A 288,358-nucleotide genomic window follows, 5' to 3' on the forward strand; every position below is an offset into this window, starting at 1 on the left:
CATCAACTTTTGAATCAGTACATTTTGATGAACTTTGGCTATCGTCAGTTTTAGTAAATTATTTGAAGATGGCGCCAGATGTGCTTTAAGTGCATCAGTTTCAACCTGCTTTGCTTTTCTCTGCAGAAATCCGCTTTATCTCTTAGATATATGAGATCTTCGTGGCATATTTATTTTATAGATCTTTGGTACACATACCTAAAAAAAGTATTCCCAGGAAGTACAGCCGACCCCATACATATGTTACTTTGTGAAAAAAACTCACTCAAAGGCAGTGACAAACAGATATATTTAATATTTTTTAGTTTCAAGAAATGTATTAGTGCGGTGCGTCATTAAAGCTTCCTAATTGCTAGACAATGACCTCTCCTAAGAACTACCTGTTTGCTACTGTAGAGTAGCATGTACCTTTCGTCTGCGTGGATTTAAAGGTAATACGATTATATTAAGAAGTTTCATTTTCACATGTAAATTTATTTTGTCACTCCCCTTTAAAGATGTATAACCGAGGCTCTACTGTACAAGGTTCGATTGACTGCATAAACTAGTTTTCCCAACACGCAGTTCCGCTACTTAGTTTGGACAATAGACGCTCTATCGTACTTAGCCCAGAAAAAAGATGCCCCCCCCCCTAACAGCTTATTCCCACAGAATGAAATGAAATACTACTCGCTACGCTTGCCTTCAAAACATAATACGAGGGCTATCCAGATAGTAAGTTCCGATCGGTTGCGAAATGGAAACCACTGTAAAAATCCGATGAAGCTTTGCACAGATGTGTTGGACAGTGTCTGTAGAGCGCCCGTCGATCGCGTCAAGTTGCTCTTTTCAGTTCTGAGCGCACAGTGAGCACGTAAATGCACCTAGAAAATAGTGTCTCCCGCCAAGTACGAGGGCCTGGTGACAAATTTCGCCTGAAGCTATGCAGCCTACGTAACACAACTGTCACGCCGTTCCTTCTTAATGACAATTCTCAGCTGCACTCTGCAGGGGCAATGAAGATCCTCCTACAGCATTTTCAGTGGGAAGTGTCTGATCATCTACAATACAGTCCGCAATTGACCACCTGAGTTTCATCTCTGCTCGCACGAACCGCTGACTATGAAGACAACATTTTGGCACAGACAACGAGCTGTAAGCCAGTGTAGAGAATTGGCGGAAAGAACTGGTGGCTGCCTTCTATGACAAGGGTACCGAAAATTGGTACGACGCCACGACAGATGCCTAAGTATGAGCGGAGATTATTTAGATAATTAGCTGGGAGTTGTGACTAGCTGTTGCAAATAAAACATTTTTGATTTTTACAGTAGTGCCCATTTTGCGGACGATCGCCTTGCTTTCTGGATAGCCCTCGTATTACCTACTAAAAATAATACGGTAATGTTACGGTTAGCATAAGCCATCCATTTTCTAAGATTATCTGAGATGATTTGTGACATGTTTTTGCTTGGTTAGCACAATTCACATGCATAAACCTTACCAGAAGTGGTACTGTCGGCACGAATGAGCTCACCACACTATGGTTAATTGACGAGTGATTATCACCACTTCTGTTATGACATACTTATGTGACATGCTGCAGGCACAGAGAGGGATTTCAGAAATATTTCTGATGCAAATTTTGAAAACAGATAGCTTATGCTAATCGAAACCGGCCAAAAATAAATTCATTTCCAACCGCAACAGGTGGCCGCATTTTTCAGCCTGAATTATATCACAGTTCCTGAAGCGATGGAAATCATGTGTACAATATCGATATATTTTATCGATTCAACACATTTCAGTGAGAGTTCACAACACGAAATAAACGAGAAATGAAACAGCCAAAAAGCAATGACATTTTTGGGGAACCCCGATCTAGCCCCAGATATATGGAAAAAAACAACAGAAAGCGGGCTCAAAACGGTCTGTCCAACCCACAGTGAGCTCAAACGGTGAAGTTGAACTCTACATAAGTCGCTGTACTTTATGCTTTCTATCGCAGCTGCCAACCATAGCGATCTATTGTTTGATACGAAGCACAGTTACTGGGATGAAATCCAACATTGGCGGCCAGTGGCATTTGAGGTTGGGTGTTGCACCAAATTTTCAAGGTTTCATATTTGAGACGTTTACAAGGGAGAAAATTCCATACCTCGGCGCCTGGGTTCCCGATGTTCTTTATTCGTGACCGACAAAAATATAAAATGCAGTTAAGCCAATGAGATGAAATTTCTTCCGAATTTTTACCCTCAAAACAAATATCTGAATGAACAAGAGTAATGTGATTGCTACTGGAAATATCAGTATTGGTCATTTTATGTTTGTGTTCTCCATGGAGTGGTGCTACCTCGTGGAGACCTAGACGACCACACCATCCAGTGAAGTCACTGCAGAGCTATAGCTCGCGCAGGATACGGTAGCCGTTGCGCAATGACCAGTTTTCGTCCAAAGCGCTGGCCGAGTTCATTAGTTTGTTCAGAAGGGGACTCCTTAAGTGTTTTCCATCTTTCGACAGGGCACCGATGACATAATGGAGGCGACCATTCTGCAATCTTTTTCAAACGATTTCACAGAAACTATTCGGTACAGAAAAATTCATTTTTTCTTTACTTGTAGTTATATATGTCAGGTTCATAATGATGTGTCTATCATTTCGTTAATTGTGATAGTTATTGTGATATTTACGTGAATGTAAGACACTGAGCGAAATTCGGAAAAGTGTGCAGTGAAAAATACACTCATGCTGATGATGAAATGATGATGACAGCACAAACAACCAGTCCCCGGGCTCGAATATTATAACCAGTATTTAAAATAGCTTTGGACGACTTAAAATGAAATAAGGAAGAGGGGATAGGTAACATCCCATGGGTATTTCTAAAATCATTGGAGGAATTGTGCACAAGAAGACTATTCACTTTGCTTTGTACAGTACGTGATACTGGCGACATACTATCAGACTTCCGGATAAACGTCACTCACACAATTTCGAAGATGGATAGAGGCAACAAAACCGAGAATTATCTCAGATTCAGCTTAACAGCTCATGCAACCAAGTTGCTGAGAAGAATAGTGTACTAAAGATTGGAAAAGAAAACTGAGGGTATGTTAGATGACGATCAGTTTGGCTTTAGAAAAAGTAAAGACACCAACGAGGTAATTGTCACGTTGCAGGTTATAATGGAAGCTAGACTGAAGAGAAATCAGGGCACTTTCAGTAGGTTTGTCAACCGGGGTAAGGGGTTCGCTAATAGAAAATAGTGCAAGATGTTCGTGATTCTGAGAAAAATAGGGGTAAACTATAGGGAAAGACAGGTAATATACAATATGTATGAGGGCCAAGAATGAACAGTAAGAGTGGAAAAACAAGAACGAAGTACTCGGATTAAAAAAAGATGTAGGCAAGGAATGTAGTATTTCGCCCCTAGTGTGCACATGTACATCGAAGAAGCATGAGGAAAATAAAAGAAAGGTTCACGAGTGGGATTAAAATTCAACGTACATGGATGTCAATAGTAAGATTCGCTGATGTCATTGCTATCCTCAGCGAGAGTGAAGATAAGTTACACGTTGTGCTGAACGAAAGGAACCGTCTAAACCGTCTAATGAGTACAAAATACGGATTGAATATAAATCGAAGAAAGACGAAAGTAATGAGAAGGAGCAGAAATGAGAACACTGAGAAAATTAGCATTAGAATTGGAGATCACGAAACAGATAAGGTTAAGAAATTCTGCCAGCTAGGCAGCAAAATAACGCGTGACGGATGGAGCAAGGAGGACATAAAAAGCAGACTAGTAAGGGTAAAAAGGGCATTCTTGGCCAAGAGAAGTCTACTAACATCAAACGTAAGTCTCAAATTGAGGAAGAAATTTCTGAGAATGTACGTTTGCAGCGGAGGATTGTACGGCAGTGAGACGTGGACTGTGGGAAAACCGGAACAGAAGAAAATAGAAGAACTTGAGATGTGGTGCTACAGAAGAGTGTTGAAAATTAGGTGGAATGATAAGGTAAGGAATGAAGAGGTTCTCCGCAGTATCGGTGAGGACAGGAATATATAGAAAGCATTAATAAGAAGAAGAGACAGGATGGTACGACACTTTCATGGCGCAAGAGGGAGGGTAAGAACTGCAGAGGAAGACAGGGAATGGAACACATCTAGCACATTACCGATATCGTAGGTTTCAACTGCTACTGTGAGATGAAGAAGTTGAGGAGAGGAATTCGTGACGGGCCGCATCAATCCGGTCAAATGCCTTAAAAAAAAAAGATAGACACGAAGTCAGCTCCAATGGCCTTTCCTCTCATGAGCATTTTCAATTGCTTTTCTGTCCCTTGGGGACTTTTTCCGATATCTGTCATTCTGTAGTTCGTGTGACGATTTAAAGGAGGAACTACAGCGTGATCTTCCTCTGCGAAACATTTTTGGAAAAAGACGTTCAGTATCTCTGCCTTTTCGGTGTATGCTCAGTTTCAGTGTCGTTCTGGTTACAGAGTGACTGAACAGATGGCTTCGATTCGTTTACTGAATTAACATTAAGACCAGAATTTCTTAGGACTTTCGGTCGAGTTAGTAGATAAACCTTTAACATAAGCTTAATGAATAGATTACGACACATCTTAAATTTTTAAATTCGGTCAATAATTATATGAAAAACTAAATCCAAAGTATTGCTTTCACTGGAAGTCGTTAGATACGCAATCTGTAGCTGGCACTGGTTCAAATGGCTCTGAGCACTGTGGGACTCAACATCTGAGGTCATCAGTCCCCTATAACTTGGTACTACTTAAACGTAACTAACCTAAGGACAATACACACATCCATGCTCGAGGCAGGATTCGAACCTGCGACCGTAGCGGTCGCGTGGTTCCAGACTGACGCGCCTAGAACCGCTCGGCCACACCGACCGGCAGCTGGTACTGTGCACCTTGCACCGAGTTCGCCTTTTAGTGCTATAGATATGCTGGAAATTTGAAATCCTTGTTAAGGCGCTGCAGTCACGGACTGTGCGGCTGGTCCCGGTGGAGGTTCGAGTCCTCCCTCGCGCATGGATGTGCGTGTTTGTCTTTAGGATAATTTAGGGACTGATGACCTTAGCAGTTAAGTCCTATAAGATTTCACACACTTTTTTTTAACTCCTTGTTCTTAATAAGCTCTGACAAAGGGTCACCATTATCGGAAATGTAGCACTGCAAGATAGGACGCCGAGTGCACCCTTAACGCGAGCAGGGAGAGGTGGTACTGACCTGGTGCAGGGCGGCGTCACGAAGAACGACGCCGTCGCCGCTGTGGAGGCGGTCGGTGGGGGTGGGCCGCGGCACACCGTCCAGGGAGGACAGCTCCTTGAGCTGCGGGGGCGACGGCGGGGGCGGCAGCTGGTCCTCCGCTCCGTAACGCGTCTTCTGCAACACCCAGGCAGGACACGTCCATTACAGCCGGCCGCGAAGGCACAGCGCACAGTAGCTGGGTCGCCATACTAAATTCCGTACGGCGAAAGAACACTCACAGCTGGTAGCGCCGTTAACAGTCTTCTAATGCGAAGCGGAAAAGACTAAGTACAATACCGAAATCGCTTACGAGAGCTGTAGCAGTACTGACAAGTTGCTATTCAGGGCACGTACAACACCGCGCGAGGTGACTGGTCGTGTAGAAACCAGACCACAGGGGGACTCACTCGGAACCCCTGGAGTGTGAAGTCGCAAGCTCAGTCTTCAGTAAGACTCGTTTGAAAGTGTTGTGTTAAAAGTTATGATAGAAACAATGTTAGCTGCTGCCTGGTGAAACGTTGTTTTGATGCCTCGTGTAAGGGGGAGAAATGCGTACCATTAAGTTTCCGACTTTGATAAAAGTCGGATTATAGCCTATCGCGATTGCGGTTTATCGTATCGCGACATTGCTGCTCGCGTTGGTCGAGATCCAATGACTGTTAGCAGAATATGGTAATACGGAACGCCGTGCTGGATCCCAACGGCCTCGTATCACCATCAGTCGAGATTACCGGCATCTTATCCGAATGGCTGTAACGGGTCGTGCAGCCACGTCTCGATCCCTGAGTCAACAGATGGGGACGTTTGCAAGACAACAACCATCTGCACGAACAGTTCGACGACGTTTGCTGCAGCATGGACTATCAGCTCGGAGGCCATGGCTGTGGTTACCCTTGACGCTGTATCACAGCACGTCATTTTTTCGGATGAATCCAGGTTGTATTTACAGCATCATGACGGTCGCATCCGTGTTTGGAGACGTTGCGGTGAACGCACATTGGAAGAGTGTATTCGTCATCGCCATACTGGCGTATCACCCGGCGTGATCGTATGGGGTGCCATTGGTTACACGTCTCGCTCACCTCTTGTTCGCATTGACGGCACTTTGAACAGTGGACGTTACATTTCAGATGTGTTACGACCCGTGGCTCTACCCTTCATTCGATCCCTGCGAAACCCTACATTTCAGCAGGATAACGCACGGCCGCATGTTGCAGGTCCTGTACCGGTCTTTCTGGATCCAGAAATGTTCGACTGCTGGCCTGGCCAGCACATTCTCCAGATCTCTCACCAACTGAAAACGTCTGGTCAATGGTGGCCGAGCAACTGGCTCGTCACAATACGCCAGTCACTACTCTTGATGAACTGTGGTATAGTGTTGAAGATGCATGGGCAGATGTACCTGCACACGCCATCCAAGCTCTGTTTGACTCAATTCCCAGGCGTATCAAGGCCGTTATTACGGCCAGAGGTGGTTGTTCTGGGTAATGCAATCACATGTCAGTTCTAGTATAATATATTTCTCCAATGAATACCCATTTATCATCTGCATTTCTTCTTGGTGTAGCAATTTTAATGGCCAGTAGTGTAGTATCCTGGGAAGAGGGGTACAGAGATCAAACTTCTATGGGATGTGTGTATCACACTTCACAAAATGGACACCGTCGACACTCAATGTTCAAAACAAACGATTAACTTGCACCAGGTACACCGAATGAAAAACTGCGCACCACAGTGATTACGAAGTATCTCACCATAAAGATCAAATGCCAATTACTTGGGAGTTACAAATCGTGCTGGACTTTCAGCCAGGTCTCCAGTTCTAAAGAATTTATATAGAATCATGAAACTTCCTAGCAGATTAAAACTGTGTGCCGGACCGAAACTCGAACTAGGGAAGGTAGGACACGAGGTACTGGCAGAATTGAAGCTTTGAGGACGGGCTTAGTTAGCTCAACTGGATGCCACCACGGTAGCTCAGCGTGTTCGGTCAGAGGGTTAGCTGCCCTCTGTAATAAAAAAACTGAGTCAACGGCTCAACACTGAACTTGAACGGGTGTCATGGGACATCCGCACCGAACACATGCAACGAACAATATCAAACAAAATGATATAAAAAAAATGGTGGAGCACTTGCCCGCGAAAGGCAAAGGTCCCGAGTTCAAATCTCGCTCCGGCACACAGTTTTAACCTGCAAGGAAGATTCATATCAGCGCACACTCCGCTGCAGAGTGAAAATCTTATTCTATATAGAATCTTATTGGTGTAACAGGGTGATGAGAACTGATGGAATTTGATGGTATGCACCCGAATGCGAAACAATTTGTCGTGGAGCGTATCGTGAAACTGGCTATCCTTTAAGGAGTAGCTGCAAATATCGCGATGATATGTTTTATAGGCACGGGAAAAAGAATTCGGAGGCTCAATTGTTCCAGTGGTTCCAGATAGTATAAACTGCAACGTAACACATTTTTCAGGAGGGATAGTTTGCTCTAAAGTAGAATGACTTTTATATGCAGACCAAAATAAAGCAAAAGCAAGATCTTTGGTCAGCTATAGGCCAAAAGAAGTGTTCATACCACAGTTTTATAGTTCTCTTACAACCATTTTCCCACTTTTCCTTGCTGTGACGTAAATATGCTCTGCTGCCCTTGCAAGATCACACACACGAGAAAGAATCGCATGGGGCAAAGCACCTGCAACTTCTCGCAGCACAATAACTAACTTTCTAATCAATTTACCATCCAAATGAACAGTCGGCATAATGCGTTAAGGCATTGATGTTAATTGATCGTGATACTATTCTCTAGGCACCTCTGATTTCCAGGGTTCCTTTGACATGCATTCCCTCTTCAAATCCCAGCTGGTCGGAGTTGAAAACAAACTACTTATTGAACGGTGGGATAAATTCGTTTATCTCAACTACAAATTTTCGGACCGATTCCGCAGTTGCTGCGCATCGTCAAGTTCTATGAAGTTTCGAGATTGCAGCCGGATCATGTTGACTTCTTGCCACAACATTTCAGCTGGCAACCGTCCAGCTATCTTCGAGTGAGTGTCTGCCTCTGGCGAGTTCTAGTTCACGGTGTCGGCTTTATAGCAAAAATTGGCGAGGAAACTCATGCGCATTGGCGACTGTCACAGGAGCGTCCTCTATCGCAATCAACAGATATTTCGTCTGCCATTTCTTTCTCACTCTGCAAAATTCCTTTCATTCCTTTTTGACGAAATGTCAACTTTGGCAACAGCTGTTGTTGATACAATGCAATGCTTGCTTTGTTTATCTTTGCAATTGCACTCCTCTGTATCAACACCACTGGCAATGTAGCACTGCTGTGAGTTACTCGTCGACTAAGCAGTTCAACTACGGTCTATAGTCTCACGCTGTGCTCACCACTGGAAAACTCCAATCCCGCCCTTGTTGCCATTAGCAGTCAATATTGTGGTTACGTGGTAGGCAATATGTGGGCCCTTTGCAACCTCGCACTCGTTGTTTGTGCTGGGCGTCTTTTATGCGGCCGAATCGAGTGCGGATTGGCACTGTTGCGATTCAGACCCGCAACATTTTCCCATCTCCCAGGAGTTTGTGGCGGGTCTAAAGTGATACAAAATATGAATCAAATCGAAACAGGCTTCTCTGTGTGCACACGTTCGGCATAAGTTTGGCTCAATCTGGCACGTAGTCGACAGTGTCATTGTCGTCGTCTACTGGCCTCGTATTTTATATTTTCCATTTTGTAGATTGCCGGCCGGAGTGGCCAGGCGGTTAAAGGCGCTACAATCTGGAACCGCACGACCGCTACGGCCGCAGGTTCGAATCCTGCCTCGGGCATGGATGTGTGTGATGTCCTTAGGTTAGTTAGGTTTAAGTAGTTCTAAGTTCTAGGGGACTTATGACCACAGCAGTTGAGTCCTATAGTGCTCAGAGCCATTTGAACCATTTTGTGGATTACGGAAACTAATTGAGGATCTTCAAATGAACAACTGCTAGTGGGACATCACACATACTGAATATCCCTCTGGCTGCAACTGTGTACGTTAACTTTTACTGTCTCGTCGTTGCAACAGAGGCTTTTTTTCTCAATAGAAACCTGAAGTACACATTTACGAATTTCCATCATATGCACGTGCTACCAGCTGTTGGACATCACTATGAAAATATCAGCATGTCAATACAATAGTGCACAGCACTGCACATAAGCTAGTTACCACCAGAACACATGGATGTGGTTGGTTTCTATATTCCCCTGTATAATTGAATACTGGTATTTTGCATGATAATTATTGAATGATCATGTATTCATCACAAAAGAGAATTTTATAGTAGTCATTGAGTCCATAAAATGAAGCCAAGTGCACAAAGTACGTTTTGAAAACCAGTACATATTTTTGTACAAATCTTGCATCTAAAATCATTGAAAAATCACCTAAGAGCATTAACAAAGAAAAATTTTCCTTCCTCTAGAAAAACATCAGATCTGAAAGGGATATAGAAACCGCGACAACCGAGGGCATGCATTGAAATGTCTGTCAGAAAAGTTAGGCGTTTTAATAGCAAAAATAGAAAAAAGTCACTCTCTGAAAAGTCATTTTCGGTGGGAACTCAAGAAATTAGAGGAAAGTAGAAAGCGCTTCTAAAAATGTTCACGGTTTGGATGTGAACCCCTCATATCTTCCCTATCTGTGAATCAGTTAAGAGGAAGTCGTAGCAGTGATGCAGAATGACATCAAGTAAGATAAAATGAAATTAATAATTGTTATGAATTTCAAATAACAGTTAGTATTGTTATAAGTAACAGAACGAAGATTAGGAAAAAGTAATTTTTTTTTTCAAATAAATTCAACCTTCAGATGATACAAAGTAATCTCCACATTCATTTCGGATTTCCTGTTCTTTGTTTGAAGATCTCCTCGGTATAGTTCGTAGCACTAGAAGTCGCCATTCTTGTAGTTCTAATAGTCACGCTCGATGTATGGAGTTCCCGGCAGAATCTTCCTTTTCGTAAGTGCCAGATAGAGTGTAATTTGTTTCTGAACGGCATCCCAAAAATGATGCAAATGGGTACTTTCAAGAATCGCCGTTTCCACTTTACTGGGTTTGTAGTGATATAGGTTTCACATCATCCGAAATTTCGCGGCCGACATCCCAAAAAATTTTTTCAGAATGTGGCTTGAACGACTTAGTTGGTAACTAAATATTCTATCAGCACGTGACAGTGATTGGTTGTTCTAGCAAGGATTTGGTTTCATAAAATTTCGTAACAAAGGAAACACGTATGGGACAGGATTTTCTCTCCCAGCCAATGGCGGAGCTGAGGCAAAGCCGGTGCTACACTATTTTTTTTTTTTTTGATGGAGCGTTGTATATTTAAAGACTCTGTCGCCAGAAATTCGTCCTTAACAGCCCACATAAAGTCATATGAAACTGTAATTAGCGTCAGCTACAGCAAACACAATGCTGAAGAATCCCTTATAATTAAAAAACGAACTTCCACTGTGTTATGGAGTCACAATCTGCATTTTTATTAATCAGAAGTAAAAGTGACACAAATAGACCCTCATAGGCTAGTTCCTGAGGCGTTTCGAGCGGCACTGGCCCCGTAGTGTAGACAAGACTTTATTGTGGGGCTACTGCTGAGCAGATGCGAGGAACTGAATCGACGCAGCCCCGCAGCAAAGACACGCAACATTGTTCCGGTGTGGACTAGGCTTTAAATGCCCCGAACAGTCGGGTCCTCTAGATATGTCAGGGTTTATTTCTTCCCATACAATCTGTAACCTACACTCCTTCACAAGCCATTGGTCCCCTCTGACGAAAGAGAGGAGGCCAAAAGTATCCACTCGGAATGTATCGTTCGAGACTTACTGGAACTTCCCAAGACGTACTGCTATTCATACTACAGATGCACTGCGATTCATAATGCAGATGTGTGCGATTCATTTTTGTTTTCGATCAACTTCTCTAATTTCATCTCGCTGTTCATCAATTAAATTTTCTCTTAGTCTTTTCATTCTCTTCCGTTGTGATGCCAGACGTATCTCTCGCTCCTCCTCTCTTTCATTTAACATGGTTTTTGTTGCCTTCTTTCCAATTCACTGTCGGCAAGATCTCCTCCTCTTTTACGATGAGAGATCTTGTTAAGTGTTAATATTCCTTAACACACTAAAGTTCCAGTTAATGCACTAGGCATTACCTCAAGCAGTTATGCGAAAACGGCAGAATCATCTGTGAATGCTAGTAACTCATTTTTATTCCTTCTTTCCAGCATGAGTGGAAACATTCTGTGGTATTTAAGTTTGTGATTCCAAATTCTCAGATCTTTTGTTCGAAGATGCTGTAAAAGAAGTGGTGATAAACCATCGCCTTTTCTGACACCCACATTTTTTAAAGAATCGGATACGAAGCGATAAATTTTACTTTGGAAATTTTCATTAATAACATAGACATACGATAATTTCCTTTCCCGACTGAATTTGTGATAGAAATGTATTTGTAGTTTTGGAGTAAATTTTTGTAAATAAGTCTAGCTGTGGTCCATAACTATTATATTAATTACTATTATTACACAGAATTAATTGCTGCAAAAGTAATTAACACTATTATTTTTCTGTATAACTGTTATCTTCTGCCAAGCCTATCTGTTCAGGGTAACCTCATTGCTCATAGAGCGATGCACCATTATTTCTCTGATACTGTCTTTACAAGAACATCATGGTTTCCATCTGTCAGGTGGTTTTGCTTTAAAAATTTTCTTTGATCAGCGATGATCTGGTGTTCTTAAGAAATGTTCGTACCAGTTTAATGATTTTTTTTCAGTCCTATCACCGATTCATTTATCGTCATTCTAGCTTTTAGTTCACCAGTAGGTTATTCTCGATTCTTGATATTCTGACATTCCTTCACAAATAATCTATTTCCACAGCTATTGGTCCTCGTTAAATCCACTGCTCTGATCCACAGAGCATCCATTAGCCTACTCAGTCTTTTCTTGCCGTTGTTGGAAAATTTTCTTTTCCCACCAAAACAAAACAAAAAAAAAATATTCAAACAGCTTATTATTTAGCCTACTCAGTCTTTTCTTATCGTTGTTGGAAATTTTCTTTTCCCACCAAAACAAAAAAAAAAAAAATATTCAAACAGCTTATTACTTCTCTGTGTTGTTGTAATCTGTGTTTTACTTCTGTACACTAAACACACTTTTCTCAAGATATGCTTCCAAATATTTTAATTTTTCGGTCAGTCTCATAATTACTCCATTAACGGTGCGTACTTCAAATCTAGGATCGCTATTCATTACCAGATATTCGGTTTTTGTTCGAATCATCTTTCGTCCCTATTTATCATGTTCTTGATAGAAATGTCGTACCATGAACTCAAGATCGTATTCAACAAATACGCAAGGGGCGATCAAAAAGAGACCAGGACTACAGGGTTGGTGCTACAGTGTCTTCCACATCAGTTGCCGTAACTTCTGCGTTGCGACATTTGCGATATGGGGATGTGTGTTATCGTGAAGCAGCACCTGTTGCCGAACCTTCCCATAACGGTTGTTTTCGGTAGACATGCTGCCCCATAGGCGTTCTTCACTCTCCGGTAGATGTCTACTGGGGTCTGTCATTCGACAGCCAACAAAAGAAGAACAACACGTCTTTTCCTGTTTGGGCGCAATTGGTAACAACGTCGCCGTAGTTCACTGTTGTGTACATAGTTCCGCGTAGTCAGCGCGTACACAACTTTCCCAATAGAGCGCGCCCCGCTAAGCACAACAGCGCAAGCGTAGCGCTCGTCCGTCTCCGCACTACGAGATGGCGCTGCCATAGAGACGGACCAAATTCTGCTTCCGCCGATCCGCGTGTTAGTATGTAACGCAGCCACTGAGATTGCTGCTACCGTAGAAACTTTTCTCCTCGCGGATCACACTCGCGCAGTGATACATGAACGCGCGAGGTATTATAACGAGTGTACAGACCTCCGATTAGTCAGTCTGCATTAGTCTGCATTGGTCTGCACCAGTCTGTACCAGTCTGCATTTGTCTGTACCAGTCTATAGTCAAGTTTCAGTCTGCGCCTAATAAGATTATCATATTCCTGTACATAGCCATGCAGAGAAATGTATAGACACTTTGTCAAGTATCAGAGATATGTGAGAAGAAGATTAACGTAGCACGACCAAAGGAACTTCAGAATGTCAATTGTAAATAGCATCCAGAATCAAGTTATGTAAGGTTTATGCTTGTTACTATTTTAATAAATGTGGGTGAAAATTAATCAAGTTCTGTTTAAAGTTGGTCACCGTCAATCTGCTACTCTAAGCATGCAAGTGGCATTTCTATCGTGTGACCTAACAGCAGAAGATAAACACGCCACAATAAGACCACGAGACATATTGCTGACACTCGTCTACTTCGTTAGAGCGACAAGTCAAATAATCTGATGGTGTGTGTACCGAAGGTCTTACGGTACGCACACCACATTCACGTTCCCACATTTACCGCATGCACGTCAAAGAGACAGGAATGCCACACTAATCCCTTGTCTACATGTCGCTGCTTATATACGCGCATCGAAGTCGCCCTAGGTTGCATATACGATGCGGCAAGGTCGAAAAAGCGAAACTTTTTGATCGCCCCTTATACTTTATCAAAATAAAAGAAATAGTAACGCACCACACTTCCGATTAAATTTTTTCAGCTAGTACAACTAATTATTTTATTTAATTGCCATTTCAAAGGACGCACTCGAGTGTAATTCTTCTTAATAATGAAAATCAGTAATATGAGTATTTGACACAACGTAGGACTTAAAGAAGTGTTGATTAAAGTAGATCATGAGTCTGAGTGTGTCCTGAACGGAAAAGCTCCCCTTTTCCATCAAAGGCCTCTCTCGCCTGATTATCGCCACAAAAGACGTGACCCCTGGCGAAGGCTCGTGTGCGCGGTCACAGGAGCGCATTTGTCCTGCCTTATCCGATGAGAGAGCCCCGCTCCCAGCTTTCGTCACGCGAACCTCCCGCAGGGCACAAGACCTCAGCACGCTAAGACCTCGTTACTTTCCTATACGGGATCACACCAGCGTAGCAAAGGCCAGCACTGAACTGCGCTACTCCAGACTGGGTGCACTCCGTCGCCCTAACTGAAAATGTTTCCGTTCATTCGGGTAAGAAGCATTCCGCATTCCATGAGTTATAATAAATACACTCCTGGAAATTGAAATAAGAACACCGTGAATTCATTGTCCCAGGAAGGGGAAACTTTATTGACACATTCCTGGGGTCAGATACATCACATGATCACACTGACAGAACCACAGGCACATAGACACAGGCAACAGAGCATGCACAATGTCGGCACTAGTACAGTGTATATCCACCTTTCGCAGCAATGCAGGCTGCTATTCTCCCATGGAGACGATCGTAGAGATGCTGGATGTAGTCCTGTGGAACGGCTTGCCATGCCATTTCCCCCTGGCGCCTCAGTTGGACCAGCGTTCGTGCTGGACGTGCAGACCGCGTGAGACGACGCTTCATCCAGTCCCAAACATGCTCAATGGGGGACAGATCCGGAGATCTTGCTGGCCAGGGTAGTTGACGTACACCTTCTAGAGCACGTTGGGTGGCACGGGATACATGCGGACGTGCATTGTCCTGTTGGAACAGCAAGTTCCCTTGCCGGTCTAGGAATGGTAGAACGATGGGTTCGATGACGGTTTGGATGTACCGTGCACTATTCAGTGTCCCCTCGACGATCACCAGTGGTGTACGGCCAGTGTAGGAGATCGCTCCCCACACCATGATGCCGGGTGTTGGCCCTGTGTGCCTCGGTCGTATGCAGTCCTGATTGTGGCGCTCACCTGCACGGCGCCAAACACGCATACGACCATCATTGGCACCAAGGCAGAAGCGACTCTCATCGCTGAAGACGACACGTCTCCATTCGTCCCTCCATTCACGCCTGTCGCGACACCACTGGAGGCGGGCTGCACGATGTTGGGGCGTGAGCGGAAGACGGCCTAACGGTGTGCGGGACCGTAGCCCAGCTTCATGGAGACGGTTGCGAATGGTCCTCGCCGATACCCCAGGAGCAACAGTGTCCCTAATTTGCTGGGAAGTGGCGGTGCGGTCCCCTACGGCACTGCGTAGGATCCTACGGTCTTGGCGTGCATCCGTGCGTCGCTGCGGTCCGGTCCCAGGTCGACGGGCACGTGCACCTTCCGCCGACCACTGGCGACAACATCGATGTACTGTGGAGACCTCACGCCCCACGTGTTGAGCAATTCGGCGGTACGTCCACCCGGCCTCCCGCATGCCCACTATACGCCCTCGCTCAAAGTCCGTCAACTGCACATACGGTTCACGCCCACGCTGTCGCGGCATGCTACCAGTGTTAAAGACTGCGATGGAGCTTCGTATGCCACGGCAAACTGGCTGACACTGACGGCGGCGGTGCACAAATGCTGCGCAGCTAGCGCCATTCGACGGCCAACACCGCGGTTCCTGGTGTGTCCGCTGTGCCGTGCGTGTGATCATTGCTTGTACAGCCCTCTCGCAGTGTCAGGAGCAAGTATGGTGGGTCTGACACACCGGTGTCAATGTGTTCTTTTTTCCATTTCCAGGAGTGTACACCTGCATCTACATGGATACTCGCCTGCCGCGGTGGCCGTGCGGTTCTGGCGCTGCAGTCCGGAACCGCGGGACTGCTACGGTCGCAGGTTCGAATCCTGCCTCGGGCAGGAGTGTGTGTGGTGTCCTTAGATTAGTTAGGTTTAAGTAGTTCTAAATTCTAGGGGACTTATGACCTAAGATGATGAGTCCCATAGTGCTCAGAGCCATTTGAACCATCTACATGGATACTCTGCAAATCACATTTAAGTACCTGGTAGAGGGTTCATCGCCCCCACATTCACAATTCTCTATTATTCCCATCTCGTATAGCGTGCGCAAAGAATGAACACCTATATTTTTCCGTACGAGCTCTGATTTCCCTTATTTTATTGTGGTGATCGTTCCGCCCTATGTAGGTCAGTGTCAACAAAATATTTTCGCATGCGGAGGAGAAAGTTGGTGATTGGAATTTTGTGAGAAGATTCCGTCGCAGCGAAAAACGCCTTTCTTTTAATGATGCCCAAATCCTGTATCATTTCTCTGACACTGTCTCCCATATTTCGCGATTATACAAAGCGCGCTGCCTTTCTTTGAACTTTTTCGATGTACTTCGTCAGTCCTTTCTGGTAAGGATCCCACACCGCGCAGCAATATTCTAAGAGAGGGCGGACAAGCGTAGTGTAGGCAGTCTCCTTAGTAGGTCTGTTACATTTTCTAACAAGGGAATGGTCAGACTTGTCATGTCGAAACCTGTGTTGCTTTTTTTTTACCACTGTGAGTTAATATTGCAAGAAGTCTGTATGCAGAATTTTAGCTGCTGACATGACCTGGAAGTCTGTAAACAATCTTATGAAAGGCCGGCCGAAGTGGCCGTGCGGTTAAAGGCGCTGCAGTCTGGAACCGCAAGACCGCTACGGTCGCAGGTTAGAATCCTGCCTCGGGCATGGATGTTTGTGATGTCCTTAGGTTAGTTAGGTTTAACTAGTTCTAAGTTCTAGGGGACTAATGACCTCAGCAGTTGAGTCCCATAGTGCTCAGAGCCATTTGAACCAATCTTATGAAGTAAGACATTATTGTCGCATGGTTTCCGCACTTATAACTGCCCCTTGTACAACCCTGACCTCTCTCGCTACGTTATACCAACGCCATCTAGTGACTAGCTACGCGCCGCTCTCTTGCCACAGCAGTGAGAGCTGATTCCCCCAGTGAAAGCGATCGTATGATAATTAAACATTCGTTGACAAATATGGCTGATATGTTATCTACAACATTCTTTCCAAATAGCTATGAAATAGACACAAATAAATATACGGTTTAGAACACGTCCAAATTTTATTTCTTGTAATTACCGCAAAAATGCGAAATATTGATACAATGTTCAAAACTTAGTTTTTTTGTGGACCAAGAACATACAAGCAAAGACGACATATGACAGCCCTGCGAATCACAGACGTTGTTAGATGTCCGTAGACAAAACTGGGCTGGTGTTAGGATTGAATCAGGCCTAGTATCAGTATATATTGCGAGGAGTGCCACGTATATTTAATCAAATTCTGAAACCCTGGGGAGGAAAATTGATAATGTACTACTGATTGCAGCTTGAGAATATTGTCACGGTGACAGACAGGAAATTGAAGTGATCTGCACACAATAATTTTCTCTGTTAGCTTTCTGTAAAATGCCTTCCCTGACGGAAAAATTCTCTGTCTAAAGGTTGAATTATGTTCGTCGTGCCGGGTGGAATCTGAAGTATCTCTACTTCTTTGTCAGGGTGGGCTCGAAATAAAGCTTTTAATGAATAAGACCTTTTATGACCTGACCACGAATCTAGAAGGCGAAGAGATTTGTTCCCGCAGAACGGAAGAAAAGCATGAGCCATCAAAAGTTTAACGTTTTCATTTCCCATTTTTCCAGACTTCGATGCGTCTACCACAAGATTGTTTGCGTAGAACATTGTTCTTTTGACACGTGGTCCAAAAGTCCAGTTGGTTCTTGAAGACACACATATAGTTTAGGCAGCAATGAACCATACAGACTAATTATGGGCATTATAGTGTATGATTGGGTGAGTGCAGTCGTGGACTGCCCAATCGCCTCTATATGTTTTTCCCCTTTGAATGACAGTGTTCTTTTCGCACGCAATTCCTTTTGAAAACCTGACTGATCTGCATTGTACACGTACGATTCACTAAAACTAGCGACCTTATTTTTTGAATTCGTAAGAAAAGCTTCTATCATTTCGATTTGGGTCACTTCATTTTCCGACCTGTTTCTCGATACAAATTTTGTTATTTTTCTTGCCACAATTTTATGTGATTTTTTGAAGTGACTAATCCAACTTTGAGAAGCTGTAAATTCTTTAGCGCCTATCGCGTTGGCAATCTCCAACGCCCAATCACGCAAAGTTGTATCGCTGACACTAAATGACTGGTTTGGCATCGGTAAACAGCTTAAAAACGTCGCGCATTTATCTCCGTCGCAATTTCCAGTCGACTCTTGAGTCGTCCAGCGACTTCCTTTCTCCATCTATACAATTCACGTTCAGAACGGACAAAGGGATACTTATTTTGAACAGTACTGACACGTAGGCGTTTCTTACCAATTTCGTTCAACCAATACGTCACCGCTTTTTCTTGTCTGATAAGGTAATTGTAGTTGATGGTGTTACTTTCGGAGATAATTGATGACGGTACTTGGCGCTATCACTCGAAAAGTCTTCACGATTGCAACTTTCGTCGGTGTCTTCGCCGTCTGTAGATTCACAGTCTGCAATATCGAGTGTTTCAGTCGCTTCTAGCCACATGTCTGCGCCATTTACATGCTCTTCGACAAGTTTAACAACCATGTCGCACAACACATAGTCTTCATGCGTGTTTTCTGTTGATTGCTTCATTTGGCGTCTGTGGTATATCTCCATTGCAAGCAGCAAAACATTTACAGGGTTCGCCATCACCTGTGAGGGGAGATTGAATGTTCACCGTAAAGTGGCTTGCGGAGTATAGATGAACATGTACATAACATCTTTCACATATCTAACCAGTTTCAGGATGGTATGTTTCGAAATACGTACCAGAAATTAAAAGGACGTGTCTGCCACAGAAACGAATATTCGTTTCCCCTTTCCACCAAAACCGTGCAGTGATATTCCTCTTTAGTGAACGCCGCAGTAAGACGGCCGCACTTGCCGACCATGCGCACAATGCTCGCGACTCGCCATTTCCAGGGGTGGCCAGCCGTCACTGCAAGCGCCAAGCAGGAAACACAGCCATGTTCGTGATTTTTTTTTAGGTGACTTCCAGTTCATGTCAGCAGCTACAATTTTGCACACGGACCTTTTGCACAGTTAAATAACAGTGCTAAAAAAAGCAATACATGTTTCGGCATGACAAGTCTGACCATTCCCTTGTAAGTGTCCTCCCAATAAAAAGCATTGACGGCCGAAGTGGCCGTGCGGTTAAAGGCGCTGCAGTCTGGAACCGCAAGACCGCTACGGTCGCAGGTTCGAATCCTGCCTCGGGCATGGATGTTTGTGATGTCCTTAGGTTAGTTAGGTTTAACTAGTTCTAAGTTCTAGGGGACTAATGACCTCAGCAGTTGAGTCCCATAGTGCTCAGAGCCATTTGAGCCAAAAAAGCAGTCTTTGGTTAGCCTTCCCCACAACATTTTCTATGTATTCCTTCCAATTTATGTTGTTCGTAATTGTAATACCTAGGTATTTAGTTCAATTTATGGCTTTTAGATTAGACTGATTTGTAGGGTAACCGAGCGAGTTCCTATTAGCACTCATGTGGATGACCTCACAGTTTTCGTTATTTAGGGTCAACTGCCACTTTTCGCACCATTCAGATATTTTTTTCTAAATCGTTCTGCAGTTTGTTTTGATCTTCTGATGACTTTATTAGTCGATAAACGACAGCGTCATCAGCAAACAACCGGAGACGGCTGCTCAGATTGCCTCGCAAATCATTTATATAGATAAGGAACAGCAGAGGTCCTATAACACTACCTTGTGGAACGCCAGAAATCACTTCTGTTTTACTCGATGACTTTGTGTCAGTTACTACGAACTGTGAACTCTCTGACACGAAATCACAAATCCAGTCACATAACTGAGACGATATTCCATAAGCACACAATTTCACTACAAGCCGCTTGTGTGGTACAGTGTCAAATCCCTTGTCAATAGCACTCAAATTCGGGAGGACGACGGTTCAATCCCGCGTCCGGCCATCCTGATTTAGGTTTTCCGTGATTTCCCTAAATCGCTCCAGGCAAATGCCGGGATGGTTCCTTTCAAAGGGCACGGCCGACTTCCTTCCCCGTCCTTCCCTAATCCGATGAGACCGATGACCTCGCTGTCTGGTCTCCTTCCCCAAAACAACCCCAATAGCACTCAACACCTCATGTGCATAAAGAGCTAGTTGTGTTTCACAGGAACGAAGTTTTCTAAACCCATGTTCACAGTGTGTCAATAGACCGTTTTCTTCGAGGTAATTCAGAACGTTCGAACACAATATATGTTCCAAAATCTTGCAGCATATCGACGTTAACGATATGGGCCCGTAATTTAGTGTATTACATACAAAATGGCAATACAAAGGAACAGAACGTTCAAGCTGACTTCTGTAGTAGCATGACACACGAGATAAACACTAGGATTGTGGCACAACGGCGGTTTCATCAAATGGTTCAAATGGCTCTGAGCACTATCAGACTTAACATCTGAGTTCATCAGTCCCCTAGACTCAGAACTACTTAAACCTAACTAACCTAAAGACATCACACACATCCATGCCCGAGGCAGGATTCGTACCTGCGACCGTAGCGGTCGCGCTGTTCCGGACTGAAACGCCCAGAATCGCTCGGCCACACCGGCCGGCTTAGCTAAGAGTGTTCGTACAAAATGTACGAACATGTTTCTCATACGGACCTTCTGTATGACATGCGGCGGGGGTTTAGGAACTTCATCTGTGGAATAAATTAGTGTGTGAAGCCTTCATATAACGCCATATCGACATGTAATAAAACACAGGGTGTTTCAAAAATATTCGTCCTGATTTCCACGATTGTATCTTGTTCACCAATTAATTAATAAAAACCTGAGGTGAATTTTCACTTAAGCATCGAAACTGACAGTTTATTCTGACAACAGGTGTAAGTTGCCGGTTCGTACACTGCTTGACAGTTGCTCAGGAACACAAGCGTAGTTGGACAGGAGTAATCAAAGCCAATGATAGACGACGCGAAACACTTTACATACGTAACACAGGTGGAGTGGTACATGAATAACGAAAAATGGTACAGATTTTACAACTTGGGAAAGCAAGGTAACTGAAATACCATTCATGTCTGACACAGGCCAGACTCCCAGAAAAGATGTCGATATCGGGCTGTCAGTAAGGAATATGCCCTTCTCGGGTACTAATGCACATTTTGCATCTGTTATTCATACTGACTACCAAACGGTTGAGTAGTCGTTGGGGATTATTGTGCCACTCCGCTCTCAAGGCGTTTTCAGTTCGTGTACTGTTCCGGGAGATGTTCATTCAGAAACACGTCTGCCATTAGCATCCCGCGTAGGATTTAGTCCCATGGAGCACCCAGGCCATTCCATACGTCCATCATCTTCACTTTCCAGTGAGTCAGACCCCTCAGCGGTCCTATGCAGGCTGACACTGTCATCCATAAACAGAAATTCCGGACCTACCTCACCGCTAAACAAAAGACATGATCCAGAATAATCTCCCTGCAATACCGCAGTGCTGTAACAGTACCTTGCGCAAAGATAGTCAGCTGTGTTCGGCCATTGTGCATAATCCCCGCCCACACCATAAGCTTTCCCCATTAGTTACGCATGCCCTCTCTCTCCACAACAACTGGTGGCAGAATCAGTTGCCACAATGAAGCGGTAATCGTGGAAGAACATCGCTCTGAACTATTGTTGCTGACCCCAACCAACATGCTCCCTACACCAACCAACTCTTTTCTGACGATGGCGTCATTGAAGTGGGATGCATTTTACAGGCTTCTGAGCATACCAATTAGCATGACTCGATCGCAGCAAAATGGTTCTGGCAGAGACATTTGTACAAATGAAATGAAAATTTTATGGACTTTACTGGCCTCATGCAAATATGATTTTACGTACACACACTGAAGTCGCCAGTAAAAATTTATACTAAGGCCGGGAATCGAACCCTGGTCTCCTGCTTACTAGGCAAGGGCGCTAGCCACTAAGCCATCTTGTCACAGCTGTTCGCACAATTGTATGGATTATCCTGACTATTCTATAACAGCACCTCAGCTTCGAACGCAAATGAGGGATCCAGCCCGAAATCCAAGTGCAAGTACACTACTGGCCATTAAAATTGCTACACCACGAAGATGACGTGCTACAGACGCGAAATCTAACGGCCAGGAAGAAGTTGCTTTGATATGCAAATGATTAACTTTTCAGAGCATTCACACAGCGTTGCCGCCGGTGGCGACACCTACAACGTGCTGACATGATGAAAGTTTCCAACCGATTCTCATACACAAACAGCAGTTGACCGACGTTGCCTGGTGAAACGTTGTTGTGATGCCTCGTGTAAGAAGGAGAAATGCGTACCATCACGTTTCCGACTTTGATAAAGGTCGGATTGTAGCCTATCGCTATTGCGGTTTATCGTATCGCGACAATGCTGCTCGCGTTGGTCGAGATCCAATGACTGTTAGCAAAATATGGTAATACGGAACGCCGTACTGGATCCCAACGGCCTCGTATCACCAGCAGTCGAGATGACAGGCATCTTATCCGAATGGCTGTAACGGGTCGTGCAGCCACGTCTCGATCCCTGAGTCAACAGATGGGGACGTTTGCAAGACAACAACCATCTGCACGAACAGTTCGACGACGTTTGCAGCAGCATGGACTATCAGTTCGGAGACCATGTCTGCGGTTACCCTTGACGCTGCATCACAGAGAGGAGCGCCTGCGATGGTGTGCACAACGACGAACCTGGGTGCACGTCATTTTTTCGGATGAATCCAGGTTGTATTTACAGCATCGTGATGGTCGCATCCGTGTTTGGAGACATTGCGGTGAACGCACATTGGAAGTGTGTATTCGTCATCGCCATACTGGCGTATCACCCGGCGTGATGGTATGGGGTGCCATTGGTTACACGTCTCTGTCACCTCTTGTTCGCATTGACGGCACTTTGAACAGTGGACGTTACATTTCAGATGTGTTACGACCCGTGGCTCTACCCTTCATTCGATCTCTGCGAAACCCTACATTTCGGCAGGATAATGCACGACCGCATGTTGCAGGTTCTGTACCGGTCTTTCTGGATCCAGAAATGTTCGACTGCTGGCCTGGCCAGCACATTCTCCAGATCTCTCACCAATTGAGAGCGTCTGGTCAATGGTGGCCGAGCAACTGGCTCGTCACAATGCGCCAGTCACTACTCTTGATGAACTGTGGTATCGTGTTGAAGCTGCATGGGCAGCTGTACCTGCACACGCCATCCAAGCTCCGTTTGACTCAATGCCCAGGCGCATCAAGGCCGTTATTACGGCCAGAGGTGGTTGTTCTGTGTACTGATTTCTCAGGATCTATGCACGCAAATTGTGTAAAAATGTAATCACATGTCAATTCTATTATAATATATTTGTCCAAAGAATATCCGTTTATCATCTGCATTTCTTCTTGGTGTAGCAATTTTATTGGCCAGTAGTGTACTATTACAAATGAAATGGCACAATTTGAGAGGATTTACTGATCTCATGCAGGTATGATTTTATGTACACAGACTGAAGTGGCGAGTGATAATTTGTATCAAGGTTGGAAATCTAACCTAGGTATCCTGCTTAACGTAAACTGAAGCGGCAGTGACAGTTTGGATTGAGGCAGGAGGCATGCCAGGGTAATCCGCGCACTTGTGCGAACCACCGTGCAAGGTGACTTAAGTGGCTAGCGCACCTGCCTTGTAGCCATGAGATCAAAGATCCATTTCCGGCCTTGGTACCATGTTTCACTCGCCATTTCAGCCTATATACAAAGAGACATGTGTAGTGGTAGCAGTTGCAATGTCTCCAGCCATTTGCTAAGGCGTGAGACGTCTGTTCCATTTCGCCACGAGGACTACATATTTATCCTCTTGCGATGTGATGGTCCGTCTGTGACCGCCGGCATGCTTTCGCATAACCTTTACTAATCACGAGATGACCTTTTGGACACGCTCATTACTGCGGCCACAGTACTGACGTTTTGACTGGCTTCGAGCCGAACAGCTGCTCGGCCCCGATCGTAAGCGGTGAAATTATGTAGACATGTTGCTACACCACAGGAACAGCAGGAACGATCAAAAAGTTTCCGTTTGAGGGGATTGCTGCAACGTAGCGTAACTCCGATGCGAGTATATAAGTACTGACATGTAGAAAAGAAATTAATGTTACATTCCTGTCCCTCCGAGCTGCGTGAATGCGATAAATGCGGAAACGTCAACTTTGACGACGTTACTAGCAAATGCATCCAGACAGGACCAACGTGCCGTTATTGTTTTCTCGGCTGCCGAACGACAAACACCGGTAGATGTCCGTGGGAGAATAAAGAATGTGCACACATCAAAAAATGTTTTGCATCACTCCGTTTTCAAGAACTCGTGGAGATAAACGATGACTGTGGATATCGTGTCACGGACGCAGTCCCTTTGACTGTTCATAGATCTCACTAAACCCGCCCAAAGATGTAAACAAACAACCAGGGGCCTATACTTCTGTCCTCGAGAATCCCACCGCCCACGGTTTTTGGTGTGCAGCTTGCCGCAGCCAACATGGATTTTCAGTTGCCCAATAATGCATGTTGCGCAAATTAACATTTCTATGGTTCGTGAATGAATTCTCGTCAGTAAATAAAATCAAATTAATAAATGTGTCATCCCTCTGAATTGGAAGTTGGCCCGATCGGCAGAATTCAGTGCGACGCATACAATCCGTACCAGTTAATTATTGGTGGAGACTGATATGCTAAGAATGATATTTATGGCGATGCAGAACAGGAACAACATTACTCTACCTCATGCAAGATTCCCTTGTGATTTGATGCGAACTAACGCAAGGATCTCGAACCACAGTGGCAAGAGTACCAATTTCCGTTTCCTCGATAGTAACTTTCCTTTGCCGGATGTATTTCCGATGCGTTAAAGATCCAGTTGTTCTCAATTTATCATACACATATTTAAATGTACGACGTGTAGGGTGAGCACAAAAAAATGGTTCAAATGGCTCTGAGCACTATGGGACTTAACTGCTGTGGTCATCAGTCCCCTAGAACTTAGAACTACTTAAACCTAACTAACCTAAGGACATCACACACATCCATGCCCGAGGCAGGATTCGAACCTGCGACCGTAGCGGTCGTGCGGTTCCGGACTGTAGCGCCTACAATCGCTCGGCCACTCCGGCCGGCAGGGTGAGCACATTGAGGATATCTTTCAGCGTGTAAGTCTCTAGCTCTCACTGAGTTTCGTTGGCATTCTCCGTAAATGAGAAGCATATCGACTTGTTCTTCGAAGGAATACATCATTCACATTCGCTTGATTTGACGATACTACTCTTCCCGTTCCTATTAGTGTTGTATTGCGAAACCGTCGATTGGTGTTTACATGTCAATGGCACATTAGATGGATACTCCGTATTCGACGAATATTTACTATTTGCACGATATACGAGAGAGGATTGTCAGAGTATGTGCTTCGGTAAGTGCCGATGTGATAAGGAATTCCATTCAACCCATGATGAGACGATTGTAGTACTGCATTGATACCAATGGTCATCACTTCGAACACGTTTTGGAAATGGACGTTCATGCTACCTTTTTGACCTTCAAAGACCTTACTGTTACACATCACTAGATTCGTCTCAATAGCCGCTATCAGAAAGTAAGTACCAAACTATACCGTCCCATGCAATTTTGTCCCACAAGCTTTTCAGCTCCTATCATACTTTCGGAGTTATTCTTGTTGGCAATAGTTAGTGATTCACCCTGTGTAGACAGTGACAGTGAGAGGGAGATGCTGAGAATGAAGGCTTAACTACTAAAAGAGAATGGTTAAAGTGGTTTAGAACTTTCTGTGGTAAAACAAACGCGAATATGTTCACATGAAGGCGGAAACAACACAGAGACAACTAGTTGTCCACTTTTCTGTCCGAGTCTTTTAAAGAGGAACATTTCGCCCTTTTGTGCTCCAAGAGAAGAATTTTTCCGTTCCTAGAACGTATGACCGTATACGAATCAAATCTACGGCCCCGTAATCACAGCCACCATCGACAGGTACACTGATTGTACGACAGCGAAAGAGTCCGATCTAGACGTGGTAGAGCCCCAATAATCGTTCCGGGCGTGGACGCGGTGGAAGCAAGCCGCCATGCTATCAGACTGCGGCGTCGCCGGCTACTGCAAATTAGCCTAGTGGGCCAGGCGGTAGCGCCCATTTACCGGCTAAAAGCCGGGATCAACAACGGACTGATGCTGAGTGACGTCATTAACTCGGCCGCCGGATCAATGGGGAGTCTTCTCTGATTAGATCTAGCTACTAATTACCTTTGCGCGGCGCCCCCTGCCTTTCGGGAATGTCATCAACGGGCGAGGCGCTACGACACTGCCAATATCCGCCTGCTTGGAACACGGACGTCGATAAAACTTGGACGCTGGATTCCTCTAGATCTCCGACGCAGCGCGTCGTCACTGATTACGTTCCTAAAAGGCTTAAGCAACGTCACCGTCACATGCTACTTATTTTGGGTACGCCTCATCATCCATTTCATCAACACCATTTCCCGTCATATTTGGAAAGTTAGCTTTCCTTCTGTTGGAATACGAGAAACTTGTGCATCCTCGAGGTCAGACGGTCTAAAACTCACTCTCTCTAGCTCTCTCTCTCTCTCTCTCTCTCTCTCTCTCTCTCTCTCACACACACACACACACACACACACACACACGCACTCACACAAGCACATAAGCACATTTAATTATGACAGTTCTAGTTGGTCTATTATAAAAACAACTGTTATGCTATTCAATGCTGTAACAAATTTGAGTATATTTCGCCCATCTTCATTGTGTACTTTTATTTAGGTTTGTAAAATGCAGTAATTAACGAATTGAATATTTGGCTTTGTTGTTGTTGGTGTTGTTGTTGTGGTCTTCAGTCCTGAGACTGGTTTGATGCAGCTCTCCATGCTACTCTATCCTGTGCAAGCCTCTTCATCTGCCAGTACCTGCTGCAGCCTACATCCTTCTGAATCTGCTTAGTGTATACATCTCTTGGTCTCCCTCTACGATTTTTACCCTCCACGCTGCCCTAAAACGCTAAATTTGTGATCCCTTGATGCTTCAGAACATGTTCTACCAACCGATCCCTTCTTCTAGTCAGGTTGTGCCATAAACTCCTCTTCTCCCCAGTTCTATTCAATACCTCCTCACTAGTTTTGGAATCTACCCATCTGATCTTCAGTATTCTTCTGTAGCAAAAAATGGTTCAAATGGCTCTGAGCACTATGGGACTTAACATCTTACGTCTTCAGTCACCTAGAACTTAGAACTAGTTAAACCTAACTAACCTAAGGACATCACAAACATCCATGCCCGATGCAGGATTCGTACCTGCGTCCGTAGCGGTCGCGCGATTCCAGACTGAAGCGCCTAGAACCGCTCGGCCACACCGACCGGCCTTCTGTAGCAGATAAGGCGACTTTGTTCACGGCGCGGCCATGGGTACTTCTAAACACGACAGCTGCCTCGTGTCATTCTGTTACGTTTTCCCATTTACCCATCTTACTATACTGAAGTCATACAATCGACTGGCACATACGGAAAACTTCACTGCCATGAGTTACGTCAGTGTTGGAGCGTCTCATAAACCATAGTATAGGTCCTGCACCATCTATAGTGCTTCAGAGCGACCAGTGTGTTCTTTTTAAGAGAGCGAATAATATTTTCTTCTGTAAGCTTAGTTTTTCGTTATATTTTATTTTATTCGTGGCCTTCGAAAATGATCCACTCAGCCAATCTATGATACATAATATGCTGTAAACTAAATAATTTGTTTTATCACACGTACACATATACCAATAGCTCAAAGGAATATTTACTTTAATTCTCAACGCAGTAATTATATCAGCAGTTAAAAAGGTAAACAGGATGCTCCAAGAGGAGTGGTCAGTATTCAAGGGCATGAAATGAACTACCATTCGAAGCAAAAGATTGCCGGAAACGTGGTCTCTGACATGCGTATCTTAAGAGCCATAATTTTGGAGGATGTCGTATGGACCAAAATAAGAAAAAATATCCAGTAAACATGGGCTTTAAAATGCACGCCTTAAGGGGTATGAGCACTTTTTTTGCAGAAGAAATGTGTGTTTCATAGCAGCGAAGATGATGAAGTGCTCATAGCTCTTAAGACATGCACTTGAGAAGTCATGTTTACTGGACTTTTTCCTTGTTTTGGTCCATACTGTCACCTCTCAAAATACGGCAAGAAAAGAGCGTGCAATAGATGAGTCTTGTTTCGCAGTACCCTAGAGCTCATGTTTACTAGACTTTTGTGCTTAGAATTAACGTTTCTGTCATATCCCTGAGTGTCCAATATTCCTCACTGGACACCCCGTGTATTTGTATATACAGGGATACATTATGCATGCGTCTTCGTTGTCGCGTGATAAACCAATTGGCAGCCGAAAATGGCGTCAGCAATTTCCTTCGCCGTGCGACAGTCACACACGGATGAGATAATCAGATGTAGCTGATAGAGGGCTGTCGGAATCGTTCGTGGTTAAAGCGGAGGCGAAACAGTGACCAGAAATTTCCTCTAGTACGTACGAAGAGAGTACCTCGGTCGTTCGGGGATGATCCGCAGTATATCTGCAAAATATCTTCCCCGTGTTCGTACGGAAGGCGCTTCTTATTTTTATGCAAGTTCCTAAACCCCCGCCGCATGTCATGCATAAGGTCCGTGTGAGGAACATGTTCGTACATTTTGCACGAACACCCTTAGCTAAGCCGGCCAGTGTGGCCTAGCAGTTCTAGGCGCTTCAGTCTGGAACCGCGCGACCGCTACGGGCATGGATGTGTATGATGTCCTTAGGTTAGTTGGGTTTAAGTAGTTCTAAGTTCTAGGCACTGATGATCTGCGATGTTAAGTCCCATAGTGCTCAGAGCCATTTGAGCCAACTCTTAGCTAGAGCGTCATTAGTTTCATTTCCGCTGAAACCGTGGTGCGTCTTTACCCAGAGCATGGTGATTGGCTAGTGTAAGTAGTCTTTTTATGTGTTTGTATGTTGGCAGCGCTGTGTAGCGCTCTGCATTAATAACTCTGACAGCGCAGTGCGCACTCTGTAAGAGACTGTGTGGCTGGTCGGACTCGATGTTAGTGGTGAATAGTCAACAGTTATAGATAGCAGTTGGAGGTGAACAGCCAGCAGTGATGGAAGTTGGCTGTGAGTAGTCTGCAGTGATGGAGGTAAGAGGTTAGGTTTGCAGTATTAGCGCGAGTGGACAGTCTGAATGTGTATCCGTCATTGACATTTATTACTGATGATTATATATATATTTTTGAACTAGTTGTCACATGATTAAGGTAGAATCTGCTAAATACATTGTTTGCTCTCCAACAAAATCATTCCTTTGCTCACCACACGCCTATTAGTAGTTAGAGCCTATAGTAGTTAGAATCTTTTATTTAGCTGGCAGTATTGGCGCTTGTATCGCTGTAGTTCATGTCGTGAAGATTCCATGTGAGGTAAGTGACTTATGATACGTAAGGGTTATTGTTATGATTTCCTCTAATTCAGTGCCATTCTTTTGTATTAATTATTTGAAGTCAGGTTATAATTTTTTGAGCATTCAGATTACGTTGCGCTAGAATATTGTGGGCCAGTGTTGAAATGATGAGACTAAGTAAAGAGAAAGTAGGCTCAATACGTTCAGTTTCACTCAGGAGTTTCAGAATTAAATAATGTAGAATTTTCACCTTCTTAGTGACTTCTATTTAAATAAAAAATTTAATAAGCAAGTTTCAATAGTTACGACGCAGAATTTCTAAAATCCGGTCTATAATGTGGAACACAAAATAATTGTTGTCATTATTGCAGACATGGTTTCGTAAGAACAGCAATTTTAATCACGAGTCATATCTAGGCCGTCAGCATATTTAAGTCGTTTGGTAACGGGAGCAGTGTCCTTTATTTTGTATCTTGGTAGAAACTATTATTCAGCTGAAGATGGATGAAGAATCGTTAACGTGCGTCGGCAGAAAAAGGTGCAAATACCTGTCTGTTCGCTGTATTTCTTCCCCTGATGTAACCAAGAGCCTTCCGCTCTCAGGAACCGTTATAGAGAGTAAAGGTCACAACCGAATACCGTATTTCTAGCGACATGGCGCAACTCACTGGAAAGAATATCATATGCAACTTTCAGCCGTAACGGCCTAAATTTTGGCGGGATAGCGCCCCGCTGGCTCCACTAACTACTTGGGCTGCCGATATCGACCCTGACCATATATCGAGGGCTCAATGGTTCAAATGGCTCTGAGCACTATGGGACTTAACATCTATGGTCATCAGTCCCCTAGAACTTAGAACTACTTGAACTTAACTAACCTAAGGACATCACACAACACCCAGTCATCACGAGGCAGAGAAAATCCCTGACCCCGCCGGGACTCGAACCCGGGAACCCGGGCGTCGGAAGCGAGAACGCTACCGCGCGACCACGAGCTGCGGACCATGTCGAGGGCTAGGGCCTTTGGTAGAGAGGTGTGTTGTTGGTTTTTGGCGGGCCATGGTACGGACAGTGAGCTGGGGGGCACATGGCAGGCAAGTTGTTGGTTTTGGGGACTTCTGCTGTCCGGTACGGGCCTCGAGAAGCAGCGAATGGTCAAATAGGTCGGAGGCAAGTTTTGCTGGCTGATTAAGCATTGATGGCGGCGAGTTGTGGGAAGAGCAGCGGACGCCGCGTGCAGCCCGGTCAGCAAGCTCCTAGTTGAGTGTGCAATCTTAATTTTTTTCGGCACCTATGAGGATTGGAGGCAATGAGACCACTACTTGGAATGCTGGATGTCGCGGTCCCTTCATTCTTGAGTTGAATTAAGCATTGTTTTTCTATTGGTACTTGTTCTCATAAGGCCACATCTGTGTTGATGTGGAATTACATCTGTCATTATAGCGCGCCTCAGATTGATTGTGTGGGTGGTCATTGGTCAGTAAAGCTGATAAAAATTTTCCGTATTCAGTGTAAGTGTACGGCCATTCTCTGTTATAAACTGAAAGGATGAAACGGAAATTGCAATCTAGTCTTTCTCGAAGGCAAGGTACCTTTTATGCACCACTGGCCATTAAAATTGCTACACCACGAAGATAACGTTCTACAGACGGTAAATTTAACCGACAGGAATAGGGTGTTGTGGTATGCTAATGATTCGCTTTTCAGAGCATTCACAGAAGGTTGGCGCCGGCGGCGACACCTACAACGTGCTGACATGAGGAAAGTTTCAAACCGATTTCTCATACACAAACAGCAGTTGAACGGCGTTGCCTGGTGAAACGTTGTTGTGATGCCTCGTGTAAGGAGGAGCAATGCGTAACATCACGTTTCGGACTTTCATAAAGGTCGGATTGTAGCCTATCGTGATTGCGGTTTATCATATCGCGACATTGCTGCTCGCGTCGGTCGAGATCCAATGACTGTTAGCAGAATATGGAATCAGTGGGTTCAGGAGGGTAATACGGAACGCCGTGCTGGATCCCAACGGCCTCGTATCACTAGCAGTCGAGATTGACAGGCATCTTATCCGCATGTCTGTAACGGATCGTGCAGCCACGTCTCGATCCCTGAGTCAACAGATGGGAACGTTTGCTAGACAACAACCATCTGCACGAACAGTTCGACGACGTTTGCAGCAGCATGGACTATCTGCTTGGAGACCGTGGCTGCGGTTACCTTTGACGCTGCATCACAGACAGGAGCGCCTGTGATGGTGTACTCAACGACGAACCTGGGTGCACGAATGGCCAAACGTCATTGTTTCGGATGAATCCAGGTTCTGTTTACAGCATCATGATGGTCGCATCCGTGTTTGGCAAAATCGCGGTGAACGCAGATTGGAAGCGTGTATTCATCGTCGCCATACTGGCGTATCACACGGCTTGATGTTATGGGGTGCCATTGGTTACACGTCTCGGTCACCTGTTCGGCACTTTGAACAGTGGACGTTACATTTCAGATGTGTTACGACCCGTGGCTCTACCCTCCATTCGATCCCTGCGAAACCCTACATTTCAGCAGGATAATGTACGACCGCATGTTGCAGGGCCTTTCTGGATACAGAAAATGTTCGACTGCTGCCCTAGCCAGCACATTCTCCAGATCTCTCACCAATTGAAAACGTCTGGTCAAGGGTGGCCGAGCAACTGGCTCGTCACAATACGCCAGTCACTACTCTTGATGAGCTGTGGTATCGTGTTGAAGCTGCACGGGCAGCTGTACCTGTACACGCCACCCAAGTTCTGTTTGACTCAATGCCCAGGCGTATCAAGGCCGTTATTACGGTCAGAGGTGGTTTTGGGTACTGATTTCTCAGGATATATATACACCCAAATTGCGTGAAAATGTAATCACATGTCGGTTCTAGCATAATATATTTGTCCAATCAATACCCGTTTATCAACTGCATTTCTTCTTGGTGTAGCAATTTTAATGGCCAGTAGTGTAGATGGTTATGCCCTAATGATTAGATTTGCTGGCGCTGATATTTCACCTTGTTAATTTTCAAGTAATTTAAGCAGTGTTAAGCTTCTAACTTGTATGTGTAGTCAGTTAATATTGTCTCCATCCTAGACATTTTTCGTTTTCAGCCTTATTTGAGCAAATTACTGTTCCCTTCAGATGTGTGTTGGTGGGGTAGTTCTGGTAGCAGACGAAGCGTTCCTGTTTCCTGGCTTTCAGAGCAGAGGTGTGTTTCCTTTCTGCTGCACCGACACTTCCGTAGTCGCACGACGTCTAGGTCGGCCCGCAATGAGACACCTCTACCAGTAGCCTCATGTTGGCTCAAGATAAGTAAATTTGATAGTTCGATACGCGCCGCTGCGGAGTGTCGCCAATTAATTCCGGAACTCTTGATCTACTCAGTATTGTGAATTCAGCAAGCACATAAGGTTTAAAGCTTGTTCTGCAAGTCCAATGATCCTATTCACTACATTTGCTTCTTAGCTACTTGTTTAAACCTTGCACTCTTATTGCTAGTTCTGGAGCGCGTTAAATTTTAAATTCCTGAGTATGAACTGTTAAGTTTTTCCATTTTTATACACAGGCGTTATCCAACTCCACTCACTGTGAGCGCAGTGGTTAGCACACTGTACTCGCATTCGGAAGGACGACGGTTCAATCCCGCGTCCGGCCATCCTGATTTAGTTTTTCCGTGATTTCCCTAAATCTCTTCAGGCAAATGCCGGGATGGTTCCTTTGAAAAGGGCAAGGCCGACTTCCTTCCCTAATCCGATGAGACCGATGACCTCGCAGTTTGGTCTCCTCCCCCAACACAACCCCCCCCCCCCCCGCCCCACCCCACCCCACACTCACCGTGAAATTTGTCTGCTTGTAGCCTGTTGGCTGCGATGCCATCTTCTGTAATTTTCCACCTTTCCTTGTGTTTTGGGGGATTGCATATTTATTTAAGGATATTTTTTAATGTTTCTGCTGGCGTGTATCAACTGGGAGTCACGTTTAAATTGTATTCCTTCCCAGCTTTTCTTGTATTTTGGGGGATTGTGTACTTTATTGCTTAAGGCATTTTATTACGGGTATAAATTGTTAAGGGCTATCCAGGGGCCACAATCAGTGCGGTGACTTGTTAACCTTACTGTGTTTTATACTTATATGGACATGGTATCTGTTCTTTTGGACATGTGCGAAAGAACAGACACCATTGATAACCTGCAGCCGTCTAGAACGAAATTAGAATTATATATTAATACCTTCAGCTGCTGACGGGCGTTTACTATATCAACGGGGACAGGTGGAAAATGTGTGCCCCGACCGGGTCTCCAACCCGGGATCTCCTGCTTACAGAGTGGCCGAGCGGTTAAAGGCGCTACAGTCTGGAACCGCACGACCGCTACGGTCGCAGGTTCGAATCCTGCCTCGGGCATGGATGTGTGTGATGTCCTTAGGTTAGTTAGGTTTAAGTAGTTCTAAGTTCTAGGGGACTTATGACCACAGCAGTTGAGTCCCATAGTGCTCAGAGCCATTTGAACCATTTTTTTTCTCCTGCTTAAATGGCAGACGCTCTATCCATCTGAGCACCGATGGCACAGAGGATAGTGCGACTGCAGGGACTATCTCGGGGACGTCTCTCGCGAGATCCACATTTTCACTTGTATGTCCATATACCACATTCGGACGCGTCCGCAAGTACACATACCATATCCATGTAAGTACAGGGTGTTTCAAAAATGACCGGTATATTTGAAACGGCAATAAAAACTAAACGACTAGCGATAGAAATACACCGTTTGTTGCAATATGCTTGGGGCAACAGTACATTTTCAGGCAGACAAACTTTCGAAATTACAGTAGTTACAATTGTCAACAACAGATGGCGCTGCGGTCTGGGAAACTCTATAGTGCGATATTTTCCACATATCCACCATGCGTAGCAATAATATGGCGTAGTCTCTGAATGAAATTACCCAAAACCTTTGACAACGTGTCTGGCGGAATGGCTTCACATGCAGATGAGATGTACTGCTTCAGCTGTTCAATTGTTTCTGGATTCTGGCGGTACACCTAGTCTTTCAAGTGTTCCCACAGAAAGAAGTCACAGGGGTTCATGTCTGGCGAATAGGGAGGCCAATCCACGCCGCCTCCTGTATGTTTCGGATAGCCCAAAGCAATCACACGATCATCGAAAAATTCATTCAGGAAATTAAAGACGTCGGCCGTGCGATGTGGCCGGGCACCACCTTGCATAAACCACGAGGTGTTCGCAGTGTCGTCTAAGGCAGTTTGTACCGCCACAAATTCACGAAGAATGTCCAGATAGCGTGATGCAGTAATCGTTTCGGATCTGAAAAATGGGCCAATGATTCCTTTGGAAGAAATGGCGGCCCAGACCAGTACTTTTTGAGGATGCAGGGACGATGGGACTGCAACATGGGGCTTTTCGGTTCCCCATATGCGCCAGTTCTGTTTATTGACGAAGCCGTCCAGGTAAAAATAAGCTTCGTCAGTAAACCAAATGCTGCCCACATGCATATCGCCGTCATCAATCCTGTGCACTATATCGTTAGCGTATGTCTCTCGTGCAGCAATGGTAGCGGCGCTGAGGGGTTGCCGCGTTTGAATTTTGTATGGATAGAGGTGTAAACTCTGGCGCATGAGACGATACGTGGACGTTGGCGTCATTTGGACCGCAGCCTGCAACACGGCGAACGGAAACCCGAGGCCGCTGTTGGATCACCTGCTGCACTAGCTGCGCGTTGCCCTCTGTGGTTGCCGTACGCGGTCGCCCTACCTTTCCAGCACGTTCATCCGTCACGTTCCCAGTCCGTTGAAATTTTTCAAACAGATCCTTTATTGTATCGCTTTTCGGTCCTTTGGTTACATTAAACCTCCGTTGAAAACTTCGTCCTGTTGCAACAACACTGTGTTCTAGGCGGTGGAATTCCAACACCAGAAAAATCCTCTGTTCTAAGGAATAAACCATGTTGTCTACAGCACACTTGCATGTTGTGAACAGCACACGCTTACAGCAGAAAGACGACGTACAGAATGGCGCACCCACAGACTGCGTTGTCTTCTATATCTTTCACATCACTTGCAGCGCCATCTGTTGTTGAAAATTGTAACTACTGTAATTTCGAAAGTTTGTCTGCCTGAAAATGTACTGTTGTCCCAAGCATATTGCAACAAACGGTGTATTTCTACCGCTGCTCGTTTAGTTTTTATTGCCGTTTCAAATATACCGGTCATATAGTTCTGGCAGTACCTACCATTGACCGTCTTCTTCTGTGCGGGTGCACACATATTACCCGAACTCTTACGGGACTTGGTAAGAATGTCTTACAAGAGTAATGAGTGTGTTGTGGTGGGACACTACGAATGTAGTGTGTGGACATACAAGGTGAGAATGTGGGTCTCGCGGGAGGCGTGCGCGAGATAGTCCCTGCAGTCGCACTATCGTCTGTCTTGCGGTGGCTCAGATGGATAGAGCGTCTGCCATGTAAGCACGAGATCTCGGGTTGGAGTCCCGGTCGGGGCACACATTTTCACCTGGCCCCGTTGATATATATTTACGCCCGTCCGCAGCTGAAGGTATTAATATAAGATTCTAATTTCGTTATTAAATTTTGGGTGGTCGTTGTCTATTTGTTTATCCACGCTTGGGAATTGCTAGTACTTTTAGTGGCAGTGATTTGTAATTCATTTTACTGGTAAAACTCAGTTTATTTAACTAGCTTGCACCTACTTGGTGTGACTTCTTACTTGTATTTGGAAGCTTATGTATCCTTCCGGTTCTAAGCCCTGTTGTTAATAGCATAAACGGTTACAGTATTTTGTTAATGAATTGATCGTGTTCAAGTTCTTTAAATAATTGTTAGTGTTATTATTTATTTTTTGGTAAGTTTTTTAATTTGTAAATATAATAATTGTTATCAAGCAATAAAGTGTATTCAAGGAAAACCAGCCGCTGTGACCGAGCTGTTCTAGGCGCTTGAGTCCGAAACCGCACGTTTGTTTGGTCGCAGGTTCGAATCCTGCCTCGGGCATGGATGAGTGTGGTGTCCTTAGGTTAGTCAGGTTTAAGTAGTTCTAAGTCTAGGGGACTGATGACCTCAGATGTTAAGTCCCATAGTGCTTAGAGCCATTTGAGACATTTTTATTCAATGAAATGACAAATAAGGAAATATGTAGATCCAACTTCCGTGTGTTTTTGCTTAAAAATATCCGAATCCTTGTTGTGAGGTATCAAACTTGAAATGAAAATTAGTCTTCGTTTGCAGTAGTTGATACAAAGGTGTGAAGAACGGCCGCGTGTAGGACAAAACAGTGTGTGCAGGAGGGGGTTGGCGCGTGTCACGTGGGGTAATTGTACTGCGCGTGTATAGGGGTCGTGTCGGCTGGAGGGCCTGGTACAATGGGACGACCCTATTGTCCCGACCCCAGGGCAGCCAGCAATCGGCGGGTTGCCACGTGTGCTCCCCTGGCCACGCGTTGATAAGGGCTGACATCGGCTCCGGTCTCACGAAACAAGGCGCTGCGCTGTGCCGTGCTGTCTGTGACGTCGTTGTTTGCTCTCTGACGTCTGTCGTCTCAAGGCGAGCGACTGCACGGAACGGGACCGTCTGAATGTAGCCCTTTCAACAGCGAACTGATTTCAGTAAAAGTTGTTGGAGTGTTTCTAGAAAATACAAAGTGAAACGCGTAAGTGCCCATTTACACGTTCCTGAAAGCGAACAACAAAGCGCGAGCTTGAGTAAAAGGGAAAAGTCCCGTGTGGTTAGTCGCGCACGAGAGACTGCAAGCACAGAGGGCAAGTTAACCTGGCGTCGATTGCTAAAAGGAAAACAAACAACGTCTGCATTTTCTACAGCCGCTGTATTATATGCCATGGCATTGAACAACTCGAAAAAAAATGGAAAAAAACTGTCATTATTGGTAGAAAAGTCGGACAATGTGAGTAGGACTAGCACTCAGAGAGTTCCATACATTAGGTGTATAGATGATAATAATAATAATTGCATGTGGCTCCGTGGACGGGGTACAATTCTATCCTTCTTTCTTTCTTTCTTTCGCTTACGCCATAGTCTTGCAGCAATGGCAGGGTCGGCGTGGATACAACGGATTTGGCAATCTTAGTTTTAGGGAAGGCCGGATGCCCTTCCTGCCGCCACCCCGTACCCCCATGGACGGAAGCAATGTACCCCAACTGTCTGCGTATAGTGTAAATCGTGAAGTAGTGCGGACGTGTTTCAAATGTCTGCAACGCGTGTAACTGAGACGGAACGGAACGTGGCGACCAGCCCCGTATTCACATAGCGGGATGTGGAAAACCGCCTAAAAACCACATCCAGGCTGGCCGGCACACCATCCCTCGTCGTTAATCCGCCGGGCGCATTCGATCCGGGGCCGGCGCGCCTACCAGAGTCCAGGAAGCAGCGCGTTAGCGCTCTAGGCTACCCTGGCGGGTCTGTACAAGTCTATTTATTAGACGGCATTTCGGCGACTTGTGTGTCCCTAACCTATCCCAGTTCTCTAACCGGTGGAAGGGGACCTACAGTTTACCATGGAATCCGAACCACGTATTGTATCTGGAGACTCCTGACACCACTGAGAGCTGACGGATACGTTAAAACGGAGACTGAAAAATCGGTGGTCCATTCGACATCCGATGCCACGATCTCTTGGTTTCCAGGCACACACTTGAAGTATAGATCACCATAACCAATATATATACATCCAGATAGTTCTTCCGTAGGTTCTGATGAGTGAGTTTACGTTTATCGAAACATGTGACACATATGGCCTTTTCTTTAGACTGCGCTGACCTCATGTCGGACATAAATTTCAACTTGTTACTTTCCTGACAAAATGAAGTTGTAGCAGTCGGACAGACAAATGGATAACAAACAGCAAAAAATTATTTTGTACGTGATGACTACAAATTAACTATTTTCGGAGTTTTTGCTTTACTTTTACTATGAAATCGCGTCTGTTCATGATTCTAGGCCATCAGGAAGTACTCTATAGGTTTTTACGACTGGTTTTGCGAATATCGAAACATGTGACGGCCGTAACTTCTCGTTCCACTGACTTAGAAGCTTAAATTTTCCACACCGCCAAGCGACAGTACCGCACAGTAAGAGACAAATTTTACAACCACAGCTGAAGTAATCCTTATTTCTGAAATAAACCGCGTTCAGCTGTGTATGAACCGTGATGTCACATCATGCGTCTACAAGATAGGAAGCGTACAATCGACCTTATGGTAAAATACAGGTAGTTATCCAGTTCTTTTATGCTCTGTAACAACCAATATGAAATACTCAGACGTCAGTAAAACATTTAAGAGCTGGTAAGGGGTGGAGGAGGACTCAATCTGCTCAAAATAAAATACTGCTACAGGCAACAAGCAGGGCGTCATACTTCAAACTGTCCAGTTGAAAAAGTGACAAGTTAAAGGTGCGTTTACCGACAATCACAAGAGCAAAATACGAAAACAAGAAAAGGAGAAAAGCCACAGCTACAACTCTGAAAGCACACGCTTAAGGTAACTCTCTTCATACCAGGAAGGGGTGGACAACAGCCGTCCAATCGATTCGCTGTACAGGGCCACACTGCTGGTCCATGTGCTTATGTGTGTGGCGGAGGGCACTAACGCAACTGTACACATAGTGGGGAAAGTTACAAATATTTTCGCTAGTATCTAAGTATCATGGGAGCGGCTGAGGCTCCCATCACACAGCACAAACATATAAACTATGAAATACTTCCGCATAAAAATCGTTAAAACCAAATAGAACAGACGTAAGAGCATATAACAAGCGCAAGGAGAATAACCAAGCAGCTGAACAACTATTACACTATGTTCTAGAAAGGCAGTCAGATTTCGACAACATATTGTAACGTTGTAACTCCACACAACTGTTAAGTGTGTGTTGAGGGTATAGCTTCACACTCCGCATAATTTCAGTCTCTTCCAGAATGTTGAAGGTCTATCCGTTTACTTCTGTGTGTCAAACTTTTGAATAATTAGCTTAGTTTGTTATGGAGTTGCCAGAATCACATCGGTAGCTACTTAAAATGGTCTTAGAAGTCCTCAGACTTTGGTGGTCACGGAACCTAATAGCAAACCCTCTGCCAGTCTGCCCCACTTACGTGGCATGACAACTGTCGTAACTGATGCATTGTAAACCAGCAGCGTCTTACTTTTCACATTGTACCATAACTTTATGTACAAGTCTCCGGCCAAGACTCTGTGCCATTAAGAACGCTGGCTTTATCTTTTTTGAAACTTCCTGGCAGATTAAAACTGTGTGCCCGACCGAGACTCGAACTCGGGATCTTTGCCTTTCGCGGGTAAGTGCTCTACCAACTGAGCTACCGAAGCTCGACACACGCCCGGTACTCACAGCTTTACTTCTGCCAGTACCTCGTCTCCAACCTTCCAAACTTTACAGAAGCTCTCCTGCGAACTTCAGAACTAGCACTCCTGAAAGAAAGGATATTGCGGAGACATGGCTTAGCCACAGCCTGGGGGATGTTTCCAGAATGAGATTTTCACTCTGCAGCGGAGTGTGCGCTGATGAAACTTCCTGGCAGATTAAAACTGTGTGCCCGACCGAGACTCGAACTCGGGACCTTTGCCTTTCGCGGGCAAGTGCTCTACCAACTGAGCTACCGAAGCACGACTCACGCCCGGTACTCACAGCTTTACTTCTGCCAGTACCTCGTCTCCAACCTTCCAAACTTTACAGAAGATCTCCTGCGTACCTTGCAGAACTAGCACTCCAGAAAGAAAGGATATTGCGGAGACATGGCTTAGCCAAAGCCTGGGGGATGTTTCCAGAATGAGATTTTCACTCTGCAGCGGAGTGTGCGCTGATATGAAACTTCCTGGCAGATTAAAACTGTGTGCCCGACCGAGACTCGAACTCGGGACCTTTGCCTTTCGCGGGCAAGTGCTCTACCAACTGAGCTACCGAAGCACGACTCACGCCCGGTACTCATAGCTTTACTTCTGCCAGTACCTCGTCTCCAACCTTCCAAACTTTACAGAAGATCTCCTGCGTACCTTGCAGAACTAGCACTCCAGAAAGAAAGGATATTGCGGAGACATGGCTTAGCCAGAGCCTGGAGGATGTTTCCAGATTGAGATTTTCACTCTGCAGCGGAGTGTGCGCTGATATGAAACTTCCTGGCAGATTAAAACTGTGTGCCCGACCGAGACTCGAACTCGGGACCTTTGCCTTTCGCGGGCAAGTGCTCTACCAACTGAGCTACCGCAGCACGACTCACGCCCGGTACTCACAGCTTTACTTCTGCCAGTACTTCGTCTCCAACCTTCCAAACTTTACAGAAGATCTCCTGCGTACCTTGCAGAACTAGCACTCCTGAAAGAAAGGATATTGCGGAGACATGGCTTAGCCAGAGCCTGGGGGATGTTTCCAGAATGAGATTTTCACTCTGCAGCGGAGTGTGCGCTGATATGAAACTTCCTGGCAGATTAAAACTGTGTGCCCAACCGAGCCTCGAACTCGGGACCTTTGCCTTTCGCGGGCAAGTGCTCTACCAACTGAGCTACCGAAGCACGACTCACGCCCGGTACTCACAGCTTTACTTCTGCCAGTACCTCGTCTCCAACCTTCCAAACTTTACAGAAGCTCTCCTGCGAACCTTGCAGAACTAGCACTCCTGAAAGAAAGGATATTGCGGAGACATGGCTTAGGCACAGCCTGGGGGATGTTTCCAGAATGAGATTTTCACTCTGCAGCGGAGTGTGCGCTGATATGAAACTTCCTGGCAGATTAAAACTGTGTGCCCGACCGAGACTCGAACTCGGCACCTTTGCCTTTCGCGGGCAAGTGCTCTACCAACTGAGCTACCGAAGCACGACTCACGCCCGGTACTCACAGCTTTACTTCTGCCAGTACCTCGTCTCCAACCTTCCAAACTTTACAGAAGCTCTCCTGCGAACCTTGCAGAACTAGCACTCCTGAAAGAAAGGATATTGCGGAGACATGGCTTAGCCACAGCCTGGGGGATGTTTCCAGAATGAGATTTTCACTCTGCAGCGGAGTGTGCGCTGATATGAAACTTCCTGGCAGATTAAAACTGTGTGCCCGACCGAGACTCGAACTCGGCACCTTTGCCTTTCGCGGGCAAGTGCTCTACCAACTGAGCTACCGCAGCACGACTCACGCCCGGTACTCACAGCTTTACTTCTGCCAGTACCTCGTCTCCAACCTTCCAAACTTTACAGAAGCTCTCCTGCGAACCTTTTTTGTCATTAACTTCGTGCCTACTTACTGTGAAACGTGTCGACTTATGGTATCCGTTGGTAACCAATGAACTAGGCTTCCCCCTCATAAAACCTCCGTAGTGTGGTTTCATAACAATTTTACCTCTACTAATTTCTAGCGAATTCTTTTTTATGCAGTGAACTATTGTTAATATTCATTATATCCTTGGAATCATCCTCAGCTCGTGGTCTCGCGGTAGCGTTCTCGCCTCCCGAGCACGGGGTCTCGGCTTCGATTCCCGGCGGGGTCAGAGATTTTCAGTTGCCTCGAGATGATTGGGTGTTGTTGTGTTGCCATCATCATCATCATCATCATCATTCATCCCAATTACGGTCGGAGGAAGGCAATGGCAAACCACCCGCGCTAGGACCTTGCCTAGTGCAGCGGTGCGGGTCTCCCGCATCGTCCCTTACACTCTGTCAAGGAGTATGGGACTTCATCCTCATCATCATCCTTGGAATCGTATCCATTGACATGTGCAATGTGCAGAATACACTGAAATTCCTGATCACGTGCCCCGTGTGCGAGGGTACACTGTGAAGGCGAAACAACATCTTGTACACAAAGGGGTGATTACAGTTGTGGTGTACAACTTCTCCGTCATTGTAGTATTTCTGAAAAAAGGTCATACTCAATCCTTGTATCCTGTAAGGAAATTTTTATATCTAATTAAGGTAGCCATCCTGCCTCACTGCGTTCTACGGTAAACAGCATCTTGTCATGTGTAGCATTCAGTTCATGAACGAAAGTTCATACTCAGCTGAAAGCGTTTTATGTCAGCCATTACACCACCACAACACTACAGCTAACGTGGCTACACGGACTACCCTAGTCCAGTGGCTTCCGTAACACAAACTTCAGTTCACATCATCCGCTTATTTTCCCCATGCTTAGATCATCGTTATTGCTGAGGCTCTCCGGTATTGGAGTAGCATCCCAGCGTTGGATGTAATGCGGAAATCTTGCCTGTACCTCAGATGTAGGTAATGTATAAAACTGATTTAATTAAATTTTCCTGGAGTCATTTGAGTCTCATCTTTATCTATGATAATGATGTCATCTGTCCCGCCGGCCGCTGTGACCGAGTGGTTCTAGGGGCTTTAGTCTGGAACCGTGCGACCGCTACGGTCGCGGGTTCGAATCCTGCCTCGGCCATGGATGTGTGTAATGTCCTTAGATTAGTTAGGTTTAAATAGTTGTAAGTTCTAGGCGACTGATGACCTTAGATATTAAGCCCCATAGTGCTCAGACCATTTGAACCATTTTCATCTGTCCGTTATGCCCCTGTGATTGAGGCAACACATGTCACATGTGTCTCATTCAAAGGCTCTTCGCAACCAACTATCTGTCTCTTGGCTCAGCTGGACGTTTCATCTGTCCCATTTAAAATTACACACTATCTTATGAGGAGCAGGGAGGACATATGTAAAGGTATGAGAATGACCAGTAACATTTTCTTCGAAAATATTTAATTATTTCGAAGTAATTATTTTTGAAATTTTTCGAAGCTAGGACACATACATAATGACACTTTTCAGTGACTATATGTGATACTAGTTCACAATTCTTCTTCCCGTGTGCTGCGTTGTATGGATCAGCACTTTTTGCTTTTACTGGAAATTGCATCGCTGTCACTGATACGCAAATCATCCGGAACTATACTAACTCTGTTTTTTGTGCAATGGTAGGTCTTCATGTTTTCACTTCAGACAAATGTGACGGTTTTGATCTCTGACCAAGCATTTTTTACTGCGCATGCGCACATCCACACCCACCCACCCACCCACCACACACACACACACACACACACACACACACACACATACACACACACACACAGCCCTTTGTACGAAAGACCAACTAGCCATGTCGTAACTTATCTTTCCTTGCCTTCTTCGGATAAACTTTTCGCAATGAGCCTCGCTGTGCCCACTGCATCAAAACCGGATTCGCACAAAGATGTGATTAGTCAGTAAGAAGTGAAGAAATGCCGAAGGCGACAAATCGATCGATGAGATGTCATGAACCCTACCTGATCAAAGGGACCGGACAACCGTAAGGAATGGGTTCAAATGGTTCAAATGGCTCTGAGCACTATGGGACTTAACATCTATGGTCATCACTCCCCTAGAACTTAGAACTACTTAAACCTAACTAACCTAAGGACAGCACACAACACCCAGCCATCACGAGGCAGAGAAAATCCCTGACCCCGCCGGGAATCGAACCCGGGAACCCGGGCGTGGGAAGCGAGAACGCTACCGCACGACCACGAGATGCGGGCTAAGGAATGGGGAATCGACCACTAGATGTCGCGATGGACAGACCTACCAGTAAAAAAAGAAGGCAGAGACTGTTGTGTTGTCAGTAGAGAAGCAGTAAAAGCAGAATGGCCCGGTGAGGAGAACTCAGTGAATGCGAATGTGGATTGATCATTGGATGTCATCTGAGTGAAAAATCCATCACAGTTCAAGTCTCCTAAAATTGTCTAAATCGACTATTGGCGATGTGACTGTGAAGTGGAAATGCGAAAGAACAACCGAAACTTAATCAAGACAAGCCAGATCGTGTACTGGAGGATAGAGATCGTACAAGATCGCAAGAAGTGAGCAGAAGGAATCACTCGTGAGTTCCAAGCTGCTCCCAGAAATCCAGCAAGCACAATAACTGTGCATAGGGACTTTAAAAAAATGGGTCAGAAAAGTCTATCAGCTTTTCATAAACCACACATTTATGTAGTCAGTGCTACACTATGTGGTCAAAAGTATCCGGCTACCCCCAAAAACATACGTTTTTCATATTAGCTGTATTGTGCTGCCTCCTACTGCTAGGAACTCCATATGAGTGACCTCAGTAGTCATTAGACATGGTGAGAGCAGAATGGGGCGCTCCGCATAACTCACGGACTTCGAACGAGGTCACGTGATTGGGTGTCGCCTGTGTCATACGTCTGCACGCCAGATTTCCACACCCCTAAAGATACCTATGTCCACTGTTTCCGATGTGGTAGTGACGTGGTAACATGATGGGACACTTACAGCACAAACGTGTACAGGCTGACTCGTCTGTTGACTGACAGAGACCGCCGACAGTTGAACAGGGTCGTTATGCAGACATTTATCTAGATCATCACATGGGAATTCCAAACTGCATCAGGATCCACTGCAAGTACTATGAGAGTTAGGTGGGAGGTGAGAAAACTCGGATTTTATGTCAGAGCGGCTGCTCATAAGCCACACATCACGCCAGTAAATGCCAAACGACGCCTCGCTTGCTGTAAGGAGCGTTAACATTGGACGACTGAACAGTAGAAAAACGTTGTATGGAGTGACGAATCACGGTACACAATTTGCGAATCCCATGGCAGGGTGTCGGTATGCCGAATGCCCGGTGAAAGTCATCTGCCAGCGTGTGTAGTGCCAACAGTGAAATTCGGAGGTGGTGGTGTTATGGTGTAGTCGTGTTTTACATGGAGGGGGCTTACACCCCTTGCTCTTTTGCGTAGCACTATCGCAGCACGGGCCTACATTGATGTTTGAAACACCTTCTTGCTTCCCACTCCTGAAGAGAGATTCGGGAATGGCGATTGCATTTTTCAACACGATCGACCACCTGTTCATAATGCACAGCCTGTGGCGGAGTGGTTACACGACAATAACATCCCTGTAATGGACTGGCCTGCACAGAGTCATGTCTTGAACCCTATAGAACACCTTTGGGATGTTTTGGAACGCCGACTTCGTGCCGTGTCTTACCGACCGACATCGATACCTTTCCTCAGTGCAACACTCCGTGAAGAACGGGCTGCCGTTCCCCAAGAAACCTTCCAGCACCTGATTGAAGGTATGCCTGCGAGAGTGGAAGCTGTCATCAAGGCTAAGGTCGAACCAACACCGTATTGTATTCCAACATTACCGATGGAGGGCGCCACGAACTTGTAAGTCATTCTCAGCCAGGTGTCCGGATACTTTTGATCCCTTAGTGTATGTCGCTTCCTTCAAAGATATATCATTCGCCATTTTCTAATTTTGCACAATATGTGGACATAAGGGGTTTCTGATTTTATCAACTCATTTCACCCATTCTCTTTAACGCCTATGCTATGTGGATCAGAACCGCGACGACCAGCGTAGAAATGACGCGCTTTTCTTAACGTGTGGCCTTGGAAAACATTTCACATACACCGCCGGTCAGAATCGACACGAAAAGGCCTTACTGGGTGACCAAGGGACTCAATGAATGAAATACCTGACGTGATGTAAAGAGCAACGCCACTGGACATTAGATGACTGAAAACTAATGACTTCGAATGATCAATCACGCTCTATCCTCCGGCAATCCAATGGAGGGATTTGGTATTTGCGAATGCCTGGGGAATGTTACCGGCGATCATATGCACTGCCAAGAGTGAAGTACGATGGAGGTGGTGTTACGGTATGGAAGGGTTTTTCGTGGTTATGGTGTGATTCCCTTATTGCGATTCAGAGTACGCTAAATTCAGAAGGATATGAAAACATTTTACTGCAGTGTGCTACTTACAGTAGAGGAGCAGTTCGGAGACTTTGAGTGTATCAACATGACAAAGTATCCTGCTAGGTATAAAAAATAACCTGTCAAGCAATGTTTTGTGGACAGGAACATTCCTAAAAAGGACAGTCCCACATGAACCTAACGGAACACCTTCCTTTGGGATGAAGTAGAACGTCGACTTCGCTACAGACCACAGCGTCCCCACTACCGCCTCTGGTTTCGGCTCTTGAGGAAGAATGGGCTCCCATTCCTCCACAGACATTTAGACGTGTCATTGGAAATGTCCCAGCAGCGCTCAAGCCGCTTTAAAGGTGGAGTGTGGACGCACCCTATAGTAACAACCACTCATAGGTATGCGGATACTTTTGATCATATGGTGTATGTAACCAAGAGAGATTGCATTATGAAATTATGATATACCTTTCTTTCGTCTGTAGTGTTTATCACGACGTGTCATGGTCACTGAACGGCAAACCTTACATGTAATGATATATAAATAAAGAAAGAAATAAAAAAAATGTGTGTTTTGGACTGCCGTTTAAGTTTGTCAAGTGTTCCGCACGCCAAGTTCGTTCTTGTCGAGTCTTTAACTACTGACGTAAATTTAAATTAATTGCGACAGGCGTGTGTGTGTGTGTGTGTGTGTGTGTGTGTGTGTGTGTGAGAGAGAGAGAGAGAGAGAGAGAGAGAGAGAGAGAGAGAGGTTTTGTTCTAATGTTACTGAACTGCTATTTGTTAGCAGTTACTCTAGCAGTGTTAGACTCCGTCGTGTTGGTACGTCAGCAGGAGCATGCACATAATATCGACTTGCAGTTTATGTCTCACAATTGCTAACCGATCGAGCCGTTGGTCAAATCGACTGCTGTGGCATGTTCGTGCAGAGGTTTCACTTGTCCCACTTGTTTCACGGATCACAGTGGTTACTCGGATAGAAGCCATCTTCGATCGGATAAAGCTTTAATGAGATTTCATCCAGGTCAGCTCACGTAACACGCACAAAGCTGCGGTAGGGTCGGGTCAGCTTAGGCCCACCTCGCAGCTCAAAAGGACAAGCCACTGTCGTGCCATTCTGTTTGCGAACATACTTAATAACAGTATCGATAAGCCGTGTGTAAATCAGTTTTTACTGTAGTGTTTATGCCCCAAGACATCGAAACTGAGCGAATCCAAGTATCTACATGGAAAAAATACAAACAGTTGCTATCGAAAATTGGAAATGTTGCCCCGAATCTCTTAATTCTTTTCTTTACTTGATAGCAGTCGCACTAAAATCAGCGATAAAAGCTAGTATGAAATTTCTTTTTTTCTACAAGTGTAGATTTTGAACGGTCATTGCCACGAGTACAAATTAGCTGTGTAAACAATCGTACCGTCGGGCGTGACTACTTACCTCGAATTAGTTTATTGTAAGGTCAAATCTTCCTGAGATGTAAGATTTCAGTTGAGTTGTTGAGCCATTCTGTAATTCATATAGAAGGAGTACTTCGCAAATAATGATTTCTTGGCAAATTTTTTTCTTTCTCTTTGACGAGTACTGTAACTTGTGAACTACAAGTAATTACGGTATTATTTGGTCTTTTTTATGAAGCACTAATTACTGCCATTGATAATACAAAAGCAACTTGTGTTTAGTGACAAAACATTACAGCAAGCCTTAATACAGTAAGCAGGTTGAAATGGATCGAGGTAGCCATTCTTATGCAGGGTTGAGGAGGCTTGCATAGGATGTACTTGCATTGTGGGCTGTATAAAATCGGTGTACGGACTGAAGACAGCAACAACAACAACAACAACAACAACGACGACGACGACGACGACGCCATTTCTCTAACCAATAAAAATTGAGCGCAAGTTATGTGGAAAGTTTGTTTCTAAACTAGTTTGTACAACCATGTCCTAAAACATTAACTGTTCCTTCCGGAACACCCTACATCGTAATGACATTCTTACAACAGTGGTAATTTAACAGGTATACAGTTCAAATTGTGCTCACCACCCAGCTGTTCCATTTGTGTGCCTGGGATTTCGGGAATGAGTCTATTTGTCCGAATTTTAGAGTAACACGTAAAGGAAGCTCTCAGTAAACTTTCATCTGCCAAAGTAGTGGAGCCAAATTACGTTCCGAGGCAAAATCGTGTGAAGTTTCTCTCTCTTGTGACGTGCTTAAACGCACACGTTAACAGATTTCTTTGATGTGGGACGTATAATAAGTTTCGTGTTAGTAACTCACAAATTTCTTAAGTGTCTAAAAATAATTTCTGCTACTTTTCTTTGATCTGAAACAAGGAGCTCTAATGGATGTTGGAAATGATTATGACAGAAGTGAATGTGTAATATTACTGTTCGGTGGCGATTTTAATGCGACGTCTTCTCCACATCGCTGCTATGTTTTGCACATGAGAGATACCGCTTAACAACTCACTTGCTTTTAGTATTAGGCGGGCCATATAATTTACCGCACTATGCTCACGTCCGGGACAAACGTAGTTCCAATCCTGTTCCGGTTATCTACTCTAAGGTTTTCCGTGGATTCCCTAAACTGACTGGGGCAAACTATGGGATACTTTCTATGACAATGAATCAGTAGATTTCTTATCCCATCAGTGCCGTATCTGAGCTTGTGCTCCACCTCTGATCATCTCGAAGTCGACGGCACTTTAGGCCCGAATCTTTGTCCTCTGCCTCCACTATTGCACATCGTAGTTTCTTCATGTACCTTCGGAAATATTGTTTCCAGTAATTTCCATTTCAAATGTTAGTATGAGTGTTAGTTTCGTTCGTCACTAGAATGTATATAGGATGTTTCATTGTTATATCCAATCCCGTAGTGAAGGAATTCCTTGGGACAAAAAATTAGAAAATTTGCGCGCAATAGTTTTTGAGGAAGCTACATGCCCATAAAAAACTTCAAAATTCCATGGGTCTTGCGATAAAGGAAATTTTCAAGCTATGAATTTTAACGATTTTAAATCGGCATTAGCAGATAAACGATGTGAAGATCGTCTAATAAACGCATTTGACAAAGATGCTCCCTTGTGTAAAACAGCTGTAAATGTCTGATTACTTTACAAATAAGCTGATGTAATAAAAATCTGATGTTAACTATATAAAACATTATTGATGAATATGGCGCTTTATAGAAAAAAAGTTAAGAATGTAGGATCGAAGGATGTAAAAGAAGAAATTTTCCCGGCCATCTGGCACTTGAGAAAAATTTCATGGTAGATATTAGTGCTTGAGAGAGTGAATGAGAACTTTTGCTTTTTTTGACATTCATGAGTTGTGAGAAAGACGGGAACTAACACTCATTCACAGGACCACTGAGAACTGAATTGTGATATTCGCTAATAACCACTATGTCGCCCCAAACGGAACACAATATCTAGATGCCTGCCAAGAAAAATGGATGACTTCTACATCTGGCCGGCTTCCAAGAGCCATCTGCCAGGTTGCGATACAGTATTTTACCCTCACGTGGAGGCCTTTCTCCCAGCCCAAATTGTTCACACAGATATTCCCACAAAACTTAGCAACAATGGCGTCGGAATAAACTGGGCACCGCATGCGGGATATAAGGCGTGACACACATTCTATATAGTCGAAGCATTGTTGGCGAAGGGTCCCGCTTCGTAAATAAGCCGCTCTATGTGATCGATGACCCCAGCTCTATAAATAGCGAATATCTGCGTGTGGACAGTGTCCAGAAGAACAAAGCCAACTTCAGTCACTGGCAGCAGCGGAGGTTTTGCGGCCAACACCTCGGAAAGCTTCGTGTGCAATGAGAAATCGCTCACGCCATACGATAACCTGTAATGTTGTATGCTTGGTGCTCCACAGCTTGTATCTGTTAAAGAAGCATTGCTGAACGCAATGAACTTTTATGGAATAATTGCCAGATCGTTTTTCGGGCATAGACTCCATCGTCTGTGCACCTAATGCAGAGGACACTGTGCACATCCACATAAAAAAAACAGACAATTACGAAGTATAAAATTTCAATCGTGCCTTAAACGAACAGATTCGCATTATAATTTATTTTTTATTTTTTTTATATTTTTATTTTTAAATTAATACTCTCATTCAAATTCCGAAGGTGGCAGGGGTAAAATACAGAGAGCGAAAGGCTATTTACAATTTGTACAGAAACCAGATGGCGGTTATAAGAGTCGAGGGGTATGAAAGGGAAGCAGTGGTTGGGAAGGGAGTGAGACAGGGTTGTAGCCTCTCCCCGATGTTATACAATCTGTATATTGAGCAAGCAGTAAAAAAAACAAAAGAAAAATTCGGAGTAGGTATTAAAATCCACGGAGAAGAAATAAAAACTTTGAGGTTCGCCGATGACTTTGTAATTCTGTCAGAGACAGCAAAGGACTTGGAAGAGCAGTTGAACGGAATGGACAGTGTCTTGAAAGGAGGATATAAGATGAACATCAACAAAAGCAAAACGAGGATAATGGAATCTAATCGAATTAAATCGGGTGATGCTGCGGGAATTAGATTAGGAAATGAGACGCTTAAAGTAGTAGATGAGTTTTGCTATTTGGGGAGCAAAATAACTGATGATGGTAGAAGTAGAGAGGATATAAAATGGCAAGGAAAGCGTTCCTGAAGAAGAGAAATTTGTTAACATCGAGTATAGATTTAAGTGTCAGGAAGCAGTTTCTGAAAGTATTTGTATGGAGTGTAGCCATGTATGGAAGTGAAACATGGACGATAAATAGTTTGGACAAGAAGAGAATAGAAGCTTTAGAAATGTGGTGCTACAGAAGAATGCTTAAGATTAGATGCGTATATCATATAACTAATGAGGAGGTATTGAATAGAATTTGGGAGAAGAGGAGTTTGTGGCACAACTTGACTAGAAGGAGGGATCGGTTGGTAGGACATGTTCAGAGTCATCAAGGGATCATCAATTTAGAATTGGAGGGCAGCGTGGAGAGTAAAAATCGTAGAGGGAGGCCAAGAGATTAGTACACTAGGCAGATTCAGAAGGATGTAGGTTGCAGCAGGTACTGGGAGATGAAGCAGCTTGCACAGGATAGAGCAGCATGGAGAGCTGCATCAAACCAGTCTCAGGACTGAAGACCACAACAACAACAACATTTTTAAATTAAATTAGATCCAGACATGAGTTGACGGGCGCGTAATGCGGTAGACAGAAATTTTGTTGCATTATGTCTATGATACTACCGGCACTGTAGGAAGTCAGGAGATATTTGGTGATCTGTTCTCCACGGTGAAAGCTATTGGTTTAAGTTCTGGTTTAAAGATAAACACGAAAAGCCGGCCGAAGTGGCCGTGCGGTTAAAGGCGCTGCAGTCTGGAACCGCAAGACCGCTACGGTCGCAGGTTCGAATCCTACCTCGGGCATGGATGTTTGTGATGTCCTTAGGTTAGTTAGGTTGAAAGGTGGCTACAGTGAGCCACTGCGCCAGAGATTGCGCCAAAGAGTATTATTCAGCCGCCTCCACTGGCAGTGCTTGGGGAGAACTCGTAGAGAGTGCTTGTTGAGATGTGCTAGTGAAGAGTGCTTGGGGAGAACTCGTAGTAGTCAGTGCTTGTTGAGATGTGCTAGTGAAAAGTGCTTGTTGAGAACTCGTAACAGAGAGTGCTTGCTGAGATGTCGTAGTGAAGAGTGCTTGTCGAGATGTGGCAGTACTCAGTTATTGTTGAGATGTGGTAGTAGCGACTCGTTGTGGTGATATATTGTAATGATTAGAGTGCTTTTCATCAATATAAATGAAGGTAAAAAAAATTTTCTTTTCTCTCTCATTATTTCAGTGTCCTGAATAATGCGTCATTACAGGTTCAGTCAACAAAGCATCTGGCGTGTGTTCTTGTATTAGAGTGTAATTCTGGTTTTCTTGCGCAATTATAGTATTTCTAATTTTTTTTATCACGTCAGTATAAATTGTATTTAAAATTTCTTGTCTTGTTGAAGAAGAACCGTGCCAGATGTGTACGTTGAGTCACACTTCCACACACAGAACAGCTACACTTGTGCTTTGTTGGCTTCGTAGGTTTTATAGTTGCTGGGGACTTAATTAATTAATTAATTGTATTAACTGAAATTTTCATTCATTCTTTGTTGTTGTTCTATGCAGTCAGATTGCGTACAAAAACTAGTCAGGGCCAACCGTTTACGAGAGACCTCGTAATCGGACATACAGCTACTAAAAATATTTGCATTATATTTTAATTAAGCCCCCATGCACGTGGCGACCGCTGCTTCGGATCGTCCCTTGGTATTCTTCTGATTGTAAAAATAGTAGACAGTAGTATTGTTGTAGTAATTTGTAGTTAGTAATTGTAGTCTATTTTGCATGTGTAGATTCTTCTAATGGTATTTTCCAAAATTTAAATTTGTTGTCTTGTCTATGGGTTGACGATTTAGTGCAATTATTTCAATTGTTCGTTAATCGTGTTTGAGGGAAACATCTCGTGTGAATGGTATTGTTGGAGATGAGGAGTCATTGTGTGTAATTTTCGTACAGTGACCAGTTTTGTATGTTTTGTAAATGATTACGCGATCGATGAAACAGGCAAAAATGATGAATAGTCAGAATAACGAAATTGTTGACATGGCGAACTCGCCAACACAGGACAACAGTATGATGAATAATGGTGTTGAAAACAATTTAATAAGCAGGGAAAATAGTCCGGAAACAGTTCAAAATTTTTCTCAATCAGAAAATTCACAGATTACGTGGTTAACGACAGAAGAAATGGAGCAGTTAATGAGTGAAATATCAAATTTGGGATCACAGATGGGAACACTGGAAACACGGTTAGATTCACGAATAGGGACATGTTTCAAAAACATGAAAGATGAATCAAAGAAAGAAATTAGAGAAGAAGTACAGCCGATTTTGAATGCTGACAATAATAGTTTAATTTCAACAGAAATTAGACAAGAGTAACAGGACAGAGAACAGGAAGAAAAAGATCGCGTCATAGTACAAAAATTTTCAGAGTTAAATTTACAACGTGCACACGATAAGGAGGAAATATTTAAGAGAATCGAGGAATCCGTACCAAATGACAGAATAAATAACTTAACGCAACAGTATGAACAGTTAACTACTAAATGTGACAATACCGAAACCCGAGTCGCAACACTTACGGCAGACATAAATAAACGGAAAGAACAAATAGGTGATTTATCGGAAAGAGTTGAGGAGATTTCAGATAAACTGACAAGTCTTAGTTTAAGTGGGGAAAGAGATTCAGATGATACAGCACCATTGCCATTTGCAGAAACCGAAGAGTATCAGAACATAAATAAATTGTTGAAAATCAGGGAAAATTTAATGAACGCGTTAAAAGGGAAGTTGAGGCATTACGAAAGCAAGTCAAACAAATTGAAGGCGAAATCGGAGGAAAAGACAGCAGAAGAAATCTAGAATCACAGATAGCAGAGGGCTTTGAAGAAAATAATTTATTTCATTTACAGGATGCAACAAGGGAGCGCCAGGCGCGTGAATTTAACAATAATCGTCATTGGGACTGGGACAGACGCGGTACGTCTTTGTCGCCACGAGGCGAAAACTTTGACTATAAACACTTCTTAACTGTTCGGAAGATTAAGATATTTCGCAATTCTAGGAAAGACATACATCCATGTGCATGGTTAGATCAATTTACGTACGTACTTCCACCAAATTGGCCACAAAGTCACACACTGGAAATTATGTGCGGCTATTAATGTCCTCAGGGGATTCACTACTCTAAGTGAATATGTGCCGTAGCGTGCATAGGGCTCCGAGCTGTAGTGGTGCTATTTCCCTTTTAGTTTTCTGCACCGCTGCCTACTCTTTTACTATTCTTTGCATCTGTCAAAACAACTCTTCGACTATCAATCTATCTAGACAGTAGATAAACAATAACCAGATATGACGATTTTACCCAAAAGAGATTTCGAAAATTACTGTTTGGACTTACTGTATCTTCAGCAGCATTCATTCGTAGTTTAAACGAAATTTTACCTGTTTATCTTCGTGACAATATTACTTCATATGTTGACGATATTCTTATTGCTAAACGTTCTTGGAGTGAGCACAACAAAATTTTCGATTCATTATTACGTATTTTTGCACGAGTTGGCATTACAGTGAACTTGGAAAAATCTGAATTTGGTCGTTCTCAGGTGAAATTTCTCGGTCACATTATTTCTACAGAAGGTATTCTTCCTGATCCAGAGAAACTAGACGCTATTCGTAATTATGCTGTTCCTACCACAAAACGTGAGGTTCGTAGTTTCCTTGGTGTCTGTAATTTTCTTAGACGCTTTGTTAAATTGGACGATTTGGCCACACCTCGTTTATGTGAACTATCCGGAAAGAATTCTAATTGGTGTTGGGATGAGGAAGCTCAATCAGAATTTGAACAACTTTGTGATGCTTCAGTTGCTGCTCCACTTCTTTCACATCCGGATTTATCTAAAGATTTTTGTTTGGCGACGGACTCATCATACAAAGGCCTAGGGGCACATTTATTTCAAGAGATAGATGAAAACGGCGTTGTAGTACAGAAGACTATTGCATTTAGAAGTCGTGTTCTCTCTAAATCAAAAAAGAATTATTCGATTACGGAACTTGAAGCTTTGGCTGTTGTTTGGGCTTTTACAAAATTTCGGACATTTTTGTTTGGCAGACATACTAAGGTTTACAGCGATCATCGAGCTCTGGAATTTCTTATGTCGACAAAATTAACTCATGGCAGATTGTCACGATGGGCGTTGTACCTACAGGAATTTGATTTTAGTATTGTTTACATACAGGGTTCTTCAAATATTGTTGCTGATGCTTTATCACGTGCACCTATGGGTTTGAGACAAAGTGCTGAAGAGGACTGCAAGGAAAGCAATTATTGTTTGATGTATATTCAAGGTGTTGCGTTTGAGAACTTTATTTCGTCTTCGCTCCAGGACATCGCTAAGGAGCAAAATAAGGATCCAATCTGGAAGGACATTAAGGAGAAGTGGAGGAGAAAGGAAAGCGTAGCGATTAGACAGCATTATTTAGTTCGCAATGACATTCTTTTTAAACGAAAATCGGTCGACAACTCTGTTTGGTTAGTTTGTATTCCTGATGAGTGGGTTAATAAGCTGATTTGGTATACGCATTTCAGTTATGCACACTTTGGTCCCAGAAAATGCTTTCATAAATTACGGGAAAATTGCTACTTCAGTAATATGGAAAAACGTATTCGATTTGTTCTGGCCAAATGCAAATTATGTCATAAGGCTAAGCCGCCAACAATTTCTCACAGAGCACCGTTGTTTCCTATCATTCCAGCGAAATTAAAGGAGATGGCTGCAGTCGATTTGTTCGGTCCAGTGGTTCGTTCTACTAATGGTTTTGCATACATTTTCGTAGCAGTGGAGTTGACATCAAAATATGTGTGTTTTACACCGTTACTCAAAGCAACAGTTCGTTCAGTATCTAATGCTTTCATTAAACATTTTCTTAAAGAAGTTGGTCATGTTGATAAGGTTATATCAGATAATGGATCACAGTTTCGTTCTAAAATTTGGCTTCGTACTCTACGGCGTCGTAAGATTAAACCAATTTTCATTTCACTTTTTCACCCTCAATCTAACGCTTCAGAGAGATGGATGAAGGAAATCAATAAATTGTGTCGTCTTTATTGTCATCAGAATCACAGAACGTGGGATCAGTATCTTCATATTTTTCAAAACATTCTGAATGAACTCCCTAATGATTCAACTTCTTTACCCCATGCAAGGTTTAACTAGTTCTAAGTTCTAGGGGACTAATGACCTCAGCAGTTGAGTCCCATAGTGCTCAGAGCCATTTGAACCAGCCATAAACACGAAAAAGACAAATTAATGGTTATTAACGGCTAAGAATTAGATCTAATACAACTTACAGGTTGCTTAAAGGATCTGGAAGTAGTGAATGGCTACGTATATCTAGAATCTCTGATCAGTGATACAGGAACCTGTTCACAAAAAAAAAAGACGCAATGGTAAAACTCGTTAAGGTTAGGCAACAACTAAGGTGCCCTTGGTGGAATGATTGGTGTTTGCTGTGTTCTTGTACGGTTGCGAGACTCGGAACGCTAAAGCTACTGACAAGAGCCGAAACGTTGTCTCTGAAATGCGGTATTGCCGGAAGATGCTCCACGTAGATTGCATGGACAGAAAGAAGAACGAATGATTCTATTATACGAGACTTCGGCATCACAAGAAGTTCATCTTCCCCTGTCAGCAACGCTACTTCCAGTTTAGTATACATATTTTGAGATGAGAAGGGTATAATTTGAAAAAGACCATCTCTCAAGACAAAATAGAAAGCAGACGACACGAGGAAGACTAGGAAGTAGGTGGCTGGGTCAAGCGAAGAACTTTGCCAGGTTCTCTCTTCACATTATAAACTGAAGAGTCAAAGAAACTAGTACACCTGCAATAATCGTGTATGGCCCCTGCGAGCACGCAGAAGTGCCGCAACACGACTTTTTTGGCACGGATTCGACTATTGTCTGAAGGAGTGCTGGAGGGAACTGACACCATGAATCCTGGAGGGCTGTCCATAAAGTGTTTAATCTCATGAGAGTATCCTGGGGCCACTCTGTAGCAATTCTGGACGCTTTTGGGTGTCGCATTGTCATGTTGGAATTTCCCGAAGCCGTCGCTATGGGCAATCGATATGAATGGATGCAGGTGATCAAACAGGATGCTTACGTACGCTTACGTTTGTGTCGTGCAGTCATCAACGGTACACAAGTGGGCCTTTTGCTCCGAAAGCCCATATCGATGTTGTTTCGTTGAATGGTTCGCACGCTGACACTTGTTGATGGCCCAGCATTGGAATCTGCAGCAATTTACTGAAGGTTTGCACTTCTGTCGCTTTGAACGATTCTCTTCAGTCGTCGTTGGATCTTTTTCCGGCCGCAGCTATGTCAGAGATTTGATGTTTCACGGGATTTCTGATATTTATGGTACAGTCGTGAAATGGTCGTTCGAGAAAATCCCCACTTCATCGGTACCTCGGAGATGGTGTGTCCCATCGCTCGTGCGCCAACTATAACATCACGTTCAAACTTACTCAAATGTTGATAACCTGCCACTGTGGCACCAGTAACCGATCTAACAACTGCGTCACACACTTGTTTTACATAGGCATTGCCGATTGCAGCGCCTTATTCTGCCTATTTACATATCTCTGCATTTAAATATGCATGCCTGCACCAATTTCTTTGGCGTTTGAGTGTATTTTGTTACGGTCACCCCCTGATTTAATGGCCCGGCGAAAGTCTTTAAATTGGACGCCACTTCGGCGACTTGATTGTACTTGAACTACCCCACTTATCAACTGGGGAAATGAGACGTACAGTTTACCGTGTAATTCGAACTACGTTTTGTTTCTGGCGACTCCTCACATCGCTGAGAAATGAAGCTTAGATTAGAACGCAGACGGAAATGTCATTGCTCCAACTGGGATTCGATCCAGAGACCTCTCGGTTTAAAGCGCTTGAGATCGCCTCCAGATCACATAAAAGGAAGACATCAAAAAATTCATAGGCGTACTCCAACAGTAGTTACCGGCAGATTCGATCAATATCGTTACACCCCAGGTGCAGCTCTATACATGATAACAGCGTACGACGCAAGTAGACGCATCCGGAAGAAGGGAAGATAAGACAGTGTGAATCGGTCGGTGGGAGCGAAGGGGACAACAACGGACGATCTGAAAGTACTTGCAACGTGTTGGTAAAATTAACCTTCCGGATACAATGTTCATGCTGCAAGAAAGGCACGAGTATTGCAACGAAAATAATGAAACATAAGTGATGTTAGTGTTCGATGAAATGTCTAACGTCGCTAATCTGGGATCAGGTTTTGAAATTGGTACTAGCTTCGAATATTAACATTTGGTGATGAGAAAACAAAGAGAAGAAAAACAATAAATAACCCTGAACGACAAATTGTGGGATTCGTCCTTAATTTAATCATTTTCCCACAAAACGTCACCGTGAAACGAGTGACGCACTCAACCAAGACTCGCGCAATTTGGCACATAAAACAGAGGCAATTGTCGCCATGCCATACTCCGGAAACCACCTCTTCAACCGTAGAAGATGAATAACGGCACACCTTTCAATACAAAGGTTTAGGATTCATTGCTCAAGAATAAATACTGCATATCGTAGATTATCTCACTAACATCTTCTTCTGCAGTCAAATTAGATCTTTAAAAAAATTTATTCCACGAATAAAACGTAAAAAAAAAACGGATTTATACGGCACAAAATTAATAGGCAGTTCTTATAGTACACAGTAAATATTCAAAGGTGATGTAATTGATTAACTATATACGAATCGCAGTCATGGTATAACAGTATAACTTGGACAGAATTCCTTATTGTGAAATAAGTGTAAATATATGAAGATGGTAAGTGTTCTTTCGGACATGTGCGAAAGAACAGTTACCATTTGACCATCTTCTTCTGTGCGGATGCACAAACAGTGCCGGAACTCTTACGGGAATCGGCAATAAAGCCGTGAGTAATGAGTATAATGGGCAGGGGCACTGTGAATATACTGCGGGACAATAAGTTGCGAATGTGGGTCTCATGGGAGGCGTGCCAAAGATAAGTCCCTGCAGTCGCACTATCCACTGTGTCCTCTGTGGCTCAGATGGATAGTGCGTCTGCCATTTAAGTAGGAGGTCTCTGGTTCGAGTCCCGGTCGAGGCACACATTTTCAACTGTCCCCGTTGGCTTATATCAACACCTGTATGCTGCTAGGGGTATTCATTTCATTGTAAATAAGTGTAAGTTAACAGAGGTGAGTATGAAAAAATAATCCTGCCATTTTTTAATACAGTGGAATGCTACTTGTTCAGCCAGGTCGACTGAATATCTAGGCATCATGTGATAGAGCGACAGGAAATGGAACGATCATGTAAGGTCGGTTGTAGGGAACATGAATGGTCAGTTTTTTGTGAGATTTCCCGGAGAGTTGGTGTATAAACGATATCTCGTACAAGACACTTGTGCGACCCATATTGAGTACTGCTCTAGTGTTTGGGATCCCTACCAGATCGTGGGAAGACATCGAAGCAATGCAGAGGCGGGTTGCAATATACTGTCTCATCAAAAGAATCCGGACGGCCCTTTGTAATGGGAAATGGACCACTGGCTGTCACAAGAGGTGGGCCCGCCAGTACAAAAGATAGCGGGGAGTACTGCGTTGTCAGTAGGCCAGCAGTATGTGTCGGTTAGGACAGTGACTGAATAATGAACACGACAGGGACACTTCGATTCTCCTAAAGCTTCCAAAGTCGACTGTTGGTGTAACGACTGTGCAGTTCAAATGTTACGGAGCGATCACAGCCAAAACAAAGACGAGATAGACCTCGTGTACTAACGAACAGGGACTGTCACGCATTTCGGGGGGTGGTTTTAATAAACGCAATAGAAATTACTGGTGACTTCCAAAGGGCTATCAGCTGTCCAATGACTGTCATTTAGAGTAGTGTTCAATATCTGAGCACCTTCACGTAAGCCCCCAATTCTGTAGTTATTGCTAAGCGAAGCCTGATGTGGTGTAAAGAGGGACGCCGCTCGACAGTGGCTGACTGGAAACAAGTAATTCGAGGAGATGAATTACGCTATACCCTGTGTTAATACGATGGAAGTGTTTGGATTTGGCTACAACCTGGACAACGTTAACTACCATCATGTGTAGTGCCAATAATAAAGTACGGACTAGATGGTGTTATGCTATGGGGATGTCTTTAGTGATTAGGTCGTATTATCCTCCTTGTGCTTAAGGAAGGATACGAACAAATGTTACAGCATTATGTACTGCGTACAGCAGAGGAACAATTTAGATGCAATGATGGTATTACATCTACATCTACATTTATACTCTGCAAGCTACCCAACGGTGTGTGGCGGAGGGCACTTTACGTGCAACTGTCATTACCTCTCTTTCCTGTTCCAGTCGCGTTTGGTTTGCGGGAAGAACGACTGCCCCAAAGCCTCCGTGCGGGCTCGAATCTCTCTAATTGTACATTCGTGATCTCCTCGGGAGGTATAAGTAGGGGGAAGCAATATATTCGATACCTCACCCAGAAACGCACCCTCTCGAAACCTGGACAGCAAGCTGCACCGCGATGCAGAGCGCCTCTCTTGCAGAGTCTGCCACTTGAGTTTGCTAAACATCTCCGTAACGCTGTCACGCTTACCAAATAACCCTGTGACGAAACGCACCACTCTTCTTTGGATCTTCCCTACCTCCTCCGTCTACCCGACCTGGTACGGATCCCACACTGATGAGCAATACTCAAGTATAGGTCGAACGAGTGTTATGTAAGCCACCTCCTTTGTTGATGGACTACATTTTCTAAGGACTCTCCCAACGAATCTTAACCTGGCACCCGCCTTACCAACAATTAATTTTATATGATCATTCCACTTCAAATAGTTCCTTACGCATACTGCCAGATATTTTACAGAAGTAACTGCTACCAGTGTTTGTTCCGCTATCACATAATCATGTCTTTCTATGTATTCGCAATACAATACATTTGTCTATGTTAAGGGTCAGTTCCCACTCCCTGCACCAAGTGCCTATCCGCTGCAGATCTTCCTGCATTTCGCTGCAATTTTCTAATGCTGCAACTTCTCTGTATACTACAGCATCATCCGCGAAAAGCCGCATGGAACTTCCGACACTATCTACTAGGTCATTTATATATATTGTGAAAAGCAATGGTCCCATAACATTCCCCTGTGGGGTTCTGACAATATACAGTGTCATAAGCTGTATCTGAGAGGCTCTGGACTGTGAACAATAACACTGCTGAAATGGACTAGCCTGACCACAGTACCGACGGGAACCAAATGGAACAAATCTGACATGAGTCAGAACGCCGACTTAGCTTCAGATCCCAGCGTCCAACATCACTATCATCTCTAGTTTCGGCTCTTGAGGAGGAATGGGCTGCCATTCCTCTGCTGCCATTCCTTCGCCGACTGAAAATGTCCCCAGTATAGCTCAAGTCGTCATAAATGAGAGGTGGTCGACACACTCAAAATTAATGTCCATTAACAGTTGTCCGGATACTTTTGATCAGATACTGTATCTAGTTGGTTGTGTGCTGTCAATAAAACCAATAAAACGAAGAAAGCTACATAGACTGTTAGACTGTGACATATACCGATAAGCGTAGTTTAGACTAGTGCAATGGGTTGGTGCCAAATAGCACATCGAAGTGTATAGGCTCTTTACGTTTACTCATAATGGAATCGCTTCCTACATGTGTATGGAATTACAAAATGTAAGTTGTATTTAAAAGTATATATATTAGATCACAGGAAGACCATTTTAACTTCAACGTCTGTCCCAAGAGTCCCACAAAGCTAGATTCCGCACACTATGCTACGCTGGAACCACCACTACTGGTGTTGATCACCGATCACATTGCGGTAGCTAGCTATTTCACTGGCACTTCCGTTGTGACGCAAGTCGGGAGAAAACTCATCGCCGCTGGCAAGGACAGACCACGCCCCACTCTTCCGGTGGTCCGTGTCCACTGCGAACTGCACGTGAGCAGCTGTTTACTTTTCTGCTCTATCCGAAACGCTGTTACAAACGTAACAGTTATTTTCACGCCACTGCTCAATAATGTCCCCTTTACGATTACCTATGTATCCACAGTTTTCACGATAATTTCACTTTCTTGCCTGTGTGTGTGTGTGTGTGTGTGTGTGTGTGTGTGTGTGTGTGTGTGTGTGGCGGGATTGCGAGGGGTGGGCAAGGCGTTGTCTTGAATCAAGACACACTTCTTTACCCTCAAATAAGTGAGCCATTCAGGAGCGATTTGGGCACACTAATTTGTCCTTAAATACATCGTTTGGTAAAATATTTCCACCTAGTCTAAGTCGTCTTCCGGTCCAGCGTCTGCTTCATGTACATCTATATCTACATCTACATGATTACTCTACAATTCACATTTAAGTGATTGGCACAGGGTTCATCGAACCACAATCATACTATCTCCCTACCATTCCACCCCCGAACAGCCCGCGGGAAAAACGAACACCTAAACCTTTCTGTTCGAGCTCTGATTTCTCTTATTTTATTTTGATGATCATTCCTACCTATGTAGGTTGGGCTGAACAAAATATTTTCGCATTCGGAAGAGAGAGTTGGTGACTGAAATTTTGTAAATAGATCTCGCCGGACAAAAAACGTCTTTGCTGTAATGACTTCCATCCCAACTCGCGTATCATATCTGCCACACTCTCTCCCCTATTATAATACAAAACGAGCTGCCCTTTTTTGCACCCTTTCGATGTCCTCCGCCAATCCCACCTGGTAAGGATCCCACACCGCGCAGCAATATTCTAACAGAGGACGAACGAGTGTAGTGTAAGCTGTCTCTTTAGTGGACTTGTTGCATCTTCCAAGTGTCCTGCCAATGAAACGCAACCTTTGGCTCGCCTTCCCCACAATATTATCTATGTGGTCTTTCCAACTGAAGTTGTTCGTAATTTTTACACCCAGGTACTTAGTTGAATTGACAGCCGTGAGAATTGTACTATTTATCGAGTAATGGAATTCCAACGGGTTTCTTTTGGAACTCATGTGGATCACCTCACACTTTTCGTTATTTAGCGTCAACTGCCACCTGCCACACCATACAGCAATCTTTTCAGAATCGCCTTGCAACTGATACTGGTCTAGACGGTAAATTAAAGCATCATCTGCGAACAATCTAAGAGAACTGCTCAGATTGTCACCCAGGTCATTTATATAGATCAGGAACAGCAGAGGTCCCAGGACGCTTCTCTGGGGAACACCTGATATCACTTCAGCTTTACTCGATGATTTGCCGTCTATTACTACGCACTGCGACCTTCCTGACAGGAAATCACGAATCCAGTCGCACAGCTGAGACGATACCCCCATAGGTCCGCAGCTTGATTAGAAGTAGCTTGTGAGGAACGGTGTCAGAAGCTTTCCGGAAATCTAGAAATACGGAATCAACTTGAGATCCCCTGTCGATAGCGGCCATTACTTCGTGCGAATAAAGAGCTAGCTGCGTTGCACAAGAACGATGTTTTATGAAACCATGCTGATCACGTATCAATAGATCGTTCCCTTCGAGGTGATTCATAATGTTTGAATACAGTATTTGCTCCAAAACCCTACTGCAAACCGACGTCCTGGATAGATCGTCAGTTTTGATTGGGTTTGCCGGTTTTTATTAGTCCTGAATCGTATTTGCTGGATTTCTCACAGCTATCGTCGAGGTATTCTAAATTTATGTCACGATTTTGGCTTGATGTGAGGGTAACAGAGTTACGAAGGTGATGTAGCTTACCGAATACGCAGACGTATTTTCCAGTATCTTCTTCACATATTTCTCCCGACGTTTAGTTATGAAAATCCGTCATTCTTGATCACCTTGGACCTCCGACCGACCATTGCAGGTAGCGATTCTGGAGTGATTGTAGGAAACTGATATCAGTTTTGTAGGTTGTTCCCCGAGTTGCGCACACATATAGGATCGTCGGTTGGACTGTGGATTAATAAAGCTTAATCTATGAATTTATATCCTTGCTGGTAAAAAAATGGTATAAGCAGCCCGATGATTTTGTATGTTATCTGCTTCCATACCACTGTGTTAATTATGAACCGTAGCTTAATGGTTTATTCTAGTGGGTATTTAAGCATAATATTTTGTAATTGGTGGCTATTGGATTTCTTGACCTAGTACTTGGAGTGGTCCTTCTTTTTTTGTGAAATGCAGTGCTTCAGTTTTTGTCGGTCTTAACGTTATTGGATTGTCCTCTGCCCATATATCCACGACGTTAATCAATACCTTAAGTCCTGTAGGTACGGCAATAATATGATCCCACAAAACAATATTTTCAATTAAAATACTTAAGGAATTTAAACAAAGAAATATTCCCACTTTAAACATCCCGACGGAACACATCTACCACCCTACTGGGCGGCAGCTCCGCCCCCACAAATCTTCGGCCCGTAATTTGTGAGAATTACAGTTCAAGAATAAAGAAAAAGAACCAACGCCGACAGCGGTGGAATTATCCGAATGTGTACTAAATCGGTAGATATGATGGATATGAGCAGAAAAAGAAAATATAACGCTTTAAAGAAAACTGGGATTAATTCAGGAGAAAGAGCTTTATAGATTGAGGAAGTCAATAACGCGTTGGTTTATCTGCGGTCCTTATGTAAGCAGTCATTCGCCATGACATTGATTGACGGAGTTGGTGGATGTCCGCCTGAGGAGTTCAAATAACGGTTCAAATGGCTCTGAGCACTATGGGACTTAACATCTGAGGTCATCAGTCCCCTAGAACTTAGAACTACTTAAACCTAACCAATCTAAGGACATCACACACATCCATGCCCGAGGCAGGATTTGAGCCTGCGACAGTAGCGGTCGCGCGGTTCCAGACTGAAGCCCCTAGAACCGCTCGGCCACACCGACCGGCCCACCTGAGGGGTATCGTGTCAGATTCTATCCAACTGCCTCGAGATGGCTGGGTGTTTGTGTTGTCCTCCTCATTTCATCTTCATTCACGAAAGTGGCGAGATTGGACTGAGCAAAAGTTGGGAATTTGTATGGGCGCTGATACCCGCGTAGTTGAGCGCCCCACAAACCAAACATCATCATCATCATCATCTATCCAACTGGCGCATTAGATCGTCAAAATCCCAAGCTGCTTGGAGGGTCCTGCCCATAACGCACCAAACGTTCCCAATTGAGAATAGATCCGGCGACCTTGCTGCCCAAGGCAGAGTTTGGCAAGCACAAAGAAACGTAGTAAAAGCTCTCGCCGAGGGGGAGGCATTATCTAGTTGAAATGTAAGTCCAGGATGACTTGCCATGAAGGGCAACAAAACAGGACGCAGAATATCGTCGACGCACCGCTGTGCTGCAAGAGTGCTGCGGACGACAACGAAAGGGGTCCACCTATGAAAAGAAATGACACCCTAGACTATAATTCCTGGCTGTCGGGCCGTTAGCCGGGTGACAGTGATGTTGGTATCCCACCGCTCTAAAGACACGTCTTCGTCCTGGAATGTCAATGACTGGAGTAGAATTGCCTTCAATGATGAGTCCCCCTTCGAAATGAGGCCCGATGACCATTCAAGACGGGTCGTTTCCGGACATTTCTACATGTCACCCCTTCACATCGTCACCCTACCCCTGGCGGTAGTACAATTATCTTATTCTCACAGACTTTTTTATACAAATAATGAGCTAGTATATGTAAAATATGGTTGAAATTGCTCTAGGCGGTCTACGGCTATGTTTTTATGTCACGTCTTTTCATCCAAACCCCCCAATCATTGGGGTTCTAGTGCTATCTGAATGTCACGGAAAAATCTTTCCAGGTAACAAGTGATACATGTGCCAGTTTTATTCGAAATTTCTTCACACGTTACAGAGCTACGGTAATATGTCACTGTCTTGCAACCCCTTCTCTTCTTACTCCAACTAGAGGCGTGACACGTCAGCGTGACTGTCACCAGTAAGTTTAGCGACCCGAAAACTACGGACTCGATATTAAAATCGGTTGTCATCGAATATTTTTTTACATGTAGTGTCTTCTCATCCCCACCCCCATTACTAGGGGTGGTTTGAGAATAGTGTATATTATCGTCACAGTATTTTAAACAAATAATTATACAAATAATGAGTCGCGTACATACAAAATTTGACTGAAATTATTCCAGAATTGCCTGAATCAAGCTTCTACGTCACCCTCTCTTCATCTTCAACGCTGTGGGTGTTATGTGATTCTTACCTCCCGCAGAAACCATGACGGACGAGCGTACAACTGTTCACCAATGTTTAACCGCAATCGGATGAATGGTACAGATACGTGAACAAAACATACAACAAAATTTTGGAATTTTTATATTGCTCACAAACTGCACAACCTTCTAACCTTTTGACGCAAATTTAGTCGACAGAAGCGTGGTCTCTTCCGAATGTACTTCTGACAAGTAACCAGAGTCCAAAGTTTTTGTTCATCATGCATTTTGTGTTCTTGTGGAGACATTTCCAAAGAAGCTTTCATCCCGTAACATATATTTCTTTCTATCTAACCGAGAAGTGAAATACCAGTTTTTGTAGATTTAAATTTAAAACTTTTTAATATAAATAAATATTTTCTTCAAAACTTTCATCACCTATTTCACGCCCTTATGGTTCGTATTTCCAAAATAACAAACATTATTTTAAATTTCTAACCGAGAAGTCCAAATTTATAGATTTAGTGAATTTTATCCATAGTGGACGCTGTTGAGCTCTATGACTATTCATTTATAAGGTGTAGAAAAATTTCCGACACCAGTCTCAATAAGAGGTTACTTACTTGTCACACGACGGGTTTCGGGTTTGTGCCCATTGGTTCAAATGGCTCTAAGCTCTATGGGACTTAACATCTGAGGTCATCAGTCCCCTAGAACTTAGAACTACTTAAACCTAACTAACGTAAGGACATCACACACGTCCATGCCCGAGGCAGGATTCGAACCTACGACCGTAGCAGCAGCGCGGTTCCGGACTGAAGCGCCTAGAACCGCTCGGCTACAGCGGCCGGCGCTTGTGCCCATCCTCAGGTGTTTATACATTCATGTACATGAAACTTCCTGGCAGATTAAATCTGTGTGCCGGACCGAGACACGAACTCGGGACCTTTGCTATTCGCGGGCAAGTGCTCTACCAACTGAGCTACCCAAGCACGACTCACGCCCCGTCCTCACAGCCTTACTTCTGCCAGTACCTCGTCTCCTACCTTCCAAACTTTACAGAAGCTCTCCTGCGAAACTTGCAGAACTAGCACTCCTGAAAGAAAGGATATTGCGGAGACATGGCTTAGCCACAGCCTGGGGGATGTTTCTAGAATGAAATTTTCACTCTACAGCAGAGTGTGCGCTGATATGAAACTTCCTGGCAGTTGGTAGAGCACTTGCCCGTGAAAGGCAAAGGTCCCGAGATCGAGTCTCGGTCCGGCACACAGTTTTAATCTGCCAGGAGTTTCATTTCAGCGCACACTCCGCTGTAGAGTGAAAAATTCATTCTAGATTCATGTACATGTTTATACACCTGGACATCAATAAAGATGAAGCATCATTATTACAGTTACGCTGTGGTGACAGTTTTTTCACTCAGATGCACACTTGCTGTCATTTTCACGTACGTAACTCAGTTTTATAATGCTTCGTTGTATATTTCACTATTACGGCGTGCACTTGTGAAATACACTGTGTTTACATACAAACATGTGGGCTATGTCTGAACGTTAACACAGTGCATTTCACAAGTGCACGTCGTAATAGTGAAATATGCAACTAAACATTATAAAACTGAAATATGGACGTGAAAATGATATCAAGTGTGCAACTAAGTGGAAAAACTGTCACCAAAGCGTAGCTATAACAATGATGCTTCATCTTTATTGATCTCCAACAGTATAAACATGTACATGAATGTATAAACACCTGAGGATGGACACAAGCCCGGAATAGGATGTGGAGTGCGTTTAGATGAAAGCTGCATGGGGGCTTCATTAATAAGAAAAGACTAATATTAATGAATAAATCCAATAATTTTACTACCTGTGTGACCGGTTACGTTGGCCCTAACTTTTATTAGCACGCAATCTGACTGCATAAAATAAAAATAAAGGATGACAAGGAATTTCCATTAACACAATTGATTAATTAAGTCCCATGCAACTATAAAAGCTACGAAACAACAAAGCACCAGTGTAACTGTTCTGTGTGTGGTAGTGTGACTCAACGTACATGTATCTGGTTCGGTTCTTTCTCAATACGACAAAATATTTTAAACATAATTTACAAGGAACTAATTGAAAAACCAGGAATACTATAATTGCACATAGAAACCGGAATTACAAGTCTAATAAATAAACACGAGCCAGATGCCTTGTTGACTGTACCTGTGAGAAAGAGGCATTGTCATTAAAGAAAACTGTAATACCTTTTTACCTCGTTATATATTGACGAAAATTTTCCATTACACCAGCATCATAAATCAAAAGCCCATCTCCTCAAATATACTCTGACAATTGCAACTTCTTCCATCTATACATTACACCAACCGAACAGCATCTACTCTCTCGCCCAACAAAACAACTGCCCTCGACATCCTCTGAACTCCTACTGCACCAGTGGAGGCGGCGGAATAATAATCTTTGGCGCAATCTCTGGCGATGTGACTCAGTGTAGCCACCTTTATCGAAAGATTCAAACACTGAACGTGTACAATTACACGTTGCACACCGTTACCCAAATCGCACTTAGAAATTTGAAATACCCTGAACCTCTCTGGAGCACGATGTGTCGTGGCTCGCGCTTTGCCCTAATTTAAGCGGCGAATGCTTCTCTTTCCGCCTTGCGGGTCGCGCGTTATTTCGGGCAAATCTGCGTAAATCGGAGGTTCGGCGCGGCACGGTCCTTCAGCCAGCCCCCACCTCACGTAACGTCGGCCAGCGCAGCGCAGCGTGAAGCGGTCCGCCGCGGCTCGCTTCGGCACGGGCGAGCGGAAAGCCCGATTTTGCGCGCTTTTACAACAAACTTAGCGCCTCGCTGGGTTCCCCAGCCTACGTCGCCCGTCGTAAACTACGTATGTGTACGTGACAGCGACCCTTTGTAGTGTTTAATGCAGTGCGCCCGCTGTGGCGTAATGGCCTTGCACCGGCACGCACGTCGAGCACAACTGCAGCAGCAACGACAGACGAGTAAATCTCTATATATAAAAGTCAATGTCCCGACTGACTTACTCACTCACTGACTCATCATCGTCCAGCGCAAATAGCTAAGATTAGGAACCTGAAATTTGGAGAGGTTGTTGTTCTCGTATTGTAGGCTATTAGGGCTATTTTGAAGCAAGAACCACGAAAACTGGTAACTTATTTCTCAGTCAAATGTCTGTTCACCATTATCGGAAATTCAACCACTAAAAAGGTAAAATAGTGGATGAATTTTTTTTTTGTAAATACATCATTATTAAAGCAACTACTACAGAATTTTTAAATCCACGTCTACAAAAATTGGTATTTCACTTTGTAAGACGTGTATATTTCTATTGTCTATTGTCAAACCACAATTTATGAAAGATGTTTATATTTTATTAATAGGATTAAGCAGGAATAATTAATATTTGTCATGTTGGAAATAATTGTAGTAGCAGGGAATGTCTGCACCAAAGCATTGTTGGCAAGAGAGACCGCACATTGACATAATTTTAAAAAGGGCGAGAGAGACCGCGTACAGATACATTTCAAGAAAAGAGCGGGAAAGACCGCGCGTTGATACATTTTGTAATGGTAGCTGGGATTGTCTGCACCAGAAAGCATCGGTGTGAAGAGAGACCGCACTTTAGCGTTCGTAGGAAGTCAGTAGTAAGCGAGATGTGAAGCGAGTCAGTAGCAGGCCTGAAGCGAGAGGATGAGAGGAGCGGTGTGCCTGCCAGCCACTAGCTATGATTTACAAGAGATTATAAACGGATATACAGAGACATTAACTATTATCATAAGAGGAACTAATATTATTGAATTAATTTTTTGAGAAACTCGAGACTACTGAAGGTATGTTTGCGCAATGCTAGTTGTAAGATTATTATAAAAAGTAAGTCCCATTTGAACGTTTGTAAAATCATTTCATTACCAGCAGTAAATATTTAAAGAAACGTTTCCAGAATATAATTAATTTTTGCCAACAATACTGCATTACTGATTATAATCCATCCCCAAAAACCATCAACGTAAAACTTTGCAAAAATTTTATTGTTGTCAAGAAAAACTGTAACTATGAATTACGTAACTTATGTCAAATTAATTAAAGAATAACGTCAGCTTTGCCATTAAAGAATAACGTCAGCTTTGCTATTAAAGAATAATGTCAGCTTTGGTAATTAATACAGACACTTATTATGACAGCCCACCAGCAGCTAATAGAGAGTAGTAAAACAGAGTAAGTATATTCATGTCGCAGTTTGATGTAGCAGTCAGATGGCGATTCAGTAACAGTAAAAAAGGTAAGGAACAGTTTTGGGTTATTGCAGATAACGACTGAGGGCCACGACGACGACACATTCCATGTTTCGTCGAAATAATCAGGAAATCACTTTTATAAGCAGCAATTAAATTTGTATGCGAAGATTGAGAAAGAGAATAAATTTCAAAGGGAAGATTTCATTTGTTATTATTAAGCGAGAGATAGAAATCCTAAGAGAAGGTTTCATAGGTTATTGTAGAAGGGAAGGTTGAGTAACAAAGAAGATATAGAGGAGACGGGAAGGTTTCAACTTCTCGGTTAGATATTTTTTGAAAGAATACTTTTCTCAGGGTTTTTGGAAATTCAACCATCTAAGGGTGTGAATTAAGCGATGAAAAGTTTTACGACATTATTTGATTATGAAAATACTGTCCAAGCTAAATCTATAAGATGTAAAAAATTTTCCGCTACCAGTCACAATAAAAGGTTATTTACTTGTCACTTTCAGTATTGGTAGTGTGGACAAAAATGAGAAAAGGTGTGCAATAAACGTGGGCTCTAAAGTGCGTACCTTAACAGCTATAAACACTTGCTCAGTAGAGGAGATGTGTTTCACATTAGCGAAGATGAACGAATGGTCATAGCTCCTCAAAAAATGATTCAAATGGCTCTGAGCACTATGGGACTTAGCATCTGTGGTCATCAGTCGCCTAGAACGTAGAACTACTTAAACCTAACTAAGCTAAGGACACCACACACATCCATGTTAGAGGCAGGATTCGAACCTGCGACGTAGCGGTCGCGCGGTTCCAGACTGAAGCGCCTAGAGCCGCTCGGTCACCGCGGCCGGCCATAGCTCCTCAGGTATGCAATTTAGAGCCCACGTTTACTGGACATTTTTTCCTCGTTTTTGTCCACACTACCACCAGTGAAAGTTACCAGCCATACACTCTTCGCAACATAAGAACCGGAACATGTATTCAACTGCCGGCCGAAGTGGCCGTGCGGTTAAAGGCGCTGCAGTCTGGAACCGCAAGACCGCTACGGTCGCAGGTTCGAATCCTGCCTCGGGGATGGATGTTTGTGATGTCCTTAGGTTAGTTAGGTTTAACTAGTTCTAAGTTCTAGGGCACTAATGACCTCAGCAGTTGAGTCCCATAGTGCTCAGAGCCATTTGAACCATGTATTCAACTGTCAGAGGCATCAGAACGGGTTTCGTTTATATCTTTCGACTCGTTCGTTTCCGGTATAGGGATCCTTACTTCAAATCAATACATTTATCGTTCTCCATCATCCTAGAAAGTCTGGAACATCATCACGGAATCACCCCGTGTATACGTACATTTACAGATGCCCGCGCCTATAACTTTGATGCTCTGTTGTCTCGTTGGATGACGTTTCCGGACATGGGTTCCTATTCAAAATACGATTTACTCACTCCCCTCTACAAGTCCTAGAGGTCTGTAACGGGAATTTCCGACAACCCTGTATGAAAAGCCGGCCGGTGTGGCCGAGCGGTTCTAGGCGCTACAGTCTGAAACCGCGCGACCGCTACGGTCGCAGCTTCGAATCCTGCCTCAGGCATGGATGTGTGTGATGTCTTTAGGTTGGTTAGGTTTAAGTAGTTCTAAGTTCTAGGGAACTGATGACCTCAGAAGTTAAGTCCCATAGTGCTCAGAGCCATTTGAACCTGTATGAAAAGAATCTTATTTTTGGCACGGGTGGGGCGAGGCATGAGGCATTTATGTTAGTGTTCTTTCGAGACAGCAGTTAGCGCAGCGAAAAGAGTACATAACTGTAATCAGAGGGTCGTACACTCGGGTCCCAATGCAGAACTTAATTTGTTTTTTTTGCTTTAATATTCAATTTTACGTTAATTACACAGCAAAGAAACCGAAATTGATGTTAGCCAGTCAGGAGCGTGCAAATTCAAGCAGCCCGTCAGATACAACTACCGTCTGTTGTCATAGATTAGATGATAACGCATGAGATTGCTCCACATTCGGCTCGGGTTCAATAGTTACTACCATCACAAGCGAAATTTTTGTATAACTTTCTGATTCTGTTTTAGTAACCAAACGAATCACGCGTTTGGCGACACAGTCTCTGGCAGGTTGCCTGGATCCGACCGCACAATGGCCTGCTTGGGTAACTTCAAAGCTAATTAACTCTGAAGTGGCGCAAGGTACCGAATTTTTTTATGAACAATTATTTCTCATCAAAACCTACCCTGCAACGTCCTTAGAAGGTTTTCAGAGTGTTTCTGACCCCCATGCAAATGTTTGCATATGAATAAACATCTGTATGTATGAGTGTGTATAAATTTTTTTGAAGACTACTACTCTATACGGAGAACGTCCAAAACTGCAATTACACACACTTCCGACAGGTTACCGAGTCTGTGATGACAGTACAAGAAACCAGGACAAGAGGTTGAGGTCTGTTCTCTAAATGGTGGTTAATTATTAAAATAAATTTTTACTAGCCTTCGAGAAAGTAACTGAAATGAGCGATAAGCTATACGATTATAAAAGCTCGCTATTGGCCCATAAACGCATGTAGACATGACAAAAGAATACGCAAATAGCGCACTTTTTGCTTGCAGGATGCCCAGTATATGTTTAACGGAGCACATATGTTTTCTCAAGGTGCGTGTGCAATAAACATGCATACAACAATTTACTTTGCACTGGACGATCTTTGCACGTTTTTTGTCTGAAGCGTTGGTTATAGCATCGAACTTTGTCCAGAAATAATTCTGCCTCTTATGAAGCAGAATTGCACTTTTGTACACTGCATCACTTATTTTCGTCTTACACGTTTTATAGACTCACATAACACAGTCGTGTTAGAGGCAGTTTTATCCTGACAGTAGATCATTTTCTCCGCTGTTAGTGTTACCTTACAATAGCAACAAAGCGCATTCAACTTCCGCACAGAGTCACGACTAACCTTACACTCCTGTAACACGGGACAAGTCGACGAACACGAATGCAGCGCTACCGTTCTCAGATTCGTCATACTCGTGGAAATCAATCGGAAAGGAAGGAAGCCAATAAACACTAGACGGACAAATATATGGAAACAGCACAAATACAACACATTACTACGACGAATTTGGTGCAGGAAAACAGTTGGCAAACAAAACCGGTTCCAGTCGTCTCGAAATGGATAAATACAGGCTCGGTATGACTTTCAAGGAAATCTTATACCGAAACTTCCTGGCAGATTAAAACTGTGTGCCGGACCGAGACTCGAACTCGGGACATTTCTCATCTAAGAAACTATAATCTTTCAGTTTCCATAAAAATTCATTCATGTAGTTGTATTATCAGAAGCTGCTTTGCATTTGTGAAAGACATGTTAACTCCGTCTTTCGTTTATTCATTTAAAACACCACCAATGATTCCACTTTCGTCCAGCTTAAAATAACATCTTCAAGCGTTGTTCGCCTGCACATTCCTCTCGCATCGCTTGCTGTGGCACTGATGTTTCTGGCCTCTTGTACCAAACGTAACATTATGACAATAGCCTACAGCTAAATAAAATGCTGCCCGGTGGCATAGCATGTTGACGTGGTTAGGAAAGTATACACTGATACGCCAAAAATATTGTGACCACCTGGATAACAGTTTCTTCGTCCGTCTTTGGAGCGAAATACATCACTGATTATGTGGTGGTATGTGGCATTATATGTCTACACACAGGTCATGTACACTACTGGCCATTAAAATTGCTACACCACGCAGATGACGTGCTACAGACGCGACATTTAACCGACAGGAAGAAGATGCTGTGATATGCAAATGATTAGCTTTTCAGAGCATTCACACAAGGTTGGCGCCGGTGGCGACACCTACAACGTGCTGACATGCGGAATGTTTCCAACCGATTTCTCATACACAAACAGCAGTTGACCGACTTTGCCTTGTGAAACGTTGTTGTGATACCTCATGTAAGGAGGATAAATGCGTACCATCACGTTTCCGACATTGATAAAGGTCGGATTGTAGCCTATCGCGATTGCGGTTTATCGTATCGCGACATTGCTGCTCGCGTTAGTCGAGATCCAATGACTGTTAGCAGAATATGGAATCGGTGGGTTCAGGAGGGTAATACGGAACGCCGTGCTGGATCCCAACGGCCTCGTATCACTAGCAGTCGAGATGACAGGCATCTTATCCACATGGCTGTAACGGATCGTGTAGCCACGTGTCGATCCCTGAGTCAACAGATGCGGACGTTTGCAAGACAACAACCATCTGCACGAACAGTTCGACGACGTTTGCAGCACATTGACTATCAGCTCGGAGACCACAGCTGCGGTTACCCTTGACTCTGCATCACAGACAGGAGCGCCTGCGATGGTGTACTCAGCGACGAACCTGGGTGCACGAATGGCAAAACGTCATTTTTTCGGATGAATGCAGGTTCTGTTTACAGCATCATGATGGTCGCATCCATGTTTGACGACATCGCGGTGAACGCACATTGGAAGCGTGTATTCGTCATCGTCATACTGCATACTGGCGTATCATCTGGCGTGATGGTATGGGGTGCCATTGGTTACACGTCTCGGTCACCTCTTGTTCGCATTGACGGCACTTTGAACAGTGGACGTTACATTTCGGATTTGTTACGACCCGTGGCTCTACCCTTCATTTGATCCCTGCGAAACCCTACATTTCAGAAGGATAATGCACGACCGCATGTTGCGGGTCCTGTACGGGCCCTTCTGGATACAGAATATGTTCGACTGCTGCCCTGGGCAGCACATTCGCCAGATCTCTCACCGACTGAAAACGTCTGGTCAATGGTGGCCGAGCAACTGGCTCGTCACAATACGCCAGTCACTACTCTTGATGAACTGTGGTATCGTGTTGAAGCTGTATGGGCAGCTGTACCTTTACACGCCACCCAAGCTCTGTTTGACTCAATTGCCAGGCGTATCAAGGCCGTTATTACGGCCAGAGGTGGTTGTTCTGGGTAATGATTTCTCAGGGTCTATGCACCCAAATTGCGTGAAAATGTAATCACATATCAGTTTTAGTATAATATATTTGTCCAATTAATACACGCTTATCATCTGCATTTCTTCTTAGTGTAGAAATTTTAATGGCCAATAGTGCATGTAAACTAGCGGAATACGGCGCTGCCGTCGGCAACGCCTATATAAGACAATTATCTCGCGCAGATGTTAGATCGGTTACTGCTGCTACAGTGACAGGTTATCAAGATTTAAGTGAGTTTAAACGTGGTGTTATAGTCGGCGCACGATGTAGCAATGAAGTGGGGATTTTCCTGTACCACCATTTCACGAGTGTACCATGAATATCAGAAATCCGCTGAAATATCAAATCTCTGACAACGCTCCGGCCGGAAAAAGATCCTGCAAGAACGTAAACAACGACGACTGAAGAGAAACGTGCAACATAACCGAAGTGCAATCCTACCGCAATTTTATGCATATTTCAATGCTGTGCCATCAAAAAGTATCAGCGTCGGAATCATTCAACGAAACATCATCGATATGGAATTTCAGAGCCGAAGACCCACTCGCCCACTCATGTATCCTTGATGACTGCACGACACAAAGCTTTACGCATCGCCTGGGCACGTCAACACAGACACTGGACTGTTGAAGACTGGAAACATACTTCCTGGTTGGACTAGTCTCGTTTCTAATTCTATCGAGAGGATGGACGTGTACGAGTATGTACACAACCTCATGAATCCATGGAGGCTACATGTCAGCAGGGGACTGTTCAAGCTGGTGGAGGTTTTGTAATAGTGTGGCGAGTGCGCAGTTGGAGTGATATGGGCCCCCTGATACGTCTAGATACGACTGTGACAGGTGACATGTATGTAAGCCTCCTGCCTGATCACTCGCATCCATTCATGTCCATTGTGCACTCCGACGAACTTGGGCACTCCGACGAACTTGGACAATTCCAGCAGGACAATGCGACACCCCAAACGTCCAGAATTGCTACAGAGTGGCACCAGGAACACTCGTCTGAGCTTAAACACTTCAACTGGCCACCAGACTCCCCAGACATGAACATTATTGAGGATATTTAGGACGCTTTGTAACGAGCTGTTCAGAGAAGATCTCCACCATCTCGTACTCTTACGGATTTATGGACACACCTGCGGGATTCGTGGTGTCCGTTCCCTCCAGCAGTGCTTCAGACATTAGTCGAGTCCATGCCACGTCATGTTGCGGCACTTCTGCGAGCACGTGGGGGCCCTACACGATATGAGGCATTTTTACCAGTTTTTTTGGTTCTTCAGTGTATGTTCAAGCATGTGGTTCTCTCATTGTTTCCACCCATTTTTCCAATGCTATAGTGCTGACGTAAACGTAGCGTCTTGATTTCTAATGCATGCCACCGTCGACATAAAATTCGTACTCACTCCGTTTCTTATATCTAGCCCTCACCCCTTGTTACCTCATTGTCTTGGATACGTCCAAAACAGTCGTGTTTAAAGCAGCCTTCGGGATGCTGAAAGCTTTACAATAGAGCACTGTAATAATGAGACCAAAGATGTAATCAACTATTTCTCAAGGTATCACGAAAGACACACCAGACTCAAGATGGCTGGTATGGAACGAACTTTCAGCGATGGAGTTCTCCGTTCCAAAACGATCCCTCACACCGATGCTTCCGTCTCTGCTACAAGCGTCAACGTCAGCGTTTAACGGCGACAGATCTGGTCTGGAGAAAAACGGCTGCACCGACGAACAAACGGACGCCAGTGACAGGCAAGTGTTTATAAAGTAGGTCGCTTTTACACAGCGCCCTGTTGTACAACGAGCGTGAACAATGTATGGAACGTTTCCAGAAATCTAAAAGTAGAATTGTTGCCGTTCTCGCATCTAACTCAGGAGCCAAAATCCTCGTGTAGCTCTCTCTCTCTCTCTCTCTCTCTCTCTCTCTCTCTCTCTCTCTCTCTCCGTGTGTGTGTGTGTGTGTGTGTGTGTGTGTGTGTTTGAGTGTGTGTGTGCGTGCGCGCGTGAAAGACTGCATTCATTTGGAAATAGGCAGCGCCTGTCCAGAACTTGCGAAATGTGAAATGTAAAGGTAGTCCATATAAATTAGTTACGATGAGATGCGCATGTTGATGAAATCTGATATACTGTTTGCTGTTGTATAAACACTAATTACGAGGTGAATGCTTTCCTATCTCTGTTTAGTTGTTTTAGTCTATTTTGCTTATAGTTAATATGTCAAGTTTCCTTAGCTAAAAATATTGTACCTATCGGGACACTCAAATAATCCTGAATTATTTTGTGATTTCTCTGTGTACATGATTTTATAATTGTAGCGAGCTGCTGGCAGTATCGATCAGTAAATTCAAACCAAACGTAAAAAAATAATTATGTGAATGATACAAATAGCTGGATTTAAATTTGACAGAATCGTCATGTCTGGTCAACTAAATATTTGTATACTCGACTAAGTTATTTATTAATTACCTGCTGATGAATGCACTCGCCAGAGTTTTAACAGTTTTTAGCTAATGATCATATCTGCGATAAATAGTTAAAAATAGAAATAAAGGCGTCGAAGCCTGTGGAAAAAGCACAATAATTGTCACCTATCTGTTATATTCTTTAACTCATCAAGAAGGAACAGTAGAACACAGATGCAATCCTCTTTCACATTCAATAAATGCTAGAGCATTGAGAAAAATCCCTGAAGCTGATTTACTCTACATAGAAGCTGGTCGTACGGAATATTTACATGCTGTTTGCTCCCATATAGGAATCACGTACCCGAAACTCGAGCTGTGAATGCGAGTACAGCACCTATGGTAATAAAACGAAGGAAAGAAGGAAGATTAGATTTTAATGCCTCGTCGACAGTGCAGTCATTAGAGATGGAGCACAAGCTCGCCTTGCGAAAGAATGGGGAAGGAAATCGGCCGTGTGCTCTTAAAAGGAACCATCCCAGCATTTCCCTGGAGCTGTTGAGGAAAATCACGGAAATCTCAAATCAGTATGGCTGGACTGGAATTTTTTGAACCAACGTCCTCCCGAACCCGACTCCAGTATACTAATCACTGTGGCACGTCGATCGACAATAATAAAACGTTTCGCATTACCCTATATGAAATCAGTAAGTCTACCAGTTTATTTTATTCTTTGCCTCACGTTGACAATTGTGGAATTTAAGAACAAAAAAACGAATTCCATACGGTTGCGGTAGAATGAAATATTGGCAGTGGTTCTGATAGAACTAGCCACCCGTATGTGTATCCGATTAGAAACAGACAGAAAACAAACTAAAACAACTATCTCGTGACTGAAATCAAACCTTTTCCAAGTATATTTCGTAACGGCCAACACTGAAGAGATTCAAAGAAAAAAGGTCAAAGAAATGGAACAAATTTTAATTTTTCCATCTTTACGTTTTCAGTGTGTCCCGCAGTTTTAGCGTTTAGACAAAAAAGTGCCAGCGAAGTAGAGTCATCCTTATATTTGTAGAATATCTGAAATTTGAAAACTGTTAAGAAGTGGAACTGAAATATAGAAGAAGGTGGGGAACTTAGGACAATGCAGTGCTCCCAGTAATACTGACTGAAATAAAGAAAGAAATATTTGGAAAGAACATACGCACTCGGACGGTAACTGCGAAAAAAACTTGGGTAACAGAAAAATTCTCAACTGATCGACGAAAGGATGTAGTCCAAAAACGTTCAGGAAAGATATGAATGCAGCAATATAAGTCATTTAGGAATGAAATAACTAAGAAGCGCAGGGAAGCCAAGGCGAAATGGCTACAGGATAAATGTGAAGAAATCGAGAGGGAAATGATCTTCTGAAGTCAGACTATAGGAAAGTAAAAACAACATACGGTAAAATTAAAAGCAAGGGTGGTAACATTAAGAGTGCAACAGGATTTCCACTGTTGAACGCAGACGAGAGAGCGGCTAAGTAGAAAGAGTACGTTGAAAGGCTCCGCGAGGGTAAGAATTGTCAGATGAAGTGATGGAAGAAAAATCTGAAGTCGATATGAAAGAGGTAGGAGATCCAGAATGAGGGTCAGAATTTAAAAGATCTTTCGAAGACGTGATACCAAATAAAGGTGGGGAGATGGGTAATACTGCATCCGAATTTCGAAAATCATCAGAGCAAGTGACACCTGAAAGACTATTGGTTGGTATGTAGAATGTATTAGATTGTCGACATATCATCAGATTTTCGGAGAAATATCATCCATAATTCCCAAGACAGCAAGGGCAGATAAGTGCGATAACTATCGCACAATCAGCTCATGAGTCCAAGTTGCTAACAAGTATAATGTAAAGAAGAACGGAAACAAATTTTAGGATGTGTTAGGTGACGATCAGTTTGGCTTTAGGGAAGGTAAAGCCACCAGAGAGGCAGTAATGACGTTGACATTGATAATGTAAGCAAGACTGAAGTAAATTCAAGACCTGGGATTGAGTTCGACAATGTAAAATGATGCGAAATGTTCGAAATGTTGAGAAAAACATGAGTAATGTCTAGAGAAAGACGTGTAATATACCATGCGATAAACGAACCCAGAAGGAACAGTAAGACTGGAAAACTAAGAACGAAGTAGTTGATTACAAATGCTAGAAGACAGGAATGCAGCGTTTCGCCCCTACCGTTCAATCTATATATCGAAAAAACAATGATGGAAATAAAAGAAGGATTCGACAATGTGATTAAAATTTCGGGTAAAAGGTTGTTAGTGATAAGATTTGCTGATGACGTTACTATCAATAGTGAAAGTCGAGAAGGATTACAGGATTTTCTGAATCGAATGAACAGTCTAAAAAATACAGAATATGGAGTGAGAATAAATCGAAGATGACGAAAGTGATGAGAAGTAACAGAAATGAGAACAGCGAGAAACTTAACATCAGATTTGGTGATCACGAAGTAGACGAAGTTAAGGAATTCTGCGGCCTAAGCAGCATTAATTACTCATAACGGACGGAGCAAGGAGGTCATAAAAACAGACTAGCACTGGGAAAATGGGCATTCCATGCGAAGAGAACTCTACTAGGAGCAACCAAGACCTTAATTTGAGGAAGAAAATTCTAAGAATCTATGTTTGCTATTTATTTCATTTCTCACTGATTATATTGCTGTATTCCTGTCTTTTGCCGTACATTTTTGTGCTTCCTCCTCTCGTCGAACAACTTAAGTATTTCATCACTCACCCAAGGTTTCTCCCCAGTTACCTCTCCTTCAAGTATACTATGATTAAAGCTACTTGTTATTTAACGATGTCAGCTGCGACACTATTGCAGACTTCGACAATAGAGGGAGGATTGCCAGCATTAGTTGCACGAATTCTTTCTCCCCGCTGCCGATGACAGTTAAATGGGGTGCCAGCAGCGTCCGATAACAAATTGCGCCTTGAACAGTGAGACGCAATTCTCTGGCGAACTACATATGGCGGTCAGATTCCGTAAGACATTAAACTGTGACTGGAAGAACAACAGGTCTGGTTCAATAAAGTATGTAAGGCAAAAACCTCTCACGGGCTAGTAAATATCCCGTACGATTTAAATTCCGTGTCTAGACAACAGAGAAGTCAAAGGTTTCACAAATGTCGCTAGTATATGGGCTAGCGGTCCGTTGGGCTAGGAAAGTAGGGCTGTGTTTGAACACGACTGGAACTAGAATGAGATTTTCACTCTGCAGCGGAGTGTGCGCTGATATGAAACTTCCTGGCAGATTAAAACTGTGTGCCCGACCGAGACTCGAACTCGGGACCTTTGCCTTTCGCGGGCAAGTGCTCTACCAACTGAGCTACCGAAGCACGACTCACGCCCGGTACTCACAGCTTTACTTCTGCCAGTACCTCGTCTCCTACCTTCCAAACTTTACAGAAGCTCTCCTGCGAACCTTGCAGAACTAGCGCTCCTGAAAGAAAGGATATTGCGGAGACATGGCTTAGCCACAGCCTGGGGGATGTTTCCAGAATGAGATTTTCACTCTGCAGCGGAGTGTGCGCTGATATGAAACTTCCTGGCAGATTAAAACTGTGTGCCCGACCGAGACTCGAACTCGGGACCTTTGCCTTTCGCGGGCAAGTGCTCTACCAACTGAGCTACCGAAGCACGACTCACGCCCGGTACTCACAGCTTTACTTCTGCCAGTACCTCGTCTCCTACCTTCCAAACTTTACAGAAGCTCTCCTGCGAACCTTGCAGAACTAGCGCTCCTGAAAGAAAGGATATTGCGGAGACATGGCTTAGCCACAGCCTGGGGGATGTTTCCAGAATGAGATTTTCACTCTGCAGCGGAGTGTGCGCTGATATGAAACTTCCTGGCAGATTAAAACTGTGTGCCCGACCGAGACTCGAACTCGGGACCTTCGCCTTTCGCGGGCAAGTGCTCTACCAACTGAGCTACCGAAGCACGACTCACGCCCGGTACTCACAGCTTTACTTCTGCCAGTACCTCGTCTCCTACCTTCCAAACTTTACAGAAGCTCTCCTGCGAACCTTGCAGAACTAGCGCTCCTGAAAGAAAGGATATTGCGGAGACATGGCTTAGCCACAGCCTGGGGGATGTTTCCAGAATGAGATTTTCACTCTGCAGCGGAGTGTGCGCTGATATGAAACTTCCTGGCAGATTAAAACTGTGTGCCCGACCGAGACTCGAACTCGGGACCTTTGCCTTTCGCGGGCAAGTGCTCTACCAACTGAGCTACCGAAGCACGACTCACGCCCGGTACTCACAGCTTTACTTCTGCCAGTACCTCGTCTCCTACCTTCCAAACTTTACAGAAGCTCTCCTGCGAACCTTGCAGAACTAGCGCTCCTGAAAGAAAGGATATTGCGGAGACATGGCTTAGCCACAGCCTGGGGGATGTTTCCAGAATGAGATTTTCACTCTGCAGCGGAGTGTGCGCTGATATGAAACTTCCTGGCAGATTAAAACTGTGTGCCCGACCGAGACTCAAACTCGAAGTAGTTCTGCAAGGTTCGCAAGAGAGCTTCTGTAAAGTTTGGAAAGTAGGAGACGAGGTACTGGCAGAAGTAAAGCTGTGAGTACCGGGCGTGAGTCGTGCTTCGGTAGCTCAGTTGGTAGAGCACTTGCCCGCGAAAGGCAAAGGTCCCGAGTTCGAGTCTCGGTCGGGCACACAGTTTTAATCTGCCAGGAAGTTTCATATCAGCGCACACTCCGCTGCAGAGTGAAAATCTCATTCTGGAAACATCCCCCAGGCTGTGGCTAAGCCATGTCTCCGCAATATCCTTTCTTTCAGGAGCGCTAGTTCTGCAAGGTTCGCAGGAGAGCTTCTGTAAAGTTTGGAAGGTAGGAGACGAGGTACTGGCAGAAGTAAAGCTGTGAGTACCGGGCGTGAGTCGTGCTTCGGTAGCTCAGTTGGTAGAGCACTTGCCCGCGAAAGGCAAAGGTCCCGAGTTCGAGTCTCGGTCGGGCACACAGTTTTAATCTGCCAGGAAGTTTCACGACTGGAACTGTTCGAACAGACTCTACGAGTCTCGGGTTCTGTTCGGTCTGTTGGTCGGCTTGCGACTAGAGACTTTTATTTGTACAATCACAACGATCTGTCCTAAACTCTTTAACGCACTATGGAATAACTGTGAAAAACGGACTGAAATATCTTCTAGGGTTCAGATCATTGGTAAGAACGCCAACTAATAAGCAATAAATAAAAGATACAACCATTTTCAAGGTTTCGTTCGACCCGCGATCTAGTGAGATGTGACGGTACTACGTCCAGGAGATTCGCCGTGCCGCAGTAATTCACTCTCGCGATAAAAATTACAATGCCTCATTTCGTTATATATCGTTTGTTCGGCATTTAATTGTTGATTATTCGTCTTGATTGTTTCATCTGAACGTTACCCTCTTGTTTTTAAACTGATTTCTGTTATCTGATATGTGAGCAGGGATTGTTCTGCTCATTTGCAACCGGATTGGTACATCATTAGTGCCTCTCTCAAACAAATAAAATATTATGCTGGATTCAGTCAAGTAATATTTTATCGAGGACAACATTTTAGTCTTTCTCCGTTATCTTCACTTAAAAAAACGACACAAATTTTTATATATCCGTACATACCAGTGCTGTATCAGAATTCGTATTGTCAGATTGTTCAACGACAATGCCAAACATAAGCAGAGCTATAGTATATTTTTGTGGCTAGTTCGAAGTTTGAGTATCCCCTGCACTCACACCGCCCGAGTCACGTGTTTGTTCGAAAAAGCTCGATACTGTATCGAACGCTGCTGCGTATCGGGAATTCTCGAACCCGTTAGAACGCGAATATTATTTGCCCAGCCTCGTTGGAAACACAGTTTCAAGATGGAGACATTGACGGACATGTGGTCGGCAATGGAAAGCGAATTATAATTTGTGTTTATAGAATACACAGCTTTCCGAAATGCCTTCACAAAAGAAGACGAAGTAAATATTCCAGAATTCGAATCGAGAACAGCTGCCAACATGAGTAACGTAGAAGTAAATAGTAGTGAAGCAACTCAAATCACTTAATAAAAGCAAGTCTTCTGATCCAGGCTGTATACCAATTACGTTCCTTTCGGAGTATGCTGATGCATTAGCTCCATGCTTAACAATCATATACAACCGTTCTCTCGACGAAAGATCCGTTCCCAAAGACTGGAAAGTTGCACAGGTCACACCAATATTCAAGAAAGGCAGTGGGAGTAATCCACTAAATTAGAGGCCCATATCGTAACGTCCATATGCAGCAGGATTTTAGAACATATATCGTGTTCAAAAATTATGAATTACCTCAAAGGAAACGGTCTATTGACACACAGTCAACATGGGTTTAGAAAACATCGTTCCTGTGAAACACAACTAGCTCTTTATTCACATGAAGTGCTGAGTGCTACTGACAAGGGGTTTCAGATCGATTCCGTATTCCTGGATTTCCGGAAGGCTTTTGACACTGTACCACAAAAGCGGTTCGTAGTAAAATTGCGTGCTTATGGAATATCGTCTCAGTTATGTGACTGGATTTGCGATTTCCTGGCAGAGAGATCACAGTTCGTAGTAATAGACGGAAAGTCATCGAGTAAAACAGAAATGATTTCAGGCGTTCCCGAAGATAGTGTTATAGGCCCTTTGTCGTTCCTTATCTATATAAACGATTTGGGAGACAATCTGAGCAATCGTCATCGGTTGTTTGCAGATGACGCTGTCGTCTATCGACTAATAAAGTCATCAGAAGATCAAAACAAACTGCAAAAAGATTTAGAAAAAATATCTGAATAGTGCGAAAAGTGTCAGTTGACCCTAAATAACGAAAAGTGTGAGGTCATCCACATGAGTACTAAAAGGAACTCGTTAGACTTCGGATACATGATAAATCAGTCTAATCTAAAAGCCGTAAATTCAACTAAATATCCAGGTACTACAATTACGAACAATTTAAATTGGAAAGAACACATAGAAAATGTTGTGGGAAGGCTAACCAAACGCTGCGTTTTATTGGCAGGACACTTAGAAAATGTAACAGATCTACTAAGGAGACTGCCTACACTACTCTTGTCCGTCCTCTGTTAGAATACTGCTGCGCGGTGTGGGATCCTTACCACGTAGGACTGACGGAGTACATCGAAAAAGTTCAAAGAAAGGCAGCACGTTCTGTATTATCGCGAAATATGGGAGAGAGCGTCACAGAAATGATACGGGATTTGGGCTGGATATCATTAGAAGAAAGGCGTTTTTCGTTGCGACGGAATCTTCTCACGAAATTCCAATCGCCAACTTTCTCCTCCGAATGCGAAAATATATTGTTGACACCGACCTGCATAGGGAAAAACGATCACCACGATAAAATATGGGAAATCAGAGCTCATACGGAAAGATATAGGTGTTCATTCTTTCCGCGCTCTATACTAGATTGGAATAACAGAGAATTGTGAAGGTGGTTCGATAAACCCTCTGCCAGGCACTTAATGTGATTTGCAGAGCATCCATGTAGATGTAGATGTCCCCAGTCGCAATTTATCGGCAACTACGAAAGTTTATGAAGCGAATGTACCGTCACGCTAAACTGGTACGCTTTTTGCTATGGCGACACGAACAGAACTCGCCAGTAACTAGCTACCTGCACAACATATGTAAGGGAGGCGGTACCACGGCCAGCGCACCGACAGACCAGAGTAGGGCAGCTGATAATTTTAAAAACTTGGCGAATCCAACATATTGATATTTTAAAAAATGTAATCCCGGATATCTATACATTGACCAAGAACCTGAATAAGTCGACTTCTAGATATATCGACAGAAGAAATGTCGACGCACTGGCCTATAAAAATATCGGCTGTACACTGTAAATACACTGCCGGTTTTGGAGCTGTATATTGAAGTACTGATTCATTATTAGGCACTCTGTACCTCAACAAGCCATCAGCCTGCGTAACCTCTCAGGGCAAGAACTGAAATGAAAACGATACACATTCACACTTGACGATAACCACTTTGCTTACAGTGGTAACTACATGTAAGTGGCACAATAAAAGCTGTCCGATGGGTCATTCGTTCGGTTTCGCCACATACCGCATTTTCCCGAAACTCTCCATGTCGACTTCCCTTTTTTCTCATTGCTGCCAACACCAGCGACCTAGCAGCTGTAGTGTCAAAATTGTGTGGTGAAGTTAAACGTTGCACTTTCTGTTGGCAGCACCGAGCGCCGATTAAGTCAGATTTCTCCTCACACGTCCCGGCCCACCGCAAAGACCAAATATTTCACTTAGATTTTTGTTCGTCTTTTTCAGAAACTGTTTTTGAGGAATGACGATGTGAAGAAACAGCACACTATTTGCAATCGGACATCTTCTTTGTGCCTCCTATACTTGCTTCACACAGTCAAAGAGAAAGCCTAGGCGCTATGAAAGCTCAAAAAGTAGTAAGACTCTTTCACACAGTAAAAGCAGAATTATGTTCTACTACAATTTTATAAGGACATTTTCAAATGTTTACCGAAAATTGAGAAAAATATACAGCGTGTAAATTTTAAGTTGACAAACCAGAATAACTCGAAAAATAAGCTGCACACGAAAAAATGTGTAGAATCCAAAGTTGATTAGTTTAGAGGGGGGGACATCTGCTGGTGCTAAAATTAGCCCACCACCCCAGCAGCCTGGGAGTGGTGAGGGAGGCAACTTTAAAATTTCAAATGGGAACCCCCATTTTTTATTGCAGAATCAGATTCTACATAAAAATCTACGTACATTTTGTCTTAAACATTTGTTTTGATTCTTGGTAGTTGGCGCTGTAACTCAAGAAAATATATGTTCACATTTTTGCGTGGAAAATTGTTACGGGTAGATAAAAAATACTTATTTACTTCGTAAATTTTCACTCGCTAAAACTAAAACTCTCCCTCTCTCCTCATAGGGTGGGGTTTGAGAGAGAGGAATAATAGTTTTACAAATGTTGAACCAAATACTGTATTAAATTTTCCCGCAGATCATTTCCGCCCTTTTTATTGCTCATGAATACCACACATTGCATGTTGGACCTTCAGAGGTGGTGGTCCAGATTGCTGTACACACCGGTACCTCTAATACCCCGTAGCACGTCCTCTTGGATCGAAGCGTGAATGTATTCGTCGTGGCATACTATCCACAAGTTCATCAAAGCGCTGTTGTTCCAGATTGTCCAACTCCTCAACGGCGTAGATCCCGCAGAGTGGTTGGTGGGTCACGTCGTCCATAAACAGCCCTTTTCAGTCTATGCCAGGCATGGTCGTTAGGGTTCATGTCTGGAAAACATGCTGGCCACTCTAGTCGAGCGACGTCGTTATCCTGAAGGAAAGCATTCACAAAATGTGCACGATGGAGGCGCGCATTGTCGCCCATGAAGACGAATGCCTCACCAATATGCTGCCAATATGGTTGCAATGTCGGTCGGAGGATGGCATTAACGTATCGTACAGTTGTTACGGCGCTTTCCATGACCACCAGCGGCGTATGTCGGCTCCACGTAACGTCACCACCAAACAGCAGGGAACTTCCACCTCGCTGCACTCGCTGGACAGTGTGTGTAAGGCGTTGAGCCTGACCAGATAGCCTCCAAACACGTCTCCGACGATTGTCTGGTTGAAGACATACGCGACACTCATCGGTGAAGAGAACGTGGTATAATCCTGAGCGGTCTATTTGGCATGTTGTTGGGCCCATCTGTACCGCGCTGCATGATGTCGTGGTTGCAAAGATACCTCGCTATGGACGTAGGGAGTGAAGTTGCGCATCATGCCGCCTATTGCGCACAGTTTGAGTCGTAACACGACGTCCTGTGGCTGCACGAAAAGCATTATTCAACATGGTGGCGTTGCTGTCAGGGTTCCTCCGAGCCACAATCCGTAGATAGCGATCATCCACTGCAGTAGTAGCCCTTGGGGTGCCTTAGCGAGGCATGTCATCGACAGTTCCTGTCTCTCTGTATCGCCTCCATGTCCGAACAACATCGCTTTGGTTCACTCCGAGAAGCCCGGACACTTCCCTTGTTGAGAGCCCTTACTGGCACAAAGTAACAATGCGGACGCGATTGATACGGGGTATTGACAGTCTAGACATGGTTGAACTACAAACAATACGAGCCGTGTACCTCCTTCCTGGTGGAATGACTGGAACTGATCGGCTGTCGGATCCCCTCCGTCTAATAGGCGTTGCTGATTCATGGTTGTTTACATCTTTGGGGGGGAGGGGGGGTTTAGTGACGTCTCTGAACAGTCAAAGGGACCTGTCTGTGATATAATATCCACAGTCAACGTCTATCTTCAGTGGTTCTGGGAACCAGGGTGATGTAAGACTTTTTTTGATGTGTGTATTACCGTTGCCAAGTAAATGTGACGAATAGTGTGTAAGGTGTCAGGCAAATCCAACACCTTCCATGAAAATCCTGACATGGTAAGCAAATCCAGTAGTATGTCACATAGCTCCGAATAAATCGTGACATTAAATTAACCAAAGTAATACGAGTAACGAATGAGCAAATGGAATGCCACAGACTAACACAAGAATGCCTAAATACATGTCATACCTTCCCACTGTGAGACAGACGCAGTTCTGAGGGGAGAAACGAGAACAGAAGCCGAGAGCAGAACCGTGTTAAGCTGGAAGGCCCTACGATAAGGGGCGGATGGACACCCACGTTTCCAGCTAACCGCTAGGACCACCCCCCAGCCCATGTTAAAAGATAGAGCCCTCCAGAAGAACAGTATAGATCTTACGATAACACTAAAAGCAGCACACCAGCTGCAAGTTTTAGCGTGAGACTTTTTCTCTTCTCTGTTATGTTGCAAACTTTAAAAACATTGCCCCACCACGAAAAGTATAACGTTTATCATTGGATAGACAGAATATTTTGTAGGCGGAGCTTAAGGTTAACATTGAGACCCTGACTGGTCAGATGAAAACACAGCCAGATAGTTTTTTTAAACCAACTTCGGTAAATTGTAGTAAGGAAAAGTTAGAAGAGAGTTGCTTCCGAGACAGCGAGGTGAGCGGAGCTGTGCTCTCCGCCGCCCCCTGACGAACACCAACAAGGTAATGAACGCACGCGATGCCGCACAACAGCGCAGAAATCTTCACTCAGAACTGCAGAAGTCTCATCTGTTACACCCCCTTTTTACGTAATACTAATGTCGATCGTCAATTAAAGCTCATGGTGTTCACATTTGCCACTTGAAGTAAAAGTCTGAAACGCGACGATTTTTCTGTTATATAGTTATTGAGAAGCCACATCAGCCACTGTAATTTACGACAAGTTAGATAAGTAATTAAAGATAATTGAGGGTCACTGTAGACCATTTTGATAGTTTTCTCTTTTGTGAAACTTAATTTAAACCTAGATTATAGATGTGATATAGCATAGGTCATCCTTCGATCCATTGTAGAACTTGGAAACCCATTCAGGGAGTATTCGTTCACATTTTTTGTTGAACGCAGTTGGTTTTTACCATCCTGTATTAAAACATTTCCTTTTATCAATAGTGCAATTTATAAACAATGTTTTGTGAGTAGAATAAAATTTCCAGTGGTAAACTTAACTGCTTTCTCGATGTTATTTTACCAGCTAACTAAAAATAGGAAAGCCTTGAACCCCTTCCACTAAATTTAGTTAGTATTAAGATTCTTTTACATGGAGTGCAGTGGAGCTGACGCTGAAATCATGAAGTATTTGGTTATATCATCGCTAGTCTCACTGAACTCTTCTGAACTCTACATGTCATGTGTGGTCTGGCGTCTCCTTACCAGCAACAGGTCCCAGGTTCAAACTAGTCAATTCCCTAAAAAACACGCTCAGAGCGTCGTTGCGCGAAAGTGGTAGGGAGACACGATATAGAACAAGCAGACACCACGTAGAATGTTAGAAGTGAGAACAGGCCAGATGCCGTATAATCATCTCACAGAAATGAAAACAGCACATAAACGCTCGTGAACTATCATACAAGAAAGGAATTTAAGAGTTGAAACTTCCAAAACGGAACGCAAGAATCATAACGTTTGTGTAGAACGAATAGGAGGTACGTACGTTTGGTGTGCCCCTCTGTACACCTTGCCGTTTTAAACGGACGTTACACAACGAAACAGACACAAATTTGAATACAGCGAACAGACACGTCAATTATCGGACGGACAGTTCACAATTTTGTGAAAAAAAAAAGAAAAATATGGGGCACGATGAAGATTTGAGCACGGATATCCCCCTTCGTAGCCCAACACCGTGACCACTCAACCACGAAGCCATGGCTATTTTGCTCGATGTTGAACATCCTGTACTTGTACCGCTCACTGTTTCTATTTGCTTCTTTTTTTACAGTTCATTGCACCTTCTTTCTGTTTTCATGCTTGATCTGTGTCCAGCTTTTGACGGGCTATCGATTGGACCATCTTAGCACCAAATCTGAAGGGGGTGAGATGTGGAGTTTCCCTTGTGAGTCACGCGATCGATCCCAGTGCATCTACATCTACATGTACCGGGTGACCAAAAAGTCAGTATAAATTCGAAAACTGAACAAATCACGGAATAATGTGGATAGAGAGGTACAAATTGACACCCATGCTTGGAATGATATGGAGTTTTATTAGAGCCAAAAAAATACACATCTGATCAGAATAGCAATAATTAGCGTAACAAAGTAAGACAAAGCAAAGATGATGTTGTTTATAGGAAATGCTCAATATGTCCACCATCATTCCTCAACAATAGCTGTAGTTGAGGAATAATGTTGTGAACAGGACTGTAAAGCAGGTCCGGAGTTATGGTGAGGCATTGGCGTCGGATGTTGTCTTTCAGCATCCCTAGAGATGTCGGTCGATCACGATACACTTGCGACTTCAAGTAACCCCAAAGCTAATAATCGCACAGACTGAGGTCTGGGGACCTGGGAGGCCAAGCATGACGGAAGTGGCGGCTGAGCACACGATCACCACCAAACGACGCACGCAAGAGATCCTTCACGCGTCTAGCAATATGGGGTGGTTCTAATAAAACCCCATGTCATTACAAGCATGTGTGTCAATTTTTATCTCTCTATCTACATTATTCCGTGGTTTATTACGTTTTCAAATTTATACTGACTTTTTGATCACCCGGTACATCATACTCCGTAAGCCATCCAGCGGTGTGTGGTGGAGGGTACTTCTGGTACCACTAATTGATCCTCCCTTCTCTGCTCCACTCTTGAATGGTACGTGGGAAGGATAATTGCCGGTAAACCTCTGTAGTAGCTGTAATTTCTCGAATTTTCTTGTGGTCAATACGCGAAATGTATGTGGAAGGAAGTAATACGTTGTTCGACGCTTTCCGGAATGTGCTTTCTCGAAATGTCAACAATAAACATCTCCGTGATGTACAACGCTTCTCTTGTAGCGTCTCTGTAATGCTCTCGCCCCAGCTAAACGATCCCGTGACGTAACGCGCCGCTCTTCGTTGGATCTTCTCTATCCCATCCCTCAGTTCTACCTGGTAAAGGTCCCAGATTAATGAACAATGCTCAAATGCCTGTAAGCCACTTAGTTTGTGCATGAGCGACATTTTCTTAAGATTCTTCCTGTGGATCTCAGTATGGCAACTGATTTAGTTACTGTTTGTTCTGTATGGTCATTCCACTTACGGTCGCTCCGGATGGTTACTCCTAGATATCTTACGATCGATACTGTTTACAGCAATTTGTCATCGTAGTGCAGTTGTATGGTACTGGATATCTTTTCCGGTGTACGCGCAATATGCTACATTTATTTACGTTCAGGCCCAACTGCCAGAACGTGCACCATTCATCAATCATCTGCAGGTCATTCTACATATCGGTACTGGCGTTTCTACTTTCTTATAGACAATTACATCATCTCCGAACACTCTTAAAGAGCAAAGTGCTTACGTCGATTTCTACTATACCATCTAAATACTCGTAAACAGTAACGGTCGTACACACTTCCTTGGGGTACTCCGAATATTACCTTTACAACTGTTGATTTTCTTCCGTTAAGAGCTACCTTCTGAAATTTATCTGTAAAGAAGTGCAGTCCTAAATCTGGTGCTATACTCGGTATGCTTGTATTTCTGTACAGGTATCACTAAACGGGAAGGCGGGGTAGTGTTAAATGCCTTCCTGTAGTGAAGGTAGACAGTATCAATGTTAGTGCCGGTGTCTACATGGCTAGGTTCAAAATGGTTCAAATGGCTCTGAGCACTATGGGACTTAGCATCTATGGTCATCAGTCCCCTAGAACTTGGAACTACTTAAACCTAACTAACCTAAGGACATCACACACATCCATTCCCGAGGCAGAATTCGAACCTGCGACGGTAACCGCAGCGCGTTATCGGACTGAAGCGCCTAGAACCTCTCGGCCACAACGGCCGGGACAGGGCTACGAATTCAATGGAGAAACAGAACGAGCTGTGTTCCGTAAGATCTCAGTTTGTGGAATCCTTGTTGATTTTTAGACAAGATTTTCGTTCTCCGAAAACGTCATAATAAATGTACGGACAGTGTTATGGAACGGCGATCATTAAAAGCGACTACTCGAAACGACTATGGATGACAGTGGGCGACTAGCGACCGATCCGCCTGAAATGCGATGAATTGCTTGTAGCAGCTCGTCGGTAGCACACACTGTGCTGCAACATAAATCGTCATGGATGTAGACCGTGAAAAACAGATCAGTGTAGTTTGCGAAGAACCACCATTGTAGAACTTTAAGGAGAGTCGGTGTCATTCTTGCGATATGCAACGAAACTTAAATGTGAAAGTTGTAGAGGAAGTGAGTGGAAATTTTGGAAATTTGTGGTAAGGTTCTATGGGATCCAACTGCTGAGGTCATCGGTCCCTAGGCTTACATACGAATTAAACTAACTTACGCTAAGGGCAACACATACACCCATGTCCGAGGGAGGATTCGAACCTCCGACGATCGGCCCGCGCGGACTGTGACAAAGCACCTCAGACCTCACGGCTACCCCGCGCGGCGGAAGTGAGTGTCGGCAGTGGGAAATACGTAATCCCTTTTTTAGTGTATTAATAATTAATCGAATAATGAAATACATAACACACACACATAGTCAAGTATTCGTTTCGTGTTCAGAGATTGTTGTTGTTGTTGTGGTCTTCAGTCCTGAGACTGGTTTGATGCAGCTCTCCATGGTACTCTATCCTGTGCAAGCTTCTTCATCTCCCATTACCTACTGCAACCTACATCCTTCTGAATCTGCTTAGTGTATTGATCTCTTGGTCTCCCTCTACGATTTTTACCCTCCACGCTGCCCTCCAGTGCTAAATTTGTGATCCCTTGATGCCTCAAAACATGTCCTACCAACCGATCCCTTCTTCTAGTCAAGTTGTGCCACAAACTTCTCTTCTCCCCAATCCCGTACAATACCTCCTCATTAGTTACGTGATCTACCCACCTTATCTTCAGCATTCTTCTGTAGCACCACATTTCGAAAGCTTCTATTCTCTTCTTGTCCAAACTGGTTATCGTCCATACATGGCTACACTCCATACAAATACTTTCAGAAACGACTTCCTGACACTTAAATCTATACTCGATGTCAACAAATTTCTCTTCTTCAGAAACGATTTCCTTGCCATTGCCAGTCTACATTTTATATCCTCTCTACTTCGACCATCATCAGTTATTTTACTCCGTAAATAGCAAAACTCCTTTACTACTTTGTCTCATTTCCTAATCTAATCCCCTCAGCATCACCCGATTTAATTTGACTACATACCATTATCATCGTTTTGCTTTTGTTGATGTTCATCTTATATCCTCCTTTCAAGACACTGTCCATTCCGTTCAACTGCTCTTCCAAGTCCTTTGCTGTCTCTGACAGAATTACAATGTCATCGGCAAACCTCAAAGTTTTTACTTCTTCTCCATGAATTTTAATACCTACTCCGAATTTTTCTTTTGTTTCCTTTACTGCTTGCTCAATATACAGATTGAATAACATCGGGGAGAGGCTATAACCCTGTCTCACTCCCTTCCCAACCATTGCTTCCCTTGCATGTCCCTCGACTCTTATAACTGCCACCTGGTTTCTGTAAAAATTGTAAATAGCCTTTCGCTCCCTGTATTTTACCCCTGCCACCTTCAGAATTTGAAAGAGAGTATTCCAGTTAATGTTGTCAAAAGCTTTCTCTAAGTCTACAAATGCTAGAAACGTAGGTTTGCCTTTTCTTAATCTTTCTTCTAAGATAAGTCGTAAGGTTAGTATTGCCTCACGTGTTCCAACATTTCTTCGAAATCCAAACTGATCCTCCCCGAGGTCCGCTTCTACCAGTTTTTCCATTCGTCTGTAAAGAATTCGCGTTAGTATTTTGCAGCTGTGACTTATTAAACTGATAGTTCTGTAATTTTCACATCTGTCATCACCTGCTTTCTTTGGGATTGGAATTATTATATTCTTCTTGAAGTCTGTGGGAATTTCGCCTGTCTTATACACCTTGCTCACCAGATGGTAGAGTTTTGTCATGACTGGCTCTCCCAAGGCCATCAGTAGTTCTAATGGAATGTTGTCTACTCCCGGGGCCTTGTTTCGACTCAGGTCTTTCAGTGCTCTGTCAAACTCTCCACGCAGTATCTTATCTCCCATTTCATCTTCATCTACATGCTCTTCCATTTCCATAATATTGTCCTCAAGTACATCGCCCTTGTATAAACCCTCTATATACTCCTTCCACCTTTCTGCCTTCCTTTCTTTGCTTAGAACTGGGTTGCCATCTGAGCTCTTGATATTCATACAAGTGGTTCTCTTCTCTCCAAAGGTCTCTTTAATTTTCCTGTAGGCAGTATCTATCTTACCCCTAGTGAGACAAGCCTCTACATACATGCTCAGAGATATACGCTACAAATTTGACTCTGACCGCATAAGCAGCACTGAAGCTTCTGATTTCATATAGGAAAGCAAAGCTGACTGGAGCTTCACTCTTTTCACTTTGTGTTTGCTCTTTCAGTGGTGTAGTACCTTGCTTACCGCTTTATTGATGACAGTGTAATGCAAAACCATACACATTTAACAGTTATATCAGCGAAATCATTGTTGACCTCATTAAATGTTTGAAGCATCTCCTAGTTGCTGGTTGTGATACCGTAGGTACACTCACTAACTTCCCGTGCCGTTGAAAGTTGCGTGCCAATTACTGTTTACATTGTTCCATGCCGGCCGGTGCGGCCGAGCGGTTCTAGGCGCTTCAGTCTGGAACCGCGCGACCGCTACGGTCGGAGGTTCGAATCCTGCCTCGGGCATGGATGTGTGTGATGTCCTTAGGTTAGTTAGGTTTAAGTAGTTCTAAGTCCTAGGGGACTGATGACCTCAGATGTTAAGTCCCATAGTACTCAGAGCCATTTGAACCATTGTTCCAAATTGTGAGGGACGAAATGGTCTCATTAGATATGTTGTAAAAGGATATGCGACATTCCACAATAAGGCATCCGGGGGTTTTATCGTCTCTTTCTAATTCGACATTTTCGCTGCGATTGCCTCTAGCCTGTACGGCCGTTGTGGCCGAGTGGTTCTAGGCGCTTCAGTCTGGAACCGCGCTGCTGCTACGTTCGCAGGTTCCAATCCTGCCTCCGGCATGGATATGTGTGATGTCCTTAGGTTAGCTAGGTTTAAATAGTTCTAAGTCTAGGGGAATGATGACCTCAGATGTTAAGTCCCATAGTGTTTAGCCATTTGAACCATTTAGCCTCTAGCCCAGACAAAATGTAGTGAAACGTTTGCAGGCTCCACTCCAACTATACGTGAAGTTCACGCAATTCCCCATAGATTTCCTTTTATCTGTTATTGAGTGCACCGAACAAGTGTTTCTGTGTATGTGGGGTGATGTAGGGGAAGAGGGGAAGGACGCGAGGGGGGGTGGGGGGGGGGGGTTGGGAGAGTCAACAGCGTTCCCACAGTGTCAATGTGGAAGCCATGAATTCCAAACTTGCCCCAATCTCTTCAATTCAGAGTAGGAACCGCATTCTACATTTTCATTTATTTGGTGGGTGTATTCCAATTTCTGCTTTCTCTGTATGTTTTCTCTACAGCTTCCTCCAGTACCACAGAAGTCATTCCTTGATGTCTTAACACATGTCCTGTCATTCTTTTTCTTCAGATTGTATTTTCAACATATTTTTTTCTCGCCTATTCTATGTGGAAACTTGTTACTTCTTATCTCATCAGTCCATCTCATTTTAAACATGATCTATAGCGCCATATCTCAAACGCTATGATTCTCTTCTTTACGACTTCCCCATAGTCCATGATTCACTACCGTAGAATGCTGTACGCCATACGTTCATTCTCAGAAATTTCCTCCTCAAATTGAGGCCGATGTTTGATATCAGTGGGCTTCCCTTGACCAGAAATGCACTCTTTGCTTGTGCTAGTATGCTTATCAGTCCTCGTTGCTTTATTCGCCATGTACTCATATTACTTTGCTTTGAAGGTAGTTCAGTTTCTTTACTTCGTGGCCCTCAGTTTTGATTTAATGTTCTCCATTCTCTACTCCACGCTACTTCCGTCTATCTTCGGTTTACTCTCAATCGAAATTCTGCACTCACTAGACCGTTCATTCCATTCAACACTTTCCGTACTTCTTCCGCAGCTTCACTAAGGACTGCAATGTCATCAACGAATCTTATCATTGATCTCTTTCACCCTGAATTAAATCCCTCTCACGAACCTATCTTTTACCTGCTTCATTTCTTCGTCGATGTACAGATTGAACTCTACAGGAACTGCTGAACGTGTCTTGATTTTGATGAAGCATTGGTTCCATTATCAGTCGCAACATCAGAAAAGGGTCTCTCTAACGCTTTTATCTTTCTGAATGCCGCAGTCGTCGTTATTTAACAGATGCCCAATACTGTTTCGCATTCATCTGCATATTATTCTTGTGAGTAGCATGTGCACATGAGCCGTTAAAGTTTTTATGCAATATTTCCCGCACTTTTCTGATTTCGCTATCTTCTGGATTACGTGGGTGCTATTTTTCCGAAAATCTCATGGTTTGACTCCAGACTCATAAATTCTAGACAATAATTTCAATAGTGACGTAGTTGCTAAACAGCTACGTTTCATGTTACCAGTTCGCACACGATAGCTTGTCAGGTTCTGAGTAACGAAAGAGAAAGTCACATCAACAGCACCCATTGAGCTCAGTCGCTATAATGTTCTGATCAAGTGCGTAAAGGCACCGATTGGAAACCGACTGTGGATCGAAGTCGCTTATAGCAGACAATTCCAGTGGCGTATTTTCGTACGAGTCAAGTCGGTCGCAATCGCCTATTGCCTTAGCCGCTTGGGGTACGCCCACCAATTAAGTGGGCTCAAAACTGGGGATGAGGAAGGGGTCTGGCAAAATGTCATCTAATCTCATTCGGGGGGAGTGAGAGGGGGGGGGGGGATGAAGACCTCACGTCAAATTTTAATTCAGAGTATATAAATTACTGTAACAGAAAATATTTTGTTATATGTAATTAATCCCGAACATTGACAATATTTAGGTGCCAATCCATCCTTATGGTGTCTCTGAACTGAAGCTTGTGCGTGCCCAGGGGTCTTCAGTTTAAAAGAAGTGCTGCACAAGTGTTAGATTTCAGGAGAGTTCTCTGCCGCACCGGTCGAAATCACTGCATAGTAATGAGTTAGTCGTGGTGTCCTGTAACACATTTAAAGCTGATGTTATTGTGTTGATCAATTTGTCTCAAAACTTTTAGAATGCCTGTGTCAAGCGGCATGTCGGCGGTAGAAACACAGATGCGAGCAAGAAGTTGAACCTTTGTGGAAGAAAGCTGAGCTGAAGTACACCAATAAAAATTCTGTTGTGATTATGTTAACCAAGAGATTGAAAAGCTATGTAATCATCGTGTTCAAAGAAAGATACAAATAATGTTATCTTTCACTTGGCGTGTTCAAAATAAAGTATTTTTAACGATGCGTAAATACTGTTTAATATACTTTATGAATGAAATATGCTTTTATTGGTTTCAATCAATGACTAAAACAAATCTAAAAAAAAAAAGTTTTTACGTATTTTTACCGGACTACGGGATCAACCTGACGTGCATAGCGGGAGCGTTTGGAACACATCACACCAAATCTCACCAAGGGGGAAGATGGGTTCTAAATTTCAAAGAAAACCTCTCAAGTAATTAATAGACGTCCCCTAGCAGTCGCTTCTAGTGGACGAGCAGTAGGACTGTTAATATTTTCAAGAATATCGGTGACATGATATATAGATATTTATAAATGTTGTTATTTGCCCGACATATCGGAAATTAGTGATAACATATCGATACATCGAAGGAAGCAATATCGAAAAATCAGCCTATAAAAAAATCAGCTGCACATTTAAATATACTGCCGGTTTTAGAGCTGTAGATTTAAGTACTCATTTATTATTAGATATTCTGCACATAATTAAGCTAGCAGCCTGCTTATCTCCCTTAGCGCAAGAATTGAAAGGAGAACGATACACGCTCATGCCTGGCGATAATCACATTACTAAAAATGGTAACTGTATGTAAGTGCCACAACAAAAGTGTCAGCTGGCTGCTGTGGCCCTGCGGTTCTAGGCGCTTCATTTCGGAACGGTGCCGCTGCTACGGCCGCAGGTTCGAATCCTGCCTCGGGCATAGATGTGTGTATTGTCCTTAGGTTAGTAAGGTTTAAGTAGTTCTAAGTCTGTGGTACTGATGACCTCAGACGTTAAGTCCCATAGTGCTTAGAGCGATATGAACCATCTGAAAAGTGTCAGATGGGTCCTGTTTCGTCACATATCGGATTTCTCCGGAACACTTCTTGTCGAGTTCCCCGTTTTTTCACATCTGCAAACACCAGCGACGTAGCAGTTGTTGCGTGGTGAAATTAAACGTTGCAGCTTCTGTTGGTAGCGCCAAGCGCTGATTACGTCAGCATTTCCCCCACACACGTCTCCGTCCATCGCGGAGGCCAAACTTGTCATTTAAATTTTTATTCATCATTTCCGACAACTGTTTTTGAAGAATGCCGATGTGGAAAAATAGCGCACTAGTTGCGTTAAAATTGTTCTATATCAATGTTTAAAACAATCATTACTGTCTCTCGACACATTGTATTTTGGTATCGACGTATCGATATAACGATGGAAGGAAACTGGCTGGTCGGCCTTAAAAATGTATTGATGTATCACTATATCGACGGAATATGTGCTGATAAACCGGCCTATAAAAATGTCTATTTCTTCACATCGGAAATCTTGTCAATCCTTTCACATCGCTACCCCAAGTGCAATCGGGCTACTTAATTTTGCGCCTATACATGCTTCACACAGTCAAAAAGAAAGGCTGGACGTGATGAAAGATCCAAAAATTGTATGACTCCTTCACACAGTGAGAGTAAAATTATGTTCTACTACAATTTTAAAATAGAAATTTCAAATATTTACCGAAAACGGCGAAAAAAAATACAAAATATGAGGGTGAGTCAAATTAAAACCTTAAAGTTGTAATAAGAAATAGTTATTTCGCACCGTTATCCTGTAAGTTGGTAAGAGTGCTACAAACACCGTGCAAAATGGTCTGTAGGTGGCAGCATAGTGTAGATGCACACACACCGTCACAGTATCAGTATAAAGAAGGCTGCCCCACTTGCGGCTTGCACCAGGTAAGAACAGCGTTCTGTTATTCGGTTTTTGCGTAGTGAAGGTGTGAAAACTATTGAAATTCATCGACGAATGAAGGTTCAGTACGGTGATGCATGTTTGCCACAGCAGAAAGCCTACGAATGGAGTAGGAAGTTCGCAAATGGTGTGACTTCAGTGGAAGATGCTCCTCGTCCAGGTCAGGCACAACGAGTTGTGACTCCACAGAACATTGCAGCAGTTGAAGCCATAGTGAAGGAAAACCGCCGAGTGGCACTGAATGACACTGCAAAATTTTTACAGATTAGTCATGGGTCAGCACACCACATTGTGCATGATGTGCTCCAGTTTGACAAAGTGTCTGCAAGATGGGTGCCACGGCAGCTGACTCCTGAAAAGAGAGAACGACGTGTTGATGCTTGTGAAGAACTTCTTCGGCGCTTTGAACGAGAAGTTGATGGCTTCCTTGCAAGAATCGGTACTGGGAACCGAAACCTGGGTTCACTTCCACGAACCGGAAACGAAGAGAGCGAGCAAGGAATGGCACCATTCTTGATCACCAAAACCAAAGGAGTTTCGAACAGAACCATCAGCAGGAAAGGTTATGCTGACTCTCTTTTGGGACGAAAAAGGCGTCATTTTGGAGCATTACATGCCTAGAGGGACCACTGTCACCAGTGCATCATACACAGATCTCCTAAAAAATCATATGCTGCCTGCAATCAAATAAAAGCGACGTGGATTGCTGTCAGCAGGTGTCCTTTTGCAACATGACGATGCAAGGCCCCACACTGCCCGTGAAACAGTTGCAACAATCACAGATCTGCATTTTGAGTGTCTTCCTCATCCACCATACTCACCAGACCTTGCCCCCAAGTGATTTCCATATGTGTGGGCCACTCAAAGACACAATGGGAGGAAAGAAGATCCGTTCTGATGAAGAGGTACGGCACGCAGTGCACGAGTGGTTGCGCGGACTACCAAAAGAATTTTTTTCTAAAGGAATTTATGCACTTTGTACGCGCGGAGGGCTTGCATTGAGCGTGGGGGAGATTAAGTTGAAAAGTGATACAGGTTTGTACCACTTCTCCACAATAAATAATATTTAAAAAATATTTAAGGTTTTCATTTAATTCACTCTCGTAATATAAAACTACCTGCACTCGTAACGGTCATTTCGACGTCGATATATCCGGGAAAGTGTTCCCGATGTGTATCGATAATTTTTGTAAAAATATCGGTACATCGATAGCCGGCCGGTGTGGACAACGGTTCTAGGCGCTTCAGTCTAGAACCGCGTGACCGCTACGGTCGCAGGTTTGAATCCTGCCTCGGGCATGGATGTGTGTGATGTCCTTAGGTTAGTTAGGTTTAAGTAGTTCTAAGGTCTAGGGGACTGATGACCACAGATGTTAAGTCCCATAGTGCTCAGAGCCATTTGAACCATCTATCGATATTTTGCCAAAAGCCCTAACGAGCAGTCAGCCATACTGCGACTACAGGGGGCAGCAGACTGCTAACACGGGCTTTAAGCGTTTTGACCGCTGCATCCGCCGACAGTCACACGGGGTGCCGGAAGTTCGCGATAACGGATTGCGTGTGCACGCCCGCCTTGCCCGGCCACCACCTGGCGGCGTTATAATTAGGCGTTGCTGGGGCGCGGCTGCCAGATCGTAACGGCCGGGCTTGTAGGAGAGACGCGCACGCGGTCGGAGGCGGCTGTGACCAGCCGCTGCCGTGGCGACCACACATCAAAGTGGCCGCCCAGCGGGCGCCTCAAAGAGCGGCCTAGGCCGCGGCTCTATCTGACGTAAAGCAAGCAGCAGCACAGGCGCGCCGGGCTCGCAATGAAATAAGATCCCGTGAGCGGGAAAGAGGAGGCGGTCAACACGGCGGGAGTAAAAATTTCAGTCATTTCGCGATCTTACTTCCTCAGGAATACATGTAAGGCGCGGATCTCACTGATGCGATACGTTATACAAAAGCACCAAAAAGTATTGGCACAGTTACATTTTAGTGGTAGTAGGTTAAACGAAACATGTGTTTCAGAACAGAACCCAGACACGTGGCACCCTACATTACATAGTTTACAAATATGTCCAAATCACCTGTCCGTAAAGCAACATACAGTGTTATGAAAATAAACATCGCTCTTCTTCATCCAAAAAAGTATGACACACGCGTATGAATCGGACAGTGTGTTCGTTTTCTTCATTGATGTTCACCTTCTAATAGCTAGTGTGCATCCCTTTAGCACATATAACAGCACGTAAACGCCTAGGAATGCTTTGTATTAAATTCCGGATGATATCAGGGGTAATTTTCGACCATTCCTCCAAGAGCACTTTCTCCAAGTCGGTTTTACCAGATGGACGCCCTTTCCTGACTTGTGTGTCAAGATGAGCCCACAGGTTCTCAATGGGGTTCAAATCAGGGCTCTGAGGTGGTGTTAGAAGAAACCTGCTGGGGCATTGTGGAGTAACCACTCTCGGGTTTTCGTGGCGGAATGTTTTGGGTCGTTGTCTTGCTAGAAATGAAACACCCCAGTAAGGCCCAATGTCTGTGCACTAGCGTGTCAATTACCTCGCAAGACGTCAATGTATCTCATATGATCCATTGTACCGCGGATTACAGCTAGATTTCTACGCCAGACGCAGCCACACAACCCCAGACCATGACACCGCCCCCACCGTGTTTGACTGTGGGATGCATGTGTTTGATGTCGACGTACGTATTCGGCTTGCGCCAAACTCTCTTTCTTGCATCAAATCCAAACACATTGAACTTCGATTCGTCGCTAAATACCAGTGTTCCAAAACTACATCGGCTTGCTAATGTAGTCCTTGGCAAACTTCAGGCGTTTTTGCCGGTTAATTTCCGATAAGTATGGCTTTTTCCTGGGAGAACGTCCATCCATGCCAGCCTAATTCAACACATTTCGTATAGTTTGAACACTAACCGTCTTGTCGGACGTTGTCTGAACAACCTCAGCAATAGTAGCTGAACTTGTAGCAGGTTCCTTCCGAGCAAGTGCGATGATACGGCGGCGCTCTCGGGTTGTAAGCACATTTGGACGTCCAGGACGACACTTATTCACTGTTGTTCCAGTCTCTTTATATCTGTGAATGATGGCTCGTACGGTGGTGTAGCTAACAGACACCTCTGCTCCGTTTCGTCGATAGCTTTTCCCTTGTGAATGGAGCAATGCCACTCCCTCACGCAACGCCACTGAATGTTCCCTTTTCTTCGGCCCCATGCTGACAACTATCGCGCAATACAGCAACATACTAGCGCCTGGGCCGTCAACAACACGCAGTGTCTATTGCGTCAGCAGATGGCCTCCCGGTACCTGAAAACACAGCAATATACCGAGAAGCCACGCTCTGTGCCAATAAGTTTTGTGTGCAGAGGAGATACCATGTTTGCCCTTAACACTGCATTTCTTTGTTAATGGTAGGCACTGTGGGCAGAATTGTAATGTCTGGTATGTGAGGTAGCACGTACACGTGCTGTGTACCGGAAGGTGCGGCGTTTGTAACCAGTAACGATAAATACGCACGTGTGTCAATACTTTTTGGTGCGATTGTACAATACCGTACGCCAAGCTACTCGTGACACGACGCAGAAGCAACCTGCGGTGGTGAACAAAAAATGTAGTTGATGCTTTACCGGTGTACATTTCGCAAAGAAATCAGAGGGGTAGAGTTAGTGCTACTTAACCCGTTGATTATTAATTTGATTACCGGTCACTCCCGATGTCGGTCATTTTTGGTTTGTGACAGTGCTACTGTTTAGAGCGAGAGTACGTCGAGGCTTTAAATTCCCTTGCACAATGCTTTCTTGCTGCAGTTTTACGCTCAAAACGACAGGCTGTGTTTCGGTCGAGATATCGGCGGTTGTTGACAACGTCACCCGTTTCCGTGCGTTATTTGAAAAGACTGATATGATTGTCTCTAGTATCGCCAAGAGGAATATAGGGTGCTGGATCGCTCCGCACAATTTAAAGTCATCTGATGTCCCTAAAAATTGTTTTATGTAGACAGAGCAATCCTACATCTGTCTCTGCAGCATGTTTCTAAGTAAAACTTCCACATTTCGCGTAAATAATTATAAAATACTGTTTTGGGACTAGCACGTACCCTCCACTACGCACCATTTATAAATCGATTTTCAGGAAACTATCTGATAAAAAGAAATTGAGTTTTTTGCATCTGATAGTCTGGTATCACTGCTTGATGATGAGTTGGTTTTCCTATCGCAATTGCCGATAGTTATTGCGATACTTTGAAAACATGTTTGAAGAGTGGGCAGTAAAGAATGTAGTCACTTGACAGTTTATGTTTGATAGAGTCTAGGTCATACAAAGTTGCTCATTAAACGTAGTTAAATTGTTTTTAACGCTGGAAGAAGAGCCATGTCTGTTTCCAGTCTCAAGCAAATATGTGACATTCACTCAAGTTCAGAAAAAAAAATACAGAACACCTTGAACGGGTAGAGATACGAAGTCACAGGACATGTAGATTAGTATGTTCTGCACAAATTATTGGCATTTCAGTCACCTCGGTTCAGCGTGTGTCCTGTTGCCTATTAGGCACAGGGTCGGCCAAGGGCCCTGATAACTTGCTCCATGCGAATTGGCATCCGACGTTTGTAAGGCGCGAATGTCTGCCCCCTGGTAACTGAGTGGTCAGCTCGGCAGAATGTCATACCTAACGGCCCAGGTTCGATTCCCGGCTGGGTCGAAATTTTTCTCCGCTCAGGGACTGGGTGTTGTGTTGTCCTTTCATCATCATTTCATCCCCATCGACACGCAAGTTGCCGAAGAGGCGCCAACTCGGAAGACTTGCAGCAGGCGAACGGTCTACCCGACGGGAGGCCCTAGCCACACGGCATTTCAAGGCGCGAATGGTGTCCTGTGATACAACCATCCATGCCGCATTCACCTGGTTCCATAGTTCATCTGTCGTGGTTGGCACTTGGCCGCAGCACTGCACACGTCGTTTCACAGTATCCCACACGTTTTCGATTGGCGACAAGTCTAATCATCTGGCGGCCGAGGGCAAGAGGCTGACATCCTGTGATACCAAGAAGGCACGTGTTCGTGCAGCAACATGTCTTGATGAAAAATGGCATTTGGGGTGTTGTGAAGAAAGGGTATGGCAGAGGTTTTAGCAGGCAGAGCGCGGCATGTTGTTCTCAATGGAGAAACGTCTACAGACGTTAAAGTAACCTCTGGCGTGCCACAGGGGAGTGTTATGGGACCATTGCTTTTCACAATATATGTGGGTTACCTAGTGGATGGAGTCGGAGGTTCCATGCGGCTTTTCACGGATGATGTAGTATACAGAGAAGTTGCAGCATGAGAAAATTGCAGCGAAATGCATGAAGATCTGCAACGGATATGCACTTGGTGCAGGGAGTGGCAACTGACCCTTAACATAGACAAATGTAATGTACTGTGAATACATAGAAAGAAGAATCCTTTATTGTATGATTATGTGATAGCGGAACAAACACTGGTAGCAGTAACTTCTATAAAATATCTGGGAGTATGCCTACGGAACAATTTGAAGTGGAATGATCATATAAAATTAATTGTTGGTAAGGCTGGTGCCAGGTTGAGATTCATTGGGAGAGTCCTTAGAAAATGTAGTCCATCAACAAAGGAGGTGGCTTACAAAACACTCGTTCGAGCTATGCTTGAGTATTGCTCATCAGTGTAGGATCCGTACTAGATCGGGTTGACATAGAGAAGATCCAAAGAAGAGCGGCGCGTTTCGTCACAGGGTTATTTGGCAACCGTGGTAGCGTTACGGAGATGTTTAGCAAACTCAAGTGGCAGACTCTGCAAGAGAGGCGCTCTGCATCGCGGTGTAGCTTGCTGTCCAGGCTTCGAGAGGGTGCGTTTCTGGATGAGGTATCTAATATATTGCTTCCCCCTACTTATACCTCCCGAGGAGATCACGAATGTAAAATTAGAGAGACTCGAGCGCGCACGGAGGCTTCAGACAGTCGTTCTTCCCGCGAACCATACGCGACTGGAACAGGAAAGGGAGGTAATGACAGTGGCACGTAAAGTGCCCTGCGCCACGCACCGTTATGTGGCTTGTGGAGTATAAATGTAGATGTAGATGTATGGCTAAGGGTCGCAGGATGTAATTCACGTAGGTCACACTGGTCACAGTGTCCTGGACACGCACCAGCTGACATTTGTGGTTGTACTCTATAGCACCCAACATCATAAGGCATGAGTAGGTGCTGTGTGTCCTGTGCCAATGCAGTCACTGTGATGCCGCTCCCCCTGTCTGCGGTGAACCAAAATACGGCCATCATTTTCAAACAAACAAAACCTGGATTCATCCGAAAACCCTATCTGATGGCATTCGTGCCCAGCGACGGCGTTCCATACGCCATTGCCGTCTAGCAAGTTTCTGCACATTCGTCAAAGGTAGCCAGAGAAGTCGACGACACGCATGGAACCCATGCGGTAATAAAAGGGCGACGGACTGTCACTTCTGATAGTGTACAGTATGTTACACTGTGCCATTGTTGCGCCAGAGCCGAGGAGGACCTATATTAGTCCTGCTGTGCCATTTGGATGAGGTGTCCAACTTATCGGGGCACTGTCTGCATGGTGCGATCCGACCCATCTCGTAGTGTTATACGGCCTTCCGTTCATCATTCTGACCACACCCGATGCCCAAATACTTTTCCCGCACAAGCAGCAACTTTCCGGATGGATGCACTACATTCTTTCATGCCAATAATGCGACCTCTTTCAAACTTTCTGATTTGACGGTACGGTTCGCGCATATGTCTGCGAGACATCCTGCACGTCTGCTCGAGTCACACTGATTCGCTACCTTCTGTTTATAGCGACTACGAGAGCTGCAAGCACATTTTATCGGTAGGGGTGTTGCGCCGCGATATAGAAGGTGACTTTGAACCCGAGGACCGACATGGTTCAAATGCCAATCATTTCTGCAGAACATACTAACGTACATGTCGTGTGAGAATGAACGTCCTATCCAGTCGTTCAAGGTGTTGTATCTTTTCTGAACACGAGTCTATGTGCAAGTTGCCCACGAAGAGGCTGGCAGCTACTCGCCACACGCAATGCTGTTGCCATCTGCTATGGCTTTATTATTGTCATTTCGCTCTTGTGGGGACACGAGTGTTACACAGATAACCGTCGTGTCGCATGACCTACATTACAACATGTTGTATCGCATAGCGTATCGTCGCATTGAGAACACCGACTAAAGGTCACATATGTAATAAAATCGTAAACATTTATTGAAGGTTGACTGACAACAGCCGTTAAATTTTTTTATGAAATGCATACCTGGAACATACAGAAAAACCAGAAAAACCGACGTTCCAGAGTGTCATGTACAGACAGGCTACTGACAGACATGTTTCTGTGAGAAGCGGTTCTAGGCGCTTCAGTCCGGAACCGCGCTGCTGCTACGGTCGCAGGTTCGAATCCTGCCTCGGGCATGGATGTGTGTAATGTCCTTAGTTAGGTTTAAGTAGTTCTAAGTCTAGGGGACTAATGACCTCAGATATTAAGTCACATAGCCATTAGAGCCATTTGAACCATTTGAACTGTGAGAAGACCTGCCAAACGTTGCGCTGAGAGTAGAATGTTGAGGAGAAAAGCAATAGTAAATGTATAGCCAGTTGCATTAAGAACAACTCTTTAAGAAGTTTGCTTTTCCAATGCGGAAACTGTGTGGCCCGTTTCATCTGTGTCCAGACATGCCAAAAAAATCAATACGAGCCTAATTGACAGAAGCAAAGTAACAACAGGATGCATGAAACACAACACTTAGGAAGCTATACGAGGTGCATTCAAGTTCTAAGGCCTCCGATTTTTTTTCTCCGGACTGGAAAGAGATAGAAACATGCGCATTGTTTTAAAATTAGGCCACGTTCATTGTCAATACGTCCCAGAGATGGCAGCATCGTACGGCAGATGGGATTTTACCGCCAGCGGCGAGAATGAGGACTGTTTTAAATACTTAAATTGGCGACGTTTTCCTTACTTGAACAGCGTGCAATCATTCGTTTTCTGAATTTGCGTGGTGTGAAACCAATTGAAATTCATTGACAGTTGAAGGAGACATGTGGTGGTGGAGTTATGGATGTGTCGAAAGTGCGTTCGTGGGTGCGACAGTTTAATGAAGGCAGAACATCGTGTGACAACAAACCGAAACAACCTCGGGCTCGCACAAGCCGGTCTGACGACGTGATCGAGAAAGTGGAGAGAATTGTTTTTTTGGGGGATCGCCGAATGACTGTTGAACAGATCGCCTCCAGAGTTGGCATTTCTGTGGGTTCTGTGCACACAATCCTGCATGACGACCTGAAAATGCCAAAAGTTTCATCCAGGTGGGTGCCACGAATGCTGACGTACGACCACATGGCTGCCCGTGTGGCATGTTGCCAAGCAATGTTGACGCGCAACGACAGCATGAATGGGACTTTCTTTTCGTCGATTGTGACAGCGGATGAGACGTGGATGCCACTTTTCAATCCAGAAACAAAGTGCCAGTCAGCTCAATGGAAGCACACAGATTCACCGCCACCAAAAAAATTTCGGGTAACCGCCAATGCTGAAAAAATGATGGTGTCCATGTTCTGGGACAGCGAGGGCGTAATCCTTACCCATTGTGTTCCAAAGGGCACTACGGTAACAGGTGCATCCTACGAAAATGTTTTGAAGAACAAATTCCATCCTGCACTGCAACAAAAACGATCGGGAAGGGCTGCGCGTGTGCTGTTTCACCAAGACAACGCACCCGCACATAGAGCTAAAGTTACGCACCAGTTTCTTCGTGATAACGACTTTGAAGTGATTCCTCATGCTCCCTACTCACCTGACCTGGCTCCTAGTGACTTTTGGCTTTTTCCAACAATGAAGGACACTCTCCGTGGTCGCACGTTCACCAGCCGTGTTGCTATTGCCTCAGCGATTTTCCAGTGGTCAAAACAGACTCCTAAAGAAGCCTTCGCCGCTGCCATGGAATCATGGCGTCAGCGTTGTGAAAAATGTGTACGTCTGCAGGGCGATTACGTCGAGAAGTAACGCCAGTTTCATCGATTTCGGGTGAGTAGTTAATTAGAAAAAAAAAGTCGGAGGCCTTAGAACTTGAATGCACCTCGTACATAGCGGCCAGATTCTCAGATCATGAAGCTTGAAGATATGCACATGAGCAGAGATAATTATTAATATTTTAAATAGACTTTTTATGAGTGCCACCCACGATAAAGTGTTTCATGTGGAGTGGACAGACATACATACTAAAACAGATTTCTTATTACTGATCTAAATGAGCTCCGAAGGACTTCCATGCCTCCCAAGCTATGTCCAGCAGTAATATATCAAGCTAGAAGGTTTGCAGAGCAACGGATCAGAACGGGTGTAGAATCAGTCAGAACAAATGTAATTGGTCCTCGAAGACGAGCAGACAACAAATGCGACTGTGGTGAAGTCCAGGGCAAGGAAAATCTATAATGCCTCACGCGATGTGGTTATAACGATCAGTGGCTTGTCGAGAATGAAGCACGGGATGTGCCCCGGTACTGAGCTGAAAAGCTTTAAAAGAAATGTTACAGACATGAAAAAGTCAAGTGAATATGAAACGCATCACACACAGTTGTCTACGTGTCTTGTGTTATCACTATCGGTTTCCGTTAAGAATCTACTTCACGGTAGCTCCAGGAAACAATTAGATATACACAGACTACGATAATTCACACATTAGGTATTATCAGGCGGTTCTGGTTAAACCGACTGTGTTCCGAGGGCTGCAGTGCGGGCTGTATGCAGGGTGTAAATTTTAAGGTGACAAACCAAAATAACTCGAAAAATAAGCTTCACACGATAAAAATGTGTAGAATCCAAAGTTGATTATTTTCGAGGGGGACATCTGCTGGTGCTAAAATTAGCTGCCACCCCAGGATAAGATCTACATTAAAAAACCATATACATTTCGTCTTAACCATTTGTTTAGTTCTTCGTAGTTGGCGCAGTAACTCAAGAAAATCCATGTTCTCACTTTTGCGTGGAAAATTGTTACGGAGAAATTAGAGTTTTCTAAATGTTGACCATGAAACTTATACGAATCTGCGGAAAAAATTAATATGTCGGTCAACATTTGTAAAACTCTAATTCCTCTTTCTCAAACCCCACCCAATGGGGAGAGAGGGAGAGTTTTAGTTTCAGCGAATCAAAATTTACGAAGTAAATAAGTATTTTTTAATTATCCGTAACCATTTTCCACGCAAAAATGAGAACATGGATTTTCTTGAATTACAGCGCCAACTACCAAGAATCAAAACAAATGTTTAAGACAAAATGTACGTAGTTTTTTATGTAGAATCTGATTCTGCGATAAAAAATGGAGGTACCCATTTGAAATGGGGTGGTGGGCTAATTTTAGCACCAGCAGGTGTCCCCCTCGAAAATTATCAACTTTGGATTCTACACAGTTTTTCGTGTGAAGCTTATTTTTCGAGTTATTCTAGTTTGTCAATGTAAAATTTACACCCTGTATATCGAAGGACGCTGAAACTTCGTTGGCATGTTCATTAACCGGTACGCTCGTGCAGAATACTGAATAACAGTAGTTCCACTTTCTGCTACTAGTTAAAAATGGTCAAAATGGCTCTGAGCACTATGGGAATTAACATCTGTGGTCATCAGCCCCCTAGAACTTAGAACTACTTAAACCTAACTAACCTAAGGACAGCACACACATCCATGCCCGAGGCAGGATTCGAACCTGCGACCGTAGCAGTCGCGCGGTTCCGGACTGAGCGCCTAGAACCGCTAGACCACCGCGGCCGGCTACTAGTTAAAAATATGGCGCCGTAAACAGTCAGAATATGAAATGTTTTCTACTTTGACGTTAATATGCTGACTGCCGCTCGGTGATGTGTGTTGATTTCTTTTGTAAAATGAGTCTTGGTGTATAAGTTTAAGAAGGTTCAAGTTTTCCGTACGAAATGCAATGGCTATTGAAATGAAAGACCGTGTACCGCTCCTAAACCTTGTGGGAATATCGCCGACGGTCAACAGTTCAAAATATTTTGTGGCGCATATTACAGTGGTAGCCCTACAAGATTCCGAGTGTGCACCAATGTAGTCCAAAGATGGGCTAAAACGCTGTGACTTTGCCCTTCGTTTTTTGGTACACATGTAAATGGACGACATGTGGCCAGGGAATATTCTTTCGGCGGAAAAAGCACGTTTTACTCTGAACGTTGCCGTGAACGTACTGAAGTGTCGCGTATGAAGTTCTACTCCACCGCATGTTGTGCAGGAACATCACTGCTCTCAGCATATGTGACGTGAGCTGGGGCTTCACAAGCTCCTTCATTCTACGTCAGTTTTTCTTCAAGTAGGTGACATTTCGTGGGGCGGTTAGTCGTACAGTGACATCAGTACTTCACAAGCATCTCCTTGTCCAACAAGCTATCTCAGTTTTACAAGAACAGAACTGTGTTCACATAACTATTTACGTACAAGATGGGACGACACCACATGTTGCTTCCTAAGTGAAAGATTTGCTCGAGAGTGTTACAGAGATTCTCAACAAACTCCATTAGCAGACGCTACGTGAGGAGTTGTGTATCACAGACAGGTTTGATATTGAAATTTCTAGAGGCTACTTTCCGGGAAGAGCCAGACAACACATCATTTCCTTAAACATATGTCTTGCGAAATTAGAAAAATTAGAGCGAATACACAGGCTTATCGACAATCATTCTTCCCATGCCCTATTCGAGAATGAAACCGTGAATGGGGGATCAGTTAACCTGAAGTGGCCGCACACATTTAGGTGGGTTGTGGGTTATTGTTGTAGAAGTCGATTTGGCTAGGAAAAATGCGACAAGAGTTATCATTAGCGTCGTTTTAATAAATGAACAGTAATTAAATCGCTGTCTTTTAAGGAAAACTAAGTAAGAAAATCGAGACATTTTCGGTTTGTGCTTCGAAATACATCAACTGCTTCAAAAGAATTTCCTAAAAAAAGTCAAAACTAATATGATTAGTGTTCTCATATCAAGCATTGCAGGATTAATTTATGAAAGCTATACTCCACAAAATCTATTACGTGACTGAACGATGGGTGATTCTGGCTTCCAGTACATGCTAGTAAAGCTGGGAATAGTTTCTAAAAGACAAACAAAATACGGTAACCCGAAGTACACAAAGAATGCTGAGGAAGTACAAAATACGTAAAAGTACAGAGGTCGGTGTAGAGAAGGACGCATAATTTCAAGTTATTTTGTGTAGTGGCTGAAAATAACTTACGTCAAATCAGAGCCAACTTTTGTTATCTATTATTTACGTTATAACCGTCAAAGCAGTTTTCATATGAAGCAATCGATTTGGAACAGACAGACCGCTCGAAATCGATCTCGGATATATAAAAAGCGCGGCTTGTTCGATAGATTCGTATCACACCAGGATGCCCTTAATATTTCCTATTGGGCTATGACAGTTACGATCCAAGACGCGTGTTCCCGTATTCCTGTAGCATAATTACTACGATGTGGTATGGTAAGTGTCATTAGAGACCAGAGGGTTTGGAATTCCTCTCAGGTTTTCATTTTGCTTTCCAAATCATTTCAGGCAACTACAGGGCTGGTGTATTGGATACAACAACTGTGAAACAATAAAGAGTCCCAACACCAACAAAGAGTTGTGCGGTGCGGGATGAACGGAAGTTGGTAAAGGGTGTTCCTACATCTACAAAATTACGTCTAGTAGGGCTAGTAACGCCACTATGAGGATGCAGATCAGAGTTTCTTTAAATACGCGCTGTAACGGTCGTGATCGTTAGTTACCTTTCACACAGGACTTAGTGATTTTGTGATAGTCAAGAATGCCATTAAGACGATGAAGGCGCAGTTGGCAGCACCTCGTCGAGTTTGAACGAGGTCGTCTAATTGGGCTAATAGAAGCTGTACTACGATGCTGCTGAAGGACTTGGCAGGAATGGAGCCACTGTATACGATTGCTGACAGCGGTGGTCACGGGAAGATACTGTCGCAAGAAGAACAGGCTCCGCACGGCCGCTAAAACTACTGAGAGAGAAGATCATCGCGTTAGGCGTATTGTGCACCGTACTGCACCTGCAGCAGCAGATTCGAGCAGCAGTTGAAACCACAGTGACAGAACGAACTGTTACTTAACGGTTATTTCAAGGACAGCTCCGAGCCAGACGCCCTGAACCATGCACTCAACTGACCCCGAACCACCGCCGTTGGCAATTTCAGTGGCATCAAGGGAGAGCTCTATGGATGACGGAGTGGAGCTCTGTTGTATTTTCTGATGAAAGTCGGTTCTGTCTCGGTGCCCGTGAGGACTGTGTGTTGGTTAGGAGGTGGTCAGGTTAGCACCTGCAAACAACCTCTCTGTGACCTAGGCATACAGGCCCTGCACCAGGAGTTATGGTACGGGGTGCGATTTTGTATGGGAGCAGAATCACTGTCATGGTTATCCCACGCACTCTGGCTGCAAATTTGCACGTCAGCGTGGTGAATCTACATGCTGCGCTGCTATTCATGAGCAGCATTCCAGGAGTGTTTTCTAACAGGATAACGATCGCCCACAAACGGCTGTTGTAATCTAACATGCTCTACTGGGTGTCGACACGTTTCCTGGGCCTGCTCGATCACCAGATCTGTCTCCCGTCGAGGATGTATGGAACATGATTGGGCGACAACTCCAGCATCATCCATAACCATCATTAACCGTTCCTCCATTTCCCGACTAAGTGCAACACGAATGCAACTCCGTCCCACAAACTGACATCCGGCACCAGTACAACACAATGCATGTACATTTACATGCCTGCATTCAACATTATGGCGGTTACACCGGTTATTAATTTATCACCATGTCACATTTTCAATGACTTTTCTCGCTCCTGGACTAACCTCACATCTTCCAATGTCACGCACTTAATTAGGTTACCTAGACGAATGTATTCTCGAAATTTTATTACTGTTAGTTATTGCTTAATGGTGGGATTTTTTCCCGTCAGTGTACTTTCACGTCTACGCTGTGAAGAACTTAAATCCTTAGACCGCCCCATCCCTTAAAACCTTTACAGCCAAAGTATCTTTCTCTCGATCTTCGACAACATCGTTTCTTTCACACGAACTCAACGAGACGTAAAGGCATCTCTTATTAAAGGTGTGGACGAACGAGTGAGAACCGGTGTGAACAGGTTGAAAGGCTGCCAACCGATGTGTGGCCTGTCAGGTTATTCACTCGAGACCACACAACAGTGTAACATAGTCGCTGTCTTTTCTACATCTACATCTACAAGGTTAAGGCACGTAAGTGCCTGGCAGAGGGTTCATCGAACCATTTCCATAATACTTCTATACCATTTCACTCTCGAATGGCGCGTGGGAAAAAGGAACACATAAGTCTTTCCGTTCCAGCTCTGATTTCTCTTATTTTATTATGATGATCATTTCTCCCTACGTTGGTGGGTGTCAACAATAGATTTTCGCATTCGGAAGAGAAAGCTGGTGACTGAAATTTCGTAAATAGATCTCGCCGCAAAGAAAACCGCCTTTGTTTCAGTGACTGCCACCCCAACTGCCGTATCTTATCAGTGACACTCTCACCCCTATTGCGCGATGACAAGAAACGAGCTCCCCTTCTTTGCACTATTTCGATGACTTCCGTAAACCCTACCTGGTAAGGATGCCACACCATGCAGCAATATTCCAGAAGAGGGCGGACAAGTGTAATGTAGGCTGTCCCTTTAGTGAGTTTGTCGCATCTTCTAAGTGTTCTGCCAACAAAGCGCAGTCTTTGTTTCTCCTTCCCCACAATTGCTCGTAATTGTAATTCCTAGGTATTCAGTCGAATTGACAGCTCTTAGATTTGTACAATTTATTGTATACCCAAAATTTATCGGATTTCTTTTAGTATCCATGTGGATGACCTCGCACTTTTCTTTTTTTTTTAGTGCCATTCGCCACTTTTCGCACCATACAGAATTTCTCTCTAGATCATTTTGTAATTGGAATTGATCGTATGATGATTTTACTAGACGGTAAATTACAGTATCATCCGCAAGAAATCTAAGGGGACTACTCAGATTATCACCTAGATCATTTATGTTATTCGGGAACAGCAGAGGGCCTATGACACTATCTTGCGGGACGCCAGATATCACTTCTATTCCACTCGATGATTTAACGTCTATCACTACGAACTGTGACCTCTCTGAGAGGAGATCACGAATCCAGTCACACAACTGAGACGATACTCCATATGCACGCAATTTGATTAATAGTCGCTTGTGAGGAACGGTATCAAAAGCCTTCTGGAAATCTAGCAATCGATCTGAGATCCCTTGTCGACAGCACTCATTACTTCATGGGAATAAAGAGCTAGCTGTGTTGCACAAGAACGATATTTTCTGAATCCGTGTTGGTTATGTATCAATAAGTCATTTTCTTTAAGGTGATTCATAATGTTCGAGTACAGCATATGCTCCAAAATCCTACTGCAAATTGAGGTCAGTGATATGGGTCTGTAATTTAATGGGTTACTCCTATTTCCTTTCTTGAATATTGGTGTGACCTGTGCTACTTTCCAGTTTTTGGGAACAGACCTTTCGTCAAGTGAGCCGTTCAATATGATTGCTAAGAAAGGCGCTATTGTGTCTGCATACTCTGAAAGGAACCTGATTGGTATACCATCTGGACCGGAAGACTCGACTTTCTTAAGTGATTTGTTTCGCAACGTCTAAGATATCTACTTTTATGTCACTCATGCTAACAGCTGTTCTGGTTTCGAATTCTGGAATGTTTACTTTATCTTCTTTTGTGAAGGAATTACGGAAAACTGTATTTAGTGGCACCATCATCGGTAATATTTCCATCGCTATCGTGCAGTGACGGTATTGACTGTCTTTTTTTTTTTTTTTCCCACTGGTGTACTTTACATACGACGAGAATCTCTTTGGGTTTTCTACCATATTTTGAGACAATGTTTCATTGTGGTAACTATTAAAAGCATCTCGCATTGACGTCCGTACTAAATTTCGAGCTTCCGTGGAACTTAGCCAGTCTTGGGGATTTTGCGTTCTTCTGAATTTGGCATGCTTTTTTCGTTGCTTCTGCAACAGTGTTCTGACGTGTTTTGCAAATAGCTTTAGTGGGGGAACTACATTCAATCAAAGCAGTGGTGTACTCCACACTCATCGACAACGGCCACACGTCACAGGAGCCTGTGTCCGATTAATGTGACCAAATCCGAGGCGATTACGTGTGTTCGCATGATTTCGCGATTCTTTGAAAAGGATGATTGAATGATGGGTACGAATGTGCGGTAAATATTTTGAACACGCCCTGTAGTGCCATTCGGCAGATGGCTACCACAGGACAGAATGGATGATATTACAAAATTATTTTTGTTTCTGGACATATATTTATGGAACCTTTTTCTTTTTGTAGTTGTGACTGCTACTACCTTCTTCAAGAATTTCGGACTGTATAATGATGTAGCGGTAAGTGAAGTGTTAACAGTAGACGAAGAATAACTGGTTGTAGTCACTATTCGAGTAATAGCATCGGCAATAGGAGGAGACAAAACTAAATTTAAAGTAGTAACAGCAAATATAATGGGGTGGAAGTCCGTGGTTCCTTTTCCGTGGCGGGAAAGAGGGGACTCGAGTGGAAGTAGGAAACCATGTCGTAAAAACATATCTATTAGTATCTAAGTTGTAGGAGTTAATATGTGAGGCAATTTCAGTGTGAAAATGTTATAAATTTGGGTTCAGGATATAGAGATATAGAGAACATATCTATTAGAATCTAAGTTGTAGGAGTAAATCTGTCAGGTAATTTCGGTATGAAAATGCTATAAATTTGGTTTCAGGGCATAGGGATATAGAAAACTAAGAAAATTTCGTTTTTGTGTTTTCATTCACTAATATATTATACAGACTTTCCATTTTGAAGTAACGAACGAGTTTTGTATTCAGCTAAATGTTAACGTTATTTTTTAATTTATTTTCTAAAAAAATGCTGACACTCAAATTTCTGAGGATATCTGACATTCAAAGTTCCCAGTATTGTTAGAGGTAATATATTTCTGGAACATGTTCTCAGACGTGGCTAACAAGGTACTACAAGTAAATACATTTTAATTATTTTCGTTGCACACGGCGAGGCTCAAGATTGACGTAAAATCTTTGTTCCTGCATTGTGAATTGTATTGTTAGTTCAGTGGAGACAAGGTGCGATTCAATATTCGAGGTATTGAAAAGAAGAAAAGTTCGGTAAGATACATATATAAACAGTATAATGGCACTTTCTTGCAATAACGCGGGACAGTGCTACTAGCAATAAGGAGGATGTGTGTGGAGACATTAACTCCGACATCCAATGAAAAGAAGCTACCTGGATCAGGCGAAAAAATTCTGGTCCAAATCACGTGGTTCATATTCTCTTTCTGATTCCTTGTATGGCCTAGGAGACATTTCTTCAGTAACTTAGTATGAGACAGATATCCGAAAATTGGTTTTATTATGTCCACGACAGCTTTTTGCAGGACGAGGTTGCGAGTAAAAACATTATTTGATCCTTGTTATGAATAGTGTTTACACTAGTGACCGGTCCTATCATTATCTGTAGGAACAGCATATTACATTCTTCACTTTGGTGTATATGATGCATTACCACATATAATAAAGGAAATGTTATCAAGTTGCGTCTGTTTTGTAAAATAAATGATCAGTGATATAAAACGACCAGGGACACCGCACTGCCTCTGATACGTTGCTCAGTTGTGTCTCATCCGTTTTTCGTAAGTTACACTGACTCATTCCTTCCTTGTTAACGTGAACATTGGCGCAGAGGTCTGCAGCCATGCTCGGCAACAGAATGCTCTGACCTCCATTATCTTGTAGTCGGACCTGCAAAGTCCAGCCTTGCTATTAATTCTGTGACGTAGTGAGAACATGCTATCGACGGACGCTAGAGTTGAAGTCACACATGCTTCGCGTCGGCGCAAAGAGCTGCCGACTATAAAGGTCCTTTGGCTAAGCTGGTAAGCCATATGGTCTACGCCGCCCCTTTGTAACGAATCTCTGGAACTCACCGCGATGTTTGCCCCCCAACTGCGTTTAATGTTGAGTCCTGCACCATAGGAATCAATGGAGAGGACGTTGTTTAGTGTCTGGCATCCTCTTTGTACAGCACAACTGCACTCATGTATTAAAAGGGTTCTTTATTTACGTAAACAGGAAGCTACTTAACTTTAAGAGTTCATGTGTTTTGGTACAAGCTTGTAAGGTGGCAGAGTAAATGAAGGTCAGAATCGCACCTTACATGAGAGTTTTATGCATCGCAACGGGAAGGTGAATATGACACCTAACTTAATCCGGCGGTAATGAGCAAATTTGCCTATCAGTATGTAATGCAAAAAGGATAACACTCAACTGACGCTAATTAACACACCGATCCTATTATGCATGTTTGAGCGGAAGGTGAAACAAGCAGCGAGAGGCGTTTTAGTTTGGAATTCAGAGGGACGAGGGGAGAGGGAAGGCTGTGCTACAGGAGGTACCATGGGAACCACTTAAAGGGGTGTCCCAGGTGGAAAGTCAACGACTTACGACGTGACTCAGATGAGGAGAGCGAATATAACGGCCCATCTGAGGGAGAACAGGGAAGAAAGCTTTTAGAAAACTGCGTTTCGGAATTCCAAATGGATACGAAACAAGACCAGTGACGCATTTTCGATCACAAGTCCAGTGAGTGGTACACACGTGAGATAGTCAATGTATGCGTTTAGACATCTGGAATGGGCACAAAACATCCGATTAGCGGAAACGCGCTAGGAAGGGGAAAAGAGCCAAAGTTACAAGGCAATTTAATGGTAGGGACCTTGCGATTGGTAGGGAGAGTTTCCACAAAATACGAGGAACGCTAGTATTTGTCGAGAAAAGCCGTGATGTGAAGAACTAAAGAACCCAGGTGGGAACACATTTCGGCTATGAGTAAGACAAGACGGAAATTTTCGGGGACTCTTCTCTGAAATGGCGTCAAGTGCAGAATGGAGTGCATAACGCTCTGTACGACGCAGAGGAGTAATTTATGTGAACACTGCGTTCACAGCGGGTGATATCTAGCTAGAAATTAGCTGTAGCATCGTTTTGCTCCAACTGTGGAGAAACAAACCAGCCAATTAGCTAATTGTTCTTGCGAGAACTGAGAGGCCATTATAACATGCACGCTGCTCCAAACGTGTGCATGTATATCACCACATTCTAAAACTAGGGATGAGCACATGTTTTCTCGCATAACGAGAAACATAGGGAAAGTTTCTGATGGAAAGGTGTAATTAGTTTTATAGAAATTTCAGTGCAACAGAGCGGCCTAGCAGGCGACAGCTCATGGCAGCTTCCTTTTATAGTGCAGAGGTGTAAACTTGCTTGTGTCTACTGTAAACTCGAACGACCTTGGTAATCTTTTGCTGAATTTGTCACATAGCTAACCATCCACCGTAGACTTGATTGTCATCCTAAAAATAGTACCGAACTTTGAACCGGAATCGGACGATTTTCGTAGTACTGAAAAACATCATAACGTAAGTGAAGGAACTATTTTGTAAAGAAACTTCCAGTTAAACTTAAATACTGTCGTGTTTGGGATGATTTAAACTTCTGAGAGTTAATATTTAATATTGTTGTGTTTAGGATTATTTCACTTTTTGATGCTGACAAGATGCGTTATCCTGACAACTGTTTTTTGTTGTCACATTGAAAACTGTGTAAAAGCATGTATTTTTGTGCTAATATTGTGACATTAAACATGTCATTTCAATTTACACAGTTGTCCTCAATCCTAGAGTAAGTAAACCACAAATAGTGCACCTTACAAGCTCTTCGCTAATAATCCACATTAGCTCCGGTGGTGGTGAAATACAAGTCCCGCTATAAAACTACTCCTTTCACTTTACACTCTCGTAACCAGTGATGTGAACTGATAGAAGCCAACTAGAATAGTGACAGAGCTAGTAACTGCGTTAGTAACTGAGCTTGAGACTGGCTGACTGAGACTGGTGCCATCCGGTCAGCGGCAGCGATCTAAATACTTGCGGTCGAGAGGGCGTTGGTGGCCTGTTGCTTGCCAGTCTGTCTTTGGCCTCTCACCTGGTAGGTGTGCTTGATCCAGCGCCTGCTATCGATCTTCTTGCTACACCTTTGCCGACCAGAGTGCTGGCGACAGCTTATGCCAGCACATGTCAACAGTCAAATAATTTCTTTATTTCCTGCAGAAGCAAGGTACACTGTGTGGTCAGAAGTATCTGGACACCAGTATGTAATGCATCACTGATAACTATATATCATGAGGATGGACCCGTCACTATAAAAGGAGGCAAGGAGTATTGTGAGTAACAATAGACTGTGTCAGCCTGGAGAGCTCAGTAACCTCAAACATGGACCAGTAATAGGATACTACCTGAGGAACGTATACACCAGGGACTCCTTAATCCTTCTAAAGTTGCCGAAGTTAATTGTTGGTGATGTGATAGTGAAGAGGAAACGTGAAGAAAGAACCAAAACTGAATGAAGACCAGGGAGATATCATATTATGACTGACAAGGAAAATCCAACACTGCGGAGGGTGATTATAAAAAAATCGCATGAATTTAGCGGAAGGAATCACTCGTGAGTTTTAAAGTGTTAGCAACACTCCATCTAGCACAATGACTGTGTGTATAGAGTTAAAAAAAAGGGTACTATGGTCAAGGAGCTCCTCGTATGACAAAAATTTCTGTAATCGATGCTAAGCGTCGCTTGAAAGTAGATGGCAGGAAACTAGTGATTTGGCGTGATGAACCATTCTACACTCTGTCGCAATCCAACAGAAGGGCCTCAGTTTGGCGAACGCCTGGAGAACGTTACCTGTCATCTTTTTTAGTGCCAACAGTGAAATTCTAAGCACGTAGTGTTACGGTATGGAGCTGTTTTTCGTGGTTAGAGAGTGGTTCCCAGCCACGATGTGGGGTAGCCGTGCGGTCTGAGGCTCCTTGTAGTGGCTCACGCGGTTTCCCCCGCTTGAGGTTCGAGCCCTCCCTCGGGCACGGGTGTGTGCGTCGTCCGTAGCGTAGGTTAGATTAATTAGTGTGAAAGCCTAGGGACCGATGACCTCAGCAGTTTGGTCCCAGAGGAATTACCACAAATTTCCAATTTCCAAGTGGTCCCCAGATTGCGCTTAAGTAAAGGCTAAATACAGAACGATATGACCATATTTTGCATCATAGTGTACCGCATGCACTGGAGGACGAATTCGGAGCTGATTTCATGTTTGTATCAGCGTGACAATGCACCCTGACGTACTCGTAAAGCAGTGTCTGTGAGTACAATAACATTCTCGTAATGGACTGGGCTTCCTTGAACTCCAGACATGAACCCAATGGAACAGCTTTGGGACGGGTTAGGACGTCGACGTCGCTCCATATCATAGCACCAAAAATCAGTATCTTCTTCAGTTTCAGCTCTTGAGTAAGAATGGGCTGCCATTCCTCCAGATATTCAGACAGTTCACTCCAAGTGTCCCCAGTGGAGTTCAAATCGTCTTAAAAGCGTACCGAGCGAGGTGGCGCAGTGGTTAGCACACTGGACTCGCATTCGGGAGGACGACGGTTCAATGCCGTCTCCGGCCATCCTGATTTAGGTTTTCCGTGATTTCCCTAAATCGTTTCAGGCAAATGCCGGGATGGTTCCTTTGAAAGGGCACGGCCGATTTCCTTCCCAATCCTTCCCTAACCCGAGCTTGCGCTCCGTCTCTAATGACCTCGTTGTCGACGGGACGTTAAACACTAACCATCACCACCACCACCATAAAAGCGTAGGATGGACACAAGCCTCCATTAATATCTGGTAATATCTGTCTAGATCACCCGCCAGCGTAGCCGAGAGCGCTAATGCGCTGCTTCCTGGGCTCGGGTAGGCGCGTCGGCCCCGGATCGAACCCGCTTGGAGGACTAACAATGAGGGCCAGTGTGTCAGCCAGCCTGGATGTGGTTTTTAGGCGGTTTTCCACATTCTGTTTGGTGAATACTGGGCTGGTCTTCACGGTCAGTCTCAGTTACACGACTCCCAGACATCTGGACACATTTGCACTATTCCATGAATTATACTAGACACAGACAGTTGGGACATACGAATTCTGTCCCGGGGGGGGGGGGGGGGGGGGGGGTAATGGGTGGCGGCAGGAAAGACATCCGGCCACCCTTAAAATTAACACGCAAAATCCGGTTAAACATAACAGCAGACCCCGCACGTCGGGATTAATGCTTGGAAAGAGATAACAACTGTCTAGATACCTTTGATCAAATAGCGTATTTCTTTGCCTACTGTCATCTTGTTCTTCAGTTTTAACAGGATACAAGCTGAGAAGGCCCATTACTTTACCTACTTTACCTTTTCAGTAGTTTTTTGTTTAAATATTTTTCATTTATAACAAGATCATTTCCAATGATAGTATGGCATTCTGTACTAGTGACTCCTATAATGGAAAGCTTCCTCAAATTTCATGTATATGGTAGAATATATCCGAATTACTTTAAAATTCACCGTAACGGTTTGTTGCCTGTAACTGTCCCATCTGCTCCAGAATATTCATACAAGAAGTTTCGGCAGAAACACCTGCAGTGAGACAAGAAGTCTGGTACTGCCGCGGTTATTGTGAATGGAAAGTTTCTCTTGATGTAAGGGTAAGCTTATCTGAGGGTAAGGAAAGAAGCGAAGTTACGGAATCAGGGAATTGCAGATCGACAACTTCAATAGATTAATTATTTACTTATTTAACTTCATAAGTTTATGGCCTTCAGACCCCTTCTTACGTCGCACCAGAGTTTCAGACTTCCGGTTCTTATTTTTACATCATAGTTGCCTAAAAATAACAATAATTTTAATCTTACAAATAGTAATACAATGATATAAGTATCTGTAGAGAAAATGTGAAAAAATATGACTGAGTAAGAACTAATGAAGTTAATATTGACAGTACTTGTACTATGTGTAGTTCTACTAATAATGATGATGACAGTAAAAATTGTTACAATAATATGATACTGAGGGGTATAAAAAGAATTTACAGGTGTTCAAAATAAAAACATTTTTCGATATACTGCGTTCTGGGGAGGGGAATTTTAAGAAGACTACGCCAGCAAAGAATAATGCGAAATTAATGCGAAATGAGGAGGATATGTTTGGAAAGAAGGATGTAAAGTGGTAATTAGTGCTTACAGGGACAACAGTAGTCATCATTGTTGCTTCAGTAGAAATGTCGCTGACAGTCTTTTCAAACTCGAGATGTTATTCAGTTCTCTAATATAATGAGGGAAGTTATTCCAGAGTAGGATTCATGCCACTGTAAAGGATTTCGAGAAAGTGGCTGAACGAAGGATGTTGCCCTGATGGATACAGGTGTTTCTGCCGTGTTGTTCAGGCAAGAGAGTTAAGGTGGAGGAGGGATACAGATATGAGCGACGGTGTATGTTGTGAAGGCAGTAGTTGAGACGGAAGGTGTAGAAATTTCTCGCTTGTCGCACAGAGCCAGGATAGCGGTACATATGATTGTGGAATATGATCAAAGCGTCGAACGTCACCGGTATATCGAACACAAGCGTTCATAACCTGTTACAGGCACCATGCGGTTTCCTGAGAAAGACCGTATAGGATAACTTCGCTGTAATCAATAGTTGGATGTGCAACATTTTTCCAGATGGACATTGCCAATTCTTTCATGAGACTGGGCTTACAAAATTCTGCCAAGTTAATCGAAATAGCTGCAGTTATTACAGACGTACTGATGAAGCAACTTCTAGCGAGAATATCCTTACCACGGTAGAAGTTTTCCGTGGTGTAATGTATCACTTGGGTAAACTGATGTGTTACCAAAAATCTACCTAACCGGTGAATGGTGACTGCGACATCTTAAAATATTAGTAATTTATGATGGCATACACTTTGGAAATATTTGTCACTGTTTGTGCCTCTACGCGGTTACGATTGGACGACGCACGTCTCAAAGTAGGACGGTGGTTGCATCTCCACCAAGACTTGCGGTACCTGTTGGGGGTTCAGTTATGCAGAGATGCGGTGCCCTGGCTGGGAGATGTGGGGTGCGCCATGGAAAAGGGCACGCCGTGATAAAAATGATGACGTCATCAAGTGTAAGAGAAGACTCCCCGTATCTTTATGATCTGTACCTATTCTGTGGTTGTATCTGTAATTCAGTGTGGTATTTCAACTTAAGATTACTGTGGTGTTCCCTACAAAGCCATAGTAATATCAAGAGTCACTGTATTTGAGAGTACGTATATACGTCATGTTAATGTGAGGAGCATTGCACTTATTTTCGGAAGTATATACTCTGCTGTACTGTTGACTTCGAGCAATTTCTGAAGAATCTGGAGAACGAAGTCCAGACTGGCGATCGTGAAGAAGTAAGAAGGTCAGAGAATTAATATTCCAAAGATATAGCTCACGATCTAATCATCTACAAGCAACAAGAACACCGCACTTCACTAAACTGTTCTTGCCATTTACCGAACATTTTCTAGTTAACTAACAGAGATAAAGGTCTTGTTTTTTTCAATTTTTGCACTTGTACGCATGTAATGACAGCCTTTCCACCCTGGTGAGCCTCGTCTCGTTCTATCAAAGGGCAGCTCATTGTGCACGAACCGCAACGCGACCACGGCGTCTCGAAAGTGAGTCTATTCCTGGAGGCGGTGCCAAGGCAAGCCCTGGCTTTGCCAGTAGAGGAGAGCACAGCAGAGCCGAAAATAATGCGAAAGCCGGCCGCAACTCGAAGGCCTAAGCTAAGCCAAAGTCAAGGGCTCCGACCGCACACGTGAACGCCTCCGGCAATGTCTGCACTCGCAGGGGAGTGCAGCACAGTTATTTTACTTGTAGATGTGTTTTGCCGACAGTACAGACGTAGACTGGGCCTAAAACAGGAGATGGAAGACTTTGGTAAACAAGGACCTGACAGGAGCCAACCGTACACGCAAGATATGGCGGTGGAGCCCATCGGACGATGAGGGGTATACAAGGTGATAATCTTCCGAAGCAAGTTGTTGAAGACTTTTTGTAGTTTAAACACCTGAGCGTATCGACAAGAACCTCACAGCGCATTTATCGCCTTGTGAAGTGTGTCGCCAACAATCAAACACAGTTCAGAAACAACAGTAACATTCATAGGCATAATTTAAGATCCCGGTGGGGTCAGGAATTTTCTCTGTCTCGTGATGATTGGGTGTTGTGTGATGTCCTTAGGCTAGTTAGGTTTAAGTAGTTCTAAGTTCTAGGGAACTGATGACCATAGATGTTAAGTCCTATAGTGCTCAGAGCCACTTTTGGACCATAATTTAAGAAGGAAAGATGACATATTGACTTACATTCTCCATCGCTTAATCCAAATGTGCCCCAGGAAGAAGTGAGGTATTGAAGCATAAAGATCTTTGCCCACATAATAAAATTAACTTCAAACAAAATTTTATGGGGAGCCTCCACTTATATTCTCGAGGATATGTACGAGAACATGAACACAGAAGTATTAGGCCCAGCAGGTGTCGGCGGAGAATTGGAGATTAAAGTTGGGATCCAACCGGGATTTTCTCTGAGTCGATCGCGAATCGGTCTGGTCATGGACTATGTCACAGAACACCCACAGAAAGCAACTCAACGGACGCTTCTATAAGTTGACGGCACATTCTAGTAGCACAGTCTCTACCAGAAATTCAGGACGACCTTAATGTTTAGTGTACCTCGTTAGAACGTAGTGGACTCGACAGTAAGTAGGACCAAAACGGAAAATATGTATTGCGTTTTCAAGTACGGTTCAAAATGGCTCTGAGCACTATGGGACTTAACATCTGAGGTCATGAGTCCCCTAGACTTAGAACTACTTAAACCTAACTAACCTAAGGGACATCGCACACATCCATGCCCGAGGCAGAATTCGAACCTGCGACCGTAGCCGTCGCGCGGCTCCAGACTGTAACGCCTAGAACCGCTCGGCCACCCCGGTCGGCTTCAAATACGGCCACCAGTTTTAAACCGATGCTGCATCTAGACAGTGTCCTTACAACACCATACGATCAGTTCAAGTACCTCGGATTCGTAACAAGGTACACAGCTTCCACGGATAAAGACAAGAAAACTTCTAATAACTTGGTGGTTTAAATGGAAGTTACTAACAGAAGTCATCCGCGATGCGCAAATGCCTACCGAAGTCAAAGGAAATATATGCAAACTAGTGATAAAACCACCTCTAACGTACCGTTCAGATTGTTGAGCCATGCGCAGATCAGACGAGAAGGGTGCTATAGTGATCTAGAGGAGTGATCCTAAAAGACAGAGTAAAAAACTACTACATCCGATGATTGTTTAAGGTAGCAAATATAGCGGAAATGCTTCAACACAATCAACAACGATGGTAAGGACAAGCCATGCATCGCTAACCTAACCATATGATAAGAAGTGCGTGACATAAAAGAACCGAAACGAGGTCTGGACGCCAACCTAATAAATAGAGTAGGTCGCTACAAAGCGACTTGAAAACGAGAAAACGTGGGAATGAATCCTGAAATGAGGCAGATAGGTTCAGAATAGCGTAACAAGACTGGAAGGGCCGACTTGAAGACACATGGGAAATACGGCGCGGGAGAAGAAAAAGAAGAAGAAGAAGAAGAAGAAGAAGGAGATAGATGGGGTGTTCATTTTAACTTGAGACAGCAAAATATCTAGATGAAAAGTTAATTTTAGTAAAGGGGTCATGTTTCTCTGGTACAGGCACCTCTCCTGCGTGGTAAGAATCAACTATTTTTCAGGTGGAAACCTCACATTTTATTGCATATTCGAATTTTACGTCAAAAATGCGTATGATTTACTCTAATCATTGTTTTCGATACATGGCAGATGGCGCTGTAACGGACGGATATCAAGCTTGCCTGTATTTGCAGTTAAGAACCGAAGTATTTGTTTCTACATTTCATTTATGTTGTAAACGTAAACCTTTCTGCTCTGATGGCTATAGCGATGTTCGAAATTTACTTTAGTAATGCAAATGTGATGATGCAGTACAATTGGTTATCCATTTCAGTGTCCGTGGAAAGAATAGTTTTCTGTTCCCGTCGGGATGCTCGATATCGCTGAGTCACATTTCCTCTCACCATTAGGTGCCTCATTTCGGCGAATCCCCTTGGATCACAGGCGTTCGTCATTTCGGTGTTTATCCATCACAGGTGCTCCGGTCACTATCACTTCATGGACATTTTACCTTATTTTACAACGCTTGTGGCCTGTATTCAGCCTGTAAGCGGGTAGCGTCCAGAACGAGCGTTAAGGCTATTGGGTGGAAACAAACACCGAAGTCAGTCACTCTTGTGGCGAGATTCAAGGGCATCCACCGAAATCAAGCATTACGTAGGTTTGGGAACAAACCACGATCAGCCTTGCGGTGAACGGAAAACTACATAACCATGCAAGTAGCATATTTGCCAGAAATGGTGATGTCTGGCCACATTATTTGTACTGTACAATCACATTTGCACCACTCAGGTAACGTTTGAACATCAGCATCGACAGTTACAACACAAGGGCTTACATTTACGTCGTAAATGAAATGTAGAATCAAATGCATCGGGTTTTATTGCAAAAACAAGCTCATTTGATAATTTTTGATTCCAGCGCCATCTACTACGAATGGGAATCAATGGTTTGAGTAAACCATACGTATTTGTTGGTGTAGAATCCTAAAATGCAATGAGGAGGAGGTTTCCCATTTGTAAATACAAAGTTGACCCTTCCAATGAAGGAGGAGTGCTTAGGAAGTGGCCAATTGTATCACGACAGATGTTCCCCTTACTAATATCAATTTTTACTCGACAACATGTTTTTCGTACGATCCGCCGTTTCCGTGATATATAATTGACTCAAGTTAAAACAAACACCCTGTTTAAGGTGAGTTGCTTAAGAAGCAATCTCCCCTCCCCTTTCCTTCGTAAACGGTTCCAAATATAACAAGATTTGCCGCGCGGGATTAGCCGAGTGGTCTAGGGCGCTGCAGTCATGGACTGTGCGGCTGGTCCCGGCGGAGGTTCGAGTCCCCCCTAGGGCATGGGCGAGTGTGTTTGTCCTTAGGATAATTTAGGTTAAGTAGTGTGTAAGCTTAGGGACTGATGACCTTAGCAGAAGTCCCATAAGATTTCACACACATACAACAAGATTTTCGGTAACTGATAGTATGCAGAAGGCCACGTAATTCCGTTACATGGTTAGTTCTCTTAAATCTTGTATCAAAAGAGATACTAATGTAGGCATTTTTTTAATAGAACGATCTACTTCTTTTAACGGCATTCTAGACCACTTTAAAAGTCGAGAGCAATAATATAACGCTTGCTGATGTTGGCGTTGAAACTTTACACGGAAGTATTCGACAAATATGCTAGAATTGAAAGGCAAGGGGCCGGAATCTGATACTGCGGCGTAAAAACCGCCGAGTTGGCATATCATGCTAGGCTTCGTTATTATATGCAGCAAAAAGGTACATGGTTAGCCCTAGGAATGGCGGTGGAGCTAAGGAATCGCAGGAAGAGACAGGTAAAAATAAACTAAAATAACTGACACTAGTGTAATATCGACATTCTTCAGGGACTCTAGACAGATTTATTATTTTACTGTATGTATTAAGAAAACGTTGGGCACACAAGGCACTGGGAACCGACAACAATCACTGCTTGCAGAGGAAGACTTAATGCTGTCTCTCGAAAATGTCATTTTTGAATGAAACTGAAGTCTTACCAGCATCAGTTCGGAAAACCCAACGGCGCCAAGTGTTCATGCCCTGGATGTTATAAAACTTTGGACCACATGTTACCGGAATATAGCGCCTTTGGTAGGCAGAGAGACATTGTACTGAAAATTGTAATAATGAAAGACGAAAACTGGCCGGCTATCAAGAATGAATTGGTACAATTGTTTTAAAAAAATAATTCTATAAATTCTGTAATTCAATAGACTCTCAAAATCCATGATTTTGAGTGAGGGGTACAAAAATTTACCAATTTTAGAGCAGTAACATTTGTAAAAGAAATTACACAATATTTAAAATATTTTTTGTAGCTACTAATGGAATAAATTAAGAAATTTAGTATTACACTGTGTAATAGAGCGTGTAAATAATAATTGTAGCATTACTTGTAGTAGTAGCAGATGATGATGATGGTGATGATGATGATGATGATAATATGACTGTCATATACAGGGTATGATATGTATAACTACAGATATTTCTGTTGGTAACTGAGGGCTGTGTACTGAACAATATTACATCAATATTTATGTCACTTGCGGACTAAGGACTATAACCAGGTAGATGTAAATGTACAAGTTGTATGTTTTTAGGTTGCTTAGTACCTCCAAGAGCATGCCACTAATTCTTATTCGCCCTTGGGCAGCGGGTCAGGTGTTAAAGTGCAGACACATGGATGTAAAACGATTAGTCTGTACTGACAGGCATAGTCACTTAATGGTGCAGTTACGACTGTGCAGGAAACATTAGGTCCTGAAGTTTATGATGCGCGTGTGGCTATACTGTTCGACACAGAGAGAACAACCAACACACTGATATCCATACATACTAAGGCAACACATATAAAAATAACTGCAGTTATGCCCATTATAACATGTTCAACGGTTTGGAATTTGAAAACTGTGTTAAGAAATGTGGCGCACGATTCCAGCTGGGTTTTTTACTGAGACAGTGGTTCAGTACAACGGTCTCCATTCCTCAGACCACGATTCAGAAGCTGCTGTAGTTATTGGTGTATGACACAGGAAAAAGGGATCAAGATCAAATTATTTACCAGGGGTAAATGAGAATAATTAAAATACTACACTTGTGAGAGATGGCAGGGAGATGAGAGCTGAGGTGGAACTGTTTTCCTATTGGGAAAATACACGCTTATCTCCATTCCCTCTAAACTAGTTCTAAATTAACTCATGCTGGGGTGTGGTGATCTCGCATGAGTACAGCTAGCCCCAATCAAAAACAGTATTACAACTTGTTACAAATCTCCTTCTTTCTTGAAATGTTAGGTATTTGTCTGTTAAGTCCTCTTCCTCAGTTCCTCTATTGTTTGTTGTTACGTTCTATTTTATGTCTTCATCTGTTTCTTTGTTTACACTTTGAACTTTTCCTATACATCGACAATTCATTGTTATTTTGAGCATTCAGTTTTCATTCACTCTTGTGATAAAGATCTCTCTATTTATTCCTGGTCCCGGCGGAGGTTCGAGTCCTCCCTCGGGCATGGGTGTCTGTGTTTGTCCTTAGGATAATTTAGGTGAAGTAGTGTGTAAGCTTAGGGACTGATGACCTTAGCAGTTAAGTCCCATAAGATTTCACACACATTTGAACATTTATTCCTGTACTCCTTGGTCTGTTCAGTTTTGTCCGTAAGTCCTAGTTCTGTCTGAACATGACAAATGATTTCTTAAATGGCATACAACAGGTATAGTATAGAGTTCAAGGGTTGCAGTTGGTGGCTACGAATCATAGTGGAGAACAGGCTGCGAGACTTAATCTACAAGTAGAGTCGCCTACAGCCTTCACTTACAGGCAAATGTTAACTACAATGATTGATGACAGGCCACTGCTAGTTGTATTAGTCCACAAGCACATTCAACGAGCTGATGTAAAACTCATGTTTCGTAGCGCAATGACGTGTATATTTGTCTTTCAATAATTTGTTTGCACTGTCACAGTTCCTTTGCTCACCTCGGAGCACCTAAGCCCAATACGACGCGTGTGAGCCGTTCTAACCAGACGATCCTTACGCACCAGAAACAACAGAGTTTATGTACATGCGAAGCTTTATTGCATTTGACAGTAAAAAAGTAAGTCATTGACTTAAAATAGATGATTAGGTATACTTTGCCTCTGTAGTGATGTGCACTACGGTAACGTCCGTACTGCCCTCTAGAGCAAACTCGTGCACCTGTGAGTAACGTGCCACTGACGGAATGTTAACAATATTTTAGAACAGAATATGATGAGATTTGTTTGAAAGGCAAAGCACATTTTAACGTTTGTCATTTTATTTACTGTATTTACTTCACTTCCATGTATGTGAATTCCCCTCTGATGTTGTTAGCACAGGGTTGAAATAACGGGAAAGCGAGTGCTAATTGTTTCCAAAGGGATTTCGGGGAACGTGTTCCACGCAAACGCAGTCGGCAGTGAATCCGAATATTGGATCTAAAGCAGCCTCCCCGCCGAGTTAGCGAGCCCAGTTTGCGCGCTTTATCGAGCGAGCGAAAATATCATTCTAGGTATTACGGGTCCAACAGCCACCGCTCCGGGGCAGTGGTTGGTTGCAAGCTGTTTTGAAATTCGTTGTCGCGCTAACTGGCTTGGCGGTCGACAAACAATTTCTCAGAAGCTCTTACTGATACTCCATATCGCGCCTACGTTTTTATGCTTGTACAGAAGCTGCGCAGCGTTACAGAGAAATATACCAGCAACACAATGTATGACACTGCACACATGTATTTTAGTGAATGTATTATTATTATTATTATTATTATTATTTTTATAATAGTAATTATTATTGTTATTCAAATTTGGCCAACACAAGACCATCTGAAACACATAATTTATAACATAATATTCTTTCCCTTTTTCTCGATTCCCAGTACTCTTCATTATTGCTTTCTTCCTCTTCTTGTATTTGATTGATTTTAAGTGGCAATAAAATGTAGTGCTCCGCCTTCTCATTGTATCTTTTATATTATTAGTTTCCTCATGCACCTCATTATTGCTCCTAAGCTCCCAAATTCAATTTTCATACATTGGGCCCAACATTTTTAGAATTATTCTTCTCTTTTTCTTCTCCAAATTGTTTAATTGTTTAGCTGTGTTCATGGTGAGGTATTCTGAGACGTAAAGACACCAGGTTTCAATTACCAAAATTGTAATGCCTGAAATCTGTATTAACAGATAAAAATTATATATTGTGTGTGTTTTTTGTTATGTGGAACACCATTTTTATTTTCTGGCTCTATTTATGTTTGCTGCTTTGTCCAGAGCATTTGGCTAGGTTATTTCTGAAATATTCTTTATTTTTACATAATTTTATTCTCTATATTTTGGTGCACCTGTATCGTTGGTTATGTATACGGTATCCGCAAACGAAATTTTGTAACCCAATTTACCCTGCGAACGCTAGGATCACGTTGCATCTTACATGTTGTCTGCTAAGGCTGGTAAATCCTCGGTAAAACCGAAGCTGTCAATTTGAAGATCCCTCTCTCTTTCTTCCAAGTTTCACTTTATTTATTTCTTCCTCTTCTGCTCTCTTTCTCCAACCTCGTCCTACGCAGTTCAATAATACTGGAGACAGTCCATCACCCTGCCTGAAGCCTGTTTTAATTTAGAAATGTTTTGATGTTTCACCTAAATAATCAACTTTGGAAGTTGCATTAGTCAAGTTTAATTTATGTGTTTATTATGATATAAGTTTTGTTCAGTGAAAACCACAATCGTTACATGTACAGGAGTATGCTTGAACATAGATGCAGATGCTAGCCATGTCTGCAGATTGCGCTGTTGTATTCGTCCACGAATGGCACCTATGTGATGTCCACAATACGTTGATGATGTCAGTCGCGGTTCGAACAGTGTTCTGTATAACTGCGACTGCATTATGTTGAAGCTAAATGAATTCGTACGTGAGCAAACTGTTGGTGCTCGTATGGTGGTTGGTTCTATAACTAAGGTAGTCGGAATGTTTGTAGTTTGAAGAGGCACCATATCGAAGATTCACACGGCAGACAGGGAAAGCGGAGAAACGTCATCCGCTAAGTCACAACCGAGACGAAAGCGTTTGTTGGGTGATCATGGCAGACCGTCATTGATGTGGACTGTGACGAAAAGTAAGGGGGCTACAGATGCAAAAGTCACTGCAGGACTGAATGTCGCACTCATGAACCCGATCAGCAATACCACACCAAAGCAATACGAAGCAAGAACTACAGCGCGAGCTGGAATTGCAGAACCACTCCTTAGTGATGCAAATGCCTGGAACAGGAAAACGTGGTGCCGAAGCCATAAAATCTTGACTATGGAGCAATGGGAGAAAGTCATTTGGTGCGGATGAGTCTTCTTCTTGACTGTTTCCAACTTCTAGCCGAGTTTACGTCCCAAGAGTGAAATATGATTAGGATTCGGTGATGGAGTGAGCTGCCATAGTGTGGTAGTCCAAGGGCCCCACGATTATTCTGCAAGGTCGCGTTACTGCCGATTATGGGACTATTTCCGCTCATCAGGTCCGTCCGAAGGTACAATGTTTGTTCCTCATTGATGATGCTATGTACCAAGACGACAGGAGCCACGTCCACACAGCTCGCATCGTCCAGGACTGGTTTTGTAAGTTCAAAGATGAAGAGTCTAATATAAGCTGGCCACCACAGTCAAAATGGTTCAAATGACTAAGCAGTATGAGATTCAACATCTGAGGTCATCAGTCCCTTAGAATTAGAACTACTTAAACCTAACGAACCGAAGGACATCACACACATCCATGCCCGAAGCAGGATTCTAACCTGCTACCGTAGCAGCAGCGCGGTTCCGGACTGAAGCCACCACAGTCACCAAGTCTCAGTGTTGCTGAGCTTTTGTGGTATACTCTGGAGAGAAGCGTGTTGATTGTTATCAACCTTCATTATCGTCACATGAAATTGCCACTATTGTGCAGGAAGAATGGTACATGATCCCCTTGAAAACCATAAGGACATATATTTATCCATTCTGAAACTACTGAGGGCTGCTTTGAATGCTTGTTTTAGGCCTGGTAATGCGTTGTGTTGTCTGGTATTTCCATATTTTTTTCCACCCTCTGAAACTGCGAGAAGGAGGTGCAAGAGCAGTTAGATGTATGGGAGGCAACGGCAGCACAATATGGAATGCATTTCTCTGCAAAGAAAAGTGAAATAATTGTCACAACAAGGAAGAAGAATAGGCCAAATGTGGATATAACTTGTGGAGGGGAAAAACTACAAGTGGTAGAGAACTTCAAGTACCTGAGAAGTATGATTGAAAGTAAGGGGGGAAACGCAATGGAAATAAATGAAAGGTGCAGAAAAGCAGGGCAGTTCTACAAATGCATTAGGGGGCTTATTTGGAGCAAGGAGGTGCCACAGAAATCCAAGGGAATTATATACCGAACCTACTTTGTCCCCATATTGGCATACGGAAGTGAGACATGGGTAATGCACAAAAGCGACAAAAGTAGAATACAGGCTAGTGAAATGAAGTTCCAGAGGAGCAGGTTGAGTGTAACAAGACGAGACAGATTGCGAAATGTGTATGTGAGGGAAAAACTAAAGGAGGAACCAGTACAGGACAGGATAGAAAAATCAAGACTGCAGTGGTATGGACACATGAAGAGAATGGATGAGGGAAGAATTCCAAAGAGGATGTTTGATCTGCAACTGGAGGGGAAGAGGCCCAGAGGAAGACCAAGAGATAGATGGGTGAAGGGAGTGAAGGAATGTGTGACGAGAAGGGGAGAGAACTGGACGAAGGTGGAAGAGGGGGAATGGTGGAAAGACAGAACACGATGGAGAGGCTTGTGTTCCCGACAGACCCAGCCAGTGGCTGGAAACTGTCCAAGATGATGATGACGATGATGTACGTTGCAGAGATATGGGGGCGAGCGCTGAAGTCAATACTTCAGCGCGGCAGCAGTCTATCGCGCAGCAGGAAAGAGTATCCAGGTGGTCGACGGCCATCTATCGCGACAAGAAGCCTAGGGCTATACCACATCTCCTACGGCGATTAAGATCTGATATTGATAAAAATAATAGATGTTCAAAGCAATGAATGTGCGTAAAATGTTATTCAGGTATCATCGTGGACGCTCTAGAATCAAGTTCAGTTTTAGGGAATGGGTTAAGAAATTTACTACGTGGCCTATCTATAGCGATTGGAAATCATCGTGTGAATGGTTTTTATGAAAAAAACTAATATTCACTAAATAATGCCTATTACCTCACATATCAAGGAAGATAACTTCGGTTGCGGCTGTTCTGGAAATTCAAGTAAATGGTTAGACGCATATGAAGTTATTTGATTATGATATATGCCAAAAGATAGAACAATATCTTTGATTTTATAATATTTCGACAACGTATATTTGCAAACGCGGATCTGCGTCTTCATAATATTACGCAAGCCTCGTAACGATGGGGCGAAGGGTACTTCTGATACCATTAACTCACCCCTTCCCTGTTCTACTCACGAAAGGCGCGTGTCAAGAATGATTATCGGTGAGCTTCTGTACAAGCTCTAATGTCTCGTCATTTCGAGATGTACGTGGGAGAAAGTAATACGTTATCCGGAAGGGGTTCTCTCGAAACTTCAATAATAGAACTCTCTGTGATACACAACGCCTCTCTTGTAGCGTCTGCCACTGGTAGTTTGTTGAGCATCTGTGTAATGCTCTCGCGCAGACTACACGATCCCGTGTCAAAACGCGCCGCTCTTCGTTGGATCTTCTCCATGTCCTACTTGGTAAGGGTCCAAGAGTGATAAACAATACTCAAGAATCGGTCGAACAAGCACTTCGTAAGCCGTTTCCAGCATGGTTAAGTTACATTTCCTTAACAGCCGCCGTGCGGTCTCAGGCGCCTTTTCACGGTCCGCGCGGCCCCCCCGTCGGAGGTTCGAGTCCTCCCTCGGGCATGGATGTGTGTGCTGTCCTTAGCGTAAGTTAGTTTAAGTTAGATTAAGTAGTGGGTAAGCTTAGGGACCGATGACCTCAGTCGTTTGGTCTCATTAGACCTTACCACAAATTTCCAGTTTCCTTAACAGTCCTCCTGCGAATCTGTCTGGCATCTGTTTATCCTACTATTTATTTTGTGCGTCATTCCATTTAAAATCTATCTGGATAGTTATTCATGGATATTTTACGGTAGGCTGTTCCCAGCAATTTGTCATCAATAGTGTAGTGGTACAGCAGTGGCTCTCTTTTACTACGCATGCAAAATATACACTCCTGGAAATTGAAATAAGAACACCGTGAATTCATTGTCCCAGGAAGGGGAAAGTTTATTGACACATTCCTGGGGTCAGATACATCACATGATCACACTGACAGAACCACAGGCACATAGACACAGGCAACAGAGCATGCACAATGTCGGCACTAGTACAGTGTATATCCACCTTTCGCAGCAATGCAGGCTGCTATTCTCCCATGGAGACGATCGTAGAGATGCTGGATGTAGTCCTGTGGAACGGCTTGCCATGCCATTTCCACCTGGCGCCTCAGTTGGACCAGCGTTCGTGCTGGACGTGCAGACCGCGTGAGACGACGCTTCATCCAGTCCCAAACATGCTCAATGGGGGACAGATCCGGAGATCTTGCTGGCCAGGGTAGTTGACTTACACCTTCTAGAGCACGTTGGGTGGCACGGGATACATGCGAACGTGCATTGTCCTGTTGGAACAGCAAGTTCCCTTGCCGGTCTAGGAATGGTAGAACGATGGGTTCGATGACGGTTTGAATGTACCGTGCACTATTCAGTGTCCCCTCGACGATCACCAGTGGTGTACGGCCAGTGTAGGAGATCGCTCCCCACACCATGATGCCGGGTGTTGGCCCTGTGTGCCTCGGTCGTATGCAGTCCTGATTGTGGCGATCACCTGCACGGCGCCAAACACGCATACGACCATCATTGGCACCAAGGCAGAAGCGACTCTCATCGCTGGAGACGACACGTCTCCATTCGTCCCTCCATTCACGCCTGTTGCGACACCACTGGAGGCGGGCTGCACGATGTTGGGGCGTGAGCGGAAGACGGCCTAACGGTGTGCGGGACCGTAGCCCAGCTTCATGGAGACGGTTGCGAATGGTCCTCGCCGATACCCCAGGAGCAACAGTGTCCCTAATTTGCTGGGAAGTGGCGGTGCGGTCCCCTACGGCACTGCGTAGGATCCTACGGTCTTGGCGTGCATCCGTGCGTCGCTGCGGTCCGGTCCCAGGTCGACGGGCACGTGCACCTTCCGCCGACCACTGGCGACAACATCGATGTACTGTGGAGACCTCACGCCCCACGTGTTGAGCAATTCGGCGGTACGTCCACCCGGCCTCCCGCATGCCCACTATACACCCTCGCTCAAAGTCCGTCAACTGCACATACGGTTCACGTCCACGCTGTCGCGGCATGCTACCAGTGTTAAAGACTGCGATGGAGCTCCGTATGCCACGGCAAACTGGCTGACACTGACGGCGGCGGTGCACAAATGCTGCGCAGCTAGCGCCATTCGACGGCCAACACCGCGGTTCCTGGTGTGTCCGCTGTGCCGTGCGTGTGATCATTGCTTGTACAGCCCTCTCGCAGTGTCCGGAGCAAGTATGGTGGGTCTGACACACCGGTGTCAATGTGTTCTTTTTTCCATTTCCAGGAGTGTAGATCACGCATGATGACGCAGCATGTCCGTGCCGTACCGATGTTCCGTCAGGATTCCCTCAATCACTACTAGCCGTGATCAGAAGTCATACCCGACGGCTCCACACAGCGTAACGCTAGGAGTAACACCGCTACGTCTCTCCAAAACATTGGATGAACGGGACCTCTCCCCAGGTCGCCGCCAAACTCGCAGAAGGTGGTTAACCGGGCTAGTGCAGAATGGCGGCCCATAGCTGAACACGCGGCTACACCACTGATCAGTTATCCACGCTTCCCTCTAACAGAACCACACCGAACGCAGTCGTTTGTGTAATTCGCTAATCCGGCTGTTGCTAGTCTCCTACAAATAGTGTGGCTGGGCGAGGTAGCCACGCGGTCTTCGGAGCCTTGCCACGGTTCACGCGGCTCTCTCTCCTCCTCCCCCCCCTCCCCCCCCCCCCCCCCCCCCCCCCCCCCCCGCCGGTCGAAGGTTCGAGTCCTTCCTCGGGAATGGGTCCTTAGCGTAAGTTAGATTAACTAGTGTGTAAGCGTTGGGACCGATGACATCAGTAGTTTGGTCCCATAGGAACTTACCACAGATTTCCAAATTGTGTGGCATGATACAGAATGTTGCAGGAATTCTATTACTTGTTCTCTAATGGTAGGCACAAACGTGCAAACGTGATGGGGTTACGATGTGCTTCGTGCACTGTACGGCGACCCTTCATTGTAGTAATACGCTCCCGGAAATGGAAAAAAGAACACATTGACACCGGTGTGTCAGACCCACCATACTTGCTCCGGACACTGCGAGAGGCCTGTACAAGCAATGATCACACGCACGGCACAGCGGACACACCAGGAACCGCGGTGTTGGCCGTCGAATGGCGTTAGCTGCGCAGCATTTGTGCACAGCCGCCGTCAGTGTCTGCCAGTTTGCCGTGGCATACGGAGCTCCATCGCAGTCCGGGTGGACGTACCGCCGAATTGCTCAACACGTGGGGCGTGAGGTCTCCACAGTACATCGATGTTGTCGCCAGTGGTCGGCGGAAGGTGCACGTGCCCGTCGACCTGGGACCGGACCGCAGCGACGCACGGATGCACGCCAAGACCGTAGGATCCTACGCAGTGCCGTAGGGGACCGCACCGCCACTTCCCAGCAAATTAGGGACACTGTTGCTCCTGGGGTATCGGCGAGGACCATTCGCAACCGTCTCCATGAAGCTGGGCTACGGTCCCGCACACCGTTAGGCCGTCTTCCGCTCACGCCCCAACATCGTACAGCCCGCCTCCAGTGGTGTCGCGACAGGCGTGAATGGAGGGACGAATGGAGACGTGTCGTCTTCAGCGATGAGAGTCGCTCCTGCCTTGGTGCCAATGATGGTCGTATGCGTGTTTGGCGCCGTGCAGGTGAGCGCCACAATCAGGACTGCATACGACCGAGGCACACAGGGCCAACACCCGGCATCATGGTGTGGGGAGCGATCTCCTACACTGGCCGTACACCACTGGTGATCGTCGAGGGGACACTGAATAGTGCACGGTACATCCAAACCGTCATCGAACCCATCGTTCTACCATTCCTAGACCGGCAAGGGAACTTGCTGTTCCAACAGGACAATGCACGTCCGCATGTATCCCGTGCCACCCAACGTGCTCTAGAAGGTGTAAGTCAACTACGCTGGCCAGCAAGATCTCCGGATCTGTCCCCCATTGAGCATGTTTGGGACTGGATGAAGCGTCGTCTCACGCGGTCTGCACGTCCAGCACGAACGCTGGTCCAACTGAGGCGCCAGGTGGAAATGGCATGGCAAGCCGTTCCACAGGACTACATCCAGCATCTCTACGATCGTCTCCATGGGAGAATAGCAGCCTGCATTGCTGCGAAAGGTGGATATACACTGTACTAGTGCCGACATTGTGCATGCTCTGTTGCCTGTGTCTATGTGCCTGTGGTTGTGTCAGTGTGATCATGTGATGTATCTGACCCCAGGAATGTGTCAATAAAGTTTCCCCTTCCTGGGACAATGAATTCACGGTGTTCTTATTTCAATTTCCAGGAGTGTATATGCACTGAGGAGCCGGTGAAGCAGACATAGCACATGGTACTGACGTAACTGGTCTGTGCGCAACAACCCTAACTGGGTGGGTAAAATACTGACATGGGCTAATAAATGGATGTTGCAGATATAACCCAAACAACCATTCGTGGTTAGCTCTAACCGTCTAATGTTCTCACTACTCGTGCCGTATTGGATTGAATCAGAATAGAGTAGGTTAGATAGAACGAGTAATTACACCAGCTGACGCTTCCCACGTTATGGAATGTGTTCCGAAACTTTTTGAGGGTGTAGAGGCAAGCTGAAGTCCTTCTCCACGTGGTGAAAGTAATTTATGTCCAGCTGAAATGCGCGTACAATCTTACTTCAAAGCTGACCATTGTCTTGGGATATGCTACCGCAATACCACATACTCCTGTTTTCCACAGATGAAGAAGAGATTGTGGGATCGACGTTTGACTCAAATGGGGAACCCAACGGTGCCGTGGCACGACTCGACAAACAGATGGCAGTGTTTTTTGTAGAGGACAAGATCGTTACAGTATCGTAAGTCTTTTGTGGTTGACGGTCAGTGTAAATAAATCCTACTTCTGTTCATATGTATGCTATAAATGTGTGCTTTCTGACGTCGTAGAATATCTTTAGACATCGTAAAGAAGTTGGCAGCTACGCTAAGATTTCAGGATGGTCAAATAAATTTTAGGGTACCTTTGATCTCGACCAAAACGTTGTCTCGGAACTCCAGTGATGGAACAAGTTCAGCGTGGAAAGAGGTTTCTAAACCCTAAGAAAGACAAACTTATTTACGACTGCCGTATACGTTACTCAAAACTAACTACAATTATAGCATCTAAACTAGTAACAAGTGGTGTGTTCCAGTGAAAACACCGAAATTTAGGATTTACTTCAATGTGAGCAACAAATGTTTCTATAGCAGCGTCACAGGATGCCACTTGCGTGATGTAGGATTACAAATAAATGTTAATTCAGGATGCAGCTTGTATTATCTGTGAGAGTGTGGCAAGTATCACAGATGGCAAAATTTTGTACAGAGACCGTGAATAGTTACACGTTCAGAGACCGTGATTAGTTACAATTAAAAGAAAATGAGCCCTCGGTCACTGTTTTTAACAAAACGGACCCTTTTCAACCTGCACCACGCAAGTAACGAGCAGCCCTTGGTGGCTCGCCATCACAGGTTTCTTTATCTTAAATATCTTTGTGACTAATGCCCTTTTGGCATATTTATTATTTTATAAATGACATAAGTACTGCCATTCTCTCACGATGATTCCGTACTTATACCCTATTATACGTTTCTAGTCATAATTCTGTGACCATGTTATACAATACAGATCATTCTTTGATTTAAATTCTGAGGAAGACACACCTAGCAGTGTTGAAACCAGGTTAATTTGTTAAAAATAGTGACCGAGGGCTGTTTTTCTTTTAATTGTATCAGAGCTGGGTTTCAATGAAGCGTCATGTGAAGTGTAGTATGTCGTTATAGTGATATGCCATTGAATTAAGTAGCGCTGTTATCTCCCAGAGCTGTCCACAGGGGGCCGGCCACAGTCTGGAACCGCGCGACCACTACGGTCGCAGGTTCAAATCCTGCCTCGGGCATGGATGTTTGTGATGTCCTTAGGTTAGTTAGGTTTAACTAGTTCTATGTTCTAGGGGACTAATGACCTCAGCAGTTGAGTCCCATAGTGCTCAGAGGCATTTGAACCATATGTAGAGACTCCTGAAAACGGCGCTAATTTTGTGGAACACTTTGAAAAGAAACAAAATCCTGATTAACACGTGGTTGGCCCGCCTTTCATGTGAATTACAGCTTACGTCTAACACAGAATGGACAAACTCAAACATAGTGACACGGATTCATCTCTTCTGATGACAGGTCGACAAACACTTCGACAACAAAACAATTTCATTAGTGCGCTGTAGGTCTTCCTGTTACAGAATTTACTGGTTGTGTCCGACATGGGATGGACAAAGTCATGCAAAACACTCAGAGCGACAGGTTTGTGTGTCCATTCGACCTGCAAAAAGATCATTAAATCACATGAATCCAGTGAAAAGGACATAACGTTATTGGTTCGTGGATCCCCCGTTTGCATTAATTCAGCTTGTGTCTGATTTGTGATTTCTGCTAAACAGAGATATACGTATTCACTCCTCCTGCAAGAACAGCTCTAATTCAGACTAGCACTCCTAAAAGAGACAAAATACTTATTAGACGGTTGTTGTTCCTCCTTTTGAATTATTTACGTCATCAAAAGATTAAAAATAACTGCAAAATGATTTATGTACGATATCTCTGTGTGAAAATATACAGTATAAAGTCTCCCAAATGAGTACTAAAAATCCCTTTATATTTAGGTTGTCGGACAAATCACACACATTTAAAGCCTATCAATTCAACTATATACCAAGGGATTACAGTTACCAACAACTTACATCATAACCACCAAATAAAACATGCTGTGGGGAGGCGAACTAAGGTCTGAATTTTATTGGAAGGTCACTTACAAGATGCAACAAATGTACTAAAGAGACCGTCTACACTACACTTGTTCGTTATGGATTACTGCTGCGCGGTATGCGAAACTTACTGAAAAGTTTAAAGAAAGGCAACTCGGTTTGCATTATCACCAAATAAGGGAAAGAGTGTCAAGAAATGTAAAGCCAGTGAGGGAAACAGCAATGAAAGCAATGGTGCTTTTCGATGTAGCGAGATATTTTTGCGAAAATTCAGTCATAACGTTTCTTCCAAACGCAAAAACGTTTTATTGACTACCATGTACATAGGAAGAAATGACCATCGTAATAAACTAAGAGATATCAGAGATTACGAGGTTCATTCCAACCGCCCCATCCATAATGCTATCTGAGAGTGGAGCATCTACATCTACATCCATACTCCGCAAGCCACCTGACGGTGTGTGGCGGAGGGTACCCTGAGTACCTCTATCGGTTCTCCCTTCTATTCCAGTCTCGTACAGAAGTCATCCGAAAAGGGAGGGCTATGACCCCTCTGTATATCAGTCAACTACAAATTGCAGAGTTATCATGTAGATGTGGATGTAGATGGAGTGAACAAAGCCATGCACACGTCAGAGGCATAGATATCCGCTCCTGCTGCAAAAGTTTGCAAATTCATATGGTGTCAGTAGGGGAGACGTTTACTGCGCAAGTCGTTCACCATAGAACACTGTTTGCTGCACTAGGTGACAATGTACCTGAAGAACCCAACCGTGTAATACGTCTAAGCAGACCAAGAAGTGGGCTAACATCACAGTTCGACGACGCACCCCATAGCATTGCTGAATCCCAGCTGGACGGACATATTCAACGTGATAGGTTTGTGCTGGTTTTCTCTAAATGTCAGCACGTCAACTGATCTGGCATAAAATGGATGTCGAATTTTCTGTGCAGCTGGTGTTCTCCCAATGCTGTACCCAGATCGTAAGCTCAGGACATGAAGTGCATTTTTGTGGTAATACATATAGTAGTACTATTCTTGTTGTTTTGTTCTCAGCCTGTAGATTCGTCGGCAGCATTTCTCTTTCTCCATTTTTCTTATCTTCCGCAAGTGGTCTTGGTTTGTCCGCCTGATGTACTGAAGTTTTGGTCGTCTTCGCGCATTCTTCCCAGCCATTTTTCCTTCTACTTATTTCACAATATTGGACGATGTCTGTATAAGTGTCCAATCCATTGCTCCCTCTGTTCCTTTCCTCTCCTGTGTTATTAAAGATTTCTTCAACACCATGCATTGAAAACCTGTGATCTTTGCCGCACTGTTCGTGTCTCCGAGCGATGTAGGGCAACGCTTCAAACAAAATTTCGGCTTTCTTCGGATTTTTAATGATATTATATCGTTTTGACAATACCTTGTTCATGACTTCTATGGCCTTTTGGAGTCTTTTTATGTTTTCTCCAAGTATAGTTATTCTTTTAAGCTATGTATCCTTTCATTCCCTAACTTCATCCTCAATGTATATGTCGAGGAGTAATTCGGAAAGTCTGCATCTCTCTGAAATAACTACATTACTGGCCATTAGAATTGCTGCACCACGAAGATGCCGTGCTACAGATGCGAAATTTGACCGAAAGGAAGAAGATGCTGTGTTATGCAAATGATTAGCTTTTCAGAGCATTCACACAAGGTTGCCGCCGGTGGCGACACCTACAACATGCTGACATGAGCAAAAATTCCAACCGATTTCTCATACACAAACAGCAGTTCACCGGCGTTGCCTGGTGAAACGTTGTTGTGATGCCTCTTGTAAGGAGGAGAAATGCGTACCATTACGTTTCCGACTTTCATAAAGGTCGGATTGTAGCCTATCGCTAATGCCGTTTATTGTATCGCGACATTGCTGCTCGCGTTGGTCGAGATCAAATGACTGTTAGCAGCATATGGAATCGGTGGGTTCAGGAGGGTAATACGGAACGCCGTGCTGGATCCCAACGGCCTCGTATCACTAGCAGTCGAGATGACAGGCATCTTATTCGCATGGCTGTAACGCATCGTGCAGCCGCGTCTCGATTCCTGAGTCAACAGATGAGGACGTTTGCAAGACAACAACCATCTGCACGAACAGTTCGACGACGTTTGCAGCAGCATGGATTATCAGCTCGGTGACCATGGCTGCGGTTACCATTGACGTTGCATCACAGATAGGAGCGCCTGCGATGGTGTACTCGACGACGAACCTGGGTGCACGAATGGCAAAACGTCATTTTTTCGGATGAATCCAGGTTCTGTTTACAGCATCATGATGGTCGCATCCGTGTTTGGCGACATCGCGGTGAACGCACATTGAAGCGTGTATTCGTCATCGCCATACTGGCGTATCACCTGGCGTGATGGTATGGGGTGCCATTGGTTACACGTCTCGGTCTCCACTTGTTCGCATTGACGGCTTTTTGAACAGTGGACGTTACATTTCAGATGTTTTACGACCCGTGGCTCAACCCTTCATTCGATCCCTGCGAAACCCTACATTTCAGCAGGATAATGCACGACCGCATGTTGGAGGCCTTTCTGGATGCAGAAAATGTTCGACTGGTGCCCTGGCCAGCACATTCTCCAGATCTCTCACCAATTGAAAACGTCTGGTCAATGGTGGTCGAGCAACTGGCTCGTCACAATACGCCCGTCACTACTCGTGATGGACTGTGGTATCGTGTTGAAGCTGCATGGGCAGCTGTACCTGTACACGCCATCGAAACTCTGTTTGACTCAATGCCCAGGCGTTTCAAGGCCGTCATTACGGCCAGAGGTGGTTGTTCTGGGTACTGATTCCTCAGGACTGTGCAGCCAAATTGCGTGAAAATGTAATCACATGTCAGTTCTAGTATAATGTATTTGTCCAATGAATACCCGTTTATCATCTGCATCTCTTCTTGGTGTAGCAATTTTAATGGTCAGTAGTGTATATTTACTTTTACAAATATTTTGTCAGTCTTCTATTTTGTGAAGTGCAGCCTGACTGTTGTAAAGGTGCTGAATTATTTTCCTGTATCGGTGATCGATGGATATCTCTCATACCCCTTTCACGCAATGAGTTTCTCGATGAAACAGCTTCCTGTAGATGTTATTTCTTGTCGTGCGTTTTCTAGCTACTGCTACGCTTTTTGGAGCTCTTAGTTAGGATAGACTTTCGGTCAACGTTGTGCTTGGCAGATGTTATTTCTTGCTGTTTGATGTACGCTCTCATGACAGTGGACATGATACTTCTCCCGACACCAATAAGGGTGGTCGTGTTTTGTAACTGAGGCTCCTGCAAGACAGGCCTCCAACAATAATGCTTGTCTTGAAATCGGAGAGATCAGCCACTATAGTAGACTGGGCGAGAGAAGACCCCTGACAGCTTGCGGCGCTGTTGCCAGTTATTAACTACGAAGCGCAGACAGCTGCTAGCAAAATCAATAGTCGTCTATAGAACTGTGACAATACTACGTCGTTGCCAGGGAGACGTATACAAAATCTTGTTATGTGACTGGCGTAGACGCGCGAAGCAGTCACTGGAACTGCCGGGGTACGTGAAGGTTTTCACGGCCGGATGGTCGGCAAAGACTTTTATGCCCCTTTACTCTCGTATTCACACTTCTTTTCGAAGTACCAGTATAGACCTTGCCACAAGTACACGGAATTTTATACACACAGCTAGATGATAATGGTGGCCTTCTATCTTTAACAGAACGAAGTATTTGTCCTATTTTTCTGGTAGGTTTGAATACCGGTTTCATTTTATGTTTCAGCAAAATTTTGCCGATTCGATCTGTAACCTTACTAATGAAAGGTAAAGACACCGTGTTCTTCCTTTGCTGTGTACCATCCTTCTCCTTTGGCCTGCTGTAATTAGGTCTTAAAACTCTATTAATTTCTTTGTTTGAGTACCCATTCTTTTCGAAGGCCTACGAAAAGAAGTCTGAATACGAGGGTAAAGGGGCATAAAAGTCTTTGCCGACTGGGAAAAATAGATAAATCGGCCGTTGCAGAGCATGCACTTCAGTCAGGTGACCATGTAGTTAAGTTTTCTGAAACTACAGTTTTAAGTGCTACCACGAACTATTATCCACGACTGTATAGGGAGGCTATTGAAATTTATAAACATGAAGATAATTTTAATAGAAAAGAAGAGGCCTTGAAATTAAGCGAGATATGGACAGTGGTGTTACAGAATCGGTAAGTGATTTTTATCTATGACGGACTATTATCGATAGTTACATTTTATCTTTGACTAGCTTTCTCTCTGCTACTATGTGCAAGCTAGACCACGCCCACTTTCCTCGGTATTTAGGCCGCTCTCCGACGCCCGACTCGTCAGCCGGCAGGACTCAGCAGGACCAGCCATACCTCTGAGGATGTCCAACGTAGTATTGGACGAAACGTTCCATGGACCACGGCCATATAACCTGGAAGAATTATCAACAACAGTGCGGGGGTACGTCTTTTACCGACTCTACGCTTCAACTGGAAGGGCCCTCTGTTCGCTGCTATTACAGAAGTATTCGTACTAAATGTACAACCCACGTATACACTGCTGGCCTTTTGAACTCCAAGGAATGTTTGCCGTCATCAGTACCCCGTACTTTATGCGTATATTTTTGTAACAATATGTTGCCCCGCTACTCCATCAGGAACGATGAGCTGCCTCTGCAACACTCAGCAAAAAGATGCCATACACAGAAAAGCGAGTATCAACTTAAGTCCATACGCCGTTTTACAAAAAAGCGTACTCAGAATGAAAGAGTTTTTTCAGGACGGTGACGAAGCTAGCCAGTGCCTCTGAAGGGTGATTTTCTGCGATGAACAACACGGGATAGGTTCCTGCAGGAGCGGGCTAAACGAGAAAATCAGGAAAAATATGTCATCACCATCCAATGGCGATATCCGGTGACTACAACCTGTTGTCCTCTCCGGAGAAGGGAGGGCTGTTATCGCTCAAACAATCGGTTTTCGGTTACGCCGACTTTCTTCCACGCCAGGTTAACCTGAGTGTTAAAGCCGGTCAAGATGACCGTTTTCTGAAATAACCGACCTTCGGTTTGGTATTCCTATTATTTTCTGGAATAGACGTAGAAATCGAAGAAAGAGTGAAAAAATTTGACTATCTCAATTTCAAGATAAATATAATCAAAATGTTAAATTAAATTGGCTAATAAAAGAAAATTTAGTCCAACCACCATTCGCTTCTATATTTCGAAAAGCGATAAGCGGATGAATATCACAAAAAGCATGAGTATTATCCTACTGATTCTAACTTTTTGAACCTCTGCTCCAAAAACATGTTGTAATAAGGGATAAAAAAAATGGCTCTGAGCACTATGGGACTTAACATCTGAGGCCATCAGTCACCTAGAACTTAGAACTACTTAAACCTAACTAACCTAAGGACATCACACACATCCATGCCCGAGGCAGGATTCGAACCTGCGACCGCAGCGGTCGCGGGGTTCCAGACTGAAGCGCCTAGAACAGCTCGGCCACACCGGCCGGCTAATAGGGGATCGTACCACCATTTGGACATTACAAATAGTCAGTGTTAAAAGCTGAAATCTCCGTTCGTTTTCAAGAGCTAAAACGACATATGGCATATTATGCAGAAACACGCAGCAGATCAGTTACTTTCTATTTTTATTGTATAGTATGAATAAATTTTTTTAAAGTTTTTAATTTATTATTGTTGACGGAGTTTCATCCCCCTATTATTATTTCAAAGAAATAACAGACAAATTCTTAATATGTTAAACCAACTGAAGTATTGTGCTTCATTGCTAGGTCACTTCGTAAAAATATTACCAGACGTGGATTTGTGGCATTCTGGAACACAACGGACGTCGAGCGTCGACGGTGAGGTTGATATTTCGGTTGTTTTTCTCGGTTATTGGTAAAAAGTAAAAAGCCCCTGCCATAACGAAACAAATACCGAAAAATAAAGGTTATTCAGAAATAAAATACGGGTATCGATTTGAAACGGTCGGTTTTTCTCGTATCTACTCCGGAATGTCTGTGTGTCTGAAAGGGCGGGGGGCTGGTGCCGTTGGAAGAGTACTAGCCAGTAAGGTCTCAAAAATAACGCCTGAAATGAGAACGTGCGATTCCTCTGCCACCTTGGGACCATGTCACCACTCCAAAAAATCTGTATTTGCACGTGTAGCCAAGGTATGCAGTACCTCTTGCCCTGATTTCTCAGTGTTTCCCTTTACTCTAAGTGGTCGATTATAAATGACAGGATTTAACGACTTCTCCCTCGTTAATGTTTCAGACAAAAGAATGAAATAAATGCCGAAATTTATGAACAAAAAAAAATGGCTCTGAGTACTATGGGACTTAACATCTGAGGTCATCAGTCCCCTAGAACTTAGAACTACTTAAACCTGACTAACCTAAGGGCATCACACACATCCATGCCCGAGGCAGGATTCGAACCCGCGACCGTAGCGGTCGCACGGTTCCAGACTATAGCGCCTAGAACCGCTCGGTCACACCGGCCGGCAAATTTATGAACACAGGCTCTATTTCCCACAATAGAAAAAATCCAGTAAGTGAATTTACTATCGTCTTCCGGGTTATTAAACGTTGTAGGCTAAAATTTGCAATACCCTAAAGTTTAAAAACTTGAGAAAAAGTTTCAGTTCGTGTATTTCCTAACTATGAGTAACATCTTCTGGAAGACGCTTAAATCACAGTCTCTCAGATTCAATACGGTAAAATGACATCAAAACGGTGTATACTCTATAGTCTCTACTCACCAAAACACGCCACAATGCTACGTATGAAGAGCGTCGACTTACCTGAAACAAGAAACAATGTATCAGTAATTTAAAACGCATTTCACAAAGAATTAAATATGCAGAACATGTTTAATAAAGATCATACAGAGACAAAAGCTGTACTGGAATTGTCTCGTGGGATAAAGCGAGTCAGCCGACTCTTATCGGAAGCTATACTACTTACCCATGAAATGGAAATACCAGTAAGGATACAATATAACGAAATTTTATTTCTTGTGTGTACATTGCATAGTAGGAAGAATACAGTATGAAATTTGTGGTCACTCGGGGATGCACAGGGTTTGAAATTCCGTACTCGAAAGATAATGGTTTATACACGTCCTAAAAGCCTAGTGGATATGACGCAAATTTTGACTAGTCAAGGGCGCCCATACGACAGGGGGGGTTTAGACCTAGGGGTGTGGAGTATTTTTAACATCTTTGAAGACGAGTGGCGACTTTTAATTAGCCATATAGAAGTTCCAGCTACGACCCTATTAAAAACTTGCGTAATAACGACTTTTAAACAATTTTCTTGAAGGAGAAGCACCTCACTACACTATATTTTTTCCTTTCCCTGACATCTAGGGGAGGAGAGGTACCTCCCTCTCTCCACTTTGCCAGCAGGTATGAGTGCTTTTGTAACTCGTAACAGTAAACTTGCAGTTTCAGTTGATATCACGGCATGTCTGGTAGGACAAACAAAGTCACTTCCAATGAAATATGGAACTGACATTACAGAGGATAAACATTTAGCTCATCGATTATAAAAAGCACTGAAATCTTTCTATGCTTCAGTGTGTCATTTGCTATAGAACACCAACAAACCATTAATTCAAAAGTAACCTCTATTGCGAAGGACGTTAGAATACCCAATGGATTTGCTTTACGGCTTTTAGGGGATACACGACTTGTGTATTCACACAGGTCGCTACTGCGTGTAGGTATCGATTATCGAGGTCGAAGCGCCGGGAGCGCTGCGTCTGTTAGTTTAGGAATAGAAGTCTTGAGGTAGACGTCACGGTCAGTGGTGCTGGACAAAATCAGCAGTTGAGCGCATCGCTCTCGCCACGGGAAAACCGTCATCCCCTAGAACTACTTAAACCTAACTAACCTAAGGACATCGCACACATCCATACCCGAGGCAGGATTCGAACCTGCGACCGTAGCGGTCGCGCGGTTCCAGACTGTAGCGCTTAGAACCGCTCGGCCACTTCGGCCGGCCAAAATATTCACATAAAAAATTATTAAATGTTAGGCTGACACTGACATTAACAATTTGAAATACAGAAATTTAGAAGGGTATAGAAAATCCTGTTGGATATCAGCAAAAATAACGGACAAAAAAACGCCACTTTAGTATAACTCGAAGTGGGGAAACAGATAATAAACTTTAAAAACCACTTATTCAGCCTTGATGACATCTACAACAATTACTTTCCTTACGAAACTTTTAATCAGGCCAGGTTAATGGATTTATTACATAAGTTTCATGCTTTCTATTTTTATTCTCGACTAAATCGAAATTTGTTAACATCGAATATAGATTTAAGTATCAGAAAGTCCTTTCTGAAAGTATTTGTGTGGAGAGTAGTCAATTTATGGAAGTGAAACGTGGACGATAAATAGTTTAGACAAAGAAGAAGCTTTCAAAATTTGGTGCTGCAAAAGAATGCTGAAGATCAGATGGGTAGGTCACATAACTAATGAGGAGGTATTGAATAGAATTGGGGAGAAGAGAAATTTGTGGCACAACATGACTAGAAGAAGGGATCGGCTGGTAGGACATATTCTGAGGATAAGGGATCACCAATTTAGTGTGGGAGGGCAGCGTGGAGGGTAAAAATCGTATAGGGAGACCAAGAGATGAATATACTAAACATATTCAGAAGGATGTAGGTTGCAGTAGTTACTGGGAGGTGAAGAAGCTTGCACGGGATAGAGTAGCATGGAGAGCTGCATCAAACCAGTCTCTGGACTGAAGACCACAACAACAACAAATCGATGACTGTATTTGGAGCTGTGTTGCATCCAATATAGTCTGAGAAGATTGCAATCCCTGAAGAGGACATCTTTTCGACATTGAAATTTCACAACTTTTCCCTTCTATTTTACTGCACAAAATGGCACTCTCTGTTTTCAGCTGACGAGATTAGGTCCAACGATTAAGCATAAATATACAAATCTACACAGAACTGTAGCAGCTCTGGCCTGCAGAACCGAACTTATTCAGGAAGTCATCACGGTAAACTACTGTTGTGATTCCATTGTGCAGTCTGCAGTTCCAGAAAGGGTACGTGGTGTTAGAGGCAAGACTGATGGGACCATTTTGGCAAAGTTCCGAAAAAATTCCGTATCCATCATGACTGCAGTATAGCGCCGATAGCGCCGCCCGACTAGGATATAGCATGATTTCCTGTGAACAGCGTGATAACAAAAGAATTCCAAGAAATATAGTAACTCACTAAAGCCACAATATTTCTCGTCGGGCTCAGCCGTATTACACCTACAGCTCACTATAGTCACTGATAGAAATGGGCGAGAATTCTGTTATGGATAAAAAGCGTGCACCCAGATTCCTGTAGGAGGAAAGTGTGCAGTTTTCCGCACCGTCAATCGCTAAGGGCTCCTTCGTTTACTCTACGCTTGAATCTTGGGATGTACAGTGTGTAGTGAGTGAAAAGTGATTCGGGCGGCCGGCATCACCACGAAAGTCGGGGATGGATGGCGTTGACGTGTCACTGCAGTGGGTAATATGCTTAGGTTCGAAGTGTGGCGCCGTGGTGCGCCCCACAATTGGATTCCCTTCACGAGCACGATAGAGCGAGTCAACGTCTCCCATATCCGAGCCAGTTTACCGGCAATGAATCGCACAGCACCCTTTCCACTAAGGCACAACGTTTTACTTACCAAGCGTTATCACAGTAATCGGAAGCCTGCAGGAAATTAGTGACATTATACTATCATACAGAGTTCCACTCATGCTGGAGGAAGCGCATTTTTCGTTAGCGCGCCCAGTGGAGCCTCGGTCTACTCGGCCCTCTTTAATCTGAATCTCCAGTTCAGCCGGATACCTACTTTTTTTTAGTGTAGTAAGTGAACAGTGCTCTGGAAGTGTATAAAACAAAGACTCGATACCATTCGTTGACTTTGACCAATGACGTCATAAAAAGCCTCAAAATGCAACACGAACGTAATTCCAAAATGGCGGCCAGTGACATTACCCGTTCCCATAGGGCTGAAATGTAAGCATCAGTTACACAATTGGGCAAATTCTCAGCAATAAATACTGATGTTAATCGGACAACCGCAGAAAATTGAGGGTCTTGAGCGGATACAAACTAAAATAAAAATTGTAGAATCAAGATAATAAAAAATATATAAAAAGAAGCAACTAGAGGAACACCATACAATGGTAGGGTTGAAATATAAGCATCAATTACAGAATTGGGCAAATTCTCAGCAACAAATATTGAAGCTAATGGGACAACCGCAGAAAATTGGGGGTCTTGAGCGGATATGAACTAAAATAAAAAATTGTAAAATCAAAATAACAAAAATTATATAAAAAGAAACAACGAGAGGAAAGCCATACAATGGTTTGTTTCAAAGAAGCAAGAAAAAAAAAGAAAAAAGCATGAACCACCTTCTCTGGTATCAAAAAATTACTTGACCTAGAAAGCTCAAGTTAAAAGAGCAAAATGGATACAAAAAGTATGACCGCTGCAGCACTCTGGACGGTGACTGGCTAACAGTACGTATTAGTAGACAAAGTGAAATGTAGATCCAGCCATAGTGTGGACTAATTTGGTCACATGACAAGGTGCAGCCACATCCCAGTTTAAAACAGAGCACGTTCTTTCCTCGCTGAGCAGACACGGAAAGTGGTATTCCAAAAATGCATTCGCAGGCAGCCACGAAAGCTGGCTTTGAACGCCATTAATCTTTATACTACCACTTTTTTCGGAGGGAAAAGCAACAGCAGGTTATTTTAATTGATGTTGTAGTCACAAATAACAAAATGACAAAAACATTTCCCTCGATTTCGTTCTCCTTCGCGGGTAATGTTGTGACATGAAGAGTTATTTTTAAGTACCCCTAGGGTTTTGGAAGACTACTACACAAAAAGTGCAAGACACGTAGGAGACGGACACGTGTCATTGGACAGAACATCTCTCCAAGTTTTAAAATCACATTAGAGGTGTTCACAATATAGGCACCGTTTGTAATACGAATACTGTCAGAACGTCAGTATTCCACAGCCAATACGAATGAATGTGTTGTTTGGCAGCAGTTTCTGCGATTTTATGAACAACACAAACAAAAAAGTCATATAGAGCTGACCTCCTTGAATAGTAATCACATTGTGAGAGCAACTGTTCTGTCTATGGGATTTGGCTGTGAGAAATACCAGAATAAACGAGACATAATGTGCGACTCATTTTTAAAAACGGCATACTAGATTAGATTTTTAGGAAAAAACTCTGAAGATTCCATATAAACTTAGTTATCTTATAAAGATAATTCATCCGTCCCGGGAATCGAGATTCTCGACGCATTTTTTCGTGTTATCGATACCGATACTGGCAAGATATCAGTCCCAGAAATTCCACAGCCGTCATCGCAGTCCCTAAGTGGTTCCTGTGACTAGTTCGGATATACAAAACAAAGCGTGGAGGGGATTACAATTTATAAACGTAGGGACAGGAGGTTTAATAAAGTATTTTTTATTTACTTTCTAAAACAAAGCTACAACCTACATTTTATGTTTGCATACAACAATGTTCGTCGGTTATGCTTTTGACGGATGACGAACGCAATGTAAGTTCAAATGGCAAAAAGATTTTCTATGTAATATACACAAAAGAGCGAAAGAAACTGGTACACCTGCCTAATGTCGCGTAGGGCCCCCACGACCACGCAGAAGTCTCAAAAATTGATGTGGCATGGACTCCACTAATGTCTGAAGTAGTGATCGAGGGAACTCACGCCTCGGATCCTGCAGAGCTCTTCATAAATTCGTAAGAGTATTCCGATGAAGGTCAAAGATTCAAGAGTCAGGTATAAGTGATGAATCTACACTATGTGATCAAAAACATACGTTTTTCATATTACGTGCATTGTGCTGTCACCTACTGCCAGGTGCTCCGTATCAGCGACCTCAGTAGTCATTAGACATCGTGGGAGAGCAGAATGGGGTGCTCCGCGGAACTCACAGACTTCGAACGTGGTCAGGCGATTGGGTGTCACTTGTGTCATACATGTTTACGCGATATTTCCATACTCCTATACATTCCTAGGTCCACTGTTTCCGATGTGATAGTGAATTGGAAACGTAAAGGGACACGTAAAGCACAAAAGCGTACATGCCGACCTCGTCTGTTGACTGAGAGAGACCGTTGACAGTTGAAGAGGGTCGTTATGTGTAACAGGCAGACATCTTATGCAGACCATCACACAGGAGTTCCAAACTGCATCAGGATCCACAGCAAGTACTATGACAGTTAGGTGGGAGGTGAGGAAACTTGGATTTCATGGTCGAGCGACTGCTCATAAACCACAAATCACGACGATAAATGTCAAACGACGCCTCGCTTGGTGTAAGGAGCGTAAACATTGGAAGATTGGACAGTGGAAAAATCTTGTGTGAAGTGACGAATCACAGTACACAATGTGGCGATAAGATGGCAGGGTGTGGGTATGGCGAATGCCCGTGAACATCATCTGACAGCATGTGTAGCGCCAACAGTAAAATTCGAAGGTGGTGGTGTTTTGGTGTAGTCGTGGCACTGTCATAGCACAGGCTTACACTGATGTTTTAAGTACTTTCTTGCTCCCCACTGTTGACGAGTAATTCGGGGATGGCGATTGCATCTTTCAACACCTATTCATAATGCACGTCTTGTGGCGGAGTGGTTGCACGACAGTAACAACACTGTAATGGACTGGCGTCACAGAGTCCTGACCTGAATCTTATAAAACACCTTTGGGATATTTTGGAACGACGACTTCGTGCCAATCCTCACCGACCGACATCGATACCTCTCCTCAGCGCAGCACTCGGTGAAGAATGGGCTGCCATTCCCCAAGAAACATTCCAGCACCTGACTGAACGAATGCCTGCGTGAGTGGAAACTGTCATCAAGGCTAAGGGTGGGCCAACACCATACTGAATTGCAGCATTACCGATGAATGGCGCCACTAACTTGTAAGCCATTTTCAGCCGGCTGCCCGGATACCTTTTATCACATAGTGTAGAAATATGCTACAAATTATCAGGTACCGCCAAGATGCGCTAGACTAGTATTACAGTGATCACAACGCCGTTTGAGCAATTATTCCTCTCGCGATAAATACGTGAATGGAACCATAAAAATCCCTAATAACTTGTACAATGGGAATACCCTCTGCCACGCGCTCCACAGGGGTTTCGAGAGTCCAGATGTAGATCGCTGATTCCATAGTACAAGACGCTGTACGATTTCGTCTATATTAACGACAAATGTATTTGTAAAATCTTCGGTATCACATTTTCTCTTTGTCAAACAGTCCACGTTTATTCTGCCTTAGTAGGATGATAGTCGCATCTGTATATACAGGACTGGCTTTCGCATCCGATGTGTGTTAATTTACGAGTTAGTTCGGCCATTTCGTGAGAAACTAGGCGACTGGATTCCAAATGAATGACCGCACTAATTGTGGCCGGGTTCCCACGTACTGGCCGAGTAAATTCCGGGGGCGCTAAGCGTGCCTGCGATAATTGCCTTCTATGACGCTATAAATCTCCCATAGGAAATTCACGTATCGGTACGGCTACATCATAAGCCAAAATTAGTCGTACTACTGCATGCAAACTTGGGTCCATACGAAATTTGTTGGACGCGAACTAACAGCACGACGCATCTATAATTATGAGCATTTTGTGTGAATAGGTTTCTGCCGCTCAGAATCGCATATTTTCCGAACAAAGTCTTTCTGAAACATCGATTAATACTGCGTGCGTAACAATAATTGTTTTACGTGCTTCAGTGGCCAAGATTGTGCGAATATATAGGAAATTTGGTAAGATATGTGTTTACAGCAACTGGAAACAAAGCAAACGATACTTGGCCAGAAAAAAAACGCATAAATTTTGAAATAAAGCACGTTAAAGTTGACCTGTTTAACAAATAGCGAGAAATGCTGTTATTCTACAGTGAATCGCCTGCAGCTAAGTTTTCATTTAACAAGGGAGCTTCAGGGAGTGGATCTTTTGATTTTCTTCAGGACATAAAGGTCATTGCCTGAGTATCAATTTCTAAAAGCAGCGTGACGCAGTTCTCAATGAAACTCGATAAAATCATCTTTGAAGATTACGTGTCTGAGTATTGTTACGCAGCATTTCTAAGTAGTTAATTCATCAATTAAGATGTCGTCCGCCCCTGGTAGCTGAGTGGTCAGCGCGACGGAATGTCATCCCCAGTGGCCCGGGTTCGATTCTCGGCTGGGTCGGAGATTTTCTCCGCTCAGGGACTGGGTGTTGAGTTGTCATCATCATCATCATTTCATCCCCATCGACACTCAAGTCGCCGAAGTGGCGTCAACTCGAAAGACCTGCACCAGGCGAGCGGTCTACCCGACGGGAGGCCCTAGTCACACGACATTTCATAGTTAAGTAACGTAGTAGGTTCGTATTCGTGAAGTCGCTGGTTGAAATCTCGCGAATAGTACATTGTTAATTTAATTTAAATTCCATGTTTATTAACTAATTGTGAATCAACTTTTTAAAAAAAAGTAACATCTCATATTAGTTTCCGGTCGTCTGAAAATAAATTAAAATTTGTGAGACATACATGTCATGTTCCTTTTGTAAAATGAGAATGAATATAATTATAGGCTATAACCATCAGTAATACTATTCATTGACTCGCCAGGATAGCCGCACGTGTTAGCAAAGTTGCTTCCGAGATACGGGGAGGGGCCAGTCGCACAGACCCTGGATCGAATCCACGGTTTAATGACGAGGGCAGAAATTCTGGCCAACGGTGGATGCGGTTTTTAGGCGGTTTTCAGCATCCGACTGTATGAGTACCAGGCTGGAACTCACGTCACACCTCATTTACAGGTTTCGTAAACATCTATAAAACCTTGTACACTTTCACTTGGGTTAAAAGTAGACGAAGACAGATGGGGGGACTTGTATTCCGTCCCAAGGTGGAGGAAGTGGCGACAGGAGGAAGGCACCCGACTACCCTTTACCAACAACATTGCCGAATCCAAATATAACAGGGGGACGCTGTGAAGGGACGGGAAGAGGCTAGGAAAAAGAAGAAAGGAATATTATTGTTCATTAGACGAGAATACCGTTATTCTACAATGTGCCTTTTGTTACATACAGCCGAACAATCAGATGAAACAGAAAATAAGAAAAGGAAAATAATCAGGAAAATCTTGGGACCAAAATATGACAATCAGAAAAGGAAACTACGAACCAATAAAGAAGTTTATGAAAGAACAGAACGAGTATTAGACACAGTGAGTAACTGAAGTGTCTTGGGGGGGGGTCGGGGGGGGGGGGGGGAAATTGCAAAAAAACGGAGGATGAAACAGGAAAAAGAGAACAGTTCAGATCAAAAGTAAAATGTTTCAAGAGTTTCCAAGAGTAAACAAAGAAAAAGGTATAATATGGACAGAAGAATGAAACTAAGAATGAAAAAAAAAATATTGGAAACGAAGGAGGAAAGAGCAAGATATAGTTTATTTCAAGTTGTCCTCAGTAGGCCAACCAATAAAAAAATACTGTTCAGTCCCCAGAAATATAAAAGTATTTTGTCTTCTATTTAATGTTTCAAACTTTTGTACTAAATGTTAATTTGTTGTGCTTATTCACATTTTCACACGAATGCCGATCAAACACAAAACATAATTTTTTTATTAAAATATGTGATTTAATACTTGTTAAGGAACTTTTTCATTTTTTATTAAACATGGAATTTAAATAAAGTACAAAAATGAGCTGTTAATGAGATTCAAACCAGCGACTTAACAGATACAAACTTCTTACACTACGCACACAGCTACCGACAAACACTAGAAGTTAGAAGTGCTTCGTATTTAACAGCGCCTGGAAATCTTTCAATATTCAAATGCAACTTATAAAAAAAGGGATCTACGCCCTAATGTGTTAGGAAACTGATGTCCTTGCACTGGCCTCCAAATGCTTTAAATATGAAGAAAATCGAAGAGAGCCAGTCCCTAAAGTCCTTTTGTTAGACGTAATATGTTAATTCAGTACTCAATCTTCATTCCTGGAGAACTGGAGCAGTTTTCTATTAGTTTCTAGTCGATGATTGTAAATATAGAATATTTCTAAGATAAATAATCTTCTTGCCGCTGATTTAGCGATATTTTGTCGAACTTCCCTGTTTTTACAACATTCTCACTAATTAGTTTATTTTATTTTTCTTACACTACTTAAAAATCTCATGTTCGGCCGTTATGGTGGTGGTCCTCTTTCTTCTGAGGATTCCTCTACCACAGTCTCTATGATTGCGTCTTCTTACCAGTTCATTACACGATCAATCTACTCAAACCTGTCATTTTTTCACCTTTTTTACTGTGTCAGTTTCTTTTAATAGACAGCACATTTCTAAGTACTTTTTTCTGATAAGCCATTCCTCATACAGAGAGCTCTTCACTTCCCGAAAAATGTTGCATAGTATCCTGAGGACTACTTCATCCTGATTCTTTTTTAGTCATAAAATGATATTTGATAACGCCCGTTTTTTATACTAATGTACTTTGCCAGATATACTACGAATGGTGTTATTCGCAGAAATGGGCTCGCGCATTGTGATACTGCAGAAGTATGTAAATTTTAAACAAATAATAAATAACGTTTTACTCATCATTTTGAGATAGCCAACATGTTGTCTGTGAAACTGTGGGACATTGGTCGGCACTGTGTACGATTCACTACATTGCTTCATTTATTTTCACTGGGGTTCATTAATTTCCTACTTACACTGACGAATGTATAGTTTACACTAACCACACAATTATATTTCTCTCGTTGCCTTCGCGAGCGGGACGGCAATGGGAATGACTAGCAGTGGTGTGAAGTGCCCTCCCCCACGCTCTGTACTGTAACTGAGTGTGTATGTAAATGTAGAAGTTCATATGACTTTGGTATAAAAGTGGTTGCTCAAAACTATTAGTTCAAGTCTACTTCAGAACGTAGCACTATCTTTTGTGACTGAGGCTTCGTGCGCGTACTCATGTGTCACATAAATTTCAAAGACACACAGAGACACAAACACACACACACACACACACACACACACACACACACACACACACACACACACACACAAAACATTCACCGGCACACACACAAAAATTATAAAACTGGATCTACGTATATATGTACGTATGTTCCACATTTTGTGCCGAGCGGTCTGGGGCGCTGCAGTCATGGACTGTGCGGCTGGTCCCGGCAGAGGTTCGAGTCCTCCCTCGGGCATGGGTGTGTGTGTTTGTTCTTAGGATAATTTAGGTTAAGTAGTGAGTAAGCTTAGGGACTGATGACCTTAGCAGTTAAGTCCCATAAGATTTCACACACATTTGAACATTTTGTTCCACATGTTCTCCTAAACCATTTGATCGATTTGTATATTTGGTACATGTATTATTTACTGACTGGAAAGAACCACTGTGGCGATAATAACCCCCCACATATCAAAGGAATAGGATTGGTGGTGAAAAAGCAGTATTGCGAAAATACCCGTACATTAGTATCCCGTAGTTGAGAAAGATAGCGCTTAGAGACTTGCAACAAAATTTGCGCATAATGTCAAACATTTACGAAAATTTTCCTCCCTGATGACCGCCGCAAAATGATGGAAGGAAAAAGGTAATCGCTTACTACATTTTCGCTGTTCATACACTAAAACTACCACATGAAGCGTGACGTTTTAATTTATTACTTTTTTATTACTATCTGTAATCGTGACATATTGTGTGAACAGTATTCACATCCGTGCCAGATAGGGTTGATAGAAAAGATCCAGCGGAGAGCAGCGCGCTTCGTTACAGGATCATTTAGTAATCGCGAAAGCGTTACGGAGATGATAGATAAACTCCAGTGGAAGACTCTGCAGGAGAGGCGCTCAGTAGCTCGGTACGGGCTTTTGTTGAAGTTTCGAGAACATACCTTCACCGAGGAGTCAAGCAGTATATTGCTCCCTCCTACGTATATCTCGCGAAGAGACCATGAGGATAAAATCAGAGAGATTAGAGCTCACACAGACGCATACCGACAATCCTTCTTTCCACTAACAATACGAGACTAGAATAGAAGGGAGAACCGATAGAGGTACTCAAGGTAGCCTCCGCCACACACCGTCAGGTGGCTTGCGGAGTATGGATGTAGATGTAGATGTAGGTATATGATTGATGTACCAGAAAGATTAAATCATTGTACGACACGTGGTTCAGGAGATACTACGTTGTAAACACTGGAAGCTTGAAAAACTACCACATCATGCAAGACGTTTAAATTTTTTACTTCGTTGCCACTAAATCTTTTCACAACACATTTCGCAGGCAGTAGGCACACATACCACTGGATGTACCTGCAAATTTATATCATTCTACAGCACAGAGTTCAGTAGACACGACGCCACAAGCATTATGTTGCGTGAAAATGAAGCTGCAGGCCGAAATATGCTACAGATACAGATGAAATATGTGTACAAGTACGCCTGAAATAAGTTAAATATGTGTGAAACATATCTGACATCTGCGTATGCGAGCAAAGCCACGGGTAAGAAGCTCATCCTAAACTCGCGGAGCAATTTTAGTCACATTTGGTATACATCTTAGTTACAATCTGGGAAGAAATACGTTGGGGTAAGAACCACCAGCTTCCTATTGGGATGAGCGTGTTAACATGGATAGAGAAGGACGGACGAGATGTACAAACAGCGAGGGGGAAGCGGTAGACAGCCAAAGATAGGGGAGAGGAAATGGATGGAGAAAGAAAAGAAGGGGAGATGGACTGAATGAGGGGATAGGGACAAAAAACGAGTAGGGGAGGAGTAGGTGGAAAATGAGGGGAGTTGGCGGAGACGGACAGGGAGAGGGGGTGGAAGTAAGGGACAGGGACAGTGGGGGAGAGATGGATAAAGAGAGAGGGATGGGTAAGGAGAGGGGGGGAGAGGAAGGAGACAGAGAGGCGAAGGAGCAGATGGACGCTGAGAGGAGGGAGGAGAAGATGAACAGAGAGAGAGAGAGGAGGAAAGAGGAGATGAACTACTAGAAGACAGGAATAAATTAATACCTGGGCAACGCCTGGTTCAAAATGATTCAAATGGTTCTGAGCACTATGGGACTTAACATCTTAGGTCATCAGCCCCCTAGAACTTAGAACTACTTAAACCTAACTAACCTAAAGACATCACACACATCCATGCCCGAGGCAGGATTCGAACCTGCGACCGTAGCAGTCGCACGGTTCCGGACTGAGCGCCTAGAACCGCGAGACCACCGCGGCCGGCGGCAACGCCTGGTTTCACAGCTAGTTCATATACAATCAGAATTTAAAACAAAGGGAAAAAATGAAAAAAGTGAAACAAAGTGAAAAATCGTTACATTTAGCGAGAACTGAAGAGTAGAGGGCTAACTTGCAAAGTTGTTGTGGAATGCCAAGTGCGTAAAGTTACGAAAAGTACAATGACACCTCCTGTAACATGTACAAAATACTGTCAAGTGAATTTTCCGCCTTGTTTATGGTATGAGGTGTATTGGGAAGGGAAGGAAAGCAGTCCAGGTAGGTTGTGCTATAATTGATCTCCGGTCACTTGTCAAATTTGAGAGGTTTTATAAACGTTTGCATAACGCTTTAACAGAAGTCAGTGAAGAGGCTATGCATAGGGCAGCAAAACAAACTGTAGAGTTTGTCAATATACTGATATTGTTGCTGCATTGGACGGTTACTGGCATAAGAGAGGCCGTACATCTCGGAATGGAGTTATTACCGTTACCTCAGTAGATACAGCCAAAGTACTGGACTATGAATGTCTCACAGAACACTGTCAAGGTTGTGCCAATAAGGTAAATGAACACAAATATGACAAAAGCTCTGGACGTTTCCTTGGTGGTATGGAAAGCAAGAGGGCTGTCTCTATTTTTAATAGGTCAATTGCTAGACGTGATGTGTGATACATTCAGCACCTAAGTGATGGTACTCTGAAGGCTGCAATAGTGTTGTGGCTGCTAAAACATACGGTAAAGCTGAAATCTTCAAAAAATATAATGTATAGGGCATGTGCAGAAGACAATGGGGGCAACATTTGGGAACTCTGCAACGACAAGACAGGGAAAAAAAGACGCTCTGATAGGAAAGCAACTGATGGAGAAGGCAGACCTCCAAATCAGAAATAGAAAACCTCACAGAATATTATTGTGCAGCCATAAGGAAAAACAGTGAAAATGTCAATGAAATGGGAAAAGCTATTTGGATAACTCCTTTTCACAAAATATCCAATGATGATCATCCACAACATGGCCTCTGTACGGAAGGAAATACTTCATTAAGCAAGTAGAAAATGTCTAAAGAAAATAGACAAAAGCACACACATAGATATTTTCATATTCTGAACGCCTCGGATAACGTTTTCATGACGAATCACAGAACCCAAAGGAAAGTCTCAGTTGCTACATTTGGGACTGCTTACCAAAAACTTGCTTTTTTTTTTGGTATGTCAGCTTTTGTAACTGGTGTGATGATATGATGGATGCTGTTTGTTTTAATGACGCAGTAACAAGCGAGTTAAAAACTATGAGCAGGCTAGGCATCAAAACCGGGAACTACATAAAAAATGGGCCTCGGCGGATGGAAAGGCGACATGTCGCTTAATCTGAAAAAGCTGCTGAAAGCCTGACAAAGGACGCCAAAATAACAAAGAAAACAAATAAAACTAAAGAAGATGAAAAGGACACTCAGAAACAATAAGATAATGGTGCTGGAATGTTTTCACATGTTGCTAACGGAAAAGAAAATGACATGCAAATATTTAGTTTCTATTTCAGATAGCGAAAGTTCTTGCATACATAGACATCATTATCTCATCCAATATCAAATCAACAAAAAAAAATTGCGTGAATGATAATACAGTGATTGCCCACACAGTAAACCAGATTATTCGATAGTGTATAACATATTTTAAGCTGGAGCATGTCATACGTTCTTAAATTATTAAAAGAGAAAATTCACTTACAAAAACCTGTTTTAAACAAACAAAACGAGAAATTAGTAATATTCTTGTTTCATTCTCTTAACAAGTTGATAATTGGAAAAATACAATTTGTTTTACATTTTATTTTGAATAGTGTGGAAGCACATTGTACCTAAATTAAAAATTACTGATAATTCAGTATGTGAGATGATAATCAATTTACACCTCATTATGAATTCCACAGTAGTTAAATTTTTGTCACATGGAGTTTTATTTCATTACCTATTAAAGCATTTGTGTAATAATTTTTCAAAATACTATGTCCCCTTTCACATTTAGTACGAAGTGATTCAGTCTGTGACAGGCCGTCAATGAGAGACCTCCAGCTGCAATATGAGAATAAACTCTGTTATGCAAGCTCACTGTTCGGAGAGCAGTGGGAGGAATTTCGTTACTGAACAGCTCTACGCGTCCGTGGTGCTAATGCAATCACACGAAGACAACGCATAGACAGGTAAGCAATTACAGGATCACAAGAGCTCATTACAAGGGAATGTTGTAATCAAATTCTGCCGACATGGACAATACCAGAGACGGTATAAGTTAACCTAGCGCAGAGTACTCACGCTTCAAGAGATGAGATCGGGAAATTGCTGCAAATCAGTAGTAACATAATTAGCGACTCAAAAACTGTACCAAAAGTATTTTTGTGCTGAGTTGTGTCTATTACTGACTAGCTGTACGTGAAATATGGGACAGTCTCATTTTTTGCGCCCATTTTACTCCAATAATGCGGAAACTACATAAAAGAGACTTTCCTCATCAAAGAAACCGAATGGCTGACATAAAATAAATATATTTATTGGTATTTCGGAATCAGGATAGTCACTTGAACAAATGACGAAAATTAAAAACCGAATTGCATTTTTAGTTCAGTGTTTATTTTCTGATTCATCAAACTACTTTATCAAACTGGTATAACGCTAAGCCACATGAAGATCACTGAACTCATCAGTTAACAATGGAAATATTTTTCTATACATTTTTTTGGCTCATCATCCTTCCCACTATTTTGATATCGCCTCCTGAGCTAACATCTTCATCTCCTAGTAACTCGTACATCAAACTTTCTCAATTGTTTGCTGGACGTAAGCCAATCTCTGTCTTCCTCTACAATCTGTGCCGTCGACATTTGTCTCAAGTGCAAGAGAAAAAATGCCTAAACGTCTGAACACATGTTGTAAGAAACTGGCCCTTCATGTCCTTCAATTTCTCGAGCTAGGAAAGACACATATGATAGCAAATTGGTGCAAGATGTTTGAAATCCTCCGAAAAATTGGTTCACGTCCAAGAGAAAAGTGTATAATGTACAATACGTGTAAGTACCCTGAGGGAGAAATTGGAAAATAGATTATGTGAAGGTCTTGCATTAAAAATTGGCGTAAGGCAGCGATGTAGTCTTTCTACTTTACTGTTCGTCCTGAATATCGAAGAAGCAATGAATAAAGTAAAAGAACGATTACGAAGTATAATTAATGTTCAGGTCGAAATAATATAAATAATATTGATATTCTCATTCAGAGTGAGGGACACTGACAGGACACGTTAAATAGAATGATCAATATGCAGAGTGCAGAATAAGGACTGATATTCATGTGCGATACAGTCTCGTGAAATTGGGTGAATCTTTCCGAGACACCCTATGTTGTATATTTCTGTAATTCTAAGGAACCTGAAAACCTTGGAAAACGTCCTTCAAATTTCGTAGTTTCACAAATTTTATTTCTTCTCATAATTCATAACTTGAATCATGCGCTGTTGATGGAGTCAGGGAAAGCTAGAGATCCGGCGTAAAAGTCGAAAACTAAGTCCATGTTACGAACACCAAAGTGAGTCCTGACAATAGTTTCTGATGAAATTTTCTAGAGCAGTTTAGGAGTGAAAAGTCAAGCTCTGGTTTACATACAACGTGGTTGAACCCATGACTCACTTCTTGTGTACCGTAAGTGCTTCTGCATTCCAGCAGAAAAGAAAGGTATCTGGCGGGTGGCTGCGTAAACAGAATTTTCTGCTCTGGCACGACGACGCTAACAGCTAGCTTTCTCGAACAGTGAAAATCCTAACTTCATTCACAGTTCGCATTCTGATAACGTCCAATCATTACTCCCTATCGCAAAGCGGATGATAGTGATCAGAACGCTATCTAGCTACTGGCAATAAGCTCAAGTACCTATCGTATATAAGTAGGGTAAAATGCACTTACAGATCACTAGCCTTAACATCAGTTTCCTGCAATATTCTTGAGCATATTCTAACTTAGAACATAGTAATTTTCATGGAGAGTTAAAAGCTTGAGTTCATAAATTAAGACGAGTATAGAAAATGTTGTTCGTGGGGAACTCAACTCGTCCCTTATTCGGACGATGTCATGCGAATCATGGATGAAGGGCAACAAGCAGACTCCATGTTTTTAGATCTCTGGAAAGTGTTTGACACAGATTTCCAATGCAGTGTCGCGTCCTGGAACAATTTCCCTACACCAGTTTTTTTTCTATTAGCTTCGGTGTTATCTACGTGGGGCAAACAGGACGTTGACGACAATATGGGTTCAGTTTGTTTGTCAAACTTTATAGCGGAGGTGAGGGAGAGGAGCTCTTCTTTATTGAGATGTGTGTTCTGTTACAAGTTGTGGTAATTCTCGTGGAGCTGGCATGAGTGGCCGGCTGCAGTGGCCGAGCGGTTCTAGGCGCTACAGTCTGGAAACGTGCGACCGCTACGGTCGCAGGTTCGAATCCTGCCTCCGGCATGGATGAGTGTGATGTCCTTAGGTTTAAATAGTTCTAAGTTCTAGGGGACTGATGACCTCAGAAGTTAAGTCCCATAGTGCTCAGAGCCATTTGAACCATTTTTTGGCATGAGTGATCTGCTGAAATAGCAAAATATTATATTTAGTCAGTTCGTTTATTTTTTAGGCAACATTTATTTATTTTGATGTCAGACCAAAATCCCTTAACGGAATGTCGGATACTTTCAGTAATCACTAAGGAAGGATCTTTATTAGAGATAAATCCTTACACTGGCACTCGGTTTGTTAACTACTGGCCACTCCGCCTAAATCATAAGTTATCAACACTTTGAAAAAATTTGCCATCAAACAAAGGCTACTTGCCCTGTAGTAAAAGTACCGATCAGTAACTTGTTAATGCTATTCACTGAAATTCCTATAATTTAGTTCTTTGAGACAGAGACAGGCAGTCTCTGGTCAAGGCTGTCCAATGAATACTGAAAATTTGAAAATTGCTACTTAGCTTGCAGTTGCCGCGTGTCTATCACAGTCTACCACCGCCTTCTTATAGCTGGCGTGTTTATTGCTCCATAAGGTGATGCCGAGGTGCGTCGCTGCACTCCAGCTGCTCAAATTACTCGCTGAATCTCTACTCTCCTTTAATCTGCCCCACTCTGAGCTTTTATCCTGATGCATACGGCCCTCTGCGACACCTAGGGAATATTCCCGTGGAAGCTTCCTCGACATTTGATCGTCTTAATGTCTCACTATCACTGTAGCTTCCACCATCACGTGCATCAGAATCTTACCACTGACACTGATTGCCTTGGCAAACCATCAAGAATAATCCTAATTGACGTGTTTGGTCAGCGGTGGAGGAGCAAACAGTTTTCGGTTTCCAGTTGCTCTGGGACTCGTTATCTCATACTGTTCGTCACCCATCTGTCCCATCCACTTACAAGCCTGAATCTGCTTCTAGTTATGATCTAACAAGCAATTAAAATTATTAATGTTTTTCTGATATGGCACGAAATTAAAATTATTAACATTTTGTACGGTAATAACAGCAGATAGTTAACGAAGGTCCAAGCACACAGAACACGTTCTCCGATGTTTCAGTGATTCGAAGCCTTTGTAAGTGATAGAGCACAGTACATTGCCCTGGATAACGATTGTTCTTCGTAGAAAAAGTTATCGTCAGGAGTGCCCAAGCGAGTGTGATACGACGGCTCTTGTTTTGAATATATGTAACCGATCTGATGGATAGGATAACCACCAATCTGCGACTGTTTGCTGACGACACTGTAATGCACAAGAGAGTGGCGCGGTCGAGTGGCTGCAGAAGGATACAGTATTACAGATAGAACCTATATTTAGTGCTATGCATAGCATTCTGCTGTAAATGTAGAAAAATGTAACTCAATGCAGATGAGTAAGGGAAACAGTCCTATAACGTTGAAAAACAGTATTAATAATGTATTGCTTCATACAGTCACACAGTTAAATTTCTGGTCTTAACGTTGCAAAGTGACATGAAACGGAACGAGCATAATACGTCAGTTGTGGGGAAGACGAATGACAACTTCACTTTATCGGGAGATATGGAGAAAAGTGCACCCCATCTATAAAGGAATCTGCATATAGAACAGATGGTGTGACCCAGTCTTGAGTAATGCTACAGTTCGCGAAATGAGGTCGCTTTTACCTGCTGAGGAGACCAGTGGCCTTTGTATTGGGCAGATTAGAAAAGTCAGTGTCATTAAAATTGACTACTGGTTTCGGCTTTTCAGCCATCATCAGATTTGACAATGAGAAAATATAATCAAAAAGCATACATGTTTGTGCACATGTAGACTCCCCCGGTGTATAGTATTGATGAGAAGCTCCCAGGCTTCCAGTTGGGCGGCAGTGTCTAAATACCAGCAGTGCTGAAATACCGCAGTATTTTAACACTGCCACCTGGATGAAAACATGGAAGCTTCTCATCAAAACATTGGATATCCCAGAAATGTCGTGACAAGCTTTGATGGGTTGTATAGGGTGTTTGGAGGAACAAATCAAAGATAAGAACACGTGTCTGGAAATTTCACTCAACGACCTCACAGAGCGTCGAAGTTATAGGCGTAGGCGCCTGTCATTAGATTACCCTTTCACAGTAAACATGATCCTGTACGCCGATGGGTCGAAGGTGGAACGTCTTCCACTGTTGTTCGTTATTCAGTGATATTGTCTGATTGCCACAATCGCCAGTGGAGAAGACGGAACTAGCTTCTGCATAGACAGGCCTTGTCTTATATGCGATTGCAGTCTTTCTCGGCGTATTCCACTGATGAATTCTGCTCGGGTTATCAACCGAGTGGTGGCGTCGTCTTGTCGCAACGTTTCAATGAGTTTCGAACCCATCATCTTCTGGCGAAGTCTTGATTCATCACTTCGCCAGAAGATCATGGGTACGAAACTCCTTGAAACGTTGCGACAAGACAACGCCACCACTTGGCTGATAACCAGAGAAGAATTCATCAGGCCTTGTCTTCTCTGAATGCGAAGATCCGTTGCCTCATTGGATGATGGTTTTGGACACTGGTTTCCATCTGTAGTTTATTTTTCTCCTGTATACCGAATAATAATGGAGAATTTAGAGGTTTCAAGAAGAAAAATAAACTGCTGATGGAAACGCATGTCCAAAGAGGTATTCACTAAGGCAACAGAGCATCATATTCATACACTGAAGAGCCAAAGAAACTGGTGCATCTGCCTAATATCGTGTAAGACCCACACGAGCACAGAGAAGTGCCACAACAAGAAGTGTCATGAACTCCACTATTGTTTCAAGTAGTGCTGGTGGGAATTGAAAGCATGAACCCTGCAGGGGTGTCCATAAATCAGTAAGTGTACGATGGGGTGGAGATCTCTTCTGAACAGCACGTCGCAGGGCATCTCAGATATGCTCATTAATGTTCATGTCTTGGGAGTCTGGTGACCAGTGGAAGTGCTTAAGCTCAGAGGAGTGTTCCGGAGCCACTCTGTAGCAATTCTGGACGTGCGAGGTGTCGCATTGTCCTGCTTGAATTTTAAAAGTTCGTCGAAATGCACAATGGACACGAATGGATGCAAGTGATCAGGCAGGATGGTTACATACGTGTCACCTGTCAGAGTCGTATCTAGAAGTATCAGGGGTCCCATATCACTCCAACTGCACACGCCCCACACCATTACAGAGCCTCCACCGGCTTGAACAGTCCCCTGCTGACATGCAGGGTCCATGGATTCATGAAATAATCTCCATACCCGTACATGTCCATCCGCTCGATAGAATTTGAAACGAGACCCGTCCGGCCGGGCAATGTGTTGCCAGTCACCCACAGTCTAATGTCGGTGTGGACGGGCCTAGGCAAGGCGTAAAGCTTTGTGTCGTGCAGTCATCAAGGGTACACGAGTGGGCTTTCGCCTGCGAAAGCCCATATCGATGATGTTTCGTTGAATATTTCGCGCGCTGACACTTGTTGATAGCCCAGCATTGAAATCTGCAGAGATTTCCGGAAGGGTTACACTTCTCTCTCGTTGAACGATTCCCTTCAGTCTTCGTTGGTCCCGTTCTTGCAGGATCTTTTTCCGGCTACAGTGATGTCGGAGATTTGATGTTTTACCGGATTCCTGAAATTCACGGTACACTCCAAAAATGGTCGTACGGGAAAATCTGCAATTCATTGCTACCTCGGAGAGCTGTGTCCAATCGCTCGTGCGCCGACTATAACACCACGTTCAAACTCGCTTAAATCTTAATAAGTTGTCATTGTAGCAGCAGTAACCGATCTTACAACTGCGCCAGGCACTTGTTGTCTTATATAGGCGTTGTCGACCGCAGGGCCGTATTTTGCCTGTTTGCATATATCTGTATTTGAATAAGCATGTCTATACCAGTTTCTTTGGGGCTCCAGAGTAGGAGATGAGGCGCGCCCACACAGCGGTTAGCTCCATCTCCTCAACTGGCGATCATGGCAAAGAGTCGCGATCATTGAATAACAAACAACATTGCGAGACATTCAGCCTACGGTTCATCAACGTACAAACCTACGTTTACCGCCAAAGGGCGCCAAACCACCTAGTGGCAGGCGCCAGCACCTGTAACTCGACTCCCCGTAGCGTCGTTGGATGGCGTTTCGGGACATGGACTCCTATACTTGATTTGTTCAAGACACCCTCTACAACCCCTCAAATTTTGTCGTAATATTTCTGAGACACTATGTACGCTGCTGTCTACATTTTCTAATTTTCAGATCTGTTGATGGCTAAACAGCCGATACCGGCAATCAGTTTTAATAAATACTGTGTGACCAATGCACTAACTTTTACAATTTACTTTCGAGTAAGGTCGGATTAAAGAAAGACACAGAACTAGTTTAGAGGTGTGCTGCTAGATTTGTTACCGATTCGTGCGATGAGAACGCGAGTAACGCGGAAACGCTACGTGAACTCAAATGGGAATTCCTCGAGTAAAGAAAACGTTCTTTTCATGAAAGCTATTGAGAAACTTTAGAGAACTAGTGTTTGCGAGAGACCGCGGAACGATTCTATCAGCACAAACATAAATCTCGTCTAAGTACTGCGAAGACAAAATAAGAGATATTGGTTCTTTTACTGAAGAATGTAGGCCGTCGTTTTCCCTCGCTGGAAGAGTTAAGGGAATGACTGGCAATGATGTGAGGTACCCTTCGCCATGCACCGTATGGTGACTTTTGAGACATATATGTAGATGTATGTTTTCATTGTGATTGGTAATAAGAAAAAGCATAATTTTTAGTAAGCTTTCTTGTACCCAGTGTTTCTTTAGCTGAACACTGTAAATTTACAGTTTGAAACTATATTTTTTTGATATACAGTTTCGTTTAGTGTACTACGTTATTGTCTATTGGTTAAACATAGGGGCAGCGAAAATCTGGAAATCTGAATTTGGGTCTTCCTCTGGGCTATATTTGTATTAACCACGATATTATCGTTGCACTGGAATTCAACATACTTGCGTGTAACTTTACTGATAACATTGTCTGTCACAGTATTTACACTGACTACGACCTCATTACCTTAATTCATTCCGTATCAGTGAATTTAGTTCAATTTGTGTGTGATGCTTTAATCTGAAAATATCTGAATTTGTTACGGGGCATGAAATTATTGTTTCTCCAATGCCTCACTACAGGATCAAGACAAAACACAAACGTCATTTTTCTAGGTGTGGGACATGGATTAAGATTTAACGTGCAGTGACAATGAGCTCCTCACGGCGACACATATGCTCGGGTAGGAAAGGGATGAAGAACGAAATGGGGGTTTTTCGGAGGAAAAAAAATCCCGGCATTAGGCTTTGTGAATGGAGGGAACATCGGAAAACCTAATTCTGCATCACTTAATGATGATTTAAAAGCCTGTCCCCCTATAAAGTGAGACCCATTTGTTAACCACCGCACAATCTCACTCGCTATTTTCTTCCAGTGAAATGAACTTATTTAATAGAGTAGATTCTGAGGAGTTGTGCATAACTTTCGCGAAGGTAATAAATCGGAAACTTGCATCACGCGAGGGAAACTGCTAACAGGAAAAGTTGGGAGTGCGGAGCAAGGAATTTCTGCACCTCAGACGCAAGTGAATAATTTCAGCGGTTTGTACTGTTTAGGGCTGTAACTGTTGCAGAAAAAAAACCAGATCATTCTGACACAAACTATACTATCTAAAGAAAGAAGACACATTTAATCTAAGTGGCTATAGTCGACTAATTAATACAATTAAAAGCTTTTAGACGTGTGAGATACAAGAAGTTTTGTGCGTAACGAACCTTTCACATTTCTTTGCACTATAGGAAACGTGGTCAGAGAAAGTACGTGAGGAACACACTAAGATTTACCTTTTCTGTGTGAACAGCGTCCAAACGCTTCGTTTGCTAATTGCGTGTTCCTCGGATTTTTATCGATTTGTGGCAGTATAAAGACTACCTACACAGGATTTGTTTGTGGTTATGTCTACGTGATACTCAGTTACTGATTACTGAATAGCACACTGGCTTAAAATTGATGAAAACAAACATATTAATCTTTAATACTACACATGTAACGTGATTCACTCAAATTTAATTTTTTTAGGTACATGTTCTACCAGATGTAAATAAAATTTGTATACAGAAAAAGTAATTTGTCCAGAAAAAATGATTGTACACTATTTTTAAAATTTGTTTGGTTGCTTGTTAAGTATTTTATGTAATTGGGCAAATCATCGATGAATTTGTGCCTGCATACTGAACTTCTTTCTCAGTCTCTCACAGCTTTAATAATTAGTTTTAAATGCAATTTTTTCCTGTATTCCTGTAGCTGTTGACATAACTATTCTTCTCAAATTGTGATGGATTAGTTATAACGAATTTCACTAGTGAATTAAAATATTGTGAAGGAGCGATTAAAATGCCTAGCTCCCTTAAGAGGAGTCTACACTATGATTTTTGAGGAACAAACCATTTCGTTCTTACATTTAGCTTTTGTTCAATCAGGATTTCTTTCTGAGCAGTAAATTGTAACAGAAAATTATTTCATGGAACTACGTTAATACGCCGATTGGTCTCTTTCGGAACTATGAATTACCGAAAAGATAAAAATTGCTGAAGTTTGTTGTTTGAGTTGTTTAGCAACACGTATTTACTGATTCATGTTCATGTGTTTTATTGGTTGTTGATGCTATACTGTTTGTAGTAGGTAACTGTATACACTGTGTTCTTTTGCAAAACTAAGGGAGAGAGAATTTTGAGAGATTCACTAAAAACTGCTGATATTGGCTGAGCCGATTAATCATAAGTTTGTTTCGATTCAAGTTTTCATATCCGTGCACATACAAAAACTTGGAACATCCTATCGTATTTACTGCCTCATGCCCATGTAGTAAAATAATTATCGGTGTTTTTCTATTTGTAGTACAGAGCTGCATATACTCATGGACGAGATAATTTTGAGAGGATCACTTAATATAATAATTCTGTGTAAAACACTGTAACCTCCCGCGTCCGGCGATCCTGATTTAGGTTTTCCGCGATTCGCTCCAGGCAAATGCCGTGACGGTTCCTTTGAAAGGGCACGGCCGACTTTCTTCCCTAATCCGATGAGACCGATGACCTCGCTGTCTGGTCTCCTCCCCCAAAAAACACAACCCAACACTGTAACCAATTTCTTCGATTTCTCTAACCGCGTGACTTGCAACGCTCATGTACATGTTAGAAAACAAATTTCACAATGCATTTTTTCTAGAATTTAAGGACTATCTCAATGGTAGAGACTGCAATCAAGCAGAGGTGAGGGCAAATTCTCTTTCCCACGGTGCAATAACTGAGATTATCAGACAATCTTGTGACAATGAGAAACATTTCAGTGGCGTACGTTCGAAGGCGAAACCATTTCTGCTGTCATTTGCCTTAAGAGAAACTAGGTCCAAGCCAGACACTGATCAGTTCTGTTGGAGCTATAACAGAAATTTTTGACTAGGAACTCAACGCTAACAAAGATACGATTTATCTTAATTAGACACTAATTTGTGTACAGAACTTTATGCGAAATTGAAGCGTTGTGCAGCTGACAAACTAAACCTCTCCTCTTAGAAACAACAACAACAAATTTTTGATAGTGTGTAGAGCTGAGTACTGTTTTGCGGTGAAAGGCAGTAAATTATTGCGAGGACCAAATGCACAGAATAAAATGAGTATTCTTTATGGAATCCACTTATTTTAGGACTTAAAAATTACGTTTTTACTACAACAATTTTCGATCACTGATCGCATGTGGACTTGTGGTTACTGGTTTCGGCGGTAGCCATCTTCAGATCTGTTACAGCAAATATGAAAGAAAAATAACAATTGACAAATGTATTACAAAAAAATACAACAAACCTCAGTTCACATACATATAACTTCTACGAGTACTATAAGTACGAGCGCAAACATAACAGTTTTTCTCACTGCTCAATACAAAATGTGAACAGCAGTATGTTTTCTACGCAACACGTGAACGTCAGAATTTAAAAGTGCTGCAGATTGATCCGCTTGGCAGCGTTATATAGACATTCTTCTTCTCCTTATTCTTCTTCTAATATTACTTCTTGGCTTCTAACGGACTCTAGATTACCTTCACGTATTGCGTCCAAATGCTTCTATCTTGTGCTGCTCCTGAGAATTATTTACACTCATCCTGTTACATATTATTTTTATTTCACTTACTCACGAATTCCTGGGCATCTTACCAAAATGACTTCTCCATGAATATTCTTAAAACCACATGATCCTCTTTCACTGGTACCAGATGGACTGCCCACTGAAGCCATTGTGCTCATTCGTGTTGCTTGTTGTGATAACATGTGGATTTCTGCGTTGTCTCTTCCCTTCCAGCTTCGCCACTCATGATCACTGTATGCACCAAATATTTTCCTACAACTCTCTTTACAAATATTTGTAACGGGTGTTCTTCTACTTTTAGTTGAACTCCATGTGTGTGCTCTATAGGTTAGGACTGGACTGATAACTGCGTTATATAGCTTCATTTTATTTTTCCTTGTCAGTAGTTTACACCCTAGAAATTTTTGTGCGCAGCAGTAGGATCTCTTTGCACTTTTTAGACTCATTTTCACTTGAACATCTACCTAAATTTGTTTGTCTATCACTGCTCTCAGAAACTCGAACAGTTCAACGTTTTGCAATTTATGTTTGCTGATTATCAGATGCAATTGGTTGTCTTGTTCATCTCTACATCTTTGAACCATCACTTATTTTATTTCCTAATCGTTTACTTTTAGGCCAAGTTTGGATGCCTCTTATAGGAGCTCCACAAATAACTGTCTAATCTCTGTTTCACTTTTTCTAATGAGCACTGTATGATCTGCATACGCTAAGATCTTAACTTTATTTCCTTCGAGAGCTTCAGAAAGTAATAGTTTGAGTCTCCTGGCAATTCTCTCAAAGGCTACATTAAAGATAAGAGGGGACAGAGCATCCCCCTGTCTTAGCCCATTTTTATATTTAAAATGGTCAGATTTTATTAAGTTTATTAACATCCTGTATGTATTACCATCCATGCACATTTTACATAGATAACAGTGAAGTTTAGATCGAAATCCAAGTCCATCATCACATTCCACTATGGGACTTAACATCTGAGGTCATCAGTCCCCTAGACTTAAAACTACTTAAACCTAACTAACCTAAGGAGATCACGCACATCCATGCCCGAGGCAGGATTCGAACCTGCGACCCTAGCAGCAGCGCGGTTCATGACGGAAGCGCCTAGAACCGCTCTGGCACACCGGCCGGCACGGCCGTAATCCCGAACTTTAATAGATGAACTTCTGTGTAATTTTGTACTCCCGTTAACTTCTGTGTGTCCGAAATTCTCGTAACACTTAAGCAACTGCCATCAAACACGCCCTGTTGACGGTTTCTCGACTATCAAATAAGTTTTTCAGTAACCAATCAAACCAAGTATCAGGAAGTTAGCTATGAAACTATTCATTAGTATTTACGTGTCTTACGACAAACACTATCGGGCACTGAATATGCGTCCTCCTCCACCCCCACACCCAAAAAAGGAAAAAAAAATCGTGTACGCTGACTTGGCTCACAGGTCACAAGGAAACTCATCCAGCCAGTTGATGTACGAACTAGTAAACATTCCATTCCCTTACAGCACAGTACGTCGGGCGAAAGCTCAGGGGCAACATGCCTTTCGTAGGGTGTTAAATATCAGAATATGCCGCGGTTAAACAAATTTAAACATTGTTCCGCTGCATTTCTAGGCATGGTGTAATATGACCTTTCTCTTCAACAGCGACGTCAGAAAATGGATTTTAATTTTCTACTACGCCACTGTGTGTATTTTGCAATATATGTTGTTTACGATGGCATTTTCCTAGCTGTGCTTCACCGTGGGTCTTACTTACGTGTTCACGTCCGGCACATACTGTTTTAATCTGCCAGGGAGTTTCAAACTCGATAGAAGAGTGAAAATTTATCCATAACAAATCAATCTGTTGCTGTAAACACAATAAATAACAATGTAATTATCTGCATAGCTGGCCAGATGGACACCGAACAAATACTGTTAAAAAAAATCCTCGCCTGGCGCAAATTTCATCGACGGAGAGGGCAGCACAGCTGCAGATTAAATGCATTTGCCAGAAAAGCTAAGTGCGAGCGGCGAGACTGCAGCATAAACCTACAGTAATAATCGGACGTAAAGGGATGTAGCCGACAGGGCGTGGTTTACGTTCTGCAGGAAGGAGAGTCAAATGAGAGATACATACCGCAATGTTTACTTCAGTGTTAAGTGCACCACGAACAGAGAACAGAGGATGTAACTAACTGGTTTCATGGAAACGCCCTTACGGCTGCCCGTTGAGTAGCGAGGGAAACCTTTATCGTAACAGCCCCGGAAATGGCGTACTCTGCCTACACGCAATAGGGCACCTGAGGCAACAGCCGATCACAGCCGAAAGCACTCCAGTCGTTACGAATGGCCGCTTGGTAGTCATCTAGTCAATGTGGCTCTATGGCGCGATGCGAAAAGTCACCTTTAAGCCACCATCTGCTGTTCTCAGGGGTCGGCGACCAACATGGCCGACATTTCACGCCTAAATATCATCTAAATATCAATGACCTAGTCCTCTCTCACAGCAGAAATCGTTCTCATTAGTTTCTACGTCTTTATACTTGGACTAACTATGGCAGAATGTACAGTTTGTGCGTACAGAAAAGGGTGATATCTAAACTTGGTTTATTTAACATCACTTGCAGTTTTCTTTAAATTTAGAGTAATCTGTAAAAAATAATATGCAGCTTTCTGCAGTACATTTGACGACTCGTTGAAGAACATGGGTTTAGTCGTCGACGGTTACCGCGGAAAATATCTTCCTCACCGCAGATATTTCCCGCTTGAAAGCACACCATTTATCCTAGCGCATAAAAATTAACCAAAAGTTTCAAATCTGAAAGTGTAGTTCCACAAAGGCTAGTATCAGCATGCCCAAAACACAGACTAGAGAATTCTTCGTGTCCTACAACTGTTATCATTACTATATCTAGTTCCATCGCACTACATATACACTATATATGTGAAGACAGTAACTGTTCTCGAAAGAACAGAATACTGTTGATGACCGTGCAGCTTTTCCCTGGAATAAATGATGACTAACTGAAACCCTCAGCTGCCGACAGGTGTTGTTGATATACCTCGACGTATATCAACAACACCTGTCGGCAGCTGAGGGTTTCAGTTAGTCATCATCTACATATACACAATGAACACTGTAATCAGTGGAACATATCCTACAGCTACCCGCATACTTTTAAAACCACTCTGAAGTGGTGACAGAATACCGGGTGGTTATAATTATAGTGCAGTTACTCGGAGAGGTCCAGTGTTGGATGTAATTATTGGACGGCAGCAAAAATGATCACGGAACAGATTTACTCTGAAATAAAAGAACAATAGTTCCAATTCTGATCACCAGGCGTAAATCTGGTGCTCAGAATGCAAAAAAGACGTACAGAAAGGTTTTCATTTGTACTGGATTAGGAACAGGACGTCAGCAGAAAATGTCAAACAAGTGAGAAAAGCATAATGTTGATTTTATTATTAACTGCCACTTCCTTCAATTTGACCAATATGAGCACCAGAAACGTCGCTGTGACGCTGTACGGCGCCATATTTGCGCCTGGTAGCCAAAATTGGAACCAATTTTTTTTCCTCCTTAAATCGGTTGCGCATTAACGCATTAGCATACATACCAAGTTTCGCTGCCATAAGATAACAACGGCTCACCCTGGGCCTTCGTAATAAGCTGCATTTTAATTATAACCACGCAGCACTTAGCACAGAATAACATGATAGGATTTCTTCCCGTTGCAGCCCCACAATACGTGGAAAGAGCGGCTGCTTAAGTGCCTCTGTGAGTGTCATAATCAGTACGATTTTCTCTTCGTCCTCCCTACATGAGTTACATGTAGGTAGCTGAACAACTTCACTAGATTCTTCGCTTAATACTGATTCCTGACCATTTGAAAGTAGGCTCCTGAGGGATAGTTTGTACCTGTCTTCAAGAAACCGGTTTTTTAACGTTTCCGTGTCATTCTTCCATGAGTCAAACAACTCTGTAACTATTCATGCTGTCCTTAGTATGCGATCAATATTCCTCGATAGTCCTGTTCGGTGTGCGTTCCATACACTTAAGCAGTATTCTAAGATGGGACTCGCTCATGATTTGGAAGCAGTCTTCTATATAGACCGACGGAACTTTCCAGCGTCCTCCTAATGAAGAGAAGTATGCCGCCTGTCTTACATAAGGTTGAGCCTGTTTGATCATTCCATTTCATTTCTCTACCAATTCTGATAGCCAGGTATTTACATGAGTTGACCAATTTTAATTATGAATCATTGATATTCTAGTGAAGAACATAGGAGGGTGGTTTGAAAAGTTCTCGGAACGGAAGAGAAAAAAAAGTACTTGCATCACTGAAACATTTTTTGTTTTTCAATGTAGTCTCCTTGTACAGAAGATTAATGCACTTGGTCCAGCGATGTTCCACTGCCTTGATCTTATCTCGAAAATGAGTTTCCTCCAGGTCTGCAAAATAGTTGTCAACGCCGGATATCAATTCTTCGTTTGATGTGAATCTTCGTCCACCAAGAAAAATTTTCAGTTTCGGGAAGAGATGGAAGTCTGATGGAGCCATATCAGGTGAATAAGGTGGATGTGCCAACAATTCATACCTTGGAGTGTGGAAACAATTGATACCTTGTTTCGTGTGATTTTTCCATGGCGACGGCACATGTGTGCGGGCGCGCAATGTCTTGATGGAAGATTACCTTTTTCCTTGCTAAACCTGGTCTTTTTCGTGTATCTTTTGTTGCAATTTTTCCAGGAGGTTAGCATAGTATTCTCCAGTAATTGTTTGCCCAGTAGGGAGATGATCTACAAAGAGGATCTTCTTCGCATCCCAGACCACTGATGCTACGACCTGTCCCGCCGAAGGAATTGTCTTTGCTTTGATGGCGGAGAATCAGCATGTTTCCACTGTTCTGACTATTGTCTGGGATATAGTAGTGCACCCAAGTTTCATCTGTGGTAGCAGACCTGCGCAAAGAATCTTGTTCGTTTCTCCTGAAACGGGCCAAACATTGTTCCGATATGTCCATTCCCATGTGTTTTTGATCCAGCGTCAAGACTCGCGGCACCTATCTTGCAGACAACTTTTTCATTTCTAATTCTTCAGTTAAAATGTGGCATACCCTTTCAAGATGACATCTGGCAAGCGTGAGCAATTTCACGCACTTTCAATCGGCTATCCTCCATGATCTTTTTGTGCACTTTTGCAATGATTTTTGGACTTGTGACACATCTTGACCGACCACTGCGCAGATCATCATTTAAGCTGTCCCGACCAAATTTAAATTCATTTGGCCCCTTGGCAACAGCTGAAAATGAAGGAGCAGAGTCACCCAGTGTATTCTGGAAATCGCCGGCCGGGGTGGCCGAGCGGTTCTAGGCGCTACAGTCTGAAACCGCGCAACTTCTGCGGTCGCAGGTTAGAATCCTGCCTCGGGCATGGATGTGTGTGATGTACTTAGGTTAGTTAGGTTTAAGTAGTTCTAAGTTCTAGGGGGCTGATGACCTCTGCAGTTAAGTCCCATAGTGCTCAGAGCCATTTGAACCATTTTTTATTCTGGTAATCGGCATGAATGTCTTTAGATTTCATACCTTTCTTTACAAAGTAATCAACCACTGCTCAAATATCGATTTTTCCATCTTCGCAAATCACTACGCAGGAACAACAACAGAGCCACGTCACCGCCACAGTTCTCTTCCTAAAGCACTGACATGGCACGTGTTTACAGGTAACAGTCCAATGAATATCACGTGAACAACTAGTTGCGCTAGCGCTGACCTCTCGTGGTAATTCCGAGAACTTTTTAAATCACCCTAGCAATTTTACGAAACGATATTGCAGTGCCCCTGTTGTTATGAATTACGATGCAAAGTTCCTTTGGACATGCATGTGTGTCCGAATGAACAGGCACTGTGACGACTACAGCCGTTATGAAGTACAACAAACGCATTCGCAGTTGCGAATATGGACAACCATCGGCTTTATAATGGAATGACGACATTGAAAATCTTGACTGGACCGGGACTCGAACCTGGAATCCCTGCGTAATGCGAGGGGCAACTGGAAGTAAAATGTCTCACCTGTACGGGAATGTACACAATGGATGTACGAGTACAGGTTGTTGACACATGGTTAACGGCATGTGTAAGTTTGGGTCTGGTCTGACTCGGATAGGCAAATGCGAAAATGGTGGTCAGGTCCTGCAGAAAGTGTCATCACTTCTGTCTCTAAGCTGGTCGTAGGTTGTGTTCCAAAAATGAACAGCATAGAGACAGAAGTGTTGACACTTTCTGCGGGACCTGACCATCATTTTGCAGGACAATGCTCAAGCACGTACAGTGCAAGCTGTTACTGATTTGTTTGACTGATGGGGCCTGCTAAGTGCTATACCACCTACTGCACTCCCCTGACTTAAGCCATCGTGAGTTCAATTCGATTTGTAAACTGATGGAAACACTTCACGGCTCTCGCTTCAGAACTGCTACAGATTCGTCGGGAAATAGACCGCGCCCTTCGAACTGTCAATACAACTGTCACTGCTAAGAGTATCCTACGACTTCCACATCGCTGGCAACGGGTTATACACAATGCTGGTGAGTAGTTTGAAGGTCAGTGAAACTTTGAAACACGTATCTATTTTGTACGAGCTGTAAATAAACAGTTGACACTGTTAAAGTTCCAACCCTCGTATAAACGTTGCAGAGACCAATGATGAACCATTCTATTGATCTGTGGCAAATCCGATGGCGTAGTACAGTGCTTGTGCACGTACAAATGTTTTGGAGTACACGCTTAGCCACATTGTTCAACATAGTAATAAGCAGAAGATGACCTCCATGCGTTCCCATGTTGATCCCTTGGTACAATAAATCACTGGTATTTCAATTTCTTCAAATTATTGCTATTTTCGAAGACAGTCTACTGACAATTGCTAATACACATCTGCTGCTGGTAATTGATCGGTTATTACTGTTGGATGAATTAATGTTTTAGCTTGAATCTTTAGTTTTTTCTTAAGAATAATGTCAGTTAGAGTGACTTTCTGTGTCGACATCAATAATATAGATTAGTAACAGGTAAATAAGACAGCCAAGCGGTTACAATAATTGGTGGTTTTCAGTTACCCTTAAGCATTCTTCTTCAGAAGTACAAAAAACCAACTTCACAGTACCAAACAGATTGTTTCTTGTCCTTCTGAAGAAGACGGGTCCAAATCTGTTAAAATGATGGTTAATGTTATTGAAAGTCACCATTTATTGCAATTGGTTGGCTGTGTAACTCAGCTGTTATTCTGTAACCGCTGCTGAAGTGCAGCCACGTTCAAAATATAAATTAAGATAAATAACAGAATTCCATGTCGTTTGTCACAGTCAATCAACCTTCAGAACTCAGCATCATACTCTAAGAATGACCTTGTGAGATTCTGCACAGGTCACCTCAAAATGAGTCTGGTGTGGAACGGATTCTAGTTAACGAAAATTAAGAAATATTTCATCACTGATTGGTTGCAGCTGTCTGTAACTGTAATTCATTTATACAACCTTCTTTACAACACAGTCGAGGTAAAGCAATAATACCATAAGGCACAGTATTAATTTGTTTAAGTTTATTTCGAATGAATATGGGAGCGTTGTAAACGACGACTGTTATGGACAGATTCTAAACAATGCTCAGTGGCTCGAAAAAGAATTTGAGATATCTGAGCCACACAAATATACCATGCCAGTATAGACGACACACGAAATGCGACACTGGAGACGGACACATCCTTCCGCCAGATACGACAGCACCGCTGGATTCCACCTCACGTAAAGTATTCCTGGCATTTGCGCGGGCATTGTAGTGATTTTCTCACCGATATTTCGCTTCAGATGTTCCATTACTCGGAAATTCACGTAATACATCAGTCCTTTTGGAATATTCCATAGAAAAAAGTAATACGAACTGGTCTGAGAAAAGATAAATTACACTACTGGCCATTAAAATCTCTACACCAATAAGAAATGCAGATGACAAACGGGTATTCATTGGACTAATATATTATACTACAACTGACATGTTATTACATTTTCACGCAATTTCGGTGCATAGATCCTGAGAAATCAGTACCCAGAAAAACCACCTTTGGCCGTAATAACGGGCTTCATTCGCATGGGAATTGAGTCAAACAGAGCTTGGATGGCGTGTACAGGTACAGCTGCCCATGCAGCTTCAACGCGATACCACACTTCATCAAGAGTAGTGACTAGCGTATTGTGACGAGCCAGTTGCTCGGCCACCATTGACCACACGCTCTCAGTTCGTGAGAGATCTGGAGAATGTGCTGGCCAGGGCAGCAGTCGAACATTTTCTGTATCCAGAAAGGCCCGTACAGGACCTGCAACATGCGGTCGTGCATTATCCTGCCGAAATGTAGGGTTTCGCAGGGATCGAATGAAGGGTAGAGCCACGGGTCGTAACACATCTGAAATGTAACGTCCACTGTTCAAAATGCCGTCAATGCGAACAAGAGGTGACCGAGACGTGTAACCAATGGCACCCCATACCATCACGCCGGGTAAGACGCCAGTATGGCGATGACGAATACACGCTTCCAATGTGTGTTCACTGCGATGTCGCCGAACACGGATGCGACCATCATGATGCTGTAAACAGCACCTGGATTCATCCGAAAAAATGACGTTTTGCATTCGTGCACCCAAGTTCGTCGTTGAGTACACCATCGCAGGCGCTCCTGTCTGTGATGTAGCGTCATGGGTAACCGCAGCCATTGTCTCCGAGCTGATAGTCCATGCTGCTGCAAATGTCGTCGAACTGTTGGTGCAGATGGTTGTTGTCTTGCAAACGTTCCCATCTGTTGACTAAGGGATCGAGACGGGGCTGCACGATCCATTACAGCCATGCGGATAAGATGCCTGTCATCTCGACTGCTAGTGATACGACGCCGTTGGGACTCAGTACGGCGTTCCGTATTACCCTCCTGAACCGATCGATTCCATATTCTGCTAACAGTCATTGGATCTCGACCAACGCGAGCTGCTATGTCGCGATACGATAAACCGCAATCGCGATAGGCTACTATCCGACCTTTATAGAAGTTGGAAACGTGATGGTACGCATTTCTCCTCCTTACACGAGGCATCACAACAACGTTTCACCAGGCAACGCCGGTCAACTGCTATTTGTGTATGAGAAATCGGTTGGAAAGTTTCCTCATGTCAGCTCGTTGTAGGTGTCGGCGCCGGCTCCAGCCTTGTGTGAATGCTATGAAAAGCTAATCATTTGCTTATCACAGCATCTTCTTCCTGTCGGTGAAATTTCGCGTCTGTAGCACGTCATCTTCGTGATGTAGCAATTTTTAATGGCCAGTAGTGTAATAACACCAGGAAATTACCCCTTTGAGTTCATGGTCGCCAATAAACGTGAATACCATTTATGAATTAGGTCTTAGGCCTCCTACAAGGCAGTACCAAGAGCGATCTATGATCGTGGGACATGCGATCAGCATTTCGCCGATTCTTCTAGTCGATATTGCAAGTAAATGAATCCTGGTGACGCTGCTGCTTCTTTATTCGAACAACTCTTCATTTGGTCTTCGTGAGGCTGACTAGACCCCGTAACAGACTTCCTCACTTGAAAAAACTCCATAGATGTGTAGGAGGTCAGACCAGGTCTTCCAGCATCAAAGACAGCGATGCTAGCCATTTGGATATGGGGGCGAATCACTTGATTAGCAGATTCACCATAAATCTGTAGAATGACAAACGTCAGTTTTCTGTTTAATGTGGGTCAGCTATATAGATAGTTTTGTTCCATAAATCCCTCAGTTAGCCCGTGGTTTCTGGAAAATTTGCCTCGGTTAAGAGCCAAATTCCAGAAACATTTATCACGTCCTAAATTCCTCTGTGATGTGTGGTAAAACGACTACAGTTCTGAAACAGTCATCTCTCTCTAATGACGACAGAAAATATTTTTAAAACACAGTCGGTAGCATCGCCTGAGGTCGGTGGCGTTTCACGCTCAGGTCGAGCAAGTCATCGACTGTACATTACCTACTTGTAAACAAACAGACAGGGCGTGCAATATAAAACTGATAACTGGTTCTGAATATATTGTTTACACCTTAAAATAGGCCATTTAACATACGCCATCCCCCTTGGATGCAGCTGATATATATTGCGTTGCCTATCATAAGGTGCATAAAATTTTTTTCGAACCAGCTTTATTTTGCGCATTCTGTAATTTCACATACATTAGGATTTCATATTTTTTGACTGGGACATGGTGCGTAGGGAAAAAAATAAAAAAATAATTTCTCTCCCCAGTCTCTGACATACTATTCAAGCTTACAATGTCATAGTTAGCAAAAAACACAATTTATCGTTGACGGGGAGAAAGTGATAAAAAAGCGAGTAGTGTGTAAACGTTAAAGTGCCAAAATATTCTGACTACCTGCTTAAAAGCGTGTTGGTCCATATTTGCAAACCGACACAGCTGCAGTTCTGCGTGGCGCTCTTTGGAAATTCCTTGGTAGGTTTCCGAAGGTATGTGGTACCAGATGCTTGCGCACACGTAACGCAGTTCTCCTAAACGACGGGTGGGTAATTTTAGGGCGTGGAGATGGGACTCGATAGTGCCAGAAATGCGTTCCAAAGGATTCAGAAAAGGCGAATTTGGCGGCCAATACAACAACATGCTTTCGATATCAGCCTCCTCAAACTACTGTAGCATGATTCTGACCTTGTGAAACGGACAGTTATCCTGTTTTAATGTTATAACCGTCAGGGAAGATATCAAGCTTGAAGGGGTGCAGATGGCCCACAACATTGTTAACGTGGCACACAGCTGTCGTGAAGCCATCTATTACTACCCCAGGTACGATAGCAGGGAAGGTAAATGTGCTCCATAGCATAATACTGATCCCACCGCCCTACATCCAGAGCGTGGTGGTGCATCTTCAAATGGCTCTGAGCACTATGGTACTTAACAACTTGAGGTCATCAGTCCCCTAGAACTTAGAACTGCTTAAACCTAACTAACCTAAGGACACCACACACATCCATGCCCGAGGCAGGATTTGAACCTGCGACCGTAGCGGTCGCTTGGTTCCACACTGAACCAGCCGGCCGCAGTGGCCATGCGGTTCTAGGCGCTTCAGTCTGGAACTGCGCGACCGCTACGGTCGCAGGTTCGAATCCTGCCTAGGGGATGGATGTGTATGATGTCCTTAGGTTAGTCATGTTTAATTAGTTCTAAGTTCTAGAGGACTGATGATCTCAGATGTTAAGTCCCACAGTGCTCAGAGCCATTTGAACCAATTTGAACCAGACTGAACCGCCTAGAACCGCTCGGCCACAACGGCCGGCGATGCATCTTAGGTCAACAGTTAGCTTGATTGACAGTGTCGCCCGGACACACATTCGAGCTGCTGTAACGAGAAACGTGATTCATCCGACTGTGTGACACGTTTCCAGTGATCTTCGGAGAAATCGTGGTGATCCTGTGTCCTCTGGAATCACAGTTAACAATATCTTTGGATATTCAGGTTGTTGTGGGCATACATATTTTTATTGGTGGCTCAGCAGAGTGTATTGAACAACATTGCATCATTATTTATTTCATTTGCCGACAAATAATTACAGCTATAAGGAACAGTATGTTATTAGGTTGATTAGTACCTGCAAGTTGTATGGCAAGAGTAAATCATCAATGCTTATTTTGCCCTGGACTGCAGTAATGTTTTGAAGAGTGTACGCATGGAAGCAAAGCGGTTAGTCTATACTGACTGACGTGGTCCACTTTATAGAACAGTTACTACCATGATGCAAATATCAGGTAGTAAATTATGTGACATGTTTGTGGAAAGACTGTTAGATGCAGAAACATAACAACTAACACACCAACGTGCGCAGATATTAAGATAGCAGTGATCACAATATCTGCACTTGGAAGCCGTGGTGTCATCTACTGTGGGGCCTCATGTTTGGCACTATGCACTGAACGGTGCGCTCGGACTTTGTTGTCAGATCTCCGTATCCTGCTTTACACAGCGGGAAAGCCTGTGATCACGATATTCCGTGTGAGTCGCGCACTGCCAACAACTTGTCGGATGCTTGGTCGTTTCACCGTCCTTCAACCAGTTTCGATAGACGTTCACGACAGTAGCACGCGGCGGCAGACCAGTTCGGTAATTTTCAAGCTGCTGGTTTCCATGTACCTAACCATATCAACTGAGCTCTTGTCAGAGTCACTCATGTCTGTTAATTTCCCCATTTGTCCGCGTACTGTAGATTGATTCCCATCAGTCTCTGTTCCGCCTGCCGCTGTGGCCGAGCGGTTCTAGGGGCTTCAGTTCGAAACCGCGCTGCTGCTACGGTCGCAGGTTCGAATCCTGCCTCGGGCATGGATGTGTGTGATGTCCTTAGGCTAGTTAGGTTTAAGTAGTTCTAAGTCTGGGGGACTGATGACCTCAGATGTCAAGTCCCATAGTGCTTAGAGCCATTTTTGAGTCTGTGCTCCGCTTATACAGAGTGAGGCAGATAAGACAGGCCACTGCAAATATACTCAGAATAAATAAATACATCGAGGTGCGGTTTTCTCCCCGTTACAGCCGACAATATGGGAAATTTCCTGACGTTCTTAACTAATTTTTATCAATTAAAGTTGGCAAATTAAAAAACCGACTTTGCACGTCTTTCTTTCTTTTATAATGAAAGAGTATACTTTTTCTGTGTCATTTGAAACAAGCTTCTAAGAGGAGTTCAACGGCGCAGTATGTAAGGGACCTGATCGAATATTATCAAGAGAACAGCGCCGACGAGCACTGTCCCACCGGCAGGAGAAGAGGTTCCACATGGGTCTGCCGTAATTGTACCTACCAAAAATAAGCCAGTACCTAACTTCGGTACGATTCGTGGGTTTATTATCACCTCTGTCGTTCCAAGTGCTCAAAATGTTCACCTTGAGCATTGCTACATATTATTAATTGATCCTGTGGAATCAGTACTGCACGTTGAATTTTCTCTGAAGTTAATGGTAGCATAGGCTCTCGTTATTGGGCATTTCACGCCTTCTGGAGTCGTCGATGTTTTCTAATAAACGCCTTGATTTAATTTTCGCCATAGTAATAGTATAGAAATGCTAAGTTTGGTGAGTGTGCAGAGCATTTTGCGTTTCCTGAACGAGCATTCCAATATTCTCCAAATGTTCTCTTAAGAAGGTCTGTTACTACATGTGCTGAAAGGGAGGAACATCTCTCATGTTAGTACGACATCGATTGTCTTATGTCCTGTGGGATGCAGTATATACGAGGGTTGCAACTTTTTATTCTACCATTTTGGTAGGCGGTGGCGGTGAATAGAGCGGGTGTCGTAACTGCACGAACATCAACCTTTGTCACAGCAGTGTTATGGGCGCCACAATTCCTGCACGTCGGATACTGCTCTTATACGAGGGTTGGAACTTAAATAGTGGCAACTATTTATTCACAACATGGCGCGAATGGAGTGATCTGAAGTTATGGTGATTCTCGTGTACGACTGTGATGGTGTTATCCTAACGCATTACGTTCCTTCAAGGCAGACCACCAGTGCTCAGTATTACTGTTCGTTTTTGGAGCATCACCTGCGGCCAGGTTTGCGAAAGAAGCGGCGACACTTTCTGCCCAACCCATCCATCTTTTTGGAGGAAAACGCGCGGTCGCACACGGCGCAAGCTGTGGCTGCTCTGTTCGGTCGATGGGACTGGAAAGTACTGTACCATCCACCATACTCCTCGTACTTAAGTCCTTGTGAATTCGTTTTGATCCAGAAGATGAAGGAACCACTTCGTGGCATTCGCTTCAGAACTGTTCCAGAGATTCGACAGGCAGTAGACGCTCCATTCGCACCATCAACAGAAGAGGCTCCGCTAACGGCGTACTACGCATTCCACATCGCTGGCAACGGGTTCTACGCAACGCTGGTGACTACTTTGAAGGACAGTAACAGGAGCAAACATGTAACTCTTTTGTATCGGTTGTGAATAAATAGTTGGCATTATTTAAGTTCCAACCCTCGTATAAGGAACTCGAGATTCTGAGTGTAGTTGGATTCGCATCAATAACGCAGGGACCAATTATGCGGATGTTGAAAAACACCCACCAAACGTTGGTAGGCCAACAGCGTTTTTTATCCATTTGTTTGAATCAGCATGGATTTCAACTGACGATTAGTGCATATTGGGAGTATTGACATGCTCATGGTTTGTAAACGATGTTTCTTCCTGAAACAAAATTTTACGTAGATATGCCGGATCACATTGCACTTTTCGTAGATAACATTCGGAGTACTGTAATCAATTTTGGAAGTCATTGCCATGAAGCTTTGGACGCAGCGAAATATGAAAAGGATAAAATGCGACGGAATATTGTGTTCGAAGAACATTTGTTTGGTTGATCCCTCTCTACTTCCAATATGCCTTTAAGTGACTTTTGCATTGAGGGTTAACGTAGATGAGATGTTAGTTACATTTCTTTCATCACTTGATCTCCAGAATTCCAGTTTCTAGAACATTTTTTTTATAATGTTTGCGAAGACAGGTTGTCAGTGGTCATCATGATCTGGATACTCTTTAGCATACAACCGCACTGCTGCTGTAATGGTTTAGTGACATTCGCAATAACCGACGCTTACCTTTTTGACTGTCGTTTGAACTGTGTCCGTCTCCATAGCTTTACGAGTAAGTTTTCTGATTGCTACAACAGCAGAACCCAAGCCGATGGGCTTCAAGCGCACAGTTGAACACTAGAACCATACAGGAGTTATGTTTGGCATAACAGGGCAGAAAGTACTCCTCTTGAGGGCGGCAGACTGGTTTCTACCGCTGTTATATCGATACTATTTGATCAAACTCACATATATATTATGTAGTTAAAGTTAGGGCACAAAAATTCCGTTGGGGGGGGGGGGGGGGGAAGAAATACACGGTCGATGTCGTAATTCGGCGACTACAAACGCTAAAAACTACTTGATAACGTCAGGAAATTCGCCGTATTGTCAGCTATAACACGGCGAAAACTGCGTCTTGATATAATTATTCATCCTGGATATATCAGGAGGTTATAATTCAAGTGCTGCTGCTCAGGGTGATCCAGTGTGGGCTGTAATTTTCGTATGGCAGCGAAACCTGGTACGTATGCTAATGCCTTGACGCGGAACCGATTTACATTGGAAGAGAAAATATTTCCAATTTTGGCCACCAGATGCTGAGCTGGCGCTGTACCGCATGTCATCGACGTCTCTGGCACTAATATTGAACGAACGATGTAGGTAGCGGTTAATAATAAAGCCTATATTATGTCTTTCTCACTTGTTTGTCCTTTTCTGCCGCGTCCCGTTCCTCATCCATTACATATGGAAACATTTCTATACGTCTTTCTTGCATTTACAGCGCCAAATTTGCACCATGTGGCTAAATTTGGAACTAATTTTTTCCAGCGTGAATCGTTTCCGCATTAATGCATTACAATGTCGACCTAGTTTCGCTGCCCTGAGATAATTACAGCCTGCCTTGGACCTCTGTGAGCAGCTTCATTTCAATTATAACCATCTGCAATTTGGGGCGGCCTGTCTCTTCTGCCCCACTCTGTATACTCTTTCCTACCACATCACGTGCTTGCAATGCCACCTGGTAGCGCTTTATCTCGGAGTGGGCCGTGGTCACAGTGTGTCAGTTCACCATTACATGTAGAATGGAAATCAATAACGGGCTAAGTGCCAAGAGACTAATTCCGAGTTATTCAGATTTCTGTTTTGGCAAAAATATTTTAATGAAAAAGCCTCAACAATATTTTTTAGTTGTTATCAACAGTAAGAGTCACAAGACTATTGCAAAATTTTTGGAATTCCCTTCCTTTTATCAATGAAAATTAAAGTATTATAAAAAAACATAACGTGGTAAATGCCATTAAGATATTGGCAGAAACGAGGTAAGTGCCAATGAAAAGAATTTCAGGCAATTATCAGTTTTTTACTAATAAACTTTTTACAGGCACATTTTAGATATATACTATACTGTGATTACAGTATATTTAATGGTTCTTTTAATTTTCTAGAACACAATGCAATTTTAATCGATTAAATGTCAGAAAAATGCTCCATTAGCTATTTTCAAATACGGCAGCATACGTTGCAAATCATTTTCGTTCTCAGCTGATACGTTGTTTTTACATTGTTGTGACGGTAAAATGAAGTTCTTTATTACGTCAGTGGTAAGCCCTTTCTTGAAAATCTCGTAGGTGCTCCAGTCTTACAGTTCGTTAAACACTGTGCTCATCTTGACAACACCAGGTGCAATTTTTGTCACTTAAATCCTACTACGTCTGGAAATATTTATATTTGTTGTGTTGATATATGTATTGGGTGCTTTTCTAAAATAAAAGAGTCCTCGGCTAAAGCATAGTAATCACAAATCGATTGTTAGGTGCCGCATTCTCTAGAAGTCGGACGAGGTCTTTAGATCCAGAACACTCTGACGTTCTTCCAACCTCTTACGTTTTTCAACGTGGGCAAAATCTCCGTCACTCGCTGCAAACAATTACAAAGTTACAAGGCACGAAGCCAGCTTTAGCCTCACCAGTGGGTCGGCATGTATCGCTCAAGTTATATTTTGCACTACTAGAAATGATACACTGCTGGCCACTAAAATTGCTACACCACGAAGATGTGCTACAGACGCGAAATTTAACCGACAGGAAGAAGATGCTGTGATAAGCAAATGTTTAGCTTTTCAGAGCATTCCCACAAGGATGGCGCCGATGGCGACACGTGCAACGTGCTGACATGAGGAAAGTTTCCAACCGATTTCTCATACAGAAACAGCAGTTGACCGGCGTTGCCTGGTGAAACGATGTTGTGATGCCTCGTGTAAGGAGGAGAAATGCGTACCATCATGTTTCCGACTTTGATAAAGGTCGGATAGTAGACTATCGCGATTGCGGTTTATCGTATCGCGACATTGCTTCTCGCGTTGGTCGAGATCCAATGACTGTTAGCAGAATATGGAATCGGTGGGTTCCTTAGGGTAATACGGAACGCCGTGCTGGATCTCAACGGCCTCGTATCACTAGCAGTCGAGATGACAGGCATCTTATCCGCATGGCTGTAACGGATCGTGCAGGCACGTCTCGATTCCTGAGTCAGCAGATGGGGATGCTTGCAAGACAACAACTATCTGTACGAACAGTTCGACGACGTTTGCAGCAGCATGGACTATCAGCTCGGAGACCGTGGCTGCGGTTACCCTTGCACTGCATCACAGACAAGAGCACCTGCGATGGTGTACTCAACGACGAACCTGGGTGCACGAATGGCTAAACGTCATTTTTTCGGATGAATCCAGGTTCCGTTTACAGCATCACGATGGTCGCATCCGTGTTTGGTGACATCGCGGTGAACGCGCATTGGTAGCGTGTGTTCGTCATCGCCATACTGGCGTATCACCCGGAGTGATGGTATGTGGTGCCACTGGTTACACGTCTCCGTCACCTCTTGTTCGCATTGACGGCACATTGAACAGTGGACGTTACATTTGAGATGTGTTACGACCCGTGGCTCTACCCTTCATTCGATCCCTGCGAAACCCTACATTTCAGCAGAATAACGGACGACCGCATGTTATAGGTCCTGTACTGGCCTTTCTGGATACAGAAACTGTTCGACTGCTGCCCTGCCCAGCACATTCTCCAGATCTCTCATCAATTGAAAACGTCTGGTCAATGGTGGCATAGCAACTGGCTCGTCACAATACGCCAGTCACTACTCTTGATGAAGTGTGGTATTGTGTTGAAGCTGCATGGGCAGCTGTACCTGTATACGCCATCGAATCTCTGTTTGACTCAATGGTCAGGCGTATCAAGGACGTTATTACGGCCAGAGGTGGTTGTTCTGGGTACTGATTTCTCATGATCTACGCACCCAAATTGCGTGAAAATGTAATGCCAGTTTTAGTATAATATATTAGTCCAATGAGTACCCGTTTATCACCTGCATTTCTTCTTTGTGTAGCAATTGTAATGGCCGGTAGTGTAGTAACGGTTAGGCCGCTTTTGAGGTTGTTGCCAACGGCAGTTTGCTTGGTTTCTCACGTCTAATTAAAAATAAAAAATAAAAAACTTTCCGTTTAGCTCGTTATTGATTTCCACTCTACAGTTGTTCTTCTGAGGGTGTCCCGAAAGTTTGGCAACACTTTTACGCTACAGCTTGTTTTCTTGCATATAAGGTACGTCGACAACTGTAAGCGTCATTAGAGAACAGTTACACTCTCAGAGACGGCGATGCCAATAGCATGCGGCAGGCACCATTTCCAGCAAGTGGCGGCGTACTCACTTTCTGTGGCCAGCAGCAGCCGCAGGAGAAGGCGGAGGCTCCCGGAGAACCTTCCTGTGGGCCGGACCTCCGCATCCGGCGCCTCTTCCGCACCTTGCTGGGCACGGCGTACATGTAGTTGGAGAAGCGCCGGCGCGAGTGCCGCACTATCGATACCCAGTCGATCATGGTGTCGACGAGTCTCGCAACACTGCCAAACCACTTCCACTGCAGCACAACCACCTGCCGCCGACAACGTCCAGTGTCGATGTAGTTAAGAGACGGTCGTTTTTGGGATAACCTCTGGCCTCGCTTACATAGCGAACAGAACTTCAGAAGTTGTCACCTGTCGCAGCTGCACTGTGTGGGATCCGAGTGTTTTGTTCACCAACGTGTTTGTAGTTCACACATTTTTGACAGTTTTACACCACCACGAACCTCCATTTAGTTCTTGCCCGATATGGAGCCGCCTATGGAACGACAAAGTAATGGTAAGAATCCATAAATAAGAGATGTGTACGTATTACACTCTTTGTAATTTTGAAGTTTTTTTTTTGCGTTATCTACGACTTGTACAGAAACCAGACAGCAGTAATAAGAGCCGAAGGACACGAAAGGGAAACAGTGGTAGAGAAGGGAGTGATACAGGGCTGTAGCTTTTCCCCGATGTTATTTGGTCTGTATTTTGAGCAAGCAGTAAAGGAATCCAAGGAAAAATTTGTGAAGGGAATTAAAGTTCAGGGAGAAGACATAAAACTTTGAAGTTCGACGATGACATCGTTAATGGTCCGGAGACACAAACATTAACATTAACAAAAGTAAAAAAAGAGTATTGAATGTATTAGAATGAAATCAGGCAATGCTGAGGGAATAAAATAAGGAAATGAAAGAGAATAAAGTAATGTGGACAGCAAAGTAATAGACGATGGGCTAAGCAGAGAGGATACGAAGTGTAGACCCGCAATAACAAGAAAAGTGTTACTGAAAAAGAAGCATTTACTGAAGTCTAATACAAATCAGGAAGTCTTTTCTGAAAATATTTGTCTGTAATGCAGCCTTGTATGTTAGAGAAACTCGAACGATAGGCAGCTCACACAACCAGAGAACAGAAGCTTTTGAAATGTGTCGCTAAGAAAAATTGTTGAAGATCAGATCGGTATATCAGACAACGACCGATGAGATTGTGAATCAAAATGGGAAAAAAAATTATGGTATAAGTAATCTAAAATAAGGAATCGGTTTACAAGACACAGTCTGAGGCATCCGAGTGTTGTCTGTTTGGTAATGAAGGGAAGTGTGTGTGGGGGTGGGGAGGTGGGACGGAGGTGGTGGGAGGGGAAGAAAGAGGTATGGGTGGAGGGAGTGGGGGGATGTAAAAATTGTAGAGGGAGAGCTAGGCTTGAATACAGTAGGCAGATTAAAGTGGACGCTGGTTGCAGTTATTCGGAGATGAGGCTTGCACAGGAAAGAGTAGTATGGAGTACTGCACCAAACTGGTTATCGTTGTGATAACCACAACAACAATACTCAGTCTCTCCAGCACTCGGCTGTAGCAGAGCACCTACAACCATTTAATTATATTATATTATTGGTTTCCCTATGACGACAAGATTCTCCCTTAATTATAAACGTAACTTGATACCAATACGAGGAAGACAACCATTTCTGGATAGCTCCTAATGTCTTTGGTACGATAAAGAACATTTTGAGGCGTACCTAGCAAGGATGCAATGACAACGGTTTAGTGTGAAGGCACTGGTTATGTGCCTCAATGTGTCTATATTCCGACGTAATTGTCGTAAGGGAGTGTGACTAAGTTAAATGTTTACTTGACAGCACAATAGCGAAGCCATAGTCACATTACATAATTTTTTTTTAAAAAAAGGGATACATTACTGTTTTATCGGACTACGTCGTCATTTTCAAATGTAAAACATCAGTTGGAGAATATATAATTGGAAATGTGACTATACAATGTGCTTTATGGTACCTGTTGCGTAAGGAGTTATGATCTGAAGATGGTTGCTCAACAAGGCAAATCAGATTTCCAGCTGCTTCTTTACATTGCCATCAAGGCAACTAAATTTATAACGAACTATTATGAATCAAGTATCTCCTCAGCTGCGTCAGGTATAACAAATACATTCGCCCTGTTACATTAATTAATCGTCACAAGCGAAAATTTTCCGGCTGCAGCGTCTCCCTACTGCGGACTAATTATGTTACTGTGTATAATTACTTGATAAGGACAAAGAATTCTGATTGCGCAATCAGAATTGATTGGCAGAAATAATACTAACTAAAATTTGCGTTCGATGGAACACCTAATGAGGCAGCTATTGATACGAAAAGCTGGTGATATGAAAAATTGGATGTGTCGTAAACAGGGGCTTGTTTCGGGATATCATTACAGCACCGGAATTATATTGCTGAACTGACACGTGCTTCACAATTCATGTACAAAACATAAACTCTCAGTATCGAAGTGTTACCGAGAGAAAATTTGTGCCACATTATCTGCGTTGCACGTAGAGACAAACAATGGGCGTATTTTTAAAAGGATAAAATTTTACGTATTTATTCATCACGGTTGCGACTTCGGCCAATTATGCCGGTTTCTCGTGACACATGTAACAACACAAATTACATAAAAGCCAGTTCAACTTGAGCAACACATTCTTTTCTCAAAATATTTCATAACAACAAAATTGTTTTAGAAACAATTATAGCTATTCCTAATTTACTACATTGTGCATCAGAGCATCTTTCTATTTAAGAGAAGACTGTCCTCGAGTCAACCATGTTTCCCTATGTATAATGAGACAGGAGTCTTCGTCATTCATAAAAAAATAGTAACTCTATACATACTGCTCTCGGTTTAGTAAAGTGCTGCTTTCTCCTGTGTTGGACACCAGAATTGTGTCCTCCTGAAAGAAACGGCGCATTGATCACTTTGTAATGGGATAGGAAGCGCTACAATTTTTGAGAAAACAAATCTGTTTATTTGTAAACTGTTTTAAAAAACGAAATGATTTCTAAATTTGAATTGGTCTCTAAGCAATTTATGTTGCTACAGTTGTGACTTCAAAATGGCATACCAGGCTGAAATCGCGACTACTTTGGATAAATACATTTAATAACAGTCCATCACCCGCGTCCGTAACCGACGTTACTAAGAAGCATTTGTGATGTGACGCTCGAATTTCAGCTAAGCCGGTTAGAATCATGATGACTGAAAATTTTCACTCCCATTATTTATCCGGAGAGGGGAGGAGAGGTGGATTCGTGACGTTCCTGATCACGACCCTTTGCGCAAATGTCCTGGATTAAATTTCCTACCACTGTGCAGTGTCTTGTACACTGCAGGGAAGTGACACTATAAATGGTGATGGTGATTAATCTCGGCAATCCTCTTAGTGCTATTCGAGAGGGGCAGGCTGTGTGCTACAATCGGGATTCATTCTCTCCCTTCCCTTCATCCAAAACAACACAAACCCAACACTACACCGTACAAACACGTATCACACTCAACCACACGACACATGTACACACTTGATACTCCATAAGATGTCGGAGGGATACAACTGCAGTCCGCCTCCATTAGGATCTTAACAACGAACTGGAGAACCCACCAAGTGTTATCAGAGTGTAGCGCTGGCGGTAAACAGCTCAAATCTGGCAGACAGTCAGCGCATTTCAGGATAACTAACCCATTAACAACGAAGAGATTAAATAGCGTAGAAAGAAGAATTATAAAAATTGCTTCAAGATCTAGCACACATATCCCTAACAAGGAGTCATCCGAAATAGCTAACATTGAATCCTTAAAATATCGACTCATCGGCCTTGCTCGTAAAAGTAACGGAACTGATTAACTGACACTATACTAATGACAGCATACTTACAGATGGAATTATAGTACCCAGTTCTTCAAATTTCAACACAGATATACTGGACTCGCATTCGGGAGGACGACGGTTCGATCCCGCGTCCGGCCAGCCTGATTTCGGTTTTCCGTGATTTCCCTAAATCGCTCCAGGCAAATGCGGGGATGGTTCCTTTGAAAGGGCACGGCCGACTTCCTTCCCTGTCCTTCCCTAATCCGATGACACCGATGACCTCGCTGTCTGGTCTCCTCCCCCAAACAACCCAACCCATCGACACCGTTACCCGCCGCATACAACAGCCCAATGCGTAAAGAAAACAGTCGAAGACTACAATGAAGTAGAACTATGAACACGAGCAGCCAGAAACATCAACCCTTACAAGGACGCCGGACAAGAAAAACTTTGAAAATACGAAGGAAACCGACTGCCCCCAATATAACAACAGGTGAGGGGTTACAGTGTTTTCCCTCGCATGTTAGAAATATTGTATCTCCTTAAAACCAAAATCAAAATAAAAAAATCAATAGACAGTACAGTCAAAATACTGCTTTCTTCCCTTCTGCAAATGAGTGGAATGCAAACAAAAAGTGGATTCTTATATTGGGAATACCGATCATACACTGGTGAGATACATTTAAGGACAGTGGTAATGGCATTATGTATCGCTGCCAAGTAACACTGCTGGATGAAACGTGCACAGTACATGGAACGAATTGCTACAGTATATTATCGAAAGTACTTTTAAGAAATACGCAATGAAACGAACAGAAAGAACACTTTTATTCAAAGACAATAATTACACTGATATCACCGGGATTCATGATGGTTCCCCGGACATTACAAACGACAGCACATGTTCCCTAATAACGTAAGTCATCACCACATGCTATACAATGTGCTCTATGCTGGCTGCAACATTGGTAAAGATTGGTAAGGAGTTCTTGTGGTACCGTGTTCCATTCCTCCACCTCAGCGACTGACAACTGGTGCATGGTCGTTGGCGCTTGGATTTGATGCAGTAATCTCCCAAACGCGCCCCACATGTGATAGATGGCATTTACCTAGGTGAAACTGACAGGTCAGTCCATTCACCGAACATCCTATCGTTCCAAGAGCGCCCCCACAGACGCTGTCATCCATAAAAATGAAGTCAGGAGTGAATGTACCACTGAATAAAAAAAAATTAAAAAAACGCTCATGGCGTAACAGTACACTATCACTATAAAGTGGACCGTTGGATGTATCGTGTTCAAAGATCTGGGGATCAGTACTCCCATGCACCATTATGCCCAGCCATACAATAACACGTGGTCCACCAGAACTATCACTTCCGACTATGTTCCTGAATGCTTTACGTGTTGCCACCTCTTGCCATATGCAGGCAGGTCCACCAGCACTGACAAACATGATGGATTTGGTGATTGACGTGTTAAAGTGGGGGGGGGGGGGGGGGTAATGTTGTTGTGTGGGATTACTCCAAATCATTGAAAACGGTATGCTTTACAGACGAATGGAAAAACTGGTAGAGGCCGACATCGGTGAAGATCAGTTTGGATTCCGTAGAAATATTGGAACACGTGACGCAATACTGACCCTACGACTTATCTTAGAAAATAGATTAAGGAAAGGCAAACCTACGTTTCTAGCATTTGTAGACTTAGAGAAAGCTTTTGACAATGTTGACTGGAATACTCTCTTTCAAATTCTGAAGGTGGCAGGTGTAAAATACAGGGAGCGAAAGGCTATTTACAATGTGTACATAAACCAGATGGCAGTTATAAGAGTCGAGGGACATGAAAGGGAAGCAGTGGTTGGGAGATGACAGGGTTGTAGCCTCTCCCCGATGTTATTCAATCTGTATATTGAGCAAGAAGTAAAGGAAACAAAAGAAAAATTCGGAGTAGGTATTAAAATCCATGGAGAAGAAACAAAAATTTGAGGTTCGCCGATGACATTGTAATTCTGTCAGAGACAGCAAAGGACATGGAAGAGCACTTGAACGTAATTGACAGTGTCTTGAAAGGAGGATATAAGATGAAGATCAACAAAAGCAAAACGAGGATAGTGGAATGTAGTCGAATTAAGTCGGCTGATGCTGAGGGAATTAGATTAGGAAATGAGGCACTTAAAGTAGTACAGGAGATCCACTGTTTGGGGAGCAAAGTAACTGATGATGATCGATGTAGAGAGGATATAAAATGTAGACTGGCAATGGCAAGGAAAACGTTTCTGAAGAAGAGAAATTTGTTAACATCGAGTATAGATTTAAGTGTCAGGAAGTCGTTTCTGAAAGTACTTGTATGGAGTGTAGCCATGTATGGAAGTGAAACGTGGACGATAAATAGTTTGGGCAAGAAGAGAATAGAAGCTTTCGGAATGTGGTGCTACAGAAGAATCCTGAAGATCAGACGGGTAGATCACATAACTAATAAGGAGATATTGAATAGAATTAGGGAGAAGAGGTTTGTGGCACAGCTTGGCTAGAAGAAGGGATCAGTTGGTAGGACATGTTCTGAGGCATCAAGGGATCACAATTTAGTATTGGAGGGCAGCGTGGAGGGTAAAAACCGTAGAGGGAGACCAAGAGATGAATACACTAAGCAGATTCAAAAGGGTGTAGGTTGTGGTACGTCTGGGAGATGAAAAAGCTTGCACAGGATAGAGTAGCATGGAGAGTTGCATCAAACCAGTCTCAGGACTGAAGACCACAACAACAACAACAATATGCTCATCTCCTACTTCATTGTGACGTTGTACTTCTCCTCTATGTGCGTCATTTTAGAGGCACATTCTGCCCTATTTTTATCGACGACAATACGCAACCGCATCGACTACCGCAGGTGGAGCAGCTCTTGGGACGATGGGATACTTGGCGAATGATCAGGTCTGCCCGTTCTCCGGACTTGAATCCCAACGAGCACGTGTGGTATGCATTGGGGATACATATTGCATCACGTACACATGCAAATGCACTCATGAACATCAAGCATTTGTCAACCGCGTTAGTGGCGAAATCTAACGTCCTTCCAGAAGCACCTCTTACCAACCATGTGACCCACATTAGCACGTTACAGACCATGCACTGCCGTCCTTGGTGATAACACACGGTTAAGAACCATATCGCGCCTTGTGTAATGTCCAGGAGATCACCAAAAACCGCAGTGTCTTGAGTGTAATTATTGTCTTTTAATGCAACTGTCACTTCTGTTCGTCTCATTGAGTATTTCTTCCGCTTGCCTTCTGGTCTTCCCTGTAGCAGTTCTTTCTATGTATAGCGCAAGTTTCAACGAGCACTGTTACTTGGCAGTGAGACATCATGCGAATGTTATTTTCATCCTTAAGTTTTGCATAGGATTGTAGATTACTAAATGTTATGGAGTTCCAGCCAAATGGCCGAAGATTTGCCCGTGAGAAATAGCGGTAGAACAGGCAGTGCTGTATAATCTGTGATCGATAAACGGTTATAATTCATAGACAGTTCTACCAGAGGGTTTTAGAACGTCTGATAAACGCAAGCAAGACGCTGAGTGATCACGAACAGATGGTGTAGACTGTCGCGAGTGGTACTAATGAATATTTGAGTGAGTCTATTTCTCGCGTGCGCCCGTCCCGATAGCTGAGTGGTCAGCGCGGCGGTCTGTCACGCCAAGGGGCCCGGGTTCGATTCCCGGCTGGGTCGGAGATTTTCTCCTGTCAGGGACTGGGTGTTGTGTTGTCCTCATTATCATTTCATCATCTTCAGAGGGAGGTAACGGGAAATCACCACTGGAATCACTTCCCCAGACGCTCATGAGGTGGATCTCTCTTACGAGGTTTCCCCCATGACAAGAACTGCCTTAAGGCAGAACACAAAGTTAGTTATATCTCACATGCGGAAGCAAAGGGATTTGAGGAACTAAAACTGCAGAGGAAATTCAGATGGACGTGGCTAGGTTGCGGTAGTTACGTAGCGATGAAGTGGCTTACACAGGGCCGGCCTTGGTGGCCGAGCGGTTCTGGGCGCTCAGTCCGTAACCGCGCGACTGCTACGGTCGCAGGTTAGAATCCTGCCTCGGGCATGGATGTGTGTGATATCCTTAGGTTGGTTAGGTTTAAGTAGTTCCAAGTCTAGGGGACTGATGACCTCAGATATTAAGTCCCACAGTGCTCACTCAGAGCAATTTGAACAATTTTTTTGACTTACACAGGATAGACTAGCGTGGAGTCTTCGGACTGGAGACTCCAACAAAAACAACTAAAAGAAATATACATAGAACGAAAGCGAATACATGAAATTATGAGATGGGTCTGTGACACATGTTGTCAATTACTAAGGTGAAAGTGGCTCAGCTGGTTACAGTTCATTACCCTCTTTGTAGAAATGACAGTGATTAAAGGCACTCTTCACTATTCAGATGTGAAAGAATAATAACCACTTTAGGAAGTGGCAGAATAGACTAATTAGAATAGAACATTCTGTATAGTACGTGTTAAATTTTTATTTTTTACAGATATATATCTGGTTACAGAGATGAAAGTTTTCAAGTGATGCGTCGGTACTCCAGTTGCAATGAAATGATTAATCGACTTTCATTTTCGTTTTGAAGTTCAATTTGTGAAGTTTTGCCTGAATATTTCACTAATTGCGACTAATTTGTTTCCCTAGTCTACTTCTAAAATCGCCACATCATCTCACAGGGTTACGTTATCAAAAGTTTTTAGGGACATAGCTTGCAGTATCATTGGAAATGGTTGCTTTGACTAAGAGATTGGGTATATTCTTCCATCATGTGTATGTAGTTTCCTGTACGTTCTAACATTCTTCGGAAGATGCATCGGGAGAAATTGTGTCATTTTTTGATCAGCATGGTCCCCGAACTTTATCCATTAAGATTTTTGCCTGTGGAGATGGTTCAGAAGTGAAACCTGCAAAGAAATAATAAACACAAGGAACGAATTGAACTTTCGGGTTATGAACGGTGCTGCCCCCCTAAAAAGAAATGCTAAAACGACTTCAGAAGAACTACATTTAGTGTTGTAAAGATTGAACGTGTGAAAATAAACTGTGAACTTCATCATCTGAATTTTCTAACACTTTCAGGGAGTATTTGTTTGGGTTACTTTATGACAGTTGTATCTTTGTAACCAACATAAACTGTTATATTGAGTGTTTTATTCGAATCAGTGTATCCTACCACCTCCGGCTTGTGATTATAGACAAAGACTTAGAACTAGCCAGTTTACATGAAACGAATGACTGAAACAAACCGATTCCAGCGAATCTAACTCGACGTTGTCAGCCATACGGTTGATTGATTTGGTTTTCGAAAGGAAGGAAGATTAAAACCTCGTCAACGACGGAGCCATCGGGGACTGAGTAAACGTTCGTTTTCTGGAAGTAAATCGATCGTATCCTTTCCATTTTCCGTAAGTGGATTAGGGAAACGAAAGAAAACAGGAATCTTGATGGTAGGACGGTGATATGAATCGCCGTCCTCTTGAAATAGTGTCTAAAATTTTCTGAAGTCATGACCATTTTGGTCATCATAGACGGTTCGATTTATTGGGACACGTTTAACTTTTATCTCAGCGTACATTTTGCATTACTAGCCATTCTCGGTCCATTTCCAAAAGCATACAAGGTAAAACCTCGGTAATTCGAGATAAATCGGGACCTAGTAGGGCTCAAATTTGGGAAAACTTAATTACACGTAGAGTGACAATTTCAGTGATCTTTTATTTAAAAGCATGGTCAGTTCACTGTATTATCATAGTAGAGTTATTTCATTTGTTAAAGTATTACTCAGAGTTCTTTTCAGAAATAGTGTTCTAATAGAAACTCAAACATTTACTGTAAACATATCCGTTTTATATGAATTATCGTACAAGTGTTACTAATTTAAATATTTTATTTTCGTAAAAAAAAGAATCAATAGTGTTCCGTGTTTAATATGGTTTGTGGAGAACGTCTGCTCTTAGCAGCAGAGTCCCGGCATCTTCATAGAAGCATAACGTCAGCTGGTCAGCTGGTTTTCATGATCTCTGATGTTCCTTTACCAAACGAACAAGACGCTTTGATCGAATACCACTGCTCTAGTTTCGTTCTGTAACGTCGCCAGGCACCTACTGTTATTCTGCTGCTATCTTTTTATAATTTCCCCACCATCCAGTCTTTCAAGTGCTAAAACATTCGTCTCAAATATCCACCTTGGACTAAACGTAGTCTCTGATGTCCGGGCCTCGAGTTACCGAGGTTTTATTGAGTACACATTTGCATGTGTGGCATCATAATCGAAACGAATTCGTGTTACATAGGTCGATGAATATGTTCTCACAAAAGTCAGATTTACTTGTATATAAAGACGATAGCAACAAGGACGACAATGAGCACCGATTGCGCTGCACGTCGTATGACTAATTGCCTTATACCTTTGGTTCTAGGCATTTTGTGTGTCGATTTTCTTAACCAGTGAATCACTCGTTCGGCACTTTTTTTTCAGACTTTTTCAGACGTGTAGAGACGTCAGACGAATTTTCTGTGCTATTTCGGTAGATATCTGCAATTTTGTTTCCGCACAGTGTCGCTTGAGTCAAGGCAAAACAATTACTGCTCATCAAGTGTTTCATGGGACTCCCAGTGCGAGCAGAAAAGTGTCGGTCGGTTTCCCATTACGAGCAAGATGATTTTTAAAGCGGATTTTCATCTGCCTGTTCGACAGAGTAGTGGCAGATATTGCGATATTTGTTTTATCTGTATGTATTAATTAGAACAGTACCCCAGCAGCAGTTCCTGAGCAGTGAGACAGCGCTCGTCTGGGCAGTGATGTCGCTGCTGGCTTACTGCTATTCGTCGCCTTTTACCGTGCTGTTAACACAGATCGATAAAACGAATATCTCATTAGTCTTATGTGGGACCTCCCTGTCTAACGGGCACGTAGAATTCAGCTTGAAAAATATATTTGCGCGTGACTAGATCGACACTCTCAGTCGGCACTGGGCATCGCCTGAAGTACTTGATGCGCAGAATTGTTTTTGGCTGACTCCAGCTACACGGTGCAAAAACGAAATTGCAAAAATCGGCCGAAGCACCAGAGAAAATGCGCCTGACCATCCATAGGAGAGACACCCTCTAGATGAAATATATTACCTCGTTAAGTGGTCTCGCGGTAGCGTTCTTGCTTCCCCAGCACGGGGTCCCGGGTTCGATTCCCGGCGGGGTCAGGGATTTTCACCTGTCTCGAGATGATGGGTGTTGTTGTGTTGTCTTCATCATCATCATTCATCTCCATTACGGTCGGAGGAAGGCAATGGCAAACCACCTCCACCAGGACCTTGCCTGGTATGGCGGTGCTGGTCTCCCGCGTCGTTCCCATCTGTACACTGACGAGCGAAAATATTATGACCACCTACCTAAAAGCGTGTTGGTCCACTTCTGGGACACAATTTAGCAGTGGTTCTGCGTGCCGTGGATTCGTCAAGTATTTGGTAAGTTTCGAGGGGTTTGTGGCACCAGATGCCTACGCACACTTACCGTAATTTGTGGGCATGGAGCTGGCGCCCGATAGCGTCCCAGCTGGGCTCCATCAGATTCAGATAAGACGAATTTTATGGCCAAGACATCAGCATGAGTTTCCTATCACGCTCCTCAAACCATTGCAGCACGATTCTGGCCCTGTGAAACGGAAAGTTTTCCTGCTGGAAGATGCCATCACTGGTGAGGAAGACATCAAGCAGAAGGTGTTACAGGTAGTCCCTATTAATATTCACGTAGTCCACAGCTGTCATGGTGCCTTCGATCACTACCGTAGGTCCCATGGAAGCAGATGTGAATGTCCCCCTTAACGTAATACTGCTCCCACCAGCCCGCATCCGTGGCGTCCTGCACGTTTCCAGCAGCCGTTCGCTTGGATGACGGCATTTCTGGTCAGGACCGTCGACCTTGTTCAACAATAAACTGGATTTACCCGACCAGGCGACACGATTCCGTTGATCCCTGGTCCAATCTCGATGATCCCATGCTCACTGTAATCATCTCTGACGAAGATGTTGGGTCAACACGGGAAAAGGTAGGAGCCCTCTGCTGGAGAACGCCACTTTCAACACTTTGCGCTGAACGCTGTGCTTCAAAACACCTGTGCCTGCGCCAACACCGTACTCTGTCGTCAGATCAGCCACAGATTGGTGCTTGCCCTTCTCTCCTCCTCTAGAGAGCGCGTAAGACTCCGATCCCTGTGTTCTGTGATGAGGTATGGACGTCTAACTTCTTGTGGTTTCAGCATTCGTCAACCACTTTCCATTGACGCTCACGACAGTAGCACGCGGACATCCCACCAGCTCCGCCGTTTCAGAGATGCTCGCTCCCAGGCACTGGGTCACAACAGTCAGCCTTTCTTCAAAGTCGCTCAAGTCCGCGGATTACGACATTTGCACAGCTTCTCGTCGCTAGAATGATTCCTCATTCATCTCTACTCTTACCGCATCACGTGGTCTCAGTGCTCCACCAGGCAGCAAACAACCTCGCCGTGGGCTGTAGTAATAATGTTTTCGTTCATCAGTGTATTGGATTGTTCGATGACGTCGTCGCCTGTTTGCGATAGAAGGCCATTTTAAACACTACCTCCGTCAGCCACGTATTTATTCTCCCTCCCTGACACCTTCCAATGTTTCCACCCTCAACCTCAGCTGGATATCTTGGTTTAGATGCGTACTTCTCCTTACTTCAGCCAGTGGTCGGCTGTGCTTTCTACTGTCTACTTGCTTCGGTAAGTTACATAATGCAGTCTCGCTACATGAGCTCACTGTACAGGTTCTCCTATTTATCTTGATCACTAAAAATAACAGTGTTCTTTCTTTCTTTCTTTTGCTGGTGCCTTGTCCCGCAGTTTCGCAGGGTCGGCACGGTTAGGAATGGATTTGGCAAGGTTAGTTATAAGGGATGGCCGGATGCCCTTCCTGCCGCATCCTATACCCCCTGGGACAGAATTAGTGTACCCCAGCTGCCTGCATCTAGTGTAATCCATGGAAATGTGCGAACGTGTTCAGATGTCTGTGAGTCGTGTAACCGAGGCGGAACGTGAGGACCAGCCCGGTATTCACCTAGCGAGATGTGGAAAACCGCCTAAAACCACATACAGGCTCGCCGACACTCCGGCCAACGTCGGTAATCCGGCAGGCGGATTCTATCCGGAGCCGGCGCGCCTACTCAAGTCCAGGAAGCAGCGCATTAGCGCTCTCGGCTAACCTGGCGGGTTACTAAAAATAACTTAGTGCCTTTAGGTGAAATAAAAATGGGTCGAGCACATGTTGCTTAGCTCCCAGGGGGCATTAATGAGAATGAGTGCCTTACTTGTGGCCTTCTTCGTTACGAAGAGGGAAACTCTGGTACGACCGCCGCGGGTTTCTAATCTGCGCCAGACGGCATGGACCTCGATAACCACTAGAGGTCTCTGCAGCCGTCGCCCCATAAGCCGTGGCTGCGACCGCTCCTGGCCCGTGTATAAAGTGAAGGCGCCACTGTGGAGCACGTGCTCCAATAGCGACGTACCCAATAATGAATTTTAGCGGCTGCCTCTCGATCAGCGAGGCAGTCTGATATTCGCATGAGTCTAACCGAATCTCGCTTACAGACATCGTGTTTATTTTGCTTATTTCCGTGTTCTAGTGGACGTTATTGATTTCGTGAGGTTTTCACTTGTGACCCCGTTGCTTCTTGGGTGGTGTTGTTCTTGGTGTCTTGCTAGGTCGTCTGTCGTCGTGGGTACCCATTCTTTCCCGTTCGTCCGTCTTGTTTGTTCGCGGGCGCCTCCTGTTCGGCCCCGCCGCGCTTTCGTTCACGGCCACCGCACGACCGTTAGGGTCGCGGTTACAACAGGAAAAGCAGTACGTCTGTTTTAAATACTATCCTATATTTTTTATTCGGTAGTTCGCTTCCTCTCCTCAAGACCTGTTCTAAAATGTATAATACCACCATTTATGTGAATGTGACGTTAAGAACGTAAAAAAAATGACAAACATCGTGTAGTAGTACATAGTACGTGCACCTGGCGTGAAGTAACTCATCCACTTAAGAATTAACTGTAAGCAAATGCAAACACAAGGGAAATGTAGACCGGTTCAAACGTCTTCATTTGAAGCTTTCTGCGAGAACCCTGTACACTACTGAAGTGAAGGTAGGAATGCTATTAATCTTCGCAGGATGTAAGTTAGCATAATAATAACTGGAATAGTGTTTTCACATTTACATTACATCTAGTACGGCTAACGTACGTTCTCCATAGGTAAGTAGCATTTCTAGCTTCTAGTCGTTGTTGTACATAGAACAGACACAAACTTTCAACCGAAGACAGTTGACCAAATGACCAATGCGTATTTTTGTTGTGTTTCCATTCACTTATTATCAACTGTCAACTGGGTGAGTTATGTTACCCCATGCACTTGTTCGTGTACAGGGAAGTCTAAGTCAGTTTTATTAACGCATTTAATAACGTATTTTAAAAATGGATTACAAGTAGCCTCGACCGCAGAAACATTTATTTCGATAGTAACCGATTTCGGTCAGTATTTAACCATCCTCAGACCCTCATACCATTATGGTAGGCGCTAGCGGTAAATGGAGCGGATGTTGCAAATCCACGAACGTCGTGCAGGAATTGCGCTGCGTGCATATGAGCCCGTGCATATGAGCCATATTCGATGTTCAGCGCTCCATGGGAATGACCCGTACAAAATGGTTCAAATGGCTCTGAGCACTATGGGACTTAACATATGAGGTCATCAGTCCCATAGAACGTATAACTACTTGAACCTAACTAACCTAAGGACATCACACACATCCATGCCCTAGGCAGGATTCGAACCTGCGACCGTAGCGGTCGCGCGGTTCAGACTGAACAGCCTAGAACCACTCGGCCACAACGGCCAGCGAATGACCGTACCTCATGTGCAGGATCTGCGCCGTATGTACGAGAGATGGAACTTAAATACTGGCAACTATTTATTCACAACCGATACAAAAGAGTTACATGTTTGCATCCGTTCAAAGTAGTCACCAGCGTTGTGTGGAACCCGTTGCCAGCAATATGGAAGGCGTAGTACGCCGTTAGCAGAGCCTGTTCTGTTGATGGTCCGAATGGAGCTGTCTACTGCCTGTCGAATCTCTTGAACAGTTCTGAATCGAGCGCAACGACGCCAAAACTGAAACACCAATCCAACGAATGGCGTCATTATGGGTCGCTGCGAATTTCGAAAGTGCGTCAGAGCCTTAGTATGGTGAAAGTTATGGTGATTCTCGTGTACGACTGTGATGGTGTTATCCTAACGCATTACGTTCCTCCATGGCAGACCGTCAAAGCACACTATTACTGTTCTTTTTTGGAGCATCACCTGCGACCAGCTTTGCGAAAGAAGCGGCGACACTTTCTGCGCAACCCACCCATCATTTGCACGACTAATTCGCGGGAGCATACAGCGCAAGCTGTGGCTATTCTGTTCCGTCGATGGGACTGGGAAGTACTGTACCATCCACCATACTACCCGGACTTAAGTCCTTGTGACTTTGGTTTGATTCCGAAGATGAAGGAATGACTTCGTGGCATTCGCTTCACAACTATTCCAGAGATTCGGCAGGTAGTAGACCGCTCCATTCGCACCATCAACAGAACAGGCTCTGCTAACGGTATACTACGCCTTCCACATCGCTGGAAACGGTTTCTACACAACGCTGGTGACTACTTTGAAACACAGTAACAGGAGCAAACGTATAACTCTTTTGTATCGGTTGTGAATATATAGTTGCCACTATTTAAGTTCCAACCCTCGTATAAGAGCAGTATGCGACGTGCAGGAATTGTGGCACTGCTGTCACAAAGGTTGATGTTCGTACAGGTGCGACACCCGCTCCATTCACCGCCACCGCCTACCAAAATGATAGATACTTACCGAAGCCGGTTATGATCTAAATAAACTCTTTGTGATCGAGTCTCATTGTAATCCATTTTTACCCGCCAGATTAGCCGAGAGCGCTAATGCGCTGTTTCCTGGACTCGGGTAGGCGTGCCGGCCCCGGATCAAATCCGCCTGCCGGCTTAACGACGGAGGCTGGGGATGTGGTTTTTAGGCGGTTTTCCACATCCCACTACGTGAATACCGGGCTGATCCCACGTCCCGCCTCAGTTCCACAGCTCGCAAACGTCTGAACACATTCGCACTATTCCATGGATTACACCAGACACAGACAGTTGAGGTACACTGATTCCATCCTTGGGGGTATAGGCTGGCGGCAGGAAGGGCATCCTGCCACCCCTTCAATTAGCCTTGCCAAAGCCGATTAACCATGCCAACCCTGCGTCGTTGTGGGAAAAAGGCACAAGCAAAAGAAAGAAAAGGACTCGGTGTAATCCATTTTTGAAGCACTCTTAGCCAGACCGTTGTTTGTCCACGAGAAATGTTTCTCAAAAATTACTAATAACGTACTGTTTACATAATGCTTCACTGTGATGTTTTTGTACACGTCTTTAGGAGAAGAAGTGAACTACAGAATAAAATTATAGGATGCTGTGTAAAGAAACTTTCTGTTTTTCTTGTCTTAGTAACGAACAAAGTTACAAGAAAAACAATAATGCTGGTTAATGTCACATGGTAGCTAGATAACATCTGCTTCATACATGTTTTATTTTGCCCCAGCACAAAATGTTATTTGGGGTCGTCACGATGAATGGGGCACCCTTTACAATCAGTTCTTCCAGCGACGCAATTGATTATGTATCTAATTGAATGAGCTACAAAATAAAAAGTGTGTCAGACGACTGGCTGAATAAGCAAAATTACTCGTGTGAACCACGGAAACCAGCTGAGACTGAAGATGGTATTATGGCAAAGCGGTAGGTGGATCAAAACAAAATGTCCAGACACTCTGTGACCAAAATGGTACTGAAACAGAGGACGACAGACTAAAGGCCGAAATACTAAATGTCTTTTTCCAAAGCTGTTTCACAGAGGAAGACTGCACTGTAGTTCCTTCTCTAGATTGTCGCACAGATGACAAAATGGTAGATATCGAAATAGACGACAGAGGGATAGAGAAACAATTAAAATCGCTCAAAAGAGAAAAGGCCGCTGGACCTGATGGGATACCAGTTCGATTTTACACAGAGTACGCGAAGGAACATGCCCCCCTTCTTGCAGCAGTGTATCGTAGGTCTCTAGAAGAGCTTAGCGTTCCAGAAGACTGGAAAGGGCACAGGTCAACCCCGTTTTCAAGAAGGGACGCCGAACAGACGTGCAGAACTATAGACCTATATCTCTAACGTCGATCAGTTGCAGAATTTTGGAACACGTATTATGTTCGAGTATAATGACTTTTCTGGAAACTAGAAATCTAATTTGTAGGACTCACCATGGGTTTCAAAAAAGACGATGGTGTGAAACACAGCTCGCGCTGTTCGTCCACGAGACTCAGAGGGCCATAGACACGGGTTCCCAGGTAGATACTGTGTTTCTTGACTTCCGCAAGGCGTTCGATACAGTTCCCCACAGTCATTTAATGAACAAAGTAAGAGCATATGGACGATCAGACCAATTGTGTGACTGGATTGAGGAGTTCCTAGATAAAAGAACGCAGTATGTCATTCTCTATGGAGAGAAGTCCTCCGAAGTAAGAGTGATTTCAGGTGTGAAGAAGGGGAGTATCGTAGGACCGTTGCTATTCACAATATACATAAATGACCTTGTGGATAACATCGGAAGTTCACTGAGGCTTTTTGCTGATGATGCTGTGGTATATCGAGAGGTTGACGCATGGTGCAGGGAATGGCAATTGAATCTCAATGTAGGCAAGTGTAATGTGCTGCGAATACATAGAAAGAAAGATCCCATATCATTTAGCTACAATATAGCAGGTGAGCAACTGGAAGTAGTTAATTCCATAATTTATCTGGGAGTACGCATTAGGAGTGATTTAAAATGGAATGATCATATGAAGTTGATCGTCGGTAAAGCAGATGCCAGACAGATTCATTGGAAGAATCCTATGGAAATGCAATCCGAAAACAAAGGAAGTAGGTTACAGTACGCTTGTTCGCCCACTGCTTGAATATTGCTCAGCAGTGTGGGATCCGTACCAGATAGGGTTGATAGAAGAGATAGAGAAGATCCAACGGAGAGCAGCGCGCTTCGTTACAGGATCATTTAGTAATCGCGAAAGCGATACGGAGATGATAGATAAACTCCATTGGAAGACTCTTCAGGCGAGACGCTCAGTAGCTCGGTGCGGGCTTTTGTTGACGTTTCGAGAACACACCTTCATCTACATCTACATCTACATTTATACTCCGCAAGCCGCCCAACGGTGTGTGGCGGAGGGCACTTTACGCGCCACTGTCATTACCTCCCTTTCCTGTTCCAGTCGCGTATGGTTCGCGGGAAGAACGACTGTCTGAAAGCCTCCGTGCGCGCTCTAATCTCTCTAATTTTACATTCGTGATCTCCTCGGGAGGTATAAGTAGGGGGAAGCAATATATTCGATACCTCATCCAGAAACGCACCCTCTCGAAACCTGGCGAGCAAGCTACACCGCGATGCAGAGCGCCTCTCTTGCAGAGTCTGCCACTTGAGTTTGTTAAACATCTCCGTAACGCTATCACGGTTACCAAATAACCCTGTGACGAAACGCGCCGCTCTTCTTTGGATCTTATCTATCTCCTCCGTCAACCCGATCTGGTACGGATCCCACACTGATGAGCAATACTCAAGTATAGGTCGAACGAGTGTTTTGTAAGACACCTCCTTTGTTGATGGACTACATTTTCTAAGGACTCTCCCAATGAATCTCAACCTGGCACCCGCCTTACCAACAATTAATTTTATATGATCATTCCACTTCAAATCGTTCCGCACGCATACTCCCAGATATTTTACAGAAGTAACTGCTACCAGTGTTTGCTCCGCTGTCATATAATCATACAATAAAGGATCCTTCTTTCTATGTATTCGCAATACATTACATTTGTCTATGTTAAGGGTCAGTTGCCACTCCCTGCACCAAGTGCCTATCCGCTGCAGATCTTCCTGCATTTCGCTACAATTTTCTAATGCTGCTGCTTCTCTGTATACTACAGCATCATCCGCGAAAAGCCGCATGGAACTTCCGACACTATCTGCTAGGTCATTTATATGTATATTGTGAAAAGCAATGGTCCCATAACACTCCCCTGTGGCACGCCAGAGGTTACTTTAACGTCTGTAGACGTCTCTCCATTGATAACAACATGCTGTGTTCTGTTTGCCAAAAACTCCTCAATCCAGCCACACAGCTGGTCTGATATTCCGTAGGCTCCGACTTTGTTAATCAGGCGACAGTGCGGAACTGTATCGAACGACTTCCGGAAGTCAAGAAAAATAGCATCTACCTGGGAGCCTGTATCTAATCTTTTCTGGGTCTCATGAGCAAATAAAGCGAGTTGGGTCTCACACGATCGCTGTTTCCGGAATCCATGTTGATTCCTACATAGTAGATTCTGGGTTTCCAAAAACGACATGATTCACCGAGAAATCAAGCAGTATATTGCTCCCTCCTACGTATATCTCGCGAAGAGACCATGAGGATAAAATCAGAGAGATTTGGAGCCCACACAGAGGCATACCGACAATCTTTCTTTCCACGAACAATACGAGACTGGAATAGAAGGGAGAACCGATAGAGGTACTCAAGGTACCCTCCGCCACACACCGTCAGGTGGCTTGCGGAGTATGGATGTAGATGTAGAACATAGGATGTGTCGAGGGGGTTGAATAAAGAAAGTGACTATCACAGACGATGGAGAAAGAGAGAGTAAAGCAGGAGATTGACAACGGGTGGCAATAGGAGGATGGACAGAGAGAGGGAGGAAGAGGAGATGGACAAAAAGAGGCGAGGAGCAGATGGACGAAGAGGGGAGGAGTAGGGGGGCGAGGAGGAGGAGGAGGAGATGATCAGAGAGAGGGGAAGGAGGACATGGACAGGAAGGGGGTGGAGGACAGAGAGAGGGGATGAGGAGGAGATTAAAACACATATTCATTTTCCAGACATAGTTAGCAATTACGATGATTTGCTGGATTTGCTAGAGTGAGCCACAGCAATGCGTGGCTGGGTACGGCTCGTCTACAGTAAAAACGTTTGGAGAAACAAACGTTCATTACCTTGAGGATGATCCTCGTAATAAATGAGGTAGTAACTGGAATATCTAATATGAGTTTTATGTTTGTGCCTGCCAGGAATATTCGAAACGTGAGATGAAAAGCCTGTACACACTACCTGAATGGAATTCGAGGGAAATACGCCCGCACAGAAGCGGCCCTGCGTTTTCAGAGAGGCTGCAGTAGAGCAGGCTTTGTGATGACAGCAGCGTTGACAGTAGGTGACCACGCCGCACACGGGTGCCTAACGCAAACAAGTGGTTCCCGCGGCGAGCGCCCTGTTGCGTGCAGTGTGAGCCAGCCGCCGATGAGTCGCCGGAACACCGCTGCCATGACTAGGGACGTTCCAACATTGCCGATACCAGTAGGTACAGATGCTCTTGTTTCTAAAAGGATATTATAGTTAAATGTTCCCTCTACAACGGTCCAGACTATATACCAATTAGGTTCCCTTCGGAGTATGCTGATGCATTAGCTCCATACTTAACAATCATATACAACCGTTTGCTCAACGGAAGATCCGTACCCAAAGACTGGAAAGTTGCACAGATCACACCAATATTCAAGAAAGGTAGTAGGAGTAATGCACTAAATTAGAGGCCCATTTCCTTAACGTCCATATGCAGCAGGATTCTGAACATATATTTTGTTCGAACATCATGAATTACCTCGAAGAAACGGTCTATTGACACACAGTCAACATGGGTTTAGAAAACATCGTTCCTGTCAAGCACAACTAGCTCTTTATTCACATGAAGTGCTGAATGCTATTGACAAGGGATTTCAGATCGATTCCGTATTCCTGGATTTCCGGGAGGCTTTTGACACTGTACCACGCAAGCGGCTCGTAGTGAAATTGGGTGCTTATGGAATATCGTCTCAGTTATGTGACTGGATTTGTGATTTCTCATCAGGGAGATCACAGTTCGTACTAACTGACAGAAAGTCATCGAGTAAAACAAAAGTGATTTCTGGCGTTCCCTGAGGTAGTGTTATAGGCCCTTTTTCTGTTCCTTATCTATATAAATGATTTGGGGGACAATCTGGGCAGCCGTCTTCGGTTGTTTGCAGATGACGCTGTAGTTTATCGACTAATAAAGTCATCATAAGATCAAAACAAACTGCAAAACGATTTAGCAGAAATATCTGAATGCTGCGAAAAGTGGCAGTTGACTCTAAATAACGACAAGTGTGAGGTCATCCACATGAGTGCTAAAATGAACGCGTTAAACTTCGGTTACACGATAAATCATCTAATCTAAAAGCCGTAAATTCAACCTAATACCTAGGTATTACAATTACTAACGATTTAAATTGGAAGGAACACGCAGAAAATGTTGTGGCGAAGGCTAACCAAAGACTGCGTTTTATTGGCAGGACACTTAGAAAATGTAACAGATCTACTAAGGTGACTGCCTACATTACGCTTGTCCGTCCACTTTTAGAATACTGTTGCGCGGTGTGGGATCCTTACCAGATAGGGCTGACTGAGTACATCGAAAAAGTTCAAAGAAAGGCAGCACGTTTTGTATTATCGCGAAATATGAGAGAGAGTGTCACAGAAATGATACAGGATTTGGGCTGGAAATCATTAAAAGAAAGGCGTTTATCGTTGCGACGGAATCTTCTCACGAAATTCCGATCACCACCTTTCTCCTCCGAATGCGAAAATATTTTTTTGACACGGACTTACATAGGGCGGAACGATCACGAAGATAAAATAAGGGAAATCAGAGCTCGTACGGAAAGAGATAGGTGTTCATTCTCTCCGCTTGCTATACGAGATTGGAATAATAGAGAATTGTGAAGGTGGTTCGATGAACCCTCTGCCAGGCAGTTAAATGTGATTTGCAGAGTATCCATGTAGATGTAGATGTACATTAGAGACGGAGCGCAAGCTCGGATTAAGGAAAAAAGTGGAAGAAAATCGGCCGTGTCTTTTCAAAGGAACCATCTCAGCATTTTCCTTAAGCTATTTACGGAAATCGCGGAAAACCTAAATCAGGATGGCCTCATGGGTATCTGAACCGTGGTACTCCCGAATGAGATCTGGTTTCAGTACCCGCGACAACGATACGAGGTATTCATTAGATTCATAGAATCGTAAGAAACATCAGCGTAACGGTATAAGCGGTATCGAATACTGTTGGGGAAAAACAATAACCTTCCACTATTTGTTTGATGAGAAATATTGCTGGCAGAATACAGTAAACAGAACTGCAGTGGCAAAACTGCATACCGCGTGCATGTATGGCATTTGATTACATATGTACACAACACAGTGAGAAAATTGCCTGGAGTATCGATATTATACTGAAGTATATTCCTACTGTCACAGCAAAATTTCCGTTTCTTTCTTGTGTTTTTGAACTATTTTTAATTTGATATTTGCTGTTCTGAATGAGTGCTATTGTTTCGAAGAGAAGGTACTAATAATGTAATGTAGTAATGACACGTTTGTGCAGCCTAAAAGTTATATCTAGCCCGAAACTTTCTGTGTTCTTGGAATTTTTACCCTTCACTACTTACGTTTCTATCTGGCTTTATAAATAACTTCTTTTGACGAAAATTGTACACTGTAGTATATGAGCTGCGCACTTCGAGCGGAAAAATTACTGATGCCAGACAAAGTAGAGAGGATATAAAATGAAGATTGACAATAGCAAGAACAGCTGTTATTAAAATGAGAAATTCGTCACTATCTAAAATAAGATTAATGGTATGATGTATTTTCTGAAGGTATTTCTCTGGAGTATAGCCGTATACGAAAGTGAACCTGGACGACAAACTGTTCAGACCAGAAGAGTATAGAAGCTTTTGAAAGGTAGTGCCACAAAAAGACACAGATGATAAGATGGGGGTTGCATCGAGTAAGTAACGGGGATGTACTGAATCGAATGCGGATGCAGGAAATTTATGGCACAACTTTACTAAATGAAGGGATCGGTTGACATGCGACATACTCATACACTAAGAAATTGTCAGTTTGGCAGTTGTGGGAAGAGCGGAAGACAAGAACTGTAGAGGGAGACCAAAGTTTGAGTTCTGTAACGAGGTTCAGATGGACGTAGACTGCAGCAGTTGTGTAGAGATTACGAGGGTTGAACAGGACAGACTAGCATGGAGAGTCCCATCCAAATAGTCTTCGGAGTGAAAGAAGAACAACACGCAAACGTAGTTCAATTTCCGTATTTCCTCTTGTGTTCTAAGTAAGACATGTATCACATGATGCTTTAAATACGTAAAACAATCAACTTCTTGTGGAACTTTCGTTACGAATACTTTTGTTCCGATACTATCGAGATTTCGATTCAATCTTAGATATACACATCTGTACCAAATATCATATCGAATCTTAATATTGGTACGTCCTAGATCTACAGATCCGCAATTCCTGTCATCCCAAAGGGTGCTGAAGGCTGAATGTTCCGTAAAACGTATCAAATCGATACCAAATATCGTATCTAATCTAGTACTGAAAAGTCCATGGACCTAGAAGACCACGATTTCTGCCTTCCCAAAGTGTCCTCAGGCTTATTATTTCGTAAAACGTATCTGATCGAGATTCATAAACCATGATGCACGGAGAGTTCAGAAACGGGTTTTCGGTCAGTCATAAGTTACAGGATTGTTGTATTAGTAAAAGAAATCCAAGAAGCGACGAAAATAGGATCAAATTTGGGTGTGGGGGTGAAGGATATCAACGATAAGATTCGCTGATGACGTTGCCAGCCTCTATGAAAATGAAGACGAACAGTAGCTGTCGAATGAAAAGAACATTACGAAGAGTTAATGAAAGAAAGATTAAAGTGCTGAAGAGTAACAAAAAGAAGGGGATGACAAACGTAGCATTAAATATGGAGACCACAAGTAGACAACGTGACGGAATTCTTTTGCCTTTGAAGCAAAATAATACATGAAGGACTAATCAAGGAGCAGAATAGCTCCGACAAAGCGAGCATTCCTCGTGAAAAGAAATCTGCAGGTATCAAACATAGGTCTTTATTTGCTAAATAGATTTCAGAGAGTATATATGTCTGGAGCACCATGATTGTGTGGAAGTAACTCACTGACTGGGAAGACGAAAGGAAAAGAGAATCGAAGCGTTCCTGGCATGGTGTTACAGAAGGATACTCAAAGTTAAGGGAATTACTTAGACAAGAAATTAGGTGGTCGCAGAATCGGTGAACAAAGGAGTACATGGGAATCGTAACTAGAAGAAGGGACAGAATGATAGGGCATGTTTCAAGACATCGGGAAATAAATTACATGATACTGGAGGGAGTCATAAAAGATAAAATATTGTGAGAGAAGACATACTGAAATATGTGCAACAAAATTGCTTGTAAGCTGTAAATGCTACTCTGAGATGAAGAGACTGGTGTTGTAGAGGAGAACCGAGATCCAAGAAAATACGCCTTTCGGAGCCATATTGAATTAAAAGGTGATTTTTTTTGTTGGCGGACTGTTATTTTAAATTAATTTCTGTGTTAAATGAGAAAAGAGAAGGTTGGTATTAGATGTTTCTGGGAAATTACGGTGTGAACTGTAGCCAGAAAGGTATAATTTTTGACACGGGGGCAAATCACTAACAGATAATTCAAATTATGATATATTTGTGCCCTAGTATCTATAATGGAGCACTGGAAATTGTTTGCACTAGAAATAGTTTTATTTGTATGATTCCAGGAACACAGTACAGCCCTATTTCCCTCAAAATCTAAAATTACTGTTTCCGAGATACTCGGTGCAGACGGAGTTAGTTGGTGTTTTGAGGTAAATAGAGACGACAAATAGCGAATGAATGACAGTTTCACGAAGACGAATATGATGGAGTATTGTTTTTTCCCCAATCGTTGCTTCAAATTTTGGGATATTGGGTGTTGATGAAAAGTGCCGATGTCGTGGAATGAACAAAATTTTAACGATGAAGCTGCACAAAGAACCGTTAATTTCAAAGGCCGATTTTAGTGCGTGTGTGTACAGAACAACTACGTTGTAGTTGTTCACGTGCTATAAGATATTATATTGACAAGAATGATCGTATACATTTTGAACCAGATCTCCACTGACAAACTTTCAGAGGATGTTCAGTGATACCTTCTGCGTTATTCGATACAAGCGACCCACGGTCTCCGGCAGCGCGTTGCAGTGTTGTTGCATTTCCTTTGGTTTCTTGCCCCAATTACCTTTTTTAACTACACTGCTCTGAGAACAGTCCACAACAGTGCAAATGTCGATGTTATGTGCGGAGTGTGTTGCTTTCACTCACGGGAACTGCTGTTGACGACAGTAATGACCTCCTTACCTCGATATCCTATAATGTGCTTCCAGTACTACTAGGTTCTGTCTAGGGTTTTGTTTTCCGTCAGTGTTAGTCGTGCGTCAACAGTGAAACATAGACAGCAGTACTATGGGCAGACTTAGTGATGAAGAGCTGGCCGATAAGCATTCGTGTACGGGTCCACTGAGAGCAATGGAAGATAACTGCATCGACGCTTTGCTGCGCCTTGACGGAAACCACATGAGAGTACTTTTGTTTCCGTATATGGGCGGCTGCCAGAAACTAGTGCCTTCCCTGTCAGAATGGAGAATACTGGCTGTCTGAGATATGGCACAACACCCAATATGGAAAAGGAAGCGTCTCAAGCGATTGTCGACAACCCAGCCTCTACAACAGAGTAAATCATAACTACATTATTGCTCTGTAAGGTACCGTCGGAGAACATTGATTCCTTGTACCAAAATACTCAGAAGGTAACCTGAACAACCTTTGAAAGTTTGTCGGTGTTCTGGTTCGCTGTGTAGATACAAAAAATAGGAGGACTGATACATGGCGTTAATCACAGAGACAAGATATCAAGATATATGCATCTTTCGTTAAAACTATCTGCTCAAGCCGTGAATAAGACTTAGGAGATCGTAACTGAAGAACTACAGTGCTGCAGATTTGGTATGAAAGATGGTGCCTTCAGCTCGAGGGAAGTCACGTATTTGGAACAACATATTCCAGCAGACTTATGTCGACTGAGAATACCAAGAGTCTTATACTCATCGACCCTCAAATTTTAAAGTGAATCATTGTCTGAAAGATACAGTTTTACTGCCATGTTTTGTTGGGCAGCGCAATATGTAAAGACCATTTCCGTTACTGCTGTGCAGTGGACTAAATATGTACGATGAGAATCAGGGGGAATCAAATTCTGCAGGTAAAGCTTTCCCCAACTTTAAGGTTGCTATAAACACCGCAATGCATTACTAGGTACATTCCCTCCTATTTGAGGTGGCACGCTCCTATCTTGATCCCAGTTCTGAACTGAGTTAGCCAACCAATTGCAACAACCCTACAGATTAAGGTGAACTGTGAATATCGTTGCAGCTTCATTCTTACGTTAAAGAATCATTGCCGTAGGTAACGGAAGTCATAAGCGACAAAAAAATCACAGGATTAATCACGAATCGAACCGAGTATCTTTAGATTTGTCGGGTGAGACCCATTTATACATATTGTAAACGGCAGCAAATAAAACGAGACAGTTGGAAAAAAAGCTAAGTAAACTGTTTGTTGTTTCAAAAGTGATCGCCATAACCGTTAATACATATATCCCACTGTGTGAGAAAACGGTCAATGTCTTAATGTAAATACGTTTTCGGTTGCATGCGGAACCACGATTAAACGCAGGCGCGCACCTCTTCGTCGGAACCAAATCGACGGACACGAATATCTGTCTTCAGGGCTCTAACAAATGTGGAAATTGCATGGGGAGAGACTAGGATTGCATGGAGAATGTGTAAGCGATTCCCAGAGAAAGTTCTGCCCCGTATTTCAAACAACTTGCCAACAGAATGCCCTCTCACTTGTTGCCAAGTATGTTTCGGCTACGTTGCACAAGTGTTGATGGGAAGCTCTTACACATCCTCTACACGGTTCCCATCTATCTATGCGATTTCCACCTTTTTGGAACCCTGGAGGAAAACATTCTTGGCCGTCGATTTGCTTCGGACGAAGAGATGCACGCCGGGGCTTCCGTTGTGAAGTGGTCGTGTGACTAGGGCCTGCCGTCGGGTAGACCGTTCGCCGGGTGCAAGTGTTTCGATTTGGCGCCACTTCGGCGACCTGCTCTTCGATGGGGACTAAATGATGATGATTAGGACAACACAGCACCGAGTCCCTGAGCGGAGAAAATCTTCGACCCAGTCGGGGATCGAACCCGGGCCCTTAGGATTGATATTCTGTCGCACTGACCACTCAGCTACCGGGGGCGGACAGTGATTCCGTTGAAAACCGCAAACATTTGCACCTGAAGACACTGACAGACTTACAGTTGGATAGATGTATTAATAACTATGGTGTTTTCTTTTCAAATAATAAACGGTTTACTTACGCTTTTCCGTATATCTCATTTTCATTTGACTGGCTTTCATATGTGCTATGAAATGAATTACTGTCATTCTGGAGAGGTGAATCGTGCTTCTGCAATGTAACAAGCGCGCCCGTGCGGCTGTTTGGAAACAAAACTACTAAATGTCACATCATGATGAATGATTTCGTACTGCTGTGTGTAATCTGTTTGTTGAGATTCTGCCGAGAACTTGGAACGGAAGAGTCTACGTATCGACAGCATTTAGCAGTGAGGGAAAATTCGGAGAGAAGTGACTTTTACTTTACGAATCTGCATTCCTCGTATTACCGGGTAATCAAAAAGTCAGTATAAATTTGAAAACTGAATAAATTACGAAATAATGTAGATAGAGAAGTAAAAATTGACACACATGCTTGGAATGACATGGGGTTGGTGTTCTCTACAGGAAATGCTCAATATGTCCACCATCATTCCTCAACAATAGCTGTAGTCGAGGAATAATGTTGTGAACAGCACCGTAAAGCATGTCCGGAGTTATGGTGAGGCATTGGCGTCGGATATTGTCTTTCAGCATCCCTAGAGATGTCGGTCGATCACGATACACTTGCGACTTCAAGCAACCCCAAAGCCAATAATCGCACGGGCTGAGGTCTGGGGACCTGGGAGGCCAAGCATGACGAAAGTGGAAGCTGAGCACACGATCATCACCAAATATCGGGCGTAAGAGATCTTTCACGCGTCTAGCAATATGGGGTGGTTCTAATAAAACCCCATGTCATTTCGAGCATGTGTGTCAATTTTTACCTCTCTATCTACATTATTCCGCGGTTTATTAATTTTTCAAAATTATACTGACTTTTTGATCACCCGGTACTTTCTTACTGCCGGTGAACCGCAGTTGACGTCTGAAAACTGTTTACACGATTGAATGTGAACTGACAAGCGAACGGTTAGAATACTAGTCACATCCCCTCCCACCGAATCACTTTGCGGTAGTCCTACGGTAGGAGTGCTGGAGAAATTACCCTTCTCGTACTGACAGCTGCGCCATAAGAAGGAACACAGTACACATCGAGAAAATGATCGATCGGTCGAAGAAGTTCGCCTCGTGAGAGCGCCGCGCTTCGGCGCACGAGACGGGCGCCGGCCACTTGTAGCACGCCAGCGCAGGCAAGCGCATTCGCACACACGCAGAAACGGACACAAACACGCACTGGCTCGCACGCACGCCGTCGGACACGTGTGCGTCGCACAGCGGGCACGGCACTGCGCGGACACGAGCTAGCTGGCGCCCGGCTGGCGTCGGCTAATTCCGCGGCTGGACTAGCGGGCCTGCTACGCCGCGCCCCCCCACCCTGCGGCGGGCGCGCCCGTGCGCATGCGCGAGCCCGTCTGCTGTTTGTCATCAGCTGCGCGCCGGCCGACGCCCCGGCCGAGCGGCGCGTCCTGGCGACGCCAGCGTCTCTAGCCTGGCCGGCGCCGCCTCTTTGTCACGGCAGCGCAGACGCCCGGGCGCAGGTGGCGCGTCTTAAAGCCACATTTACAAATGTAGCCGACAGTTTTATTGATAACAGGATGCTAATGCCACTGCCCGGACATCTGTTACGGCGTAAAGTCAAGCGCCGGCACGCCAGCCGGTGAAGAGAGGACTTTATAGAAGACGTCAGCTAATTGCAGGCTGATCGACCCCTCTCCAGGACGACAACGGGACAGCAGCTGTCTCTATGCGAAGAGGACATAAGCACAGTACCCGACTGAATGAACTTGTTTATTTCGGATGTCGCCCTTTGCTTGCGACTCATCTACGCTATTGGCCATTAAAATTGCTACACCAAGAAGAAATGGACAGCACAAATATAATATACTAGAACTGACATGTGATTACATTTTCACGCAATTTGGGTGCATAGATCCTGAGAAATCAGTACCCAGAACAACCACCTCTGGCCGTAATAACGGCCTCGATGCGCCTGGGCATTGAGTCAAACAGAGCTTCGATGGCGTGTACAGGTACAGCTGCCCATGCAGCTGCAACACGATGCCACAGTTCATCAAGAGTAGCGACTGGCGTATTGTGACGAGCCTGTTGCTCGGACACCATTGACCAGACGTTTGCAATTGGTGAGGGATCTGGAGAATGTGCTGGCCAGGGAAGCAGTCGAACATTTTCTGTATCCAGAAAGGCCCGTACAGGTCCTGCAACATGCGGTCGTGCATTATCCTGCTGAAATGTAGGGTTTCGCAGGGATCGAATGAAGGGTAGAGCCACGGGTCGTAAAATATCTGAAATGTAACGTCCACTGTTCAAAGTGCCGTCAATGCGAAAAAGAGGTGACCGAGACGTGTAACCAATGGCACCCCATACCATCACGCTGGGTAATACGCCAGTATGACGATGATGAACACACGCTTCCAATGTGCGTTCACCGCGATGTCGCCAAACACGGATGCGACCATTATGATGCTGTAAACAGAACCTGTATTCATCCGAAAAAATGACGTTTTGACATTCGTGCACCCAGGTTCGTCGTTGAGTACACCATCGCAGGCGTTCCTGTCTGTGATGCAGCGTCAAGGGTAACCGCTGCCATGGTCTCCGAGCTAATAGTCCATGCTACTGCATACGTCCTCGAACTGTTCGTGCAGATGGTTTTTGTCTTGCAAACGTCCCCACCTGTTTACTCAGGGATCGAGACGTGGCTGCACGATCCGTTACAGCCATGCGGATAAGATGCCTGTCATCTCGACTGCTAGTGATACGAGGCCGTTGGGATCCAGCACGGCGTTCCGTATTACCCTCCTGAACCCATCGATTCCATATTCTGCTAACAGTCATTGGATCTCGACCAACGCGAGCAGCAATGTCGCGAAACGATAAACCACAATCGCGATAGGCTACAATCCGACCTTTACCAATGTCGGAAACGTGTTGGTACGCAATTCTCCTCCTTACACGAGGCATCACAACAACGTTTCACCAGGCAACGCCGGTCAACTGCTGTTTGTGTATGAGAAATCGGTTGGAAAGTTTCCTCATGTCAGCACGTTGTAGGTGTCGCTACCGGCGCCAACCTTGTGTGAAAGCTCTGGAAAGCTAATCATTTGCATATCACAGCATCTCCATCTTCGTGGTGTAGCAATTTTAATGGCCATTAGTGTATGTAAATCTCAAAGCTAAGTATTGCCATTTACTTTTCGTAAAAAAAGCTCACTAATACGATTTATTTGAACTGTTTTCTAGCGATCCGAGAAAGCAGGTTTGTTAGACACCCCACATTTGACTACTAGGCAGGATTCAACAACATCAAGTACCTAAAGCTGTACGACTCATATCTATAAAAAGAAAAACAAAATCACGAAAACAAACCCTAGAAAATAGGACAGAATGCTCCAAATTTGTGGCTGTAGATACTGATGAAAATTCAACTGGAAGAAGCATATTAGTGAGCTGCTCAAACAATTAATTTCAGCTACTTTTGCTCTTCGTATAATTGCTTGTCCTGGAAACAAACGAATCTACCTCCTGCCAAAATTTTGCATATTTCCACTCAATAATGTCTTATGGAATAGTTTTCTGGTGTAGCTCACCTCCTCTTGAAGGAGTTAGAAAAGAAAATACTGTTTTTAAGTGTGGTTGCATGAGCAACACTAAAAAATACGTTCATTAATGGCAACACTAATCTTGTATACATACCCATTAAACTGACTCTTTTCACATTTTTTCCATAAAGGAATACTTCAAATGATTTATGGAACATGGGCCGGCTTCTGTGGCCGAGCGGTTCTAGGCGCTTCAGTCCGGAACAGCCCGACTGCTATGGTCGCAGGTTCGAATCCTGCGTCGGGCACATATGTGTGTGATGTCCTTAGGTTAGTTAGGTTTAAGTAGTTCTAAGTTCTAGGGGACTGATGACCTCAGCAGTTAAGTCCCATAGTGCTCAGAGCCATTTGAACCATTTTTTATGGAACATGTAGCCTATTAACTAACTTACGAGGCGCTGTTAGGTAACTAACACTTTGACGCCATTAATATAGCCGCCGGTAGCTGAGTGCGTCGACACAGGACGTAATTCTCTATTGGTCAGTGACACCTACGACTCCGTACAGTGACAAAAAACATCATATGGGCGTGATCATATCCCAAGCACACGTTAAAACTCAGTTATCAGGGGAAGGTGCAAATAATCGAAACGATCTTAAGGAGACAATATCTTCAAACTCCACACAGAGTACAAATGGCCTATTACGTCGCTGCTTCTGTATTGTATCAAGTCTGAGACCATTACCCTTGAGTGTAATTAAGTGTTACCTAGTAATACCTCCCACTCTACCCCCTCAACCATGAACATTAGGCCCTGACTAAACTTCAGAATGGAAAACTTCTTTCATCACTTTCATTTTTAAAACGGAAATTTTCCCGGTGTTTTTTTAAACCACGAAGTAATGAGTCAGGAGAGCAATGGTAAGACACTTGATTTCCAACAACCTTCTTTTAAAGAACGATGAAGCAATTCAAAGAGCATTCCGACTACTACCTACAACTTCTTCTCAGAAAAGGAAGGTAACTATCTACATTGACGGTAGAGTGTTCTTACAAAACATGTTTCCTCTACGGTACTCGTTTCAGTAGCGACAAATGCTTCACTCTCACACCTTCCACCCCGATTTGAAACACGTGCATTGTACTTGCTTTTTGTAATTCAGTTGACTTCTGGACTCCTTACTTCTGAACTGGAAGAAACAGGTGGTCTTCAGGCTGCCAATGGTTTGTGTCTGACCAATGTCACTAATAATGATGATGATGATGATGATAATGATGATGATGATGGTAATAATAACATGTAGGCCCTACAGCAGTGTAGGCAACGGCCTTGCCGCAGTGGGTACACCGGTTCCCGTCAGATCACCAAAGTTAAGCGCTGTCGGGCGTGGCCGGCACTTGGATGGGTGACCATCCGGGCCACCATGCGCTGTTGCCATTTTTCGGGATGCAAATTGAGGAGCTACTTGACCGAATAGTAGCGGCTCCGGTCAAAGAAAACCACCAGAACGACTGGGAGAGCGGTGTGCTGACCACACGCCCCTACTATCCGTATCCTCATCTGAGGATGACACGGCGGTCGAATGGTCCCGTTGGGCCACATGTGGCCTGAAGACGGAGTGCCTACAGCAGTGTAGTAGCCTTTACATAATTACTATTGTGTCGCACTGTCAGCTAATTCATTTACTGTTCAGAACTGAATAATGAAGTGATTTCTGGTTCATAAAGTCCTAGTGAGGAAAGGTTATTACATTCGTTTCACAATCTGTAACCGCCATAGTGTTCTGCGTTTATGCCAGCATTTAGAAGAAATTAGTTATTGGTAACTTATATAATTACTATTACAGTCTTAAGATATTGATACAACAGTAAAGTACTTTCTTAAAAATTAATTCTGTTTCATGACCGAAATACTATTATACCATTTTTTTTTTACCCCTCGGAAAACTTCAAATTCTCCCTCAGGCGGTAATTAGTCCCACGTTCGGGAACACTGCTCTAGCTCAATCATGTATCTACAGACTTAACTTTACCTGAAAAATATGTGATACGTTCCGTGACGATGTCGCAGGCTGGAGACTCAAATTTCCTCAAACTGCTTTTGTTGAACACAACCAACCCGGCATGTACCAACGCTGGCCGCTGTGGCTGAGCGGTTCTAGGCGCTTCAGTCCGGAACTACGCTGCTGCTATGGTCGCAGGCTCGAAACCTGCTTCGGGCATGGATGTGTGTGACGGTTTAGACTTTGTACGCATGTACTGTTTGTGTTTCCCCTTTTTTCGTTTATAAATGTATAGCTATGGTGTTCTTTTAATCATTGACAAAGGTCTTCTTAGGCATCTACATCTACATGACTACTCTGCAATTCACATTTAAGTGCTTGGCAGAGGGTTAATCGAACCACAATCATACTATCTCTCTACCATCCCACTCCCGAACAGCGCGCGGGAAAAACGAACACCTAAACCTTTCTGTTCGAGCTCTGATTTCTCTTATTTTATTTTTATGATCATTCCTACCTTTGTAGGTTGGGCTCAACAAAATATTTTCGCATTCGGAAGAGAAAGTTGGTGACTGAAATTTCGTAAATAGATCTCTCCGCGACGAAAAACGTCTTTGCTTTAATGACTTTAATTAAAAAAAAAGATGTTATTTTCATTAAAAGATATGATTCAGCATTTAGTAACTTACATTTCCAGCTTTAAATGAATACGTAAATTAAATAAAAGTAAAAATGAATTGCTATTACCGAGGTTCGTATCAACGACTTTTAGAGTATAGACTTTCACACTACACAGTTCTTTTCTGCTACCGGCGACTACTGTAATGAAGTTGAAATGTTTATACTTGAGGGCATTCGGAAGTTTAATTTCCAAAGGAAAATTTATCGTGTGTTTTTATGTTTTGAGAATTCGTCGAATTGATTCAGGAAATTGGTGTCACCTTCAAATTCTGTAAGTATGACGAAAGCAGAAGAGTCCATAATGTCGCATTGTTAATAACGTGCCAGTCTTTTACTACAAGTAACGGAGATAAAGCAAGCTCCCGGTTACCCGATTAGCGGATTATCCGTGTATTTTTGAAAAAAAAAATGAAAACTAAGTCTAAAGTAATCCGTAATATCTAGCATTTGAAACATTCTCGCCGGCCGAAGTGACCGCGCGGTTCTGGCGCTGCAGTCTGGAACCGCGAGACCGCTACGGTCGCAGGTTCGAATCCTGCCTCGGGCATGGATGTGTGTGATGTCCTTAGGTTAGTTAGGTTTAACCAGTTCTAAGTTCTAGGGGACTAATGACCTCAGCAGTTGAGTACCATAGTGCTCAGAGCCATTTTTTTTTTTGAAACATTCTCGGTTATAGTACACTACTACGCAAGTGACTAACGGTTTGCACGGTTTAGGCCGATGTAGGCTCCAATCTCATCGCCGGATATATATGAAATATATAGAACTACTTAAACCTAACTAACCTAAGGACATCACACACATCCATGCCCGAGGTATGATTCGAACCTGCGACCGTAGCAGTCACGCGGTTCCAGACTGTAGCGCCTAGAACTGTTCGGTCAACCGGGCCGGCTGGGGAATGTGCATTTGGAGCACAGCATTGTATGGAAATGAATCGCGAACTGTGGGAAAATCGGGAAGGAAAAGATTCGAAGCGTTTGAGATGTGGTACTGTAGAAGGATTCTACAAATTAGGTGGAATGTAAAGGTAAAAAATGAGAAGCTTGTCCGTAGATTCGGTGACGTAAAGAACTTATGGACAACACTGGCCAGAAGAAGGGGTAAAATGGTAGGACACGAGTTAAGACGTCAAGAAACAACTTCCACGCTACTAGAGGAAGCTGTAGATGTTGAAAACTGTAAGGGAATACGGAGATTGCATTATCCGACAAATAAGTGAAGTAGGGTCGAAGTGTTACCCTGAGATGAGGTGGTTGACACATGACACGAAGTCGTGGCGGACCGCATCAAATCAGCCACAAGACTGATGAAGAAAGAAAGAAAAAGAAAAGGTCTTGTGCCCATTCTCCAGATCACCCCCAATCTCTGCGTCAGCTTGTAAGACATCTTCATTCGTGGTGAGCTGTTCTTCTTATCAAGCTATGAGCACTATACGTCGCTACTTTCTCGTATGTGCTAGTTGAGCTACCTCGAGCCATGCCGACACCTTCCCGGTACAGGTCTGTATCCCTATAAGCTGCAGTTTGGGACAATAGTGTAATATAAGTGTCTTAGTAATAACTAAGCAAGGAAGCTCACATTCTCCCAGGAAGGCATGACTATCTGATGAGACGCTTTCTCTCGTGGTAAGGAGATCTCAGTTACGTTTGTCTCACAATCCACTACGTTTCGTAAGGACAAATGAGAAGCTGCATGAACAAAGCGCCGGCCGGGGTGGCCGAACGGTTCTAGGCGCTACAGTCTGGAAGCGTGCGACCGCTACGGTCGCAGGTTCGAATCCTGCCTCTGGCATGGATGTGTGTGATGTCCTTACAAGGGAACCTCACCATCGCACCCCCCCCCCCCCCCCCCCCTCATTTAGTTATAAGTTGGCACATTGGATAAGCCTTGAAAAACTGAACACAGATCAATCGAGAAAACATGGAAAAGTTGTGTGGAACTATGAAAAGAATAAGCAAAATATACAAACGGAGTAGTCCATGCGCAAGATAGACAACAACATCAAGGATCGTGTGAGCTCAGGAGCGCCGTGGTCGCGTGGTTAGCGTGAGCAGCTGCGGAACGAGAGGTCCTTGGTTGAAGTCTTCCCTCGAGTGAAAAGTTTACTTTCTTTATTTTCGCAAAGTTATGATCTGCCCGTTCGTTCAGTGACGTCTCTGTTCACTGTAATAAGTTTTGCGTCTTTGTTTTGCGACCGCACCGCAAAACCGTGCGATTAGTAGACGAAGGGACGTGCCTCTCCAATGGGAACCGAAAACATTTGATCGCAAGGTCATAGATCAGCCGATTCCTCCACAAGAAAACACGTCTGATATATTCTATACGACACTGGTGACGGTATGTGCGTCACATGACAGGAATATGTTGTCGACCCACCTCACTTGTACACTTGGCGAATGGGTAAAAAGATTTTTCTACCTTGCCCGATTTAGGTTTCCTTGTGGATGTGATAATCAATTCCAAAAAAATGATGAACACATAAGAGTTTGTCACATAAACTGCAACAAATGAATGCAACAGTTTCACAGTCGCACAGTTTTCCCTGTGCTCTGTCGAAACATATGTTTTTAACGTTTTCAAATTTTTCCGTGTGTAGACCGTAAAATCCTGCATATGTCCAAGCAAATCTGAACATGGCCTGGAATTTTGGAGAGCGAAGTTGATTATGTTTGAGTGCCTGAACTTTGATAGTTGTCTGAAAATAAAAAAATTAAACTTCTCACTCGAGGGAAGGCTTGAACCAAGGACCTGTCGGATGGCAGCTGCTCACGCTAACCACGGGACCAAGGCACTCCTGACATCGCAGTATCTTTGATGTTGCCTATCTTGCACATGGACTACTTAGTTTGTATGTTTTGCTTATTTTTTTTTCATAGTTCCACACAACTTTTTCCCGTTTTCTCGATTGATCAGTTTTTCAAGGCCTATCCACTGTGCCAACTTATAACTAAATCTGAGGGGGTTGCGATGGGGAGGTTCCCTTGTTAGGTTAGTTAGGTTTAAGTAGTTCTAAGTTCTAGGGGACTGATGAGCTGCCGGCCGCTGTGGCCGAGCGGTCCTAGGCGCTTCAGTCTGGAACCGCGTGACCGCTACGGTCGCAGGTTCAAATCCTATCTCGGGCATGGATGTGTGTAGTGTCCTTACGTTAGTTAGTTTTAAGTAGTTCTAAGTTCTAGGGGACTGATGACCACAGATGTTAAGTCCCATAGTGCTCATAGCCATTTGAACCATTTTTTTTGAACTGATGACCTAAGAAGGTAAGTCTCATAGTGTTCAGAGCCATTTGAACCATTTTGAGGCATGAACAAAGCACCAGAGATGCTAACACACGTAGCCGGAGTGCGAAATAGTCGAAAGACCTTGCACTAGGGCGGGACCCACATGATATTTTGTTGTCTTCAGCGTACTGTCTGAACAAATACCGTCTGCTACTGACAATGATTTCGGCGACGGTGACGGGAACGGCCCATTCCGAGTTAGAGGTGGTCAGTGCAAGGTGTTTACGCAGCCGACCGACCGGCAGCGGTCGCACTGACCTCTCCTGCGCCGTTTAATTCCGGTGCGCGCGGCAGAGGGGCTGCGTGGGCACGTCTGGCTGCAAATGGCTCTCGAGACGCTTTATTATTAGCCGGCGCCGCGGTGATAGCCCGCTGGAGAGCCGCTGCTGCGGCCCTGACCTCGTTGCTCCCTTACCGCCCGCCCCTGGCGCCACCACTAGCACGGCGACTGAAAAACTGGCGCCGTGTCGAGGACAGGACAGGGCGCAGTTTCCTTCGCTTTCACTTCTCAAGCATCGCCCCCATTGATCGGAGACACGCCGGAGACGGCTACGGTTTTTGTTGCTGACGGTGCAGCAGGAAGTTAACTAAATATCCATCCTTCAACATCGCAGCGCGTCAGCAATCGTTGGTTAATATATTAAAAAACTAGAAACCCGCCTCGATTGCGAAATAGAATCTAGTGTTAACCTAGTTTTCGGCGTAGATAACTAGACCTTCTACAGAACAATAAAACTCACCAGTGTTTAAGAAGGGTATTAGGAGTAATCCATCGAACTACAGACCTATATAATTGACATCGGTTTGCAGTAGGGTTTTGGAGCATATACTGTATTCAAACATTATGAATCGCCTCGAAGGGAACGATCTATTGATACGTAATCCGCATGGTTTCAGAAAACATCGTTCTCGTGCAACGCAGCTAGCTCTTTATTCGCACGAAGTAATGACCGCTATCGACAGGGGATCTCGGGCTGATTTCATATTTCTGGATTTCCGGAAAGCTTTTGACACCGTTCCCCACAAGCGACTTCTAATCAAGCTGCGGGCCTATGGGGTATCGTCTCCGTTGTGCGACTGGATTCGTGATTTCCTGTCAGGAAGGTCGCAGTTCGTAGTAATAGACGGCAAATCATCGAGTAAATGAAGTGATATCAGGTGTTCCCCAGGGAAGCGTCCTGGGACCTCTGCTGTTCCTGATCTATATAAATGACGTGGGTGACAATCTGAGCAGTTCTCTTATGTTGTTCGCAGATGATGCTGTAATTTACCGTCTAGTAAAGTCATCCGAAGACCAGTATCAGTTGCAAAGCGATTTAGAAAAGATTGCTGTATGGTGTGGCAGGTGGCAGTTGACGCTAAATAACGAAAAGTGTGAGGTGATCCACATGAGTTCCAAAAGAAATACATTGGAATTCGATTACTCGATAAATAGTACAATTCTCAAGGCTGTCAATTCAACTAAGTACCTGGGCGTTAAAATTACGAACAACTTCAGTTGGAAAGACCACATAGATAATATTGTGGGGAAGGCGAGCCAAAGGTTGCGTTTCATTGGCAGGACACTTAGAAGATGCAACAAGTCCACTAAAGAGACAGCTTACACTACACTCGTTCGTCCTCTGTTAGAATATTGCTGCGCGGTGTGGGATCCTTACCAGGTGGGATTGACGGAGGACATCGAAAGGGTGAAAAAAGGGCAGCTCGTTTTGTATTATCACGTAATAGGGGAGAGAGTGTGGCAGATATGACACGCGAGTTGGGATGGAAGTCATTAAAGCAAAGAAATTTTTCGTCGTGGCGAGATCTGTTTACGAAATTTCAGTCACCAACTTTCTCTTCCGAATGCGAAAATATTTTGTTGTGCCCAACCTACATAGGTAGGAATGATCATCAAAATAAAATAAGAGAAATCAGAGCCCGAACAGAAAGGTTTAGGTGTTCGTTTTTCCCGCGCGCCGTTCGGGAGTGGGATGGTAGAGAGATAGTATGATTGTGGTTCGATGAACCCTCTGCCAAGCACTTAAATGTGAATTACGGAGTAGTCATGTAGATGTAGATGCCTAAGAAGACCATTGTCAATGATTAAAAGAACACCATAGCGATACATTTATAAACGAAAAAAAGGGGAAACACAAACAGTACATGCGTACAAAGTCTAAACCGTTAAAACTGTGTTCCCGACCGAGGCTCGAACTCGGGACCTGTGCCTTTCGCGGGAAACTGCTCTAGCTGAGCTACCGAAGCACGACTCACGTCCGGTACTCACAACTTTACTTCTACCAGTATCTCGTCTCCTACCTTCCAAACTTTACAGAAGCTCTCCTGCGAACCTTGCAGAACCAACACTCCTGAAAGAAAGGATATTGCGGAGACATGGCTTAGCCACAGCCTGGGGGAGGTTTCCAGAATGTGATTTTCACTCTGCAGCGGAGTGTGCGCTGATATGAAACTTGTTGTGAGTACCTGACGTGAGGCGTGCTTCGGTAGCTCAGATGCTAGAGCACTTGCCCGCGAAAGGCAAAGGTCCCGAGTTCGAGTCTCGGTCGGGCACACAGATTTATTCTGCCAGGAAGTTTCATATCAGCGCACACTCCGCTGCAGAGTGAAAATCTCATTCTCTAAACCGTTACTTAACTTAATGGTGTAACCTCTACCTCACACCGGCCTATGTTCGATGGGCCATGACCCGCCATAAACTGCAGCTACAAATAGTCGCTCACTTACACGCCCGACCCGCTACCTATGCACATGCGCAAGACAAGGGAAGTTACTTGAATGCGCATGCGCACACGAATTCGTGAAAGTTTATACATGGGTAGTGGCTAAAAAGCCCTTATATTCCGAACCGTGGATCAACGAATATCAAAAAACAGAATGGACGGAATAAGTGACGAGCTAAATAGGAGATTAAGCTTAAAAATAACCGCTAGGAAAGAAACATATATGAAGCTACCTATGACAACAGGAGAAACTCTTCCTACTAGAAGCGGTGACGGTACTAAGGACTCTACTTATGCGGAACACCTTGTGCAAACGGCTCATGCGCCGAGCCCTCCAGTTAATATCGAGCTACTTCATGCCGAGGTTAAGGGCTTAAAACTGGATGTTTTGGAATAAATGCAGATCTTTAAGCATCTGCAACATGATAGAGACAGTATCCTTAACGACCAAGTCCTACTAAGAAACAGAAAATTTTTTGAAGGTTTAGCACCTTTAATTTGTTCTTCATACTTGTAAATCTGATGATCTGTGGATTTTCACATGCGTGCGCTGACTGGCGAGCGCGGTAGGTCAAGCTGTTCATCTTTTTTCTTTTTTCCTCATTTCCTTTACGATGAAGGTGATTTTAGCCCGTTGAACATCACACGTTTTATCCGTATATCTTTATTACCGCGACGTCTCTACATTACGTCCCCTCAGCCACTTCCCCCCCCCCCCCCCTCCAGGGTAACTATTGGCTTAGGAATAGTTTTTAAGAGTTCCTCCTGTTGTCATACGTAGCTTCATATATGTTTCTTTCCTAGCATAAGCAACCGTGTGCGGTTATTTTTAACCTTCATCTCCTATTTAGCCCGTCACTTATTCTGTCCATTCTATTTTTTGATATACGTTGATCCACGGTTGGGAATATAAGGGCTATTTAGCCACGACCCATGTATAAACTTTCACGTATTCGTATGCGCATGCGCATTCAAGTAACTTACCTTGTCTTGCGCATGTGCATAGGTAGCGGGTCGGGCGTATAAGTGAGCGACTATTTGTAGCTGCAGTTTATGGCGGGTCATGGCCTATCGAACATAGGCCGGTGTGAGGTGGAGGTTACACCATTAAGTTAAGTAACGGTTTAGACTTTGTACACATGTACTGTTTGTGTTTCCCCTTTTTTTCGTTTATAAATGTATAGCTATGGCGTTCTTTTAATCATTGACAAAGGACTTCTTAGGCACTTGTGGGCTTTATTGTTCTGAAGAAGGTGTAGTTATCTACGTCGAAACCTAGGTAAACACTAGGTGCTTTTTCACAATCGAGGCGGGTTTCTAGTTTTTTAATAAATATCCATCCACCCACTCGCCGTCTGAGTGGGGAGGAACTAACCTCTGAGTCAAGCATTAACGTCATTGTGTTGTATTTGGTTGGACTATCACAGAGAGAGTTTCGTTTGGCACCGGCGAATAGGTATCCATCCCGAATACTTGTTGGCTGCATGATATTCGGGGTGTATTACAAATTCCCTAGTAACACGAAAATGGCAAGACAGGAATACAGACTATAAACGAATGTGGCTTGATCATACAATGAAGGCTTTCACGACTGGCTGTTTCAGCTGCCGAGAATTGGTTCAAATGGCTCTGAGCACTATGGGACTTAACTTCTGAGGTCATCAGTCCCCTAGAACTTAGCACTACTTAAACCTAACTAACCTAAGGACATCACACACATCCATGCCCGAGGCAGGATTCGAACCTGCGACTGTAGAGGTCGCGCGGTTACGGACTGCTGCGCCTAGAACCGCTCGGCCACTCCGGCCGGCGCCGAGAATTCTTCCGGGTTGTATGGCCGTGGTCCATGCTCCAGGAGCACCTCCGAAGACGATCAACGTAGCTTTGGACGAAACGTCAGGGATAGAAGAGTTCCTTGGACCACGGCCATACATCCTGGAAGAATTTTAGGCAGCTGAATGTGGCTTGTGTGAGAAAAGCACTAGTATATCTGTTTGTAACTGGGCTTGCCCTGTACGCAGAGGACAACATGCAGCAATGGGAAGTTGGCTGAAGATATGACAATTATACAGTGAAGAGCCAAAGAAACTGGTACCCCTGTCACATGTCTGCCAAATTTCGTGTAGAGACCCACGGAGCACGCAAAAATGCCACAACACAACGTGGTGCCCGCTAGTGGCCGAACGGTTCTAGGCCCTACAGTCTGGAACCGCGCCACCACTACGGTGGCAGATTCGAATCCCGCCTCGGGCATGGATGTGTGTGATGTCCTTAGGTTGGTTAGGTTTAAGTAGATCTAAGTTCTAGGGGACTGATGACCACTGCAGTTAAGCCCCATAGTGTTCAGAGCCATTTGAACACAACGTGGCATGGACTCGACTAATGTCTGAAGTAATGCTGGAGGGAGTTGACACCATGAATCCTGCAGGGCTGTCCATAAATCCGTAAGAGTACGAGGGGGTAGAGATCTCTTCTGAATAGAACGTTTGCAAGGCTTCCCAGATATGCTCAATAATGTTCGTGTCTGGGGATTTTGGAGGCCAGCGGAAGTGTTTAAACTCAGAAGAGTGTTCCTGAAGCCAGTATGTAGCAATTCTGGACGTGTCGGGAGTCGTATTGTCCTGTTGCACTTGCCCAGGTCCGTCAGAACGGACAGTGGACTTGAGTAGAGGCAGATGATCAGACAGGACGCGCTTACGTACGTGTCACCCGTGACAGCCGTATGTAGACGTAACTGGGGTCCGATATCACACCAACAGCACACGCCCTACACCAATGCAGAGCTTCCACCAGCTTGAACAGTCCCCTGCTGACACGCACGGTCCATTGATTCATCAGGTTGTCTCAATATCCATACAAGTCCATCCGCTCGCTACACTTTGAAACGAGACTCGTCCGATCAAGCGACATGTTTCCAGTCATCAACAGTCCAATGTCGGTGTCGACAGGCCCAGACGAGGCGTAAAGCTTTGGGTCGCGCAGTCATCAAGGGTACACGAGTGGGCCCTCGGCTCTGAATGCCCATATCGATGATGTTTCGTTGAATGGTTCGAACGCTGACAGTTGATGATGGCCGAATATTGAAATATGCAGCAATTTGCGGAAGTGTTGCACTTCTAAGTCGCTGAACGATTCTCTTCAGCCGCCGTTGGTCCCGTTCCTGCAGGATTTTTTTCCGGCCGCAGCGATGTCGGATATTTGATGTTTTAGAGGACTCCCGATATTCACAGTGCACTCGTGAAATGTTCGTACGGGAAAATCCCCACTTTATCGCTACCTCGGAGACGCTGTATCCATCGCTCGTGCGCCGACCATAACACCACATTCAAACTCACTTAAATCTTGATTGCCTACCATTGTAGCAGCAGTACTGCGCCAGACACTTGTTGTCGACCGCAGCGCTGTATAATGCATGTTTGCATCTATATGCCTGTACCAGTTCCTCTGGCGCTTCAGTGTATTAAATTCATATCCTGGCACAGTCGCCAAGTATAAGCGACTGTGGCCTGGATGAGAACAGGCTTAGCACATATACTTATGTCTAGGTAGGCACCTTTACAGAAAAGGTTATATGCAACGACAGCAAGGTGGTTGAAAATATGAGCAATAATAAGAGGCATCTGAATGAGAACGAAGCAGACGGAAAAAGTAACTAAAGCAATTGCCATACCTGTTAATATAAACTACTGGCCATTAAAATTGCTACATCAAAAAGAAATGCAGATGATAAACGGGTATTCATTGGACTAATATATTATACTAGAACTGACATGTGATTGCATTTTCACGCAATTTGGCTGCATAGATCCTAAGAAATCAGTACCGAGAACAACCACTTCTAGCCGTAATAATGGCCTTGATACGCCTGGGCATTGAGTCAAACAGAGCTTGGATGGCGTGCACAGCTACAGCTACCCATGCAGCTTCAACACGATACCACAGTTCATCAAGAGCAGTGTCTGGCGTATTGTGACGAGCCAGTTGCTCGGCCACCATTGACCAGACGTTTTCAATTGGTGAGAGATCTGGAGAATGTGCTGGCTACGGTAGCAGCCGAACATTTTCTGTATCCAGAAAGGTCCGTACAGGACCTGCAACATGCGGTCGTCCATTATCCTTCTGAAATCTAGGGATTCGCAGAAATCGAATGAAGGGTAGAGCCACGGGTCGTAACACATCTAAAATGTAATGTCCACTGTTCAAAGTGCCGTCAATGCGAACAAGAGGTGACCGAGACGTGTAACCAACGGCACCCCACACCATCACGCCGGGTGATACGCCAGTATGACGATTACGAATACACGCTTCCAATGTGCTTTCACCGCGATGTCGCCAAACACGGATGCGACCATCATGATGCTGTAAACAGAACCTGTATTCATACGAAAAAATGACGTTTTGGCATTCGAGCACCCAGGCGCTCCTGTCTGTGATGCAGCGTCAAGGGTAACCGCAGCCATGGTCTCCGAGCTGATTGCCTATGCTGCTGCAAACGTCCTCGAACTGTTCGTGCAGATGGTTGTTGTCTTGGAACCGTCCCCATCTGTTGGCTCAGGGATCGAGACGTGGCTGCACGATCCGTTACAGCCATGCGGATAAGATGCCTGTCATCTCGACTGCTAGTGATACGAGGCCGTTAGGGTCCAGCACGGCGTAGCGTATTACCCTCCTGAACCCACCGATTCCGTATTCTGCTAACAGTCATTGGATCAACAACGTCGCGATACGACAAACCGCAATCGCGATAGGCTACAATCCGACCTTTATCAAAGTCGGAAACGTGATGGTACGCATTTCTCCTCCTTACACGGGGCATCACAACAACGTTTCATCGGGCAACGCCGGTCAACTGCTGTTCGTGTATGAGAAATCGGTTGGAAACGTTCCTCATGTCAGCACGTTGTAGGTGCCGCCGCCGTCGCCAACCTTGTGTGAATGCTCTGAAAAGCTAACCATTTGCGTATCACAGCATCTTCTTCCTGTAGCTTAAATTACGCGTCTGTAGCACTTCATCTTCGTGGTTTAGCAATTTTAATGGCCAGTAGTGTATGATTCTATTATGTGGGGGCCATGTCCCATTTCCCTACATGCAATTTGTTTTCCCAGTACCATGGCATCTACCAGCAGGATAGTACGACGTGTCACACAGCTCGGAGTGTAGTGCGGTGTTGGAAAAGCATCAGGATGAGTTTATCGAACTCCTGTAGAGACCAAACTTTCCGGTTTAAAGCCCAGTCGAGGAACTGTGGGGCCACCTCTACCGGGATTTTCCCACCATGGATCCTCAGCCGGCGATGGAGTCGGCATTCGTTACAGTACCTTCCAGAACCTCTATCTCTCTTCCTGCTCGTCTCGCAGCAGTCCACGTTGCAAAAGGTGGTAATTTAGGCTGTTGACAGGTGATCACATTAATGAGAGTGGTCAGTGTAGTTTCATTATAAAAGTGGTACTCAAGTAATTATTTGATTCGTAAGGTCTTACGATTCCTAGCTACACGTTTACTATAGGAAACCACGTTGTACACATCAGCACAATAGCACAGTACAGCAGGGTGATCTACGAGGCCTGTTCAGAAAGGAAGCTCCGATTGATTGCCAAATTGAAACCACAGTGAACATCAGAAATGTTTTACTTGTAACAAGTAGCTACACCTTTCAGCTACTTCTCTACGTAGTCGCCGTTCTGACTCAGACTTTTGTCATAGCGTTGTACCAACTTTTCAATAGCCTCATCATAGAAGGCAGCCGCCAGTGCTTTCTGCCAATTTTCCACGCTGGCCTACACCTCGTTGTCTGTGTCAAAATGTTGTCTTCAAAGACAGCGGTTCATGTGACCAGAGATGAAACTCAGGGGGAGACAATTGCGGACTGTATTGTGGGTAATCTCACATTTCCATTTGAAAACGATGCAGGAGCATCTTCATTGCCCCTGCAGAATGCGGCTGAGAATTGTCTTGAAGAAGAAACAGCACGACAGTTATGTAATGTTAGCTGCATAGCTTCAGGCGAAATTTCTCACCAGGCCCTCGTACTTGGCGGCAGACACTATTTTCTAGACATCTTTACGCACTCACTGCGAGCTCAGAAATGAGAAGAGCGACGTGATGCTAACTGGGGTTATACTAGAGACACTACCCAACACATCTGTGCAAAGCTTTATCGGATTTTCATAGTCGTTTCCATTTCGCGACCGATCGGAGCTTACTTTCTGAACGCCCCTCGTATTTCAGGTGGAAATGCAGACTATTACGTTTCGGGTACTGTGCAGATCAGAGCAGGTCTTTTGCTCAGTTAATATTCTTGTCTTCAGCGCCCCAAGAAGCTATTTCTTTTGTGCTTTTTAGGGCGGCGAACGCACGCTCATCAACAAAAGTATTGCACCACAGCTTTATTTTCAAATTCATGGAACAGAAAACAAAGATTGGTTGTAGGGTATTCATATACGTTCATTTGCATTATGTCCAGGTTATCAAATAATGATAAAAAATTCTAAGGACAAAATTGTCTCTTTTCCGTCGGGGGAGGGGCGGGTGATTCACAGCACTCCGGAGTAGCATCAGCTTGTTGTGGAACTCCTAAGGAGTTCCCCTTCGACCTTAACGGTGCGAATCCTTTATGACACTGTGGTGCACCACATTTCATTCGGTCTTCATAGTGTAGCTTAATGGTTTGTTTTGAACGTTTCTTGAATGTCGGCGATGTTTGTTTTGTTACGTGTGATACCTACATCCCTAGAAGGTAAGACGAGTATATTTCTATTGTCTTTTGTCAAACCACAATTTACGAAAGATATTTATATTTTGTTAATAGGATTAAGTAGGAGTAATTAATATTTCTCATTTTGGAAATAACTGTGGTAGCAGAGAATGTCTACACCGAAGTGTTGTTGTAGGGAGTGAGCGCACAATGATATAATTTTAAAAAGGGCGGGAGAGACCGCGTATGGATACATTGTAAGAAAAGTGCGGGAAAGACCGCGCATTTATACATTTTGTAATGGTAGTAGGGACTGTCTGCGCCAGAAAGCATTGTTGGCTGGAGAGACCGCACTTTAGCGTTCGTAGGAAGTCAGTAGTGAGTGAGATGTGAAGCGAGTCGGTAGCAGGCCTGAAGCGAGAGATTGAGAGGAGCGGTGTGCCTGCCAGCCACCAGATATGATTTACAAAAGATTATAAACGGATGTACAGAAACATCAGCTAGCCGCGAGGGTAGCCGAGAGCGCTGACGCGCTGCTTCCTGGACTCGGGTAGGCTCGGCGGCCCCGGATCGAATCCGCCCAGCGGATTAACGACGACGGCCGGTGTGCCGGCCAGCCTGGATGTGGTTTTTAGGCGGTTTTCCACATCCTATTGGGTGAAAACCGGGCTGGTCCCCACGTCCCGCCTCAGTTACACGACTCGCAGGTATTTGAAACTCATTCACACTATTTCACGATTTACACTAGACACAGACAGCTGAGGTACACGTATTCCGTTCCGGGGGGTACGGGGTGGCGGCAGGAAGGGCATCCGGCCACCCCTTCAAATAAACGATGCCAAATCCGTACGTACCCCTGCCGACCCCGCGCACAATGCGGGATAAAGGCAGTAGCAAAAGAAAAACAAAGTACCGAGACATCGGCTAACTATTATCATAAGAGGAACTAATATTATTGAATTATTTTTTTTGAGAAACTCAACACTACTGAAGGTATGTTTGCGCAATGCTAGTTGTAAGATTATTGTAAAAGGTAAGTCCTATTTGAACGTTTGTAAAATCATTTCATTACCAACAGTAAATATTTGAAGAATCGTTTTCAGAATATAATTAATTTTTGCCAGCAGTATTGCATTACTGATTATAATCAATCCCAAAAATTACGTAACTTCAGTCAAATTAATTAAAGAACAACGTCAGCTTAACTATTAAAGAATAACGTCAGCTTTGATAATAAATACAGACACTTATTATGACATCCCACCAGCAGATAATAGGGTATAGTAAAACAGAGTAAGTATATTCATGTCGCAGTTCGATGTAGCAGTCAGATGGCGATCCAGTAACAGTAAAAAAGGTAAGGAACAGTTTTGGGTTATCGCAGGTAACTACTGAGGGCGGCGACGACGACGACACATTCTATGTTTCGTCGAAATAATTAGCAAATCACTTTTAACCCTAGGACGCCCAAGTCTTTTTTTCTAACTTAGATGCCTAAGGGGGGGGGGGGGGTGTTCGGTGAGCCCACAGGTATTAAATAAGTTTACTGACGAAAAATTACAACTTTCAAATTGGTTTATGTATTTTAACTAAGGCATCGGTTTATAAATGTTGTCAATTGTTATAAATATTGGATTGAGTTAATAAAAAATTGACATATTAGAATACAAAATACAGATGTGTTCATAAACAATAGACTACTCTGAGTCCTCAGCTTCAAGGCAAGAGACCCACTTCACAATTATTTCTGAATGTGTGTTACACACATGTTTATGACACTGTCTACAATACTGTTTGGATTTACTTAGATTGTTGTACTTCTGCTTCTTTGTTTTAGCCTTTCTTACACAAATATGGCACCGACCTTTCCCTGCAGGATGCTGACGTGCTTTTGTTGTCACTTCTTTGATTTTCTTTTGTTCTGTTAACACAACATTTTGAAATGTGCCTTACTAAAGACTGAACTTTCGACGACGCACTCAGTTCGTTGTGAGGGTGCGGCGTCGCACCTGCCGTAGCTTCGCTGCTGCTGGTGCTACTGCTTCTGCACCGGTGATCCGTAACACCGGGAATCCCTCGGCGTGTACCCGTAAGGGAAGGACAGAGGTGGGCAACGCCCGTCCTAGCGGCTATCGATTGCGGCTAATTGCGCCATCGTGAGCCCCGCCCTGCGGGGCCCATTCCCTGGGCCTGTCCCCCGGCGTGCCATCCGATGCGACGCTCGCCGGCCCAAAGTGGCGGGAGATGGACAACCGCGTCCCGGTTATTGCTTCGCCAGAGGCCGCCAGGCGGCTGCTCCGACAGCGGACAAGTCCACGCCAGTCCGCGCACCCAGCTCGCGTCAACAAAGGGATTGACATTTGATACAATGGTCTGGATTAACCCTTCCGAAGACACGCTCGCGGCTGCCGGTCACAAGTTATGGTTTCCTAGATGTAATCCAGACAGCGTTCATGCTTGTGTCAGCTAGCCAGTTCCATACTGAGGAATAGAGCGTTGGGCGCAAGCGAGGGAATACTACATTATCTACATCTACATCTACATCCATACTCCGCAAGCCACCTGACGGTGTGTGGCGGAGGGTACCCTTCTATTCCAGTCTCGTATTGTTCGTGGAAAGAAGGATTGTCGGTATGCTTCTGTGTGGGCTCTAATCTCTCTGATTTTATCCTCATGGTCTCCTCGCTGAGATATACGTAGGAGGGAGCAATATACTGCTTGACTCTTCGGTGAAGGTATGTTCTCGAAACTTTAACAAAAGCCCGTACCGAGCTACTGAGCGTCTCTCCTGCAGAGTCTTCCACTGGAGTTTATCTATCATCTCCGTAACGCTTTCGCGATTACGAAATGATCATGTAACGAAGGGCGCTACTCTCCGTTGGATCTTCTCGATCTCTTCTATCAATCCTATCTGGTACGGATCCCACACTGGTGAGCAATATTCAGGCAGTGGGCGAACAAGTGTACTGTAGCCTACTTCCTTTGTTTTCGGACTGCATTTGCTTAGAATTCTTCCAATGAATCTCAGTCTGGCATCTGCTTTACCGACGATCAACTTTATATGATCCTTCCATTTTAAATCACTCCTAATGCCTACTCCCATATAATTTACGGAATTAACTGCTTCCAGATGCTGACCTGCTATATTGTAGCTAAATGATATGGGATCTTTCTTTCTATGTATTCGCAGCACATTACACTTCTCTAGATTGAGATTCAATTGCTATTCCCTGCACCATGCGTCAATTCGTTGCAGATCCTCCTGCATTTCAGTGCAATTTTCCATTGTTACAAACTCTCGATATACTACAGCATCATCCGCAAAAAGCCTCAGTGAACTTCTGATGTTATCCACAAGGTCATTTATGTATATTGTGAATAGCAACGTTCCTACGACACTCCCCTGCGGCACACCTGAAATCACTCTTACTTCGGAAGACTTCTCTCCATTGAGGATGACATACTGCGCTCTTTTATCTAGGAACTCTTCAATCCAATCGCACAATTGGTCTGATAGTCCATATGCTCTTACTTTGTTCATTAAACGACTGTGGGGAACTGTATCAAACGCCTTGCGGAAGTCAAGAAACACGGCATCTACCTGGGAATCTGTGTCTATGGACCTCTGAGTCTCGTGGACGAATAGCGCGAGATGGATTTCACAAAACCGTCTTCTTCGAAACCCATGCTGATTCCTACAGAGCAGATTTCTAGTCTCCAGAAAAGTCATTATACTCGAACATAATACGTGTTCCAAAATTCTACAACTGATCGACGTTAGAGATATAGTTCTGCACATCTGTTCGACGTCCCTTCTTGAAAACGGGGATGACCTGTGCCCTTTTCCAATCCTTCGGAACGCTACGCTCTTCTAGAGACCTACGGTACACCGCTGCAAGAAGGGGGGCGAATTCCTTCGCGTACTCTGTGTAAAATCAAACTGGTATCCCATCAGTCCCAGCGGCCTTTCCTCTTTTGAGCGATATTAATTGTTTCTCTATCCCTCTGTCGTCTATTTCGATATCTACCATTTTGTCATCTTTGCGACAATCTAGAGAAGGAACTACAGTGCAGTCTTCCTCTGCGAAACAGCTTTGGAAAAAGACATTTAGTATTTCGGCAAGGTCCCGGTGGATGTGGTATGCCGTTGCCTTTCCCCAGTCTGTTATGAATGTCTCTAATTTTAAATTCATGGTCCTCATGCGAGGTATATGTAGGAGGAAGCACTACACTGGCTGACTCTCCTAGGAATGTACGCTCTGAATTTTAAAAGTAAACCACACTGTGATGCAGGATGCCTCTCTTGTAGCGTGTGCCACTGTAGCTGGCTGAGTATTTCCCTTGACGCATTCGCGCTTAATAAATGAATATGTAACGAAGCCCGCTGTTCTCCTTTGGATCTTCTCTGTTTCCTCTATCAGTCTTGCCTGGTACGGATCCCAGATTGATAAGCAATACCCTGGTACGAAGGTTACTCAGAAAGGAATGCAGCGCATTTTTATAATGATGAACAGGATGGAGGTTATGTGGAAAAATGGGGTGTGTTATAAAACACCATTCTTTCGTGTGTGGAACAAAGGATTATTGAAGAAAAAAATGCGGTGCATTACTTTCTGGGCAACCCTCGTATAAGTCGAACGAAGGCTTTGTAAGTTATTTCCGAAGTAATCTGCTGATATCGTCTCAGTTGTGCACCTGGATTCGTGATTTCCTGTCAGAATGGGCAGAGTTCGTCATAATTGACGGAAAGTCATCGAAGAAAACAGAAGTAACATCTGGCGTTCCCCAAGGAAATATTGAAGACCCCCTGGTGTTCCTGATCTACATAAACGATCTAGGAGACAATCTGAGCAGCCCTCTCAGATTGTTTGTACATGATGCTGTCATTTACCGTCTTATGAAGTCGTCAGATGATCAAAATAAATTGTAAAACAATTTAGACAAGATATTTATGTGGTACTAAAAGTGACAACGAAGTGTAAATAATGAAAAGTGTGAAATCATCCAGATGAGCACTAGAAGAAATCCGCTAAATTTTGATTACACGACAAATCACATAAATCTAAAGGCTGTAAATACAACTAAATACATAGGGATTACAATTAAGAATTACTGGATTTAGAACGACCACATAGATAATGTTATGGGAAAATCAAACCAAAGACAGCGATTTATTGACAACGCACTTAGAAAATGCAACAGGGCTAGGGAGCGCTTGCACTACGCTAATCTAAATGAATATGTAACGAAACCCGCTGTTCTTTTTTGGACCTTCTCTATTTCTTGTATCAGTCTTGTCTGGTACGGATCCCATATTGATAAGCAATATCCAGGTACGAAGGTTACCCAGAAAGGAATGTAGCGCATTTTTTTTTATCAGTCGAAAACAGTGCTACGATTGCGAAACGTTACGTATGTATTATTTGAAGTCCCCTGAGCGACCGAGCGAGGTGGCGCAGTGGTTAGACACTGGACTCGCATTCGGGAGGACGACGGTTCAATCCCGCGTCCGGCCATCCTGATTTCGGTTTTCCGTGATTTCCCTAAATCACTCCAGGCAAATGCCGGGATGGTTCCTCTGAAAGGGCACGGCCGACTTCCTTCCCCATCCTTCCCTAATCCGATGAGACCGATGACCACGCTGTCTGGTCTCCTTCCCCAAACCAACCAACCAACCATCCCCTGAGTGAGCGCGCCAAGTTTCCGTCACATCCGACAGGTACCTTGGATCACGTTTCAACAGTAAAAATATCATAACAATGGATATAAAGGAAAGAATAGCCTCAGGGTCGAGACGTCTGTATTCACTAAGCAACCCAGCCGGCCGATGTGGCCGAGCGGTTCTAGGCCCTACAGTCTGTAACCGCGCGACCGCTACGGTCGCAGGTTCGAATCCTGCCTCGGGCATGGATGTGTGTGATGTCCTTAGGTTAGTTAGGTTTAACTAGTTCTAAGTTCTACGGGGCTCATGACCATAGCAGTTAAGTCCCATAGTGCTCAGAGCCATTTGAACCATTAAGCAACCCACTCAAAAGTAAAGCTTTGTCAATCATCACAAAAATGAAGATATAAAACACTACTATCTGCCCCATAGTACTATACGGTTCAGAAAGCTGGACGCTTACAAAGATTGAAAGAGAAAAACTGAATGTTTTCGAAACAAAAGTAATGAGAAAAATCTGGGCACCTGTGTTGGTGAAAGGTTCAAATGGTTCAAATGGCTCTGAGCACTATGCGACTTAACTTCTGAGGTCATCAGTTGCCTAGAGCTTTGAACTAATTAAACCTAACTAACCTAAGGACATCACACACACCCATGCCCCAGGCAGGATTGGAACCTGCGACCGTAGCGGTCGCTCGGTTCGAGACTGAAGCGCTTAGAACCGCACGGCCACTCCGGCCGGCGGAGAAAGGCGCATGGAGAATTCGAAAGAACAATGAAATTTATCAATTAATGAAGCAACCCACTATCGTCCACAAATTAAAAATTAGAAGACTGTAATGGGCTGGACATGTGGCCAGAATGGAAAACAACAAAATCACCAAGAAAGCATTTGAAGGAACTCTCCAGGCATTGGGCCGACCTCGTACAAGGTGGAAAGATGACATAGAGAAGGACATCGCAGCCTTAGGAATTCCCGCAGGGTGGAGAGAGGCTGCGAGAGATAGAAGGAGGTGGAAGCAGACAGTTGATGCAGCGCGTGGTCTACAGGGAATGTGATCGCTGAGAACAGAGAGAGAGAGTCTGTAGGCGATGTACGTTACAAGCAACGAGCCGTTATTGAATTTCTTACTGCAGAGAAAGAAACTGTAGGGAATGTTCGTCAACGCTTGTGCAAAGTCTATGAAGCATCTCCCATCGACAGAAGTACAGTTAGTGGCTGGGCACGGAGGGTGAGGTCATCAGAAGGCGGTTCGACGGAGCTCCACGATATGCAGCGGTCGGGGAGACCATGCACGTCTGTCATACCTGACATGTTGCAGCGAGCGGAGGACTTCTTCTTTCGGCCATCACAGGGTGCCATTCGTGTGAGACATTTTGAGGACGACGAGGAGCTGATTCACACAGTGAAGCACTAACTGGCTCCGCCGCCAGGACGAGAATTGGCACCGACAGGGCGTACACGCCCTTGTTTCGCGCCGGAGGAAGGCCATAGAACAGGACGGAGATTATGTGGAAAAAATGGGGTGTGATATAAAACACCATTCTTTCGTGTGTGCAATTTTCACTATGTTGAACAAAGAATTATTGAAGAGAAAAATGCCCGGAGGAAGGCCATAGAACGGGACCGAGATTATGTGGAAAAATGGGGTGTGATATAAAACACCATTCTTTCGTGTGTGTAATTCTCATTATGTTGAACAGTCCGCCTCCGGTAGCTGAGTGGTCAGCGCGACAGACTGTCAATCCTAGGGGGCGGGTTCGATTCCCGGCTGGATCGGAGATTTCCTCCGCTCAGGGACTGGGTGTTGTGTTGTCCTAATACCCTCATTTCATCCCCATCGACGCGCAAGTCGCCGAAGTGGCGTCAGATCGAAAGACTTGCACCGGGCGAGCGGTCTACCCGACGGGAGGCCCTCGTCACACGACATTATTACTATGTTGAACAAAGAAAAAAATATGGCGCAATACTTTCTGGGCAACCCTCGTATAAGTTGAACGAAGGCTTTGTAAGTTACATCATTTGTGGGTCGACTACTGCTCCTCAGGATTCTTTCAATGAATGTCAGTCTGACACCTGCCTTACTGCGATTCGTTTTATGTGGTCGTTCCTCTTTAAATCAATCCGTACACCTACTTCTATAAATTTAACAGGTGTAACTGCTTCCAGTGGTGGTGGTGGTGGTTAGTGTTTAACGTCCCGTCGACAACGAGGTCATTAGAGACGGAGCGCAAGCTCGGGTGAGGGAAGGATTGGGAAGGAAATCGGCCGTGCCCTTTCAAAGGAACCATCCCGGCATTTGCCTGAAACGATTTAGGGAAATCACGGAAAACCTAAATCAGGATGGCCGGAGATGGGATTGAACCGTCGTCCTCCCGAATGCGAGTCCAGTGTGCTAACCACTGCGCCACCTCGCTCGGTCTGCTTCCAGTGATAACTCCGCTGTCGTATAATCCTACAATAAAGAGTCTTGCTGTCTACAAGTAATTGTGCACAATAAGTTACACCGTCGATACTCTCCAAGTCTTCCTGTATTTCGCTACAATTTTCTAGCGTTGCGACTTCTTTGTATACAACAGCGTTAGCCCTGCAAAGCCTCATGCAACTTCCGATGTTATTCCGTATGTCATTTGTATACAGAGTGAGCTTTTTCATAACGAGACGACGAAATATCGTATGAACTACGCATCGGTGTAAAAAACGGAAAAATACGTGTTGAATATTTTTAAAATACCTTTCCGCCGGTACCAATGTTGTACGAAAGCGAACTTCAAAATCTTAAATAAGAACATCTCATTTGTGTTGTAGATTCCTATCTTATGGGAAATAATACCTAACTTTCGTATGTGACAGTTCCGTACTGTCGCTTGCTCCAAAACGTGCGGGCTTACGGGCTATCTGATGACATATGCGGTTGGATAGAAACAGACAGAGAGCAGTATGTCCTGAATGGGGTGACTTCAACAGAAACAAGCGTAACTTCAGGTGTGCCCCAGGGCAGCGTAACAGGTCCTTTGCTTTTTGGTTCAAATGGCTCTGAGCACTATGGGACTTAACTGCTGTGGTCATCAGTCCCCTAGAACTTAGAACTACTTAAACCTAACTAACCTAAGGACATCACACACATCCATGCCCGAGGCAGGAGCCGAACCTGCGACCGTAGCGGTCACGCGGTTCCAGACTGAAGCGCCTTTAACCGCACGGCCACACCGGCCGGCTCCTCTGCTTTTTACGATTTACATACACGATCTGGTTGATGGTATTGACAGCGGCATTAGACTGTTTGCGGATGATGCTGTAGTCTACTGGAAATTAGTATCACACGAAAGTTGTGAGCAAATCAATGAGTATTTGCAGAAAATAAATGCGTGGCGTAATGACTGGCAGTTATCTCTCAATATTAGTAAGTGTAACCTATTGCGTATAACAAATCGAAAATTCCGATTAATGTACGAGTATAAAATAAATGCCCAGTCTCTGGAAGTGGTAATATCCATCAAGTATATGAGTGCTACTATTAGAAATGATCTCAAATGGAACGATCAGATTCCACAAGTAAAGGGTAAGGCGAACTCTAGATTGCGGTTGATTCATAGAATCCTGAAGCGATGCAGTCCTTCAAGAAAGGAAATATTTCTTACAATACTTTAGTTCGTCTAGTCTTAGAGTACTGTTAGTCTGTATGGGACCCTTACCAATTGGGTCTGATTCAAGAGATTGAGAAGGTCCAAAGGAGAGCGGAAAAATTCGTGACTGGTATATTTAGCCACCGCGAGAGCGTTACAGATCTCACACACAGTTTGAAGTGGGACTCACTTGCAGGTAGACGACGAGCTAAACGGAAGGGGCTTCTCACTATATTCCAAAATTCGATCTTGGCCGAGGAAGTTGGAGCATATATTATTGCCACTAACTTTCAAATCGCGCAATGATTACCATTCAAAGATAAGGGAAATCAGAGCTCGTACTGAGGTGTCCGCGAGTGGAACAGAGGGGGGGAAATATGACTTTGGCGCGAATAGTGCCCTCCACCACACACAGCTTGGTGGCTAGCGGAGTATATACATAGATATGTAGATGTAGACTACAGCGGGAAGTATGAGGGTTGAGAAGACTAGTTAAGAGCTCGAATTTACCAAATTTATTTGCGTGGGTATTTCGCGAAATATGTAGCTTAATTCGTCTTGGAACTTGCGCTCCAGGAAGTTTTGACTGTAGAACACTGTCATCGAGAAATCAGATCTTGTAGCGCCGGCTGTAGGTTAAAGTGAGACAGTATGACCACTATATGTTCGACATACCTGGCAGAGTGGTATAATGATAAATAAATAAATAGAATGAAAGTTATTTACAGTTGATGTGTGTAACTGTAACTGAAGTGCAATAATACACATTGTTCTTCCACTGTGCACGTACGTTCACTATATCAAGTGGAGATACAGCCCTCCGACCACTGTGGTCCGGAGACGACGTACTGTTTCGCACACAAGACGCGTTGCAGCAATGGCCTCGCCGGTCGTATGGGAGCTTTCATGCACGCACCACAGCGTACAAAGCCCGGTCCGTTCCCCAATAGGTTGCTATCTAAATCGCTGTAAACTTGTCCCGTACAAAACACGTTTAGCTTACATTCTCCTCGGAGAACTATTTTCTCTGTTAAATTTACGGGGGCGCACGGTTTATTTAGTGTTTGGATGCCGTTCAATAGTAGGAGAGGAATTTATATCTCGCAGTGTAGGCTTACGCGCTGACTGTGGGAGCAAAATAGGTACGTTTCGTATGTTGACTCTAAACGCCGGCGATTCTTGTCTCAGTGGTGAAGCCTTTTCTTTGGTAGAACTGTCATTGGACAGGCCTCAGTCGGACGTCGTCCACTTTCCTCTCCGCAGTTCCTCTTTCTTTATGTGCTTATAGTTCCGTCTAATTGTTGTCACCTAGCATTCCAAATCTCATTTTATGACCTCCCTCTCTCAACTGCAGTCTTTCCCTAGTTGACTCTCGGTGCGTAATGTAATAAAATAAAAATTATTTGTGACTCTTTTTCTTTGCTACCAGTGTAATGTAATAGAATGAATATGAGCCGCGACTTATATAAAAAAGAAACACGCATTAATGCAACGGCGCAGCATAAAAGAGAAATAACTAATGTAGAAATATTATTAACAGTGTAATATGTTGTTTAATTTAGCCCGACGTGTATAAGCAGGCAGTAAACTAGCTCAGTTATCAGGGGAGTTGCGTAATCGTCGATGATTAATGGTCCTTTTCTTATTTACCCAACACTACAGATATTATTCCAGGCTCGTGAGAAGTCGTGTGCTTATTGCACCAGAGAATATTTGCCAAGTTTGTTCGATGTAAACTACTGCAATACGTAACTTAACGTCGTGGTTCAAAAATGTCTCTGAGCACTATGCGACTCAACTTCTGAGGTCATCAGTCGCCTAGAACTTAGAACTAATTAAACCTAACTAACCTAAGGACATCACACACATCGATGCCCGAGGCAGGATTCGAACCTGCGACCGTAGCGGTCACGCGGTTCCAGACTGAAGCGCCTTTAACCGCACGGCCACACCGGCCGGCTAACGTCGTGGGTTCGTCTCGATTCCCCAATATAAGATAACAAGAGTAGCATCTACAAATGAAATTCTATAATGGAAATCGAATTCTGTGACCAGACCTTTTCTGCCTATGATGTTATCTCGTTATATAAAGAAAACTTGTAAGTAAAATTGTTAAATTATAAGTATCTGCCTCCGGTCTCGTTGGATCTGAAATAAGGTTAACTGTCCTAGCCGACGGCACGTCTCGTAGAAGAGCTAAGAGAAAAATGTTAAAGATTTTTCTAAGATGGCGCCTAACAATGAAACTTCTTTGTTAAGACCCATAGCTACTTAAGACAATACAGGTATCAGACTACCAATTGTTTGACCACATACACAAATTCTTTTGACAAAATAACCATTATATTTTTCGTTTTTTTAAGTACAACTTTCATTATCAGCTGGTACAGCAAGATGAGCTTTAGACAATTGTGTCGTCTTAGGTCCGAATCCAAGGAGATAAGATAAGTGAAAGACAAAGGAAAGATAGTTCATGCACATAAGCGCAGGAGTCCATGGAGTAACATGTCCATTATAGTTCTACCTCTTCTTCTTTGGCCTACTTGTCGATTATTTACAAAATTTATCGTAATATTTAGTTTACATTTTTTTAAACGCAAGTCCACCCAGGAGAAACAGTGCACGTGGCAGCCATTTTTATCCCAGTATGTCGCCTCACTATTATCTTTTCCACTAGTTTTCTTTTCTCTCCTATTCTTAAAAGTACTTCGTCATTCGTTCTTCCGTCAATGAAGTCCACCTTTCGCATTTTTCTCCTCAACCACTTCTCAAAAATATCCAGATAGTTTTCGTTTATATTTGTGCCTGTCCACGATTCACTACTGTACATGGAGGTGACAAAATTCATGGAATACCTCCCAATATCGTGTAGGGCTTCTTTTCGCCTGCCGTAGTGCATGGCATGAACTTAACAAGTTGCTGGGAGTCCCCTGAAGAAATATTGAGCCATGCAGCCTCTGTAGTCGTCCATAATTGCGGAAGTATTGCTGGTGCAAGATTTTTTTGTGCATGAACTGTCCTCTCGGTTCTACCTGCGTGGCTAAATCATTCGTTCGATTTTTCCAGAATGATCTTCAAACCAGTCGCGAACAGTTGTTGACCAGTGACATGACATAGTTGATTCTGAACATGAAGTCCATGAATGGCTGCAATTGATCTCCAAGTAACCGAACGTAACCATTTCCAATCAATGATCAGTTCAATTGGTCCAGAGCACCCAGTCCATACCATGTAAACACAGAACACACCACCATGGAGCCAGTATCAGTTTACACAGTATCATGTTGACAACATTGTCCTCGGCTTCGTGGCGGCTACGCCGAACTCAGACCCTACAATGAGCTATTATCAACTGAAATCGGAAATCATTTGATCAGGCTACGGTTTTCCGGTCGTCTCTGGTCGAACCGATATGGACATGAGCCCATGAGAAGCTATTAGCAAAGGCACTCGCGTCGGTCGTCTGCTGCGGTAGCCCATTAACGCCAAATTTCGCCGCACAGTCGTAAGAGATACGTTCGTCGTACGCCCCTCATTGATTTCTACGATTATTTCACCAAGAGATGCTTGTCTGTTAGAGCTGAAAACTCTACGCAAACGTGAAGGCCGTCGGCCATTGCGTTGTCCGTGGTGAGAGGTATAGCCTGAAAGCTCATTTTCTCGGCACACTCTTGACACTGCGGATCTCGACATATTGAATTTCCTAACGATTTACAACATGGAATGTCCCATTTGCCTTGTTCCAACTACCATTCCGCGTTCAAAGTATCTTAATTTCCGTTGTGCGGCCCTAATCACGTCGGAAACCGATTCACATGAATTATCTGAGTACAAATGGAAGATTTTCCAAAGCACTGCCCATTTATACATTTTGAACGCGATACTACCGCCACCTGTATATGTGCATATCGGTATCAAAAAATGGCTCTGAGCACTATGGGACTTAACTTCTGAGGTCATCAGTCTCCTAGAACTTAGAACTACTTAAACCTAAGGACACCACCCACACCCATGCCCGAGGCAGGATTCGAACCTGCGACCGTAGCGGTCGCTCGGCTCCAGACTGTAGCATATCGCTATCCCAAGTTTTTTGTCAGCTAAGTGTATATTAATATAATCCACGGAAAATACTTGACTAATCTCTTTCTTACTTCTCTCTGGATTCTGTCTGCCGTTAACAAACCAATCACCTTTCCAAAAGTTATTCTGTATCCTCCAGCTTCCTCTTTCTGCCATCAAACTACATTACTTGATCAGAATTTTCCGGACTTCTATTAGTGGACATTAATATGGCCTTTATGCTGCTTCAACTCTGCTGGGGACACTTTCAGTCAGGTGTCCGTATGTCTGTATAGGGATTCTAGCCAGTTCTTCCTCAAGAGCCGAAACTAGAGGATATACTGTGTCGCACTCGAGGTCTCGAGTGAACTCATCTCAAAGCTGTTCCACTGGCTTTATACCGGGACTCGGGGCAGGCCAGTTCATTTAAGGAATGTTATTGTCCACAAACAATTGCATCACAAATTCTGCTTTATGAAAAGCTGCGTTGTCATGCAGAATCATCGTCTCAGAACTGTTTCTCTACTGTACGCAGTACACGATGCTGTAAAATTTGTCTATACCCTTACGCATTTAGCGTTTTTTTCAAGCGCGATAAGAGAACCGCAACTTAACTATAATGAACATCCCCATACCGTAACACCATTTCCTCCGTACTTGACTGTTGGCACTACACGTGATAGTAGGCAATGCTCTCCAGGCGTTCACAAAACCCTAAACCTTCCACCGGAATGTCACAGGCCGTAGCATGATGCATTACGACAAGTGACACGTTTCCAGTAATCCACTGTCCAATGTCGTCGCCCTTTACACCACCTCAAGGGTCCAAACGCTTAACGTAAGAGACCAAGATCTTTCTTTCAAATGCTGTTTGACTGTCATTCCTGTTTGTTGATTCTTATCACTTTGGCTAAACCTACATTCCTGCCGGCCGCGGTGGTCGAGCGGTTCTAGGCGCTTCAGTCCGGAACCACGCGGCTGCTACGGTCGCAGGTTCCAATCCTGCCTCGGGCATGGATGTGTGTGATGTCCTTAGGTTAGTTAGCTTTAAGTAGTTGTAAGTCTAGGGGACTGATGGCTTCAGATGTTAAGTTCCATAGTGCTCAGAGCCATTTGAACCTACATTCCTCCTCATTACAAATTCTTTCATGATCCTTTCCTTCATAAACGGTAGTTCCTTCCCCAATCCTGGCAACACTGCTTGATCATCTGCATACTCAATTTCCTTCGTCTTTGCTCCTGCTTCTGATACGCCCCTTGTATTAACTAATGATTTATCTCTTTATCTGTTAGTTTCTCAGCATATTCCAAATCTTTGGCTCCAAATGTAACCTCCTCTGAACACCTTTCCTAGTAAGCTTCTCACCCTGATACTTGTGGCTAGAGTGATCTTCAGTCCGAAAACTGGGATGTTTCAGCTCTCCCCGCTATTCTAGCCTGTGCAAGACTTTTTACCTTCACATAAGTACTTTAGTCTACATCCAATTCCATTTATTTTCCGTAGTTAAGGCTTGCTCTCCGTCTACAATTTTTGCCTCACCAATACTTCCCTCCATTACTAAACTGACGATTCTTTTCTACTCAATTCGATTCAGTGCCCCTTCATGAATTGCCAGAGCTACGCATTTGATCTTCAGCTTTATCCTGTAGAATGCATTTCAAAAGATTCTAATCTTTTCTTGTCTGAAATCTTTATCATCAACGTTTAATTTCACATAAGATACACTCGAAAACAGTACTTCCAGAAAAAATCCTAATACTTAAATTTATGTTAGATGTTGGAAAACCAGTCCACAAGGGATCCAGCTACAGGATGTGAACATTACAAGACTTGCCTATGCAGATGATGTAGCACTAATAAATAGTTCCAAAAGAGAATTAATCAGAATAATGCAAATTACTACAAAATTGCTGAGAAAACAGAATTACATGTTAATGAAGAAAAGACACAATACCTGCCCATAAGTAAGAAAACCAGAAATATGCACCTTTGACTGTAGATAGATTCAATTTCAAGACCGTTGACCACTTCAAGTACCTAGGAAGTCTTTTTAGTAATAACGACAGAACAGATATAGAAATAGATGCCCGTTAATCAGCAACAAACAAGACACTTTTTAGTTTCATCAAAATTCTAAGAAAAAGATCACTTAGCAGTAACTTCAAAATCCGCTTATATCAATCGACCATTATACCTGTGAGGTTGTATGGATGTGAAACATTAATATCTAGAAAGCAAGATGAGGAAAAACTGTTAATATTCGAAAGAAAAGTACTAAGGAAAATTTTTGGACCTGTATACAACGAAAATAACATGGAATGGAGAATAAGAAGAAATGAAGAATTAAGAGGGCTGTACGAACACCGTAACATCGTCGAAGTGCTCAAGAGGAGAAGGTTGAATTGGGCAGGACATATAGCAGGAATGACAGAGAATAGACTACCTAGAATAGCATTCAGCAGAACAGTAGATGGAACGAGAGGAAGAGGGAGACCCATAATCAGATGGTGGGATAACATTCGGGAGGACATAACTAGAATGAACAGCAACAGCAACTGCACAAACAGTGCATTGAATAGGCATAAGTGGAAGAGGCTCATAGAGCAGGCGTATAGTCGATAAGGCCCTTGCCACATGTAAAGTAAAAAGCTGGAAAACATTCTTTTTTTCAGAGATGATTTTCTTGCTTCTGCCAGTCTGCATTTTTTACAGCAAAACTCCTTGAACACCTCGTTATTTAATTTGACTACATTCCGCTACCTTTGTTTCACTTTTGCCGCTCTTCGTCTTCTAATCTCTTTTCTAGACAATATGCATTCCGTTCAAGTGCTCTTCCAAGTCCTTTGTCTCCTCTCATAGAATTAGTTATGTCGTAGGCAAACCTCAAAGTTCTAAATTCTTCTCCCTAAACTTTAATTCTTTTTCAAAATTTCTCCTTGTTTTTCTTCATACCTTGCTGAATGTACACAATGAGCAACATTGTCCCGTGTAAGGATCCTTTACCATTAAAGCCATTCCACAGCATACTGCGTTATTTTAGACTGTATGACGCGCGCGCTTACCCAAAACTGGTCGCCGTAAACCTATCTCTGTGAGGCTGGCGTTTGTTTCGCCAACAAATAATGACTTGATGGTAGTGTGATGAGGTGGCTAGCGCAGTGCAGTGAATTCGTGCGTGGCTGCTTCGCGAAATTTGGTTCATTGCTGTATCCGACGATTACAATCGAGCGAAACAGATTTCGCTGAGCGACGGAAATACGTGGCGAATTGAATATGAGTCAATAACGGGTATGCGCACAGTCCCTGGAAAACAATGGAATAGGTATGGCTCGCCACCCCCCCCCCCCCCCCAACATCCCATATGAGACACTACGTTATACATAGTGAGCAGAAATCGCAGTTCCTGTCTTGTCCCACTTCGAAAAACTAATCCGCATCTGGAAACAGACCTAGTTAAGCGCGTTGTTTTCGTTATTTAAATGGAGCTCAGCTGTTTTGTTTTATAAAATGTAATTTACAAACAAATCTCATAACCTGATTTGATCCACTTGAAATGGATTGTAAAAAGATGCGACTGTGAAAATAATAGGTTTATTTGCAAACAACTTCTCTGCTACTAGTTACGATTATCTTTTATTTATGTTTTACACGACACGCTTTGGGCATTTATCCACATTTTCAAGTGCGTTTTTCTATGTGTACTAAGGTTTTGATGTGTAACATTTTGCATTGTTCTTTTGCCTTTACTGCAGCATATAAGTACGCGCAATTTATAGTTGATTATCGATCTTTATACGTAGTTAGTGGTGAGTTAACGTGTACTTACAGATCGATAATCAACTAATAACTGCGTGTTTTAAACATTGTAGTGAAGGGAAACAGAACAATGCAGACCCTTATACATAAGAAAGATTACGAAAAAGTGGCACGCCTTATTATGCACGTTAGCTTTCGTTTTAACGTAATCTATACACACACACACACACACACACCGTCTTCAGGCCACGAGTGGCCTACCGGTACCATCCGACCGCCGTGTCATCCTCGATGGAGGATGCGGATAGGAGGGGCGTGGGGTCAGCACACCGCTCTCCTGGTCGTTTTCTTGATCGAAGCTGCTACTGTTCGGTCAAGTAGCTTCGCAATTGGCATCACGAGGCTGAATGCACCCCGAAAAATGGCAACAGCGCATGGCGGCCTGAATGGTCACCCGTCCATGTGCCGGTCGCGCCCGGCAGCGCTTAACTTCGGTGATCTCACGGGAACCGGTGTATCCACTGCGCCAAGGCCGTTGCCTTTTAACGTGATCAAGTGAAACAATATTACACCGCGATATTTTCAAATTAGGAGCAACTGTAAAAAATATACGATGTTCCGCGACGTTTAATAAAACGTATATTATGAAAAAACAAGTAATGTTAGTGTCTTTCGTAATTACATACAATTTTGTTTAAATATGGAGGAATAAGTCGAAACGAAAGAGTGATCTTATAACAGGAGGTAGAAGAGACATTTCCATGTTTGGAAATTGAATGAGCATTGTTCGTAGGAACTGAGACAAGTCATCAGGTCATCATATTAGAATGGTTAAAATCACGGTTAATAAGAATTATCAGCAATAAGTATTATCGGCAAAATATGCTTTCCTCCACCTATTGCCTACTCATTTGTAGCCTTTTGGAAACATAATTTATATTTACTTCGGTGCTTCCTAAGCTAAAATAAGCTTTCATTAATAAAATAACTGTTGAAATCTATTGTCTGCTTATAACACTGTGTTCCACCCTTCATAGTAACAGAGTTTGCACTGAAACAGGTTAGACAGATATTGGTAGTAAAGTAGCGATTTATTTATTGAGTTTGATTTCTGAGGTTACTGCTTCTCCTCCATGTCGTTTTTCGAACTGAGTTATCAGCTTTTTCATAACTATCTGCACCCTGTTGTTGTTTCTATTAAACGTATGTGGATCGCTCTATAAACAGTTTAGTATTTTTGTCTTAACCAATGCCGCAAACAGTTTTCTTTAAAAGGCACTGGAAGTATATGATACAATACTGTACTATAAAAAGCTGGTAACAAATAAATCAGGCACCAACAATTACACAAAAAGTAAGTACGTATAAATCGAGAAAGAACATGCCTGACAGTCGTTCGAGCAATAAGTATCGCATTTTTGCTACCACTACCACGAAGTATGCCGGGTGTCTCTCCCAAGTACCGTCAGGCGCACTTTCTCTGGTGTTTCGGCAGATATTTGCAATTTCGCCTCGCATTGTGTAGCTGGAGTCAGCCGAAACGTAACTGCTTGTCACATCTTTCATGCAACGGCGAGTATCAACAGACCGTCGATTTGTTTCTCATTTCAAAGAAAATTATTTTTAAATCGCCAGTTTATGTGCCCATTTAGTAGAGCGGTCCCAAATTAGTTTAGTGTGATATTTGTTTTATCGTTATGTATCGACAGCGATAGCAAAACTCGAAGATTAACCAGTACTTCAGCAGCGACTCAGTAACGTTGCTGCGTGGCGGTAGTGGTCAGCGAGGGCCCGGGACCTACAGCCGCTGCTGATGTATTGGTTATTCTTCATCCTCATTCACTTGCAAGTTGCGGTAGTGGCGTTAAAAAACTAGTGGAGCGGCGGCCGAACCGCCCCGCGAGGGGTCTCCCGGCCGCCACTGCCATACGCCCATTCACTGTACCTGTTAATACATATCGATAAGACGAACACCGCACTAGGCTAATTTTGGACTGCTCTACCGAATGGGCACGCGAATTTCAACTTTAAAAATAATTTTGTTTGGAACGGGGAACAAACCGACGCTTTCTGCCAAGACTTGGCGTGGCATGAAAGACGTGATGAGCCCCACACTACAGGTAAATCTCGTTAAGCGCTATAGTTACGTTAAACGGAATCGCCACGCGGAGCGAATTCGTGTGAATCAAGAGTCATTTTATACACACTGAAGATCCAAAAAAAAAAAAAAAAAACTGGTGCACCTGGTTAATATCTTATAGGACCCACGCGAGCATGAAAAAGTGCCGCAACATGACGTGGCATGGACTCGACTAATGTCTGAAGTAGTGCTGGAGGGAACTGACACCATGGATCCTACAGGGCTGTCCATAAATCCGTAAGAGTACGAGGGGGTGGAGATCTTTTCTGAACTGCACGTTGTAAGGCATCCCAGATGCTGTAGGAAAGTCAGAATGCAGAATGGACATGAATGGGTGATCAGAGAGGATGCTTACGTACGTGTCACATGTCAGAGTCGTACCTAGACGTATCAGGGGTCCCATATCACTCCAACTGCCATGCCCCACACCATTATAGAGCCTCCACCAACTTGCACAGTCCCCTGCTGACATGCATGGTCGATGGACTCATGAGGTTGTCTCCGTACCCGTACACGTCCATCCGCTCGATACAATTTGAAACGAGACTCGTCCGACCAGGCAACATGTTACTAGTCATCAACAGTCCAATGTCCTTTCTGACGGACCCAAGCGAGGCGTAAAGCTTTGTGTAGTGCGGTCACCAAGGGTACACCAGTGGGCGAGTGGGCCTTCGGCTTCGAAAGCCCATATCGATGATGTTTCGTTGAATAGTTCGCACGCTGACACTTATTGATGGCCCAGCACTGAAATCTGCAGCAATTTGCGGAAGGGTTGCACTATTGTCAAGTTGAACGATTCTCTTCAGTCGTCATTGGTTCCGTTCTCGCAGGTTCCGGCCGCAGCGATTTCGGAGATCTGATCTTTTACCAGATTTTTGATATTCACGGTATACTCGTGAAATGGTCGTACGGGAAAAGCCCCACTTCATCGTTACCTCGGAGATGCTGTGTCCCATTGCTCGTGCGCCGGCTATAAAACCACGTTGAAACTCACTTAAATCTTGATAACCTGCCATTGTAGCAGCAGTAACCGATCTAACAACTGTGCCAGACACTTGTCTTATATAGGCGTTGCCGACCGCAGCGCCGTATTCTACCCGTTTACATATCTCTGTATTTGAATACTCATGCCTATACCAGTTTCTTTGGTCTTCGGTGTATAAAATATGTATTAAGTTTAAAATAGGGGAATTCTGTACTATTTTTATAAAAAATAAACATTAGCATCTTTTTAAAACACAGTTTAACAGTGAATCTCACAATGATACCCTACAATCATTTTCATTAAATGCATCTACGTTCTCATAGACTCTGGATCATCTACATCGGAAGAATCTGTCGGTGCTACAGACATTTCAGTTGCGTGCATACAAGCTTTTGGTTCCAGGGAGAGGCATGTGCAGTTGGTTTTGGTACTCAATGCAATGGGTTAGCATTTTTTTCCATTCTTCCCATCGGCTCCAAACGACGTTTTGTCACTCTGGTCTCAATGAAATCTGTTGAAAATCGAAGCTGATTCAGCATTGTCACGAACAGTTTTCACGGTGGATTCACTAAATATCAAATCACGCTGAATGTCAACAATACGCTCACCTTTCTCATAGCGATCCAAGTCATTTAACTTTGTTTCTAATGAATACGACCTTCCTACAGTCTTCTTTCCCTCGAGAAGTACACTTTTTTTCCTTTTACCCGACATTTTAAATACAGAGCTTGCCAAGTTCAACCTCAGAGCCCTGGTGACCTGAAGATTAGCAGTAGCTGCCTGTAATAAGAAAATAATAACAGCATTCAATTGTAAAATATTAACTGTTTCTAAAACGCTGCAGGAAGTTGCTGATCTTATTGAGCCCGTCAATCAACAATATACAGAATGATTTACGAATAACTTAGATCAAACAAGGCCGGTGGAGGCAGAAAACAGGCTCTATTGGGGCAAGGACGGGGAAAAAAAATAAACTATTTAAATATTATCGCAATCAAAACTGTAGAAAGTGGTAGAGCAGTTCCCGAAAGCCTTGTTGATTTTGTGGTCCTCAACCTGAAGATAAAGACAGCTGTACACGCTCTCCTGTGCAAACCTCTTCATCTTTGCGTAACTGATGCAATACACATCCATTTGAACCTCCTTACTGCAGTGAAGTCTTCGTCTCCCCCAACAACTCTTATGCTCTGAAAGCCTTTCATTAGCTTCATGATGTGTCCTGTCTACCCATTCCTTATTTATATCAAGTTAAGTCACGATTTTATTTTCTGCCACTTCGATGCAGTACCTGATCACTGGTTCTTCGATCTATCAGTCTAATTTTCAATGTTCTTCTGTTGCACCACATTTCAAAAGCTTCTCTTCTCTTCTTGTCCGAAAAGCTTACCGCTCTCTTTTCACTTCTGTACGCTCCAGACAAATATTTTCAGGAAAGGCTTCCTAACACACTTATGTTTACTATTAACAGTATTGTCTTTTTCAGAAATGCTACAGCCAGTCTCTGTTTTGCCATCTATTTTTTTTCTCCTTACATTAAATTTCGTCAACTGAAAGACGTGAATTTGGTGCTCTGTCGCAATGCTTCCTCTCCAATCCACTGCAGTAATAAATATCGGCGTCAACAGATGTCAGTATTGCAGTGGCTTGCAGAATGGCTGATCGATATTTGTATTAGACAGCGTTCTGTGATAGAATTCTTGAATGCAGAAGGTGAAACGCCCATTCGCATTCATGAAAGATTGAAAAATGTGAACAGTGCTGCAGCAGTGCATATTACCATCGTTTTACGATGGGTTCGTTGCTATATCGGAGATGAAGGGCAAATACCATTGCAACGGAAAGCCGATGACTGCAGTGACTCGGCACAACACTCAACTAGTCGAAGACGTCATTCGTGGTGACCGCCGTGTAACTGCAGATGATTTGTGTCGCGTTACCTCCCTCGGTAAAGGCTGTCAAAGGTTTGTGCAACTTGGGTACCAATAATGTTAACCGACCAAAATAAAGAGAGAAGAAAAACAGTTGCCTTCCAATACTTTCAGCAATTCCGTTTTGAGGGAGGGAGATTTCTGGAATAAATTATAACCGGAGACGACACAGATTATTTATTTATTTATTTTTTTTTTTACCAGAATCAAAGAGGCAATCAATGTGATAGCATCACACAAATTCACCGAAGAATAAAAAGTTCAAAACTATGCGATCGGCAGGGAAAGTTATTGCTACAGCATTCTGGGATGCAGATGGTATGATTATGGTTGCTTTTCCGGAGCAGACATGCACAATAAATTCTGTCGAATTGGTCAGACCCCTCAGATAGCTTAAATCAGGTCTTCAGTGAGTTCGACCAACAAAAGCTAGGGCGGTCCTTCTTTTAGATGACAGTGCAAGACAACATACCAGTTGTCACACTACAGAAGAGACTGTGAAAATAGGATGAAAACGTTACCTGGTCCCACATACAGCCATTATTTGGCATCACCAGATTTCCATGTGTTTGGGCTGCTACAAGAAGTTCAGCGTGAGATTCACTGCGCCAATACCTTTGCAAGCACGACTGTGCGTTTTAGTCGCCGGCCGGAGTGGCCGTGCGCTTCTAGGCGCTACAGTCCGGAGCCGAGCGGCCGCCACGGTCGCAGGTTCGAATCCTGCCTCGGGCATGGATGTGTGTGATGTCCTTAGGTTAGTTAGGCTTAATTAGTTGTAAGTTCTAGGCGACTGATGACCTCAAAAGTTAAGTCGCATAGTGCTCAGAGCCATTTGAACCATTTGTGCGTTTTACCACGCTGGAATACATGAGCTTGTTAAAAGAAGGACAAAAACTGTTGGGATTGACGGAGATTATATTGAAACGTCATAAACTAATCATCAAAGTGATGGTTTTCAGCCTGTGCAGTTGCATTGGTAAATTCTTGAGAAATAGAAAAACTAACTAAATAAATAGAAATAGGAGACATTAAATTTTTAATTACCCTCGTTATCCTCTCTGCTTCGGTCATCATCAGTTATTTTCTACCCAAATAAGACCACTTTTAGTGTTTCATTCCATGTACTAATTCCCTCTGCATCGCCTGATTTAATTCGACTACACTACATTGTTCTTGTTTTACTCTGAACAATTTTAACGCTATTTTCAGCCATCTGAGTCAGTGTGATTGTGCGGTTGATCACGGGTGATACTGAGGTAGGGTGGGTGCGATTTTATCTCATATTGCTTTTTATTTCCTTTCTCGTGTCTTTTCCGTTTTAACCAAATTGTTTTTGTTAATTTCGTATGGGCTCTGATAACCTCAACACTGAGCTCCTCAAAGCCACAAACACACATTCTCTCTCTCTCTCTCTCTCTCTCTCTCTCTCTCTCTCTCTCTCTCCCTCTCTCACCCACCCACCCACCCACATGCACAAACGCGCGCGATCGTAACTTCTTTAAAAATGTTTTGATACTCATCTGACAACCTCTTTTCAAGACACTATCCGTTCCGTTCACCTGTCCTTCCACGCCCACTGGGTCTCTGGCAGAATTACAATGTCATCGGCAAGTTTACTTTTTGAGCTCTCTTAACTTTAACTCTCTTTCCAAATGTCTTCTCAGTTTCATTACTGCTTGCTCAGTGTGCAAACTCAGTAATATCAATCAGAGGATACAACTCTGTCCCTTTCCCTTCCCATCTACTACATCCCTTTATGCTCTTCGACTCCTTGTAAGGGGAGTCTGGTTACTGTACGAATTGTAGATAACTTTTCGCTTCCTGTATTTTGTTCCTGCATATACAGGATTTCAAAGACTATATGCGAGCCAACACTGCCAAAAGCTTTCTATAAATCTATAAATATTATGTAGGTTGGTTTGCCTTCCTTCAGTGTACATACACTACAGGCCATTAAAATTGCTACACCACGAAGATTACGTGCTACAGACGCGAAATTTAACCGACAGGAAGAAGATGCTGTGATATGCAAATGATTAGCTTTTCAGAGCATTCACACAAGGCTTGCGCCGGTGGCGACACCTACAACGTGCTGACATGAGGAAAGTTTCCAATCGATTTCTTATACACAAACAGCAGATGACCGGCGTTGCCTGGTGAAGCTTTGTTGTGATGCCTCGTGTAAGGAGGAGAAATGTGTACCATCACGTTTACGACTTTGATAAAGGTCGGATTGTAGCCTATCGCGGTTGCGGTTTATCGTATAGCGACATTGCTGCTCGCGTTGGTCTAGCTCCAATGACTGTTAGCAGTATATGGAATCTGTGGGTTCAGGAAGGTAATACGGAACGCCGTACTGGATCTCAACGGCCTCGTATCAGTCTGGCAGTCGAGATGATAGGCATCTTATCCGCATGGCTGTAACGGATCGTGCAGCCACGTCTCGATCCCTGAGTCAACAGATTGGGACGTTTGCAAGACAACAACCATTTGCACGAACAGTTCGACGACGTTTGCAGCAGCATGGACTATCAGCTCGGAGACCATGGCTGCGGTTACCCTCGACGTTGCATCACAGACAGGAGCGCCTGCGATGGTGTACTCAACTACGAACCTGGGTACACGAATAGCAAGACGTCATGGATGAATCCAGGTTCTGTTTACAGCATCATGATGGTCGCAACCGTGTTTGGCGAAATCGCGGTGAACGCACATTGGAAGCGTGTATTCGTCATCACCATACTGGCGTATTTACCCGGCGTGATAGTATGGGGTGCCATTGGTTACACGTCTCGATCACCTCTTGTTCGCATTGACAGCACTTTGAACAGTGCACGTTACATTTCAGACGTGTTACGACCCGTGGCTCTACCCTTCATTCGATCCCTGCGAAATCCTACATTTCAGGAGGATAATGCACGACCGCATGTTGCAGGTCCTGTACGGGCCTTTCTGGATACAGAAAATGTTCGATTGCTGCCCTGGCCAGCACATTCTCCAGATCTATCACCAATTGAAAACGTCTGGTCAATGGTGGCCGAGCATCTGGCTTGTCGCAATAACGCCAGTCACTACTCCTGATGAGCTGTAGTATCGTGTTGAAGCTGAATAGGCAGCTGTATCTGTACACGCCATCCAAGCTCTGTTTGACTCAATGCCGAGGCGTAACAAGGCCGTTATTACGGCCAGAGGTCGATGTTCTGAGTACTGATTTCTCAGGATCTATGCACCCAAACTGCGTTAAAATGTAATCACATGTCAGTTCTAGTATAATATATTTGTCCAATGAATACCCGTTTATCATCTGCATTTCTTCTTGGTGTAGCAATTTTAATGGCCAGTAGTGTAGTCAATGAGTTCAGTATGGCCTCGATTGCCATGAAGAGCCTGTAGAACAAATGGAAGTGCATATCGAACACAAGTAAGATACAGAATATTACGTTAGAGTGGTGTCGATTCACACTGGTTGTCTAATGACAGAGGGTGTCCTGCTAGCTGTAGCAGGAATCACGCGCCCTGGCTTTCTTGTGTGGGCGGGTCATAGTTATTTTGGGTGGACGTGCCACTTGGATACGCTTTGCGGTTTGGTCTGCTCATAGCTGTTGGCTACGGTGCTACTGACAAAGGTTTGTTTGAAGCGTTCGCGAAACGGCTTGGCCGTCGGAAAGAACAACAAACGCCGAAGTCAGAGCGATTACAGCTGCTGGCAAACGGGGTTGCTGCGTCCTAGAGGACGAGCACCTGACAGCTGAACTTTTTATCTGTGATTCCTCTAGGAAAAGGAGCCTGCAACGTGCTCTACATGTTCTACATCTATCTCCTGAAAGCTGCTTCCCGCACAACTCAGTCGTTGCTAGATGATGAAGCACAGCATTAACAGTTGTTGTCAAGTCAGACGTTAATGACCCATGAAAAAGCGACCGTTAAAAATCGTGATCTACCGGATCTCATCACTTACACGAGCTTGCATTACCAAAATTCTCAAAAAACGGTGTTCTAAAATAAATTTATAATGGTCAGTCTGAAAACTATTTTAATTTTGTTGCATCACGTCAGAATTTTTTGCAAAATAATATCACATATTTAAAACATCTAAGTAACTAAACAAAAAAATTTTGAAATAAAACTTCTGCTAATGTCTACATTTTATAATTATCTTATTTTTTTTTGAGTTTTTTTGGCTTCTAAGAAAAATAGTAGAAAAAGCTATCGTAGGAAGATCGTGAATACTTTGTTCCATTTTATTTTCTCATTATTTAGGTAAATTGTTCCGATTAATTTGCGAATGAAACTCTGTCGAAACTTAGATAGTTACAAATGCAAGCCTACCTGTACAAATCCACTTCCACAATTAATGTAATTTAAGGTTATCAATAGAAACAAAAAAGAATCAAAAAATGGCTCTGAGCACTATGTGACTTAACATCTTAGGTCATCAGTCCCCTAGAACTTAGAACTACTTAAACCTAACTAACCTAAGGACATCACACAATTCCCAGCCATCACGAGGCAGAGAAAATCCCTGACCCCGCCGGGAATCGAACCCGGGAACCCGGGCGTGGGAAGCGAGAACGCTACCGCACGACCACGAGATGCGGGAAAAAAAAAAAGAATCACATTGTACAGTTTCAGATCTAAACTGGTGAACCAGCTACGGAGGTTCTATAACACACTGATGGAAAAAGTATTGTAGGACTAGGAAGGAGTTGTGTGACACAAACTAAATTTGATAGGCGGTTTTCCACACCTGAAAGGTGACGTCTGTTCAAATTTCGCCCCAGTTCTATAACAATGGCCACTATGAGGATGCAAATCAGGTTTGCTTTAGACACCCGTGAGTTACCTATGAGATAGGACGTGGTGAGTTGTTCAAAATGGCTCTGAGCACTATGGGACTAAACTGCTGTGGTCATCAGTCCCCTAGAACATAGAACTACTTAAACCTAACTAACCTAAGGACATCACACACATCGATGCCCGAGGCAGTATTCGAACCTGCGACCGTAGCGGCCGTGCGGTCCCAGACTGCAGGGCCTAGAACCGCTCGGCCACTCCGGCCGGCGGTGAGTTGTTGTTAGTCAATAATGACTTTAATCCGACAAACATGCTATTATCAACACCTCACTGAGTTTTAACAAGGTCGTGTAATACATCTACATGTACATGGATACTCTGCAAATCACATTTAAGTGCCTGGCAAAGGGTTCATCGAAACACTTTCACAATTCTCTATTATTCCAGTCTCGTATAGCGCACGGAAAGAACGAACACCTACATCTTTCCGTACGAGCTCTGATTTCCCTTATTTTATCGTGGTGATCGTTTTTCCCTATGTAGGTCGGTGTCAACAAAAATTTTAGCATTCGGAGGAGAAAGTTGGCGATTGGAATGTCGTGAGAATATTCAGTGGCGACGAAAAACGCCTTTCTTTTAATGATGTCTACCCCAAATCCTGTATCATTTTTGTGACACTCTCTCCCGTATTTCCCGATAATACAAAACGTGCTGCCCATCTTTGAAGTTTTTCGATGTACCCAGTCAGTCCTATTTGGTAAGGATCTCACACCGCGTAGTAGTATTCTAAAAGAGGACGGACGAGCGTAGTGTAGGCAGTCTCCTTAGTAGATCTGTTACACTATCTACGTGTCCTGCCAATAAAACACAGTCTTGGTTAGCTTTCCCCACAACATTTTCTATGTGTTCCTTCCAATTTAAGTTGTTCGTAATTGTAATAATTAGGTATTTAGTTGAAATTACGGCTTTTAGATTAGAGTGATTCATCGTGTAACCGAAGTTTAACGAATTCCTTTCAGCACTCATGAGGATGACCTCGGACTTTTCGTTAGTTCGGTTCAACTGCCAATTTTCGTACCATACAGATATCTTTTCTAAAACGTTTTGCAATTTGTCTTGATGTTCTGATGACTTTATTAGTCGATAAACGACAGCGTCATCTGCAAACAACCTAAGATGGCTGCTCAGATTGTCTCCGAAATCGTTTATATAGATACGGAACAGCAAACGGCCTATAACACTACCTTAGGGAACGCCAGAAGTCACTTCTGTTTTACTCTATGACTTTCCGTCAATTACTACGAACTGTGACTACTCTGACAGGAAATCACAAATCCAGTCACATAACTGAGACGATATTCTGCATGTACGCAATTTCACTACAAGCCGCTTGTGTGGTACAGTGTCAAAAGCCTTTCGGACATCCAGAAATACGGAATCAATCTGAAATCCCCTGTCAATAGCAATCAACAAAAAAAAAAGTGTGTGTGAAATCTTATGGGACTTAACTGCTAAGATCATCAGTCCCTAAGCTTACACACTACTTAACCTAAATTATCCTAAGGACAAACACAGTTGTGTTTCGCAGGAACGATGTTTTATAAACCCATGTTGACTGTATGTCAATAGGGCTACGAAAAACTGGATGTTTCTTTTGCGATATTGCAGAAAGCATTGGCAGGAATGTAGCCAAGGTGCATGATTGCTGGAAACGGTGGTCACGAGAATGTACAGTCACAAGAAATCCGGGACTCGGATGGCCGCGTGGCACTTCCGAGAGGGAAGACCGTAGTGTTCGGTGTGTGGCAGCTGTGTTTCACAGGAACGATGTTTTGTAAACCCATGTTGACTGTATGTCAATAGGGCTACGAAAAACTGGATGTTTCTTTTGCGATATTGCAGAAAGCATTGGCAGGAATGTAGCCAAGGTGCATGATTGCTGGAAACGGTGGTCACGAGAATGTACGGTCACAAGAAATCCGGGACTCGGATGGCCGCGTGGCACTTCCGAGAGGGAAGACCGTAGTGTTCGGTGTGTGGCAGCTGTGTTTCACAGGAACGATGTTTTGTAAACCCATGTTGACTGTATGTCAATAGGGCTACGAAAAACTGGATGTTTCTTTTGCGATATTGCAGAAAGCATTGGCAGGAATGTAGCCAAGGTGCATGATTGCTGGAAACGGTGGTCACGAGAATGTACGGTCACAAGAAATCCGGGACTCGGATGGCCGCGTGGCACTTCCGAGAGGGAAGACCGTAGTGTTCGGTGTGTGGCAGCTGTGTTTCACAGGAACGATGTTTTGTAAACCCATGTTGACTGTATGTCAATAGGGCTACGAAAAACTGGATGTTTCTTTTGCGATATTGCAGAAAGCATTGGCAGGAATGTAGCCAAGGTGCATGATTGCTGGAAACGGTGGTCACGAGAATGTACGGTCACAAGAAATCCGGGACTCGGATGGCCGCGTGGCACTTCCGAGAGGGAAGACCGTAGTGTTCGGTGTGTGGCAGCTGTGTTTCACAGGAACGATGTTTTGTAAACCCATGTTGACTGTATGTCAATAGGGCTACGAAAAACTGGATGTTTCTTTTGCGATATTGCAGAAAGCATTGGCAGGAATGTAGCCAAGGTGCATGATTGCTGGAAACGGTGGTCACGAGAATGTACGGTCACAAGAAATCCGGGACTCGGATGGCCGCGTGGCACTTCCGAGAGGGAAGACCGTAGTGTTCGGTGTGTGGCAGCTGTGTTTCACAGGAACGATGTTTTGTAAACCCATGTTGACTGTATGTCAATAGGGCTACGAAAAACTGGATGTTTCTTTTGCGATATTGCAGAAAGCATTGGCAGGAATGTAGCCAAGGTGCATGATTGCTGGAAACGGTGGTCACGAGAATGTACGGTCACAAGAAATCCGGGACTCGGATGGCCGCGTGGCACTTCCGAGAGGGAAGACCGTAGTGTTCGGTGTGTGGCAGCTGTGTTTCACAGGAACGATGTTTTGTAAACCCATGTTGACTGTATGTCAATAGGGCTACGAAAAACTGGATGTTTCTTTTGCGATATTGCAGAAAGCATTGGCAGGAATGTAGCCAAGGTGCATGATTGCTGGAAACGGTGGTCACGAGAATGTACGGTCACAAGAAATCCGGGACTCGGATGGCCGCGTGGCACTTCCGAGAGGGAAGACCGTAGTGTTCGGTGTGTGGCAGCTGTGTTTCACAGGAACGATGTTTTGTAAACCCATGTTGACTGTATGTCAATAGGGCTACGAAAAACTGGATGTTTCTTTTGCGATATTGCAGAAAGCATTGGCAGGAATGTAGCCAAGGTGCATGATTGCTGGAAACGGTGGTCACGAGAATGTACGGTCACAAGAAATCCGGGACTCGGATGGCCGCGTGGCACTTCCGAGAGGGAAGACCGTAGTGTTCGGTGTGTGGCAGCTGTGTTTCACAGGAACGATGTTTTGTAAACCCATGTTGACTGTATGTCAATAGGGCTACGAAAAACTGGATGTTTCTTTTGCGATATTGCAGAAAGCATTGGCAGGAATGTAGCCAAGGTGCATGATTGCTGGAAACGGTGGTCACGAGAATGTACGGTCACAAGAAATCCGGGACTCGGATGGCCGCGTGGCACTTCCGAGAGGGAAGACCGTAGTGTTCGGTGTGTGGCAGCTGTGTTTCACAGGAACGATGTTTTGTAAACCCATGTTGACTGTATGTCAATAGGGCTACGAAAAACTGGATGTTTCTTTTGCGATATTGCAGAAAGCATTGGCAGGAATGTAGCCAAGGTGCATGATTGCTGGAAACGGTGGTCACGAGAATGTACGGTCACAAGAAATCCGGGACTCGGATGGCCGCGTGGCACTTCCGAGAGGGAAGACCGTAGTGTTCGGTGTGTGGCAGCTGTGTTTCACAGGAACGATGTTTTGTAAACCCATGTTGACTGTATGTCAATAGGGCTACGAAAAACTGGATGTTTCTTTTGCGATATTGCAGAAAGCATTGGCAGGAATGTAGCCAAGGTGCATGATTGCTGGAAACGGTGGTCACGAGAATGTACGGTCACAAGAAATCCGGGACTCGGATGGCCGCGTGGCACTTCCGAGAGGGAAGACCGTAGTGTTCGGTGTGTGGCAGCTGTGTTTCACAGGAACGATGTTTTGTAAACCCATGTTGACTGTATGTCAATAGGGCTACGAAAAACTGGATGTTTCTTTTGCGATATTGCAGAAAGCATTGGCAGGAATGTAGCCAAGGTGCATGATTGCTGGAAACGGTGGTCACGAGAATGTACAGTCACAAGAAATCCGGGACTCGGATGGCCGCGTGGCACTTCCGAGAGGGAAGACCGTAGTGTTCGGTGTGTGGCAGCTGTGTTTCACAGGAACGATGTTTTGTAAACCCATGTTGACTGTATGTCAATAGGGCTACGAAAAACTGGATGTTTCTTTTGCGATATTGCAGAAAGCATTGGCAGGAATGTAGCCAAGGTGCATGATTGCTGGAAACGGTGGTCACGAGAATGTACAGTCACAAGAAATCCGGGACTCGGATGGCCGCGTGGCACTTCCGAGAGGGAAGACCGTAGTGTTCGGTGTGTGGCAGCTGTGTTTCACAGGAACGATGTTTTGTAAACCCATGTTGACTGTATGTCAATAGGGCTACGAAAAACTGGATGTTTCTTTTGCGATATTGCAGAAAGCATTGGCAGGAATGTAGCCAAGGTGCATGATTGCTGGAAACGGTGGTCACGAGAATGTACAGTCACAAGAAATCCGGGACTCGGATGGCCGCGTGGCACTTCCGAGAGGGAAGACCGTAGTGTTCGGTGTGTGGCAGCTGTGTTTCACAGGAACGATGTTTTGTAAACCCATGTTGACTGTATGTCAATAGGGCTACGAAAAACTGGATGTTTCTTTTGCGATATTGCAGAAAGCATTGGCAGGAATGTAGCCAAGGTGCATGATTGCTGGAAACGGTGGTCACGAGAATGTACGGTCACAAGAAATCCGGGACTCGGATGGCCGCGTGGCACTTCCGAGAGGGAAGACCGTAGTGTTCGGTGTGTGGCAGCTGTGTTTCACAGGAACGATGTTTTGTAAACCCATGTTGACTGTATGTCAATAGGGCTACGAAAAACTGGATGTTTCTTTTGCGATATTGCAGAAAGCATTGGCAGGAATGTAGCCAAGGTGCATGATTGCTGGAAACGGTGGTCACGAGAATGTACGGTCACAAGAAATCCGGGACTCGGATGGCCGCGTGGCACTTCCGAGAGGGAAGACCGTAGTGTTCGGTGTGTGGCAGCTGTGTTTCACAGGAACGATGTTTTGTAAACCCATGTTGACTGTATGTCAATAGGGCTACGAAAAACTGGATGTTTCTTTTGCGATATTGCAGAAAGCATTGGCAGGAATGTAGCCAAGGTGCATGATTGCTGGAAACGGTGGTCACGAGAATGTACGGTCACAAGAAATCCGGGACTCGGATGGCCGCGTGGCACTTCCGAGAGGGAAGACCGTAGTGTTCGGTGTGTGGCAGCTGTGTTTCACAGGAACGATGTTTTGTAAACCCATGTTGACTGTATGTCAATAGGGCTACGAAAAACTGGATGTTTCTTTTGCGATATTGCAGAAAGCATTGGCAGGAATGTAGCCAAGGTGCATGATTGCTGGAAACGGTGGTCACGAGAATGTACGGTCACAAGAAATCCGGGACTCGGATGGCCGCGTGGCACTTCCGAGAGGGAAGACCGTAGTGTTCGGTGTGTGGCAGCTGTGTTTCACAGGAACGATGTTTTGTAAACCCATGTTGACTGTATGTCAATAGGGCTACGAAAAACTGGATGTTTCTTTTGCGATATTGCAGAAAGCATTGGCAGGAATGTAGCCAAGGTGCATGATTGCTGGAAACGGTGGTCACGAGAATGTACAGTCACAAGAAATCCGGGACTCGGATGGCCGCGTGGCACTTCCGAGAGGGAAGACCGTAGTGTTCGGTGTGTGGCAGCTGTGTTTCACAGGAACGATGTTTTGTAAACCCATGTTGACTGTATGTCAATAGGGCTACGAAAAACTGGATGTTTCTTTTGCGATATTGCAGAAAGCATTGGCAGGAATGTAGCCAAGGTGCATGATTGCTGGAAACGGTGGTCACGAGAATGTACGGTCACAAGAAATCCGGGACTCGGATGGCCGCGTGGCACTTCCGAGAGGGAAGACCGTAGTGTTCGGTGTGTGGCAGCTGTGTTTCACAGGAACGATGTTTTGTAAACCCATGTTGACTGTATGTCAATAGGGCTACGAAAAACTGGATGTTTCTTTTGCGATATTGCAGAAAGCATTGGCAGGAATGTAGCCAAGGTGCATGATTGCTGGAAACGGTGGTCACGAGAATGTACGGTCACAAGAAATCCGGGACTCGGATGGCCGCGTGGCACTTCCGAGAGGGAAGACCGTAGTGTTCGGTGTGTGGCAGCTGTGTTTCACAGGAACGATGTTTTGTAAACCCATGTTGACTGTATGTCAATAGGGCTACGAAAAACTGGATGTTTCTTTTGCGATATTGCAGAAAGCATTGGCAGGAATGTAGCCAAGGTGCATGATTGCTGGAAACGGTGGTCACGAGAATGTGCGGTCACAAGAAATCCGGGACTCGGATGGCCGCGTGGCACTTCCGAGAGGGAAGACCGTCGTGTTCGGTGTGTGGCTCTGGCGCATCGTACTGCATTAACAGCGGCAGTTTGAGCAACAGCTGGCACCTTAGCGATACACTTCCTTCAAGGACAGCTCCGAGCCAGACGCCCTGTGGTGGACCCGAGACTACCGCCGTTTGGGGCTTCAATGGTACGAAACGAGAGCTCAATGGAGGGCAGAGTCGAGGTCTGTTGTGTTTTCTCATGAAAACTCATTTCGTCTCGGTGCCAGTAACGGCCGCGTGTTGGTTAGGTGGAGGCCGGTTGAGGGCGTGCTACCAGTCTGTCTGCGTACTAGACGCGTTTGACCTATACCTGTGCTAATGGTCTGGGGTTCTGGGGTTCGATTGTGTATGACATCAGGAGCACTCTCGTGGTTATCCCACGAACCCTGACTGCAAAATTGTCTGGTGATTCGACTTGTGCTACTAGTCACGTATAGTTCCAGGGGGAGCTTTCCAATAGGATAACACTCGCTCACACACGGCTGTTGTAACCCGACATGCTCTACAGAGTATCAACAAGTTGCCTTGGCCTGCTCGATCACCAGATGTCTCCAACTGAGCACATATGGGACATCATAATACGACAACTCCACCGTCGGCTGTTGTAACCCAACATGCTGATAAACAAAGTAAGAGCCTACGGAATATCAGACCAGCTGTGTGGCTGGATTGAAGAGTTTTTAGCAAACAGAACACAGCATGTTGTTATCAATGGAGAGACGTCTACAGACGTTAAAGTAACCTCTGACGTGCCACAGGGGAGTGTTATGGGACCATTGCTTTTCACAATATATATAAATGACCTAGTAGATAGTGTCGGAAGTTCCATGCGGCTTTTCGCGGATGATGCTGTAGTATACAGAGAAGTTGCAGCATTAGAAAATTGTAGCGAAATGCAGGAAGATCTGCAGCGGATAGGCACTTGGTGCAGGGAGTGGCAACTAACCCTTAACATAGACAAATGTAATGTATTGCGAATACATAGAAAGAAGGATCCTTTATTGTATGATTATATGATAGCGGAACAAACGCTGGTAGCAGTTACTTCTGTAAAATATCTGGGAGTATGCGTGCGGAACGATTTGAAGTGGAATGATCATATAAAATTAATTGTTGGTAAGGCGGGTACCAGGTTGAGATTCATTGGGAGAGTGCTTAGAAAATGTAGTCCATCAACAAAGGAGGTGGCTTACAAAACACTCGTTCGACCTATACTTGAGTATTGCTCATCAGTGTGGGATCCGTACCAGATCGGTCTGACGGAGGAGATAGAGAAGATCCAAAGAAGAGCGGCGCGTTTCGTCACAGGGTTATTTGGTAACCGTGATAGCGTTACGGAGATGTTTAATAAACTCAAGTGGCAGACTCTGCAAGAGAGGCGCTCTGCATCGCGGTGTAGCTAGCTCGCCAGGTTTCGAGAGCGTGCGTTTCTGGATGAGGTATCGAATATATTGCTTCCCCCTACTTATACCTCCCGAGGAGATCACGAATGTAAAATTAGAGAGATTAGAGCGCGCACGGAGGCTTTCAGACAGTCGTTCTTCCCGCGAACCATATGCGACTGGAACAGAAAGGGAGGTAATGACAGTGGCACGTAAAGTGCCCTCCGCCACACACCGTTGGGTGGCTTGCGGAGTATAAATGTAGATGTAGATGTAGATGTAGATGCTCTACAGAGTATCAATAAGTTGCCTTGGCCTGCTGCATCAACAGATCTGTCTCCAATTGAGCACATATGGGACATCATAGTACGACAACTCCAGCGTCGTCCACAAAGAGCATTAACCGTTGTTGCATTGACCGACCAAGTTGAGCCGTGGTAAAAATTGCTGTTTTGAAGAGCGCGTAGTGTCAAGCAGTCGCCTCCGTTTCCGGCGGTGGCGCCGCTGTCGGAATCGCAGCTTTAGTGTCTCCCTCTGGTGGGAAAGGGGAAAGCTTGCGTGCATTTAAGGGGCACTATGAGCTCGCCAGTGAGTCAGTCGGGGTAAGTCTCTACTCCCCAGCTTGCCAGTCTGTCGCTCGTCCGCATTTGTTAGGCAGTTAGTGTCTGTCTGTCGTTCGGAGCGCTAGTGTGTCTTACGTTCGGATCGACCTTTAAAGCCGGCAGAATGAGAGTCTTTCCACTCCGCTAGTAAGAGAACTCAGCGAGTGGTCGCCCGGTCAGGGCTTAGTTCCTGCATCTGAGTCTGCGCGTTAGGCCGCCAGTCTGCTCGCGTTTGCTCAGGCAATGGTCATTGGCGGTTGGATCGATCGGTTGGTCGGTCGCGCACTAAGACACAAGATGACTCGTCCGTCTTGAGCGTCGGCGCATTTGAGGTCGCCACGTGAGTCCAGTGGGCCGCGGCGTATAGCGAGGGGTAGTGACTTCGCAGTCGATACGGGAGCAACAGGAGTCAACCCACGACATCGGTCTGGCCGGTGCGAGCTGCGACGCCGTGAGACGGGATATCGGCACGCCTTCCTGCGTCCGTTGAAGCGGCTGGCAGCGGATGGTTCGGGAGAGCGATTTGGGGGTGCTGCGCCATGTCTTCTCGAGAAATCGCAGTTCATCAGAAGTTAAGTGATTGGTGATATGTTGTGTGATGTACTCTTGTTAAGTTCTACTTGTTTTCTTGGTCAGTCTCTTGTCCCCAGCTTACTCGTCTGTCTCTCGTCCGCATTTGTTAGGCAGTTAGTGTCTGCCTGCCGTTCGGAGCTGCCTCTGTTATGTTTGTCGGATTTGGTGTGTTAACGAATTTATTGCTTGGAGTGTAACGGCCTAATTCCTGAAATATGTTTTGATCTTGCCTGTCATCTTGAGAGTATCTGTGTACTGTAGAGCATCTTAACTTGTTTGGCCAAACTTGTAGAATTTTATATAAGATTACATTTTATGGGATTTTATTTAAATGATCATTTTAGTATATAAAGTAGCCACCCTTTCACCGTAAGACATTTCTTAGAAGTTGAAATCAAGTTGCACCTTCAGTGGAAAATTTAATATTATAATTTTTAGTGTTTTGTACCATTTCCATCCCTCCTAAGGCGGATGCATAGCTTGTGTAAATTTTTAAAACTTTTAGTTTAAAGTAATCTGGTTTGTTGCAGATTTGCACCAGTGTTGTCTTTCAGAGGCTGTTGTGAGCGGTCTTAACTACGGCCATGTCGAAAGGGAGCGGCAAGCTTCTCTGCCCAAAAGCTCATACAGTCAAAACTTGTTTCTTTCTGCCTCTGAATAAATTATAACTTGATATTTAGAGGGTGCTTTTTGATTATAATTTTAAATTTGTTTCTTTAAAAAAATGCTTTTAGGCACTATTAAAGTGAATAAAATTCCCATTTGTTAAAGGAATTTGGTTATGATTTCATCAGTTACTCCCTGGCAAGCGCGACCGCTACGGTCGCAGGTTCGAATCCTGCCTTGGGCATGGATGTGTGTCATGTCCTTAGGTTAGTTAGGTTTAAGTAGTTCTAAGTTCTAGGGGACTGATGACCTCAGATGTTAAGTCCCATAGTGCTCCGAGCCATTTGAACCATTTGAACTCCCTGGCAACTACTTCCATGCTTACATAGTGTGTTTAAATGTGTTAATGTTCTTGATGAAGCGCTAGTAAATAAAATAAATTCTTAAGAATATTCTTTGAAAATAAATCACGGTTCACAACTGTAACAGGCATGGAACTCCGTCCCACGAACTGACATCCAGCACCTTTACAACACAGTGCATGCACCGGTTTTAAACATACTGTTATTTCACGTTTGCAGTGGCTTATCTCGCACCTAAATTAACCTGTGATCTTGCAACGTTAATGACTTAAATATGTTATGTACACAGTTGTATTCTCGAAATTTCATTACATTAATTATATTTTGGTTTTGCTATTTTTTCCCGTAGGTGTATTTTTACGAAAGAAACTGAGACTCACTGAAGATAATAAAAAGGTATAGAAGCTTGTTTGGTTAAATAGAAGAATGACATATACTATTTTGCAGAAGGCGGAAGTGTCAGAAATACCTCGTCGTTGTAAAAAGACCATTATGTTGTGACTGGAGCGGAAAACAGGCGTATCGTGGAATAAAGGTGCTGACATGCTAGCAAAGGAGTCAGGGCGCATTGGGACAAAGAGAAACAGTTTTCACACCAATGTCTACTGCAGCTCGTGCGGTTGCGAGTTAGAGCCAACCGGAACAGCAAACTGCGTCGCTCGTACCACTATACGGAAAGGGAATACACGGAAATGGTCCTCAGTATTCAGTCATGACGTCGAATGACTCTGTTGTGCATAAAGAAACTTAACTGCCTTGTGAGAATGTCCCTCGTTCACTTCAATCACTGTACGTTTAGACTGCACCTTAATCGCAAACAATGGACAAATCATCTCTGTGCTAGTACTGGGTGCAAGAGTAAACTAACGACCTTCAGGAAACTACTTGTCTACCGCACGGTCTAATGAATTGGGGCAGCAATTACCCACCAGTGTGAAAGCTTTGCTAGCAACTAAATATGTGTTGCTGTACTAAAGAAACATTTATGCTTTAATAATGCTTTAAAATTTTGTCCCATATGTTCAAGATTTTAAAGCCTTGTATTTCATATGTGATGTGCAAATGTGTTTGCACACGTGTACAAATATGCGACTTCCATTCAACTTTTTATTTGTCTGTTGTGTTAGGTATGTGGAATAAAATCAGCCATGAGTTGCGGAAGGTAACAGTCAAAAGCTCTTGACTTGGGTTTCAATCCATATAAATGGGCCTTCTTCAGAAGTCTTTTTACCTAGTAATAAGTATATACAGATAAATGCAACATTCAAAAATTAGGATTTTATAAAAACACAACATACATACAGTGGAGGTTATTATAATATGTAATAAAAGTACGCCCACTTGTTATCATAAATGCAAGCCGCGTGCCTAACAAGGGCGCTGACACATTTCAGAAAGTCCAAAAGTTCTTAATTATTAAAATAAGTTACAACTTACGTTTTACATGCTGATCATGATGTGCCGCCAAAAGGCTTAGTCATAATTAAAATTTTTATCGTAAAAACGTTCGTCTGGCTTTGTCATACGTAAGTTAATACACACATTAGATGTGGTGTCTGTGACCAGTAACGGATAAAAATGCAATTGACCGAGCAACATTCATGTGTGAACAGAGATTGAGAAAACTGTGCCTAGATGGTGCTGATACACGCTGAGGCCCATAGGCTCTGCAAACAGTTGACATAACTGTACCACATGTTAAAATCGAAAACTTTTTTATAACGAAAATTCTGAAGGCAGTGAGTGAAAGAAAGCATGTACAATTGTTGCAATAGGACAACAAGGCCTGTGAAAATTACTTGAGAGGGGACGTAATTATATAGAAATGTGCAACATTTTATTGGGAGCGCTTGTGAAGAGTTAGGCAATCGGAAAACAGTATAGTTGCCCGATGTCATAATTATGTTAATCTGAGCACAGGACGAAAACCATCGAAGGCGCTCCTTTTTCAGGTGCAGCTGGCCGTTAAAAATTGAATCCTTATTGTTGAAACTGTGTTTAAAAACTTAAGTTCTTCCAATAAATCCACCCTACACCCATTCTCCTCTCTATGCAAAATAACAATATCTTCCAAATTACTAGGGGAATGGCCACTTTGAACGAGTTGTTCAGCGTATGTGGAGCCATGAATGTAATATACCCTTTGCCTAGTATCTGGCGGCTGTTTTTATTCAATATATTACATTTGCATAGTTGCTCCTGCAGCCATGCTTAAGATTCTATTTTGTTAGAAGTTGGTTGAACAGATGATGCCCGACGACCATACATTAAATAAAAAGTAAAATGCCCTCAAAGGAACGACTATTACAGAGGAAGCCGTGCTACGAGATCATTATTCAATTTAAGCTTTCACTGACCTGAAAATAAAGTTGTATGGTACTGAATAATTGAGCTGGTGGTTGATGGTTGCAGACACAAGTTCGTTGTTATAGCAGTCTATGGAAAACAGTTCACAGTTGTTGGCCATTGATGGACTCGTGTATGCCATTAGAATTACGTCCCTCAGCGTCATTTTAGCCTGAAGATTGTGTACTGATTCAACAAAACTGTTTGCTATATAATAAATAACATCGAAAGGACGCCTGCAAGGGTTTCATTTTATTACGTTAATAATTGGGGGTAGTCCTAAAAATATGTGATTCTCTGAATCAACATTAAACTTCAAAGAAACGTTTGAACGTCTTTAATTAAGAGGGATAGCATTAAAAGTGAACTAAAACTATGTTACATCACTTCTTTATAGACGACATCGAGAAACAGTTTTAAGAGCGTAAGTTTCAAAAAGGACGAATCTGTTACATATTTACAAGATTCTGCATTCATGCAACGCAGTATAATACTTCCATCTGAATCGAACAATGGGTTAGTAAATTAGTTTTCGATTGACACGCTCAGACGGAATACTTATGCGCTGGTATTGCTCACTTATGCATCCGAGAATATTTTAAGAAAAAAAAACTTTTTGACAGCGTAAGGAATTAAAAGTAGTAATAGCAGCGCTAATATAAAGGAACTGACAAACTTGGTGGACTGAAGCATTTTCTAAGCTGAGATTAATGCTACCTCGTAATTTTCAAGGTCCGTTACAGTGATTTATAGATTAAAAAGCACCATGTGACCTATTATATTTATATTATCGCGGTATTTGGCGCTTTTCTATCGTTCTCAGTTACGAATTCTTCTAAGGTTTACTGTCTCTGTGAAAACGAAATAGTGTTGACCGGAGGGAGTTGCTCACTTGCCGTCCGAGCTTTGGGTTAATTGGTTTCCGTAGGTAGTGCACTCCGCGAAATGGGGTCGCTGCTGCAAAATATGTTTTAATGAGCAAAGTCTAGAGTTATTAATTCACGTGCACGCAACTTGTTCTACTGCCGTACGTGCGATCTGCGAGCAAGTAAAACTGTGGTCTAAAAATGTAGTAATTCGAACAACAACTTACTTAACAAACTGCATGGGATGCAAATATGTGTAAAACTACAAAATTAGTTATCTTCTGTTAATCTGTTACTCACTGCAGATACACTGAAGCTATTTTTACAGGGTTTCCACTAGCGTGGCAAGCTTCACGGGACCTGTTCAGCCTGATGCGTCTAACAAAAGGTTGTGCCGTCAATCCAATGTGACTAGCCGGGTATACGATTGCATATTTGCCCGCATCTCGTGGTCGTGCGGTAGCGTTCTCGCTTCCCACGCCCGGGTTCCCGGGTTCGATTCCCGGCGGGGTCAGGGATTTTCTCTGCCTCGTGATGGCTGGGTGTTGTGTGATGTCCTTAGGTTAGTTCGGTTTAAGTAGTTCTAAGTTCTAGGGGACTGATGACCTAAGATGTTAAGTCCCATAGCGCTCAGAGCCATTTGATTGCATATTTAGTTTCACTACAGCTCATATATCATATCTGTAGGAGCAGCAAAATGAACAAACCAGACGTCAAGAAGATTGAAGAGAAATTAAGAATCGGGGAATATATACAAGTCACGAAACAGAGCCTAAGTGCAGCAAAGGGAAAAGTTTTCGAGTGTTTACGAGGCAGCTTCAAATAAATCGTTGTGTATCTCACAACGCATATTTGTATAAAAAGTTACTAAACACTCATTCGGGAACCTCGAGTATGCTGCGACTTGTTTGTAAATTTGATCAGCAGTTTCCTCACTCGGTCATTTTTTTAAGGAGGACGAAGCCTGATCGCCCGACAAGTGTGTGGTAATGTGTGCTAAGCAATTGGCGCAATTTAGTAGTACATATTCTTTGCAAATTTAGGCCAAACAGTGATTTAAATAGGAAAAATATATGGCCCAGTCTATGTTAAAACAGACATTCTGGTGATACAGAACACTGAGTGAAGAAAGCATAGTACGAAAGAAAACCTTCTTCTTTGAGAGATGTACATTTAGATTAACGTAGTATGGAAAACGAATTACCTTTTCGCTAAACTGTATTTACGGAACTTAGAATAAACTATTTTGGTCACTCAGAATGAATTCAGCCAAGCCCAATACACATCCTGGAAAAGGTAATTAAAATAATTATATCTGGGTTCATATTTGGTTGAAACACACTAAGGTTACAGAAACGAGACTTCCAAAATCTGCCATTAGTTGGCATTGCAGTACAATTGATTTTTCAGTTTCTTAAATGCAACAAATCTTGACTTTGAGAGATGGTACTGCTTACTACAGAAAACACGTATTATAGGTAACGTGATGATGGCTCAAATTGAGAATAGACAGTACTAGTCGAGAGAGGGTTAAGCTGTAGAGAAAACTGTCCATATCGAAATAAATAAATAAATCCGAAAGACGACGAAAGGAAAAAAAGGGCAAATTAAATCCACAATTTTCTGGACATCAATGACACAGAATAGATATACAAGGAGATTCTTTCCATCATGTACGAATTCTAGGGATTGATCGACGAGAGAATACGGGACAAAAAAGGCCTATTGAAGTTGTGTCCGGAAATGCATGGTTTCCGTGCTAGACCATTTATTCAGTCACACTTCGTTACAGAGACTGCGGTCTAATACGAGCTGTAAAATGCAGACACAGTTGCAGTATGCATGGTTTCCTGCCTTAGTCATTGTTAATGTTGGGTCCGATTCACTTCTCTTGCTGACTCACCTCGTAGTGATGTGATTCAGCGTTGTACGCAGTGGTTCCGTATTCGAATCGAGAGCTTCACGTCATGGTGTTTACTTACGGAAAGGCAAATGGCAACGGGCGGCGGGCGCAAAGGTTGTATGAGGAGACCTATCCCCGCCTACAGCAACTACAGCATTCAGTGTTTGCAACAGTGCTTCGCCGTTTCTCTGAGACAGGGTCGTTTCAGTAAGCAGGAAATCCTGGAGGGCATACCCGAAATGTTGGGACACCACACTGGGAGAAAAATGTGATTAACACTGTGGAAGGCAATCACCGTGTCAGTACCAGGCATTTGGCCCGCCAGTACAGGCTAAGCCAGACGACTGTGTGAAACATTCTCCATGATAAGATTAGTTCCCTTACCATTGTGACGTGTGTAGAGCTTGCTAACGACAGACTTTCCACAAGGGGAGCAGTTTTGTCACTGGCTTCTTTACCATGCAACCGCGATTCCGAGATTTATGTCATCCATCCTATTCACAGATAAGGCCACCTTTACGCAGATCGGTATCTTCAGCTTGTATACCAGTCAGATGTTGGATAGTATGCAGAGCTTCCATGGTATGGTGACAACGGATCATCAGCAGCGGTGCCGCCGGAATGTATGGACCGGGATAATAGCGACCGTAATTTGCCACCAGTCTTCCTTCCACGTCGCCTAACAGGCCGAAATTATCGGCGTTTCTTGCGGGTGACTTTGCCTCCCCTATTGACAGACGTGCCGTTGATGATTCGAAGGATTATGTGGCTGCTACATGATATTGCTCCAGCCCACTTCGCCGTTAACGTACGGACGCATCTCAATCGTGTCTTCATCTACATCTACATCTACACTGATACTCCGCAAATGACATTTAAGTGCCTGGTAGAGGGTTCATCGAACCACCTTCACAATTCCCTATTATTCCAATCTCGTATAGCGCGCGGGAAGAATGAACACCTATATCTTTCCGTACAAGCTCTGATTTCCCTTATTTTATCTTGAGGATCGTTCCTCCCAATGTAAGTCGGTGTCAAAAAAATATTTTCGCATTCGGAGGAGAAAGTTGGTGATCGGAATTTCGTGAGAAGATTCCGTCGCAACGAAAAACGCCTTTCTTTTAATGATGTCCATCCCAAACCCTGTATCATTTCTGTGACACACTCATATTTCGCAATAATACAAAAAGTGCTGCATTTCTTTGAACTTTTTCGATGTACTCAGTCAGTCCTATCTGGTAAGGATCCCACACCGCGCAACAGTATTCTAAAAGTGGACGAACAAGCGTAGTGTAGGCAGTCTCCTTAGTAGGTCGGTTACATTTTCTAAGTGTCCTGCCAATGAAACGCAGTCTTCGGTTAGCTTTCCCCACAACATTTTCTATGTGTTCCTTCCAATTTAGCCGGCCATAGTGGCCGTGCAGTTCTGGGCGCTACAGTCTGGAGCCGAGCGACCGCTACGGTCGCAGGTTCGAATCCTGCCTCGGGCATGGAGGTGTGTGAAGTCCTTAGGTTAGTTAGGTTTAAGTAGTTCTAAGTTCTATGGGACTGATGACCTCAGAAGTTAAGTCCCATAGTGCTCAGAGCCATTTGAACCATTTGAACCTTCCAATTTAAATTGTTCGTAATTGTAATTCCTAGGTATTTAGTTGAATTTACGCCTTTTAGATTAGACTGATTTATCGTGTAACCGAAGTTTAACGCGATCTTTTTAGCACTCATGTGGATAACCTCACACTTTTCGTTATTTAAGGTCAACTGCCACTTTTCGCCCCATTCCGATTTTTCTTCTAAATCTTTTGCATTTTTTTTTTTTTTGGAATTTCTGATGACTTTAGTAGTCGATAAACGACAGCGTAATCTGCAAACAACGGAAGACCGCTGCTCAGATTGCCTCCCAAATCGTGTATATAGATAAGGAACAGCAAAGGGCCTGTAACACTACCTTGGGGAACGCCAGAAATCACTTCCCTGGTCGATGGATCAGTCGAGAGTTCCCAGCTGCATGTCCTGCTCATTCAGTGAATCTCAACCCGTACGATTTCTGGAGCAGCGTATTCATGCTGCCATTGACACTGTTCTGATACAGCCTGGCCGATGTGAACGTGTGAGACAGAACATAGTAACAGCGTGTACACGCATGCGCTGGGGGACATGGAAACTATTTTCAACAAATACTGTAACTGTACAGCGTATATTAGACCGTACACTCTGTAACAATGTATGATTGAGTAAATGGTCTCTAGAATGGAAACCATGCATTTCCGGAGATAAGTTCATTAGACCTTTTCCGTTCCGTATCCTCTCATCGATCAGTCTCTACAATTTGTACACGGTGGAAAAAATGACCCTGGATGTAGTATACTGGGCCTTGTCTTGTGATGCTCAGTTCTGAATCCTTCTCATAACACTACAATCTAAACGTACAGAATGAGTTGCTAAGTAGAGCAGCACAGTCGGAAGATGGGCAGGCAAGCAAGACTCCTGTAGCCTGCTTGGTTTGGGCACTCCTCGGCTTGGTTGGGAGTACGGCAGACTGACCGTGTTGCTGATAACATAAGGCAGTTCACCTGCCTGGCTAGTAGGCAATCATAGGCACTTTAAAACCGAATTTGTACACAACTGCTGCGGAGGCTTAAAAAATGGCTCTAAACACAATGTGACTTCACATCTGAGGTCATCAGTTCCCTATACTTAGAACTACTTAAACCTATCTAACCTAAGGACATCACACACATCCATGCCTGAGGCAGGACTCGAACCTGCGACCGTAGCAGCAGCGCGGTTCCGGACTGAAGCGCCTAGAACCACTCGTTCACAACGACTGGCCTCTGCGGAGGCCCTTCCGCAGCAGTGTTTGCTGAACGGTCGTTGAGGAAGCAACGTTGGTAGCCCCATGGTTGTTACTGGACAGCTTATAAACTCATGCACAACTTCCAGCTTGAACTCCACCACAATATGTGCAACCAGCAGCACCTGTGCAACCAGTACACAGCGATTTTATTCCTATTACCTGGTGTTTCCGACCCCAGGTTCCCTGCCTCAAATTGTTCAATGGAGCGTCCTCTATATCATGTTACATTTTTGTAACCTCTTACGAAAACACCCTATATTTGATACGGATGGTCACACGAAATGTTTCATCCGAATTAGTCTATTCTGCTAGCTCCTAAAATATTTACTGCCCCTAATAAAACACGTTGTATGAAGACTGGTGAGAACTGGTCTCAATCGGAACTGTAGCTGTGTGCGTGTTGTGCAGAAGGAACGAGGAAAAAGGGTCGTGAAGCAATCTTCCCGGGAGAGATGGTGTTTTGCTGAGCCGCTTGCCAAGAGTCAGCGGCTGGACAGGTTGTTTAGCCGCCCACGGCGGAGGGTAAGCAAAGCCAGTGCGCGTCTCGAGGGACGACTCGGCGACTGGTCCGTTCCGCCGTCCGTCGACGTTGTTTACGCGTCACGCCCCGGCGCTGACAACAGAGCGGACCGTAAGCTGCGTGACAGACCTCTGAAGCAGAGAGCGCTGCATCTACCTGGGGAGACAATCCCTCGCTCTTCATGCAGTGCGGGTGAGCAATCGTCATGTGTGGGGCAGCTTCCATGCCGCTGACAGAGATCAGAAATGAGGTGTGTTGTTGTTGTTGTTGTGGTCTTCAGTCTAGAGACTGGTTTGATGCAGCTCTCCATGCTACTGTATCCTGTGCAAGCTTCTTAATCTCCCAGTACCTACTACAACCTACATCCTTCTGAATCTGTTTAGCGTATTCATCTCTTGGTCTCCCTCTACGATTTTTACCCTCCACACTGCCCTCCAGTACTAAATTTGTGATCCCTTGATGCCTCAGACCATGTCCTACCAACCGATCCCTTCTTCTAGTCAAGTTGTGCCACAAATTCCTCTTCCCCCCAATTCTATTCAATACCTCCTCATTAGTTACGTGATCTACCCATCTAATCTTCAGCATTCTTCTGTAGCACCACATTTCGAAAGCTTCGATTCTCTTCTTGTTTAAACTATTTATCGTCCACATTTCACTTCCATACATGGCTACACTCCATATAAATACTTTCAGAAACGACTTCCTGAAACTTAAATATATACTCGATGTTAACAAATTTCTCTTCTTCAGAAACGCTATCCTTGTCATTGCCATTCTACATTTTATATTCTCTCTACGTCGACCATCATCACTTATTTTGTTCCCCAAATAGCAAAACTTCTTTACTACTTTAAGTGTCTCATTTCCTAATCTAATTCCCTCAGCTTCTCCCGACTTCGTTCGACTACATACCATTATCCTCGTTTTGCTTTTGTTGATGTTCATCCTACATCCTCCCTTCAAGACACTGTCCATACCGTTCAACTGCTCTTCATGGTCCTATGCTGTCTCTGACAGAATTACAAAGTCATCGGAGAACCTCAAAGTTTTTATTTCTTCTCCATGGATTTTAATTCCTACTTCGAATTTTTCTTTTGTTTCCTTTACTGCCTGCTCAATATACAAATTGAATAACATGGGGGATAGGCTACAATCACCGACCGCGGTGGCCGAGCGGTCCTAGGCATGGATGTGTGTGATATCCTTAGGTCAGTTAGGTTTAAGTAATTCTAAGTCTAGGGGATTGATGACCTCAGATGTTATGTCCCATAGTGCTCAGAGTCATTTGAACCATTTGAACCTAACTTATGCTAAGGACAACACACACACCCATGCCCGAGGGACGGCTCGAACCTGTAATGGATAGTATCTTCAAAAGAACATCGTTAACGTAAACCACACTCGGGGATTAATCATTGGGCCTGTTATGACTGGGCCGGCCGGAGTGGCCGTGCGGTTCTAGGCGCTACAGTCTGGAACCGAGCGACCGCTACGGTCGCAGGTTCGAATCCTCCCTCGGGCATGGATGTGTGATGTCCTTAGGTTAGTTAGGTTTAAGTAGTTCTAAGTTCTAGGCGACTGATGACCTCGAAGTTAAGTCGCATAGTGCTCAGAGCCATTTTTGTTACGACTGGCCGATTGCCGCCTAAAACGCGGAACGATGTTAGTGGAACCTTGACTGCCATGTCACCAATCCCTCCAGTCACTGTTGCCAATAGATGAATCCTAACGATACCACTGCTTCTTTATTCAAGATACTCCTCATTTGGCTTGATGAGTCTGAGTGGACGCCATTCAAGTCCACCCTACCTCATAAAACAGTGTGAGGAGGTACCGGTATTCTAATTAGTGTCCTTCCGCATTGAAGACCGCATCGCTAGCCAATCGGAGGCATTCTAGACGAAAGGAAAATAAGGATGATGGAATGTTCTCGTATTACATCAGGTGTTGCTGAAGGATTGTCGTTAGGAAATGAGTCTCAAAAAGTTGAGTTTTGCTATTTGGGCAACAACACAGCTTGTGATGTACAAGGGTTGGAACTTAAATAGTGGCAGCTATTTATTCTCAACCGATACAAAGGAGTTACATGTCTACACTTGTTACTGTCCTTCAAAGCAGTCACCAGCCTTGTGTAGAACACGTTGCCAGCGATGTGGAAGGCGTAGTATACTGTTAGCAGAGCCTGTTCTGTTGTTGGTGCGAATGGAGCGGTCTATTGCCCGTCGAATCCCTGGTACAGTTCTGAAGCGAATGCCAGGAAGTGGTTCTTTCATTTTCGGAATCAAATCAAAGTCACAAGGACTTAACTCCGGTGAGTATAGTGGATTGTACAGTACTTCCCAGTCCCATCGACCGGACAGAACACCTTCAGCTTGTGCTGTATGCGCCTGCGCATTGTGCAAAATAATGGGTGGGTTGCGCAGAAAGTATCGCCGCTTCTTTCGCGAAGCTGGTCGCAGGTGATGCTCGAATAAAGGAACAGTAATACTGTGCATTGACAGTCTGCCGTGGAGGAATATAATGCGTTGGGATAACACCATCACAGTCGTACTCGAGAATCACCACAACTTTAGACTGCTCCATTCGCATCATCAACAGAACAGGCTCTGCTAACGGTATATTACGCCTTCCACAACGCTGGCAACGGGTTCTATACAACGCTGGTGACTATTTTGAAAGACAGTAACAGGTGCAAACATGTAAATCTTTTGTATCGGTTGTGAATAAATAGTTGCCACTATTTAAGTTCCAACACTCGTATATAAGCAGACCGAAGTGGCGAACGAAAATTTGTTCGAAGGCCGGGTATTCCCCATGAACTCATACAGTATTGCAGAGGCTCTCTAACTATACTACTGGCCATTAAAATTGCTACACCAAGAAGAAATGCAGATGACATACGGGTATTCATTGTACAAATACATTATACTAGAACTGTCATGTGATTACATTTTCACGCAATTTGGGTGCATAGACCCTGAGAAATCAGTACTCAGAACAACCACCTCTGGCTGTAATAACGGCCTTGATATGCCTGGGCATTGAGTCAAACAGAGCTTGGATGGCGTGTACAGGTACAGCTGCGCATGCAGCTTCAACACGATACCACAGTTCATCAAGAGTGGTGACTGGCGTATTGCGACGAGCCAGTTGCTCGGCCACCATTGACCAGACGTTTTCAATTGGTGATAGATCTGGAGAATGTGCTGGCCTGGGAAGCAGTTGAACACTTTCTGTATCCAGAAACGCCCGTACAGGACCTGCAACATGCGGTCGTGCATTATCCTGCTGAAATGTATGGTTTCGCAGGGATCGAATGAAGGGTAGAGCCACGGGTCGTAACACATCTGAAATGTAACGTCCACTGTTCAAAGTGCCGTCAATGCGAACAAGATGTGACCGAGACGTGTAACCAATGGCACCCCAAACCATCACGTCGGGTGATACGCCAGTATGGCGATGACGAATACACGATTCCAACGTGCGTTCACCGCAATGTCGCCAAACACGGATGCGACCATCATGATGCTGTAAACAGAATCTCGATTCATCCGAAAAATGACGTTTTGCCATTCGTGCACGCAGGTTCGTCGTTGAGTACACCATCGCAGGCTCTCCTGTTTGTGATGCAGCGTCAAGGGTAACCGCAGACATGGTCTCCGAGCTGATAGTTCATGCTGCTGCACACGTCGTCGAACTGTTGTGCAGATGGTTGTTGTCTTGCAAACGTCCCCATCTGTTGACTCAGGGATCGAGATGTGGCTGCACGATCCGTTACAGTCATGCGGATAAGATGCCTGTCATCTCGACTGCTAGTGATACGAGGCCGTTGGTACCCAGTACGGCGTTCCGTATTACCCTCCTGAACCCGCCGATTCCATATTCTACTAACAGTCATTGGATCTCGACCAACGCGAGCAGCAATGTCGACATACGATAAACCGCAATCTCGATAGGCTACAATCCGACCTTTATCAAAGTCGGGAACGTGATGGTACGCATTTCTCTTCCTTACACGAGGCATCACAACAACGTTTCACCAAGCAACGCCGGTCAACTGCTGTTTGTGTATGAGAAATCGGCTGGAAACTGTCCTCATGTCAGCACGTTGTAGGTGTCGCCACCGGCGCCAACCTTGTGTGAATGTTCTGAAAAGCTAATCATTTGCATATCACAGCATCTTCTTCCTGTCGATTAAATTTAGCGTCTATAGCACGTCATCTTCGTGGTGTAGCAATTTAAATGGCCAGTAGTGTATATTGGAATAACACCTCAGAGTAAAATGATACGAGGGATCCTATCGGAAACCGAGAAATAGGTGCTTTTAGACAGCTGAAACTATATTCGATG

The 288,358-nt window shown here is 43.8% G+C and overlaps 1 protein-coding gene and 1 pseudogene across 1 annotated transcript; one reads left to right on the forward strand and one right to left on the reverse strand.

Annotated features, from left to right (window-relative positions):
- Window positions 1-5,199: 5,199 nt before the first annotated feature.
- Window positions 5,200-220,669, reverse strand: LOC124776013. The gene is made up of 3 exons (XM_047250855.1): window positions 220,430-220,669; window positions 192,026-192,474; window positions 5,200-5,385 (listed from the first exon to the last, which is right to left on the reverse strand). The coding sequence occupies exons 2-3, from the start codon at window positions 192,191-192,193 to the stop codon at window positions 5,200-5,202; spliced, it is 354 nt and encodes a 117-aa protein (XP_047106811.1). The 5' UTR covers window positions 192,194-192,474; window positions 220,430-220,669.
- Window positions 220,670-224,265: 3,596 nt separating this feature from the next.
- On the forward strand, window positions 224,266-224,383 carry LOC124778582 (annotated as a pseudogene).
- Window positions 224,384-288,358: the final 63,975 nt, after the last annotated feature.

The sequence above is a fragment of the Schistocerca piceifrons genome, chromosome 2 (genome assembly GCF_021461385.2).
Source record: "Schistocerca piceifrons isolate TAMUIC-IGC-003096 chromosome 2, iqSchPice1.1, whole genome shotgun sequence".
Classification (NCBI taxonomy): Eukaryota; Metazoa; Arthropoda; class Insecta; order Orthoptera; family Acrididae; genus Schistocerca; species Schistocerca piceifrons.

What these genes read in the sequence shown, in the direction of transcription:
- LOC124776013 (XM_047250855.1), bottom strand. Translation starts at nt 192,193, where the DNA reads ATGATCGACTGGGTATCGATAGTGCGGCACTCGCGCCGGCGCTTCTCC. An exon ending in GCTGCTGCTGGCCACAGAAA is followed by an intron (nt 5,386 to 192,025) that starts GTGAGTACGCCG and finishes TGGGTGTTGCAG; the next exon opens with AAGACGCGTTACGGAGCGGA.